We start from the raw sequence: 288,358 nt of genomic DNA, 5'->3' as shown, positions 1-288,358 counted from the left end.
CTGTGTGAGTAGGCAAAAGCATGTAATCTATCTAAATAAAGCCCTCCATGGTTCATTCTTCCTTCAGCAGATGTTTTAAGAACACTGTCATCTGACCCTTGTCAGCCTTACCCAACTCATCTTCTCAGCAACTTCCTCCTACCCCTTCACCAACTAACTTCCAATGATTTTCAGGTTCCTGAACAACCCAGGAACCCTCTCGGCTCCAGTTTTTTCCACGTGCTTTGTTTCATTTGCCTAGAATAGTCTCACCACCAACACGTGTTAGCTAAGTTTAGCTAACACATGTTAGCTAAGTTTTACTATTAAAATAATGCTCAGGGGCACTTGGGTGGCTCAGTCAGTCAAGCCTCTGACTTCAGCTCAGGTCATGATCTTGTGGTTCATGAGTTCGAGCCTTGTGTCCAGCTCTGTGCTGACAGCTGGGAACCTGGAGCCTGCTTCAGATTCTGTGTCTCGCTCTCTCTCTACCCCTCCCCTGCTTGTGTTCTCTCTCTCTCTCAAAAATAAGCATTCAAGACTTTTTAATAAATAAATAAAAATAATGCTCAGAAGTCATTTTGTAATGTAATGAATTAAAAAAAAAAAAAGCTAATATTTGATTGCTGTACCATAAAAGGCTTCTCACATGAGACCAATTTCCAGTGATGGGTAAACCACTGGGCAAGGTGAGAAATGAAATTCATACAGGAAAATTGTCCAAGCAAACGAATGGGAATAAACATGGAAGGCAAGTGGAAGAGTGAAAAAATTAAGGAGAAATTCAGTAGTACGATGGGACTTAAGTGAAAGATATCTGAGCAGGATCAATAACAAGCAATATAGCAACTCCCTTGTGGGGAGAGAAGCCATGGGTCCACTATAAAATACATCTTTGGCTAGATTCCAAGACTCAGAACATTTCTTCAGTAAAGACACGCCTCCCTTTTGCTGTCTTTTCCCCACTGTATTTCATGCTTCCATTTTTCTCCTTTTGCCTATCCTGCATAACAATTTGGATTAATGATTTTGCTGGAGGATTGGCCTAGTTTTGGATCAGAGGTTTTCTTTCATGAAAAGATGAGACGCTACAAGTGATCCAGTTATGTATCAATTTAGAAGTCAATTTTACCTTAAAAAAAATTGGGGTTAACTTATTTTTTTTTTTAATTTGCTAGAATTATTAGCTACCCACAGTAGTCCATATAATCAGAAAATGATTTGGACAATCAAGCCCTGAGGAGGACGGGAACCAGGACTGCTCTGGAGACCTCACTCAGAAAGAGCTTTGAGGAAAGGTATGAAGATGAAGTATCAATGTCAAAGAAAAACATCTCTGAGGCTTTGCCATCAGAATGACTCAATTCCAATTCTGCACAAGACTCAAAATCCCAGGAGTCAGAACGGCCTAGCTTAGATCACATGTGGGTTCTTGGGGCAGTGGGACCAGGCACTGGGGGCATGGAAAATGCAGTGTATGTGAGTCACAGGTCCATCATGACTCCTGAGATGGAGGTAGGACGTTCCTAAAAGAAAGGCAGGATGCCATTACCAAAGTAAGAGTAATGGGTGACAGAGAGACAAACTGGAAAGATGTTTCTTTTCAACAATTTTTACACTGTTTATGGGTAAATGTGACCACAGGCACGCAAAAAGTATTAAGGTAATATTCATAGTGCGTTTTTCTCAGTTTCAATGATCTACACTTGATTGTGTGTTTGTGAACTCTGTTACGTGCTTCAAAGCCACAAGTGAAGTCTGGGACAGGAGACCCAAAAGACTCCAGGTACCAAGTGAGCAATTAGCCCAGCATCCTTCTGCACCCCAATCTTGTAACTTCCAGAGGATACCCTACTATCCCACCTCAGTTACACTCTTTTATTATTCAAAAATACAGGCAGGACTCCAGAGAATGTGATTCAACACACAGAAATGTCCACGTGGACTAGGGCCAGAAGGTGAACAGCAGCTCTTTCTCTGGTTACCCATGTTCCACCACACTGACCTATAGAGGATGTATCGTGTCACTTCCAGGAAAGTAGAAGCTTGGTGGTTTGTTAAACTTTGTGCAGAAACAGAGATTGATGAAAAAGTACAGTATAAATTTTTCCCAAAACTTCTCTTTGTATGCTTGACAAGACATTGGAGAGGACCCGGGAAAACACGTGAACTAGAAAGTCTTTTTGCATCAGTCTCCTTCCATCTCTCCACCTAACCCTCTTTCTATGCCTGGTTCTTGCTTTGATGGATGCTTAGATGCTCACCTTCCTCTCTCCCTCCCCATGGTTAAGACCAGAAAAGGGTCTTCTGTCAGCCATTTGCCCTTATTTTAAATTTCATTTGAAACTACCAACCCTGAAATTCAGTTGGAATAAAATTCTTTCTTCTCTGCTGAAGGAATTTAAGGCATCACCAAAAGACTTTGAGCAGCAGGGGACCTTCTCAGCTCCCCCAAAATGGTATCATATGATCAGTAAATAACTCATATTTAAATAAAGAATTGTCTTTAAAATGATATTTTTAAATTTCTGAGTTTTTAAGCTCTCTGGAATTTTTCAAACTGCACCTTTTAGCAACCACCTTACTACGAGAGGATATTTATTTGAGAATGTCAGTCAGAAAACACCAAAACTGTATATGTGGGGCGCCTGAGTGGCTCAGTTGGTTGAGCGTCCAACACTGGTTCAGGTCATGATCTCATGTGGGCCCTGCATCAGACTCCGTGCTGACAGCTCAGAGTCTGGACCCTGCTTCAGATTCTGTGGCTACCTCTCTCTCTGCCCCTCCTCCACTCACCCTCTGTCTCTCTCTCTCTCAAAAAAAAATAACAATAATAATAACATTAAAAAATAGTAACAATACAATTGTATACTTGGCCAAAGACATAATAAAGTAAAAGGCACCAAGGACTAGCAACTTGACATATTTTAAAAATCACATTTCACAAAACAGACGAACATAGGGGAAGGGAAGGAAAAATAAGATAAAAACAGAGAAGGAGGCAAACCATAAGAGACTCTTAAATACAGAGAACTGAGGGTTGCTGGAGGGGAGAGGGGTGGGGGAATGGGCTAAATAGTTGATGGGCATTAAGGAGGACACTTTTCAGGATGAGTACTGGGTGTCATATGTAAGTGATGAAACACTGGGATCTAATCCTGAAACCGATTCTGCACTGTATGTTAACCAACTTGAATTTAAATAAAAAATAGGAGTGCCTGGGTGGTTTAGTAAGTTGGGTGTCTGACTCTTGATCTCGACTCAGGCCATGATCTCATCGTTCATGAGGTCGAGCCCCACATAGGGCTCTGCACTCCTGCTTGGGATTCTCTCTTTCTCTCTTTCTCTCTCTCTCTCTCTCTCTCTCTCTCTCTCTCTCTCTCTCTCTCACTCTCACTCTCTCTCTCTGCCCTCCCCGCTTGTGTTCTTTCTCTCTCCCTCAAAATAAATAAACTTTAAAACAAAAGATTTAAAAAAGTAAATAAATGACCACCTGTTTCAAATCTAAATTACCCAACCACCCACAGATTATCAGCCCACAGTTTTCAAGTCTCATAAGAAATTCTTCTCCTGCAAATTAAATTACTATTCTGAAACTAGTTCTAAATTATTTTAGAAGAACTACTTCTAAAGAAAACTGTAAAAGACAAGAAAAGACAAATAGAATTTTCTAAAAGTTTTTCTGTAAATGCTCCCTTTAATAATGTATTATTTTATTACACAAGCAGTATATAGACATTGTATAAATATTAGAAATTAAAAACTCACCTTTAATTCCACCACCCAGAAATAATAATTGTTGACACTTGGGTATATAGCCTTTCATATTTTTCTACACATAATATATCTCTATTACAAATTAGATTGCACTTTATACATTATTTTTAATCTTTCATTTATTAAATAATATATCATGCACATCTTTCTCTCTCAACAAACATAAATCTAAAACATATTAAGGTACTCTTAGTATGGCAATGCCTGAACATTATGCATTAATATTTATTTAGCAATTCCTTTGTCTTTTGGATATTTTAGTTGTTCCGAAGTTTTCTATTATATACATGAGAAACCTATGAATATTCCTGAATAGAGAACATACCATTTATTAACTATGCTTGAGTATCAGAATACAGCAATGTTTCATCTTTTTGAAAACCATTTATCAAGTGACATAAGATATCTGAAAAAATATTTAAAGCTGAGTATATTGTAGGCACATATTTTTCTGACCTCTAGTATGCATCAAAGCTCATGGTAGGAGAAGGTCCCTAGTTACCCTCTTATCATCCCTCTGTCCCTCCCCCTTGTCCCCAACATGATTTCAAAAGGATAGGTACGATGTAATATACTTGAATGTTTCAATCTGAATTGGTTTTTAATTCAATGCTTAAATGAATAAATTTCACTTTTCTAAAAGATACTATTGTCTATAAATTGTGCCATCTACTAATCACTAGCTACGTGTAGCTATGAAACCATTGAAAGTTATGTAGAATGACTGAGAAAATAACATAATAAAGTTGGAGAGACTAAGAAAGGTAAGGACACACATCCTTTGATCATAAAAGTAACCCACAGTTCTTTGCTCAAAACCATGTAATTTTATTCAAAGCACCATTAGAATTAGTTTGCTTTCAATCGTTCAGAAAAATAGAAACAAAAGAGAAATAAAGATACTACAGGTAACTGCACTAAATATAAAGCCATATGACTTTTGCCTTTGGGTGTTAAGAAAAACATTCAATAATAATAATGACTGCTGTAACTTTTAAGTGTTCATTTTTGAGAGAGAGAAAACAGCAGAGGGCCAGAGAGGGAAGGGGACCAAGGATCTCAAGTGGGCTCCGTGTTGACAGCAGAGAGCCTGATGTGGGGCAGGACTCAAATTCACAAACCTTGAGATCATGGCCTGAGCTGATGTCGGACACTTAACAGACAGAGCCACCCAGGTACCCCCTGACTACTGTAATTTACACATAGGTAACATTCAATGGATATTTTCTCTGTCAGTTATTGTTCTAAGTGGTTTCTACTCACTCCAACCTCACTCCAACCTACTCACTCCAACCCTATGAGGTAGATAACAGTATTGTTATGCACACTTAACAGATGGGAAAATTATACTGAAAGCAGACTAGCACTTGTATTCTTAGGAAATAATGAATATGTACAGGTAAACATACTTAGATAAAGGGATATAAAACTGCTGTCGGAAAAATGTATATGTATAATGCCATGATGTATATACACAGTTCAAAAATTAAGAAACTAAATCACCAAAAAGATTTCAAAAGGATAGGTACTATGTAATATACTTGAATGTTTCAATCTGAATTAGGTTTTAATTCTATGCTTAAATGAATAAATTTTACTTTTCCAAAAGATACTGTTGTCTATAAATTGTGCCATCTACTATTCACTAGCTACGTGTAGCTATGAAACCATTGAAAGGTATGTAGAATGACTGAGAAAATGAATTTTTAATTGTATTATTTTAATTAATATAACTTGAATTTTAAAACTGAAAACAGTTTTTGTAGGACATCTCACTTTGCATAGAATAAGGTAGGATTATGAGGGAAGTACAGTGTTTGTTATTTCACATAAACACATCCCTAATCTAATAATTTGTGTCAATGGGTTGATTCAATTTGAATAATACTTTTCTCTGCAGCAATATAATATTATAATGTGTTTATGTGAATATTGTATTAAGTCAGCATGAGTTAAAGTGATACTTTTGTAAAGTCTATTTTATAATTAAATTGAATTATTCATTATAATTCCAATTAGAATATAATTAAATTATTTTTATAGGATAAAAATAAACATGAACATATTTTCAAATTTAAAATATAGGTTTATTTTTATTTTTGATACCAGAATTAAAAGAAGATTCAGAAGCTTGTACTAATTATGACAGGAATATTAAAGGAAAAAATAAAGCTCAAAGAAGGTATGTTACGAGTTCACAATGAATGTCAACTGCAATTTGTTATATCAGAATAAAAGGAACTACTGTTATTATTACAAAATAAATGGAATAAATTAGATAATACTAATTTATTTGCTAGAAGACTTCTAGCAAAAACATAGGTAATTTGGTAAGTTTCCTTTCAAAACTCAAAAAAGAATCAATTAAATTAGTGACTGAATCAGAATTAAATGTAGAAGAATTTTTAGTAATTTTAAACAAAATTTGAGCTTATGAATTTGGCAGTATATAGAATGGTTTGAATTGCTGCAAAGGGGGCCTGGGTGGCTCAGTCAGTTAAGCCTCCAACTCTTGATTTCAGCTCAGATCATGATCTCATAATTCCATGGGGATTGAGTGCCAACAGCTAGGAGCCTGCTTGGGATTCATTCTCTCTCTCTCTCTCTCACACACACACACACTCTCTCTCTCTCTCTCTGTCTCTCTCTGCACCTCTCCCTGCTCACATGTGCTATTTCCCTCTCTGAAAATAAATAAACTTGTTTTTTTAAAAAGAAAAATGATTCTTAGATGCCAAGATGGTAAAAGAAATTATGATTTTAGTTCTAGAAATTTTGTAAGGGAATTGTAAGACTAGAAAAGATGTTTTACAAAAGTAAAAGATCTCAATTACATCACCAGATAATAGAAAAATCAATTGATTTCAATTTGAAAAACCGTGAGCACTTTTCTTCAGCTTTAATTGAGTTAGCAATATAAGACATACTGTCTAGTAACTATTTTAGGGTGGTTTTGTCTCAATGGATTTACAACTTGCTGAAAAATAGTCAATTCACAGCCCAAAAAATCAAAGCTGTGGGACAATTTTGAATCGCTTGTATCTGTCAAGAAGAATTACAACTAAATATGAAAAAGTTTCTATAACAATAAATAGTATTCTAGTTACAGAAAGTCAAAATCTGAATTTATTAGAATTTTAAGACAACAAACTGGTTTTCCTATATTATTTTATTCTACAGCATGATACCTATTGAAAATATTTGTGCTCAATTTTCTAAAATAGTCCATGATTTCTAGATACACATTTAGATGTACGTGTGTGTACAAATGCTGTGAATAATTTCAGCATGCAGAACTATGAAAAGATAAAGAATATAAAAAATCTAGTTATCTTACAGTTTTGTTTGTGAGGGTTTTTTTTTTGGCCAATGCTCATTGGTTGAGTGCTAACCAAGTTTAAAAAGATTTACTCTTCTGTCAACTCCACTTCAAGACTTCTTGAAACACAAGAAATTCCGTTCAACAATGGAAGAAAGAAAGTGGCAGTACAATTTAATTTTGTCGCTAATATCACACTCCCTATGAATGAGTTAAAATTGAAGTTCCAAGGAAAGGAAAAGCTGAACTACATGAATTTATGTTAAAACTGAAATTCCTCATAGTAGAAAATAAACAAAAATGCTTGAATATATTTTTCTAACATGAACCAGTATGAAGAAAACTTTCATTGTAATTGACAGAACTATGTAAATGGCTGCCAAAATACCAAAAAAATTGATAAATCCTTGTTGACATTACTAAGCATAGGTTGTCTTTTTAATTTACACAATAATCTTTTGAAGTTAATATATTAAGTTGACACGAAAGTCAGTGAATTTTTTTAATTTAGAAAGATGTACCTTCATAGTCACATGTGTTTTTTCAGTCAAATACTTTCTAAAGAAATGAATGACTATTGCCAATATTGATGTTAATACTAAAGGAAAAGGATTCTTTGGTACTTGATTCACTTGAAATTTTTAAAATCTGTTCAAAAAAACTTTGGTAGGTGAAGTTGCTTTTACAAATGGAAATTATATGAAATCTAACTATAGGTCATACATTTCCAATGTAAATGTATGGCCCAAATTGGCATGTGTTGTAAGTGTAAATATACACTCTCAATTTCAAATACTTATTACCAAAAAAATAAACTGTGTAAAATATCTTATTGATTACATATTAAACATTAAAATGATAGTATTTTGGTATATTTAGTTAAATAAGTTATATTCTTAAAAACCTATCTCATCGGTTTCTTTTTACATTTTTAATGCAGCTACTGGAAGTTAAAATTACATATGCTTGCTCACACTACATTCCTACTGGCTTGCACTGATATATAATAACTATTTTTCCTTAATCTCCAGATTTAAAAAATGCTTTAAACTCTGTCTTCTTTTTCCAGAATGCTTGCATTTTATTTTTTCTCTATAAAAATTATAGTCATTGTAGGGGCGCCTGGGTGGCTCAGTCGGTTGGGCGTCTGACTTTGGCTCAGGTCACAATCTCACAGTCCGTGAGTTCGAGCCCCACGCATCGGGCTCTGTGCTGACAGCTCAGAGCCTGGAGCCCGTTTCACATTCTGTGTCTCCCTCTCTCTCTGCCCCTCCCCTGCTCATGCTCTGTCTCTCTCTGTCTCAAAAATAAATAAACGTTAATAAAAAAAATTATAGTCATTGTAGAAATGTATAAAAGTAAAGAAAAACAAAATAGAGTATTTTAAAATCACCCATAATTGAACACAGAATTATTATTTTATATATTTTATAGAAATATATATATGTTTATAGAAATATTTCTATGTGTTTTCTGGTCTTACCAGATACCACATACCCACATACCCAAGAATTAAAAGAGATCATTATATTTTTTCCAAAATAATATATCTGAGCCAGTGAGAAGAAGTGAAAAATAAATTCATGATGTAGCCAAGAAAAGATTAAAGAAGCTATGCCTTGGGGGGGTTGATGATTAAAAGCAAAGTATTCCATTTCTCTTCAAAAGATATTAAGAGAATGAAAAGACAACCAACAGACTGGGAGAATCTATTTGCAAAAGACATGTTTGATAAAACATTATTATCCAACATATACAAAGAAATCTTACAACTCAACAATAAGAAAACAAACAACCTGATCAAAAATGGGCTAAAAGCCTTAAAAAAAAAACTCACCAAACTAGACACAGAATGGCAAACCAACATATAAAAAGATGCCCCACATGACATGTCATGAGAGAAATGCAAATTAAAACAGCAATATAATACTACTCCATACCTATTAGAATGGCCAAAACCCAGGTCACCAATATCATCAAATGCTGGCGAGGATGTACAGCATTAACAACGCTCATTCACTGCTGGTGGGAATGAAAATTGGTACACCCACTTTGGAAGTCAGCTTGGCAGTTTTTACAAAACTAAATGTACTCTTACCATACAATCCAGCAATCATGCTACTTGGTACTACTACTCAAAGGAGATGAAAATTTATGTCCACACATAAAGCTGCACGCTAATGTTTACAGCAGCTTTTTTCATAATTGTCCAAACTTGGAAACAAGCAAGATATCCCTCAGTAGGTGAAGGAATGAATAAACCATGGCTCATCCAAACAATGGGATATTATTCAGCACTAGAAAGGAGTGAGTTATCAAGTCACAAAAAGACATGGAAGAAACTCAAACGCGTATTACTAAGTAAAAGAAGCCAATGTGAAAAGGCTACCTACTGTTTGATGCCAACTATATTATATGCTGGAAAACACAAAACAATAGAGGGAGGGAGGGAGGGGAAGGAGTAGGTAGAACACAGAGGGTTTTTAGGGCAGTGAAACTACTCTGTACGATACTGTAATGGTGAACACATATCATTGTATGTTTGTCTACATCCATAAAATGTACAACATCAAGAGTGAGCCCTAATGTAGGGGGCACCTGGGTGGTTTGGTCAGTTAAGCACTTGACTTCAGCTCAGGTCATGATCTTGCGGTTTGTGAGTTCAAGCCCTGTGTTGGGCTCTGCACTGACAGTGCAGAGCCTGCTTGGGATTCTCTCTCTCCTCTCTCTGCCCCTACACCGCTTGTGTGTGTGCTGCCCCCTCCCCCTCAGCTAAGTAAATAAACTAAAAGGAAAAAAGAACAAACCCTAATGTAAACTCTGGATTTGAGGTAATTATAATGTGTCAATGGATGTTCAACAATTGTAACAATAAACCACTCCAGTGGGGGATGTTGACAATGGGGGAGGCTGTGCATGTGTGGGGAGCAGTAAGTATATGGAAAATCTCCATACCTTCCACTCAGTTTTGCTGTGCACTTAAAATTAATTTTTTAAAAACAGTCTATTTTTTAAAAAGCACAAGACATTCTCTTCTTTCTCTGAAGTTAGGTAAGGTTTTTTACCCCATGGATTTACTGTCTAGACTTCCCAAAACAAATAACACACTTTAGAAACTGTTAGATGTTCTATTTAAGCCCAATGAAAGCAATTTACAGAGAAGATGCCTAAAGTTAAGGAATTTCAACAAATTTGTTCAATGTTAGTTCCTTGGAAGAATAATTAATGTGTTTAAATCATAAAAACTTGTACAAACATGTCATAGGTAGTTCAAGTAATCATTTACAAACATGGAGTCTTATCATCATCTCTATTGTTAGTGACTGATAATCTAATACTTCTCTGTATACAGAACACAAGCCTATGTGCCTTTGAAGTTGTTCCACTTAATTTATTCAACAAACACTGTATATGAGTTGTTGAATTAACAGTAGTTTCAGGTAACTCTTTTAGTCGCTGTACATTAATCTTTTTTAAAAAATGACTATAAAGCATGTGTGTGTGTGTGTGTGTGTGTGTGTGTGTGTGTTATCAAAGAGGAACTTCATTATATTTTGTGCTTATTTTGGAAGGGCTATACTAGAAGGTGAGATTTAGGGTGGCTTTCTCCATGGGACTATGCATTACACTTATTTCTTGTTTACATCAAAGTTGAAGTTGGCATGAACCGACAATAAGAGCCATTTAAACTCAGTCCCTCCATGTCAAATTTTAACTGGCAATTCAGAAACCTTTATTTTAATAAAGTCTTATTAGGTAACAAACCACACTCACTAACCCTTGTCCCTATTCTAGAGACTATGCCACAAAATCCATTGAAACATGAATTTCTACTTGACAACAGTAACATCTCTTGGAAATAGGTTATTCATCTTATAACATTATCAACCATCCAGATAGATTTTCTTCCTGTTCTTCCTCCACAACATCTCTAAAAGCAACATACCCGTCGAGCAGACAGACTTGCAGACAGAATGTATATTTCCATACCAAAGTATATTCTTTCTTTACACTTTATGGAATAAGCCAAAGTTAGGAATTTGCGAACTATCTTACCTTCTCCAAGGGATGTAATTTGTCCTGAATTAAAGCATTTAAAGAGTCCACCTTTCTCACATCTTTGATCATTTATCCAACCTAATTACAGACTAACAATAGCATGACTGTGACTATTTTAAATAATGTCCTTGGAGCTCTGTAACCAATGAGAAATAAACCTGTTTTTTCCTTGTTTTTTTGATTTTGTTTTGTTTTGTTATCTAAACATGATTAATTTCATGCCTTTTACCTGTATATTCCTCAGCGCAGAAAATGCTAATGTTACATTATTTTGAATGAAAAGTTAGTATGTGTGGCCTTTTCTTTCCATTTACTGCTTGGCTTGTTGCGCCAACAAGAAGTGATGAAGTTTAATTACCTTTATGAAAACGAACTCAAACTGGTTATTATTTTACACAGCCTCTCGTGGCAATATCACTTTAGAACAAACAACGAAAGCAAACCAAGTGTGTCATAGCACTTACAGCATGAAAAGTCAGAGCAAGGAACTCTTATTTATTAGAACGACATGAGCTTTTCATGGTACAGAAAATTGATTCCCCTTTCCTGATTTGTTTGTTTTCTTCATACTCTATGGGGCTATTACAGTGCTTCTCTTTAATTCTCTAACTTCTTATTTCCCACTCGTCGTAGCAAAGCTATTACTTTCTGCGATGATATCTTACAGGGAGTTAAAATGTAATCAAGTAATAGAATGTATAGCATCTAGATTCCTAGAACACAGATTTTTTTAATTTGTATTTATTAATTTGTGTGTATATTCATCTGTATTTTTAATGTAAAGACAAGTGCTACACAATAAGTTTGAAACAACCTGGAGAAGCTGGCTTTTCTGCTTGATTTGTGGACATGGGCTATGAAGAAGATTGGGGGGGGGGGCGATGTGAGGAATTTGTACAACTTGTTCACAGTTTGTAATTATTTTTTTCTTTCTCACAGATTTCCAAAATTTGACTCACTCTAATTAAAATGCATGACAAAACTGGGGTTACCAACACCCCACAGTTTTAGGATGGGAAAAAAAGACATCTTATGAGGCTTGACATCTAGAACTTTACAGCAGGTGCTGAATTAATGGAGGGAGTGATAAATTTTATCTCCAGAATTTTGTCAGACAAGGATGGATATAAAATCTTTCTCGACTATTTACCACCCATGTGACCTTGGGCAAGTTACTTAACTATGGTCAATTTTTTTTGTAAAAACCATACAGGATTTTTATAAAGATTAAGCAAGATAATGTATATAAAGAACTTAGCACAAAACCTTGCTAATAGTAGATATTCAATACATGTTCATCTTTATCCTTCTTATTGTTAGTATTACTAATGGATCCTTAATAAAAAAAAAAACAGGAATTAAGCAGATATTCAGTGGATGTCAGTTTTTTATCATCGTTAGTATTGTTATGGTTATGAATTCTATTCTGTCTCCTTCTCAAGCACTGTTGAGCAAATGCTCCCCGTCCTTCACTCCTGTCATCCATCCAAGGAGGACCATACTTCCACTGTGGGACCTATATTGCTAGATTTTTTTCATTTATGTATCATTGAGAGCACCAACTCTATTGCTGGCACATGTGGTCGATGCAGAGGGGACACAGAAGAAATAGGAGGTACAAATATTCCTAAGAATGTGGGATCAAGGCAGCAAAGACTGCTGATAGCAACAACAACAGATTCGAGCCTGCTCTTCACTCGTTCACAGCATCTAAACTGGCTTGAAAAAGCTTCACATTGGTGGGGAAGAAGCCGGTCCTCTTCCACCTGCTTTCAAAATGAAGGTGGCAATAATAAAAATGTGTGCTAGCCTCGACTTACACCTGATTCATTTGTGAGTGACTTTGAAAATAACAAAATTCCAGTGGACTTTGCTGTAACAGAATTGATCTGGTTGCAGCCAAGCCCTTCCCTAAAATGCATTATCCTCTTAGGGAAAACCCTGGAAGATGAGGAAAGCAAAAAACAAAGAATATTCTTTCAAGATAAAGGCAGATTTGCCACAGAATCCTCCTAAGTAAATGGAAAAAAGAGAAAGACTCTTTAGAGAGTACATTTGTTTTTTTTGTTTTTTTCTTCCTAAGGCACACAGATGTGTGTGCTTCACTAAATTTGCTAGGTAACTTATCACCATAGGAATAGCAGTTCAAAAGTATTATCTGAAATAATGAGACACGGTCATTAAAAACATAGAAGGAATAATAAAAACTGAGAAAAACAGAATTATTGAGACAAAACTTTCTCTTTTTTTAAGATTATTTATTTGTTTTCAGAGAGAGCGCACACACATGCGAGAGAGCAGGGGAGGGGCAGAGAGCGAGGCGGAGAGAGAATCCCAAGCAGGCTCTGCACTGCCAGCTCAGTCCATCAGAGCTTAATCCCAAGAACCATGAGATCATGACCTGAGCCAAAATCTAGATTTAGACACTTAACCAACTGAGCCACCCAGGTGTCCCGAGATGAGCCTTTCTTGTTGCTATTTCCCTTCCCTTATTTTTTTCCTTGACTCCCACAAAAGGATAAACGATTCCTGTGAATAGTGGCAAGCAAAGAAAAGCATCAGTGAAATGTATCATGGAAAGCAAAGGAAAAAGAAAGCAAAGCAAACATGCAAAAGTGAAATATATATATATGAGAAATCGGAAAGAGAGAGGAAAAGAGGAAACGGGATGTTAAACAACTGAACTATAAAAATAATCACAAACGGAATAGGAAGACTATTCCAGAACTTTAGAAGAGTTGGGTCCAGTAAGCAAAAAGTAGCATAAAAATAAAAAACAAAAAAGAAACTCTGAGGAAAGAAGAACAGACTGCTAAAAGTTTTTAACAATTTAGAAAAAAAAAAAAATTAAGGAAAAGAATGATCACAGCCAACTCCTGCCAGAAAAGAAATACTAAGATTCAAAGAGACCAAACAAATTTTGAACATATTTTTCTTAAAATGGACGAATGTGAGTACACTAAAATTACAAACAGTAAAGTCCATTCAGATAAAAAATCAAAGTCATAAAAGGAAAACACTCCAAGGAAACAAGATAATCTATTTACAGGTCACCAGCACTTCTTAAAAAGTGCTCTTACTGTTTCATGAACGCATGTTGCCAAGCCACAAATGGGGGTGAGGGTGGGGGGAGGGACGTGGGGAGGGGGCAATGTCAAGTGGCTTCTCTGTATAGACACAAAACAAAGGATGGCTAGTTTCATCAAAGGGTCAGAGAAACTAAACCTTTCTCTTTGGACTCAAGAAAGGGATAACACTGAAAATCATCCAAGTGATAACAGGAAAGAAGTGAGCTGATATTGTGTCTGCAAAAGTGAAAGATAAAAAGAATAAGCATCAATTAAATATTGTTTTCAGGGGAAAATGTAATTTGGGGAGAAATACTTGAGAAGGTTTTAGAGGCTTTAACAGAAGGGAAACAAACAGTAGTGACTGAGCTTGATTCCTGATCAGAAAGCCTAGGTTTGGATTCTGGCTCTGCCGCTTACTTACTCAATGAGTGATATTTAGTGAGGAGCTTAACCACTCTGTGTGTGTTTACCCCTCTATAAAAGGGATATTATACAATTGTTCTGAAGATTAAATAAAGTATTGAATATAATCACTGGGCACAGCACTTTGTAGTCAACCACTTTTAATAGTTTTGTACTAAATAAACCAGGACAAACATTTTAAAAAGTTAGTAACAACTTTGGGGAGCCTAGGTGCCTCAGTCGTTTGCGTACTTAACTTCGGCTCAAATCATCATCTGGAGGTTCATGAGTTCGAGCCCCGCGTCAGGCTCTGTGCTGAGAGCTCAGAGCCTGGAGCCTGCTTCAGATTGTGTCTCCCTCTTTCTCTGTCCCTCCCCTGCTCACACTCTGTCTCTCAAAAATAAATAAAGATAAAAAAAATTTTTTAAGTTAGTGACAACTGTATACCAAAAAATATTAATAACTTTTATTCAGACTCTAAATGTATCATTCATATTGCATAATAACGTCCTTGTAAATATTCCACTATTACACAACCATGTTGATAGAATTTTCCTCTTTGAAAAATGTAGTATTAGTTCATTTTGGGCTTTTTGTTTTGTTTTTAAATATTCATATGCAGTCAACTCTGTGAAAGAACAATAATAACTCGAAGACAAGGAATGTGAATGACATTGTAATGACAGAAAAAAGGTAAATATTCAAAAATAGAAACTCTGAGGTATAAAAGAATACTGTGATTCTTTGCAAAGTTCATTAGGTCACTTTTGAATAATTCTGAAAATTATTTTTTTAAGTTTATTTTATTTATTTTGAGAGAGAGAGAATCCGAAGCAGGCCTCTGTGCTGTCAGTGCAGAACCCAGTGTGGGGCTCAAACTCATGAACCATGAGATCATGATCTGAGCCAAAGTCAAGAGTCAGATGCTTAACCAACTAAGCCACCCAGGCACCCCAGTAATTCTGAGAACGATTTGGAAGTCGAGAGCAGACTCTTGTCTTCTAATTTCTAATATTAGAAATGTGTCTTTCTACTAAAAGACTATGTCTACCGGAGTTAAAAAAAGAAACCTGTTTCAGAACTATAAATTTTAAAATAAGTAAGTAAATAAACAACATGTGCTTGATTTAAAAATCAAAGTTCTAGGGCGTCTGGGTGGCTCAGTCCGTTAAGCAGCCGACATTGGCTCAGGTCATGATCTCACAGTCCGTGAGTTTGAGCCCCGCGTCAGGCTCTGTGCTGACAGCTCGGAGCCTGGAGCCTGTTTCAGATTCTGTGTCTCCCTCTCTCTGACCCTTCCCCATTCATGCTCTGTCTCTCTCTGTCTCAAAAAATAAATAAACGTTAAAAAAAATTAAAAAAAAAAAAAATCAAAGTTCTAGGGGCGCCTGGGAGGCTCAGGTGATCGAGCATCTGACTCTGGTTTCAGCTCCGGTCATGATCCCAGTGTCCTGGGAAGGAGCCTCGCATCAGGTTCTGTGCTGAGCACGGAATCTGCTTAAGATTCTCTGTCTCCCTCCCTCTCTGCCCCTCCCCTGCTTGCTTGTTCTCTCTCAAGTAAACAAAATAAAAATAAAAGTAAAAGTTGTAAATAATTATATAGTTGTGGGAAAATTTTGTGACAACAAAAATAACTATGACCCGTGGATAGGAACTCGTCTATCTTTATATAATTCTTCTTACCATAATAAAAGTTCAAAGTATAATACCAACATTAAGTAACATAAATACGAGTGTCTAAAGTACGAAACATGGAGCATTTGGGTGGCTCAGTCGGTTAAGCATCCAACTTCAGCTCAGGTCATGATCTTGTGGTCCATGAGTTCAAGCCCCGTGTTGGGCTCTATGCTAACAGCTCAGAGACTGGAGCCTGCTTCATAGTCTGTGTCTCCCTCTCTTTCTCTGCCCCTCCTCTGCTCGTGCTCTTTCTCTCTCTCAAAATAATAAATAAACATTAAAAAAATTAAAAAATAAAGCACAAAAATAATAGACTGTAAATTTTAAAAGACAGAGGAGATTTATTACTGAGCAATCACCACTCACTTTCACTTCTATAATTTTTCAATATTTTATTCATTTCTGCTCTTTGAATCCTAATTCCCATTTTAAGATTTTCCAAAACTTACACCATTCTTTACCTACTTCATTTAATTCAGTATTTGATATATTGATCTTCACTTTTTCTGGTATGATAGGTTTTTAAGACAACAAATTTTCCTTTTTACATTACTTGTATTGTGTAGGCTCTAATTCGCAGTGTTTTCATTTTTGTTAATTTCTATGTATTCATAAACTTTGCCTTTCATTTCACATTTTTTCAATGTTTTGTATCTGTGCTTGAATAAATTCATAGGGGATCCTGCTTATACCTAGAGGGAAGATACTGTTTTCTGTCATACTCACTGTCTTTAATTCCAAGTAGCACAATGCCATTCACCTAGTAGATGATCAGGGATTGGCTGATGAATTATTAATCAGTCTGATTTTCAAATCTAAAAGATGTGAAACGAGAGGCTGAGTATTTTCCAGTTATTTAGAAGCCATTAAATATGACATACAAGAAAAAAGAGCAATGTGTTGAAGAAGGGGGAGTAGAAAGGGGAGGGAGTGGAAAACAGTAATCCAGGATTCAAAAGCTTCAGGTTCTAGACACCATACCTTCCAATAGCAAACTGCCTTCATGTGTGGACTTCTTTAAAACACAATACTGCTTTATCAGTTGGACAGAACTTATGAATCCACTTTACAGGTGAACAAACAATGATTTAAGAAGACTTAGAAAGACTAGATGTCTAATTGGTATCAGAGCCAGCAATAAAATCTTCCTCTTGACTTCTACTGCAGGGCTTTCTCCCTTCAAATGACTTCATGTTCATAAAGTACACGAGCCAGTTGAATATCCAAGATTTGCCCCTATATCTGTATTGTTATGGTTCAACCTAATACAGATAGATTATAGATAGATAAAATATACAACTATGGACATTTGACACACATGTGTATTTCCATCATTAGCGGATTAATCACATAACCAAACGGGAAGCCATAACACCTCTGAATTAGAAACACTCTCTAATTCAACATCTACTTTAACAATTCAAGTGCTATCTGAATTTCTTTGTTTCATGTTGGTGTTTTGTTTTTAAGTAAACTCTGTCCCCAACGTGGGGCTCAAACTCACCAGGAGATCAAGAGCTGCAGGCTCTACCGACTTAGCCAGCCAGGCGCCCCACGTCTAAATTTCCGAAGCAAAGATACCTACCAATAGTTCGTCCATTCTATTACCAACACCTGTAGTAATAGGGCACTCAATAGAACATGAGTCAACAAGTCTGTCTTTGGAATGCCGACTCCTAAATAAAACGTATTTTGCTCTACATTCTAGTTGTATTCTAGGTGATGGAGCCACACCAAGCAAAGACATCTGTTTTCATATAAAATCACTGAGGCAACTTTTTTTTGGCAGTGTAAGACTGCAGAATCATAACTCAAATTTATATAGAGATAGTAGAATTCATATTAATAATCGTTATCTCTGTTGCTAGATGGAGTCTTCTCTTTCCGCTTCAGCGATGTTTCCACTAGCCTGTCATCTGGTGAAGTATGTGCGAATTGCAGGTCACCTGTATCTCACATACAACGTGTGTCCTTCCTTTGAGATCCCTGAGAGAGTCACTCATGTGTCTGCCAAAGAAACACTCTTCAGCTCTCACGCAAGCCTCCGCTCCCCTAGCAGTGGTTTCAAAGGGGTTACTGCAAGGACCCCAAACTGAAGTTGGGGGGCCAGGCAGGCACTGAAAATGCACACAGCCAACAGCTGAGGACTGGGGTTAACTGCGGAGACCATGCCTCCCATGGAAAGGTCAGCTGCAACTCAAGGATAGATAGCTCCTGATTCCACTTGGGAATGCCTATCAGAACTTTTGAAAACTTTGAAAGTCAAACTTTTTTTTTAACGCTTATTTATTTTTGAGGGACACACACAGAGAGAGAGACAGCGTGCGAGTGGGGAAGGGGCAGAGAGAGAGGGAAACACAGAATCCAAAGCGACTCCAGGCTCTGAGCTGTCAGCACAGAGACCAATGCCGGGCTCAAACTCAAGGATAAGGGAGATCATGACCAAAGTCAGACACTTAACCAACTGAGCCACGCAGCCCCCCGAAAGCTAAACTTTTAACTGAAATCTCCCAAGTCTTATATGTTGACAACTGTTTCAAATTTTTCAAAGATAACACAGAAACCAAGATTGAAAAAGGTATGTCTGTGGCTTAAATTTGACCCCATCATGCCAGCTTCAAGTTTCTGGCCCAGGCTTCTGCTATAATAAGGTTTTGTTTTGTTTTGTTTTGTTGTTTTGTTTTGGTTTTGTTATTTTTCAGCATGGCCTGGCTGTTTTTTCTTCACTGGGGGTGAGGAGAGACTGGATTTTAGAAACAACAGCCTATGTTCGTATTCACCAGATACAGTATTTTGTAAATGAGATGTGTCAAGGATGTTAGTGATGTTCTCCTTGCTCTTTTAGAAAACTTGCTATTTTAAAGCCATAGCCATAAATATTGGAGTTCAGAGCTTTCAGATGTTTTGACTTTCTCATATGATAAAATGGTTTCTTAGGGTAGTAGTTAATTTCATTAGATCACAATGAAACTACAAATAATCTTAGACCCAGGAGAATACTAGAACACTATTTATTCTAGGTGAGTTTATTATTATCCTCCAGCAATTTTTACCTTAAAGATGTTACATTAATTTTCAATCCCTTTTCCAAGAGATGGCAATAATTATTTCTATAACCCAGAGCAGGGATCAGCAGACATTTCAGTCAAGGGCCAGACAGCAAACATTTTAAGTAAATATTTTGGGCTTTGCAGATCATTGGGTCTACCTTGGGACAATTCCAATATGCCCCTGTAATGTGGAGGCAGCAAAAACAATATGAAATGAATAGCATGGCTGTGTTCCAATAACATTTTATATATGGATTAAAATTTGAATTTCACATAATTTTCATGTGACACAAAATATTATACTTTTCATTCTTTCAACCATTTAAAAATATAAAAACTATTCTCAGCTCGTGGATCATAAAAAATGGGTGAGGGGCTCGATTTGGCCCCCAAGTTATAGTTTTCTAACCTCTTATTTTAGAGTTCATCACTCCTAATATATCAAAGTATCTGGAATAGCCAATTACTTAGAAAGACTTAATCATTTCTTATCTATATTGCCAAATTATTAAGAAAGTGGCTTAGCAAGTGGAGAGTAACATCAGGTGGATTATTTGAAAAACATTCCATCTAAACCCAGGGAACTTACCCATACCCCACAAAAAAAAAAAAAAAAAAAAAAAAAACAGGTCACATGAGAACTCATTAAGTCCATCTTTGCCCACTTGTGAAATTTTCTTATTTTGCAAATCCACAGTCTAGCAGAAAGCTTGTACTTTCAGTGAAGATTAACAGCACAGTTGACCTCTGAACAGTGCAGAGTTTAGGGGCATTGACCCCCTTTGGAGCTGAAAATCTGTGTATAACTTTCGACTCCATAAAAACTTAAGTACTAATAGCTTCCTGTTCACCAGAAGCCTTACCAATAACATACACAGTCAGTTAACACATATGTTGCATGCTATAGGTATTATATACTGTATTCTTACAACCAAGTAAGTTATAGAAAAGAAAATGTTATTAAGAAAATTATAAAAAAGAGAAAATGCATTTACAGTATTATACTGTGTTCACTGAAAAAAAAAATCCACATGTCAAGTGGATCCACACAGTTCTAACCCGTGTTGTTTAAGGGTCAACTGTACTCTTAATGCTTTTTCCAGCTCTGACATTGGCAAATTGTCTTTGAAGATGGTATTTCTGACCGTCTTAGCTCCTACTAATGTAATAGAGGCAGATAATAGCCAGGGGTTGTAGGATCATCCCTATCACATGAAAACCTGAGTAGATATATTAGCAGATATATTTTTCTTGATCCTACCTTTTTAACATATTCCAAGGAAATTTTGAAAGAAAGTGTTTTTTGGTTTTTGGATTTTGTTTTTTGTTTTTTTTTCCAGAGAAAGAGGACACAAGTGAGCAAGGGGCAGAAAGAAAGAAAGAGAGAGAGAGAGAGAAGTGGGGCTTACCATGTTTTCCTGAAGCAGGGCTCATGTTTTACCCAAAGCGGCGCTCAAACTCACTCACCCTCAAACTCACCCTCAAAGTCACCTTGTGGGACTCAAGCTCAGGAACTGTGAGATCATGACTGAGCTGAAGTCAGGTGCTTAACTACTGAGCTACCCCAGTGTTTGAAAAAATTGTTCATTAAATGTGCTGGTAGGTTTCCTTTACACTTCCCTAAGCAAACAATCATTATCCTTTTCTTTCTCCAGAAATTAAAAAACACACACAGGAGATTTATTTCATACGATCCTTAGAGATTGTTTACATGACCACGGCATTATAAAACCATTTATCACATGCAGTTCTATCTTATGTACTTATACAAGGTGTTCCCTTTTGCAAAGGTGTTGTATCCAGAATAAATAAACCTCTGGGAGGAATGCGAGTGAAGCTAAAATTATCTCACAGAACAACAAATGGTATTTTAATAATTTTTGAGCATTTTTCTTCACATATTTCACATATGTCCTGAAAATATATAAAACTAAGAACATCAAACCAACAAATCCTTTGCAAATGTTTCAAGAGTTTGGGGCCTGGATTCAGCATTTTATAGTTATTTAGTGTCTTCTAGAATAGATCAGCTAGAGTTAAGCTTACCTGTTCACCTTGTAAACAGTAATGGATGGATGTCTGTTGTATTTCAAGGAAAAAAGTCATCCTGCAAGCTTCAAAGCTTCTGTACTAATAGAATGGCTTAACTAACAATGTGCTATATTGAATATTGAAATGGAGGTACAATTAAATGTTTTTAAAGTATGGAAAATTTCAGGTAACATCAACTTTCGTGTTCATTGTTCTTCATGTTGCCAGCTATTTCATTAAAATCCGAGAAGGGTCCTTTGCTTTTCTTCCTTGGAGAGTTTATTGATTTTATAAAATATTTATAACTAGGTGTCCTTCTGATGTCTCGCTTGGTGATAAATCTCCTAAGATTTTGTGTCCAGGAATTAAAAGCCTCAGAAGAAGTCATTATATTTTGGTGGTGGTGATGATGGTGTGTGTGTGTGTGTGTGTTTGCCTCCATGTCCATTTATTGAGACATTCAAGTCACATGAAAAGAGGTCATCCAAAATGGAGCCATTTGTAACACAGAAGTAAAGATGAAATTCCTCATGACACCTCTAGAAGTTTCCATGAAAACTGTCATTGATCATCATTTCTTAGATTAATCAGCTGTAAATATATAATGCTCAATAATATTATCTAGTTCAAATTCAAATACTTTACCCTTAAGGCATTCATAAAAAACTTTTGTCAAATGTTTCAATGAAAAATAGACAATATGTGTCATGAAATGCCCAAGATGTAGCTTGCTAATAATTATTTTTGACAACAGGTTCTGTTTCATCATACAACATTATTACAAAATTACTGACTGAGTTCCCTTTGCTATACTTTTCATCTCTGAAACCAATATAACCTTGTATGTTAACTATACTACAATAAATAAATAAATAAATAATTTTTAAAATGTATTCTTTTTATCTTCACGTTCTTTTATAATTACTTAGATTTGTCATTTAAGTGATATTTTCTAGAATTTCATCTGAATTTTGTTCCAGTGCTTACTATATCCTGCCACCACAGATAAACACATACTGTTCAGAACAATTAGGAAAAAATGAATCTAGGTCACATTATTAAGAACTATAATCAACCTTGCTGTTGTCCCCTTGCCATCCAGCCTTAAAGAATTCTTATAAACTGTTAAACTGAAAATACTCAACTGACAAGTATACTTTATGACCATGAAGTCATTTGAAGGGAGAAAGCCCTGCAGTAGAAATCAAGAGGAAGATTTTTATTGCTGGCTTTGACACCAATTAGATATCTAGTCTTTGGTACGTCTTCTAAAATCATTGTTTGTTCATCTGTAAAGTGGATTCATAAGTTCTGTCCAACTGATAGAGCGGTATTGTGTTTTAAAGAAGTTCATACATATGGAAATCTTTTGAAATTTATTATGTTCTAAAATTGTAGTCTATTACACTTACTTACGTATTCATCCATTACGTTCACATTTCTATTTCATTTTCAGTTAGAGTTAGAGTTAGAGTTACAAAAATTTCAAGAAAAAAAGTGTTCGATAGGTGCAGGATTATGATTGTGTGATAAATAAAATAAATCTGGTAACTTGTAAAAACCTAGATTTTTTTCACCCTGCTCCACAACTTTAGTCTGTGTGTGTCTGTGTGTGTGTGTGTGTGTGTGTGTGCGTGCGTGTGTGCATATGATCCTTACACTGAGAGGTGTACACTGAGAAATTCCAGCCCAAAGCCCAAAGGTCTACTTTATGTCTACTTCTGACCATGCGGGAGCATTCTCCCAGGAAGGGGTAGTAGACTGAGGTCATGATTCACTTTGTTTACAACTGTATCATCAATTTAACTGCAGCAACCAAAAGCAACTCATTAAGAGCTACATGATGTATTTTCTGGTCATGGTGCTGGCTATTATAAGTCTCTTTGTTTAAAAAAATTAGGCTGTCTTAACCAAAGCAAGCACTTAGTAGTCTAACATACATCCCCACACTAATGATTTAGAATACAGGACAATGATATATATGCTGCTAGTGAACTAAAATTCAATCATGATGACAATATCAAGAATATTAATGATGTTGTTATATATATACTCATAGAACACTGCTTTTGCACTCATATTATTTTGTAGATGAATAATGATCTGTATATATTTAAGATAGTAAAACTTAAGGGGCACCTGGTTGGCTCAATTGGTGGAGCATGTGACTCAGTCCTGGGGTTGCAAGTTCAACCCCCTACATTGTATGTAGAGATAACTTAAAATAAATAAAACATTAAAACAATACTAAAATTTAAGATGAAAATGTCCCTATAAGACTGAAAACTATAGTCCTGAAAGAGGCTTCAGAATTTAAAATACTTCAGTACATTCACCAAGTATTATTCTTTCATAATATACATAATCCACATTTGCTTTCAAGAATACTCAACACAAATAAAATTTTCCCCAGTAAGTGTCTTCCCAGGAAAATATTTGTTAAATATACTATGATCCAGATTAAAATCAATAATGATTCAAAAATCTTTTTCAAGTTTGACCTACTCATGTGAGCTGTTCATGTTTGTACTCAGCTTTAAATTCTATCCAATATAAAGATTTTGACTAACGTTTAAGTGACCTATGTAGATCAGCAACACAGATTTATTAGTTACCCACTCACTAGGCATAGAGCCGTAGAGCAATTCAGAGAGTAAAATTTAGATATTGTCTTTAGTACCATGAACTCCAAAAGGAAGACAATACACAAGGAAATTTCCTGACTGAGTCCAGACAGGGATATCCACAGCAAAAATTACCGGCAAATATTTTATAGTTCACAACTGTAAAGTACAAGAAAGAAGAATGTGATCTACTGAAGAAGGGGCTTTACATCTTAATATAATCAACTTTACCTGTCTCAGGAAGTATTTATTGGGCTGTTTTCAATGATGACTTTGCTTTGACTCACCTGCACCCCTCTTGGCTTGGGTGACCAGATGACTGGATTAGAACAGCTGCATCCTCCTTGTCTAAATACCTGGAACGTTTAACATAGATACTACATTCTTATGTGTGTGATCGGAAACCAGTGTTACTGTTCAGCAATGTTTACTATCTGTAATTACTGTTTCTTCAATGTAAATATCTTAAAAGTGAAATTGAGGTCTTTTGCATATATATTCCTAGTCAAACACTGACCTAAACACATCAAAGGCGTGTACTAAGTATGTATCGTTTGTTGATTATGAAAAGCCAAATGAGTATAATTTGCTCAATAATATTTAAATAGTACTTTTAGTCGTCTGACAAAAATGTGGAATCTTGCCACAGATTCAATAATATGTAATCATCTTACATGTATATTGGTAACTCTGACAAAGATCATGGTACCTTTGTTTACCCACTACTACAGTAGTAATAAGCCAGAGGTCTATAAAGGTACCCAAGTTATTTTAGGTTCTAATTTATAATCTAAGAATTTGTCTGATCGAGGAAATTTCATATTGGCCATATTTTCTTTTTTAAAATTACAAGCAGGTAATATTTTAGAAAAACAAAAATTGCCAAGATGTGTCTGTGTAGCACAGTTGCTTCAATAATAAATACTAATAGAAAAAATGCAATAATCAAGCATAATTGCCAGGTTATTTTCAAGAGCTCACCAAATTGAGAACATAATTTTAGTATTTTTTCAAGGCATAAATTTAAAATAGAGATGCATGTTTTTAATACTGATAGCTATTTTTACAGATATAAATTACTTTCTAAGCAATAAAATTTTCTATTTTTTTCAAGAATATCTACAAATGTCTCTCTTTTTCTCTCTTTTCCCCAATTTGAGAAATAAAAGAAAACTTTCTTGTAGACAAAGACTGATAATTAAATTCAGGTAACACTTAGGAATTCCATTTGGTTTTTCAATTTCTACAGGCAGTTCTCTTCCTGTATTTATTCTTGAAAAACAAATTTCTCTGTGCGTGTGTGTGTGTGAGTGTGTGTTAACAAAAAGAAGGTAGAAATAACATACACTCCCCTATCACCTTTTTGTAATTTTATGTGTCTTACCTCAGGAAAGAAGGCTGGCATGGGCTCGGTCATTCCTTGTCTTTGACTACATGTGGCTTTCGGTAAGACACCATGTTCATGACTCTTCTTAGATAAAGGATCTTCTCTGAGGGTTCTTGTCAAACAAAACCTGAAAGAATAAATTGGGGTATCAGGTTATCAAAAAAGAATGGATATAGGGCAGTCACAGCAAGAAAACTCTCTAACAGAAACTCAGATCTCTTTCTGTCTCTCCACTCCTTCCTGGACAAGTCTTACTTCTCATTGTTTCCTTTCATTCTAGGACTGGGAAATAGGGCAAGGAAGGGTGGATTGTCCAACCACTATTAGCTTAGGTTGCTGATTTCTCTTTGAAGAGAAACTTTACTTAACACTAAACTTTCTCTTCCCTGGGTGAGACGTTTTGACCACCCAGTTCAAATTTAAATTTTATTTAACTATGTTTGTTAGTGGGGTGCCTGAGTGGCTCCGTTGGTTAAGCACCCAACTCTTGGTTTCAGCTCAGGTCATGATCTCATGGTTCACGAGTTCAAGTGCCGCATCGGGCTCCACGCTGACAGCACGGAGCCTGCCTGGGATTCTCTCCCTCCCTCCTCTCTCTGCCCCTCCTCTGCTCTGTCTCTCAAAATAAATAAACTTAAAAAAAAAGAAAATAAATGAAATAAAATATGTTTGTTAGTGAAAAGATACAAGTTGCAAACTGTGATTATATATGAACACTAGGAAAATATTTTGGTTTAATTTTAAGCAAGGAAAAATAAAAACATCTTGTGAGATATTCCTACAATACAGGCTACTTCTCTCATTATCCCAACACCAAGATTAAGTAATTACATAACTGTATTACATAATTTGCAAATTTTAATATTTTAAGGGCAAAGTGCAATTTAAGTAAATCAAATATTAACATATGTGAAAAGCATATTAATGTAAATAGGTGTAATGGGACAAATGTTTTTTTCATAAATACTGTCGTCCTGGATTACTAATCTTAGAATTTTTTTAAAGTTATTTATTTGTTTTTAGAGAGAGAGAGTGGGGGAGGGACAGAGAGAGAGGGAGAGACAGAGTACAAAGCCAGCTTCGCAGTGTCAGCGGAAAACCCCACACAGGGCTCAGTCCCATGAACTGTGAGATCGCAAGACCTGAGCCAAGATCAAGAGTCCAAGGCTTAACTGACTGAACCACTCGGCACCTCAGTAATCTTATTATTAATAAATTTTATATTATTTAGTACCCAAAGAGCTCTACATTGACTTTTTCATCCTTCTTACATATATTTAAAATGTAAAACATCTCAGGGTGCCTGGGTGGCTCAGTCGGTTAAGCGACTGACTCTCAGTTCCGGTTCAGTTCATGAGCTCACAGTTCTGGTTCATGAGATGCACCCCCACATGGGGCCCTGTGCTGACAGTGTGGAGTCGGCTTGGGATTCTCTCTCTTCCTCTCTCTCTCTCTCTCTCTCTCGCTCACTCTCTGCCCCTCCCCTGCTCACATTTTCTCTCTTCCTCTTTCTCAAAATAAATAAACTTAAAAAATAAGTGAAATTAAATGTAAAACACCTTAAATCTTTTGTATAAGCCATATATAAATAGCCATAGCCTTAGCATATTTTAAGATTATATTGCTGAAGAAATTATTATGATAATCCTTTCCCACAGAAAAGAGAAAATTGCATTTATCTGTATGTAACCAAAATAATCACTTGAAAACTGGAAAACATTTTTATGTCACTAGTATTTTAAAATAACTTTTAATATATGAGGTTGCTCTCTATAAAGATATCACTACTATTAGAAAGGTTGTCATCTGCTTGGGATGGTTTCAGAATGACTCCAGTCAACAGCAAGTCTGTTAGCTAAATGAAAATGGAATTTATGTACTAGCTCTGTCTCTAAAGAAAAAATGGCAGACATCTTTTGAACATTACTCTCTTCCTGACTCTGTAATGGGCTTTCACTTAAACTATCTAATTTAAATGTCATAGTGACTCTACCCTAAAATATTTATCCATATTTTTCAGGTTAGGAAACCGTTATTCAGAAAGACCAGGTAATTTCCTTGTGGTATTTTTATAATTGTTCTTGTTGTTATTTACCTATTAGCTTTTTCCAACAAACTTATCTGATAAGACTGCATACATATGGCAAGCTAAAATTAATTTACAGTAAGTGAGGCTGGGGTATAGGAAATCTAAGAGAAGTTAATATACAAATTCTAGAGTTCGGTTGCAACTTTATTCAAGCTTTCTAGAGGCAAGATTTTAAATGTAGTCATTTTTATGACATATAGTATCCACAAGTTAAAAATAAGCAGTTGCTTAGGAAAAGCACATCTAATCAGAGACTAAAGAGAAATTATCCTCTTTTTGTAATATCCTGCTGTGATCACTAACATTTAGGGAGTTGCATAAAACCATTTCTGAAAACCATGTAGTCTTAGGATATGATACTATCCTGGAATGAAGAATAATTATTTTAGCATTAATTTATTAGTTGATCCAGAAAAAAGAGGTGTTTCCTTTGGAGAATTTTATATATCCATTGAATATAGTATTTTTGAAAAATATTTATTGCCCTAGGTAATGGTCACAATAAAATGTTAAGTGGGGAAAATATTGGTATTTCACAATACAATGTTAAGAGGAAAAATATAAAATTTTATATTTTCATACACTTATATTTAAGGGTTCGTATAAACTCCTTTCTAGATCTAACATAAATGCTTCTAATCTGTTCCTACTAGAAACAGAAGTAATATCATTAAATAAGTGCCAATTAGATCATACCTCTCCACCCACAGTCATCAAGTGCTAAGTAACATTTTAATAATATTCCAAAATATCAAAATATAGGAAGGTAAGATAAGCACCATGAATAATTCTCTTTCAAATATAAGTGCTCTGTGGTTTTTACTTCACTAAGACAATGAATTGATAATTTACCTATAGTGAGAGGGTCTAAGTTCCACTTCACCATAGTACTGTATGACCTTAAAATGCACAATAGCTCATCCCTTCTTAAGGTGATGCATGTGTGCATAGGTAAAAATAGAAATTGAAGTACTATGAGGAACACACCCTTCTTCTATTCATTACCATTTGCCTGGCAAGTCAACTAGCCTGAGGCCAAAACATCATTTCAGGTCACCAGGCTAACAATTTCCAACTCCCAGTTCTCTAGTAAAAAGAATCAACACATTCCAGAAAACAGAAAATATTACCTCCAAAACATTTTGGAAACCTGCAAAGATACAAACCAGACTTTTCATTAGCGCTGTAAAATTTAATGACACTTCCACTTATATAATTGGCTTTTTTTTTTATTATTCAGGATTACATTATGTGGCTTCTATATCTTTCTCAACTTAACTTTTATCCCTTTACCACAGCTCATTAGGTATGGAAAAGAGGAGATATGAAATACAAATTAAATGGCTTTATTGTTGGTCCCTTAGGCAAAAAGACATCTATACTCCCTAGAGAATTATATAGACTCCAAAGGTCAGTAGAAGCTTTTTCTTAGTGGTTTTCTCATGTACAGTATATTTTAATTTTTCTACTGTCCTCGATAGTATTTTTTGAATAAATATTATAAGGCCAGCTTAATTACAAAGGGCAGAGAAGTTGGCAGACACACAAAAAACACAAAGAAAAAAAAATCACCATTACTAAACTTTGATGTATGTTACTTTTTTTCTACTCTGGTAAAAACATATTTACCTTACATATTTTTTAAGTTATTTCATAGTACACATACTATTTTTTATAATTTTCTCAATTCTAGCAATGTATTCTACAAGATAAATTTTAGTAACTAAATATTACTTTGTCATATGGATATACTGTCATTTACTCAACTGTGGTTATTTCCATGTTTTTCTATTCACAATAAAGCTACACTGTGCATCCGTGTAGACATTATTTTACATTTGAATTTTTTTATAAATTTCAAACCTTTAATATTTAAGTTAAAATATGATACCTTTAAAATATTATTGCCAAAAGATTATTTTGTATAGTTTCATCATTTTTTTCTTAAAGCAGTGTGAGTGCTCTTTTCTAAGATGTCTATAAAACAATAGATTTTCTTTACTTTTCCAATTTCATTGATAAATATTACATCTTATGCAACCATTTTCAGAGAGTAAAAACCTGAAAGAATTAATCTCCATGGCAAGAAACACTAGAACAATTTCTGTAGGCTAAAGGAAAATGAAATCAGATGGAAACTGGGTTTCGTAACAAGGAATGAAGAACGCCAGAAAATAAATTGGTCAGCAATTATTAAGGGCCACTGAAATTTTTATTCTTATACCTACATACATTTTTTTTGTTTCCTTAGAGACAATTAGCCATGTAAAGTAAAAATTTAAACCAAAAAAAAAAAATAGGTTTTACAACAATTACATAGTTCATTAATCTTTGACAAAGTAGGAAAGAATATGCAATGGCAAAGACAAGTTTCTTCAACAAATGATGGTGGGAAAACTGGACAGCTACATGCAAAAGAATGATATTGAACCACTTTCTTACACCATACACAAAAATAACTTCAAAAGGGATTAAAGAATTAAATATAAGACCCGAAATGCTAAAATTCCTAGGATAGACCACAGGCAGTAACATCTCTGATATGGGCCATAACACGTTGTTTTAAATATGTCTAAAATGTTTTTTAGATATGAGTCAAGGGAAATAAAGCAACAGTAACCTATTAGGACTACGTTAAAATAAAAAGCTTCTACACAGTGAAGGAAACAACCAACAAAACTAAAAGGCAACCTAATGAATGGAAGAAGATATTTGCAAATGATATATCCAATAAAGGCTAGTATACAAAATATATGAAGACTTTTTAAATTCAACACCCAAAAACCAAATAATCCAATTAAAAATGGTCAGGAGACATGAACATTTTTTCCAAGGAAGACATCCAAATAGCCCAGACACATGAAAAGATGCTCAACATCACTCATTATCAAACAAACGCAAATCAAAACTACAATGAGATATCACCTCATTCCTGTCAAAATGGTTACAATCAAAAACACAAAAAACAAGTGTTGACAGGGATGTGGTAAAAAGAGAAGCCCTCATGCACGGCTGGTGGGAATGCAAGCTGGTGCAGCCACTCTGGAAAACAGTATGGAGGTTCCTCAAACAGTTAAAAATAGAACTACCTATGACCCAGCAATTATACTATTAGGTATTTACCCAAAGAATACAAAAATGATAATCCAAAGAAATACATGCACTCCAAAGTTTATAGCAACATTACCTACAATAACCAAATCACGGAAACAGCCCAAATGCCCATCACCTGATGAAAGGATAAAGAAGTGGTACACACACACACACACAAACACACACACACAATGGAATATTAGCCATAAAAGAGAATGAAATCTTGCCATTTGCAACAATGTGGATGGAGCTAGAGAATATTATGCTAAGTGAAGTAAGTCAGAGAAAGACAATTACCATGATTTCACTCATATGCGGAATTTAAGAAACAAAATAAATGAGCAAAGGATAAAAAAAGAGAGGGAAAGAAAGACAAACCAAGAAACAGACTCTTAATTACACAGAACAAACTGTGATTACCAAAGGTGAGGTGAGTGGGGGGATGGGTTAAACAGTAGATGGGGATTAAGGAGCACACTTGTCCTGATGAGCACTGGGCAATGTATGGGACTGTTGAATTTTTATATTGTACATCTGAAACTAATATAACAGTGTACGTTAACTACACTGGCATTAAAATGAAAACTTAATAAAAATGGTTTTTATAGAATATTTAGAAGTAAAATATATAACAACTGCAAACATACTGTTATAAATTTCTTAAACTGTTCATGAAGTATTTTAATGTATGCTATAACAAATTACATATGCATATTTTATTATCTAAAGTAACACCCCAAAAAGTATAAAGAAGGGTAATAAAAATGCCATAACATAAAATGGAACATAAAAATACATTTGGAGGTGTGTCTGGGTGGCTCAGTCGGTTGAGCATCCGACTTCCGCTCAGGTCATGATCTCGCGCTCTGTGAGTTCGAGCCCCGCGTCGGGCTCTGTGCTGACAGCTCACAGCCTGGAGCCTGCTTCGTAGTCTGTGTCTCCCTCTCTCTCTCTGCCCCTCCCCCGCTCATGCTTGCTCTCTTTCTCCCTCTCTCTCTCAAAACTAAACCCACATTATATATATATATATATATATATATATATATATATATATATATACACACACACACACACATATATACGTATATATATACACATATACACGTATATATGTGTATATATACATATACATATATATATACACATATATATGTGTATATATATACACATACATACATATATATATATATATATATATATATATATATATACATGACTCCCAAAAAAAAGCCAAAAAGGAAAGAGCTGGGAAACAATGAAAAGATTTTTTAAAAAATCAAAGTAAAAATCAAGCATGTTGATAATTACATTAAAAATTACAAACAAAACACTTTCCTTAAAACAGACTGTGAGTCCACTATGGTTATTTACAAAAAATAAATATATTCTAAACATAAAGGTACAAAAATTTTTAAAGTCAAAAAAAATTTTTTTTTTTTTAATTTTTTTTTTTTCAACATTTTTTTATTTATTTTTGGGACAGAGAGAGACAGAGCATGAACGGGGGAGGGGCAGAGAGAGAGGGAGACACAGAATCGGAAACAGGCTCCAGGCTCCGAGCCATCAGCCCAGAGCCTGACGCGGGGCTCGAACTCACGGACCGCGAGATCGTGACCTGGCTGAAGTCGGATGCTTAACCGACTGCGCCACCCAGGCGCCCCAAAATTTTTAACAACTATACATGCAAGCATTAAGTGCAAGAAACCTGGTATAGTTATACTAATGTCAGCCAAAAAAACTTGAAGATGAATAGTATTAGCAGGAAATGAGAAAATATATTCAATTGGGTGATAATAAGAGCACAATAAATTAAAATTTATGAAATGCAAATAATTCATACTTAGAAAAATGTGGTTTTTTTCCAATTTTCTAAATTGAGGTAAAACACACATCGTGTAAAAGTTACTACTTTCACCATTTAAATATATAGTTCAGTGGTATTAAATACATTCATAATGTTGTGCAACCATCGCCACCATCCATCTTCTTAACTCTCTTCATCTTGCAAAACTGAGAGCCTATACCATTGAACTATAACGGCCCATTCTCCCTTCCCTCCAGCCTCTGGCTACCACCCATCTATTTTCCATCTGTGTGATTTTGACTATGCTGAGTATCTCATATAAGTGGAATGATACAGTATCTGTCTTTTTGCAACTGGCTTATGTCACTTAATGTAATGTCTTCAATATTTATGAATGCTATATGTCAGAATTCCCTTCCTTTTTAAGACTGAATAATATTTCTTCGTATGCATAAACCTATCAATGAACACTTGGGACAGTTCCATGTTTCAGCTATTGTGAATCATACTGCTATGAATATGAGTGTACAGGTATCTCTTTGAGACCCTGTTTTCAGTTCCTTAAATGCCTTTTATATATTTTTTTTCTTGCCTTATTGCTCTAGCTAGAACTTCCAGTATTATGTTGAATGGAAATGGCAAAAGCAGGAATACTTACCTGGTTTCTGATCTTTGAGGGAAAGCTTTCACTTTTTCACTATTTTTCACTATAATGTCCATTGTGGATTTTTCATATATGGCTTCCATTGTTTTGAGGCAGTTTCCTTCTATTCTTCATTTGTTGAATATTTTGTCATGAATAGATGTTGAATTTTGTCAAATATCTTTTGTACATCAATTAAAATTATAATGTGGGTTTTCCCCTTCATTCTATTACTATGGTGTATGATAAATTTTTATATACTAAATCATCCTTGTGTCCCACAAATGAATCCCACTGGGTGATTGTGCATAATCCTTTAATGTGCTGTTGAATTTGGTATTTTGTTGAAGATTTTTGCATCACTGTTTATAAGTGATATTGGTCTCTAGTTTTCATGTAGTATCTTTGGCTTTGGTGTCAGAGTAATGCTGGCCTTACAGAACAAGTTAGGAAGTGTTCCTACTCTTCAACATTTTGAAAGTTAGAGAAGGATTGGTTTTTATTTGTCTTTGTGTATTGTACAGATTTCACTAGTGAAACCACCAGGTCTAAGCATTTTCTCTGTCGCAGATCTTTAATTATGGATTCCATCTCCCTACCAGTTAGAAATCTCTTCAAATTTTCTGTTTGCTTGTGACTGGGTCTTGGTATGTTGTGTTTTATCTTCTTGCTATCCTGAAACTGTTACTAACGTAACATGTCCTTTTATCTTGTAGTATTTTTTTACTTAAGTTAAAACTTCTGTCTGATGTTCGTATGGCCAATCTTTTTCTCTTTGGTTATTACTTGCATGGAACATCTTTTAGCTTCCTCTCACTTTTAATCTATTTGTATCTTTGGATGTGAAGTGAGTTTCTGGTAAATAATATTTAGTTGGATCATGTGTTTATTTTCCATTTTATCAATCTCTGTCTTTTGATTGGAAAGTCGAAACCATTTACATTCAAAGCTGTTACTGATAAGAGGGACTTACTTCTGTCATTTTACTGCTTGTCTTATAGTTTTTTTGACCTTCTTCTTCTACATTACAGTCTTCTTTCGTGTGAACTTGGCTTTTGTTTGTTTGTTTGTTTGTTTGTTTGTAGTGAGACATTTAAGTTCCTCTCTCATTTCCTTTCGTGTATATTCTTTAGCTATTTACTTTGTTACTATGGCATTCACATGGGACCTCCTAAAATTATCACACTCTAATGTGTGTTTATATTAGCTTAACTTCAATATCATACAAAAACCCTGCTCATTTAATAGCTCAATCCTCACCCCCTTTCAGCTGTCGATGTCACAAAATTCTATCTTTATACACTGTGTACCCCAAAACATAAACCAGTGATTCTTTTAAATTCATCAGTCTCTTAAATTACGTAGAAAACAAAAAGTGGAGTTACAAACTATTATTACATTTATATTGACTTTTATTTATTTTTTTAAGTTTATTCTTAAGAGAGAGTATGGGAGCAAGGGAGGGGCAGAGAGAGAAAGAGAGAGAGAGAGTCCCAAGCAAGCTCTGCACTTAGTGCAGAGCCAGCTGTGGGGCTCAAACTCAAAAACACGAGATCGTGACCTGAGCCAAAATCAAGTGTTGGACGCTTAACCAACTGAGCCATCCAGACACCCCAATAATATTAGATTTTATAATTGCAAATGTATTTACCTTTATTGAGATCTGTATTTCTTCATATGTCTTTGAGTTACTGTATAGTGTCCTTTTATTTCTCCCTGAAGGACTCCCTTGAGCATTTCTTGCAATGTAGGTCTAAGGGTAACAAACTCCCTTGCCTTTTATCTATCTGGGAATGTCTTAATTTCTCCTTCAACTTTGTAGGACAGTTTCACTGGATATAGAATTCTCTTTTTTTTAATTCATTTTTATTTTTTTTTCATTTAAAAAAAATTTTAATGTTTCTTTACTTTTGAGAGAGACAGACATACAGACCATGAGCAGGGGAGGGGCAGAGAGAGAGGGAGACACAGAATCGGAAGCAGACTCCGGGCTCTGACTTGTCAGCACAGAGCCCAAAGTGGGGCTTGAACCCACAGACAGAAAGATCACCACCTGAACCAAAGTTGGGTGCTTAACCCACTGAGCCACCCAGGTAACCTTGGATATAAAATTCTTGAGGTTTTTTTTTTCCTTTTCAAATTTTGAACCTTAGTGGTTTGTGTGGGGTTTTTGTTTTTGTTTTTGTTTTTTGGTTTTTGGGTTTTTTTTTTGTTTTGTTTGGTTTGTTTTTTTTTGTTATAGGTTCCCTCTGTCCTAAGCAGAAGTATAAACTTAAGGTCTTTTCAAATCTTTTCTGAACCTGCACCTTTCTCTGAGCACATGTAGTCACTTTCTAATTTTCCTCGTATCTCCAGTTGCTTTTGAATGACTTAGTCTTCAATATGTTCCTTCCAAAGGGGGAAAAAATAAAACAAAGAGGAGATACAGCAATGGAGATTTAAATCCCTCTGAAGTCTCTTTGTTCACAAGTGCAGAGGCTTGCGACAATGGAGGCAAATGCAGTAACAATAAATGCTAACCTCTTTGCACCTCTCTGATCAGAATCAGTAATCGGAGCAGAGACCCCCCAATATTTGGAGGCTAAAATCCTTTTTGCTCACCCTGGATCCTGCAAGCTGTGTGCAAGCTACTCCAGGAACACCTGTGCAGGTGTTTGCCGCAGAGCTGGAGCTGAGAGACTGGGGAGCTGCTGTTGCAATAAGAGCTGACGTTGACCAAAATTAACTGCAATTTACCACTCAGGCCTTCCCCCGGAAGCTGCAAGACTTGCATTGACTCCAGGGTTCCAAAATAGTTACATCAGACAAATTCTGCCAGTACCATTACTGTCCAGACTCCTGAACTCTATCTCCCGGAATTCGCCCATCTTCTCAAAAACCCTCTCTTAGGAAATGTAGTTTTAAATGCTCAATTAGAATATTTCAAAGGTGTAAAGCAATGACTTCTGTTTTCAGGTTTAAAGTCTCTAACATATTGGGGAGCCTGGGTGGCTCAGTCGGTTAAGCGACGACTTCAACCCAGGTCAAGATCCTGAGCTTCGTGGGTTCGAGCCCCGCATCAGGCTCTGTGCTGACAGCTTGGAGACTGGAGACTGCTTCAGATTCTCTCTCTTTCTCTCTCTCTCTCTCCCCTGTTTGCATTCTGTCTCTCTTTTTTTAATTAAAAAAAAACCTATAAAATATTAAAAATAGAAGCTACAATAATTATAAGAATTAAAATAAAGGAATAATAAAAATTAAAATAGAAACAAGAAATAGAAAACAGAAAACCAATAGAGAAAAGCAACAAAACCAGTTAGTCTTTGGAAATGATCAGTAAAATTAGTATCATATTAGAATGAATATGGATAAAGATGTAATACCAGCACTATGCACGATTGATACTCAGAGTAACACTATTATAAGGGAATATCATGAGTAACTTTATGCCATTAAATTCAACAACTTAGACTACACGGAAAAATGTAATGACAGACAAAAATGACCAAAAGTGACCAGAGAAGAAATTGAAAGTTTACATATCCCTCTATCCAAGAAAGTAATTAAATTTGTAATTAAACAGCCTCCCATCCAAAAAAAAAAAAGAAGCAAAAGCCTTTAGACCCAGAGGGCATCATTAGTAAATGCCGATAGACATTTAGATAAAAACTAATAGAGTCCTACAGAAAATCTTTCAGAAAACAGAAGAGGAACAGTTACCAAGAAAATAAGTGTATAAACAAAATCTTCAAAAAAATATATTCAAAAATCCTTTTAAAATATTAGTAAATCAAATCCAGTCATATAAAAAGATTGTATACTGTGATCAAGTTAAGTGTATCCAAGGAATTCAAGGGAGGTTTAATATAGGATAATCTATCAGCATAACTCACTACTTCAACAGGTTAGGACAAAAACATCACATGACTATTTTGCTAAATGGAGAAATGGCATTTGATAAAAAACAAAATACTTTCTGATAAAAAATCTCTCAGCAAACAAAGAAGAAAACTTCATCAATCTGATAAGGGGGCATGATCAAAAAATTACAACTAATATCTGATTTACCAGTGTAATATTAAATTAAATATTTTCCCTCTGAGATGACATAAAAGGAAAGATATCTTGCCTAGCCACATCTACGGAACATGGCATAGGAGTTAATATCCAATGCAAAAGAAAAAATAGCATATAGATATTCAAGGAGGAAAAGTGTTATATTCACAGTTGAAATAATTATGTACATAAAAAATCCTGAGAAATCTGCCCAAAAAACCCCTGCTAGAACTAATGTTGCAGGTTAGAGAATTAATACACACACAGCAATCATGTTTTTAATATACTAGCAATGAACACTTAAAGACAAAATTTTAAATAACTTTTAAAATGGCATCAAAAATATTTAGGGATAAATTTAACAAAATTAAATACAAAACATATACTAATAACGTAACATGTTGCTGAGAACAACTGGAAAAATGGAGATATTCATGACTTTTATGGATCAGAAGACCAACTATTGTTAACATACCAAGATTAATCTATAGACTCAATATAATCCCAATAAAAAAAAATCCATCATGTATTTTTACTAGAAAGTGACAAGATAATTTTTCAATGTATTTGGAAAAGCAAAGGACAAAATATAGTTAAAACTAGCTTGAAAAAGACCAAAGACCTAAACTGAGACTTCAGAACTTTCTATATAAAGCCACAATAATCAAGACGGTGTGGTCATGGTGAAAGCATACACAAACAAATCAGTGGGACAGAAGAGAGTGTTCCAGCATATTATCCGTGTGTAAGTCAAGTGGCTTTTGACAAAGACACGAGAGAAATTCAAACAAAAAAGGAAAAGCTCTTGCAAGAATGGTGCTGGAATAAGTCGATAACCATATGAGAAAAAAAGAAACCCATGGAAAGTGTGTAGCCAAAATAGAAAGGGGATAGGAGAAGACGGGTAGGTCAAGCGGTCTCTTATTAAAAACATGTAGCAATTTGTTTTCTGTTTTTAATGTGTAATGCTATTTGCCAACTTTTTAAATTTGCAACACTTTAGAATATTTTTCTCATTCTAAACAAATACGTCTTTTATAACAAATTTTGTTTTTAATTTTATTATTCTTATAATTATTGTTGTTGGTAGTAGTAGCAGTAGAATTAAGAGCCCCATCGCCTAGTTAAATAAGCTACACATCCCACAAAACCTGATCTCGTCCTGGACCCACGCTTGCCAGTTCCCCTGCTTTGAATCACACAATCCAAAATTGGTGCTTTTTGCCAGGATCATGAAGCCAGGCCTATTTACAAAATCCTATTAGCCTCTTTATTAATTAAGAAGCTCACTACTGTGAAATATTTCTCTTTCACAAAGTGTGATTCACAGCAGGATTTCCCTTCATCTAATTTCACCTTTTTTAATCTCGAAGTGTTTTTCTAGGGGAAGAAATGCATAATCATTAAATTGGGTAATTTCTTTAAACGAACAATTACTTTAGCACTTGATTCTGATATTTTAACAAAAGAAATACTAGCTATAAAGATTTTGCCTGCAAGAGATTATCTTTTGGGGGAGGACTACTGGATCAATATTTCTATTTAAAAAATGGGCCTCTGAAGCAATGAATACAGATATGAGAGCTCTGAATAACCTGAAGAAATAGTTTCCATGAGGATATTGTACCCATAGAAGAGAGATTTCTTTCTCCTCCAAATGTCTTTATGAAAAATATCAGGACCTCAAACATGATGTTTACCTGTACAATGTCTTCTATAAGATTTTCTAAAGAGTAGAAATATTTGGCGGGGGTGGGGGGAGGAGGTGAGGAAAGAAAAGCCACTTCTCCAAATTTATTAAATGGGGTTCATTCTGTTAAATTCCAGGGCCAAATACTCATATGGAAGGATTATTTATTGTTATAGGTAATCACTACACTGATGAACAAGATTAATTCAATAGGGAAATGTTAGGTTGTTGAATGTGTTTTTGCTTTGTTTAAAATGTATCTTTCATTTGTTTATAAGGAAGTAATTTAAAACAAAAAAATTTACAAAATCAACGGAGAACTGATGGGTGACAGATGGAAGAAGGTGGGGAGCTCGGCAAAATGAGTGAAGGAGTCGGGGCGCCTGGGTGGCTCAGTCAGTTAAGTGTGCGACTTCGGCTCAGGTCATGATCTCATGGTTCATGGGTTTGAGCCCCACGTCAGGCTTTGCGCTTACAGCTCTAAGCCTGGAGCCTGATTCAGATTCTGTGTCTCCCTCTCTCTCTGCCCCTCCCCTGCTCCTGCTCTGTCTCTCAGAAATAAATACATGTTAATTTTTTTTTTTTTTCTAAATGAGTGAAGGAGAGTAGGAGGTACAGGCTTCCAGTTATGGAATGAATACGTCCTGGAAATAAAAGGTACAGCATGAGGAATACAGTAAATGATATTGTAATAGCGTTTTATGGTGACAGGTCGTAGCTGCACTTGAGGTACGTAGCTGCACAGCCAAAAGTATAGGGATGTGGAATCACTATGTTGTGCACCTGAAACTCATGTAACATGGTGCGTCAGCTATACTCAAATAAAAGCCTTAAAATAAAAAATTATGACTTATAAATCTTCCAAGTTAAATGTCAACTACGAGATGTAATGCAAACTATGATCACCAAACTCTCCATATGATGTACTTGTTTTTAACAAACACCGTGTGGCGTGTCAGTGACTGCAAATAGGTGAAACTCAATAAAATATTCGTTGAATGAATGAATCGTTACAAACCATCTAGCAAACACTAATCTTTATGCCCTTAGTCTATGTGTTACAGCTCCTCCGATATGAATGCACGGAGAGTAAAACCTTCCCTGCCAGCTGCTACTCTTTGCAATGTTTCTGAAACTTGAGTGACAGGCTTGTGAGGAGATAACCACCGTTCTTACTCTAATACCTCCTAAAGTGTCAATTTTTCTAGATCTAACATGGAACTGTTAAAGCTAAACATGGTGGAGAAATATTTTATTGGTTGTTTTTATCAGCTAAAAAAAAAACCTGAGAAATAATTAACATTTCATCATGATTTCAAAAATATATATATAAGAATTTTTATGTCTATATTATCACCTTAAAACACTAGAAATAATTTTTACATCCTTCAGTCAGTCTCCAGTGAAATACGTTTTGATCTGAACAATACAGTGGAATATTTGTAGTTAAAAAAAATACAGTAGATCTTTGCTTCCAGCCAAGATGGAGTAACGGTGACCAGATGTGCCCTACCTGAAGCATCTAAAAAAAAACTAAGCAACATATATATATATATAAATCAGAGGCTTTCAAAATAACAGACATTAGGCAATGAAGATAATGAGAGGAGTTTTATGATTGTTCCAGCTCACTGCCAGGTGGAAGTTTGCATACAGGGACTTGGGGAGAAGAAAGACAGGCAGTGCCTGACAGTGTCCCTAATGTGAGACAGAGCTGAGTCCAGAGGAACCAAGGTAACTATAATTTGCAGATCAGAATAATGGAAACAAGAGAGCTCCACAGAAAGAGAACCCCAAAGATGCGCAGAGGATCAAGCGTGCATTTAACTACTCATCGGTGCATGAGGGTGAGGAAACTACCCGAGACGGAGACGGTGAGGAAGAGAAGGCGATCATCTGAAATGATTATAGCAAACAGTGCTTGGAGCTCCCACAGGGCTTGGATGATGCCTCTTCCCAACAGCTGAGAGTGGAAAATCTTAGAATGCACTGAGCGTGTAGCACTAACAAAGGGCTTGCTTCTGCGATGCAGCAGAAGTTAATTCTACACGAAATGTATCTACGGTCCCACCTAACAAAACTTAAAGGCCCAAAGACATCAACCTGTTTGCAAATAGCGGTATTCCAGAATAAAGGTCAAGACTATTTTTAGAAATACAAAAATACTCCAAAAGGAAAATTTTACAAGACCTGGCATCCAATGAAAAACCACCAGGCATGTGAGCAAACCATTAATTTGAGACTTAATTTACATAAATAAATGCCCTGAAAGACATTAGGACTGTCTCACAAATGTTTTACCTCTTTTCTTCATTTCTGATTTGTATTTCAGCAAGGATAGTTATGATTATTTTTTTATTCCAAGATTTGTAGCAATGAAAGGAGTATTTGCTTTTGCTAAGGTTATTGTTTAATCTTTACTGTTTAGTCTTGTGGTCTAGTCTACTCTAGATACGTGTATATATCTTATGTATCTTATACACACACACACACACACACACACACACACACACACACACACACAGTCTTTAGACTGAACAAAACTTCTGAACATCAGATAAGTTAAAACTAAAAACAAGCATAAACTAAACCTGCTTAGAAATAGTTTTTCATCTCAACTAGTAGTAAATTAAAAATGTGGTTAAATATTTAGACCCTGCTATACATACAGATGGATTCTCTGTGTGAGTGAAATCTGAATAAACAGAACAAAATAGCGAAAACAGCCAAAGTGGCAAATTTAAGGCTCAGAAATCTGGCTGCCTCTAGGGTATAATTGCATTTCTTTCCAGGGAACCTCACACCTTGAATTAATGAGAACATTTAGGTATTGTTGTGTTTTTTTTATCTTTATCTCCATTTGATATGTAACAGACTGAAAAAGAAAGTGCTACCAAAAAATGGATCTCCAAGTCTACCAAAACAATTCTAGGCTGACCTTTTTAGTACCCAGATCAACTTAAGGACACAGCAGATTCCTTGTGTACCTAAAAGCCAACATTTCAAATGGCTTACAGACTGACAATGTTATACAATTCTTCTAAATTAATAACAAGTTTTAAATGATGAAACACCCTATAGGCAATAAAAAGAAACCTATAATTCCTCCCTTATTTTTTTTTTTTTTAAATTTTTTTTAACGTTTATTTTATTTTTGAGACAGAGAGAGACACAGCATGAACAGGGGAGGGTCAGAGAGAGGGAGACACAGAATCCGAAACAGGCTCCAGGCTCTGAGCTGTCAGCACAGAGTCCGACGCGGGGCTCGAACTCACAGACTGAGAGATCATGACCTGAGCTGAAGTTGGCCGCTTAACCGACTCAGCCACCCAGGCGCCCCATAATTCCTCCCTTAGACAGGCTGTTAAGGAAATTATTTTCCATTTAGAATAACTTTAAAACTTGGTCAGTTGTCAACTTAACCAGTGGATTTTAACAAATAGATTCTGCTCTAGAATTCATTTGCAAACCTTATCATTTGGAAACTGAAATACATTATTTTCTTAGCTTAAAAACAATGCCAAATTTAGTTCTAGGTAGGCCACTAAAGCCTAATGAGTGCCTAATTTAATACATGTAGCATATTCTCTGGGTACTAAGGAATAGAAACACCGTTGTACATATTTATTTTCATTGATAAATAAATGACAGAGTTCTGACTTGGAACTTGAGAAATGCATCATCCCCTGCTAAAATGGTGTGTACCACTTTCCATTTCTTACATATTCCTCTCCCTAATACCAAGTAAAATCAACATACAAAACTATTAAATGTCTTTATCTTATGGTTCTTTTTTTTTAAGCTTATTTATTTATTTTGAGAGAGAGAGAGAGAGAGAGAGAGCAGGGGAGGGGCAGAGAGGGAGGGAGGGAGAGAATCCCAAGCAGCCTCCTCCCTGAGGCAGGGCTCAATCTCAGGAACCATGAGATCGTGACTTGAGCCGAAGCTGGATGCTTAACTGGCTGAGCCACCCAGACACTTTTGGTTTTCTTTATCTCCCAGCAGAATATAAGCTCCAGAAGTCAGAGAGTACACTAAGGAGGCAGTTTTCAACAGAAGTAGGTGGGGAAAGGGGTAACTGTATAAAATCAGTATTATGATTTGAGAGTTTGAGTGGGAAATGATGATACAAAAGATACAAGTAAATGAAAAGTGATTAGGAACTCCGGGAACTAGATGCTCTATAGAAGCCACTGTTCAAATATAAGGTAATGGCCTCAAATGAGATTAAATGGACTTTAAGAAAAATAGAATGCTCTCCAATACATAGACAAAATGATTAAGAAGCTGAACAATAACAAAGGAATGGTAATGTAGACATATGTTAGTTCTCCCAACAAGAAAAAAAAAAGGCAATCAGAAACTCCAGGAGATAAAAACTGTATGCAAAGATTGCTTTTCCAAATATTGTGGTAGTTTTTAGCAGCTGGTAGAATTCAGAAGGGAAGAATACATTAGAAGTTGATACGAGACGGAGGAATCTACCTTTGGAATTCAAGAGAATAGGATATAAGTGCAGCAAATTATTATTTTTTTTTACTGAACAATATTTGCATAACCATAAGCAAATTTTGTACTAGTGGTCAGCTTTTAGATTTAACCTACAGACAAACACCATGTCTAAAAAATAAAAAGAATCTGAATATTAGTCAGGCTTCAACAACATAAAAGTAAACACAGATCTGATAAAAGCTGGGAAATAGGAATGGAGAAATTAGCTGGTCAAAACAACAGGAGGACTGAAAGTCTAACTATTAAAAGTACATAGTACATAGTTGAAAGAATTATGTATCTACATTATAGATACCCTACATACTATTCAGTTAGAACTTTCATCAAGAAAGAAGCTAGGGGCACCTGGGTGACTCGGTCATTTGAATGTCAGACACTTGATTTCAGCTCAGGTCATGATCCCAGGGTCATGGGATCGAGCCTCACAATGGGCTGTGCACTAAATGTTGAGCCTGCATAAAATTCTCTCCGTGTCCCTTTGTCCCTCTCCACTTGTGCTCTTTCTTTCTCTTTCTAAAAATTAAAAAAAAAAAAAAATTAAAAAAGAAAGAAACAAAAAGAAATGAATTTATGACTGCATTGGGAAATTGGAAGGTTGAAAATGATATAAGCGAATTAATTCTCTTCCACCATAATAGGAAGGAAACACTGTTTTCTAAAATGGATAAATCAAGAAACTGCAGGGGCGCCTGGATGGCGCAGTCAGTTAAGCGTCCGACTTCAGCCAGGTCACGATCTCGCGGTCCGTGAGTTCGAGCCCCGCGTCAGGCTCTGGGCTGACGGCTCGGAGCCTGGAGCCTGTTTCCGATTCTGTGTCTCCCTCTCTCTCTGCCCCTCCCCCGTTCATGCTCTGTCTCTCTCTGTCCCAAAAATAAATAAAAAACGTTGAAAAAAAAATTTAAAAAAAAGAAACTGCATTATAAGCTTACTGTTTCAAGGTACTTGAAGTTCAAAGAAGAAAGCAATTAAAAGGGTTGCCCTGCCGAGCAGCAACGCTGCCCAAATAGCTGTTTTTTATTATAGATATTCTGTGCCTTTTGATTTTTTTAACCATTTGCATGCAATACGTTGAATTTTACAAATGCTTTATATGATAAAAGGGAAATACGTAACTAGAACATAAATAACGTCAGTAGTGTGGGAGAACAGGTGTAAGTTCTGAGCAGGACTGTTGGAGCCAAACTATGGAATTCCAGAAAATCGCATCCTTCATGTATGTGCAAAGAATCACAGAATGAGGGGGAGAGAAAGCCCTTAGACTGCTTTCTGTCCAATCATACCCAGAGAATCCAGTCCCCAATAATGAATGACTTGAGCACCTTTTTAAAAGCATTAACCTACCAATTATGAGTTAGACACCTCGTCAAACTTCAGAGCCACCGACAGTTAGTCAAACCTCTCAAGAACAGCCTCTCCCAGCCCCTACTGTAACGGCATTCTTTCTGGTACACTGTTTCTCTGTCAGAGTAATCCTGCTGTTCTGTAGGGACTTTTATCTCTGAAAATCACCTGTGCTTCAGAGATGAAATCAATGTGCATTATCTAGTTTGGCTAAAATTACTCTACTTATAGACTTTACAGATCTCATTCTTTAAAAAAAATAATAAACTGTATGTATGTTAGAAAACTAGAAATTTTAAAGAGAGAGAAAGAAAAAAAAAAAAAACAGGATAAAGGATAATGTGTTGACATTTTAGATAGCATGCCCAGGGGCCTTATTGTAAAAACTGAAGGAAGTAAAACGCTTGGGCCTGCAGGTGGGGGAAGAGAGGGAACAAAAGACCAAAGGCTCTGAGACTCTGAGATACAGTATGCTCAGTGGTCTCAAAGAGTGTTGGTGGGGGGCCTTATTTAGAGATTAGGTGTGAGATAATTTGGGGATAATGTGAAAGGACTGCTAGAAACAGATCATATAGGGTCTTGTTGGGCATACTTAAGACTGGGTTTTTCTCCAAACAAAAGGGGAAATAGTGGAGATTTTTGAGCGGAAGAATGACACATGTGTGGTCACACAGGCTACTGGGTTGACATTCTCTGAAAATGCGCAAAAGCAAACGCAGGGAAACCAGGGCTGATGATGAGAAAGAGATAAATTCTGGTTTTACTTTAAAGACAGAGCTGGTAGGGGAGAAAACGAGGAGTCAAGCAACAAATCAAAAATTTCAGAATCAAAACTGGAAGAGTGGACTTGCCATCTACTGAGATGTGGAAGACACAAGGAAGGAAAGGTCTTGGAGGGGGGCGTGTCAAGATGTCAGAAGGATCTGACTAGCACAAGTCTTTCTATGTAAAATGAGATCATATTCCTATTTCCACCAAAGTAAAAATCTAAGTGAATCACAACATTCTTCTCCTTTTTTGGTAAATGAAAACATGACCACTTTGAGATTGCTAATGTTACTAGTATTTTTTAGAGCTGTTTACTCTGCCCATCTCCAGAGTGCGTCTCTTCTGTCCCAATTACGTATTGTAGGAGAATCTACCTGTAATATAGCAATCAGGCACGCAAGTAAGCAGCTCATTTATTTTGGCCCTGGGAAAATATCATTAATCAAATTTATGAATGCAATGAAATCACTTCTTCCATGTTTATTAAAAGTCATTATGAAAATGTTATCTCTGGGCTCAGCTGACAGTTTTAAACTTAATGTGGCTTTTAATCAATGGCAACAAAATCAATTATGTCACCACTGGGTACCTTAAGGAAAGCAAATTACTACCAATCAAAAAGTGTTTTCCTTTAAATTTATATTCTCAGAGATACACATTAAAAAAAAAAAAAGGAAACTAGAACCCTAAAAGAAGAAACGAGAACCATGTTTTCCATAGAGGTAGTGCTGTGTAGTAGAAAGGCTCTTTGTGTAGGAAGGAAAAAAGCAATCTGAGTTCCAGGGTCTGCTATCCACTGGCAGTGTGATCTTTTAAAAAGTCAGCAGGGTTTATTGAGCAACAGATATTCACTCTGTAAGTGCCTTCTTATAGCTTCACGATAACATATAAATGTAACAGGGTATTAATCTTATAAATTACATTTAAATGTTTTCACAGACACAGGTCATTACTTGCATTGTTATCACAGAACCTATCCCTTTATTGACTCATTCACATATTATTGCTTGCTTTGTGCCAATCAAACTTTGAAAAGATCTTCATTAGCTTGGGAAATTCAGGTATGTTATCAAGACAGACGAATGGATAGGTGAATGGACAGAGAGATGAATCAAACAAATGATAGTGTGGACTAAAACTGCTTTATAAATTTAAAGTGCTATTCCAGTGTTGATATTGAGTATTCAAGTGAAGCATCCATCTGCCTTCATAATGTATGTTTACTTCTCCACAATAATGGGAGACAACAGATTTTAGATTTTAAAGGTGTCTTGACAATGTATTAGTTAAATTAACCCCAAGCTACACTGCCATTTTACAAGAAAAAATTAATATGCTTGTCTATTTCCCATCCCAAATTATATCCAGCTGTAGACGTCAGTACTTACCCTGACAGCATAAACAATATGATTAAATGACAACATTAAGATTCTCCAACTATAAAATAGAAATAAAGGTATGCCCACCCCAATCTAAATATAACCTTCATTAGGAAGAAATTACAGTAAAAACAAAAATAAAAATTGTCTTATAATTCACAGTCAAAACATTTAAATCTTACTGTCCTTATGAGTTAAAATCACTAAGAAATTAATAGTCTAAAATTAACCTTCCTCAATTTCTTATTCCACCCAAGCTCAACAGTTTGAATTCTTGATGCTAGGGAGAAGCAGCTTTCAGCAGCTCTAGCCCTGATGATTCGTTTGAAAATTCAAGAATGAATACATTTATTACTAAGTCTCTCATGAGATGTATTTTTAAAAGGCCTTAAAATAGGACATATAAGATTATCACAAGATTTTCCCGTATCCCATGAAATTTAGAAAAAAAAATGTATTACCCTGCTCCTAAACTTTATCACCGACAAAATTATGCTTCCAAATATAATACTCGATAATGCCAAATATTATGGTAGAGCCTCAGTGGTATCTGAGGGAAGGAATGTGGATAGAGAGAATCTTGACATCAGACTGGCCAAGGTGCTACTCAGTCCTTGAGAGACGCTCAGAATCCACAACCTTTGAGAGTAAACTCAATTCCACAAAAGGGGTAATGATAGCAGGGAGTAGGGGGGAAATCATCCAATTATACCATTGCCACCTTCAAATTGTTTTTCTACATGTTTTTGTAATGTTTGGAAAATTGCAACAGTAGTGGGTTCAGACATTTTAGGGCTTTTTCTTCCCATCCAATATACTCAGACCTTCCTAACTTTCATTCTTCCTTTGAGCTTTATGTTTCTTGCACCCCAGTGTTAAACTGTCAACACTGTTTAATGACTTGTAATGGATATTCTCATCCCTATGTGCCATTAGCTGTTTCTACTGCCTCTTCTTATAGAACAATTAGTTTTTAAATCTGCCTCTTAAGACAGGATTCTTCTTCCCAAAGTTGATTCAAATGAATAATCATTATCACGGACTTTGTATTAAGTTTGCTATTAATATTCATGCCCTGTTCTTGGTAGCCAAGGGAGGACCAGTAGAGCTTCTCAAAGCACTGTCATTTACCTCACATCTGTTAGAGTGGCTAGATCAAGAAGCCACGCAATAACAGGTGTTGGTGAGGATGTGGAGAAAGGGGAACCCTTGTGCACCATTGCAGGGAATGTAAATGGATACAGCCACTATCAAAAACAGTATGCAGGTTCCTCAATATATAATCCAGCAATTCCACTGCTGGGTATTTATTCAAAGAAAATGAAAGCACTAATTCAAAAAACAAAAACAAAAACATCTGTACCCCCATGTTCGCTGCAGCATTATTGACAAGAGTCAAAATATGGAAACAATCTAAGTGTCCATAGGTAGGTGAATGGATAGAGAAGATGTGACAGATAGGTGATAGTTTAGATAGATGATAGATAGATAGATAGATAGATAGATAGATAGATAGATAGAAAGAAAGAAAGAAAGAAAGAAAGAAAGAAAGAAAGAAAGAAAGAAAGAAAGAAAGAAAGATGATAGATAGAACAGGACACAGAACACCTATTTAAAAAAGAATGGAATCTTGCCATTTATGACAACATGAGTGGACCTTGAGGGCATTATGCTAAATGAAATAAATGAGTCAGGCAAAGAAAAATATTATATGATATCACTTGTATGTAGAATACAAAAAAAAACAAAAACAAAAACAAAACAAACTCGGACCGGCTGATAGTTCCCAGAGGGTAGGGGTTTGAAGGTCATCAAAAGATACGAACTTTCAGTTATAAAATAAATAAGTCATGAGGTGGTAATAACAGACAGCATGGTAACTATATGTTAATAATACTATACTGCATTTTGGAAAGTTGCTACGGGAGTAGATCTTAAAAGTCCTCATCACAAGAAAACAAATGTGTAACTATGTATGGAGATGGATGGGATAACCAGACTTACTGTGGTGATCATTGTGCAGTGTATACAAATGTCAAATCACTACTTTATGTACCTGAAATTAATATATGTCAATTATACCTCAGTTTTAAGAAAACTGTCACGCCTAGCGTTTCCTTTTGCAATGGCCCAAAGCCTCGTCTGACATTCTAACAATTCAATTTTTTTCACTAAACTATTTTTTATTCCAGAGGAGTTTTAAATTAAAGTTGCAAATCTAGTCCAGAGTTTCCGCATACTCACACCCATTCCCCTATTATTAACCTCTTCCATCAGTATGGTACCTTTTTCAAATATAATTAACAAATATGAGTACATTATCTAAAGTCCACGCCTCATTCAAATGTCTTGAGTTGTTACCTCACGTCATTTTTCCATTTCACGCCCCCGTACAGGAAACCACATTACATTTAGTCTCATGTGTCTTCGGGCTCCTTTCGCCAGTGACAGTTTCTGACTTTCCCGGTTTTCGATGACCTTGGCTGTTTTAAGGAGTACTAGTCACAATTCAATTGCTTAAGGTGGTTTCCTTCTCTGTTTAGTGGACTAGTAGTGTCTGCTGAATTTAAGGGGCTTTTCCCCATTTGCTTTCGTTGCGACTTTAGTCAAGTAGCTTATTTCTCTACTACACTTGTGTAGATTGTATTGTCTGGAGCTTCCTACATCAAGGGAGATAAAATCAGCAAGCCTGGGTCTCCCCAAAATATTTTGTCCATTTTCTCTTCTTTTGTTGCCCTAACCCTTAGAACCCCTCTCGTTAGACTGGCGTAGAGACAAGGCTCTGTGTGTTGTTCTGTCTCCGATTTGTTGTGCCTTCCTGTAGAATACAAATTCCAAAAATTTCTCAAGCATATTCCCTCAGGAAAATGGGAATACCTGACTGTTCCCTTGCAGTTACTCACCTACTAATAGTTTGAGTATTTTGCACTAATCTGCCTAATTTCTTTTTTTTTTAATTTTTTTCAACGTTTTTTATTTATTTTTGGGACAGAGAGAGACAGAGCATGAACGGGGAAGGGGCAGAGAGAGAGGGAGACACAGAATCGGAAACAGGCTCCAGGCTCCGAGCCATCAGCCCAGAGCCTGACGCGGGGCTCGAACTCACGGACCGCGAGATCGTGACCTGGCTGAAGTCGGACGCTTAACCGACTGCGCCACCCAGGCACCCCTAATCTGCCTAATTTCTACTACTCAATGTGCCCCAAATTCCTTATAACCAAATGGCATAATCGCCCTAAATTTTCAAGTAACTTTATTCAGTTATTCTTACAAGTGATACTCTCTCTTCATCGTTAAAAAGGAATCTTCTATAGCGCAATTAGGTTTAAGCTCAACACTTTTTTTTTTCCTTTGTATCTGACACTTCTGGCCTTTGAGGTCTCATTTTCCTCTTCAGATCCACCTCGTCTGACGGCTAAAATATCAACTTTTCTAATAATCAACTCCCTTTCTCCAGCTTACTTAGCCAGCCTTCCTTCATTTTAAATGATTCCAGTTGCTTTTAATTGCCTAAAAAAAAAATGTTTGACTTCCAGAGTTAAAAGATACAACTCCTTTTAATTGCCTTCTTTGACTGTAGGTTTACAACAACTTAACTTTTAAGCTATATCTTTACCTCATCCCAACAGGATAACATATTCTGTGCATAAAAAGGGCTTCCATCTATTTTTAGCTATTCATTCATAAAAATCCACCACACTTCTCTGGAAAAACCTATAATTGGGATCTGTGAAATCGAGATCTACAGTGAAAGTTTATTCAGTTAACAAATCTCAAGCCAAGTGAAACCACCTAACTTATTCTTTTCAAACTTTTCTTTCTTGGCCTTCAAGACAGGTGACGTGACATAAAAATGAACAGGAGTCAGCAGGTGCCTACGCGGCCATGGCACAAATGGTACAAAGCAAGAACCCTACTGGGGTCCCATAGAATATGCAAAACCCAGCTGCCTTGCCCTTCAATGGCAATAAATATTGTTATTCCTTCCAAGGTCAAAAAGGACTAATCTCAACCCCGTTTCACCTGAAATACCAGGCTGAGCTGTGCCTATAAATCTCAAGGTCTTGCCATCACAGTCTTACCTAAAGGCATCTATATCCAGGAACGCAGAGGTCACCTGTGTAGCTAAAGTTTGTCTAAAGACACAGGTGCTTGCAGTCTAGCCTGAATAAAAACTGTCACTTTCTTGGGACAAAGTTATTAGATGCTTCAATGACCCATCAAAGTCAAAATCCCACCTGGCCAATTTACGAAAGCCTGAGGCCTAATGCCACCCGCCCAGGGTGAATGAGCTAAAAACCAATGATAAAATTATAAAAAGGAGCCATATGGCATGCTATAGAGAGTTACCACCTACTGAAGTCAAAATACCGTGACTCCCACCTCTACTCATGCCTGGTAAGCTGAAGCCCAAAGCCGCCCTCTCAGATCATTTGGGGCCTTGCTTTTGAAAGATGCCTCTGTCTCTACAATTCTCTTTCTTCTCAACTTCTTCTCCTTAACTATTGTCAAGGTATCTGGTCAACTGTACAAGAGTCAGGGGGTTGCAGATTTCATATACAATGATCTCCTCCCCCCCTACCCATGGAAGTTCAGAACCAACTGAGAACTGATCAAAAAGTCAGAAGGACGGAGATGCTGCCTTTATTACTGAGTAAACTGTTGGGATAACAACTTGCCATTGTAGCCATAATATGTTCCTGATACTCCACCCCACAGTGAGGCCATCCACCCTATGTTAGGGAGAAAAACAAAATACTATAGTTCATCTAATAAAAAACACCGGGCTTGTAAAGTATGCCACTATTTTTTTTTTCAACTTTTTTTTTTTTTTTTGGGGGGACAGAGAGAGACAGAGCATGAACGGGGGAGGGGCAGAGAGAGAGGGAGACACAGAATCGGAAACAGGCTCCAGGCTCTGAGCCATCAGCCCAGAGCCTGACGCCAGGCAAGTATGCCACTATTTCGCCAGGCAAGTATGCCACTATTTTATGCACCACTGACAAATGAACCCTATCATTTAGACTGGGACCTATCATTAATTGTAAGATATATATATATATATATATATATATATATATATATATATATATATTTATTTATTTATTTTTGAGACAGAGAGGGACACAGCATGAGCAGGGGAGGGGCAGAGGGAGATGGAAACACAGAATCCAAAGCAGGCTCCAGGCTCTGAGCTGTCAGCACAGAACCGGATGCAGGGGTCAAACTCGGGAACCGCGAGATCGTGACCTGAGCCGAAGTCGGATGCTCAACCGACTGAGCCACCCAGTCGCCCCTCTACCAAACATTTAAAGCATGGTTAATACCTATTCTTCTCAAACTGTTCTAAAAAACAGAAATAGAAGGGTAACTTCCAAACTCATTCTATGAAGCCAGCATTACCTTGAGTCCCAAACTGGACAAAGACCCCACTAAAAAGAATTACAGGCCAATATCCCTGATGAACATGAATGTATTAGCAAATCAAAATCAACAGTACATTACATAAAGGCCACGTCTCATGGAGTCAAACAGACCTGAGCTTTCATTTTGACCCCACTACTTACTAAGTGGCAAGCTATTTAACTCCTTTCACTTTCTTCAACTATACAAAGTAATAATAATTCCTTCCTCTCGGGGCCGCATGAATTAGCAGGCAATGTATATATACCACTAGCATAGAGCCTGATCTGCAGAAGATAGCCAAAAAATAGAAATTCTTATTTTGTACTATGGGACAATACACAATACAGATACCGTTCTCACACGGGACGAAGGCTGCTTTCCCAGTGTAGGAGTTCTTAGTGCGGTTCAATAGTTAGGTCAAGTTCGCTGCCTTCTGGTCACAGGATAGAATTGTATCTCCAGCCCCCTTGTGGTTGCTGGGATCTGTTCTGCCCAGTGAGCTGTAAGTAGAATTTATACACGTCTGTCCCTAGACAGAGCATTTAAGTGTTGTTGTGAGACCCTCTAGATCTTTCTTTTTCTTTCCCCAAATTGGCAATACTCCACATAGTAGTCACTCCATCAGCATGGGCCCCAAAGTAAACATGACATAAAACAGAACTCCTAGTCAACCCTAAAACAACATATAGCATGAGTGTTGGCTTCAACCCATGAGATCTGGGGATTATTATTACTATTGCATAATTGAGTCAATCCTGACAAGTACCCCTAGTTCATCTCATCTCTAAGAATCACACGTTTTTATAATTACATTATCACAAAATCGACTTTTATATGTCCTATATCATCTTTTTATGGTTATAATGAAGCAGGTAGTTGGCGAGACTGCTGAAGTTCATTCATTCAACAAATGGGTTCCAGGCACTGGACTGGGATCCAGTCGAAGAACACTGAACAAGGAGACATGGCAGTTTACTCATAGTTTTCCTCATAGTTTACTACGAAGTTGATTGGATCATGCAGGCAGGAGGAGATCATGGATATTAACCAAAGAATGTTCCTAAGATTTTGGCTTCATTATTTAATTTTAGATCAGGCAGCAATCTATTACCACCATACTCCCAGTCGTTATATTCACAGTGGGTTTACAGTCCCATTGATTTCCAAGGCGTCCAAAACTCTTGGTAATAGTATCACTCCTTAAAAATGAAAATTAACTGGGAGAGGTAATCATTACCTTGTTAAGTCTTTAGTAGGGATGAGTTCATTTCATTATTTTTTTATATATTACAAAACTACTGGAGATTATAGTCCTGTGGAAAAATTAAACTCAGCATATCAGAATTGTGAGGGGGAATAAAGGTAAGGCTATAAGAAATAACCTCAATATAGAGTACCATCCAGTCAATATGGAGTAATGAAAGGCAGGGCAGGGTATTGGAATACATACTGGATTAAAAATCAATTCACTTGATTGAATTTCTGGCTTTATTTTTCATGGGCTGTATGACCTAGAACAAGTCACTTGACTTTTCTTAGCCTTAGAAGCCTCATCCAGAAAATGTGGACAATAGGATTTTTTTTTAGCTCCAAAGGTTGTGGTAAAAACTAGAAGTGAAAGCATTTTGATCCCCCGGAAGTGTTTTATTCGAAGGAAAAATGTTCATAAAATAAATAGAGACCTCAGAGACCTGAGGAAGGCTTCATGGACTTCACAGATTTACCACAGATGTTTCTGCAGGAGGGAATGTACTGGGGGAGGTCAGCAGCTCTTATCCTGTAATAATGTGACAAGACTATGGAATGTTGTACTTTACTCGAATGCTTCACCTTCTCTGTAAACTAGCAGGGATACAAGCTGCTCCCAGAATAAAGTCGCTCTTACTCACCTACATTCCAGTATCCTCCTTCAGGGGAAGAAAAAGGAATTGAGTTACAGCGGACAACAAAATTCTGAATAGTTTCAGGTATTCCTTAAGGGAATGACAATGAACATCACTTGACATTGGTTTGGGGCAGAAAAAAAGTTTGAAAAGCGCTGGCTTAGCTGACTTCACAGTGAGCCTCCCTTCCTTTTTTTTATTTTTTAAGATTTATTTAAAATTTATTTGTTTATTTTGAGAGAGAGAGAGAAGGAGACAACAAGGGGAGGAGGAGCAGAGAGAGGGAGAGAGACAGAATCCCAAGCCAGCTCAGCTTGGCAAGCCCCATGTGGGGCTAGAACTCACGACTCCATGAGATCATGACCTGAGCCGAAATAAAGAGTCAGATGCTTAACCAACTGAGCCACACAGGTGTCCTGAGCCTTCCATTGTTCTAATTAAGCAATTTTCTAATCTATACATGTTCCTCAAACATCAGTTTAGGAAACCACGCCCTTGGACTGGGTACCCAAAAGCCACTGTATTCCTGGAGGAGTGAACTAAGGAATCAAACACTTCACTTGCACAGAAAAAAGGATTCGCACTTTCTTCTCTGCAAACCTTAGGTAGAGAAAAACCACCCCCCATCATATTCTAACCATTCCAATGAATAAGAGCACATTTATTCTACAACTTTTAGAATCAAAATAATCATGCTTTAGGAAAAATAGTGAATCATCAAAGTAAAGATTGGTGAGTACCGCATAATTTTAATAAACACTTCCCTGAGAACTTTAATCCAACACTTCTTTTCAGTCTGAGATATTCTAATTCGAGCCGTGTGGAATTTTTTCAATTTGCATATGCTACTACTGATTTGACACTACATCTAATTGAATTATCATGCCCTCCATGACTGAACCTCCACTATCCCATTAAACCAGAGAAGAGAGACGACTGCCTAGTTAAGGTTTTGACTCAATTGCTAAGATAATTCAAGTAAAACATGTTTTCTCTGAGAGAAAAAAAAAAAAAAAACTTTACTGAAATCCTGAATGTATTTTATTAAATTCTGGCCTAGAAATGACGGCAAATCTCAACATTTCACATTTACATTTGTGTGGTATTTATACCAAGAATATTTCCCCTCTTGGGGCAGGGGGGTGGCTCTATCATTTAAGCATCCACCTCTTGATTTTGGCTTGGGTCATGATCTCAGAGTCCTGAGAGCTTAGGATTTTCTCTTTCCCTCTCTCTCTCTGTCCCTCCCCCATGCACACACACTCTATTAAATAAACAGATACATACATACATACATACATACATACATACATACATAGAAAAAAAAGAATCTTTCCTCTCTTAAGGTGTCCTCACACCAGATCAATCTAGCAAAAACATGTTTTTCTTGGTGAAGGGACCTTCATTTTCCTTATAAAGAAGGATTCCTTACAGATACCTTGCCTTTTATACTAAAAAGTGGATCCATTTATGAACCTGGAGACTTATTAAATATCGTTAAAATATATGAAAGATTAAAAAAGGAAATGTTATTGGGAATCAAAGTTTTTTTGTTTGCTTGATTTTGTTTGTAATGAAAAAAAAAATTTACCAAGTAGCAAGACAAAATAAATTTAAAAAGCAGAATATTGTGAATTAGACTAAGATAACCTGAGATACAATACTGAGAGCTTATGACATCTCCCACTGTCTTAAGGGATACGGTGGGAATATCCCTAAAAATAAAGCTCCATATTGATTGAAGGCATTTTTCTGGGTATATGCTCCCCAACACCAAGAGCTATATTGAACTAATCTATCTTGCACACCCAGCATACAGCACACTGTCTGGCACAGAATAGGCCCTCAATAAATATTTATTAGGAAATGAATCCCCAGACCAGAACCACCAGAGGTATCTCATTGTGCAATATTTATACTTCAGGAGTTAACACTTACATTTTTTTTTATGTATTTAAAACATGTTTAATATTCAGTGAACATTCTTCTAAATAGCTCTAATGGCAAAATGCATTTGGAAATTGTACATATATCCATCAATACAGGTAGTCTGCACGGTGATTTAGGATTTCTTAAAAAAGACGAACACTTTTAGCCCCTAAGAATCTTAAATGATGTACATTGCTTTCAGATGAAGAATGTGTCAGGTGTTAATGTAATTGAGAACAGGTATCATAGTTAGTTGACCTTGGCCCAAAAGTTCATTTGGCCACAGCTTATATAAGACCAAGGATTGAATGCCTCAATAGCCAACTACAAACATTTTCCCTTCCATAGAAGATCCATTCCTGCCACCACACTTTTGAGTCAGAAACTTAATGAGAGGCCAGAACGCTATCTCCAGTCTAGAAAAAGTTTAAGAAGGAAACACCAAGATTACTCCCTGAGCCACATACTGTTGGCTGACTGACCCAACTGTCAATCCCATTTACCCTCTTTCTTGATGCTTACATAAAACAGGCTGGAAAAGCTAATGACACACTTTTCCAACATAGTTTGTAGCTGGAGACAAACAAACAGGTCTGGCCAGTTAGATCTAAATGATATCATGGTACGTAGTCAGGAGAAGGATTGTGCATTCTTGATACACGGGGCACACATATCTTACACTGCTGCTTATCCCTGTGTCCTGAGTGAATGATGTGATAGCTGGAGCAGGAGCAACAATATTGCAACATGAAGGAAAAGACAAAAATGCTTAGTCTTGATATGTGTACATAAACAAACTGGAAAACCACTGTTTATTTAAGCCATAGTTAGTTGGACTATGTGTCATTTGCCACCAAAAAGCATTTCTAACTAATATGCTCCTTCTCACACATGAATGTTTCAAAGTTTACTCTTGGAGTGGAGTACTAATGGAATAGCAGCCTCTTGACTTGTTTATTATATTTGAACATCATTTGAGCTCAGGATTTTTATCGTAACAACATATAGTGACCTCTTCTACTAGGTCATTCTTCCTAAAGGGCCTCCCTCAAATATGCCATCATAATGTATTTTTAATGATTTGTTGACATTTCTGCTCGCCAGTATCAGAAGAGAAATTTCAGGGCCCCATCTTATCTCCTTGGCATCCTGGGTATTTGGCATAATGTTTGGCATGTGAGAGTTTCCAATGAATGTTACTTGAATAGATCCAAGCATCCATCCATACATTCATATACAACTGATTGGGCCTTGCTCGGATCTAAATGGCTGACTTCAGATTGACTCCATCAGAATGCCGGCACTTCAAGGGGTGAAAACTTGATGTGAAATCTCAGGAAGAAAATAAGCAACCTAAGATTGAAATAAATAACATCAACAGATGTTATCTTTAAAATATATAATATAGGAGCGCCTGGGTGGCTCAGTTGGTTAAGTGTCCAACTCTTGATTTCAGGTCGGTTCATGATCTCAAGGTTGGTGCAGTCGAACCCCGTGTTGGGCTCTGTGCCAACAGTGTGGAGCCTGCTTGGAATTCTCTTCTCCTCCCTCTCCCTCTCGCCCTCTCCTGTTTGTGCTCTCTCTCTCTCTCTCCCTCCCTCTCTCTCTCAGAATAAACAAATAAACTTAAAAAAATAATAAAATAAAATACAGAATATAAATCTTGGCAAAATCTCAGAAAAAAATTTCGTAGGTGGAAATGCAAACCAGTGACATGATTTCCCTTCTTCTGAACTCCTTTACTGTTTGTGCATGCATCATTCATTTCCCCCTTTTTCTTTTTTTTGATTTTTTTTAATGATTATTTATTTATTTTGAGAGAGAGAGAAAAAGAGAGCAAGCAGATGAGGGGCAGAGAGAGGGAGAGAGAGAGAATCTGAAGCAGCCTCCAGGCTGTCAGCACAGAGCCCAAGTTGGGGCTCAACCCCAAGAACCTTGAGATCATGACCTGAGCTGAAAACCCAAAGTCGGGCACTTAATAGACTGAGCCACCCAGGTGCCCCCTGCATCATTTATTTCAACTGGGGTCACAAATCTAGTGTAACAGCTCTGATTCGACCACAGGTTATCTCCAAGCAGGGGCAGTGCCAAAAGCCTTTAACTCCCCTTTTAATGCTTATAGCCTTTATCAGGTCCTATTATCCCCACTCCCCCCACAAAATACTTTTAAAAGACCTAAAACTAAAACAGTTTGCTTATATGAAAATACTGAATTGAGACAAAACCCTGAGGAATATCCCCCACTCATTTAATCTTCCATTCATCAGATGCCTAGGTTGCTCAGCAACATATCAGGCAGTTTTAGGCCCTTGAGACAGGTAAGTAACAGCACAAATGCCCATTCCCCTCAAAGAGTAGGCGAACCAGAGTAACAAGTAATGAACTAGATTAATTACTTAAAACTCCTCCTATATAGAAATTGGGGAACACATGCTATAGGCAGAACTCAGTTTACCCAACTATAAAAATGTAAGTCCACGTGATCTTTTAATCTTTAAAGGTTAATTTATTCCCTCAAAAAACGTCTATTGACCAATTTTTTTCCTTCCAGTCCCCACACCTATGCACATACACATTGCTTCCATAAGTACTGTGATACAATGATAAATGTAACATCCATAGTGCCTGCCCTCATGAAACTTCCAGCCTAATGAGAAACACAAATACTTGAATTTCTTGTGATGAGTATTTCCAAAGAATCTACCAACTTCATTAATATTTATTTAATGATTGAAAGTCTTAAAATCTTTTTAAAAAGATACTTGTGGGCGACAGGTATTTTAATATTTGAACATTGAGGTTGAAACCAACCTTAATCAGGAGCACGTGAGTGGCTCAGTCGGTTAAGCGTCCAACTTAGGCTCAGGCCATGCTCTCATGGTTTGTGAGTTTGAGCCCCGCATGGGGCTCTGTGCTGACGGCTCAGAGCCTGGAACCTGATTCAGATTCTGTGTCTCTCTCTCTCTGCCCCTCCTCTATTCACACTCTGTCTCTTTCTCTCTCTCTCTCTTAATAAAAAATAAACATTAAAAAAAATTTTAGAACCAACCTTAATCAGCCGTTAATTGTACAATATGCAAGACTACACATAGTAAATATTCAAGGGCTATCGTTTTTTCTTTGTGAGAATTGGGGGAAATATGCAAAAGAACCCAAGGTACTGATCAGAACATTTATATACTGAACAAGTGAGGCTCATAAAATACCACAAAGACAACTGTGGGTTTTTTTTCTCCTCACTGCTCCTGCATGTTGCCTACGGGGCTTTTCTTCTCTCTCCCCTTGGACATTGTTCAAGGCTGGTACCTTGACTTTCAGATTGTTCGCAGATAAAAATTCCTCCCTCCACGTTAGTACAAAAGAAAACAAAACAGACTCGTGTGGAATTGGGTTCAAGGCAGAGTAATGATCAAAATTCCAAAGTCATCTGAGTTAAAGCTTTTCCCTTCCCCCATCTGGGGAAGGCAGCAGGGGGCAGTCAGGGATGGAACCTTGAAGGGCTCTTCTCCCCAGTCAGCCAACTTCTCATCCTCGTCTTCCCTGCAAGCAGGAGATGGAGTTTCCCATCCCTCTGAGTTCAAAAGGTCTGAGACAGAAGGTATGAGGGGACGAGAAAAGTCCCATTTGACCAGTACAGATTTAGCATTGCTTTTTTGTGCTTTGCAGGTATTCAAAGTGGACTTCTCTAAGCCCGATTTCGTCAGTTATTTGAAGACCCTCGGGCTCTGGGAAATCTCTCATTGCACAATCTGACCTAATTCTGGTGAGGCTTTCATGACTGGACACGTACACCCTACTGGAGGCCCCTCACCTTCCAACCTCTCCAACGTCCTCCCACACCCAGACTGGTGAATTACAAAAAGGCAGCTTCCTACCCCTGCGGGGTCCATGCAGCCTTGCACCCAGCACTGGTGAGCACCTGAGTACCGAATGGCTGTGTGCAGCACGCCTCCCTCACAGTTGCCTTGCCACAGCCCTGTGTCCCTCACAGACCATCTACTGAGGATTCCAAGTTTTTCCTCCAAGCTTTTCTGCTGAGGACCTAAGAAAACACATCCACTACTCTGTGTTCACTGTCCCCCCATACAACGCATAGAAAACCAGCCCCTTATACTTGTCATAGATGGGAATACAACTCCCCACCAAGTTCAGCCTTCTTTTCTTTAGGCCTCTGGGAGACAGATCTACACACAGCCTTTTGGAATTTGTTTTTTCTGCTGTGAAATGCAAGGCAGGCTCCTACGTCACCCTCGTTCCAGGGGACGCAGCAGTGGCTTCCCCAGAAGCACCCTGCAGGAGGGTTGAAGTGAGGGAAAGCACATACCCCCAACCCTCTTACCTGCGTATTTAGAGCATGCCAAAGACTCTCTAAACTCCAATTTCCTACCTCTCTCAGCTTCTTGGACTTCAACTCTTTCATGATACATGTGGTTGAAAGATACAGGTGGTCTGGCAAGTCTTGCTTAGGAATATGGAGAAGTCGACACCTCTTGCCTTGTACCTTCAATCAAAATTAAGACTAGGATATTTTCTTTTTTTTTTTAATGTGTATTTGTTTTGAGAGAGAGAGAGAGAAAGGGAGAGAGTGGGGGAGGGGCACAGAGAGATGAAGAGACAGAATTCCAAGCAGGTCCACAAAGCTTGAGGTGGGGCTCAGTATCACAATCCAAGAGATCATGACCTGAGCCGAAATCAACAGTTGGAAGCTTAACCGATGAAGGAGCCACCCAGGCGCCCCATAAAATATTTTCATTTTTATACTGTGTAACAGTAATTAGAATCAGAATTTCCTGATGATCCAAGGGGAAACATATTTTAAAAGAAGTGAAAAATAAATGAGGCTTATGTTTAAGCAAATTAAATATAAATTTTACTTTTTTTACATGTATATTACGTATTTACAGAGACATGTATTGGACTCCTGGAATTGACTGGTCCTCTCCTGGAAAAAGAGTTATACAGAGGAATTTAACAGTCATGTGGCTGATGAAGCAAGGGAAGGCTGAAACAAGAGTTTTCAGCCAGGTGAATAGAGGGTATGGGTAGCCACATAATTTAATGCCCAAACCTGACACTTTAGAAAAATAAAGTAAGCTCTGTGAATACAACCCAGACAAGGGACGTAAACCAGAACTGTCCCAAACTGAACACCTAATGACTCTACATATGATCAAAATAACTGCACTCTGCTGACTGACTGGTAGTGAGAAACAGGCAATGAAATTGATTTCTAGATTGAGCCAATGGAGAGTAGCTCCAAAGGGAATTCTAATGAGAGTGAACTCTGGATCCGAATGGAAACATGGAAGACATTTTATTTGTAATTAATGATGACAGCACATCAACTTTCAATGTGATTTCTGAATGAAAGATGGTATACTGTACAGGCCATATTAAAAAGGCATTATAACAGCAGCCAGGGCATTAACTATATAAAGGGTTCTAAGAAGAAATATCATGACTAATCATTCAAATAAATACAGATGGATTAGCAAAAATTAATCAAACTAATACGAAATATGAAGGAGAAAGAGTTATCTAGATGTCTAAACATGTACTTGTCTTGAAGAGGTATACCAGAGGTACTTAAAAGAGGGGACTAGAATTGTTTAAAAACTGGAGCCCAGACAGAATACTTGAGGGAGGGTGGGGCGAAAGGGAAAGGTCATTTCCTAATTTACATGCCTTTTAACCAGAGGTTGTTATTTAGCCCTATCCCTTGAGGCTTTTAAAAGGAACTTGAAAACATGCACGAGCACCCAAACAGACACACAACACACACACACACACACACACACACACACACACACACACACCTCAACAACTAAACATTATGAGTTAAAGCTATGTTCTCTCAGTCAATGACAAATTTAAATTAAATTTAAAAAGAAGAATTAAGGCACAATACTAATTGCTATGAATTAAATATCACCTATGGCTCAACAATTAAAATACCACTGGTTAATGAGAAACTGGAAACTAACAGTCATAGCTAATACTAGCATACTACCTACATGGTACTAATTAATCCTCAAAATAGCTTCGAGATGAACAATTACTATTCCCATTTTATAGATGATTAAACCGAGCTAAAGCGAGGCTGAGAACCTTGCCCAAGGTCACACAGCTAGCTAGGAAGGGATGGTAACTAAGGCTTCAAATTCAGGTAATATGCTTTCACCAGGCTGAAAAGTCCTTATGTGCATCATTTCTGTGTGTGTTTGGCAGGGGGAAGAGAGAAAAGTGTCCCATAAGGCCAGATCCGATAACAGATTAATAACTTGCTTCAGCATTGCAGTCTCTGCACGTCACCAACACTAGTATGTTAAGTAGCCTAGGTGAGGCTATGGCCTAGTAGTTCAGCTTATACATCAGTGCTTTCTTTTGTGCAAACACAGCTACTTTTATTTTTAATGAATGAAAACATCAGATCCCTTCTTTTGCTCCCAATGTCAGCTGATTCTGAAAGTCTTCGCAAGGCAAAAAAAAAAAAAAAAAAAAAAAAAAAAAGGTATCTTGTGGAATATTCTGGAAGGAACCAAAAGCTGCCAACATGGCTTCATGCATATCTGAAGCATTGCAGTGTATATAGATCTTTATCCTCTCCATTGTCCTGTCACTGTTCCTTAATGCACACTTGCCTATTGAATAGACATTGTGAAAAATCTCCCGTACAAAAGTCTATGGGTTTGTGGTACACGTTAGGTAATAGCAATGAAATGCAAAGAATTATTTTGCTATTATTTGGTATTGCTGTTGCATTCCAGAGAGAATGATTTTGGAAAAGGAACTTTTAGCATTTTTAGAGCTTCACTGCTTAATAACATATTAATTTTTAATATGTTCAAGTTTCTAGTTTTAGTGGTGTTCACAATGGAATATATAAGCACATGTGTCTTTTAAATATCGTTGGCTCTCTAAAAGAATCAGTACTAAAATTATATCTGTAGTTTAAATGCCCTGACTAGGTTACAAAGGAAGGCAGTTGTTAAACAACTTAACATTAAATATTAAAGAATAAATGTAACATTGAAGCATTAAGTTTAATTGCCTTCGGCTACATATAACTCAGTCCTTGTTAACACAAAGTTAGTGTTATCAGGGGCGGGGGAAGATTAATGAGAGTGAAGTTTCCATTCTGAAATTAAACACAATGTGTTTCTAAACATAGAAAGATGCCTGGAATTTTACCTTTAGGATTGTATCTGTAGCTCGGAGCCTATTATAGCTATTTCCGTGTGCCTTTTTCTCTTTTGTGCCTACGTCACCGATTTAAGGTTTTTATTTATTTATTTAATTTCAAGAAGAAAGAAGAGGTTCTGTAGAAAGCCGTGCCTCTGTGTGCCAACCCCAAGTAGGGCTAGAGAAGGACTAATGTGGGAGTAGGGGTGGGGGTCGCTGCAAGGGGGGCTGTGTGGCAGGACTGGAGGATACGAAGGAAGATAATTCAGCACTCCCCTCAAATCTTATTCCACCCAAGAAATTTAGGAGTATGCGAAAAAGCAGCAGCCCAGCATTCTTGAAGGGGCGTGGCTTCCCTCCAGGGGCCGTCCAATCGAATTCCTTCAGAGGGAGCTATCCCGAGAAGATTGATAGGGGTTGCTAGGAAACAGGAGCGTCTCCCTCCCGCCTGACCCAGAGATTGTTCTGCACAAGCCCTCTCCAGGGGCTCGCAATGTGCAGTTGAGCGGTGCGTGGGGCAGAGCGGCGCACCGGGCTCTCAGGCTCACTCGCTCCCTCTCAGTTCTCGCTCTCCCTTTCTCCTCCAGCCTGCGGTCAACCCGCGACACGGGGACCACTGGAGAGTTCTTTCGGGGCCGTTAGTCCCCGCTCTCCCGCAGGCAGGAGATCGAGCAGAGCTTCAAAGTTGGAGCCGCAGATCTTCCTGCCGCCCCACGCCCCTTCACCCCACCCCTTCGAAATTCACCAACCTTTGCCTGCCCTGCCTAAGGATTTCCAACAGAGTGAGGCGCAGCGGCTAGCCAAACCGCCCTGGCTTTCGTACCATAATCCTCTCGTCTAGGTACCCTGGCTCACTGAAGACTCTGCAGATACACCCCTATTAAGGGAGGGGAGTGGGGGAGGGGGAGAGGGAATAGGAGAACGAGAGAGGGAGGAAAGGAGAAAGAGAATGAGAAGGAGAGAATGCCAGAAGGTCCGTGCCTCTGCCGAGAGTCCCAATTAGCTGCGACGGTTTGAGCCTGGCCAAGGTGAAGGAAAGTTGCTTTCCGCGCCTGGGAAGTGGGTTTGCCTGTGCAGCCGAGAGAGGGACTCGGCTGCGAAGCGCTCCCCTCCCCTGCGTAGAAGACCACTAGGTCTCCCCTTTTCCCAACCCCCTCCCTCCCTTCCCCTCCCACTCTCCCTTTTCCCACTCCCCACTGACTCGGAGGCCTGGATGCTCGGCCACCGGGCAGTGGTCCAGCGCGCAGCCGGGAGGGGGCGGGGGCAGGGGGCACTGTGACAGGAAGCGGCGCGCACAAGTTGGCCATTTCGAGGGCAAAATAAGTTCTTCCTCGGATTTGGAAAGGACAAAGCCAGCGAGCGAGCTACCTCTTTTGTGTCGGATGAGGAGGACCAACCATGAGCCAGAGCCCGGGTGCAAGCTCAGTCGCCGCCGCTGCCACCGCGGTCAGCTCCAGTCCCCGCCAGGAGTTGTCGGTGAGAGGTAAGGGGCCCAGAGGAGGACGTGTCCCTCTGGAGGGCGCCCAGCGAGGGCGCGGAGGCTCGGGCACCGCGTGGGGCAGGCTTAGCCGGGAAAGTTGAGGCAGAGCACAGACCAGTCCCTACAGTTCTGCCGGGGGTGGGGCGGGAGGGGGGCAGAGGCGATGTGGGTGTGCGCGAGTGAGAGTTTGTGTGTGTGTGTGTGTGTGTGTGTGTGTGTGTGTGTGTGTGCGCGCGCACGCGCGCGCTCACGTCTGTGTCCCCGGGAGGGAGACAGATTTCAGGGCACAGAGCTACGACCGGGGTGCGGGAGGTGCAGGGACTAGCTAGCGCTCGTAGACCCCCAGAGAGAGACCGGTCTCCTCAGCCAACCACCTCCAGGCTTGCTCTGGGCTCAGGATTCGGTTCTATTCGGGGGCTCCCTAGGCTTTGTGCACAGGAAGCCTTGCGTTGACTGGCTCCCACTCTGGCGGTTTCATGTGGGTGTGGAGGTTGCCAGGCGAGGTGGGCAGCGGTCAGCGGGACCTGGTCCGTGTTGCAGCCGGAACACGTTCTGCAGCCAGAAGCGGCCAGAGCTTCGCTCTCCTACAAGCACGCTTGGAAAGGAGCCCTAACTCCATGCCCTTTGCTCTTTTTGGCTTGAGCGAAAAATCGAAAAGCCAGACTGGGAGCCTATCTCTTCATCGATCTTGTTCCATTTTCTTATCTGACAGTGAGGTAACTCAGAGAGGGCGGGAGATTCGCGATCCAGAAATAGACTAGGTAATATATCCAATAAGCTTGTTTCTTAAGGATTTCATTTAGATTTCCTTCTAGTTCCTTCCCTGGGTTAACAAACGGGGAGGATTCCCTGAGATGTAACACTTTTAAGCAGGCATCTTAAGGGGACATGCCCCTGCCTTATAAGTATTTTAGAGCATTGTAAATTTTGATTAAAATATAATAAAATTGTACACTTTTAATGATCTGTGGTCAAGTGCTCGGCTAATTTGCTGATAAAGTATTTCTACTGTTATTTGAATACTGATATGTTTGAGGTAAATATAGAGATAGTTAACAGGTATATGCAGAGTTGAGGTTAATGAGAGTGGAGGGTAATGAGTTAAGGATCTCAGCAAGAGTTCATTACTTTGAGTTTCTCTGCTTAATTTTATTTGTGCTACCTACTCTTAGAACTGTTCAGTAGAGCTATGTTGTGTTTCTTTGGGAAAAAATAAGCAATGATCTGGAGAGAAACATTCGTTTACCTAAATCTAAATGTGCTTTGGTTTATCTAAATCACACGTTTTAAGGCTGCCATCTGAACTCTAGTTGTTGATGTAAATATATTTAATACAGGCATAACTAAAAACACCTCGACTCTTATTATACTAAACTCCCTTGGATTATACAATTCCCACCCGAAGGTGTTTGGGATACTCTATTAAGTTAATGATTCTGGAGTGCTGTGCCTCTTTTTTCTCAAAACAGCTTAATAGAATTTGAATAGATTTTGGAAGCTATTGCACACTGGACCTTAATAAAGTGGTATTTCACTTAATAAAGTGCCTTTCACAATGGCAGTGTCTTGAATTCACAAACATTTTTCACACCTGTAGATTTTAGCTGCCCATCTTTTCAGGTTCTGATCATCCAGCAGGAGTACATGGATATTTTGGCTAGACATGCCCTAAGGCTGTTTTGACTTATATTCAGAGTAACACAGGTGCTCACAATGGCAACGGAGGAAAAGAACCCTTAAAACTTATATTTTCATAAATAAAACAATGAAAATTCCAGAATGCCTTCATTCAGTGGGCTAAAACAAGGGATCAATGTTAAGAATATCACTTAGTATTGTTAAGTCCCCACTGACGCCTGCAAGAAACCTACTTTTAAAACCTCTTGTTCTGTGAGCTGGATCGTTGACAATGAAATGTGAAGCCTAACTCATAAAAAAAAAAAGTATGCCAACACAAGGAATAGGTTAATTTTTGAGACATAGGAGAAACGGGCATCTATTTAAATTGGATGGTATTTTTCACACTTGAGGGATACTTGATCAATAAGTTGAGAAAATCTACCGAAAGCTATATATAAATGGAGAATTTTGTACATCGTGAAAATATCTTCTATGATCCACTCATTTGTGTTTGAGATCTTTTTAAGAAGTTGTGGTGTATACAGGAAAAGAAATGAAGGTACATCAGAGGATTTAGCCCACAATTGCTAAACACATCAAAATGATAAGCCTATCTCTGATTTTATGTCAGTGCAATTCAAATTGATAAGTTGAACAAATGCACAGATAGCAAAGAATTGAGCGATCTTTATTTTTAATTAAATTTAAATTAATATTTTTGAATGAAAAAATTAGGATAACTGTCAGAAGGTCACCTGTCTCACTTCTCTACTTCATGATAGGTGACCAACCAGAATTGCACAAGATTCGGGATGGTCTTATTTTCAAAGACTCCCAGCAATAACATTTTTATAATTTACTTAGGTATCTTTCCCTCTTTCTTATTTCCTGTCAAACTCTTTTTTTTTTTCAAATCAAAATATTGTGTCTTTCTTGCCTAGTCCTCTAATCAAGATCATCCACAAAATGATGCATGACTTTTTTCCAGGGTCCTAGCTACCTCCTGCCAAAATATAGCCCGTTGGCTTGGGATAAAAATGCTTCCATTTGTGGTTCTGCACTCAACACCATCCCAAGACAGCATTAAATAAAAGAAATGAAAATTGATACCTAATTCACATTGAAAACCAGGATTCATTTACGCATGTTGAAATATGGCCAGAGTTCCAGGGTGAGAATGGTTTCCTCCAAGGTTACTCCCCCAAAAAGGAGCAGTGGTTACTCATACTTGTCTCACTTTCCTATTTTACACTGAGTTTATTGTGCATTTTTGTCTCTTCTGAGATTCTGCTAAATGCATCCAATTCTGTATTAGATGAATTTGTTGAAATCGTTCCCAAGAAGTAGCATAAAATTGTGGAAGATTATCCACCAAGAATGAACACATAAAAATGAGTACAATCATAGTAATCACAGAGATAGTAGAAACTACTAGGTCATTCTTCCACTTCTAATGTAGGCTTGGTCTCCATAGCATACTGTATTTTGGAGTATTTCAGTCCAGTCTGATTTTAAATGGGTCAAGCAATGACTTCTTCTAGCACTTTTGAAAGACTATTTCACAGTCTAATAGTTCTCCCTATTAAGAACTTTATTGTGATAGTCAGCCTAATTTTCCCGTAGTTCTATTTTATCTTGTTATTTACTCCCTGTTATAACCCCACTGCATCAGTTCATTCTCCTGCCTGATTTCGACCCTTCAATCTAACTTCATACAGGACTTGTAGAATACAAAAGCTTAAGCAGTTACAGGAGAGTATCTGAAGGAAACAGTTCTATACCTGGACGTCTTTTCTCAATATTTAAGACACATGTTTCAGGTCATTGATATGCATGTGCGTGATTATGTGTCCCTAATAATTTATTTTACTAACAGAAGTGTGAGGAAATTTTTCATCTCTGCCATTAAGGACCTATATGAATATTGAGACAATCCTTTCTAAGTAATGTTCTATGTGGATGCACATTTATGAGACATTTTCATTGCAAATTCAATGTCGACAGAACCCTGTCAACGCCCACACTACAAGGGAATTCTGTGACACACTGGTCTGATGCTCTACTGAGCCTCAGAAGCTGTTGTCATGTAAATTCTACTATTGAAATGAAAGTGACTTCCATAATTAATAGAATGTGCTAGGAACATAATAGTGTATATAGTTTAGATGCATACGTGAACATGATACACATAGTAATTCTGTTCGAATACAGTAGTCCCTTCATACTAAAAGCAATCTGAAAAGCCAGTATAATTAAGCTCAAATTCATCACTGTGCTGTATCATGAAAAATAAGCTCAAATCATGCATATATCTGTATGGAACATATTTAGATGTATGGAGGTACCATATGTGAAGGTTAATTTAAAAATAGAAAAGCCTGAAATAACTACGGGAGAGAAAGAGGTTTTTATTTTGCTCACTTAAAATCTGGTTCCAAGACCTCCATGTGTAGGCTTCTTTTAAGATTCTGAAGCAAGTATCTTGGTAGACTCACCATCCCACTCAATTGTTTCTCCAAGTCCCAGGCATTGAAATGCAAGCCCTGCTGGATAGTAGACGAGTAAATGATATAATCAGGAAGTAAGTTCATAGGTTACACTTGGCAAATTCAGAAAATAAAGGACTAAGAGTAAGGTGAATCAGCAGCTACATACAGAAATTTAGTGCTGTCTTCTTTTCTACATGGCGAGCACTAGATTGTACGTGGAAACATTTGTGTGAATTAAGTTACGGGAACAGTAAGGGGAAGTGGCCTTCCCAAACTGAATATATCGTTAATAGAGGTAAATTAGACTGCATGGAGTAAATAATTTTTCAACTAGTATTCTCCCTCTGGAAGCCAAAAGTGTCTTTATCGTGCCATTCATCTCATGGTGAGTATCCTCAAAATGATTTTCCTTAGAAACAAAGGGGAAATCAATTTTCCTGTTATAGGGACTGTAGACTATGAATATACTTGGGACTTCTCTCTGGGACAGGGACCTTCTAAGAAGTCTGTGTCTACAAAGAATCTATTTCCTCCCGAAATCAGTAATCTTTTTATGGAACTGGAAATGATACACTGTGCAGAGAAATAAATTTGGAAAACATGCAGATATTATCTATACAAGCACAGACAAAAAACATCATGTTTGAAAGTAAAACCATATATATATATATAAGGTGTCTCCACAGAAAGCCCGAGGTAGCTCTCATTTTTAACTCCTTGTCAGAATTTGCTTCACCATCACTGCCTATGCACCACTATACACACCCACCCACGCCATTCCAAGGAGATGCAAATTTCAAAACTATGATGCAGTTAAAAAAAATGCAACTTGTCAATGCAGCATGGGAGCATTAAGACTGTAACAATTTGAAGAGACTCCACTAAAAAACAGATACCATCAGGAAAAAAAAAAAAAAGGTGCCATCAGGGAAGCAGTAGGTCAATAAATATTTATCAAGGACTTTTTATAGCCACTGGACGTCATGCAACAGGGACACAAAAAATGTTCCAATGCACACAAAATTCCACAAACATGTGAAGTTCAAAGAACTCCAAAAATCAAACTTGAAACTCTAGAATACAAAGAGGCTACCAAAATAATCAACTGAATGAAAAAGCCTCTTCCTTCATTTAACAGACCTATTGGGATTTGAAATTTCAAATAGGAATGTATTTGAGACAGTGCTAAATGTTGTCAGGTGACAAAACTAGCAATATATCATAATAACAGATGATAATTGATGACCAACTGCCATGTGCCAAGTTTTCCATGAAAACATTCCATGGATTATCTGATTTAATATTCATAAGAACTCTGTGAGGCACCCACTGTGATCTCCATTTCACTCAGGAAAGGGAAGCCCAGAGAGACAAAGTAATTTCCTCCAGTTCAGGTATAAACTGAAATTCAAAACTTAGGATCTTACCCCAAGTTCTAGTCTGTTTACTCCTAAGCTACACCGCCTCCCAATTGATGTTTGATACTGGATGCATTTCATTCAACAGTTATTTTCGAGTTCCAAGTTGAGGGACATACTTTGGTGCTGAGGAAAACCCACCAGTGAAAGAGAACCCACAAAAGCACCCCCCAGGCTCAGCCCTTACGCTCCCCCAAACAGACACGTTGTCTTCAGAGGGGCAAAGAAATGCACATGGAAGAAATAAACTAAAATATGATTTGGAATTCATCAGAACTAAGGAAAAAATTGTAGCACCAGAAAAGTCTATGAAGACAAATGTTTATTAACAACCTGAGAAGTCAACACCAGGTGTGAACATGTGAGCAAAATGTATTTCCCAGAGCCTGATTCGATGAACATCACAATCAGCACAACTAAATACAGTGGCAAAGATAGTCTCATGAAAAGTCAGCATGAGGGTGAATTGTGTTTCTGCTTGTTAAGGCTAAAATGCTCAGGTTTCTCTCCTCTTTACAACCTCCCGACGTCCTTCCAGGAAAACAAGCTGGTAAAAATGCCTTGCAGACTAGTAAAAATTTGAAATTTCCTTACCCAGCTGAAATAGTCATTCATCATTTACCTAGGAAATTCTCAACATATTACACATTTTGGCATTTATTCATAATGCATACAACAACTTGAGAAAGGACAAGGTCAAGGGTTTCAAGTTTTAAATACACTAAGGACGGGAGATGCCAAGTGATCTGCTGGTTTTTCCAAAGATTCAGTCAGTCAGTAGAAATGCTCTGGGAAAATCCACATATGATTCCCTGACCTTGGTGCTTTCCCACAGGCAGGAAACCTGCTGTCTTGATTACGTGAATTTATAATTCATTCCAGACAACCCAAGAGCTCAAATAGGAGTCTTTACTTGAAAGTCTTTCTCTGATTTGTGATTTGTACTATAGTATTTTACAGACATAAAAAATGAATGGTTATCACAGATCTGTCCCTCCATCTGGTACAGACTGTTTCATTTGATTGTTAATAATATATAGCCAATAGATTATTAGCATTATTTTATATTTTGCTTAACAATTTCGGTGCACCATGTGTTGTTGGTGAATATAAAATAATATAAACTTCTTTCACAAAATATGTTGAAATACTTGCCGACTTAGGAGGTGGCACTGCAAGGTCAGAAACAGTTGGCATTTGTAACTGCCTCAAGGAGAAAAAGATCTGGGGAACATAGTTAGCTCTTTCTATTGTGAAGCATCTTATCTTTCATAAAGAGGCAAAGACCCTCCACATTCTGAGGCATTAATCAGAATATATCTGATATATATTGGTGACCAGAGCATACCTCACTTCAGAATTAATAAAGAGCCAAAACATGGAACTTTGATTACTGATATGTCTTCTCCACGGATTTTGCTTAAGGACTGCCCTTGGGGAAACTGCTTTGTATAATGTGAAAAGCCCTACCCCTTCCAAGAAAAATGTCTTCCGCTACCTGCCGTGATTCAATCAATTCTCTGAATTTTAAGCTAAATTATTTCATCCCCAAAGTACAAAAGACTCTATGTTTCAAGGTCCACATAGTTCATCAACCTTCCAATGCCATGAATTTGTAGGTTCATTTTTTTCAGAAAAGCTAACATCATCCAGTTGGTGGGGAGTGGCAGGGTGCCTACATCATAATTTTGCCTAAGAAATGGCCTTCTTTGGCTCTCAGTTCCCGAACGAACAGGATGCAGAAATTTTAGAAGAAAGAGACCTCCGTTGTGGTTAGTGAACAAAGGAAGCCCTGGACGGATGAGATTGAGGCCTTATTGAGTGCTCATCTTGCCCCCCCCCCTTTTTTTTCTTCTGAAATCCTAAAACTGTATTTGTTGCTATGTAATGTAGGGAGGGAATCTGCTAATTTTAAGTGTGTTCCTAAGATGGAAAAGGTTCGAACAGGTGAAGTAGAGGAGAATAAGAAAGTTTAAGGGCAAAGTCAGAGGTCTCCTCTCCCTGTCCTTCCCACCCTCCCATGTACAACACAAACAATAATCATCTTGATTCTACTGCAAATTGTGTTTATCCAATTACTGTTTATCTGCATTAGAATCATTTTGAAGTTTACTTAAAATGAAGAATTCTGGGGCAGATGTGTCCCAGACTGATGTCCTTTAGCTTGGGGTTTAGCAATATATGTATTAAATGTCTTTCCAGATTATTCTCATGTACACTCAAGCCTCAGAAGTACTACTGTCTCAGTCCGCTCGGGCTGCTAGAACAAAATACTATAGACTGGGTGGCTTAAAGAAGACATAATTCTCCTAATTCTGGAGGCTGGGGAAGCCCAAGGTCAAGGTGCCCAGCAGATTTGGTTGTTGGTGAGAGCCCACTTCTTGAAGGATCACCTTTCACCTGGTGAAGACAGAGAGTTCTGCCCTCTTTTCCTCTTCTTTACAAAGATGCTAATCCCAGTATGGGAACCCATCCTTGTCATCTCACCTAAAGCTAATTACCACACAAAGGTCCCACCTCCAAATACAATCACATTGGAATTAGGGTTTCAACAGATGAATTTGGGGTGAGAGAGGAGGACACAAACATTCAGCCCGTAACAATTAGACATAGAATGATGGTCATACAGAGAACACCCAATGAATCACTCTACGCAATTATTCCCCACCGCAAGTCCACTCTAATTAGATTAACCAGTTGTCTACAATCAATTCTGCAAGCCGGAGTATTAATTAATTAATTAATTAAACTCAACTAATGAAGCACAGTCCCCATGAGTCGTGTGACTAGATTCATTTTCTGGAAACCTCATATTGTTTTCATTGCAAGGAAATTTTTCTTTCATTACCTATAGCAAATTCCACTAAGATTCACAAACTTGATGCATATTTATTAAAATGTGGGAAAGGGAGGTTACTGGCTTTAAAGAGTATTATCAAGGAAAACATTAGATTTATAAGAATAGAAACGCTTCTTGATTTGGGTAAGCGCACACTTAAAACTCAAATTGCCTTTATCACTATATCCCTGTGAGCTGGGGGATGTGGGAAAACATCATTTTGTCACAGCTCTCCCCTTTGCCCTCCGGATCTGCAGAGCGGGTGAAAATTTAAAAAAAAAAAAAAAAAAAAAAAACTCATTTGGCAACTTCTTATCCATTCTCCACTCAGCTTCTACTTCGTTCAAGTGAATGGTTGCTTGGCTGAAGCCGTCACTCCTCACAAACACTGCCAAAGATAGTTTCCTAAGCAGCGTCCCGGAGCCACATGGGAAAAAAACTGAAGAGGGAATGAGGGATGGGCAGCAGGGGGTTGGGGAGGCCTAGGCTGGGCCACCAGCTTCACTTCCTAGGGGGTCTGAGCAACTTCTTTGTGTTGCCTTGCATTCCACACTTAATAACTGACTTCATGAAGTGAAAAGCAATAAAAAAAAAAAAAAAAGATCACATTTCCCCACTCTTCCCAATATGAAAAAACATTTGAATTGTTAAAGCTCAGGCTGTCTCAGGCACAAAAATGTTAAATTGCTGGAAGTTACACTGTGTCCCTGGCAGAGCGTGGCTTCCTTACCCACTGTGGTGCTAACAGCTCTTATACTGATAACGGCCCTTCTTCCACTGACACAGAGTTCTGTCCAGCTCAAGCTAAAAGCCCAGCACCACCCCAAACCAGTGTCTTCCTTCTTAGTTCCCGATCCTAGCAGGAACACCCTCATTTCCCCAGAAAGTGGTTTAAAATATTAGAATTGCCAATGACCTTTCTGTTTGGTCCTCTGTCGATCCTTCCTTCGTAACTCATCTTGGGCACGTCTTCTTTTCTCTACTACCAGTGCCAAAACCTTAGCCCTTGTCTTTCAATCTTCTGTAGCAGTTTATCTCCTCCAGTCTCTCCATCTTCGTTTATTATTTATTTGCCAGACATTTAACCAGTGCCTACTGTGGGTCCAGTCACTGTTCTAGAGATAGTGTAGCAGTGAAGGACAAGAGAGTTTAGAAGGACTTTTCTTCTCATTCAGCTTACACTAAATAGAGTCAGACCATAAGCAAGCGAACTAAGGTGCTGTACAGAAAATATAGTGATGTGAGGAAATGATAAAATATCACGACACCAGGATGTATAAAAATGGAGGTGGGGATTTGGAAAAGGCAACATTCAGCTACCAGTTGAATTTTGATTTGTAACTGACTTTTACATTCCATTGCCTGGCTTAAAAGGCATTAAAGAGCAGCTTGTCAATTGAGAAGGCAGTTTGAACTTCCCAACTTGGCCATCAAGATTTTCTACAAGCACATTTCCCATGTATCTTTCGAACCTTTCTTTGTCAAGGGGATCCCCTCCTGTACCCAGATTTTCTGTTGGTACACAAAATAGACCTTTGAGCATCTTTATGGTCACAAGTCCATTTAGAACGTGTTTCCACTTCTTTTCTATAAACCTGGGTTTTAAGGCAAGTTTCAAATCTCCCCTTATCTAAGTCCATACTAACGCTGCTTACGTTTGTCCTTCCAAAGCCATTTTTATCCACAACAGTCGTGTGATCCTCATCAGATACGGGCTTCACCAGTGAAACACTGTTTTGACCTGAGTAATAGGTAGCAAGACCACTAATTTGTGGAATAAAATCAGAAGGCAAATTTACTGTCATTTCTCATTGCCCCTTTAAAATGCATTCAGTAAGATATAACATACTTGGATGTGATTTAACGATAAGCCTTAATGACAAACAGACTCCATTCAAAAATTAGTAAGCGTGGACCAATATAATAATGACAACTTTGAACTTTCAAGTTGAGCCTTCTCTCTGTCTGCAACAAGAGCCTATTTCAAACGGGAAGTTGAGAACGAAAGCTCTCTACCTTCTCAAGTTCTCTTCCACCCTTCCTTGTTTCTCTTACTAACTCAAGCTCTGACTCTTCCAAAGTTGGGGTGGAAGGAGAGCTTCGGCAGAACAGGTTAGCAAAACAAGAAGTTCTTATCTGACAGGGGCGCCTGGGTGGCTCAGTCAGTGGAGTTACTGACACTTGATTTCAGCTCAGGTCATGATCTCGTGGTTCCTGGGTTCGTACCCCATAGGATTCTCTGTCTCCTTCTTTCTCTGCCCCTCCCCTGCTCATGCTCTGTTTCTCTCAAAACAAACAAACAAACATTAAGAAAACAAATTCTTATCTGACAGGTTTCATATTCTCTGGGCCCCCAGATTGTTAAGGCTGACTCCCTCAAAGTGAGTGTGCGTGTATGCGTGTGTTTTGAGACTTCTTTGTTCATTGCTGAGGGTCTTACCTCCGTTTCCTTGACACAGATTTCCCTTTGCTGAACCACACCCCTTTAGCACCTGCTCTTTCTGCAAGACACTCTACACAGGCTCATTGTTGAGGTCTCATTGCCCCTCCAGCCCTTTCTCTGGGGTTAGGTCTCTCTCCGTCCCTCCCCCTGCTTTGGTTCACAAACACACTAACATGTTGTTGCAGGAACAACCCTAGGCATACGGACGAGTCCCGGTGCTGCAGTATTTTATTGTGGCTCCACTGCTGAAGCATCTCAACATCTCATCCTTCTCTTATCCTCTGCATTTCCCAGTCTGGAGTCAGACCTAGCCCATTTTGTGATGCTATATGCTTTGGGGCACATAAGCATCTCCTGATACTCTCTCTCTTCTGAACATACTTTGACCATATTTGACATAATGAATGTAGTGCCTTTGCTTTCTTAGATGGCTGTGGTTTCTAATTCAGCTGTGAATTTAGCAAAGTGCCTTGTACGGATAGATGCTTGTGGGATGTGTGAGTATGGTAATAAATTCAAAGTAAAAAAGCCTCTAACTTTTTATGACCCGGAAAAATGTTTTTTATGGGGCTACCTGTATGAAGACTTACAGAAATCAATGCCTATGAAATAATTTAAGAGGTGGCTAGAACATCCATCTGCCTTGCCTAGAATTAGCTCCAAAAGGACAAAGATCTTGCCTTTTTTTCAGCAGTCTGTAATAATGAATGGAACATACAATGATACCTAACACATATTTAATGAATGAAGGAATCTATTTTAAAGTTTTTATTTACTCCCTGAGTATCTTCCTTGCTGAAATATTAGCAGCAATTTCCCCCTTCATCTATTATGCTTTGAAAGTAAGAAATATTGTTGCAATCTTAATTTTATTCCATAAATGATATCATTTTCCTAAAGGCATTTTGGATCACCAACAAAATAACTCCTTATAAAAATTTTAAAATTTGGCATGTAAAGTAACATCAATTTAATTAAATAAGCCTATACTGAAGGCCCACTACTTTTGAAGCACTGGGCAAGGCATTGCGGAGAAGAGGATGAAAAAGGAATCACTGTCTCCCTAAGAATTTAAAATCTTGTAGAAGAGATGAGATATGTATGTAACTATAGTAACAGGCAAATTCAGGAGCTCACTTATAAGACCCCTGAGTGGATAATAATACTGCTGCTTGATATAAATGTAGAAAGTATCATGTAAAAAAAAATTGCTTCTGTGTTGGACCTTGAAAAACAGTTAAGATTTCAGGAAGTGGAGAAAGTCATTCTAGACCTATGCAAAGGCAGAGATGCTGTCTGTGGATATGCTTGGGGAAGAGTGCGTGAACTAGCTGAGTTTAAGGGTAGGTATACCCTCAAGGGAGGTGGTAAAACTGTAAGAGCAGGTGGCATAATGGCTAATAATTCTCCTACAGGCAGAGGGAAACCTCTGAGAACATTTGAGCACGGGAATCTGAAAGCCCCACGTGAAGATAAATATGAGGAAATAAAGGTTTAGGAGTCGGGGAGATGAGCTGGCCCATTATGGCAACAGGTGAAGGGTAATGATGGCCTAAACTAGGGCAGCGGCAAGGGAAATAGAAAACACGTATGCATCTAATGGACACAAAGATGAATAGCACCTAGTAGGTAGGAATTAGCAGTTGCGTGACAAACACCAGCAAAAACAATTAAGCTAATCATTTTCCTCTTTCCACCAGAAAGACCATGCTCTTTCAAATCCCTGCTTTAATAAAGGACAAGGAGGCTTGAACAAATGGTTATTTTTTTTTTAGAAACTTGGGTCAAAAGAAGATTGTAATAACCCAAGTAATAAACTATTTGCAAACAAGACAGAAATGAAGTCATTATTTTCTGCGTGGTTATGATTTGATAGAATTTATCCACGGACAGTGGGTGAAGCCACCCTGCTTTCTCGCCAAGCCTCTCCAAGAGCCACCCACTGGCCTCCTTCACCCCTAGCTTACCCCTCAAATCTATCCACCAGGCAAAAGCCACAATTATCTTAATATAAATCTGAGCATGTTACTGTCTGCTCAAAACTCTCCAAAGACTTTTCCATTGCTCTTGGGATAATCAAACCGTGCTTTACCTGGCCCGCTATGATCTGCATATGCCTCCAGCTGTGTCTCATCCCTTTCAACCCACTTCTTCCAATCAAACTGAACAGCTTGCTTGCCTTGCCCTCTCCTCTTGCTTCCCCCTCCCCTTTTCCCGGCCCGGGCAACTTCCCAGAGCACTGCCCCACTCAATTAGAATGTTCAGGGCTCAATTAGAATTCTGTACCACTCGTGACCTCTTCTGGTAGGTTATTTCTTGCTTCGCACACCCCAGGCTGCCTGCACCTCCCTTCGTCACGCGTTATTATCATCACCTATGTCCCCACGGTAGTGTTTAGAGCTAAAAAGACAGAGATCAGGCTTGCTTATTCACAGTTGTATCTCTATTGCCCAATAGAGCGAGTATCACGTAGGAAAAAAATCTATAAATATTTATTGAACAAATGGAGTCGTGGATAATTAAATCACTCTGGAGCTCATTTTCCTCATCTTTAAAATTGGGTATTGATTTTTAAGATGCCTTTCGTCACATATTTTAAGTAACCTTTGTCAATAAAGACAATTCAGCATCCCAAGTCAGAACCAGTAGACTCAAAAACCAATGGGTCCTGTTTAAAATGTATATTTACTGTCTAAATAGCAAAATCACTAATAATGCTAGTGATATGTTTCCTTATTCCTCAACCTGTCCTCATTTTGCAAACATTTCTCCTCTTTCAGTCGCCTTAAATGGTGAAGTATGAGTAGCAAAGAACAGGCAAATGATCACGAAAACTTTGCAAGAAAGTCAGCTTCCAGGCAGATTTCCTCCTCGGAACTTTCGTAAATGGAAACACATTTCAGACATTTTCATAAGAGGATCCACAAATCTCATTTGATTATACTAGTTCCCAGCAGCTTTAGTGAACAACACCCCAAGGTGTTCCATTTGGTACAAACTATTACAATACTTCTTAAGATAAAGTAAATGTGGTTCACACATATATCCTCCACAGCATTCCTAGGAGAATGAGAAGAACACTGTCCAGTAACAACAACTTCTACTGAGTACTTATTACACACCAGGTGCTGTTTATTACTTTATCTATATTAACTGATTTTGTTCTGACACCAGTCCTGTGAGGTGTGTAACATTATGATTCCCGTTTTACAGAGGATTAAACTGAGGCACTCTCACAAGTAGACATAATAAGGATACAGCTAGGATCTGGCCCCAACAGTTTTAGCTCATGAACTTGACTAGTTGACTATACTGCCTCTCTTGTGAAATCCTCCCCGAACTAGAATCTTTAATATGCAAACACCATTTGGAAGAATTATCTTCTATTCCCTCACTTGAAAATCAAAAGCAACTGAAAACCTAGTGACACTCTGAGCTCTTTGTAGAAAATAAAAATCATGGGGCGCCTGGGTGGCGTAGTCGGTTAAGCGTCCGACTTCAGCCAGGTCACGATCTCGCGGTCCGTGAGTTCGAGCCCCGCGTCAGGCTCTGGGCTGATGGCTCGGAGCCTGGAGCCTGTTTCCGATTCTGTGTCTCCCTCTCTCTCTGCCCCTCCCCCGTTCATGCTCTGTCTCTCTCTGTCCCAAAAATAAATTAAAAATGTTGAAAAAAAAAATTAAAAAAAAAAAAAAAGAAAAGAAAAATCAGTAGGATGATCAAATATTGGCTCAACTTGCCCATTTTATTGAGCAGAATATATATAACTGTTTGCCTTCCTTACTTTCACTTAAAGCCTTCTCATTCTAGTAGCTTGAGAGTCAGATGCAACTAAAAAGAACCATTCTCAAGCCTTTATTTCCTCACAAAAAAACCTGCTCTTTTCAACTTCAGAATTTGTCCACAGCTTGAAAAGGCAGAACGACAATGCTCTTAATCTTTCTATTAAAAGAAATAGAATTTCAAGTAAAAAAGAAAAAAAAATTACTTCTTTTATTTTCCAGGGGGGAAATCTCAGATTTCTTTTGTATGAAAAAAATAATTGATACATTGGTGAAACCGGTGAGCAGGAAATTGTCCTACTTTCCTTTTCCTGTCCATCCAGCTCTCAGAGTAGGTATGTTTACATGTATCTAATCCTTAAATTGATTTATTAAGCTGAGTCTACAAGTTAAAAAGAAAGAGGTCCTGAGAAGATAATTACAGGAATACAAATCAAGAGAGACAACTTTGAAAGAATAGTAATTGTGCTTCTTGAAACTGACCTTAAATCCTTAAGAGGAGGAAGAACAGATTAAAGCAACCTTTTCTCTCTATTCAGAAGTGATGGCGAATTAATTGTGCAGTTTAGCTGAACTTTGCTTTTCCTTGTATCCTAGGAGAAGATCTCTGACAGACTGGGAATTTTTGCTTGTTTGTAAGGTAAACTCACTATCTAGAGACGGTTCTTAATAGCACACGGTCTCATTGGAAAACCCTGATTCCCAAAACAAACAAAGACGAAAACATGAATGTAATAATCATCCATTGGCAAGGAAAAAGAAAATAGGATGTTTGAAAATATTTACTTTGATAACTTAGTTTTAAGTAATCCCTAAGAAAAACCCTCGCCAACATCAGCAGTCTGACTTCAGGATCCAAACTCGCTCATCCCTGAAGAGGTAGAAGGCTTGTGTCTTACATGGCTTCATAGTTATTTTGATTACAGTAGCTCTTAGTGAACATTTTATCTATTTTTGGTTTATCAACTAATCCGCGCAGTTCTATCAAAGAGAAGATTCCAGCATTTGCAGATAAACAGCAACACTGTTAAGTGTTCGTTTTGATAGTAAAAATTAAAGCATTAGATCTAGCATGGAAACAGGATGGCTATTTCCCTGCGTGAACATCCATTTCACTTAGTTAATGTTACCTTATGATGCTAATTCTGTAGCTCCCTTCATTTAATCATGATAGATTTATTCATCCATTCAACAGCTGTTAACTAAGCACATATACCCATCCTATTTGTACTACGTTAGACACTGGCAAGCAAAAACATTAAACAAACAAAAAATGGTCTCTGCCCTTAAAGATCTTTATTTGCCATTTGAGAATTCTATGTTTTAAGATTTTTTAGAAAGTGTAAGTGGCATCATAATCCACGTAATTTTTCAGGCAGAAGCAAGACAAGAAGTCTATAGGAAAAGACATGTGCTTCTTTGGGCTTTCCTAAAAGAATGCCAGGGACTTAAGAGCTGCCCCAAATGAAGTGCCTTTCCTTTTTCTCTTAGTAACAAGATTTGCTTAATGCTTTCAAAAAGGAGCTCATGTTGCAGGGTAACATACACAGGTGATGACTAAGGGATGTGCTGCGGTGGCGGCCTTAACACATCAGTCCAAGTGAAAATGCCTCCGCTTACTTTCACTCAATTTTGGCAACCATCTCTTCTTCCCAGAAACTTTGAGTTCCTTCTGTATGTGTCTGACCATGTAGCAGGCGCTGGGTGTCTGTAGACTGGACTTCAAGTTACTCATGGTCCTATTGTACAGCATTTCTAGAAAGTAAATCACTTGTGTAGTCTTTAACTTATTAAGGACAAAATGCTCAGGATGCTTAAATATTCCAGAGGTGGGCCGCCTGGGTAGCTCCACAGGTTAAGCGCCCGACGCTGGGTTGTAGCTCAGGTCACGATCTCTCGGTTTCATGGGTTCGAGCCCCGCATCGGGCTCTGCAATGGCAGCAAGGAGCCTGCTTGGGATTATCTCTCTCATCCTCTCTCTACATCCCCTACTTATGTTGTCTCTGTCTCTCTCAAAAATAAGTAACTTAAGGGGCGCCTGGGTGGCGCAGTCGGTTAAGCGTCTGACTTCAGCCAGGTCACGATCTCGCGGTCCGTGAGTTCGAGCCCCGCGTCAGGCTCTGGGCTGATGGCTCGGAGCCTGGAGCCTGTTTCCGATTCTGTGTCTCCCTCTCTCTCTGCCCCTCCCCCGTTCATGCTCTGTCTCTCTCTGTCCCAAAAATAAATAAAAAATGTTGAAAAAAAAAAAAAATTTAAAAAAAAATAAGTAACTTAAAAAAAAATTCAAGAGGTACTCAACAGAATGTAGACTCAAAAAAAAAAAAACCCACATTTTCTAAAGTTATTTTCCTGAGGTTAAAAAGAACTTGGTACAATGATGAAAACAAAGTATTCTTGGACAATTTTTAAAAATGTAATCTGAGTCAAATAGCACTCAGACATGTTCATGGGGCCAATTAAGACTTTACAGAATAAAAAGCATTTTTGCTGCCAATGTTGTTCTGAAATTAATCGCAAAATGTGTTTTTTCAGTGACATCAAAAATCATAAACTAATCAATAAATCAACTAAGGCTAGAAACCACCACCAGCTTGTAAATTGATTTACTATCTATTTTAATTCCTCCATAGAGGAATATAATAGGCACTTTCCTTTCACAGTTTAATGTTTCCAAAATTGAGATATAATTCAATTTATGTGCACATTTTATGTAATAATATTTCTTTTCCAAAAAGCCGTTCTCAAATTCAGGGTGAATCTTATAATGAATAGTGACAGATTTAAAGAAAGACATTAGTTGCAGGCCCACTAAATGCCCATCTTACAAACTGTATGCTCCATATTAAGTGTAAATATTTGAATCCAATTTACTTTTAAATGTTTCACATTTTGCTACAAATGGAACAATCAACAGTCTTTCATCAAAATCCACTATCACTTTCTTTGAAATACCTCATTGCCAGAATCAGAAATTATCTCTTCACACTTTCATGATCTCTGCTTGAAAGTAAGAATTGTTTCTTATTAATCTCTATACACTTCTTATAGGGAAAGCCATGTCCTGGTCATTTTTGTAGCACTGGAGTCCATAATAATGCCTTAAAAATAGTAAATGTTGAAGGAAGGAAAGGAAGGAAGGAAGGAAGGAAGGAAGGAAGGAAGGAAGGAAGGAAGGAAGGAAGGAAGGAAGAAATAAAGACATTGGACACAATGAGCTTTCAATAAATATTAGTTGCATTACAATGAGGTACCAAAGGAAATTAATAAATGCTAACGCAAAAAATTATTTTGGTATTTGATTTTATGTGTATCTAAGGCATGTGTATCTTCAAGAGTCTTAGCATGTCCATTGTTGGCTCAAAGTTACTTCTTATATACCCAACTATTTGTATGATATGGTCTATTAAAAAAATGTGTCATGTGTCACTTTTATCTTAAGGATGACTTTTTGAAAATAAGAATTCATTCGAAACACAACCTTCTTCAGTGATTACTTTCTACACATATTCTAATATTAAATTCTTTTAATGTATCCTTACCTTTACACTTGAACATCGACATACCTCACCGCTAGTACCCATGAGAATCACCAAACCTAGCATTTGGTTTTTAAACAGAACTCATCCATTCAGACTTCTTGCTATCATTTCTTGTTTATATTACAGCTCTTCCCCTGATGAGTTAAAATAGTTAAATTCAAAATTTGAGTTAAGTTCAAAAACTGCCTCAATATGGGGCTAGTACAAAGAAATATTTAATGCAACTAGTGAAAAGTAAACAGTTTTTTCTTCAAATGCTCAGTGACCTCTAAACTAGAAATTTTAAAAGAATTTGTAAGTTATTTATTATCTAATAGCAGAGACTATTTTGCCAATGAGATCTCTTGGGGTATAAATGTAAACAGGCAAGGGGTGCCTGGGTGTCTCTGTTGCCTAAGTGTCCAACTTCGGCTCAGCTCATGATCTCACGGTTCGTGGGTTCAACCCTCGTGTCGGTTTCTATGCCGACAGCTCAGAGCCTAGAACCTGCTTCAGATTCTGTGTTTCCCCTCTCTCTGCCCTTCCCCTGCTCATTCTCTGTCTCTGTCTGTCAAATCTCAAAAATAAATGAAGCGTTAAAGAAATTATTTTTTTTTAAAAAATGTAAACAGTCAAGAACAAAGGCTCTCAAACCAAGCTCTGTAGTAGTGGTATTTATAGGTCACACACAAAAAAGGAGGAACCAAAAGATGCAGCTAAGTGCTGGTGACTGAAGTAAGAGGCAGGACAAGAGAAAATGGGGATCATGAAATCAAAGAAGAAAGTCTTCTGAGAAGGCAGTGGTCACAGTACTGATGCTACTGAGGGACGACTTAGCTGATGAAATTGACAGGTTCAATGCTTTAGCATCTTGATCGTAGAAATTAATGAGACCAATGCAGTTGGCATCTTAAAAGCCATTGGAAGTTACCATGGAGTTGGGAGATAGAAAACTATTTGGAGGGGAATGAGTTGAAAATTGGATTTGAGGAAACAAATAGTTATTACTCCTTGTTAGTATAGCTCTGGAGGAGTGGGCAGGGCAAGGCAACAGAGCAGAACATGGGTTAAAAGACAACGTATAAATGTTTCCTAACTTTGGCTCAACTGTGTAACATAAAGATGAGATTTAAGTAGTCATCTTGGGGCCAGATCCAAAGGCCTTATAGACCTTGTTAAGAATTTTGTTGTGAGATTTTGGGCTTAGAGTAATGATAAGCCATTCAAGTTCCCGCACATGTGCCGTTCATGACCTAGTGCAGGAGAGAGAGATTAATCGAATGTCTCAAATAAACATAAAATTGTAACTTCCATGCATGCTAAAAATAAAAGATAGGCAATGCTGTGGGAACACCTAATAAGAGGGTTTGATATCACGGAAGTCAGGCTTCCATGAAAAAGTGACAATTGGAGAATGAGTAAGTGGAGAGGAAATAAAGTTGTATTCGGCGGGCGGAGCGGAAGCACAGATCATGTGAAAGCAGACAGTATGGCATCTAGGAGGAACTGAAAGGCCACTGTGACTGCAATATTGAGATCTGGGAGCAGCACTGTCCATGTTGAGAGTTGTCCTTAGCCTAAAAACAATGGGAGATTGTTCAAGTACTTAACGGCAGAAGCTGGGTCATACATCCTTGGATGAAAAAAGCCCACTGGAATATGGAGAATCGATCGGGGTGGAGGGGTCTGAATGGATGCAGGTACACCAGTTCATAGGACTTTTGTAATTGTACAGAACACACAAGATGGTGGCACCAGCAGGAATGATGAGGAGTAGATAGTCTGAAGAAAAATTTTACAAATTAAAAACTGAAAACACTTAGTGATAGATGGGTTACGGATGTAAAATTTCATCTGGATGTTTACACAGTTGTTCAGCATATTCACAATGAGTCAATCGGGCCATCAATCAATAAGCATTTATCGAGTGCCTGCTATGACATCAATATATCATTCCTTGTACAGAAGCCTGGAAATGATTTATGCCTTAGGAGCAGATATCACATTCTCGGCATTGTTCATCTCCATTGTTTTCGACACACTGTAAACAAATAAGCCATTGTTGGTGAATATCCATTGTGTCTTAGGGGTTTGGGAACAAACAGTGCCTTCAGAAACTACACTAAGCTCAACCAAAAGGGATGACAAAATCATCTCCACCCAGTACGGCCTGCACAACTATGTGCAAGCAGATGAACGTTGTAGTTGGCTGAGAAACCCTCAGAGGGTGATTCACCAACACAACCACCAGATGCAATTACATACTCACCTCCTCCTGCCACAGGTACTAGTAAACCCAAGTCACACATATCCCTAATTCCATTCTTAATTGAACCTTAAGGAGGAGAGTGTGACAGCATTAACCTTGGGGAGTCCTGCTTAGCATCACTCCGACACAAGCAAGAGAGGCTGCTTTGAAAATATCATGAAGATGAGTTTTCTTAGGTGTGTCCCTCCACTTCCTGGGAAAGAGAGCTAAGACTTCAAATAAATCTGACACAAGTTTTAGAATATGAGAGATTTATTTTCAGTATCACTGTTTATTGTGGTAGCCGTGAAAGTCTGCTCAGAAAGACTTATTTTTCATTAGTCAAACTATTACCTGATACATGAGGAAATCTATTAGTTCTGTTTTCTTTCTCTGTTACCAAACTGCATGTATTTGAGAGACAAAGCACAATGAGGGAGATGAGCCCCACACTTAGGAGAACATGCTATGAATTCTGATTCTATCACTTATAAGCTGTATGATCCTGAAAGATATATTACATTTCTCCAAGTCTCCTAACACTATCTACTTTACAATGTCGTTCAGATCCAAAAAGGTAACAAATATAAAATTACCTAATTGGGTCTGGCACTTAGTATGTGCTCATTAAACACTTGCTGAATCTTACCAAGGCTGAACTACGGCACCTGGAGTCATACCCACTGTCGTAAGTTTCTTAATCTTTATCTGATAGTACTCATCCCCCACTACCAGTCAAAGTAATTCAATTCTCTTTTCGTAATTTAGTCTGGATATTAATTAAAATCGGTTCACTAATCAAATGATTTCCACTTAGCATTTTGCAATTTCGCTTATAAATCCCACTATGAATTTTATAGTCTTCTCTATCAACCATATGTTATATTTCTTATGTTTGTGAAGATTCTGTGTGTGATCTAAAATTAAGAAAGTGAAGATTTCACATAAATTATGTGGGGAAGAAGCAAAATAATGCAGAATATTTCCTGGCTTCTTTCATGCTGAACTGCTGTAGCTTTAATAACTTCTGCACTGCAGTGATTATGAAACTAATGCGTAGTTTTAAATGTTAACTCAGAGTGTCAGACGTTCACTTGTATTCGGCAGAATCTTAGGAAGAACAAGTTGGAGGGCTACACAATAACATGGGCTGTTAGACATATTTTCCATCATTCACATTTTGTGAAGACTCTTACCCTCTAATCATTTTTATCTAAATTCTATTGTAATCCTCACTTTCTGAGAGCCTTCAAGTTAGAAATAAGAACTTGATGTTAATGTTAATTACAGGAGCAAGTTGAAATGTATTTTAACAAAAGCATGAGATATTGAAAGTCAAATAATCCCTTGGAGATTTTGAGCTTCTCTTAATAGGCAAAAGAATCTAGGATAAAATTTGGGGAATTTCATCACCCATTTTATAGAGAGAAAGAATCTTGCAACTCACAGCACAGAAAATGATCTGATGAGCTTTCCTTTTCTCTGTATCAACGCTAGAAACTCTTATTCATGAAGCAAATGGAAAGCTGCTTCAAGAAATCACACTACTTCTCCAGAGTCAAAAACATGACTCCATTCACAAAACATCACCTCTCTCAGTTTAGCACACTCCACCTTAAGAAAATTAAAATAATTGCCTTAAAATAATATGCGGCATCATCAGGATGTTGTGGTATTTTTTCATCTAAAACCTGAACACCTCTAAATGAGAGATTTTATGTTCAAGAGTGAATATCCCTCTCTGGAAGCCAGAACCTGAGCTTTTAAAGCTAGTTGTTGTTGTTGTTTTGCTTATTCACATTCCCCAAATAGACCTTCAAGTTTTAGAAACCCTTTTTTTCTAATGAATTATAGTATCCAAACCAGCTATTGTTGTTGTTGTTTGCTTTACTTTTTTTCATGAGAAGATTAGCTTGCTTATGAAACACATCTTACTAAAAAGATAGATTGAGGCACTAATGAGCTTAATGCTATTTTATCAGGACAAATTAGGAAGTTAATTCAGAGATGCAGGCCCCTGATGAGCATGCTTTTACCTACCCTCATTACTTCTGTTTACTCCATATGGATACCTGTCCCTGGCAAGTTACCCACTTAGTGCACTTCTTGCCAAAATTCACATCAGATATTTTGTTGTGTAACTTAACTACCCAGAATAAATCTTTGACGCTCAGGTTGTCATAGGAGACTATGAAATAATATGAGTAGGAACATTTATATAAAGCATATTTCTTTCCGGAAGTTTGATCTCATTTTCAAGCTCAGTACCTCTGACAGGAAGGAGGCAGCAGGAAGCAACTTATCAAATCAAAGACTTGTGGATCTTCTATTGCAAATGTCAAAATCCCTCGGAATTGTTTTGTGAAATGACTAATGTTCTACATACACCTGGTAACTAACAACGCAGCACTCTCACATCTGACCTGAATAGTAGAGATGCCTGACTGGCCCAGATTGTTACAGAATTAAGGGCATGGAGTAGTGGATGACTCAACTAGGTCCCCAAAGCAGAGAGAGGGGAAATACCTGTTGTCTGAGATACAAGCTATCAAATAGCGACTGCTTCACTCTTAGTTAAGGAGCACCCATGCACATCACAGTGAGAATCCCAACTCCTCTTTTAGCCTTGTCCTTAGTCTGCTGTGCTACCTGCATTTTTCTGATTTCATCAAGCAGAGGAGGGTTATTCCCATGGACACTTAGCAGCGCTTTAACCCATCTGCGACCAGTTTTTCAATAGAGCTGCCGCCTAACTTTTCAGCCACTTCTGGGGAGAATGGAGGTTCACCGCTTTCCTCTGCTCTCACAAGATGCTCCCCGGAGCAGGGATAGACAGCAGGGGCAAAAACTGAGCAGGGGCAAAAACAGGCTACCAATAAATAGCTCAATGTACCTTGGCCCCAATCTTTGATATCAAAGTCAACCCCTCTTAGGTCCAAACCTCCAGGAAACTTCAAAGAAACGTTCAGCTCCTCAAGTGCTCTGCTCCTGACAGATGCCAGTTGGAGCAGAAAGGCATCAAGTCCATAACTACCAACCGGCATTTCTTTTTGATTGCAAGCTATTCCAATTACCCACCGAGCCTTTCTGTCACTTTCATCTAATCAATAAACAACAGGCTCTTTAAGCAGACACTGGAGGGAGCCAAACCGGTAGCTTGAAGCTAATCAGAGCATTTCAAGCATTTCTTTTTCCTGCATGTTTTTTTTTCTTTTTCCTTTTTTCTTTCTTTCTTCCCCCCCCATTCCTATCTTCCTTGCCCAACCTCCCCCCCCACCCCCTCGCCGGGCCCCAATCCTCCGAAGTCTGATCCTGTTTGGTGGGAAAGTTTTGTCTAATTTCTAGACACAAATTAAAGGCAAGTGACTTCATTGGATTCTCAATTCAGATCTATCACATTGTTGTTGATCCGGTTTTGTATGTCTTAGTTATTTCAACTGCCCACCATCTTAGTAACAGTAAGCATGTTTTAATATGCCGCTTCAGATTTTCTCCTGGTTAGTTTTTGTTGGTGTTTCCCTGTCGCTGTTTCCTTAGGTTTCTTCTCGTTTCCAAAGGACAGCTGAAATGTCACAATATTTTTTAATTTTTTTTTTTTATTATACAGGCCATCAGTTATGAACAAACATACGTAATCAACAGGTTTATAGTCTCATGAAAATCTACACACCTTCACTCCATGCCGGCTACATGTTAACTATTAGGGAAATAACTGTCCTTTCATTCATGTTGGCTTTAAATAAAGTGATTTAAATGAATTCCAACCACCCCTTCCTCTCCTCGCCCCGCCCCGTTGGTTAGGTTTAACACCCTTTGATGGTGTTGTTTGGGCTTTTCTCTCACATGCTAATGAGGCATTCACTTAAGCTGCTGCCACCACGTCATACAATCCTTGGGCAATTCTCACACTTGCTAATGACCTCTTCTTTGGAGAGCTGTGAATCTTGGAGGAGAGGAGGAGAGGGAAGTGAATTACTGGCCTCCTACAGACCTACCCTGAAAATATTTTCTGAAAATAGACGTGTGTGGCTGACTGGTCCTTCCCTGGAAGAGTAATTGTTGCTGCAGAAGGGACTGTCTGCTACCTGCCACACACAGGGTGTCTGTTTTGTATCCAGAGCAAACAACTCTTGGTTTTCCACAGCCTGTGTTAGCACCAAGTAATCCTTAGTGTTTCCTTAAATATGAATTTCCCAAATGTCCAAATAATGGTCATACTCCCTTCCTCACAACTATGGGTGAAAGCCTTGATTAAGCTGGGTGAACGAAGAAATTTGGAAAAAGCTCCCAACTTACTACCTCAGGGAGTGAGTGGAGTCTCTAAGGCTCTCAGGAATTCAACTGGCACCCATAGCTTCTTCAAGCAACTTTTGGAAAATATCTGGATGGAAGATATTATCTCTAATGGAGAACTCAAAGCCCACAGTGAATACGCTGAGTGGTTCTCCATGTTGGCTGCCCCGTTAGCAAAGCCTTTAAACCACCCCTGCTCACACCCTACCTCAAACCAATTAAATCACAATCACTGGGGCTGGGGTCCAGGCTTCCATGTTTTTCAAACCACCCTGCACCATTCCAGTGAACAGCCAAGGTTGAGAAACCAGACAGTGGGCCACAGGGAAAGAGTAAGTGCTGGCAAGCAAGAACAGAGACTCAACAGTTAGCGTCCACCGTCTCGAGTACCTCTGTCCAAGTACTACCCATGATTACATCTCCGTTTTGGAGGAACACATCTGGCTCTTATTTACATAATTCTGTTTTTCAGTATTTCCTTGTGCCCCACAACAGATCCTTTTAAGACTTAGCACTCTGCACTGTCAGCAGTGTGCAATGATCATTATTTTCTCTTCCAAAATGCAACCATAACTAATAGTAACATGCGTGGGGGGGGGGGAAATTTACATGATAATAATGGAAATTTCTTAATGACTATCCTTTTTCCTTGTATCTTCTCCATCTGGATAGATTGATTCTCTTCTGTCTAAAAACATGCCCCATTTCTTAAAATTATATAAAAATGTCTTTCCAAGATTACATATCCCCTCAAGTCACTACTGTCCTTCTACCTTTATGATGAAACTCAATATAAGAGCAGAATACCTTTAGTTTCTCCATTTAGTATCTCTACTTAGTCTCACAATCCAATTACTTCGTAGCTCTCTGCCATTTGGCTTCTGTCCCCACTACTCTACACCAAGTTTTCTTCTTAATCCTAGATCAACAATGTACTCGGAATCCAGTGATCACCAAACCCAGAAACTTCTCAGTTTTAGGAACTCCTGAAACACTGTGCAGCACTAACCACTTTAAAGCATCTTTTAAAACATCACCCTGGTTTGTCTTCTGTTGCTGTATCATCGTTTCCTTATTCGGTCCCCTTCAAACAAGGATTTCACCAAGTTCATTTGTCAGCTCTCCTTTTTTTCCTTTAATACCAAGAAATTTTAAACTAAGGTCTACAAAATGTGGGGTCTATGTGTCTGCTCATTTTTTCTGGCAAAAAAAAGATGCACAGCTTTGATCATATTTTCAAGAGTTGCATAACTCAAATAGGGTGAAGAACATAGAATATGCTTACTCAGTCAGAAATCTTCTCTACTCCTGTGTCTGCAACTATCAACTTCTAAGCAAGTAACTCCTGGCTCTAACTCTCATCTCCCTCCACGCTGCAGACTGACTTTTCCAAAGGACTGTCAGGCAACTCTGTAAGATACACAGCTAGCCTCTCAAATGTATCATATCCTACCTCACCAACCAGAACGTTCTTATGACTTTCCTACGACTTTTAATCAAAGTGTCATATTCTCAGATGTCCAGTGATAGGGCCTTGGAAACCAAACAACATTTCTGCCTCCCACATCTTGAATCAAAAATCCAGTTGGTTCTATTTCCAAATAGCCTCTTGAATCCACACCTCTCGCCCATCCTCTCATTTACCATGCTGCTTCAGGACCTTATTCCTTCTTACATGTGATATTACTATAGTCTCCAATTTGTCAGATTCCCTTCAGTTTGTCTCATCCTAATCACCCTACATCCATCTCTCAAGTCTTTCTTCCTGATCTTCCACTCCAATTATGTTTTCCTCTGCTTAAAACTTTCAATGGTTTCCAATTTCAATTACTCAGGCTTTCAAGCTCCTTCACTTTGGTAGTCCCAATTTATATTCCCATGCTCATCTTCTGATGGCCTTAAGCACTGGGATAGCTCTTCACTCTCAAAAGATAGTCTGTTTCCCTGATGGCTGGACTGTGCTTAGATTATGTTCAGGACAAAACAAACACTCTTCCATCATTTCCCTTCAAAAATTTTACATGTCCTTCAAGGTTCAACTCAAACGCAGCCTTCATGAAATATATGCAAATAAATAAATAAATAAATAAATAAATAAATAAATAAATAAATATAACCTAAATAATAAATAATAAATAAATAAATAAATCTAACTAACTAAATCAATAAATAATCTGAGACCCATTCATCATTTAAAAAATAAATCTAATGTCACCTAATCCAAGGTCAGGTTGTTTGGGGGAGAGGGATTGTTTTGTTTTTTACTGCTGAGCTTCCTAAATGTTCTTTTCCACCTGTTTCTGTACCAATTTTAGTAGCACTTACTTCATTATATGGTAATTGTATATTCCCATATCTTCATCACTCAAGGATGAATAACTTCTCTTTTATCTTTTTTGTACCCCAAAGTTGGCACATTACCTAGCACATAGTGAGTGCCCAATTAGTATTAAATGCCTCTGAATCATGTGATATTACCAAATTCGGTGCCCGTAATATTTTTGTTAATAAAATTTATATGCAGACTTTTCTAACTCCTCCTGTCTGCGCTGTCACAAGCTGTTGGAGAGTGATCTCCATCTTAATCGCCACACATTCAATAATACCTGCTGAAGTGAATTAAAGTTGTTTGAGAAAATTTAGGATGTGTCAACATTGGCAATTAATTGGCGATTTAATCTAGAAATCTCTGAATATTACCTCCAATCCTTCCAACTCTCTCACTTGTGGTTCCCATGTCAATTCCTCATCAACTTTCTGAAAATTCAAACCTTGAATCACTTCTCTGGGCATAAGAGCCCATCCTTAACCCTACCTTATTTCCTTCTTGACCCAATCTGAATTTTATGGTTCATTATCTGAACTCTTCTCCTACTGGCACCCTTGATTCACATACATCCTTATCCATTTACTGATCTCACTACAAAAAAGGCCCACATGGACATCTAGGCAACATAGGACCACTAGAAACCAACTTGCCAACCAACACTCTTCTTTATTCAACAAGTTTGACTAAAAGACAGAGAATGCTTAATATTCTTCCCACCGTTGTCAAATGTCTTAGGGTTGTTGTTTTGTTTGTTTCTTCCTATCCCTGGATAAAATCTCAGCCAGGCTGTATTGATTTTCTAATCCAATGTCTAGTCCATTCTAAAGCACATCCGGTCCAGTCTAGTCAAGTATGAACCCAAATAGGCAAAAATAAAGTTTCTTTCTTCCTCCACCTCAGCACTGATGACACTGGGGAGGACTGAAGAATTGAAATTGTCACCTTTTCTCTTCCTACTCTGCTTCCTTCCCCATTTCTTAGATAGGGTCCTGCCCCTTCACAATTAAGCTGAGGTAGGGAATGTAGGGAAAAGAGATAAATGGACAGAAGAAGTCTATTTAGCAGACAAGTTTGTGATTTGGCATCATTTTCTTCTGTGCAGAACATATACCCAAAGGTGACTTATGGTGCACATTTACTGTTTCCACTGAATACTGCTCTCTTGATTGCCCTCCCCTGACTTTACAGTGGGGATGTCTGTATCTCCCTAGATTAGGCACGCCTTTTGTCCAGATTCCACCTCATCTCAAGCGGCTGATTGGAACAGGGTTCTTTTTAAGGAGACCATAGGCTTGTTGGGGACTCTGGTAAAAGGGAAACACAACCCTGCTGATAGTAGAAATTCAGCTAGCTCCTGGAAGCATACCATTATCTTGTTTTGCAAGTTTCAGCCAGACCCTTAACTTTGGACTAAACTCAAGGGGACTCAGATCAAGCTTTCCAGGTAGTTTTATCAAATGTCTTTCTCTCATTTGGCTACATTTGACCTACCTCTCTCTATGGTTGTGCTGAGAGCGGTGAACACACTGGAAATCAAGAACACTTTCAGAAAGAGTACCTCTTTCTTCTTCAATACCTCTTGGATCAATAGTGACTTCTCTCTTATATTCCATAATGGTGATGAACAAAGTGTTAACAAAACCAATTTCATGATCTTTCAGCATGTCTTGAATGGGTAAGCAGTTATCTGTGGAACTGTTATCAGCTTTAGGGCTCCAGCCGAAGTGAAACAGAAAAAGCCACCATTGTACATATTGTCTTGTTTCTCTACTGGTGTTACTTCAAAGACATGGTCTCCAAAAGCTCCACTCTAAACCTTCCACGCCTTTAATGAGTGGTTGTCCTCTGCTGAGCAAGGTTGTCCTTGCTCACCTTATTCTTGCTTTCCCTGCATAGGGATTCCAAAGTGTCTCTTCTCTGCTCAGCTGTTTCCACCTTTACTGGCATCAGGTGGTCTTCCCTCCCACTTCATCTGGAAAACTCACACCAGCAACAATGATTCCTCTCAACTGTGCATCCCTTTCAAAACTTCACCTAAACCATATGCCCAGTATGACTTCTCCTTGCCTTTTTCTCTCCAGTGACAGAGAGAAAGGTTTCCTGTCTGATATCTGAAACCAAACCATCTACCTTTGCAAATTTCTCCAACCTCCTCTTCTGGTTTCCTTTAGGTTTTCCTGCAATGTCTTTTACAGGCCAACTGCTTCCAGCTTCCTTCCTGAGAAAATTGCTTTTCTCACTCTATATACCTTTCGTAAATAATCATGTTTGTGTTCGTCATTTCAACTACCTCCCCTATGCTGATGATTCCTACATGCCTTCACTGGTAGATCTATTCTGGACATTCCACCTCAACATCTCACAGACCTTTGGAACTAAGGGTCGAAAACTGAATCCATTCTCTCTCCAAAACCGTGCTCCTGCTCTGTGTCTCAGCACCACCCTCCACCGGGTCACCCAAGCAAGAAATGTGTCAGTCAACCTTGACTCCTCCCTGTATCTTCACATTTCATCCTCTAAATCCGAGAGATTTTTAACCCCTAATATTATTTAGATCCAGCCTCCTCACTTGTCTACCTGAACTGAAATCCTGGTACCCTCCAAAGCCAGGGTATTCATCACCTATTGTTGTGTAACAAGTTACACCAAAATGCACTGGAAACAACAAACAGTTATTATTTCACAGACTTTCTCAAGGTCAGAAGTTCAGGAGCAGCTTAACTGGGTTATTCTAGTTCAGGGTGCCTCCAGAGGTTGGAGTTACCTACCTGAAGGCTTAACCAGGAAGGAGGATCCACCATCAAGATGGTATCTTCTACAAACACTAAATTACTTATTATTCCCTATATTCCATATTGTTTCTTGACCCCAAGACTTTTCTCAGGTCACAATTTCTGCATAGAATTTCTTGCCCTCTCTGACTGGTTAGATTATATTCATATGTTGAGACCCAACTCATAAATCACCTGCTCTAGGAAGCCTTCTTAGAAATATTACTTCTTAGAAATATTAGAAATATTACTCCTACCTTCAGCCTCAGAACTCATCTTACTTCCCTATTATCTCCTGTGATTATAATAATTATTCCGTTGTAACAACTTGGGTATATTCTCATTATATCAATAGATTGTAAGCTTGTTGAGGGCAATACGATCATTATCCTCTATCTCTATTTAAATTAGTGTAACTTCAGCTGCTATACAAATTCCTAAAATAGCACTGTATATCTCTGTTTTGATGACATACTTCATCCTAGTGCTTCTTGGAGAACCAGGAGCGCAATCAAAATGGTCTGACATCTGCTGGATAGAGAATCTGTAGTCCTTCCTACCTTCTTCAGGTAGGTTTTCTAGACCTAAGCGCCCTCTCCATAGCAGACCAGAAGTGTTGAGCCATGCCCAGTCACAAGTCTTTAAGGAAAACTCCACATCCCTGATGTCAGGATGTTCTGTGTCTGCCTGATTTCTTGGCCTCAAGACAATCATAAGGCAAAGCTCAAGTAGCCTTAGGCTGAGAACCAGAAATCCAAATTCAAGGCCACTGAGAGCTAATACTTTACCAGGGGCCCTAGAAAAGCAGTACTAACAACAGAAAGCAAGAATTGGGCTTAATATGGCCTGGGTGGGCTTGCAAATGGTGTTAGAAATGAATAGTGACTATCATAATCAATGTTCTGAAACCATTAGCCTGAACAGTTATATTCTACATAGAATAATGATTATAGTGATTTCTAGTCAAGTTTGGTTTCCCTGTTTTCTAGTTAGAGGCCTAAATCTAAAGGGGGAAAAAAAGGAAACTAAGATTCTCCTCGCTAAAGGAAGTGTTATATCTATTTTTAATTTTCTATTGATTTAGATCTCTCAAATTTTTCCCTCTGAAATATGCTCAAGGAATAGTGATACCAAAAATAATTCACAATAAAAATGTTTTAGAATATGAGATTCAAATTCTCTTTACTTTTAAGACTGTATTTTGTTAAAATCTTTCAATAAGGGGAAAGATATGAGGGGTCAGTATTAAACAGAAGCAGCAATAAATGAGGTCTCAAATATCAAAAGAAGGGCATGACTGCATGAGGCAGTGGATTGTTCCACAGAAAAACAAACAAACAAACAAAAAACTCTTAAACCTTAGGCTTTTTTAATTATTCTTCTTATTATTCAAGCTAAAGCTCTCAGCAGAAGCTACTTGAATTTCATCAATATGTTTCTATGATTCCAAGCCAAGAAATTCTGCAAAGATTACCAAAGTATCTGATAAAGCTTCTGGCAAAGGATGAAGTACATGTCACAAGGACCTAAAAAAATAAAAAATAAATTAAAAAAAAAGCCTGTTTGAAGAGTTGCTGATCCTATCAAGAAGGTTTTAGATTAAAATCCAGAAAGGAAAAAAAAACAAAAAAAAATCCTGATAAAAGTACAAGACTAAATAGTATAGACAACAATATATGTACTAACAGAAAAACTAACATCAAGAAGGAATACAAAGTAATTCTCTATAAAAAAGCAGCAGGATGTGGGGAGTGTGAAAAATACATACTCATTTCAAAATGCCAAGGCAGAGAGAATATATCTAATAAATGTGATAAATTTTATTTTGCGACAGATACAATCTCATAGATCTATTCTAATTTCAATGGTGTAGCTAATGATGAAAATATGGAAATTAAAACATACACCTTGCTAGAAACAATGAAAAAGGGTCAGAGATTAGCTTCTTTTTTAAGAAGATGCAAATGATTTAATCACTAAAATTACAGCCATGAGGGAGGAAGAGGAGCAAAATTTATTTACATGAACATAGAAGTAAAAAGGCAGAAATGCTATTGGGAGTTGGTCAGTAAGGTAGCCCACATATTTAAAACAAGTATATGAACACACCTTGTCTAATAGATCCTTGTACAGAGATGGGGTAAAGTGATAACAAACCACCTTCTCATCTGCTGGCAATCTCTTCCGGTCAAAATCAGAGTATCAAATGGCCTGGATTTGGGCCATTCCTGCCTTTCCCGCAGTCTAGTCCTCCACAACACAAGTCATCAGAATCTTCATCCTGCACTGAGCCTCATACAGTTCTGAAGTCAGTCTTGATTAGGGCAGATCATGTATGTTAAATTCAAACCCAGCCCTAAGCCCAGTGTTGGTATAATTGACTGGAGCCCTACGTATCTGCCTGCTTAAGAACCCTGAGTCTCTCCCAACCCATTCCGCATTTCCCATTTGTGACCTGAGTTCTACCTAGCCACCAGTTACCCCTCCAGGCCATAACTAGGACACTAATGCCCTAATCTACTTGTCACCCTGACACTTTGTAAAATGATATCCTTTGGGAGGAGTCGTCCTAAGACCCTAGATTTCTAGTTTGCCTGCACACTGCTTAAAATTGAGAGCCCAATTAGTAATCATGTTATTACCCTCCTTGGTATTTTCTGGAAACTCTATCCCCCTCACCTGACCAAGCCATGCTTTCTAGTTCCAGATTTCTCTCTTGCCCCATTGTCCTCCTACTGAGGTCAAGCATGCTTTTCACCAAACCTGAAGAACACATGTGACTCTGCCATTAATTTGCTTTCTTGGAAGATCACAGAAAAAAAAAATCTATTTATCTGAAAACAGGGGTATTCTGTAATTTTATGTCTGGCTCAGAAGGAAGAACTGACTGGGGAATTGATGGTGACTTTGGAAAAGGGAAACATGTCATCTGGCCAAATAAATAAATTCTAATCTAGGAAAGAATATTTCTGAAACTTCAGAGAAATAGCAGACTTTCTTTTAGGTGAAAAAAAAAAAAGCCTGACAAAGGACAAGACCCTAAAATTAAACTATGGCTGTACAATTCTAAATAATCATGTAATAAAAAATAAAAATCATCAAATTGTTGTTGGATAGGGAAAAATATGGTGAGATTTTCATAACATAAAAATATTCATCACAATTTTGCTTTTAAGAGCCAAGTATTATGAGATCCTCCATTTCCCAAAAAGGAGGCTAGTAAGTGAATTCTAATGTTTATAATAAAATGTTTTGAAACAATTAAAACTATGTTGTATATACATATTGTATGCTAGGGAAAAAAATCTTATAAATAAGAAAGCAGTATAGAAATATGAACATGAATATGACCTCAACTAAAGACATATATGCATAAAATGATATATGTTAAAATATGAATTATTATTTCTAAGTGGTGGCATTTTAGTTAATTTTCATTTTTTATTTTAGTCTTTACACTCGTCTCTGGTTTTCCAATTTTCTTTACTAAAGATTCTTTTTGTAAACAGAAAAGAAAAAAAAAAACATTTTAAAGGTCATGGACAAGAGGTGGAAAAGAGGAGCACCCCACTACAAGTGGAATATAAAAGAATAGTACGAACCTTTAGAACAGTGCCAGCGATGCCCAAGCATTAATTCAAGCTTATGAATCATGTTAAGGAAGATGAAAAGAATTTTAAAAGTTATGTTTAAACCAAGAAAAGAATAGGTTATACCCTTTCCTCCAAGCAAAGAGGGTCATGCTAACATTGCTCTCTTTCTCTGTGAAAGCAAATCATTCCACTGGAAGGACAGCACATGGCTAAGGGGGATTCCAGAATGGCTGAGAATATTGTCAGGAAGCACCTACCTAGGTTAAAAGATCTCACATCCCCAAGGTCAAGGAATTTTAGAGTCCAGAAGGAATTTCCAGATATAATCATGACACCTCAGACATCATCTCTGAGAAATCATAACAGAAAAATCTGGAAATGGACAAATATGTATGCACTTTTCCAACAAAGATATAAAGAGAGATGTTGTGAAAACTGCCTGTACTAATGCCGACATAGTTTCTGGAACAGATTTTTAAGAAGATTCTGATGCCTTGGAAGGTGATATGGGACTCGCAAGTCAGATTATTTGCAGCGTCAGGCAAAAGTAGCTAAGTGTAGTTAGTAGATCAGTATTTTCTTCAAGGTGAGAATATGGTACATGATTCCTAAACTCCTTTCTAATTCTGAAATTCCATGATAAGCAATGAGGTTGTTGTTTTTTTTTAATTTTATATGGCATTTGGAAGTGTTTTATCACTGTAGGCAAGATGGATTGATGTAGACCAGAGAATAATAGGCTACAAGTTCATTTTAATAGCTGGATAAATGGCCCACTTCATGTTGATTAATATATCATATAACCCTTGATTCACTCACTCTATGTAGTGATTTGCCATGGTACTCTAATTTCTTAACTGACCATTTTATAGGATCAGGATGATAAATACATAGATGACAGGCATGTAAGAGCTATAGATGTTATCAATTTATGGAAGGAAATATGTTTCCATAAATTAATTTGGATTCTAAACGACTGTGAGAGGTTATGATGTGACAAAGCTAATGGTATATACACATATATACCTCGGTATTTTGATTCTATATACAGAACTGTGCCTTTCCAAAAAAACTAGGTTTAAAAAATACAGGATAAAAGAACTTCCTTGCTAGCATTTCCCATGAAAAAGGCCTAAGACGTTTAGATTTCTGCAAGTTCAATAGAGTCAAAGTATGACCCAGTTATACTATTTGACACACTGAACAGCCTGTATTTTTTAAAAAAAGAAAGGTATTTCTACCTGCTGTTTACAGCAGACTAGGAAGAAAATAGAAGGAAGTAATGGTTTTCCCTTCAGTTCCCCTGTCTGCGTTCATGCCCCTCCCTTCTTCTTTCTTCTCACACTCATCCCCTTGAACCTCCCTGAGTTGTCTTTCCCATGGCTCCTACTCAATTAGCTCTTTACTCCCAAAACCTGCCCAGAGAAGCTCATTTCCAACTATTCAACTGACTTATGTTGCTAAGCAAGACAAAGGTTCCTAAAAATAGGAATCAAACTATTTTGGTAGCTAGATCAGGCTAACTGATACAGACAAATTTATCTCAAATTTATTTACTCAGAGCCATCCATTTAAAACAAAATATATTCCATATGAACTTTGCCTTCTTTCTCTTTGCTCACAGGGTAAGATGATCACAATATCTTGTTCAATCAGAATTTTTCCAAAAATGGGTTTCACTAAGGGAAATTGAGTATGTAGAATGAGAAAGGCAGTTGGGTCACTGTCCCCTGCGGTGCCCCACTGCTCTGCTAGCATTTTGAACAGTTCTGCATGCTACATTTTAAAAAGCATATGAGGTTTTCGAAATGAATAATCATGATGACAGAGCACATAGGAACCACAGAGCATGAGGACTGCTGCCGAGACCATGGTCATTTTGGAAGACAGGATTTAGGAGAAATATCATCTCACATAACACATTTTAAGACTGATCATGTGTATTTGCAATTCATTAGCTTTTTTCAGATTATCTTCAGAAGGATGAATTAGTATTAACGAACACTACAATGGCAATGTTGTAAAGAACAATCTTGGGACAGTATGGGCTACTTTAATAATATAAAACACAAACCTCCAAGATTTAGTTCTAAAAGTTCATAAACTTATGGATGGGGAGACAACTAACAGAGCAGTCTGCCTCCATCTGCCTGAGTTTCCCCTTCCTCTACAAGTTCTTTACTACTTATTTCCAGCTGCCTCCAATATGTAGGCTCGGGCTGGTCTCTTGCAAAATGAATACATCCACTTCAATACACAATGTTCAACAAAATCCTTTTCCATTAGTACCCTGTGGTGTAATTTAGACAGACTGAAGCTTTCAGTAAGACCTTATTAAATACTAAATGATTGCAGAGAAAGAATAATCACAGACAGTCCAAAAACTGTAAATAAGAAGCCCGAAGTTGTGGGTTCACATAGCCGGCCTGTTCTCAAAGCTCCCAGTCGCCTCCTATTCCACCCGCTCTCAGGAATTAGCTATTGTTTAGCCACCAAGGACAAACACAGTTTTAAAGGTTTCGCTCTTCAGACCCCCCAGAATCCCTGAATTCTGGCCTTTACGTAGTGGGCACCAATGTACCATTTTCCTTGGGAGGCCACATCAAGAGAAACAAGACACCCTCTTCTCTCTACCTAGGATGTCTCTTCCTCCTGTCCTGCCCAATCCACAACACAGCCTCCATATTCAACTATATCTTTAGACAGCACAATCATCAGAGCATTTGTAGAGCTGGAACAATGCACCTACACTGTAAGGAGGCTGATTTTTCCTCACAGCGTCTTCCAATGATTGAAGCTGTAACAAAATTGACAGAGCAAGCTCCCCATTGTAGAAGGCCTTTTAACAGAAGTTAAGGGACCCACAATTCATTCTATCAGAGGGAATCTCCACATTGGCCCAGAGCATTGAGCCATTGGGATTAATTCTAATACCCCCATCAGTTTCTAAGATTAAAAGATACTATATATCATTTGCATTTCCTTTTTCTCTGGATATTTTCTATATCATGTCACATTAATAGAATTAAAGAGAAAGAATAAAACATTAATGTATCCTAGCATCAATTAGGAATGAATATGAGCTCTCTCTCTTTTTTTTTTTAATATGGCTACATTATTTATCAATGGCTCCATTTTTAATCTAGGGAAGGTTTTGCGGCCAGGGAGTAGACTGGGGTAGGGAATTCATGCCAACAGCAGCTGGCAAGCATGAATAGAGCAAAGGTACGGCACCCAACTGCCTGAAGAAATATTATCAATTCCATGGTATATATTTGAATACTGGGGTATCATCTTACCTCGGTTTTCTTGGTTTGAACCCTAGCTTGTCTTCATACTCCCGTATTTTATCTCCCTGATTTCAACAGGCATAGGAACCCTGACAAATCTAGAACTAGCCCTCCATTTCAAAGACTTAAACAACCTCTTTAGGAGCATAAACTTAGGTTGTATTCCTGAGAAAAAGAGTTGTTAAGATCAGTGGGTGTTGTGTAACGTTCACATCCCTGTGTCGGAAGTGAAGAATCATGGGCACTAACAAACCAAGTTATGCAGATCAGTGATAGAGCCTCAAGTTTGCCCTGCACACCAACAGGCTTATAGTTTCAGTGGCCGATTCATTAATTCTTTTTTTTTTTTTAATTTTTTTTTTAACGTTTATTTATTTTTGAGACAGAGAGAGACTGAGCATGAATGGGGGAGGGTCAGAGAGAGGGAGACACAGAATCTGAAACAGGCTCCAGGCTCTGAGCTGTCAGCACAGAGCCCGACGCGGGGCTTGAACTCACGGACCGTGAGATCATGACCTGAGCCGAAGTCGGACGCTTAACCGACTGAGCCACCCAGGCGCCCCCCGATTCATTAATTCTTATGGGGGAAACCAGTGTCTTTGAAAAAAATATAAATAAAAATTTTTCAATAACCACACTGAGTAGTTAAACAATTCTAACATTTGACTAGTGCATTTTCACAGCAAAGTGTAACACAAACCGGTACACAGAAAGACAGAGAAACGTTTATCTATATGCATTATATTTAGTTCTGCTACATTTTCACAAATATACATATATCTCATTATCTATATATCTATAGATATCTCATATATGTTAGTATCTGGTGTCACAAAAAAAACAAAAAAAAATATCAGAACTAAAATTTAATGCAGGTCATAATCGTAGCCTTTGTATTTTATGTGAATGCCATCACAATATTAAATAATCCACAGCTTGCAAGGGTTGCAAGTTTAATAAGATAAAATAAATTACAAAGGAAGTAAGGACTAGTGGATCCAGGTTAGCGCATCCTTAAGGGAAGATCTACTTATCCTTGGTTTCTGCACTGTGTTTTAGTTCACTCGTGCATTACTTTTTTTTTTTTTTATGTTTATTTATTTTTGAGAGAGAGGGAGAGACAGAGCTTGAGCAGGGGAGGGGCAGAGAGAGAGGGAGACACAGAATCCAAAGCAGGCTCCAGGCTCTGAGCTGTCAGCACAGAGCCCCGACGCAGGGCTCGAACCCATGAACCTTGAGATCATGACCTGAGCCGAAGTCAGATGCTTAACCAACTGAGCCACCCAGGTGCCCCCACGTGCATTACTTTTTGTTCTGGGAGAATTCTAGTAGCATAGTGGTGGAAATTGAAAGCATATTGCCATGAAGTGGAAAATCACGCAGCATGCCCCAAAACTGAACCAAGTTCGATTTCCACATTAAAAGAAGTGAATTCTTTGTTCTCAGACTCTATTTTTACTCGTTCGTCAAACATTCTTTATCCATTCATTCAGCAACTATTATTGAACTCTGCCATGTGCCAGAGAATGAGCTGGTCATTATGGTGTAAAGATAGAAAATAAGGTTCCTTCTCTGAACATACTCATGGACAGTGAGGAAAAACAGAATAGTTAAGTAAAGAATTAGGCTCCAGTGTGATAAGAACTGAGACAAGCCTTGAGTGCTAGCCCAGCAAATACTAGGGACAACTCATCAAAATTGTAGGAAATGTCATGAAGTCTTCTCGAAGGATGTGGTTATCAAGCTTGTATTTGAAGGCTGGGCTGGCCAAAGAAAAAGGATAAGTGAATATTCCAGGAGGAATGGTACTAGCGTACCAAAGAGCAGAGAAGCACAATTCAATGTGGACAGGACTGTGGTCTGAAGCAGAGTCAAGCAAGGGATAAAGTGAAGAAAAAGTTTGTCCCTATTTGCCGTGCTGAGGGGTTTAATTCTTCATCGTAAAGGCACTGAAAAGTCAAGATATTCAAGGATGGCATTTTCAGATTTGCACTTTAAAAATCATTCCAGGGAGCAATTTGGAAAAATTGATCACAAGAGAGCAAGTCTGATGTCGGGGAGACTCTTTAAGCAATCTAGACGAGAAATGATGGTGTTTGAACTCAGACAGTGACCATGAAGATTTATGGGAACAGGAGATTAAACCTGTATTTCCTCAGCTATGAAGGACCTTCATGACCAAGCAGATGTTCCTAACATTCACTGGAGTAGAACATAGAGGAAAAGTTAGAGCTATGGAGCATAGGAAGAGTTCAATGTGAGAGATGTTGACATTAGAGAGCCTGAGGGATGCATAGATGGGAGACATATGCCAGGCAGTTGTACAAGCCAATCCAGAGCTTGGAAGAGATATCTATTGATTTGGGAGGCACAGGAGCTGTCCCTGAAATAGTGAGATTGTAGTAAGTCCTTCAACAGGTTGCACGTGGGAGGTAGGTGCCAGGAGAATGAGCAGTGAGGACATGACCTTGTCATTTAAGGAGCCTGAGGAGAGTCAAAAGAGATGGGAAGACAGACAAGACAGCATGATGTCACTGACACCAAGGGAGAGGGGGGTTTCAAAAGTACCTGCTATGTCATAGGCATCGTGCCAAACACTGTGGGGATCCACCTGAGGAATAAGTCTCTGCCTTGACGGAGGCCATTAAAAAAAAGCATGTGGGGGCGCCTGGGTGGCGCAGTCGGTTAAGCGTCCGACTTCAGCCAGGTCACGATCTCGCGGTCCGTGAGTTCAAGCCCCGCGTCAGGTTCTAGGCTGATGGCTCGGAGCCTGGAGCCTGTTTCCGATTCTGTGTCTCCCTCTCTCTCTGCCCCTCCCCCGTTCATGCTCTGTCTCTCTCTGTCCCAAAAATAAAAAAAAAAAAAAAAAATCTTAAAAAAAAAAATAAATAAATAAAATAAAATAAAATAAAAAAAGCATGTGCATATTTAATCATGATTTCACAAGATAGAAAGTGACAGGTACCTTTAAAAAAAAAAAAGAAAGAAAAAAAAAGGTTCAGATAAGTGCACCAGAGCTCAGAGGAGAGAACAATCACTTCCATCTCAAACACACAAGTAATACTGCAGTGGCTGTTGTATGAACACATGATTATGATTTATAGCTTCAATGGTATCCTTCAGACCTTTTCCTAACCACTTTTTCCCCCCAAATTTTCTTTCATTAGCACAACTGGAAGTAATCTCTCCCTCCCTCGGAGACCTGTCATCTCCTGATTATCTGCCACATTCTTTTTACTGTTAGATTTCCATTTGTTGTTTTCTTACCTCATCTTACCAAATTGTAAAGCTCTTTGTGGTCCCAAACTCTGTCTTACCCCTCCGTGAGACTGCTATCCCCCTTCTGCAATGGCAGGACCAGCACCCCACAACATTATAGCCTGGTTCTTAGAGTCATCCAGTCCTGGGCTCAAGGCCCATCTCTGGCATTTACACGGACATCTGCTTCCTGGCAATGCACAAATTATTAATGCCCACTAAGCCACAGTTTCCTCAAGTGAACATGGCAATAATATACTCCACAGAAGGCTATTTTGAGTATTAAGTGTGATAATGTCTCTAAAACCACCTAGTAAATTACAAGGCACATAGTAAATATTCAATACCGGTTAGTTTTCTTTCAATGCACAGCATGTAATAAACAAATGCTTGCGGAATGAATGAAGAGATGAATTAATGAATGACCACGTGGCCACCAGCCCATGTTTCTAATGATATTTTTCTGAAATGTTTCTAATTCCTCAAATGTTCAGAACCTAGATAGCTAGTGTCCCTCCACATCAATAATTTCACTTTTTCCTCTAAATTTTACTTAATGTTTTTAGAAAATTTGCCTCCAGCTACCACTTTCTCCTTAGAAATATCTCACAAATACATTATGAAGTGGATTCATTTCTTTTAGCAACGTTTCTAACTAATATTAAAATAGAAAATATGGTGATATCATTTAACCTAATCAGAGAAATCAATTATTAATAATATCCTATTCATCAGGAAGTCAAGTTAATTGAGATTTCGCTGAATATTTGTATTTCTGTAAAATAGAGTTAAGAAGCCAGACTGGTTTTAAGTCCAACCTCTTCCACTTTGTAGTTTTGTGACATTGGGCAATTTATCAGCCCTCCCATGCCTCAGTTTCCTCATCTGTGAAATGGCAATAACAAAACAACCTGGATCTGAGAGGTGGTAAGAGGATTCAATGAGTCAAATGCCTACAGCGCCTGGCACAAAGGAAGCATACAATAGATGCGTGCTATACATCTATTCAGATGTTTCCTATACATCTATTTAGACTTGGGTATTTAACGTTTTCTTTCATATTCAAAGTTAGACCTATATTCACCTTCTCGTTATTTAAAACATCTCAATTTGCTTCTGCTTGCAGTAGGTCTTCTAGCCTCAATTAACGAACTGCCTAAAACAAAAGAGAAAATGCCTTAAGGTTTATTGAATTACCTTAAGATTTTTTCACGTACCAATTAAAGCAGCAAAGGCAGTTGGGATGACATATACTGTTTCCTCAAAAATATTTTTACATAAAGTTTTGAGAATATAATAAACATGTTTTTCTTGTTTTCTTATTATTTTTTCCTATTACCAGTAAAAATTATAGAAGACACTTTCTAACCAGAAGTAAGGTAAGTCTATGGGGATAAGGTATCATCAGTCAGAAAAAACAGTAAAACAAGTTCTGTGTTCTTTGTAAGGGCCTGAAACCAGCCCTGATCCTTCTTCCCCCTCCCTCTCTTCTCCTACCACTCCCTCTCCTCCCCCCACCCCATTTCTATCAGACAGATGGAGATTTACAGCTTACTATGTGATCTGGGCTAGTTAATTATCCTTCCTAAGACTCGATTCCTTTGTCTATAAAAGTGAGAATAACTACTTCAAAGACTGTTGTGAGGATTAAATGAGATAATACAATTAAATCCCTCAGCACCATACCTGGCAAATAATGAATGCTTAAAGGATAGCTTAAAAAATAATAACTCTCAGTTTCAATAGTAATCAAGACAGGTATGTCAGACCAACCTCACACTATAATCCATTAAAATTCTGGACAAACTATTTTAAAAAGCTGTTTGAGGTCCCTCAGGATTAACTAACACAAGCAACATAATGAGGAGATACTACCCTTCTTGGAAGAATAGTACTTCAGGTGGGTGGTTTTCTCTATAGACTCTCTCCAGTTTGCGTTGACAGGCGAGAATAGAATTTTTCAATCAGGAAGAAGGGGCCTTGCCTCACTGGAGAGGCAAATGTCAGACAGAGGCCAGTCGGGGCTGTCTGAGAAGCTGGAAGTTAAGGGGCAAAATCTAAGAAACAACAGAGCCCAGCAGAAGGAGCGGCAAAATATGGCTTTAAGTTATTTCTTAAGTTGTACACAGGAAGTAACTCCAAGAAACACAACACAAAGCAACAGTTGGGGGCTAGAGAGTAGAGCAGGTGTTTTGGAGACGTCTCATGATGAAAAAACAGAAATTACTATGTTCAAGCCCCTACAAGTTAGAGCAGTTAGTATGTTCAAGCCCCTACAGTTAGAGCCCCTACAAGCTTTTCGTTGAGAGCCCTTAAAATCTCACCTGAGAGTAAAGACAAATAAGATATAGTCTAACCCTAAGAAAGCAACTGTCTAATAAATCAGCGTAACTCGCTGCCACCATATCTGACTGGCAGAAGAAGGTGTGATACTTAACTGTTGTCTATCATGTTCAGCATTCGTTCAACACATACAAGGCTTGGGGAGCCTGGGAGGCTTAGTCATCTCAGCATCCAACTCTTGATTTCAGCTCAAGTCATGACCTCATGGCTCCTGAGATCAAGCCCTGCACAGGGCTCTGCGCTAACAGTGTGGAGCCTGCTTGAATTTCTGTCTCTCCCTCTTTCTGCCCCTCCCCTGCTTGCGTGCTCCCTATGTAAATAAATAAACATTAAAAAAATTTCAAGTCTTGCAAAGAACAGAATAAAGTCACCAGAAACCAAAAGAAAGACAAGGCGTAGGAACAGACATTCAGGTGTTTCAGATAGTAGTTTTCTGACTGTGCTTTTAAAATAACAGCTGAAAATGTAAACACTGAAACTAAGAATTCAGTAGATGTGTTCGATAACAGATTAGAAATAGCATAGCAGATAGTTTAGTGAACTACATGACAAGAAAAAGTGATACCTATAAAAGACAAAGGATAGAAAATACAGGGGGAAAAAAATTTGCGGGAAATACGGGATTCAATGAAGAGGTCTAACATACATGCAGTCGGAGTACTTGAAGGATAAGAGGCAGAATAAAAGAACATTTTTTTTTAAGTTTATTTATTTTGAGAGGGAGAAAGAGAGGGCAAAGAGAGAGAATCCCAAGCAGACTCTGCACCATCAGTGTCAAGCCCAGCATGGGGCTAGATCTCACAAACCGTGAGATCGTGAGCCGAGTTGAAATCCAGAGTCAGATGGTTAACTGACTGAACCACCCAGGCACCCCTGGCCCAGAATTTTCCCTAATTAATGGAAAATGTCTAATTTCATTTATTTAAGACTCAAAAAAAAAAAAAAGAAAGAAAAACTATAACCACTAAGTAGGGCGAATATGAATAAGGCCACACTTAGGAAAATTATAGTAACACTAGTAAAAACCAAAAAAGAGAAAATTTAAGAGGTACCTCGAGTAGAACAGGAGTACATATTATTTCCAGCAAAAAAAAAAAAAAAAAACGAAAACGAAAACTAAGATTTGCCACTGTCTCCCAAGGAAAAATGTGGAAACATGAAGACACATGTGGAAAAACGTGGAAACATAAAGACACACGTGGAAAAACGTGGGAACATGAAGACACGTGGAAAAACGTGGAAACATGAAGACACATGTGGAAAAACGTGGAAACATGAAGACACATGTGGAAAAACGTGGAAACATGAAGACACATGTGGAAAAACGTGGAAACATGAAGACACGTGGAAAAACGTGGAAACATGAAGACACATGTGGAAAAACGTGGGAACATGAAGACACATGTGGAAAAACGTGCAAACATGAAGACACGTGGAAAAACGTGCAAACATGAAGACACATGTGGAAAAACGTGGAAACATGAAGACACATGTGGAAAAACGTGGAAACATGAAGACACATGTGGAAAAACGTGGAAACATGAAGACACGTGGAAAAACGTGGAAACATGAAGACACATGTGGAAAAACGTGGGAACATGAAGACACATGTGGAAAAACGTGCAAACATGAAGACACGTGGAAAAACGTGCAAACATGAAGACACATGTGGAAAAACGTGGAAACATGAAGACACATGGAAAAACGTGGAAACTTGAAGACACGTGGAAAAACGTGGAAATATGAAGATACATGTGGAAAAATGTGGAAACATGAAGACATGGAGTGATATATTTAAAGTGCTGAAAGAAAAAATAGTGCTAACCTAGAATTCTGTACCTCTCATTTTTTTTCCAAAAAAATTAGACCAAATGAAGATTTTTTTTTTTTTAATGAAAGCTGAGAGGTTTATTTGCAAACAAACCTGGTCCAGAAAAAATGCTAAAGGGACTTCTTCAGGCTGAAGGAAAATGATGGAATAGAACCACAGACTTCAGGAAAAAGTATAAAAGCCAAGATGTGTTGATGGGTAAAGGAAAATGAACGTTGACTTCAAAGAGAAATTTATGTCGTCTTATGGAATATAAATCCATAGGAAAAAATATGTAAAAGTTCATATAAATTAAATATGTGGCAAAATTAGCACAAAAGGTCGAAGGAGAGAAATGGAATTAAAAGGCTGTGTTTTACATATTCAGGAAGCAGTACAGTATATTGTCATCAATAACAGAACCATTAAAAGAGTAAGAAAAGAATGTAAAGATTAAAATCTTAAAGGAATTTTAAAAGGGAATAATAATAATCAATGAAGAATTGATGAATACAAAGGAAGCCAAAAAAAGGAGGAATAAAGAATAAATAATAGGATAAGCAGCGTGGACAGCAAAATGGCACACTTAGAACAGATAAATTGGTGATCGTATCCAATGTAAATGAACTCCGCTCTCCAATCGAAACACAAAATTTACCACGTTAAGTAAAAAACAAATGCAGGCATATTCTATTTACAAAAGAAACACTTTAAATGTATGGACACAGAGTTTGAAAGTAAAATGATGAAAATAGATCTACCATGTAAATTATAACCCAAAAATTACATGGCTATATTATTATTGCACAAAGTAGATGTTAAGTAGAATTCTAAGATATCACGATGTTTATTTCGAAGTAGTAAGAGTCAAGTTCATAGGAAGTTATAAAATCATAAATTTGTGAATACCTAATAGCATACATTTCAACTATATAAGGCAAAAGTTGACAGAACTAATATAATAATACAAATCCACAGTCACAGAGAGATCCACTTATTTCAGTAACTAATAAAATAAGCATACAACAAATTAAATAAACATATAGAAGCTTAGAATAACATTATTAGCTAACTTGACCTACTTTGGCTTATGCAACATTACACTCAACAACTATTGAGTACTCTTTAATACATGTATGTTGTAACTTTAAAAAAAAAGATAGTTTTTTCTCAATAAAACTGGGAAAAAATATAGTTTTTTAAATTTAAGATAAGGATTCTGTCTTCTGTGTTCACAGAGTGTTAAGGAATAAAAAGAAAGGTCCAAGTCAATCTTTCCAGGGCTCTGGTGTCCCAAGATAGAGTCTTGATCAATAAACTCTGTTTATGTACTTACCCCAAACCATGAATTCTTAGGAAATAATTCTGAGTCATATCTATTATCCTCATCCCTGAGTATACTGGAATACATTTTAGCTACACCTCCTGGAAAGTTTCCATAAACTATTAATCTTCTTAGATTAAATAAAAGAGGAGGGGGTAATAAAACAGGTAATTCATTTATTAGAAAATTAGTTCCATTCCCGAGAAATGCTCTACTATTGTAAGATTGAACACACTAATGAAATGTAGCAGAGAAATTGACCACAAATTTTAAGAGCCTAAGGATAAATTTATAATGGAAAAGGGAGTAAGGTATTTCTTTTTTTTCCTGAGGAATACAGTTGCTTGCTGCGTAACTTGGAAAGTTTGGGACAAAAGTGGCTTCGCTGGGGTAGCATAGTATTAATATTTTGCAGTTATCTAGAGAAAATTTTTCTGACAAACGTGGTACTATACAAATAGAATTTGAAGAAGATATAAGATACTGGCCAGAAATTCAGTGAATAGCTACAAGGTATTTCTGGAAATAAAACAAAGATTCTGATTTAAAAAAAAACAAGAGCTCTGAGAATTCATCTATGAAGGTCTCCTAATGGACTGGGCTCCACAATAGAAGTGAGGAAATCTGAAGGTTAAGCTTATTTAGCTTTAGCTTTTTTCTCTCGTTGGCCTATTCGGCTTTTTTTTTTTTTAATTTTTTTTAATGTTTATTTATTTCTGAGACAGAGAGAGACAGAGAATGAGTGGGGGAGGGGCAGAGAGAGGGAGACACAGAATCAGAAGCAGGTTCCAGGCTCTGAGCTGTCAGCACAGAGCCAGATGAGGGAGGGGCTCGAACTCAGAAACCATGAGATCATGACCTGAGCTGAAGCCGGTCATTCAACCGACTGAGCTACCCAGGCGCCCTGGCTTTTTTTAAAAAATAAAATAAAATCCCTCATTTTCTGTTTATAAGTTAAAAGAAATTTAAGTATCTAACAGACTTTATCTCATTAATTCATCATCCACTCATTCAACAATTATCTACTAAGTATCTTGTACTTTCTGGGACTGAGCTGAGTGCTGGGGATAAAATGTTGAACCAGAAAGGATTTGTTAGTCAACTAAATAAAAAAATAAATAAATTATGGGGCACCTGGGTGGCTCAGTAGGTTACGTGTCCTACTCTTGATTTCAGCTCAGGTCACGATCTCACTGTTCGTGGGTTTGAGATCCACATGAGAATTCGAGCCTGTTTGGAATTCTTTCCCTCCCTCTCTCTCTCTGCCCCTCCCCAACTCGTGCGTGCTCTCTCTCAAAATAAACATTTTTTAAAAAATAAAAATACATTTAAAAAGTAAATAATCGAAGTACCAAGAACATAAAATCAAGTTTCTGGGACAGAAACTAACAACAATAAACAACGGACCTGTTGACCATAGATGGGTCACGGGGGCCACCATTGAGGTGCTGACACATAAATAGGAAGAGTAGCAAGCACTCATGACAAAGGGGTCAGACATCACTCAGTCTGGAAAGGAATCAAAGTGACAAGGAGCTGAAAGAGCCCTGTTGGACCAGAGCACCCCTCCTAATAAGTGGGAGGAGTGAACTCGAGTGAGTTACCACCACCAAAATTGAGAACAGTAGACAGATTCAAAATCTACCTCTCATGGGTGCGCTCAGCCTGCCTCATGGATATATTGCAAATGGGGAGTGAGGGAAAGGGAGCAAACCAGGATGAACCCATGTATGTCCTGCCTTGAACATCCAAGTAGCATGTGGTACCATTTTCTGGGATTGAAAAGGCTAGAGGTGGGGGAAGGAAGGCAAAGGACCACTTGGCAGAGTGGCAACTGAGAGCCATATGTTGGGCATGGTAAATTTAAAGTTTTACTGATAAATATCGAATTTAAGAATGAGGAGGCTCGAGCATTAAGGAGAGCACTTGTTGGGATGAGCACTGGGTGTTATATGTAAGTGATGGATCATGGGAATCTGCTCCTGAAGCCAAGACTACACTGTGTGTTAGCTAACTTGACAATAAATTTAAAAAAAAAAAAAAAGTGTAAGGAGGCTTGTGAGAGAGGCTTGTCTAAGATGAGAAATCATTCTGGGGGTTTCCAAAGATGACCCATTTCTTCCCTTAAATGTAGGATTTGCCCTGACATGAAACACAGGCAGCTTTGGTTGGATATCTCAAAATTTTAAATAACAAGGAAAGGATGCTTAAACTCTTCCAGGAACAGACTCCATCTTTACTCTAGAGAAGGTATTAAACATTAAGGAAAAGGATGAAAACAAGGCCAAGAGAATAAACCTAATATTTATGAACCATTTTTATTCCAGTGTATAAAGGATGTAGAAAGTATACGCAAATTCAAAGAACTGCATTTTGTAAATGCCTACTTTATTTCCATAACAGCATATGTTTGGATAGGAGATTTCTTCATTTCTTACGGACAAAAGGGGGAAACTGCCTCCTAGAAAAATTGTAGGATTCTGAAGTTGTTATAAAGATAAAACCTCCCGAGGGAGGCAATTTCTGTTCAACATGATTCTCATCTGCATTATTTCCATATTGTTAGATGATTACTATCCTTTCTTGTCCTTACAACTTCAAGAATTTTAGCATTTTCACTTCCTCTCCCATCTGAGAGCTCTGAAACAAAAGGTGGGAAAGAAATGAACTTCAAGAAGATGACAAATTCTTTCCAAAATCCTCAACTGTCAAAAATTGATCAGCTAGAGGCAGGGAAGAAAGTAAAAAGGTAACTCAAAAACCATTCGAATAAGTAAGTTCCTTTTCTTAACTAGAGAAATTTCTGTCATTTTTTTTTCTGGATTGTGTATATTTTAAATAGTGTTTCATGCTGGTGTTTATTATGTGAGTCGTTTGTTTTTATATCCATTTTACCAAATTTCTTAATGTGTAATTTTCATGGATTTAGATAGTGGTTATTTATATCCTCTGCTACAATAAGCTACTAATAAACAAAATTATTATTATTATATGAATTGAGTATTTACTATGTGTCAGAACACTATTCTACAGTCTTTCATATATTGCTTTGCTTAATTCTTTACTCCATGAGGTAGGTATTATTATTATCAATCCCATTTTACAGACAGTGATTGAGAAAAACAGTTGTTAAATCACATGTTCAAGATTCAAGTACAGGGGTGCCTGGGTGGCTCAGTCATTTAAGTGTCCAACTCTTGATTTTGGCTCAGGTCATGATCTCAGGGTTTGTGAGTTCGAGCCCCGCCTATGGCTCTGCCCTGACAGTGAGAAGCCTTCTCCTTATTGCAGAAAGACTCTTTCATTCATTCGTGTAGGCATCAAATTATTGAGCGTTTGCTATGTGCTGGAGGAAATAGCATACTTCTGCAAATGAAAGAGACAAAATCCCTACACTCAGCTTGCATTACTGTGGGGGAACATAAATAATAAATATAGTACCGGAAAAAAGCAGGAAATTAAAATAAGGTTTAAGTGTCATGGAAAGAGAAAAATCAAGTCCAAGGAAAGGAATCAGCACTGCTAGGGCATGTGGAAGGAGGCTGCAATTTAAAAAGAGAAGTCAGGGTCAGCTTCAAAAACCTTTTTGAGAACGTTTTTGAGAGGCTCAAAAACAATGACTCTCAGCAAAGTTATCCCCAAATAGTAGTACATAATAACCTGCACATCTTTAGTGGTTTTGGTGTCAACACTATTGTTTGTCTTATTAGATAAATATGTACAAATATTGAAACAGATAAGACAAATTTTTTTCTCATAAAGCAAATAAGGCTCAGTAAGATTAAGGAATTGGCATTTTCTTTTTAAAGCAATTTTTTTGTCAGCTGAGTAATCAGTTGTAACATTACAGGATAAGAGGTTCTTAAAGCCAGAAGGGGTTTCAGTTCATGGGGTAACTTGACCTCGCTAACGCTTGAACCTGTACTTCCTATGTTAGGAGAATGGGATTATTATAATCAATTCCATGGGAAATTACACCAAATATTGTGTTTACGTGTATGCATATGTTATATGTGTAGACGCATACACATTTAAACAGTAAATGGATAGAATCTATGTGTTTATATCTATATATAAAGAACATCAAGACAATTATGAACATTTGTTTAAAACTAAGATTTGCCTGATTATTACAAAAAACTATACAGGCACTGACATCATCGCCATAAGGAAATTTGCCAAAGGCATACAGATTGTTTCCAATTAACACATCCAAAATGGATTTCTTCATTTTCTCCAAAAATTCTATTCTTTCTCTACCACCATTTTGCAGTCACCCAAAAGAAAATCCTAGATTCCTCTCTCTTTCTCCCATCTCATATCCATTTGTCAGCATGTCTTGTCTCTACTCTCAAATCAAATGTAAAACCCAATCCATTCTCCCACCATTTCTACCACTACACCCTACCCGGGCCACCATGACCATCCCTGTGCACCACCCCCCTTACTGGTCTTCCTGCTTCCACTGAGGACAGCTTTCCTCCCAAACCTTCATTGCCTCCACTCAACAGCCCAAGTGAGCTTTATTAGCACATCACAGTATGTAATTTTCAAAAAGCTAAACTCAAAGTTCTCAAAACAAATGTAGAATAGGCACACATCAAAGATTTTAACCAATTAATGACAGGACCAGGAGGATTCTGCAGCTGGTTCGAGGGTAATTAGAGAAATGTGGTATATGGATGGGAAAGGCACACTGAAATCAGTTTGCTGATTTGGAGACAAACCGGTTCATGTCCTACAAGCAATGTAAATGTAACCTCTAGAGTTATCTTTTCTACCAATCAGAAATCATTTCCATGTGTAAAAAAACAAAAATCTACAAGTTAGCACACAATTTCATGGAATCTGGACCCTAAACAAAAGCAAGAGAAGGTCAAAGTCTGGCTTCCCTAGGGAATGCAGGAATCCATGAAAGGGTCTATTGACTGCCATATAGCAATGAAGCACACAGGCCCATCCTTGGCCTTGTTTCCAAGCTTGTGCTAAGTTTTTACAAAAGTTCTACCCCTGACTATTTTAAAACTTTTCTTCTTAGAACAACATACAAATTTTCTCCCATGGACTACAAAGTCTACATAATCTGGCTTTTACCTCTTTGACTGAGCCGACCTCACTGATGCTGCTGTTGTTCAAAAATGCTTTCTTCAGACCCTTTGCTCTTGCTTTTCTCTCTGGCTACTGCTCCTACACGAGATTTAGCCATGGCTTGAGCCTTCATATCAAGTCTCTGCTTCAATGCTTGGGGACACACACACACACACACACACCTGCCACATCTCTTATCCCAACCCTTTCTATTGTTTCTTCATAGAGCTTACCATGATATCATGTAATACTATTTCTTTATGTGACAATTTATTTATGGTCAATCTCCTTTATTAAAATATTAAGGAATTTTTGCCTATTTTATCCTTTTTTAAATTTTTTTAATGTTTATTTATGTTTGAGAGACAGAGCATGAGCAGGGAAGGGGCAGAGAGAGAGGGAGACACAGAATCTGAAGCAGGCTCCAGGCTCCAAGCTGTCAGCACAGAGCCCCATGCAGGGCTCGAACTCATGAACCATGAGATCATGACCTGAGCCGAAGTTGGACACTTAACCAACGGAGCCACCCAGAAGCCCCGCCTATTTTATTCTTTATGGCATTTCAGATCCTTGTAATAATGCCTGGTACATAATAAGCACTCATTTTTTTCAAAATAATGATTGAAGTATACACAGACACTAAATAGCATTTTCTCAAAAAACTTGTTTTCTAACACATTTTGTAAGCGGAGAGAAAGAAAGAAAGAAAGAAAGAAAGAAAGAAAGAAAGAAAGAAAGAAAGAAAGAAAGAAAGAAAGAAAGAAAGAAAGAAAGAAAGAAAGAAAGAAAGAAAGAAAGAAAGAAAGAAAGAAAGAAAGAAAGAGAAAGCAAGCAGTAGTAAAGTAGATGTCATACTTGGATAGCATTAGGATAATGGAAAGTTTTGTTCTTTAGACGTGGGGAGGGAGTATTTGGTTAGGTCCTTGAGATTAAAGGGATCCACTTTAAAATGGTAGAAACAAAGGCAGACCTCAGAGGCTGGTTTATGAGCAAATCCAGACAGCTGGGGCTTTTGTCATTTGAAAGAACTATCCAGTAATCAATTAATAATGGCTATCATAGGGGTGTGGACATAGATTAAGGATAATGTGAGGGATAGACCACTGCCATTCATTGAGAGCATGTCCTGTGTGAGCCCCTGAACCAGGGACTTTATCTGTATTATCTCTAATACCCATCATATCTAATACCCATTTTGAACTAAGGAAACTGAGACTTCAAGAGGTGAAAGTTACATACAATGAGTAAGCGGCAGAAACTGCATTAGAACATGTATCAGTGTGAAGCCCACGCGCTTTACACTGATCTTTCCTGCCCCCCATCACCTCCCCCAGTATACACACAGGAGTTAGGCATTCAAGCAAGAACACTGGAATACAAAGAGGTCCACCTGCAGGTTGCAGCAACACAGACATATAGACTAGGATTCAGTAGAATAGCTCAGTAAAGCTGGGTGGTTGAAAGAAACACGACAGGATTACAGCTATCAAAGTCATCATGGCCAGCTCTTAGAACAAGGAGATGACCATATTCTAAATTCTAATTACAAACAAGGGTTTCATCACAATGAATCTAAGAGGTCACTACCAGAAACTAATGCATGCTGCTACAGCAGAAACTTCTGGAGGTTAACATGCAACTGCATTAAGAATTCCTGAAACCCTCACAACCATTGCCAAGTATCTTGGCGTATCCCCAATGGCATGACCCCATAGATGGCAGATAGATGGTCTCAGAAAAAAAAAAAGCAGCAGCCAGCAGCAGCCTGGGAAGAGAGCTAAAGTGTTATAAAAATGCCATTTTGGAGCATCTACTCTTTACAGCATATCATGCTGGACCTGACAGGACCAAGAAGTGAAAGCTATCCTCCCTAAGTCCTTTAACCACAGCTGAGCTTTGAACTTGAAGAACATGTCATTTAATAACTACACTGCCTATTTTCAAGTCATTACACCGGAAATGAAAGATCATCTCCCTCTCTCTCTCCAACACCACTGTTTCACGTAGGTAGCTCTGGATTAAGTTCGTAAATCACTTCCACACTCTGAATTCCCTAGGTTTTCATTAACAGTTATAGAAGAGAACTGAATGATAATAAAAGTTGTTAAACCAATATGGTTTGTGGAGGAGACAGGTTAATTCCCGATTTGGGTTGGCATCAGTTATTTCCCCTCACTTAGAGGCATCCAGTTTTGTAAATAAGAGCAGGATTTACCTCAAACAACAACTAACCAAAGAATTCTCTCAGAAATGAAGTACAAACTCATCCTTAACAATCAGTCCCTCCCCATACAATTCTGTCTTTGTGCCAACCTCAAAAATCACAAGGAAAAACAAAAGTGAGACTAGTTTTTGCCTTACCTTCCTGTTTAAAGACCAAAAGAAAAAAAAAATGACAATGCATGAAATGAGGGAATTCTATAAAAAGTATTAAATGCCAATGGATGGTATGCTTATTTTTAAACATCTGATTTTAAGAAGTGGCTTTTTTATTTGGCTAGGAAAGTTAGATCATTCTTCAGGTTCTGCTGTTTTGCTCAGGAAAATCACTAATTCCAAAACAGCGCTTACTGTTTGCTGAGCTGCACAATGGCTGGTCATCTGTGGAATGAAAGGGAAATTAACTAGCACCTCCCCTTCCCCACATGTTATGTTTGTTCACAAGCTACTTTCATGTTAATTCTTTTCGGAGCATTTGTGTTCAGTAATGAAGGAAGATCAAGAGTTCCCTTTCTTGACTGCAAAGTTAATTACTGCAATCAGAGAGCATTTGCATTCGACTCTTGTACCAATGCTTATCAAATCCTTAAAAGTACTCATTTGCTTGGATCCTGGACAAATCACCTAAAATAAAGGAGCCCATAATGTACTTCCATTAACCCTGCAGATTTATTTATCCTTCCCCCCACCTCCCCCCGACTCAACTTCACTGAACTGTAGACAAAAAAGACAATGAACTTGGTGGTGAACTAAAAATAGAGAGGTTGTCATGGGAAATGATCCATTTCCTTTCTCCTATAAATAGATGAAAGATTTTCGAAAGGTGTTCATTATAAAAGAGAATATCTGATTCGATAGCTGCATGAGCAGATTTTGTTTCAATTCTGAAAATTAAAATTACATAAGGACTAGAATTAAGATCCTTCCATTTTGTTCAGTTCTGAATGTATTTCTTATGTTTAATATCATGACACCATGATCAACTCTGAAAAGTGTACAAAGGACAGACAACAGGAGACCCAGACCCCATCCTCAAGTAGCATAGGCAATTTTTATAATAAAAACCAATAACATCAAGTATTACTACTAGGTAGAATTGTATTAAATATAAGAAAACTCTGAATTTACAGACCAAAATAAAAATGATTTAGAGAACAGTCTCAACACAAGACATGGGACAAAGAGACCCAGATACCAGCCCTGCTACTATTGATGAGCAACTTAATGTGCAACAGGTGAATTTAGTCATTCATTCTGCGAAGGTGATACATGAAAGCTGACCTTTGACATCAGGTAGATATGGCTTCAAATGATTCACTATCATTTGCTTGCGGTAATACAACAGCTAGTTTTCACAACAGAAACACAGGAGTAATACCAGTAATCTAGGTCATTCACCAGCCTTAGTAGGTATTCAAAAGACAGTCCTCCTCTTAAATGTAGAGAACAAACTGGTGGTTGCCAGAGGGGAGGTGGGGACGGGGATGGTGAAATAGGTCAAGGGGATTAAGGGTACACATCACGATGAGCACTGAATAACGTATAGAATTGTTGACTCATTATATTGTACACCTGAAACTAATATAACCATGTATGTTAATTATCCTTGAAATGAAAACAATAATAAATAAAGTAGGGGTGGGGAAGAGGAGGCAGGAAGCTGGGACCCTCAGTATTTATGTTCTACACAGCATCTGGTTCCAACTGCCTGAACTTGCAGCCTTAATGCCCAATGGTTTACTTCATAAACTTGCTACTTGACACAAGATAATATGTTTACTGTTCTGTGAACATGCATTACACTTTCCTAATTTTGTGCCTTTGTCTGGCAGTTTTTACCCCCTTGGAACACACCATTTTTCTCTCTTGATTTAGCATCTGAAAGGGCTGGTTAAATCCCCGTTTCCTCCTTTGTCTCTTTACCAGCTAGACCTAACTGGCAGTCATCTGCATGTCTCCATACTTAATGTCCATGTAATATTATATGTACATGGATTTAGAGATGCTTTGGGCCTTCTTTCTCACTTTCTTCTTTTTCTTACTTCCTGCCTGCTCACTTGATTCTATTCATTTAGCCTCTACTCTTGTATCAACCAACCCACAAATACCGTGGGTGCCTGCTGTGTGCCCATGCGTGAGGTCTTTTTTTTTTAATTTGTTTTATGTTTATTCATTTTTGAAAGACAGAGAGAGACAGAGCACAAGCAAGGGTGGGGCGGAGAGAGAGGGAGACACAGAATCTGAAGCAGGCTCCAGGCTCTGAGCTGTCAGCACAGAGCCCAACGCGGGGCTCCAACTCACGAACTGTGAGATCATGACCTGAGCTGAAGTCGGCTGCTCAACCGACTGAGACACCCAGGCACCCCACCATGCCTGAGGTCTTTATGAATACTTGTTCATCATTTTTTTTAAACACCCAAGTTGGTTATCTAAGCTGCCGAGTGTTAACTAAAACTCCTTGAATTTAAGCTAGAAAATCACTAACATTTTCCTTAATTGAAATTAACCATTTTCACTGAAGCATGATTGAATCTGTGGTAAAGGTGGAATGATACTGATAGAACTTAGGTTGTGAGAATATCTATCCCTATTTATGTCAGTTGATTTTTTTTTTTAACGTTTATTTATTTTTGAGACAGAGAGAGACAGAGCATGAACGGGGGAGGGGCAGAGAGAGAGGGAGACACAGAATCGGAAACAGGCTCCAGGCTCTGAGCCATCAGCCCAGAGCCCGACGCGGGGCTCGAACTCACGGACCGCGAGATCGTGACCTGAGCCGAAGTCGGATGCTTAACCGACTGAGCCACCCAGGCGCCCCTATGTCAGTTGATTTTTAAATGGAAATGATAGGGGCACCTGGCAGATGCAGTCAGTTGAGGGTCAGTCTCTTGATTTCGGTTCAGGTCATGATCTCCAAGTCATGGGATCGAGCTCTGCCGGCCTCTGGACTGTGGCAAGTTCACCACACTCATGAGGAACATGCTGGGAAGGATGCTCTCCTAACCACGCTCCTACCTGAGATCTTGGCAGAGCAGACATTCATGGAGGCCTCTTGAAAATTAACATCGGATCAGATCAAATTTGTCTCCCCTCCGAGCACTGACGATGTTGACAATGATTAGTGTGATTCCCTCTCGCCGCCCACCCCCCCCACCCCCAGTCCCTCACTTCTTGGAAATGCTGTGTCTCCTCACCTCATGACACAGAACTTTTCTCTCCACTGAAATGTTCCCTTGGCCAGATTGTTCCAAAACCATTTTGGTAAAATTTGGCTGAACTAGACCTCATACTGAAATATGTTGGCTTTCTATGTCAGCAAGGGATAGAACACATAATTTACATTCATGTTAAAAAATACATGCAGTGAGCATGGAGCCTGATTCTCTCTCTTTTTCTCCCATGCCCCTCTCCCATTCTCTTTCTTTCTCTCTCTCAAATAAAAATAAAATAAATACAACACAATAAAATAAAATGCCAATGATAATAGAGTAACTCTGAGGTTCCAAAGACAAATTTTATTGGTAACAAGAGGTAAAGGGGGAAAAAAGACATTTCTCTTACCCCAGAGCACACAGTATCTAAGGCAAGTACCACTTACAGAAGCATAGTGCCTTTTCAAGGTGTAGAAAAACAACAATGAAACTCTTCAGAGAAAAGCGCGACCACTCACAATGGATAAAGCTTTTGATACTAAAATTTATTTGCCTAGAAAAGTACGTATGTCCTTCACTCCTACTTGTACATAACAAACAGGCCTGTTGGAATGGGAACTATCAGTCAAAAGTGAGAACTAATTCTTTCCGTAAACACTTGCTGCTCTTCTGCCTAAAGGGCAAGTTACCAGGCCTTCTCTTACTTCTTTTGCACCAAATACTCAAGTTGGTCCGAATAATCCCCAGCCCTGACTCCCTCCACCACAGTGTCCACATCCTAATCCCCAGAACCTGTGAATGTTACTCTACATGGCAAAAGGGATTTTGCAGATGTGATCAAATTAAGAATCTGTGATGGAATGACTGTCCCTTATTTCCCACCTGGGTGCAATGTATTTCCAGGGTCCTTGTAAGACAGACACAGGAAAGCCAGAGCCAGAAGGCTCCAGAAACTGGAAGACATAAGGAATGGTTCTTCCCTTAGAGCCTCCAGAAAAAAACACAGGCCTGCCAACACCTTGATTTTACCCCCCATAAACACTCAGTTCACACTTCTGACCCCACCTGCACTGTATGCAGACCTAAGGAACCAAATTTGTGGTCGTCTGTTATAATGGTAAAAGGAAACGAACACACCATCATTGCATGTCTCCACTGGTGACAGCTCATCTGATTTATGAAGCTGAAGTGCATCCCTTGCTTTGGGCCCTTCTAGATTAGTAATGGGAACAAAAGCTACAACCACAACTGTCATTTGAACAACTCCTGATCTGTATCAAGCACTGAATTAGACAACTTGCTCACACTGTGTTATGAGGGCAGCTTTGAGTAAACCCATTTTACAGATGAGAAAACTAAGACCAGGGTTCCAGCCAAAGACTGCACTATGCCAAAGCCAGTTATCTTAACCACTATGCTATTATGGATCTTTTCCCTCTATTCCATTGTATCACCTTTACCCCTAGATCCCCATCTCAGGGGGGGGCAGGGTAAATCAGGGGGGAAAAAAATCCTGTTTCTTTCATTTCTTTCAAGGGAAATTTTTAAAGAATGAAGCCCTTGACTTATACCCATCTGTAAACAATCAAACTATTCCTACAAAAATCTAACAGAGTGAAAGAAAACAGAGAGAAAAGGGAAGGAAGGGGAGAGAAAAATGTCAAAGCTATATATCCAAATAACTTTAATTGTCTGCTCACGTACAAGGGGTGTGAAAGTTGAGAACATCTTGAATGGGTGAAGCTAAGTAAGAACATTCATAGTGTAGGATTAAGCTTAAAAAAAAAATCAAAAGATAAAAATAGAGACACCATTTGTGGGTACAACCAAGAGAAAGACTAGCCCGATTGAAGCAGCAAATTTAAATTAGGAAAAGAGAAAAAAAATTCACACAAGTAGAGGTCAGTTTTTGGAAAAGCGTAGCTACCTGGAGGAGGCCAGAGCTGATCCATTAGAGGGTGGAAAGCCTGAGATGAGGCTGAGGAAGTGACAGAAGGCTCTTCTTTTAGCTTTTGTTTGTTTGTTTGTTTGTTTGTTTGTTTCTGTATGATCAATCAGCCTAAAAGTTCAACTTCAAAATTAATCTTAGAAGGAAGATAACTTAAGAAATGTTGACATTAATTCATTAACTCTTCCTGATTTTTTTTAAATTCACAAGTTAGAAGTAGTAAGTAAGCATTATGTAAATTTGAAAAGATTTCCCTACCAAAAAAAATTGAAATCCCTTGGTAAGCTTGCTTTCACAGACGATGCACAGTGTATTACATGGTATTTACTCATCTCTAAGAGGCAGTAACTCCAGCCACAGAATGGCAAAGGTCTTCTCAGACACCAACTCTCATCTCTGGTTTAGGAAATGTCTGGGGACAGAACAACACAACTGATACAAACTCACTGATTACTGTTACCTAGGTCTTTCATTAATGCTCACAATTCTAAGGATAATCTTATCACCTCCATTTTACAGATGGGGAATCTTAGACTCTGAGGATTCCGGTAACTTGCCCAGTCTTACAGATATTCAATAAAAAAAAAAACTAAGTCTGAGCGAAGAATGCATCCATTCAGTGGCAGAGAATTAAACTGAAACACATATTTGAACTGTAAAATCTCATTCTCCATCCATCTCCTATAAAGCACACATTAGTTCTTGGGAAGATCCACTTGGACTAGGGGATTTACCAAGGCTTCAGTGGCCCCTCCTTTCTGAACCAGGTAATAACATGTTTTTATGACCAAGAACAAGTAGGCCTATACCACAAGGTACTGTTAATGGTCTGAGAGACAGTCCCTCAAAGCACCCTTTCAGAGAAAACTTAGAACTAAGTACCCTCCCCCTTCACAACTCTTTTATCTGGCATGGAAGCTCCTTCTTCCATAATTTTTTAAAAATTTTACAATACTTCGTACCCTAAAAGCACAAATGCCCAATCTTCAAGTACAATTTTCTTCTCAAAAGCTGGCAAAAATGCCAAATGCCTGCTCAGGTGTTAATGAGTAGCTGCTTCAGACAGAGAACAAGACTGGTTACCCGTGCGAACCCAAAAAGCCTTTGGGAACACCTCTAAAACAGGGCCACGGTGCCTGTATTTACACCTGCTTAGTCTCTGGGGTGTCCTAAAACAGTTTCATTTCACATTCCGTCCTGTCTTCCTTGTTAAACCACATCTTGATTTGAGGCTCAGAAAACTCATTCCCTGTAAAGGTGGGTTTCTCTACTAGGAAGCGGATCAGTAACATTAATGGGTTGAGGCCAATACCCAGAGAGGGGGCACTAATGAATTCTTTACAAGCCTCTTAAGATTTTAAATCACATACAGAAGACCAGAGATTTTCCAGTCAAAAGTGAAAGTTTAACAATCCAAGAGAAATACTGGGGAAAAGCTATTAGACTGCTTTAGCAAAGTGACCCTTGAACTATGACCTGCTTATTAATTAATTAGGTAGGGATAAGATACAGAAAGAGAAAATTCGTTCAAATCACATCAGCTACCTTAATAGAATAAATGGAATTTTCCCTCCTTTCACTTAATTAGTGGAGACTAAAACCTACCAGCTTATCCAGGATAATTAGAAACAATACCTATTCATCTTAAATCTCCTGTTCTCTCCTTGTATGTGGGCATTAGAGGTCCAGCCTGAACCTGACTCGGGATGGTTCTTGGGCCATTTATTCTAGTGGTTTAGTAACTAATATTCTTAACAGATACGCCTAAAACACTGTCTCTCTTGTTACCATCAATCTGTCTCCCACTCAATGAAAGCATACTGAGAGGAACCATCCAATGTAATACTAATGATGAAAAGCAAACAGGTTTTGGTTTGTTTTTTTTAAAGTTTATTTTTGACAGGGAGAGAGAGCCAGAGCATGAGTGGGGAAGGGGCAGAGGGAGGGAGACACAGAATCTGAAGCAGGCTCCAGGCTCTGAGCTGTCAGCACAGAGCCCAACACGGGGCTCAAACTCACAGACCATAAGATCATGACTTGAGCCAAAGTCGGATGCTCAACCCACTGAGCCACCCAAGCGCCCCTGTTTGTTTTTTAAAGATCAAGAATACCTACAGGAGGTGGTATTACAAGATTTTTTTTCTTTTTATTTTCCCCGGTTTTCCAACATTTGAACATGCTTTACTGTTTTAATTAGAAACAAGTTACTTTGGGGGCGCCCGGGTGGCTCAGTCGGTTGTGTCCAACTTCAACTCAGGTCATGACCCCACAGTTCACAAGTTCGAGCCCCACGTTGGGCTCTGTGCTGACAGCTCAGAGCCTGGAGCCTGCTTTAGATTCTGTGTCTCCCTCTCTCTCTGACCCTCGTCCACTTGTACTGTTTGTCTATCTCTGTCAAAAGTAAATAAACATTTCAAAATATATAATAAAAAAAAGAAACAAGTTATTTTTATTTTTTTAAGTTTTATTTTATTTATTTGAAAGAGACAGACACAGCCTAAGTGGGGTGAGGGGCAAAGAGAGACAGAGAGAATCCCTACTAGGCTCTGTGCTGCCATTGCAGAACCCAATGGCAGGCTCAAGCCCACAAAGCTGTGAGATCATGACCTGAGCTAAATCTAAGAGTCAGATGCTCAACCAGCCATCCAGGCACCCCCAAGCAAGTTATTTTTTAACATGAATGTAAATTATGTGTTGTATCCCTTGCTGACATAGAAAGCCAACATATGTCAGTGTGAGGTCTAGTTCAGCCAAATTTTACCAAAATGGTTTCGGAACAATCTGGCCAAGGAACATTTCAGTGGAGAGAAAAGTTCTGTGTTATGAGGTGAGGAGACACAGCATTTCCAAGAAGTGAGGGACTGGGGGGGGGGGGGGCAGCGAGAGGGAATCACACCAATCATTGTCAACATCATCAGTGCTCGGAGGGGAGACAGGTTTGATCTGATCTGTTGTTAATTTTCAAGAGGCCTCCACGAATGTCTGCTCTGCCAAGATCTCAGGTAGGAGCGTGGTTAGGAGAGCATCCTTCCCAGCATGTTCCTCATGAGTGTGGTGAACTTGCCACAGCCCAGAGGCCAGCAGGATCCCACAGAACCTTTCAATATATTGAGAGCAGGTCCATCTGTAAGTGGGGTCTCCTTTAACCAAGACTCATGAAACTGAGGTGTAAATGTCAGAACATCAGTTTATTAATTTGCAGAAAGCAGCAGTGGTCTTAGAGACAAGAGCACCTAAGGCCCCCATTGGGCATCACTAGCCCAACTGCTACTTTTAGACGGACCTCCTCAGGAAGCCAGTTCACCATCAGAAAATACTTGGAGTAGGATGAAATCAGAACTAGTTGGTTCAAGAGAGTTCCTTGAAATTAAAGGAACTTGTAGAAGGAACTTTCCGCTTGTTCTACAGAAGCCCTTCATAATCTTGCTGAAGGTTAATGTCGGAGATTTCTGTTTTGATCTTTAATTGTTGTTGAGTGAAGCCACAGCCCGTGATTTCATCTTCAGATTATCGGACAAGTGTCACATCAGTGACTTCTAACCACAGCTTTCATTTTTCAGCCTGATTTACACCATGTTTTCTTTTAAGTTTATTTATTTAGTTTTCAGAGATGGAGGGCAAGAGCACATGAGGGCACACGGTGGGGAGGGGCAGAGAGAGAGGGAGGAAGAGAGAATTCCAAGCGGGTTCTGCACTGTCAGCACAGAGCCTTACGTGGTGCTTGATCCCACAAACCCACGAGCTCACAACCTGAGCCAAAATCAAGAGTTGGGAGCTTAACCGTCTGAGCCACCCAGATGCCCCTGAAGGGTGTTTTAATTAGCAACCCTGAAGCTGCCTGAGAAAGTGTTTTCTACCTTGCTCGGTGTTTTCTACCTTGCTCGGCCTGAGCGAAAATTGCTTCACACTATTTAGTGAAGCCAGACAGTTATTTATGGCCCAATATCTTGACACAGAATGCAGTTAAGGAAACTAGAAAGTAGACAGCCATGTAATACTAGGATCGTTTTCCTGATGTTGTCCAGAGAGCACTGGACCTTTCTATCATAATGAGTGACTGGGGTCACTCAAAAGAAATTGCTTCTGTAGTCCTAGGTCCTTCTTAGTGACTGGAAAAAAATAAGCACTGATGTTCTGAGATACAAACTCAAAGGCATTCAACTTCTGTTAGTAACATCAGTGCCATTAACTTACCCTTTACTAATTTGGAACGTATGTTTTCAACTGGAGATAAAATGAAGTTACCAGAAATGCAATAGAATTGCATTTAAATGTAAATATTCTATACTTCTGATTTTTGGATTCCCAGACACAATCCAAATTAGCAAGGTTTTACTATTATTCAAACCATAATTGCCCGATGTTACCCAGAACCAAACTGGAAAACAGGTTTTTAATAACACTCCTTTCATCACGAAAAATTCAAGCAATGAAACACAATCAGAACAAAATGGACAATGCATTTTATTATATTCCTATTATATGAATGCCATAGATAGTAACTATTAACTTGAATATTAGAATCCTAGCAAAATAACAAACTAGCAAATTTGCTGATCTGTTGGTTAAGACACTTTACTATAATTGAGAACTGATGGACAAAAAATGAATTTAAAAGCCTTGAACTCAGAATCCAGATTAAAATTAAAGGCTAAATTTTTTTTGTATAAAATAAGACAAATGAAACTAATAGAGATACTAATAACAGAAAGGTCAAAGAAATTTCATCTCTGCTGGTACTAAACCGTGACCCAGTTGAGATTCAATTTTATCGCATACGATTGCTAAGACCATTTCTCTTTATTTTCTCCCTGCGTTTCCTTTTGATTTTTTAAATATTTATTTTTGAGAGAGAGAGAGAGAGAGAGAGAGAGTGCATGTACAAGTGGGAGAGGGGCAAAGAGAGAGGGAGACAGAGGACCCGAAGTGGGCTTTGTGCTGACAGCAAAGAGGCCGATACAGGGCTTGAACTCATGAAACTCAAGAGGCATGACCTGAGCCAAAGTCAGATGCTTAACTGACTGGGCCACCTAGGTACCCCTCCTTTGTTTTTAAATTAAAGTAACTCCTAATTTGCCCACCTGCTATATCTTCTTGCACTGTTTCCTAATTCCGATTTATTCACACTGTGATATACAACCCTAACTCCTCCAATTTATTCACTGACTTTCAAACTTTTGACCTCCCCCCAAAATCCGAAATACCTCTTAATGCACACAACAATGTATATATCTATAATGTTATATCATTCCCAAGAAAAGCCATTTTGAGGGTATATTGCCTCAAGCTGAGTCTAGTGTGGGCTTTCTGAATTAAAAAAAAAGGATTATACATTTTATTCAAAATTGATACAATCTCCTATGTGCACAAACTGTCCTATACATATGATTGTCCCTTGTCACCTTCCCAGCAGCCAATACTGTGAGGTAAGCACAATGAAGTCAATCCTCATTTCATTATACCAACGAGGACAGCCAAGAGCAAAGAGGGTCGGGGCCTTGTCTGAGATCACAAAGCGAGGAAATATTTGACAGAACTAGACATGAGTCTTCTGGAAAAGCCGTTCTTACAGACCTTATTGTGCTCAAGGAGAAGATATTAAGTCTATCTGAGACAAAGAAACATGAAGCCAAAATAACAACACACAAGAAAAAGTAAGACAAATTCCTAGATTATCCGGGGAATTGTCTCAACCCTGTGTTTCACTCGGCAGCTGGAACATTTATAGCCCCAGGGATCATAGCAGTTGATCCAACAAGCTGGCTAGGCCTGCCCTGCTCAGTGTCCTGCTGCATCCCGCGGTGTGCACTCTTGCGGGACAGAGTACCATGCACCCGAGTGGAAGGGGACTGTGCCTAAGCGAGGCTTTTATAAGTCACTGCACATCCCTGATTGATGCCCCTAACAACCAAGGCTTCCATGTCTATTTGGAAATAATAAACATTCCCAACAGAAATGTGGAAAACACTTGGATTATCACTTTTTGAAGAATCTAAGATTCTAAAATAGCGCTTAACGTCATAGGATCCATTTTCCAATGAGGTTCTGATCTTTATCAGAACCCAAGCTCACTAACTCAAGCTCAACTTTAGACTTCCTGAGGAATTCAATTATCACTTTCCTTTTGCTGTTACTCTTGCCCAGATTCAACCCTCTTTACCTTGGAAAATCAAAGACCGGACAAGAGTAAACAGAATACCCACTTTGTTTCTTTTCTTTCTTTTCTTTCTTTTCTTTCTTTTCTTTCTTTTCTTTCTTTTCTTTCTTTTCTTTCTTTTCTTTCTTTTCTTTCTTTTTAACATAACATGTTAGCCCCAGCCAACACTCCAACTCTACACGACACACTGACACTCAGGTACCTAAGAGTTCTGGCAGCTGAACACGTTTCCCTAAACAAAGAGAAATAATTTAACACCAGGTTCAACGCTAAGATGATGTGTCAAAAAGTAGCTAACAGTTGAGACATCAGAGTTACTTTGTGGGAGGAAAATAATGAAACAGAACACACATCAAAGCCAACAATCTCCTAGGAGATGATTTCCCACAAGCTGTATAAACTTTCTTTAGTTAAACAAGTAGTCCCACAGATGAATTTTTGTTTTTGTATTTTGGGTATCTATCCTGATTACCTATGGTTTTTTCTCACCGGAAACCTTGACAATGAGACAAAATACGGTTTTCATTTTTCCCTGCAAAATATCTTACGTGATTTCTGGCACCAGAGCCTTCTTTATGTTAATGAATTTGTATCATTTGATGTAGTTTTTGTAGTCATCAAATCTAACTCTATGTCCAAGTACAAATCCTCAAGTCATTCCCCAGAAGCAGGCAAAGATTTGTTAGGACCTCTTCACAGTTCCCACTCACCACTATCTCTCAATCATCCACTCCCTCAAAGACATGGCAGAAACTGCCCTGTATTAAGGTGAAGGGTCAGTTTCGTGAAATTTCAGCTTATTCTCAGGACTTTTGCTGAGAGAACACCTTTTTTTTTTTCCTTTCTTTAGTTTATTTATTTTTTAGAGAGAGAGACAGACAGACAGAATGCAAGCAGGGGTGAGGCGGAGAGAAAGAGAGAGAGACAGAATCCGAAGCAGGCTGCAGACCCTGGGCTGTCAGCACAGAGCCCGATGCAGGGCTTGAGCTCACCAACTGCAAGATCACTACCAGAGCAGAAGTCTGCACTTAACCGACTAAGTCACCCAGGCGCCCGAGAACGCTGTTGAAATTCAACCTCAGATAATGGAGCAAGGAGACTGAGAAGTCAGGAGAGAGGATATGTGAATAAGTGCCCTGGAAGAAATAGCTTGCGGTGGAAGGTCATTAAAACAAGTAAGAATGTGTCAGCGTTGGGGCACCTGGATGGCTCAGTTGGTTAAGTGTTGGACTCTTGATTTCTACTAGGTCACGATCTCACGGTTCCTGAGATGGAGCCCCACACTGATAACACGGAGCCTGCTTTGGATATTCTTTCCCTCTCTCTCTGCCCCTCTTATGCGCATGCACATGCTTGCTTTCTCTCGCTCAATATAAATAAATACACATTTAAAAACAAGAAAAAGAATGTGTCAGTGCAAAAGCCATATGGTTGTGTAGCTGGGAGAGTCCAGCCATTGGGGAGATTCAGGTTTAATCAGTTAGTTCAAGTTTGCTCAGCTTGACTCAAAACTCATCCTACATAGATGCTTCACCTCTTTCCGTTTTCACTCGCCTCTTCTGAAGTCTCAGGACTCCTCTCACTGATGAAGTGACTAGTGTTACCTCGAATTGTAACCTTAATTTGGAATAGGTAGCCACCTGCCTAAATAAAATAGTGGCTTCATAAAAGACCCATTTAAGAAGGGCAAGACCTTTTGCCTGCTTCCCATCTTTGCTACAAGGAATGAAATACCGTTTGGGCTTATGTAATGCTCTACCCTGTATTGCAATTGCCAAAAGAGGGACATTTTCACTTTGTTCTCTAGGAATGTGCATTCATTCATTCATCCCAGTTTATCTTTGATTAAGCTTTGGCTGAGCCAAGTGGAATGATTCAGGAGCAAACACACGAAAAGTTCATGGCATACTTTGAAAATTCACACTTCCATTGAACATGTTCCACTGCAACACAGCCTTCATCATTATACTTACAACTGAAGCAGAAAATCAGTCAAATGGGTTTATACCCTTTCAATAGGTGCTTTCTAGTCTTAACCTGCTGTAAAGAACACAAGGCATGTATGTTCTAAGACTCTTAAAATAAAGGGAAACTTTGGGGAACCTGGGTGGCTCAGTTGGTTGAGTGTCCAACCTCAGCTCAGGTCATGATCTCATGGTTTGGGAGTTCGAGCCCACATTAGGTTCACTGCTCTCAGTGTAGAGCAGGCTTTCAGATCTGTCCCCGCCCCTCGCCACCCCTCCCCTGCTTATACACTCTCTCTCTCTCTCTCAAAGATGAATAAATATTAAATAAACAAATAAATGGAAGCTTTGAGATGTGTGTAAAATGTGCACACACACCCTGACCAAAAGACAATGCTTCCCTGATTTACCTTTACTTATAACACCATTTAATCCCATTATTCTCTCCCTGCCTGTCGGTTTTAAATTATCTCACTGTAACTTAGGTGATGACTGCAGGTACTATGTATTCCCTTAGCCACTTGGTGTTGACCCTGCTCAGATCCCACACAGTACAACCAAATATTTTCATCCTGCCTATTAATAAAAAGTACTAGTGCTTTGCTCATTTCTTCATGAGTTTTAAGCAGACAGTTTTAAACTAAGCATCTTTTTTGTAGATACAAATGAGAAAAGTAGAACATTTTATTCTTAAGTTTTGATTAGGTCTTTTTTAGTTGACTCGATAAGTATTATTCTAATTAATTTGCAAGAATACATTCATAATCATCCATGATATCAACGCTGATATTGTTCTATTATCACCTGAATAGTTCTTTAAAGATTTAGAACGTAATATTGGATCACAAGAAGAAATCATCCTTTTGGATGTGTTTTTACTATGAACCACAACACATTTCATCTCTTCCTTTGTAACTCCAGATAACAATGGCCAAATTTAAATATTGTTTACAAACATGCCGAAGGAAGCATCAAACATTTTAAGGTTTGCATACAAAAAAGCAAAGAATGGTGATTTTTCTCAACTTTCATCAGCCCAACATTTAATTTTAAGAATTTTACACCTAAAGGATTCTGATTGCTATAGCTCCTACCATGAATAAATTTTGCTCCAGAAAACTGGTAATTAATTCTTACACCTTGGAAGACTGAAAAGCCTAGACTGCTGAATCCATTTACACGGAAATTAACATTCTTTTCTCCTGTTTCTTTGAAATTTCTTTAGAGATTACCTTTCCTCCTTCAGTTCAGTCTGTCTCAAACATCCATTAATATAGTTCCCTTTTCTCTATATTCTCAAAGACTTGGGTTTTAGAGAAACCTCAAGTGTCCAAATGTCTGGAATTTAAGGACAAGCCAATCAATGTTAGCTATGAATTAATTCCTTTAATCTTGAGAAAAGGTTGAATATACTGTTAGGCTAACTTGACATAGGCATCTATTTCCTGATCATGTACAGTTCCACTCTTCATACATGCAGTATTTTTCTCAAAATCAAGAAGAGATTTAACAAGGGAGCTTATTAGAACACAGATTATATTTTGGTGTGATTATGAAATCTGGTAGCCGATGCCAAATTATCAGTGAATGTTGTACAACTCTCCAATGAGCTATTCCCAGCAACTGCTCTCTTCATTCCTTCCTTTTTCCTTCTTTTGTAAAATTGCCTTGCCTTTTTCTTTCAATGTCATTTATTTTTCAATCTTTGGACCATTTATTTTCCCATTAAAGTGAAACACAAGGAATGGCTTTCATTACATCTCAAAGAAGTGAAATGCCGGTCGATTGGCACCAACATATAGGTTGCTTCATTGGCGAACTGAGAAGGTCATCTCTAGTTCCCATCTTGGAGACAGATTCTTCACAATGGATAAGTGATTTGAAAATCAAACGGTCGTTTTGTTCAAAGAGGAAGCTAAAGCTGAACTGACAGCATGGTCCAAGTCATCTATACACTACGTTGTAGGCAAGGAGACAAAGGTCTTAAAGTGTAAAGAAAACAAAAACAAAAATAAAAACTTTAAGAAAAAAAAAAAAAAACCATATTGACCCATATACTTCTATCATCAAGTCTGGCAATAAAAAGAACACCAGAGTCCTTCCCTTGTTTTGCATATATCATTTCCAGAAGTACCTGTTTGGGCAAAATATTGACAACAAAAGAAAATGAGGAGAAAAATGAAATAAGTAGACATAAGTTTATCAAGTTATTTTGTCAATTTCTTTTAATGTCTATTTATTTTGGAGACACACACACAGAGAGATAGGGGGAGAGAGAGAGAGAGAGAGAGAGAGAGACTGGGGGAGGGGCAGGCAGAGAGAGAGAGAGAGAGAGAGAGAGAGAGAGAGAGAGAGGCAGACAAAGAATCCAAAGCAGGCTCCAGGCTCTGAGCTGTCAGCACAGAGCCCTGATGCAGGGCTCAAGCTCACCAGCCATGAGATTAAGACCTGAGCTGAAGTCAAGCACTTAACCAACTGAACCACCCACACGCCCCTATTTTGTCCATTTTTATTCCTGAGGGTCTCTAACAATCTTGGCCTGCCAGGCATACAAGACACAAAGGTTATCTGATAAATCTCATCTCTCTTCTTGGGAAAAACTTGTCTCTAAACCATGAAATTTGAATACTGTTTTTAAAAATCACAAGGCAAGATTATGCTGGTGAAGTTTATTAAAATATAAAACGAGAAGGTGAGTCAACAAAAGACTAAAGCAAAAGCGAAAGTGGTCAAGTACCATCAATGCTGCATTGGACTTCAGCCTATCTAAAGGTAATCTGCTTTGCATGATAAAACTTACCATTTTTGCTTATTCAGATTCATGAACCATTTGAACAAAAAAGATGTTACACATTTCCCATTCTAAAGATGAAGTAAGAATTACTAAGAGATCTAATTTCAAATGAATTCTTTGAAATATTAGACCATTTTCAATTCTAACATTTTTTTTTTTTGTTTTGGAATACTCTTTCATCCCTTAAGATGAAAACACAATATAGTGCTGGAATATTCCTTAAAGTTTAAAGTGAACGGAGCCCCTCCTTCTTCATAACTCATTGTTATGTCTATCAACAAAATTGTATCCACAATTTCCAAGTCAAGTGTAGTTAAATGAGGGGGGAGATTGGAGATTAGTTGAAGACTCCAGGAGCTTGCTCTTGAACTAGCAACATTCAACAGGATCAGTATTGACAAGTGGGCTGATTTTTAAATTTATATTCCGTAATTACCAAATAATAGCAATACTAAAAGAAAGCCATTTTCGAAATCACAATTCCACCACCTTAACTAGACAAGTGTCTCATTACTTTGTACTCCATTCTAGGGATTTGTCCATATGGCTGAATATTTTTACCTACAAGTTATCATACAGTTTTACACTCAGATTTTTTTCACTGAACATTGTAACATTGAACATATCTTCCCTGCTTTCTAAAATGTTCTTTGAGGAAATCCACTTCCCTAGAAGACAGAATTAGAGCTGTAACAGTGATTTAGGAGATTAAAAGCAGACACCAACTAGAATTTCACTTTAGCAAGAGTAGCTAAATACAGAAATAATTTCTTGGTAACTTTTTATACATACATATTTCTGGAAGGTCCTTGAACATATGATACAGGCCCCATGTCTTGTGTTTTACACAAGATACGTGTCTGTTCTATTTTGCTTTCCCCTTTTCTCCTTGCCCTCAAACCTCTTTCCCTTTGGTGTACCCTCAGCTCTGTCAAATTTTCTTGATTTATCTTGACTTTATTCACTATTTTTAGCCAACTACCTTGAGCCCAAGTATTCCCCCACTTACTTGCAAGTAAGGACAATGGGCTTACCTTCTCTTCAAGTCTTAGTTTCAGTGTCTATAAACTGAGGGTAATAATAATACCCCGTCGCCAGATTGCCGTGATAAATTAAGAAGGGGTTCCATGAGAGGCAGTGTATCATGGTTAAGAAGACAGACACTGGAGCCATTCTAACTGGATTCAGAATTTTGTTCCCCTCCTAGCTATGGGATCTCGGGCAGTCTATCTAACATCTTGCCTCAGTCTTCTTATCTGTTCAATGGGAAAGATAATAATAATGGAAAATATGTACTCTTGTCTCAATTGTTGTGGTCAAGAGAGGACTAAAATAGGTAAAGAGTGTGGAATTGTGCCTGGCACATTCCAGTATTATGTATATTTTCATCATGATCACCTGAAATGGTTGGCTTAAAATTTAGATCATGGTAAGCAGTAAGTAGCAACTATAGTAATTAATTTCTAGTATTCAATCAGAATACTTTCGTAATCTCTAGCAATCAGTATTTGTTTTCTTTCACTAAACCTGAGGGGTATGAACCGAATGAATTTCATCAATAATGGTGTGATATTCACCAAGTGCCAGGCACTGTTGCAAGCACTTTATAAATAATAGCTAATTTTCAGAGGAACCCCATGAAATAGGTACTATTGTTTTTTCCACTTTCCAAATGACCAGAGTATGGTACATATTTAGAGGTTATATAAGTAGCTCAATGTCACCAAGATACTCTACGTCAGTGAATCCAGCCCAGTGCAACTAGCTGATAGAGAACCTGGATTCTAACCCTGGCTCTTTGACTCTAGAGCCTATGCCCTTAACCATGGCACTTGGTGGCTTCCAAGAAAGGAAACAGTCAACCCACAGGCCCTTTTCTCATGCAATCCCCTGGGCCACATGCCAAGCATCATAAGCCCCATCTCGACATTGACAATCTATGAGAACAAGGTCTGTAAACATTCAGGCTCCATGCCCAGTGGCCTCTCCGGTTTGTATCACCAATCCCCCCAAACCCACACCCTGCGGTGGCCACACACAGAAGCCCAACAGTTCAGGAGATGTCTGGGAAATTCCAAAAACAGAAGGCAGATGAGAAGCAGTGCGGAGTTTCATCCATGCATGTCTTCACACCAGAATCGAAATGCTGATGGAGGGCATGTTGCCCTCCAGTGAGGAGAGACCAGCTCCTGCTGGCAGGAAGCTCAGCATTGACAATCACCAGTGAAAGGGAGGCGGAGAGCTTTGCCAGCTGGGGATAGACATCTGGCAGAGGATCAGAGGGACGGCACGCTAACTAATCCAACCCAGAGCTGGATTGAAACACATTTCCCCTCGGTACTATGCAAGAGCTTGTTCGGTCCACTAACGGAAGAAAAGAGCTAAAGAAATTCATCCAGAAGCAAATCAGTTTCAAGGTAATGAGGGTGTAACTCCTAATTATGCATCGTTAAGGGGGTCACCTGACCAGAACGTAACTGAGACTGTACTGAATTTGGTGTAAGCATACCTTTAGAGATTAAAATACTGATCATCTCGGGGAGAGTGGGTGACTCAGTTGGTTACCAGTCTGACTCTTGATTTCGGCTCAGGGTATGATCTCACTGCTCGCGAGATCAAGCCTCGCAGCACAGAGCCTGCATGGGATTCATTCTCTCTCTCTCTCTCTCTCTCTCTCTCTCTCAAAATAAATAAGTCAACTTTCAAATAGTGATCATCCTGGTTTAAGGCTTTGTCTTCCCCTAAGGGAAGTGTGGGAGAGAACTTTGACAATTAGCTAAGAAGCTCAAAGGGTGCTTGCGCTCTTTCTCTTGCTCTTCTCCATTCCCTCCCTGTCTGTAACACACACACACACACACACACACACACACACACACCCTACCACTGAAGAAACTGTCTATGGTTTGAGGACACGCAAGTAGCAATGAGGCTTGAGGCTGGCACTGCACTGACAGTCCCAGACCCTGGGTCCTAGGGTCCCTGTCCCTGACTTTCCCAAGTTTCTCTGCTGCTCCAATTATCTGCCTTCCTTAACAGTCCTTGTAACTCTCAGGAGCCTCCCACCTCCTCCAAGCCAGCCACACTACACTGCAGCTCAACCCAGACGTCTGTGATCCCCACACCTCAGTACCCATATGGGCCTCAGTCTGGCGCCCCATGTGAAGGTCACCCTCTGGCAGACCCACCCAAGCTTCCCGTTTGCCTGTCAGCTTTATATGGCCCTTTAATCTCAACACCTCAGCCTCAGGTGACAGTGTTCCCCTTCCATCAGCCCCAGCCCTGAGCAATAGCATTGGTGAACCAAACAAAGCCCATCCCCCCTCTCTGCCCATCCCCCACCAAAAGAGGACACCTCACATTGTCATCAGCTCAAACCTGTCTCTTAGGCAATCATCCACTGCCCAGGGGAATCACGTTAGACCTTGAAATGCCCTCCTACTGGTAGATACCAAAGTAAAATAAATTGTACAGATGTAAAAATGCTCAGATTTTTTTTTTTAAGATTAGGACACCTATTTGAGTTTTACCATACGTGTCTATAACTGTTATATTCATGTCAGATAGAATATTCTAAGACTCGATGGCAACAGGGAGACAAGAGTGAGAAGAACATGCACGAAGTATGAATTATGTTCAGATGGCTTTGGGAAAACCACATTTGTCCTCACTGGAGGTCGCTGCCTAGACGAGCTATGGGAATAGCCTATTTGAGCAACCAGCATCACAGAGCAACTTGCTATTAAAACGTCAAACTAGGGGCGCCTGGGTGGCTCAGTTGGTTAAGCGTCCGACTCCAGCTCAGGTCACGATCTCGCGGTCCGCATCGGGCTCTGGGCTGATGGCTCAGAGCCTGGAGCCTGCTTCCGATTCTGTGTCTCCCTCTCTCTCTGACCCTCCCCGGTTCATGCTCTGTCTCTGTCTGTCTCAAAAATAAATGTTAAAAAAAAAAAAATTTAAAACGTCAAACTAGTACTTCCTATCTTGCAATTTAAAGCTCCCATTTTCTTTTACCCCAAAGCCAGTTTGGAATGGGACTTTGCACTCATGGTCATACAGTAATTGAGAGACCATTTGCTCATAATAAGAACAGGCTGCCAATGTAGCTTCTATCTTCTTTTATTACATTGGCTATTCAATTTACTTAGATTTTAATGTTTCCTTGTTGTAAATTCAACCAATTAAAAATGTAAGTAATATAGCCTGCTTACATCCTTTCTGTAACTCCCCACTTAGGGGCTGGTAAGAGCTCTACGGAGCATAGCCTCAGTGCCCATGCAGCGTACCGTCCCGAACCGAGTAGTACAGGAGTTTGGTGAATTACGTTGTCTGTATTCGGACGTCTGCGAGGCCCATTCTCATTGCTGCCACAAAAATTAGTTCATGAATTCTGTACGTGGACATTTTTCTTTTATAGAGAACTAATCACTATCCTGGAAGCTGCGGGACATACAATGGAAGTTAGGACAAACTTCTACTCTCAAAGCACAAGTAACTCAAACCTGAGACACAATTTATTTTCTGCCAAATGGGGCCAAGACAAATGAGGTCTACCAGCCCATAACTGAATGTGGCAGGAATACCAAGGTGGGTCCATTACTCGAAGACCAAGAACTCCTCTGAGAGCCAACTTTGACTCCAAGACTCTCAGACAGCCTTGTGGAGCCTTCTTAGATCACACAGGAATCAAGGGTACATCCATCCCAAAATTTTTCCTTCTCTCTTTCACTGCAGATCAAAAGCATAGCGGTCTGGTGAATCTCCTGGCTTTGTCCAGCTAGCTCCCCAGCTTTCCACACGGGTTCTCCTCTAATAAAATTCTTGCTTATTTAATCCCATGTTGGCCTCTGCTTCTCAGAGGACCAAGGCCAACCCAATTCCATGTCTAAGATGACTATGCATTTTCCCCTGTGCTGGGAAAACCTTGCCTTAGTAGCTACTTTAACCATTAGCTTCAATAACAACAACAACAACAATAGTTAACCTTTTTGGCACTTGACCACATGAGGAAGAAATAACTATTTCCATCTTACGAGATGTGTGAAGAGACTTAGGTTAAGTACTTGTCCAGTCACCCGGTTAATAAAAGAGCTCGGACTTCAACTCATAAAATCTCAGTTTGGAGCACATCTTTTTAACCACTACAAGCTGCTAAGTAATTAAACTACTAAATCAAATACATTTATGTAAGTTTGCAATCTGCATTCATTTGAAAATTTACTAGTGTTCATCTTACCATCCCCACAGCTTTTCTCAAAGTGCCTCCAAATTCCCTAACAGTATAGGATCAGCATAGACATTGCACACAAGCCTGATTCAGGAATACATTTTTGTTGCTGCAGACATTCGTTAATTTTTCATGGAACAAATATATGTTGAGTGACACCCATCTGCCACGTAGTGGTCTATGATAATAAAGAACACTGTTCTCTCCTTAAAGAGAGAAATATTTTTTAAAGGAGAGTTCTATTTAAGCTACAGCTCTACCTCAAAAGGATTATAAATTCCAGGCTACCATTTTACCACTTGATAATCACAAAACAATTCTTGCCTCAACATCCCCCTTCCTGCTCCCTTCCTGTAATTCTGTCTTGATTTAGAATTATTACCTTTAATAGGTTTCCCTCTGCTGGGACCCTGATGACTGCATTGGTCTAGAATAGCTAATTAGAACACAAGGGCTCCACCCTCTCTCCACCTTCCAGCAGGTATCATTCTATAAATGTCCATCAGCCACATGAGAAAGTGGAGGGGTCACCATCAAGGCCACATATAAATGGGAAACAGCTGCCACCAACGTCTCCAACACTAGTTATTTCTTGGTTACCTTGCTCATACTTATCCAACAGTGTCACCAACACTCGGTTAGGAAGCGGTAGAAAATAGTGCCGAGAGCAACTTGAACATCAGACACATTTAGATTTGCCCCCTACTCCACTACCTACCGACTCAGGTCACAGTTACACTACTTGACTTCTCTGAGCCTCTGTTTCCTTATCTGCTATTTTTGCGAACTAAATGACGCACTCTAGGTCAGGTGCCTGGCATGAAGAATAGGTGCTCAGTAAACGTCTCTTGTAACAACTGCAAATCCATCTCCCTGCCAGGCTGTAGGCTCCTTCCAGGCTTATTTCCAGGTCACCAATCCTCAGCACCGAATTACAATGCCTAGCACAGAATAGATGTGTAATAATTGTTTATGTAATGAATGAAGGACTCCATTGTTTCTGATCTGGACAGTGGACTCTCCAGATGAAAATTCACATGGATAGCCTCCCAGACTCAATCTACCTTAACCGATGATTCATAAATGCAACTCTAATACCTCAAGACTAATTCCAAAATGCCAGGTTACTGTAAAAGGCCAGTGCATGTAAGTTTAGAATACAAAGCAAAAATTTTGATTTGTCACCTCGCAATGGCATTTAAACATGAAAGGGCTGAAGAGTAGGGGTGAGATGGGGTGTGACAATGGGAAAGCCAGAGAGATTGTGAGGAAAAGAGAAAATATATGAAAGCAATGGTGATTTCATCTTCAAAAAGAATTCATTCAAAGCAGAGATTAATAAATTATAGTAGCAAGTAGTTACATGGCAATTTTCATCTTCAAAGCTCTGGATCAACCTTTAACATACTCTCTTTGCGTGCAAATGGGGAATACCGATACCATTTGACAGCTGGATAAATGGATATAGAGACTCTCAAATGCATTCCCAAAGTCACAGAGAAACTTAGTTATCATCAAGATGGGTATACACATTTATGCTCATAGCACTAGGCCTTCTTTGATCAGAAGATGTAAAAAGAGATCAGTTCAGTGGTGGGGTATGACAACAAGAAGAGAAAGAGAGAGAGAGAGAGAAGAGAGATGGAAGAGATAATATTACTAAGTATTTAAATTTCTAAATATATTATATGCGTTGCTTTACTTAATCCTCAAGGCCCACATTTGGTTATTATTGTGAAAAAAACTCAGACTGAGAAATGTTAAGGTGTTTGGCCAAATCAAATGCCTATTCTATGAAAATGTCGAGGTTCGATCCCTGTTCTCTCTTACTGTGGGGCCCAAGGTTTTACCAACATCCTTGTCCACAAGGTGCTAAAAGGCATCTACTAACCGGGCAGGAGTGAACCCGTGTGTGCGCATCTGCATATGTGAGTCAGAGGAAATCGTGGCAGGGAATTTCTCTGTGATGTAACCCAGTTAGCCTGTGTTCCAACTGTTGTATGCAAAAACAGTTTCTCCTTGTTCATTTGCCCAATATTAGGCTTACATTTGCACAAAGCAATTAGGGAAGAGGAATCTCCAGTTTCCTTGGTGGGAGACTTTGAGCTATCCTCGGCCAGGAAAAATGAAACATTTGGTTTCACCGTCAGTATCCCCACCAGTGTGGGAGGGACAAGCAGCTATTCCAGATTTATACAAATAAATTTTTCTGGTGTAGTTAGACATCAGAACATAGAACACTGGAGATGGTCTACCTGGGTTTGAATTCTGGCTCCAATTATTAACTGTGTGTCCTTCTGCTGATCATTTCCTGCCACCATTTCCTCGTCCATAAAATGCATAAAATAGTAGGACCGACGTCAGAAGAGGGTAACGAAGATGAAATGAGGCAATACACACTCAAATACACAGTAGGTGCAAAACGACAAGTGGCTACTAGGATTATTACAGAAGACACCGTCCGCTTAGTTTTCAAGTCTGTTCCCTTTATAAGTGGACTGTGTAAATGCCCTGCGAAATCTTGTCACCTACCACAGAACCGACAGGATTCGTTGCAGTTTTGATCAAAAAGAAATGTTACTGTCAGAGAAGTGAGCTTGATGGCTTTTAAATACCATGTCCCCACAGTGAAATATACCAAACTGCTCCCCCTTGCTTCTATTCAAGTACCTGTGAGCAACGACATTTATGTAAATTTGGAATGGCACTTACTACCTACAAGCTGATAGACCCAGACAGAGAGAACAATCATCAGCACGTGACTATCATTTGTTTTATTCTTCTGTTCAGTTTCCTTCATCAGTCTCTTCTCACAAAGGAGAACCTTGGCCTTTTATCAGCGATATAAATTTATTCAAGCATTATCAAGATATTTTAAGTATTTCTTACCTAAAATAATACCAACAATTAAAAAAAAAAATCAGTTTCCTCAAGAATGATGAGGATGGCCAGTATACAGCTACCCTGATTTAAATGCCTCACCTTTCAAAAGCCAACTAGGACAGTGGGAAATCTTGTATGTTACCTGAAGACATGGAATATAGGCTTTCATCAGGCTCCCCTACCTCAGCATGAAAAGATGAGAATTGAGCAAAGGGCTTTTGAAATAGTAAAGAACAGGTAAAATTCTGCAGCACTGATTTCAAACGTGCAAGGAAGATAGTCAAGAGGACGTAAACATCAAGAAGTCATTACAAAACATTGCACATACCACCCTCACTGTCACTGTAAGGAGTAATCAGCTGTAAGGAGGGATCAGCTGTAAGGAGGGATCAGCTGTAAGGAGGGATCAGCTGTAAGGAGGGATCAGCTGTAAGGAGGGATCAGCTGTAAGGAGGGATCAGCTGTAAGGAGGGATCAGCTGTAAGGAGGGATCCGTCTTTTAAAAAAATGCCTCTCCAAGGGTGTTTTATTGATGTGTATTCATTTGTTCGAGACCTCTGAATTCTCATGGGTTCCCGAAACTGTCGGAAATCCTACAAGTGTGAATAGTGTTGTATAAGCAAAATTAGTGTCTTCATTGCTGAGTGTGGTGTTTTAGGCTTTATATGTGCCTTATTAGCAGGTTTTTTTTAAAGGAAAACTAGAGATGTAAATCTGCTACCATTTACATTCTTCAGCCTACCTGAGCTGAAGTCATTATTTCAGTCTGGCATTTATCTTGGTGTTGTAAAGCAAGCATTCTCATCCCCGCATGAATTTCACATCACAATTTATTTTAACGAACCACCACCTAAAATGTGAATGTAAAGACCTAGTCAATTAAATAAACACCAGAAAATAACCAGGGTACTGTTTGCTTTCAGATTTACTACAGACTGACCCTTGGAGTAAGATTGATACATGATGTGGGGGTATGTCTGTGTCTAGGAAAGAGAGAGGGGGAGAGGGAGAGAGATACAGGAAGGAGAGATCAAGGGAGTATCTTAAGGCTACTCCTGCATCTCCTTAACAAATCTCAAACATCATTTCTATTAGAAATCGTCAGTCTTGTTTCCAAACACTTGAAACTAATTGCTGGTTTGCTGGGAGAGGACAGGGGTGTTATTTCCAACCACACTGCTGTTGAAAACAGTTGTTCCGACATCCTCCCACAGCCACTACCCACCTCCGTAAAGGCAAGTCTATGCAGTAGAGAGAAGGCATAGAGAAAGGAGCTGAGAACTAGGAACCAAGTCACCTGAGTACCAATAGCATAAATGCTATGAATTACTTTGAGGCCAAGGGCAATTCACTTGACCTTCTTGAGTCCTTGGCATTTTACATTAAGTAGAAGAAATTGTAATAATAATTACTAAAGGAGACTTACAATTCTGAATCTCTCTGGTTTATCAGAATTGTTCTAGTGACAGAGAAGCTGAGGCCCACCAATATTCTCTGAGACCAGAAATGAGGCACCGCTGCTTTTGAGCTCTGAATGGCACGGCTGTATATCAAGATGGCATCAAAAACACTTCTGAATCCATTTGGAAAGAGGCAATAGCAAGAACACCATATTGAGCACGTTGTATTTGAGGTGCCAGTGAGGCATCAAAATGAGGGTGCCGTTGAACAGTTGGTTGAAACAGCTTTAGGCATCAGAAGATGAACGGAAGTTGGAATCGAGATAGCAAGTAAAGTCACGGAAGTAGGTACAATTAAAATAGAGACTGAACATGTTCAACACATGCACACAAACTGATACAGAACGCAAAGAAGTAAGAGAAAGTCAGAGAGGCAGAAGTCTGGATGCCTCCGCCATACCCAGAGTTGTAGGACACAGACCAGGCCCTCTAGAACCACCTATCTCCTTTGCGGTTTGTATTCTGCCAGACAGAGCCACAACGGAGGTAAGCATTGTAGCAAATCAAGTATGAGCTGGGACATGCATCACAAATATTCAATTCCCAGAATGCTGTAACGTCACAGTATGATTTATGTTCAAGTATTCACTTACTCATTGTTTCACTCAATCAATATTTATTGAGCACCTACTAGGTGGCAAGCACAGTTTTAAATCCTGGAGACCCGGAAGTGAGCAAAACTCTGCCTTTTGGCATTTACCTTGTGGAAGAGAGAATCAGGCAAACAATAGACAGGTCCTGGGTACTAAGAGAGAAATAAGCAAGGCTTTAGGAATAGAGAAGGGGCTGAGTTGGTAGTTTGGTGAAGACTTCACTTGTCTCAGACCCCAATGGGAAACTAATGTTCTATCATATCTGGTGTCTGGGTCACTGCCATGCACCTTGCTTACATACTCACATTCACGTTCATTGGCAATATAGACAGCTGTCTTCCCAAGAATCCCCATTGCTCAGGACCAAATGGGTAGCAAATTAAGCTACTGAGCAGAAGAAGAGTTCAAAAGGGGTTATATAGGAGCATGTTATTTAACAGATGAAAGCTTCCAGCATCCCAGCCTTCATGCTGGTTTGTTGATGAGTTTTTAATTTCTTCCTCATGGCCTGTTGGATGAAATACCAAGTAACGGAAAAATCTAGGAGGCATTCATTTGACCCCTAAAAACCTGGAGATTTCTGCCCTTCCCTGACACAAATAAAAAAAGAAATCTGATCAAATCATATCTACATACTTCTGTATAGCATATATCCTCCTCTGTAAAAATAACTTTTTATTTCATAATAAATTTATTTTTGTTCTAAAATTCCAATTTGGCAATTCAGATCTTAAACTTAGGCCACTGGATTAAATCTAAAATTAAGTATGAAATATACATACTTAGATTTGAGCACAACACTGTGCTACACCATTAGATTTGACAGGAGTCATTAAATATCTCTCTACCAGTGGACCAAAAAGGTTAAATGTCTACCGACAGATTTTTGTTTCCACCATCCTTGTAAGGACATTCACATCTCTTTAAGTGTACTTGTTACCTTGTCAAGGAGAGAACATGTGGAACAGATACATATTGAAGAAGAGAAAGGCCAGAGCAATGCTGGAACGGACTGTGCAGGAAGAACAGATCCAGTGATCAGAATCACAGAGGAAGTCATGAAATGCTACATTGCAGTGTGAGGTCATTGAGCACCCTGGGGAAAGGATACCTTTGGGAGGCACGCGTGACACCAGGAGAAACCTGGACTCTACAACATCAGAATTGGCAGAGATTTTAAAGTATAGCAAAAGTCAAGACCCCTCCTTGTGGGGAAATGACCCCCCTACAAAGGGGAGGTCTTAGAACATAGAAACTGAAAGATGGAAAAATTCCTTGAGATTAGGCACAGTCCTCAATATCGTGTATCCCATTCTCATGTGGTCCTAGGAATCTTCAAAGATGCTGGTTAAAAATAAAACTTTATATCCTCTTCCCTTCCCCACCACCACTAATTGTGATTCATTACATCTTGGGATGTCCTTAGAAAAATCTATTTTTGAAAAGCGATTTCTATGATCTAGCATATTTGAGAAAGATTCCTCTTCATGATGTGTAAGTTCAATTAGATCCACGGGGTGCTTGGGTGGCTCAGTCCATTAAGCATATGACTTTGGCTCAGGTCATGATTTCACAGTTCATGGGTTTGAGCCCCGCATAGGGCTCTGCACTGACAGCTCAGAACCTGGAGCCTGCTTTAGATTCTGTCCCTCCCTCCCTCCCCCTCTCCATCTGTCTCAAAAATAAGTCAACATTTTTTAAAAATTAAAAAAAAATTAATTCAATTAGATCCTGTATTTAGAACACAGCCTCTGAGTGAACTCCTATGTTCCATTTGACAGACTTACCACTATCTATGTAACAAATTCATGACTCCTTTTCTCAGATGCTCTAGTGAGCACTTGATAAATATCAAGGACTGTACGTATGGCCACAAGGATGGCTAGCCCCCAGGAACTGGTCTCAGGGCAGGTTCTAGCTTGTCCTTGATACTAGTCAAGTGGATTCTGAACAAAACACCCCAAAAGCAGAAGGCTCCCACTGCAATTTTATTAACACTGTCTCAACATACTAGTTCTAAGGTCACAGATCTCACTAATTAGAGAATTAGGACTTCCAATGCTAAATCAATTTATTTCTGTGACAACCCTGTTTGCCCATTTCAAAAATTTACCTAGAGTTGACCTTGTTTAGGGCAGTCCTAATAGCCCCAAATGATGTAACTATTATTACTATGCACTTTATGAAATTTGATGAGGTACCTGGTACGAGTTAATTTTTTAAATAGAAATAAAAATTCATAGATAATATAAAAATTGTGTTTGTTCAATGAATCCCAAAAAAGTATTTTTAATCACTATCGGAACCCTATGCAGTGTAACATCTTCTATTAAGTTCAACATTTATAGAAGTAAATAAATAAGGAGGAATAAGGTACAGATGATAGCCATAATGATAATTAAAAGGAAAGAAACTGACACCAGTGAGAAAAGGTCAACAAAGCTGCAATTAGAAAATTTGGAGAAGACTGAGCGGGGTGGTATTCTTCTACTGCACAAGAAAATACTATGCACAGAATGGTGGCTGGCAGAGCCCCATCTGTACTGACAACAGAAAAAAAAAAACGGGCCCAAATACACATTCCTTTCTAGAACTAACCTTAAAAGGGATTTGAATTGAGGCTATGAAAAGTTACTAAACATAGGATCTTTTTACCAAAATAGAGTGGAATTGTCATTCACTAGAAGACTTTTTACTAAAGGAGTTTAAAAAAAAAAAAAAAACCCAACAACAACTAAATACGTATTTGCAGCTCACTGTGAGGACATACGTTGTGGTGCTGTTCAGGGGCTGGGGCCTCAAGGGCAGTTCTTTGAGGGAGGGTCGTTGATACAGGACATTTGATAAAAGTGATTGCAAAATATCATTTAATTGGGGGCACCTGCATGGCTCAGTGGGTTTAGGATCATGATCTCAAGGTTTCCTGGGTTCGAGCCCTGCATCAGGCTCTGTGCTGATGGTGTGGAGTCAACTGGGATTCTCTGTCTCCCTCTCGCTGCCCCTCCCCCACTCGCGCTGTTTTTTTTCTATCTCCCCAAATAAGTAAACTTTTTTAAAAAAAAAAGTCATTTCATTAACATTTAATTAAATGCCTAGTGTCATTTAATGAGGGAACATTCTGAGGACTTGAAGGATTTCTCTCCCCCTCCCTCAGCTGTAGTCTTCACCCTGCTGCCCCCCTGGGTCCTTCCATCCTTAAGAGCCTTGGGAGGCATAGATTGTACTGAGCTATCCTAGTTTGTTGAACCCTCTTGGCTAATGCAGAAGCCGAACTCTGTGTGAAATACAAGGCACGTGGCAACCAATGGATCTTAAATCACATGTGTTTACAATTATAGATCAGAACTGCAGGCTCATTCATTATAAAAGAGGTAAATCTAAGCAAATACAATTTTTTTTCTAGACTTCCTTGAAGAAGTGCTTTGGTCACCATTTCACAGGAATGGATAGGTCATGGGCTCCTGAACCAACTCTATCAAGAGGATATATCAATCAACAGATTAAATAAATCCCTCTGACCCAACTTGAAAACAAATTAGAATGGTTGTCGACTCCTTTCACAAACCCTGCATATATAAAGCTTCTCTCTTCCTGAGAGATTGCTCACGAGGTAGGAATGTCTGGGAAACTGTTGGGAAATCATTTTCCAGGCAAGGCACTCAGTAGAATTCAGCTTTCATTAGCATAGAATGTAACCACAAGGTTTCAGAGCTCACATCGCCTATCTCTACAGTTTCCAAAAAGACTTCTTTGAAAATACAACCCCCGTGTTGTAGAATCATTTTCCTGGGATTTTTCTACGTTTCTTCACAGCAACACATTGGAGAACTCAGCTAATAGCCCGACTGTCCCATTGCTGGGAAGTTTTCCTTGATGAGCATCTAACATGCATTTCAACACCTGGGGATATTGTGAAACCTGGAGATTCTGATTCGGTGGGCCTGAGATGGGAGCTATGAGTCTGTGTTTCTTGTACCATCCTACTTAATGTCTCTAATATTTGTTCATTGAGAGGCCAGTGTTAGATCATTTGCAAAAGCCAGTTCAGTTTTTAATATTTATTTATTGGCGGGGCTGGGGGGGGGGCAGGGGCAGAGAGAGAGAGAGAGAGAGAGAGGGAGGGAGAGAGAGGAGGATAAGAATCCCAAGCAGACTCGGAGCTCTAAGTGCAGAGTCAGATGCAGGGCTTGAACTCCCCAACCGTGAAATGATGACCTGAGCTGAAATCAAGAGTTGGACACTTAACCGACTGAGCCACCCAAGCACCCCACTCCTTCAGTTCGGCACTCAGTGACATTTAGTCCCCAAACACTGTGCTGGGTGTGGTTTTCCATAACCCCATCACTAAAAGACTATAGTAGTATTTAGAGAATATAGTTCAGTTGATGTGGTGACATTTAACAGTATTACCACACTTCCCTGTTCACGAAAAAAAAAAAAATCTTCTGAGGTGTTGGTTCAAGGGAATTCAGTGGAATTAAGACGAAGCCTGAACGTTACCATTTATCACATGATTCCTATCTTTGGACTGGAAACACTTCTTAGCATTACCAAAGGTCACAGGCATTAGAATTGGCTAGACTTTGTCGTGAATCCTAGTTCTTCCACCTTAATAGCCATAATCTTGGGTGAGTTTCCTAGCTTCTTTTCACATTTTCTTACCTGGAAAACAGAAGACAAAAACTCATCTTTAAGGCTTGGTTTGAAGACTAGGTAAAATAACATATGTAAAACCTAAGTACGTTGTCTGACATACGGTAGGTGTTCCCATTACGGTCGCTGCCTAACAGATCACCCCAAGTTTAGTGGTTTATAAAAAAACACTGTTACATTATGCAGTGGATTCTGTGGGTCAGAAATTTGTGAAGGGCATGGCAGCCTCAGAGTAGTCAGGATTCTGACATACTTCAGGTCCCCAAGCACACATTCAACAGTGAGTTAGGCAGACAATGCTTGTCCTTTCAGGAGATCTTGAGCTGGCTCCATTTCTTCCACCATTCTGTTGATTACTACAATCCCTCCCATCATCGAGGGCAGGGGAATCAGACTCTACCTGTCCATGAGATAGCAGCCAAGTCTCCGTGTAGAAAAACAGACAGGACAGCCATCTTTAGAAAATACAGTCTGCCTCAGTAGGCAAACAATAATTATTTCCCTTCTCCTTGTGGGCTAGAAACCTACAAGCATTCATTCTATTGTGACATCTGCAACTGTATCCTTCCCTACCACAAATTCATCCTGGGTCCTTCAGAGGTCATTGTTTAATTTGTCTCCTACTCTAAGGATATTTCCAGAAGTTCCTGGTTCACAAGCCTGACTAAGTAGATTCACAGAAGCCCTTACCCTAAAGTACAGATAGCTATCATCTTCTTCAGCCTAGGGACCCTTTGGGTCATGAAGAGGTTTTCCAAAACAAAAGACCACTTCTCCTCATGAACTAAGGCTGGCCTCATGGGCAGGGAAGTGTTGTACACAAGCTCCCTGATGACAAGGGCCCCACCTCTGATAATCTTCTAGTTCCTAGGTTGGGGTTACATTCCAGTGTGTGGTTCAGAATTATCTTTTGGTATTATTACAGAATTCAACTTCATTCTTGGTGTTCATACACAACTTCCTTTCCTCTTCAGATTCCTATTCAGAATCTAGTACACCATTGCTCACCCTTTCCTCCAAATTTCCCCCAGCTGGACATTTCCCAATACATTCCGGCAACCTGAACAATATAGAACATATTTCTCAAGTATCACTTTCCACTCTACTTGCACATCTCAAGCAAGTTATGCTTTACAAGCACCTAATTGGAAATGAAAGCACTAAGCACCCTTTCAAAGCGAATCTCAGAATTCCTGTTCCAATTAAGTGTTTGCATTCTCTGTGCATCTAACCTGGGAATCTACTGCATATCGGTATAATAATTTTTCTCTGTACCATTCTTCTTAACCAAACTGGTCAACATCCATCATTCCAGACTCCTAACTATGTCAGGGGCCAGATTGGAGTACTGGGAATAAGAAACCCAAGTAAAATGGATGACATGTTCATTTCAATGCTGCAGCCAGGATTGAGGCACTGGGAGCAAAGACCTGAGAAGAAATTAAATTTAAGTAGTAAACAAGGTCTCAAGACCCAGCCAAGAGATTAACCTATGGATAGGAGAGAATACAAATTTGAGTAAGTCACAGTCTTATTTTCCAGGAAAATTAAACAGGCCTGAGGAAGACAAGTGTAAAAATAATTGTAACACAAGGCAGAAGGTGATACAGCACAAGAAAGCCACAAATAGATTCACAGGAAATTTTGTACAAGATTTCAATGGAAGACACGTCTTTTTAACCAAACCAAACTCTTTCACTTCAGACATCTCTTTCTCAGAAAGAGTCAGCTACCAGTTCTCTGTGGACTCCTCAGCCTATTGTACATAAAGCTATCACAGGACCTAATATGCTGTGCTTACATTTATCTGTATTCACCTATCTTCCTTAGCAGCCAGTGAGGTTCTTGAGGGAAGAAACTACCCTTTTCTCCTTATCCCTCTATATTTAGCACAATGCTTGAAACCTTTACCGCTGACCAAACAGGTGTTACTATATACAGAAGAATCTGCAGTCAGGTGGGAAGTCTGATCAAAAGAAGAAACATTTTAAGTAAAAAGATTCAATGAGAAGTTTTTCAGTCCCTGTATGTATGTGTGTACGAGCAGGAGCATGTATGAACTCAACTAGGAGTCCGCAAACTTTGGGCCATAGACCAAATCTGGCCCACCACCTGCTTTTGTATGTTAAGTTTTCTTGGGACACAGGTGCACCCTTTGTGTGTGTGTGTGTGTGTGCGCACGCGCGTGTTGTCGTTAACTGATTTCACACTCCCAGTGAAGCCAGTAGAGCTGAATAGATGCAGTAGAAACTCTATTACCTGCAAAACCTAGAATATATACTATCTGGTTCTTCATAGAAAAGATTTGCCATCCCAGGATATGTAAGATTTAGAATGGGAACATGTCATGTCTCAACATCACATATTATATCCCAAAGACCATTTATAAAGGTTCAAGAAAGACCATTTCCCCCTACACATACCCCTCTGTGTAGTTTCTAACTACTTGTTATTGCCAGGCTCCTACCAAGACCCTACTGCGTACACGCCCCCCCCCCTACAGCTCAGCCCATCTTGTACAATAGACATTGTCCCATGGCTGCCCCAAGAACTTCTACTCTGCCCTTTAGGCATGTAGAATCCAGACCAAAACATGTGACCCGAGGGAACATTAGCAGTTCGTCTGCCTCCTGCAAACACCACAGATGATCAAGAAGGGAGTTTATGTGACAGCAAGGCAGTGCCCATGGAATATGGGTAAAAACATTCATCAAAGTCAAACACATAGGGACTGTTTAGAGTTTTGGCCCATCATTTTTTCCAATCTACTTGCAGAGAGTTTGAACAACCCGGGCTATCTCACCAACTAGCATTCTGAGACTCCTCCCATTCTTCCCCAGGCAGAGGGGTAGCTCAATGATCAATGGGTTAAACTAGGCAGATGAGTTCTCAGGATGATGTCTTCCAAGTCCTGCCTTCCGCACTTTGCCTACCTGTGGGCTGGCAGAACTTCACTCCACCCTCTTCCCTCCCCGCAGCAGGCTTCCACTCGTTTGATCACTTACAAGTGCTCAGGTGTGACTTTCCCCATGCATTTGCCGCCCTTCATTTGCCACACACAAAGTGGGGCATCCATGTCCCCATCTGTTCTGTGGGTTGGGATTTTATCACTTGGCTAACGAGTAGGCACTGAAGCCGGTCAACTAACTGCAGTTAGGTCCAAGCTTCCCACAGGGCAGTGCAGGGGTGGAGATACACAATTAAAGTGTTTGTGGGGATCCAGAGAGTCCAAAGAGACACAATTCTTTCATTTCCAAAGGAGTTTTTGTTGCCATACTATCTTTTCCTATTGTAAAAAAGAAAAAAAAAAAAAAAAAAAAAAAAAAAAAAAACAAAAAAAACCTTCTACCTTAGAAGATAAAGGGTTTATAGCTGCCACAGTCAATTGATTCCCAAAAAAACTAAGCCCTCTTTTATCTGCTCTGATTTCACCTTCCCAAGAGTGAACCCAGATGCAGTCACCCAGAATGACTTCTGGTGATCTTCCTGTTGTGAGATCATTTCAAAGCAGATTTTTTGGCTGAAGAATGCGGATGGCCTTTCCAAGTAGCATACTGTCATGATAAAGAGCTTTTATTCCTCCAGTGGATTGCCTGATATCATATCCCAGCCCCACCAACTTCTAGCCAAGTAATCTCTTCCTATGGCAATACCTCAGTTTCTCCACCTATAAAATGTTATAGATTTTACTGCCCGTGAATGTCAGAAGGATGCAATGAGTTCATAAATACAATCTAATGTTCTTAGATTAGTGCTGGACATAAAATAGGTGCTAATGTTATGATTTCTCACTCTGGATTCAACTAGATATTTCTAGAGAGTATCCTTGGGCTCCATTTTGTTCAGCACAAAAGTGACCCTATGCTATGAATGTCAATGAAAAAAAGGGTTTTGAACAAAATGTTCCCTTAGGTTTCTGATTCCAAACACATTCTTCTGTGACATGGAGAAAAGCTAAGATTTCTAAATTGTTAACTCTATTATTTTTCATTAGCAAAGGAGCAATCCACACTTATGGTTCTTTCCTTGGTTATAAAGAAAAACTGTCATTTCATACATACATACATAACACTTCAAGACTTACTTCAAAATACATGCATAAAACTTTTCTAACAATCTGATCAAGTTATTTGTTACAGGTTACTGTCAAACAACACAAATAATCCCACAAGCCACATGGGGGGAAAAAAAAAATCTAACTATACCTCAATTGCTTTGATCATAGAATAAATGTATTCTTTCAATAACCTAACATGCCCTATTACTGTTTTTTTAAAAATAATGTAACTGGTTGCTATAGTAGGAAGCTATTAAAAAGGGTACTGGGCTTCATTCAAAAGGAACGGACGAGGGTCGCCTGGGTGGCGCAGTCGGTTAAGCGTCCGACTTCAGCCAGGTCGCGATCTCGCGGTCCGTGAGTTCGAGCCCCACGTCAGGCTCTGGGCTGATGGCTCGGAGCCTGTTTCCGATTCTGTGTCTCCCTCTCTCTCTGACCCTCCCCCGTTCATGCTGTCTCTCTCCCAAAAATAAATAAAAAACGTTGAAAAAAAAATTTTAAAAATAACAAAACAGAAACAAAAGGAACGGACGAGTATTCCTGTCTCCTATGAGCTCATTTTTGTGGCATCACGCTTATTCCTCCAGTTCGTTTATTTCATCAACTTTCATAAGCAAAAACAATGCTTTGGAAATCACACTATCTGTATCTTTCCCTTTAATAGCTTTAGAAACCTCCATCTAATTTCTGCCACACTTGACAGAAAGGACAGAACCTTGAACCTTTCTTGAACTTCAAAAAGTTCAGATTTCCTTCTGGTAACGTTTGAGAATGTCTGCCAAACACCTTATTCACTTTTGCTTATTTGATTTCCCTCTTCCAAAAATGTTTTATCAATTTTCTAATGTCTACATTAAATTCTTTCTCCATGATTGTGGCCTTGTCTCTTGTTTCCTCACCTGAAAACATGGTTTAGTTGGGCTTGCTAGAGCTATTTCATAGGATTTTTCAACTTGCAGAAAATAGGTTTGAAAACCTTAGGGGAAACAATACCTTTTACAGTAGAATGTGAGCTCCTTTGGTGGTGAATTTCAGTGTTTTGTTCCAGGAATTAGTCTACAATTCCCCCATTAGGAACATAATGGGTATTCAAATAGCTGTTAACCAACTCATTGAATATATCTAACTCATTGACCAACTCAATGAATGTATCTAAGAGTTAAAATCTGTATGTTTATTCTTTTTTATCTTTTATGGTCAAGGGCAGTGACTGAGTCTGTTGTTCATTTGTTACCAAAGTCTAATACAATTGGTAGCCTATAGTAGGTAATCAATATATATTTGTTGAATTTCATTTAAATTTTCCTGAGTTAGTGAGGATTGGCAACTTACAAATACTCCATGAACCTGGAATTAGAAATATAAACCCTTGCTCCCAATAGCTACATTGACTTCAAGTATGGAAGCGTTCCGTTTTACCATGTGTATTATATCCTGTAGGAACAATCTTTCAATTATATAAAATACATATACAGAGGATCTTTCACATACTACATGCATTAGGAGACACAAGAATGTCATTAATCATAAAGAGCCTACAACTTAGCAAAGAAGGGGGAAAAAATGAAGAAATAAATTTTAGGAAAAAAAGATATAAATTTTAGGGACATTTGTACTGAGTGTCTAATGAACAGATATAGCCAAGTCCTGTCATGTCAGGACTCAAGAACACTTAGGTATGAGGCAGATCCAAGTTGGAGGAGAGGAAAACTAAGACGATTGGAATGAGGTCTGGGGAAATGAATCTGGCCAAAGAGGCAGTTGTTCATGTCCAACGAGTATGGCTAGTTCAGGTGTGAACTAAGTAAGAGACTTTAACTCAGAGACTATAGTATAATAAACATGGCATATCAAGAATGATACTATGAACATAAAAAATAATAGCTAATATTTTTTGAGCATTTATTATGTGAAGGATAAAGCCCCAAGAATTAACTAATTTCATCCCCATAATAGTTCTGTCAAGTAGGTATTAATTACTCTGCCAACATCCCCATGTGGCAAGTAAAGCTTTAAAACTCAAATTTTCGATGGTCACACAGGTAACAGAAGGACTCGATGGTAGCTAAAGACTAGGAATTAAGTGCCTCTTGAAGAAAAATCGAAGACCATCCTGGGTGATCATTTATTTCACAAAACACAGAAACCACTTAGGTAACATTTAGCGCTACACCCTGCCAAAACAGGGGGCTAGTATGATCTAGATAAGTTCTGCGGACTCCATCCATAGCTTTGGGATCCAAATTTACAAGGAAATTGAAACATTAGGGCAGTAAAAGAGACGGAAGAGTGTATCAACAGCAGCTACGTGGAGGTAGGATTGATGGGCAAAGAGCAATGGCTGAGACTCAGAAGTTCATTCCCTAGAGTTCTGGATTCCCAGTCTATAGAAAAAAAAGCTGACCTTAAATCCAAAAAATGATGGATTTGAGGCTCTGGTCACGCTTCCTTCCTTCAAGGACCAGGCAGGACTGACCCTACAAATGGGTGTCCTCCAACTCCAGAAGGGATGGACCAACATCTAAAATGTAGGAGTTGATAAACATTCTATTCTAAGAGGGCCTCAAGGAAGAGGTGAGAGTTGACTTGGATATTCAAGAAATAGAAGGACTTGTAAATACTCAGAAATAGAAAGATTTCTAATTAATCAAAGATGTAGCTGGATAATAGAAATCCAGTTTTGCTGAGGCTAAGTGTTTATTTAAGAAAGTAGCTGAAGAGGGGCGCCTGGGTGGCGCAGTCGGTTAAGCGTCCGACTTCAGCCAGGTCATGATCTCGTGGTCCATGAGTTCGAGCCCCGCGTCAGGCTCTGGGCTGATGGCTCGGAGCCTGGAGCCTGTTTCCGATTCTGTGTCTCCCTCTCTCTCTGCCCCTCCCCCGTTCATGCTCTGTCTCTCTCTGTCCCAAAAATAAATAAAAAACGTTGAAAAAAATATTTAAAAAAAAAAGAAAGTAGCTGAAGAAAGTAGACAAAATTCCAGACTAGGGACCCCATGCAGTATTTGATAGGATAAATGGTACCATGTTCAGTCCCGAGATGGTGAGGAGCCATTTTCTACTGCCTCTAACTATGTATTGTCCAAGAATGAGAGAAAAGTTGGTTAAAACTCCTTTCAGCATTCATTATATAGTGTGCATATTGCTAAGGCCTTTGATCCCTCCACCTTTCCTATTGCTTACTGATTCGGGCCTTTTGGTTACGTAGTTACTTTAGTTCCTTTCCCAGGAGATGTGCCAGATATGTTGCCACTGAATCCATCAGTTCTGCTGCTTGTTAACAGTTCTGCCATTTGAAACTATGGGTTAAAATGAAGTTGAGAGATTACTTTTAGATTCCATTCCTTTCTCCTATTACTGCCCATCAAAAACATTAGTCATAAGCCATAAATCTCTTCAGACATTTTAGGGTTAGATAACTCAAATATTTACTTGTTAAGAAAAAGAACCTCATATTCCCATAAACGTCACACAGGAAATCTCTCTGCAGGCAGCTTCATTCCACAACAAGGCCTCTGACAACAGCAGTGTCCTTCACAGACAAAGAGATTTATTTCCATTCCCTTCTGGCGTGGGATGTCTAAGATTCTCATCATCCTCTTCTTTTTCTTCTCTATTTTCTCCTCACCGACCATTTTTCTCAGGATTTCCTCTCCCATGGCCCCCTTCCCACTTTCCCCCGTCTGCGCGCGCACACACACACACACACACACACACACACACACACACACATACTCGCTTGGATGGAGCCACCATTTTTTATACTCACTCAAATTTGTCTTGCCCCCACCATCTATAGTAGAGCCTGATGTGTCAATACAGTAAACACTGGTCTCCAGTTTCAAATATGTGAAACTTTTAGTTACTATCAGTAATGGTCTCACATATTTTGTTCAAATGGTGGAAGGAGATTGAATAAATGGAGCAGGGAGGATAGTCTTCCTTCATTTGCATATGAAACTCGATACAAGTTTCCTGGTGATAGTAAGCTTCATCTACAAGACACCAGAGGTTTGAAGACAAACTATGTTAAAACAGCTGGAAATGCCAAAAGCAACTGGACAGGTTGATGAGGACACAACACCCCTGTTATCCTGCCTCTTCTTTAGGCTTCCGTCCTCGATCCATAGTAAACGCACCTGGCTGGACATGGCTGCAGCCCTCAGTATGAGGAATCTCTCCATGCCAAACATTTATTCTTCCAGACATGCTGTGTCATTAGAAATTGGGTAAGTCAGACAAAATGATTCCCCCACTGTTTGACATTGTACGTTCAAAGATGCTTCCTCTGACTCTCAATTGACTGTGACTTCTAATTTTTCAGTACTAAGTTTATCTTCTCTTTATCTCCAAGGTTAAATATTGACCAATATGCTTGTATATCATTATTAATGCTGGAAAGATCTCACCTGTAGCAAATGTTTCAAATACAGATTTTTCTATTTTTCCGTGCCTATTTTGCAAGCCCTCATTTGGTCTCCAAACACCACAAAGTAGGCACTCTTACCCAAAATCTTCAGAAAAGGAAACCAAGTCACAGAGCTGCCAGCTCAATCAAGTCCTAGTTCCTATGACTAGTAAGCATTGGAATTTAAGATTCAAATAAAGCTGCCCATCAACTTACTTTAATATACTACACCACCTTTTACAAGTAAGAAACCTCTTGTAGTAGGACAACGCAATTACCACTGTATTATCAAGACTCCGACATGCACATTCTTAGTTCATACAAATAGTGATCATGCCTTGCACAAGACTTTAAAATTTAAGACCTCCCTCATTAACCACACGCCCATCCTTAGAGCATCTCAGGCAGAGAAGCAGCACAGTGATTAACCACATGTAAAGAGGAAGAATGGAGTTTTAGAGAAATGTAGACTGCCCAAAGCTACATGGTCATTATGCAGTCAAACGGAACTAACCCCCAACTCTCCCCAGCTTACTGTTTTCCACTGTTTGAAGCTGCTGTGAGCTAAATTACGTTTCACATTCTGCCTGAATTGTACTAAGTGACCTATGATAGGATATTTGATACAGAGAAACATGGTACTCAAGAGCCCAAGGATGGGGAGAAAAGGCTGATAGGTACTTTGGGGAAGTATGTGAGGATCATCGTGGGCTGGCAGGTAGGCAAAGGAGGAAAAGAGTTTCAAGGTTATCTTCAGGGGCCATGTACTGGTTCTTTCTTCCAGCAGGCAGGAGGTGAGTTTGACCTCATCAGAAGGGGAAGAAGGCAAGGAGTTCAACTAAAAGTCCATGCAGTTGGCATAGTTACCTAACTTTGCAAAACTTTTATTAGTATGAACAAACAAATCCCAAAAGGGATCATGTTCCCAACATAAAACAAAGTCCTATTTTGTTCAAGTCAATTCCACATGGGTATTTTTGATGGACAGCTGGCAGTTCCCCATTCATGGTCCAAAGACACCCAAGTACTTTTCATATATGGCTCTCCATCGTCTGCATGTGGCTTCCAAGGTCTCATGTTGATTTCACTTCAGCCAGGAAGGATAAACAATATGGAGTCTATCCCAGGGGGAGGTTTACTTAAGCCCTATCGCACTCATCTTCCATTGGCTGAATTGAGTCACAAAGGCTGGGATAGAAGATTTTCTTGTGTACTCAAGAAGAGGAGGAACTAAATATGGTGAATAACACACTCTCCCCCTTCTCTACTGTCCCATATTGTTTTCTTTTGTAAGCCAAAATTTGCACATGTAAGTTTCCTTAAAATCGACTTCTTATCTACCCTCCTAATAGGCTCATCAGAAAAAAAACAGCGTAAAAACAGAAACAAGCAAAACCTTGGGCTTGAGAGGATGGGCTTGGGAGATAGAAAGCTCTAGGTCTGAGTCCTGACCGTGCCTTTTATTGCTGATAACTAATCTTTAGTAAGTGCTAAGAACCAAGCCAGTACTTAGCACTTCCCAAGTATTATCACAGTTGACTTTCACAGCAGTGCTTTGAGAGTAGATTTCATGCATGGTATTACAGCCTGCTTAACTTGCCCAAGAGCACAACAGGATATAGAAGTAGGCTCAAGCCTTAAGTCTGCAATCCCAAGTCTGTGCTCCTCTAGCATTTATGGAGCCTCTCTGAAAACTGGCTATTTCACTAACAAAACCTACTTCCCAGATTTCTTACGTACATGCCTATTTACTTGTTTTTTGCAACACATCGCCAGGCACATAATGAAGGGCTTGATTTGTCTCCATTATTAAGCATGGTAAGTAACTACTTTCTCAATATGAGCCTCAGTCTACTATGGGTTTACTTTGTTCACCTTCAAAAAACCTATCTGAGAAAAATTTAATAAAAACATAATTTTTAATTTTTTTTATTTCTTTTGAGACAGAGCACGCAAGCAGGGTAGGGCCAGAGAGAAAGGGAGGGGAGAGAGAGAATCCCAAGCAGGCTCCGCGCTGTCAACACAGAGCCCAATGCAGGGCTTGAACTCATGAACCATGAGATCATGACCTGAGCTGAAAGCAAACGCTTAACCGACTGAGCCACCCAGGCGCCCCAATAAAAATATTCTTTAAGACACATCCACTGGAGACACAGATCTGCAAAAATTTACCAAGGGCAGCTTTGCTAGTAGTTAAAAGGGTTCCAACAGCCTCTACACGGGCAGCCCATAATACAAAATAGATAGGATTTTTAAAGCAGCTATACAAAAAAAGAATGAAACATAATGGCAAATCTATAACGATACAGTCAGCGTTGGCTGACCTATCAAATCTATAAGCCAGCAAATAAGAAGGATAAATACTCTCATTATGATTTCAGCATGCCCCACTTAGTTCTCTAGGAAATCTGTGGTGCACACATTCTGCACCACTTAGATGCTCCTTTGTCAGATTTGACACAAAACCATTTCCCAGATTTAGAAGTCCCACTCTGCCGGGAACATTTTATAGGCATCAGTGTGGCAGGGCACTTAGCATCCCTGGTTGAGCGGCAAGGAGCCAAGGGCAGGAGGGAGATGTATATTTATTTCTTTGGGATGCTCATTGCCTACCTGAGGGATGAACAGAGAACAGAGGGCCAGGAAATAGGGATTGAGCGATTTCACACTATCTTTAAGCATTACCCCTCCTTACTGATTCCTTGGGTACCAGAAAGACCACATAATGGAACTGTACTGGGAGATGCCAAATCCACACACTGAGGCTAAGTAAAATGCATGGATGCAAGGAGACAGAACAGACTGGCATGTTCATGGCATTGTTAGGAAAACAGTCTGACCAAGGCAGAAGTGCCTTTTCAGGACATGAGACACAAAGCTGAATTAATTCTGAGTCTCAGATAATGACAGAACTTGTAAGTCAAATACAAAGCCAGACCTTCTGCTTTTTGGTACAGCATCCCAACTCATTTCATCTTCCCACCTTGCCTGTGAGGCAAATGTTCTTCTCCACACTTCACAGATGAGAAAACGGACACTCAGAACCGTTTAATGACTCATCCAAGATCACATACTTTACAGGTGTCAAAAAACAAGTCATTTCTCCTCTGAATCCAGTCTCCTAATGTGGTAGGCACTCAGGTGCATTACAAGGTATTTGAACTTACCAACTCAAATGCCTTAGCACTGCATTATCTGGGGTATTCAGAGTAGTCCAGAGGACCGTGCAATTCCACAGAGTTGCAGAATGTGGCAACAGTTTAAATTATATCACCATTTCCTGACCCCACTTTTATCAGATATCAGAGTTGGAAGGGAAGCGCAGTCACATTCCTCAGGGAAGTACATCTGGCCCTTCCCATTCTGAGATGCCATTTGGGTGTCTTTGCCCACCTCTTAGAGCAATGTTGCTTCCTATCCATGCACCATATAGGTGGAATTGCCAGGAACTTTTCATCTCCCTGGCCCTCTTACGTCTTTCTGGAGCATTTCACATAGTAAATTGCTTAACCACCATCAATTCAAGGTTCTACCACCAGGCCAAATGAGCCAAAAATAGAAACAATCAACACTTCCAACAGTGAGAATAGTCGATGAATGGTCAAGGACTTCAATGAACACAAAGAATGAAAAGGCTTTGGTAAAGTATCACTTCTTGGTGAATTCAGACTCACACTACTCTGTAACTAAGGGTCATAATGAAAGAGCTAGAAAATGGCCGAGCCCACAGAGCAGCAGCCTGTAGTTCCTGAAGCATTAGGATTAGACAGGTGTCTCAAATCGAGGAGCTGCTGATGTTGGGCCCAACCACAAGGCATGGAAGAATCAATACTTCCAGGCCTCTGAGTGTAGGCAACCATCCAGCCAATATCATCACTCAAACTTGAGGAAGCATCGTGAGTCTGAAGCAGACATCACAGCAGTCTTTAGGAACGTAAAAGAAATATCATAAATCATGCATAATTCTGTTTCTGGGAGGCAAAAAGAGAAGAAAAAGAAAAACAATCACTTAATTTTCGTAGTATATATTAACTCGCCATGTTTGGATGGAATAAGGTAAGAAAGGTCTTACATTTACCTGAAGGGAAATGAACAAAAGCAGTCGTTCTCAAAGAGCCATCCCAGACCAGCGGTACCCACATCAGCTGGGAACTCGTGGAAAACGCCAGTCCTGAAGACCCTTCCAGATCTCCTTAAATAGAAAGTATGTGGGTGGAGCCTGGCACCTGGTGGTTTAACAAGCCCTCCAGGTGATTCTAATCTTGTTCAGGTTTGGTAACTACTGAATTAAAACAACCTGAACACATCTCTTAAACCTTAACTAAAGTCAGAGCCAAAAGCACACACAGAGCAAAGAAAAAGTTCATTTTTTACCTGGGACACAATTGTAAATGATTAAGCCCTTTCTACTGTACATATCCTTTCTTTCCTCAGCTTTCTAATCTCTAAAATGGGAATAGTACTATCATCTATTTGAGTAGGATATTATGAGGATTAAACAAAATAATGTTTGAACGAATGAGATGTAAATGACACAAGTGTGAGCATCCAAAAATGCGAGCTACTATTATTAAAATTTCAAATTAATAAATACCAAACCCAAACATCCAAACCTCAAGGTAATGACCACAGGGATAATCAGATTTAAGCAAACCAGATGTAAATGAGAACATTTGTGAATTAGGAGACAAAGCAACCAAATATAAATTAGGAAAAATATCAAACCAAATGTAAAAGAGAAACTTTACAAACTGGGAAAACACACACACACGCACACACATGCACACACCAATTTTGAAGGGACTAACAACAGGGGTAGTTAATGAGGTCTGATCACCATTCAATCCATCCAGCTTCCATTTTGAGGAGGAACAAATAAATGTAAACTGCCTTTAGGGTAACTAATTCTGAGAACAATTCATGCTCTCTGAAGCTGGGAAATTGAGACTGGGGAGCAGAAGATAAGATAAAATATCCTACAGCCATATTCTTTTGGTTCACGAATGGCAACCAAGTCCATTTAAAAAGCAAGATTTTTTGATAAAATTTTTCAAGCAGCAAGCTCTGCTGCCAGGGAAAACTGTAAAACAAGACCTAACCAAAATAAAAGGATAAATCTCTCTGCCTATTCAACACCAAGCTTCAGAAGAAAGTTTCTAACCCCAAATCAACTGAATTTTTAAAAAATCATAAGGAAATATCAAGAAATAATTCAAGATTTAAAAGGGAAATTATGGTGGAAATAGGCTGAGAGGCGATTTCAGTGAAGCAAGAAAGACACTCTTAAAAATACTTGGGTCATTTCAAAAATCAATCTTATAACTGGTTGAAGACTTGGTAAAGCAAAAAGAAGTCTTTTGCAAGGACTTCCAACTCACTGACTTCATTCATCCAGAACCTGCCTTGATTGATCTGGTCATGTTCCTCCCAGAGCGATGGAAATGATTTTCACCTCATCCATTTTTCCCTGTGGCGCTCTATTCTTTAGCACATTGTGAGCATGTCGGCTGGAAATGTACAGATCAACTGTACAGTCCACGTCTAATTCAACCTTTGCAGGTACATGAAGGAGGAAACATATGTATATGTGTGGATTGACCTTGGCAGTCAGGCAAAGAGAAAACAGTCCTCTTTAGCCCACCGTTTCCCCCTCCTGCAGGGTTTTCCAGAGCCCTTTCCACCCAGACCTTGTGAAACCATGGAAATATTTCATTCACTTGAAAAAATAGTCTGCATGATGGGCCGGAGATAAATGGACTATCGAGTTACTGTGAAGGACAGGCGGGACAGGAAATAAGTGAGAGTCCCTACCCAGCTATGTTGAGCTATCTTTGAAGAAAGGTGTTTCAGAAGATGAGCCAGTGGTAGAAACAGTAGAATGAAGTTTCAGTTTCAGCTCTGCTCAGGCTTTGCTACCTAAGTTCATTCCTGCCTCTGGACCGATTTCTGTATTTTTAAGGTTAGAAAAGTAAGCTCTATCGGTAGTTTCCAAATCTAGATACTCATCAGAAGGCTTTCAACTATATTTTTGGGTCCCAGCCCAGATCTTTATCATCAGAATCATAAGAAATAGGGTCCAGGATATGTATTTTCAAAAAAAATTCAGCTCGGGAATGGTTTGTAAGTTACTGGATTAGACGCTCGCTAAGGATCATTTTTGTTGTGTATGTTGTATGCCCAGCGCTGGTGTGTCCTTTGAACAAAGGACAGAGAAGATGTGGCTTTTACCCAAAAAAAAACCTTTAAATGTAAGTAAAAAGCAGAACTCCTTAATTATTCTGGTTTTCTTTTACCGAGTAACAAGCCACCCCAAAACTTAATGGCTGAAAATGACATTCCTTTTTCTTATGAATCTGCAATTGAGGCAGAGCTTGGTGAAGACAGCTCATTTCTCCACACATTATATCTGGGGCAGCTCAAGATTGGGGGCTGTGTCCCCTAAAGATCTGTTCACAAATGTCTGGCGGTTGATACCGGTTGTGTGCTGGGACCTCAGCCAAGTGCTACGAACTGGAACTCTTACACATGACCTCTCCATGTGGCTGCTTTGCTGCCTCACAGTAAGGTGTCTGGGCTGTAAAGGTGAGCATCCCTAGAAAGAGAAAGCAGTGGGAGCAAGAAGTCTTATCACTTTTCACCACCTAGCGTCACTAGGCATCCCTAGGAAGTGGCACTTCTGCATTCTCTTCATGAGGAAGTCACGAAATCCTGCCCAGGTTCAAGGGGAGGACAAGTAGACCCCAACTCTTGAGGGGAGAGTGGCACCAGACATATTTTTGGAAAATAAAATCTGCCATACCAGTAAATAAAACAGAAGATTATGATGGCAAATAGTGGAGGGTAGTAAGAAATTGGCTGGAGAGGTACAGTATACAAGATTATAAAAGAACTTGAAGAGTTTAGATATGCTACATAGGAAATTGAGCCACTGAAGGGTTTAGAGCAAAGGATTCTGATTGAATCCATCCCGGTGAGAGATGTATACTGTGTGTGAATGAAGGTGAGCTTTGTAAAACGCTTTAGGGAAAGTGTTTTACAGGCCTGGAGAACTCAGTTCTATTTCTTCTCTGTGACTTCTTACCATTTCTATAGCTGTAAACTTCAAAATGAGGACAATGGGAGCACTTTGGGGTATCTACTATGTGCCACGAGAACCATCGGAGGCCAGTATTATTGTTCCCTCTTGACAGATGAGGTGAATGGAGTTCAGAAACATTAAATAACTTACCCAAAGTCAAATAGCTTATAATTCCTAGAGCCGTTATTAAAGCCCAACCAAGTCTGTCTGACTACAAAGCAAGAACTTTTCCTCGCTATGTCATGTTCATGGCGATGTCATGTCATGTCAGCGATGGCTTCATCGCTGGGAAGATGAAAATTATGTTTTATGCAAAAAAGATAAATAATGTAGTAGTCCCTCTCTACCTATGGTTTAATGTCAGGTAATAGAAAATGAAAGCAACAGAAAAATTCAAATAAAATTCTCTGCTTTGGGCTTAGGGTAAGAACTTTTTGAGAGACATTGGAAAGGCAGAAGCTATATCCCATGACACGACTATCTGTAATACGGACTTCCCCTATCCACACACAGAGACATACCTAAGTGACTCAGGAAAGCATATTCTCTGAAGAACCCAAAGAAAACCACAATAAAACACAATAAAACCCCAATAAAGTGGGGGAGAATCTGTAGAGATTTTATGGTCCTTCATTATTATTCCCGTCCTATCAAAAAGTGTTCATGCTTCATATTTCTTCTCCCATGAGGCTGCATATACTGTTCTTATTCAGAAATTCAATCTGCAACCTTGACCCCACCCCATCCTTGTGTCCAGGGACAAATTAGAAGGCTGACAATGCTAGTTTTTTGAACTTTTATAGCAACTGTTCATTCCTAGGCACCTAAAATGTCCTCTATTGATTGGGGAAAAAAAAAGTTTGTGATATGATTCTTGCCAGTGAAATCTATACTATAGTAAGAGCCTTGTGGGTATAAAAAATAAATCCAGCACTAGGACTGCAGGCCTACTGAGGGGCTGGGGACCAGGAATCCTGCGGGCTAAAAGGGAGTGGTAGTACCTCCTCCAAATTTATCACATACACACTAATGCACTAACACATTTCAAGTCTGACCCAAACCAATTCCAAATGTAAGGTCTCCTCAAAAGGAGAGCTGGCTGAGACAAAGGTAATGAGATATTCCACAGTAATTTCTTCAATCATTACAGAGCACATCCATGAGCATTACCTCATTTAAGTTCACAAACAACAGTGCGAGGTAGGCGCCATTAACATTATACTACAGATGAGAAAACTGAGACACAGAGTGGTTTAAGATCTTAAAGCGGCTTGGCAATGTTAGTGCCCCAATTTAGCCCCTCTTGTGAATGCATGACAAAAGTCTCCCTGCCTCCCATTATGGGCACTGCTCCCCATGCCTCACCAGCAGCATGTCACGCGCACACACACACACACACACACACACACACACACACCACTGAGAGGATGTTTATGGCTTAGAGTGGCCCAAGCACCACGTTAGAAAATGCTAAAGCTTTTCTTCAAGGAGTGCGATAGAACATATGCGATGCCATAAACTCTTGGCCTGTGTAGCAGCCTGACGTAATATTGGTGTCTCTCCCAGATATTGTGAGGCCCTGAAAAAATTGTGGAGGGCTATGTTGTTAATTCTGCTCTGAGATCATGAAGAACTTCCCACTGCTAGGACCCACCAAGAGGAAGTACTTCCCAGAGAAGTATGAGGCTCAGAAGCAGGAGTCACAAAGATTCTCCAACAAACCCCTTGCCATGAGTTTCACCTAGGGAGGAAGCCAGGGAGGCCCTCAGCCTGCTGTTCCCACACCTGCAACACAGGGATGTAGATCAACACCGCCATCCCAGAGGTGAGGTCCCTCCTCCTACAATGCTTGTCAATGTTCCGGTGCAGGAACAGATGAAGAAGGGGTCAATATGCTACTAAGGAATTCATAGGACCTTCAATGGGATGACCAAAGCAAGTGCAGAGATAGATTCTCTACCTCACTGAATATGATGTGCCTTACAAAAGACACAAGGAAAGCACTCTTGGAAGTGAACGGTACGGTGACCAGCAGAAGCAGAAATGGGCTCTGCTTTATTCCTCATGCCCAGGCCCTGTATCTCCTGATCAACTGCCCGTGTTGGTTCCCTCTGCCGTGGCCAAATCTGGGTACACTGCCTGTCTCGGCATTTCATGGCCCAGTGTGATAAGTAGCTGATTTATGACGGGAAGGAAAGCCAGGCTCTCTCATTTGCATATTTTACCTTATGGAAATTTCCCTCCCATCTCATAACTCTCCCAGTGCTGGCATTTGGGTCATTTTCTTCTCCAGTTGGCTTTGTTAAACAGCAGCAAAATGTCTGGGCGTTTGGCCACAGCAGAGGGGCAGGCAATGCTTGACTGAGATAAAGTGCATTTGACTTGGCAGGTGCGCCCAAAGCCCCTGAGGGCAGTGGGAGGTATGCTTTATCTAATTATCCACGGGCCTGCTGCGGGGGTAGAATGGCGCATTGGCCCAAGGATAGCGAAAGGCCACTCTCATTTTAGCACCGGCCCTCCTTGGAGAAGGCAGACCTGGGTAGAGAACATCACCCTCCAAACCGGGAAACTTGGACCCCAGAAAATCTGACTGAAAAACAATAGAACCAGAAATCTCTCCCAGACAACTGCAGCCACCTAGGATCCGGGACTTGCTGCCACCTCTCTCGGTGACCTTGGAGAAGGCACACAGCCTCGCTATGCTTTCAATTCCAGCATGACACGAATGCCTTCCTGCAGAAGTGCTCACCAAGAACTGAGGAAGCTAAGAAATCGGATGGTTTCAGCGAGAATTTTTTGGACAAAATATGCCACGTCATCATTACCGTAAAATGAACGCATACTCAAGTTTTGGATACTCATGGCTGGGAGGAATTTTTTAAAGAAGGGCCCATCCCCACAGTTTCTGAAAGAAATCTATAGGCTGACAAAAGGAGAGGATCTTCTTCTGTGTAAAGTTGAAGATAAAATATCTACCTGATTAAGTGAGCTTGCTGAGGACAAAGGCTGTCCCATTTACCTCTGTATCCTGAGTGCCTGGCATGTAAGCACACTGAGTAATACTGTTTAAACAAATGGATGATGGAAAGGGCCAAATTAGAACTAGCTGGCTATGTCTATCCATACTTAAAACAAAGCAGGCCCCCAATGAGTATATTGCTTTTTCCTTTTCTCCTTGCTCTTTTCTTCCCTCTTTGCCAACAACACAAAGCTTCTTATAGCTAGGCATCAAACATTAAATGTTTTTCTAGAGTATTGAGTGCCTGACCCTATTTTCTGATGCTTTCCTCATTTAGTTCTCTGATCTTTATACTTTGACTAATTCGCTTGTGTTCCATCCTTGGGGGGAGGGCGTTGGACAAATGAGACAATAGCAGCCTGTTAAATGTATCCCTACCCCTGGGAAACCAACCAGACATACGACTAACAGAGGGTCAGTCGTGGGGAGAAAAATACATATATTTTTTAACAACTTCAATAGAAATTTATGCTGGATTTGGGAGGAGAGCAAAGTGCTGTAAAGTTAAATAGACAGACAACTAGAATTCCAGAAATAATTGTCACCATAAAATGGAGAATGGGGGAAAAATGTGCAAGTCAAAGAATACCTTAGAAATCATTCAGTCCCACCCCTTTGTTCTACGGATCCGAAGACGAAAGCTCAGAGACCATCCAAGGGCACACAGTTGATCAGAATCCAGCCACAGCCTTCACCACCCCTGTGTCACCTCCTGAGCCAGGATGAATCCCTCGCCTGATGCATTTGCTAATGCCAAAATGGGGAAAGCTGATTTCACAGGGCTTAGATCACTTTACTCAAAAAGAATATTGGACAAAGATCCAGCGGTATTTTCAGTGATTCTTGGATGAAGCAGACCCTTTGGAGTCAGCTTCTTTGAATAACAGGGTTGGCAGACATCACACACCTCTGGCCTGACAAAAATCAAAAGGAGCCAAGTGCCCCATAATGGCTTCAGATTCTAATGTCGACTCTGTACTGATTTTGTAGAGTAGAGCAATGACCACTGACACCCTTCAATGCAGACAACATGCTCAGAGAGGCCTTCGGACTCATAAACTCGGTTCCAGTCCTGTCTCTGATTTCAAGTGATTTAATAACAGGGACAAAACCACTCGCTGCTCCCGGCCCTCAGGGGAGCTGGAAGAGGCATTTTATAAGTTCACTTCCACACATAAGTGTCCATTACGCATACAATTATCCTGAGAAAAGTTGAAGCAGGTCACCCTTGAGCCATGTGGTGAAAAGTTAGCTGCCACATCAGCTTCACAAAGTTTCAGTCCACTCAACAAAAGCATGTCTCATCCAGAAAATGTGCTCTCCATTAAAGCTTCTAACCTTACTCCCTAATATGTATCAAAACAGAAAGCATAACACACCTTCTAATATCTTGGGGGTAATAGAGATTTCAAACTATTTCTTTAAAAGAAAGTTGACAGAGGTGTCCTGGTGGCTCAGTCGGTTAAGCGTCCAACTTCAGCTCAGGTCCTGATCTCCCGGTTTATGGGTTCGAGCCCCGTGTCGGGCCCTGTGCTGACAGCTCGGAGCCTGGAGCCTGCTTCAGATTCTGTCTCCCTCTCTCTCCGCCCCTCCCCTGCTCATGCTCTGTCTCTTTCCCCCTCTCTCAAAAGTCAATACACATTTTTTAAAAAAGATTTTTTAAAGAAAATTGACAGGAGACTTTTCTCTGTTTCAGGCCTATTTTCTGTGAGCCCATTTGATTTTATAAAAAGTCTTTTTTCTTCCATGGGCAACCACGGTATTTAAGATCTTTTTAGCCTTCTACATAAATCAAAGCCTCTTTTCTCCTTATAGGTGTGTTCTCTCAACTCTCTCGTTTGTCCACATCGTTAGGCACCAAAGAGTTTTAGCCTCAACCATATCCCACAGAGCCCAAGTATAACACCAAGTGAGAACTGAACCCCTCGGGAAGACCCTGTTGTACCATCCTGGTATTGTCCGCTCTGCTGGCCAGCTCAGCTCTCCCCACGTCTGGCTTCTGCGTCCCACCCCGGGTCACATCCTCAGTGGTTACAACCTAAACTACCAGCTCGGGCAGCGTGACTATAACCAACTGTTTCTATTAATGATTTCTTCAAGACCCTGTCATCGTCCAACAAACACGGAGCTGCTCACTGCGGTCGTTGTCAAAGCAGCTAAATAGCAGGATGCACTTTGGGGCAGCTCCCGCTCACTTCCGAACCCCTGGCTCGGTCAATTGTGATTTCACGGCCCAGTGACCGCGCGGCCCGGAGCCGAGGTCTTTGGTGGGAACGGTTGGCTTCCCGTGCTCGGCGCACTGTCCCGGTCCCTGTTGCCCCGTGTGCCTCGTCCTCGTTCAAACGCTCAGCTATGTGAAGGAGCTGCCAGCCTCTTCCCTTTCTTTCCTCACCTGGCAGGAGAGAGCCTGCGGATACGCCTATTATTTTCCTTTTTCGCTTTTGTTCTAACCTTTCACTTTTTTACCTTGTGCTCAGAGCAGCAGCGCGTGGCCAATAGGCGCTTTGTATTTTACAGCTGGCCACCCTCGATCCCCGAGATTAAGCAATAGAACCCCACGTTTTCTGCCTTGGCTCACCCACACCGGTGTTACCCCCACCCCTTTCCACCCCCCCCCCTTTTGTTTAACTAACTGTCCCCTTGGGAAGGGACATGATTTTCTAATGGAAGACATTCATCGGCAGGAATTCCAAATCACGTGGGGGGGTGGGAAGTAAGAGGTCTCTCTCGAGAAGAAGATACATTTGAAGAAACTTGCGCAGTCTGCTACATCCACACACGTTCCCAAACATGCGCCACACACACAAAGGAGATTTTATCGGGGGGGGGGGGGGGGGGGAGGTTCCTTCACAAAGTTTCAAAGCCACACTCTACAAGAGGAGCCACACTCCTTATCGCGTGGAACTCAGATTCTTCCTATGAAAACTGAGAGGATCAAGGGGGAGGCTCAATGATTCCCAAAGCTTTCCCACTACAACATTTCCCCCCTCAGATTTTAAAAACAAGGCACACACTTTTCATTGTGACGCAGAGAATAATGGCCTTTTGGAGGAAGGGGCACTGGAGCTACCGCATGACGAGCTGCTCTGAAATTTCTCATGGAATTAAGCGGCAGGCTCCTCCTTCTCGAGTTGTCATCAAAGCAGCTCAAAACCCTCAGGAAAGCTAATCTTCTCCCTTTGTCTCACCCATGACGGAGACAGCGGCATTGTTCTGGAATCCACATGTCGAGCCACCAAGCTCTCTAATAATGCACTGCAGAAGAGCATTAGAGGGCAAATGTTTAAGAATTTGTTTCAGTCGACAGGAAAACATCGTTCACACGCTCAGATGCTAACGTTCTAGCAAGGGATCTCACCTAAAACCCATGCAGCGTCAGTAATATTTAAGGAAATCCACACGCTCGTTCTTTGTGCAGTTTTCACTGAAAGATATAAATATAACTAAGATGTGGTGTTTCTCATAAAAAAAAAAAAAAAATTCCAAGCTCCTTTGCTAAGTCTTACTACAAGTTTTGTACCTAATGAAGAAATGATGTTTTCAAACAAAAACCGCTTTCCCCTGGGTATTCAGCGTTCCTCTGGGTGTCACGTGAAGGGCGACCTCTGTGTGTCCTACCACAGATCCTACAAAGTGGCAGCCCCCCTATTGTGAAACGGGTTGCTGAGAGGCTGTGGAGGGGCATGCTTGGAGAGTTCTGCCTCCATACCACTGGGATAACTTTGCCTACAATTTCACAGGAATTGCAGTTTAGGGCTTTCAAAATTCCCCAAGGTTATTATGCCATATGCATGCTGAGCAGCAAGGTGCAAATGTCTCGTGCTAAGCCACAAGTTAAAGAAACATCTGGACAGTGGATGGAGTTGGCTCCAAAGATGGCCCTGATGAGAAGGCTAATAGATGCCAGGTGTGGAAACAAGTTCATGTCCAAAAGTCCCCTCCATGGTTAGGACCATTTCCACGTGTCATGGCCTAGAGGAAAGAGTCCCCTGAAACTAAACTGGGACACATATAGACTTGAGACAAAATGCTTTTGAGGTCGTAAGACTGTAGGAATGTAAGGTTAGCCAACACAAATGTGTTCAAGGAAAGAGAAACATTAGGAAGCCGCTGCAAGTGACTTACATGTCATTTCCTTCTTATCTGCTTCTCAGAATCCTCTGGGATATTAGGATGCGATTCTCCAGAGCAGGGCATTACGAAAGGAGGGCCAGAGAACTGGGAATCAGACAGATCTGTTCCACTACTGAGTGACAGGAGTCCTGAGCAAGTGGTACTTAAGTCTGTCCCTAAGCCAGTTTCACTCATCCCTTTACAACAGAAGTTTTGGGAGGAGTAAATGAGTATATATGTAAATGAGTATGAGTTCAAAAAATATTAGTTACTTTTTCCATTCAGGAAGGAAGGATCTAGTGAAAAAGAAACTAGGGTGTATTGTAAAATGTGAAACAAAAGAGAAAAATATTTAGTTAACAAATTTTTTTTCGCATACCTGCTACGTGTGGCCTGGCAAAACGTGAACCATCACCAAGAAGGACGATACTGACCTACACAGATCCGCTGGTCCTCACAAGTGTAGTTATGATAACTGGTTTGTGTGCATCTTGCCAGGGAGCATGCACCACAGTTTAGGACCAACGGCATGCTTTTGAAATATGGACTATGACCCAACATGTAATATAAGTGTCCTCTAGAATAATGCAATCTGGACAAATCAAATGAGGTCGACTTTCCTAGTCCCATGAGCTAAATCACTGAGTTAATTTGTCAGATTTGGAAAAATATGTTGAGTTAAGAATGCAAAGGAAAAGCATAAAATATTGTCTTTATGTTTCCTGGGAACTAAAGAAAATGGGCTGTAAAAGAGAAAGAAGTGAACAGGTAAAGTGGGGGACACTGGTCATGCTAAGACTAAATTGAGAGAGACAAGTGATATATGAATCTGTTCAAGAGGCCACAGGTAACGCCTACAAGTTTAGAGCAGTATCCTGAATAGGCTGGATGGAGAGAAGACAGGTATGTGAAACCCAATACAAGCAGGCTCTCGCAGTCAGAACCACAGATCAGTGGAGACTGATGCTATCCCATGGTAGCAGCAGGGAAAAGAAAGCCAAACTTGGAGCTACCATGACCAAAACAGCAACCGGGATTTAGGAAAGCTTGAGTTGAGAGACAACAATATGTACCTAAACGATTAGGATAGAAGAATAATGAAAATCAGCTTTCTATACAATTATTTGTGACCTTTTTAAATAAGAGTCCATTGTAAATAGCAATAGGGAGAAATTGGGAGCATTAGGAAGACACTAGAAGCAGATGCCTGCATATATTCTCAGGACTGCTGCCTACTCCATTTCGATATTGGGCCACTGGGTTGATCTCTGTGGGCATCGGTTTCCCAGGCATCTAAAATGCCCCCAGACCTCACAGAGGGCAGGATGGGAACACTAAAAAATTAACCATATCTAAAAAGGACAATAGTATCTGCAGCCCTTGGAACTCTGCCCTGACAGTTAGCCGCCCTATCCTGCAATGCTAATCTAGCCCCATCAGGGCGGTAGAGGCAAACAATTATGGCAACGGGAGGAGGCATCTTTTGGTCCTTATCAGGTCTGGCCCATCGGTGGGCTTTGCCAAAATTAGTGTGGGTTACACATCCCATTTAGTGTTTAATGGCCATCATCGCCTCAAGAAAGCATACTTTATTAAATTCATCAGGGATGATATCCTACTCCTTCTTCCATCCTTAGAACCCACCAGAGGGCCTAACCCATAGAGATACAGGAAGTGATTCTAAAGAAATTATTGAGCAGAATTTCTTGAACACCGGAACACAATGAAGTCAAGGATTAATTCCATTCACTTTTCAGAACTCAAACTGTGAGAGCAGCAGTTGCCCCCCCCCACCCCCCTCAGAATGGGTTCCTCTGATGGGACCTCACCACTGGTGCTCCCATCCAGCCTGAGCTGGGAAATCACAGATATCATTGTCAGGCTGCATGTGACTGGTGTATTGGTCGATTGCACTCAGCTTCCTGATTTCTACTTCCATAGGAAAGGAAGGAAAACAAAGTGGCTAGCTGCCAGCTATAATGAGAAGGAGGCCTCTGCAGGGCGAACACTCACTCCCAGCGAGGTAAGGCCCCTCCTTTTACACCAGGGCCTCTCACCAGGCGGTAAGGGATTCTCTCCTGAGGGTACACGTCTTCGTCAATAAGCCCACAGTTGCAAGTTTATGTCATTACCCCTGTGGCCAATTTGTCATACACAAACATTAAAAAAAAATACACAGCTGCTCTAGGCACCCTTTTTCACTGTAGCCTTGCTTTCTCATTGCAAATTTTCACTGAAGTGTAATACGCATGCAGAAAACCGCATCCGTCATAATTGTGCAATTTGATGAATTTTCACAAACACCCCTCCTCCCCCATGAAACAAGAACCCGGATCAATAAGCAGGAAGTTACCAGCACTCAAGAAGGGCTCTCACGCTTCCTTCCAGGCACTAACTTCCCACATCCCCAAGAGGGAAATCCATCCTGACTTTCAACACCATAGATTATTTTTGCTTGGTTTTGCCTTTTATACAAGCAGATTCAGACAGTGTCCACTCTTTTGTGTCTCACGCCACTCTTTTCTTGCCTGGGGAAAGGGGCCTTTGTGTAATAGCAGAGCACCATAATTTCATGCTGGTAACTTGGGGGTGACTCGAGGAGAAGAAAGCACACCCCGAGGCTGTGTCATACGAGGGCTTTGTGTCACTCTTTGTCTTTTTTAAGATACAGATAAAGTCAGAACCAGTTTAAAAGTTCAAGCTGGGCAAGAGACACGTTAGTCCTGCTGGTTGAAAATCTATGCTTCCAGTTACAGCTACACGGTAGGAGCTTCCCGCATTTAGACGTGTACTAAGACAGAGGGATCAGTTCTCCCTGAAAATTATGCAGGGCCTGGAAAAGGAGGCAGAAGGCAGCCCAGGCTTGTAGGCACAGACACTGAAATTACCATGGAATTTAAAGAGTAATAATCATTACAGCCACAAGGGCCCAAACCCTTTGTACCTGAGGCACCGACTCCGCAGGACAATGAAAATTAAGATGATCTGTGGACAGAAACTTAGACATTCTGCTCTTAGTGTACAAGTCAGCTAATAATGTCCTAGTCCAGTCTGACTCAGACCAAGAGGTGCCCAGCCCTCTTTCAGTAAAACTCAGTATGACAGGAAAGGATCAAGAGAGCAGGGATGAAAACGTGTTTTTCAGGAGAAACGGAATAAATCAATTTGCTAGGAGCACCTTGCATCTTTTTCGTAGGTGATTACTTTCCACTTTCTCCTGGCATTTTATGGTCTCTATCAGCCATAAACGCCAAATAATCCAGAATTTACTGGACACCTAGGAGCTTTTAGGTCCTACTTTGCATCATTCGGCAAGCCAGTGATTCCCCCACATCACATAGCTCCTAAACGTTAGCCAGGAGAAAATCAGCGTCATAGAGGATTACTACCAGGTGGTTCTGTTCACTAATTGAGAAAATTAAGACTAGACAGTCAAAAGCATCAATCCTGAAACAGCACTGGCTTTGAACCAGAGGTGGTTATGTGGAGAGTCCAGAATACCCCCCAGTTTCATTGGAGCACATGGCAAATTATCCTATCAAAAATTTTACTAGTAACTAATCGTCATTGAGCTAATGTTTTGTACTATTGCATTTAATCCTATAAACAAGCCCATGAGAAAGGCACTGTTATTGCCTCCATTTGACACACATGTAAAATGAGGGACAGAAAGGTGGTCACATGCTGACTATAAAGTACACTTAAACATTTGTTTGACTACAGGGCCCACATTGTAAAACACTGACTTTCAAACCTTCTTTTTGACCATGAGCCAGTAAGAAATTATTTTACATTGTAACTGAAAACATACACTCATATGCACCAAAAAAAGTTTTAGAAGATAATACTCAGCCTTACTATGTGCCTTAGATCAGTGTTTGGGCATTGTCTACTCTCCTTTCAATTCTTCTGCTTCCTTTTAAAATCTCGTTGCCAATTCACTAATGTATTTCATGACACGTGAACAGCTTGTGATCTTCAGGTAGAAAAAACACTGATCTAAGTAAGGCATGATGCTATATTGCTTTCCCAGGCTTTTCCTATTTGATTCCCTAGGAATAGATTTTTAAGAGCATACTGTTAAATATACCTCTAGTGGTGTGCTGATAAATGTTGAAGAACCAAACCTGTAGGATTTGTGAGGACAGACTGACTGTAAATGTTTACTAATTTCTGCAGTGTAAGTACTCCCATCATGGCTAATTTGATGCTATCAACGTGGTATCACTGAACACAGAATTGGAAATAAATATGTATAATTGGCCCTGGACACCTCACACCAGACAACTAAAGCACATCAATAATTTTCTCTAAAATTTTTCAACAAAGAAGAACTGGAAAAAAAAAAAAAAGTTTTAAAGTCACATCAGAGACCAGACAACTCTATCAGGCTGGAGATAACTTGTCAATGGCCCTTAATTGCCTGGCATATAATCATCTATTTGATGAGGTGAGGATTATCTTAAGCCCCGAATTTCACAGTGGCTGATATGCACAAGTTGTTTCTATTTGAGTACGGGGTTCATAAGTGCTGTAACTTGAAGAACACCAGTTAGGCCCTCATACTGAATTGCATGTACACTGAGGTATCTAAAATTCCATGATTTAAAACGTTTCTCTTGTCTTAAGACAATGTTTTGGCCCATTAAAAATTTGAGCACCCCTAAATGGTCAATAAACTAACATGCATTAATGTGCTAAAAACTGACAGCTTAATATATCAGATTGACTTCACTTGTCATAAGTAAGAGTTTTGAGAAAACTGGAATTCTGGTAAGAGTATAAAGGCAGGGATGACTGGAGTAGTTGCATGTCTAGGAAAAGCCATCCATAGTCAGGCTAACACAATGGGAACCATCATGAAGCCTGGGTCCATCTGAGATTCTGGACAGAATCAGTCATCTATGGAAGGGCATGCCTGAGCAGGAGGAAAACTGTAGGATTAAATAAAATAATTGACACCTAATATTAATCACAGTTTCTGGAATAAGGTAGGTGCTCAATAAATTTTAGTATCTTTAATGGGAAGGGAATTGGAACAGAAAGGAGGTTCTATTCAGGAATCATTTAGTGACACGTGACAAACAAATTTCAAACTGACTTAAGCAAAAGAGGAATCTGCTCTCTCTCATAACTGGGAAATCTAAGCTGGATTAAATATCACATATGACATTGTTAGGTTTCACCATTTCTCTATCTCTTGGCTTTACACCTCAGGCTCTTAACTCATGGTGGTAAGATGGCTGCCAACAGCTCTGGGCTTATATCCATTTCTCTACATCACTCTAACAGAAAGAGGATGTTTTTCTCCTGGTAGTTCTAAAAAAGTTTTCAGATTAACCCTAGTTGGCAATGACTTGGTCACAGACTCATCCCGGAACCAACTGCTGTGGCCAGAGACATATCACATTCTGGTTACTCATGGGTATCACCTATCAAGCCAGGAATGGATTCACCTTGCTTTATGAACATATGTATTGGCTCCCCAAGAGAAAATGTGGTACAGTTTCTAGAAAAAATTAGAAATGGATGCTAATTCGTCAAACTACAAAGCAAAATCCCTTTTTGTTCTAACTAATGACAATTTTGCTTTAGAACTAAAACTTCCCCCAAATTTACCACATCGGATTCAGCAAGTCAATTCAGGAGTGATATTCAAAATGTTTAACAACTCGTCTCATGTTATGAAAATGGACAGGAACCATACTCTTGGCGCTGGAACCTAGAGACCCTACCGTGCCAGAATTTGACACTTTTATTGCTGGGTCATGAGGAAATTGGGAGAATTGGTGGAGATACACCAGAGGAGAAGCTAGAGCCACCAGGAAAGCGGAGGAATATTCAGAGGGCTTGGTGGATTTACTGTTCACCAATTAGATGGAAGTATTTTAATACTTTAACAACCGGTCCCGTTGTACCACTGTGTTCCAGCTGTGTTTCATCCTTGACAAAATCTATTAGCAGCTATATAATAAAAAAGAATGTGCTATTGGCTATTACCTGTCTTACTGTCAGAGGCACGGCCTTTGAATTATGAGATTGTTCTTTTAGCAGAAGTACTGTAGAAGGTGCAAAAAGGTTTTCAACTAACAGGATCTAGGATGGATGCAAACATATACAGAAAGAAGTAAAATCAAAGTACAATAGACAAAATGGTAGTGGGACTCATCTTTTCTAACCATTTTTTATTTGTGACAAATATAGTTTCCCTGAACTCATTCTAACAATGCCTGGCAGTTGGACTTAACAGATCTTCTATATTAACCCATGCATTTACCGTTTCCGGTGCGCTTCACTCCTTCCTATACATTTGAATTTCCATCTGGTGTCATCCTCTTTGAAGTAATTCCTTTAACATTTCTCATAGTTTAAGTCTGCTGGCAATGAAATCTCTCACTTGTAGTTGCCTGAAAAATCTGAATTTCACCTCAATTCTTGAAGCATATTTGAACTGGAAATAGAATTTTGGGATGCCTGACTGGTTTCTCCCCCCAAGAACTTTAAAGATGTCATTCCATTGGGTTATGGCCACCACTATTTTTGATGAAAAGTGAGCCTTCATTCATATTGTTACCCTGCACATATGTGCCGTTTTCAAAGTTTTCCCTTTACCTTAGGTTTTAACAATTTTTCTATGATTTGCTATATGTGGTTTTATTTGTATTTATCCTGCTTAGGATTTGCTGAGCTTCTTGGTTTTGTAGCCTTATGCTTACCACAAAGTTTGGGGTATTTTCAGTCACTATTTCCTCAAGCATTTTTTTTTTCCTTCCATTTTTACTCCTCTCTTTCTGGAACTCAAATTACATGTGTATTAGACCACTTAATATTGTCCAACTGAACATTGAAGCTTTGGTCAATTCTTTTCAATGTCATTTCTTTCCGGTCAGATTGGATCATTTCTTATCATCTATCTTCCAGGTTTTTATTGACTGTTTTCCCATCTCCAATTTGTTGTGCCCCCTCACACACATTTTATATATTTAAATATAGTAGTTTTGTGGGGTTTTTTTATAGTTTCCATCGTCTCATGAGATTTCTCACCTATTCACTCATTTCTTTAAATTTTTGAACATATTTACAGTAGTCTACTTACAGTTCTTATCTGCTAATTTCAAAATGTGAATCATTTCAGGGCCTATTTCTATTGAATGCTTTTTCTCTTTACTCTGGGTCACATTTTCCTGTATTCTTATATGTCAAACAATTTTTTATGAATATAATTTATTGTCACATTGGCTTACATACAACACCCAGTGCTCATCCCAACAAGTGCCCTTCTCAATGCCCATCACCCATTTTCCCGTCACCCCCACCCCCTATCCACCCTCAGTTTGTCCTCTGTATTTAAGAGTCTCTTGTGGTTTGCCTCTCTCCCTGTTTATAACTATTTTTCCCCTTCCCTTCCCCCATGGTTTTCTGTTAAGTTTCTCAAGATCCACATATGAGTGAAAACCCATGATATCTGTCCTTCTCTGACTGTCAAACAACTTTTGATAGCATATTGGTTATTGTGGGATTATACTGAAGGCAGTCTAAATGATGTCATCTTCCTTTAAGAGTTTTGAGTTTTGCCTTAGCAGGCAGTTAAGTAACTGGTGAATAATTTTAGTTTTGTTAGACTTAGTTTCAGTCTTCTTAGGGCAGGTCTTTTCTAGATGTAGTCCTATGACATATCCCTTGTTCCTGAGCTTGGCTCTTAGTTGTAGAGCATAGCCTTTCTGGAAATTTGACTGAAAGTATAATAATGCCTGGTGTGGTCTCTCCACTCAAGGTGGGTTAGAGTTTCATTAGTTTTCTGATATGCATGACCTCTGATATTGACCTTTATCTCAACCCTCTGTAGGCAGGTGATCCCTGCCAGGCCTCAAGGAATCTCACCCCATACATGACATGACTAACCTTTGCACCATATAGATCTCATTCTCACCATCTCTGTGCATCCCTCTGCCCTACAAATTGCAATCACTTCAGAAGCCAAGAACTCTAATCTCTGCCTCTGAGGTCAACGAGGCTGCCCCTGCCCCAGGGCAGAATAGTGTTCCCATGTAGAATGTTGGGAACTTCACAGAGTAATCATGGCAATTCCTTCATGTGTTTCTTTCTCTCAAGGATCATAGTTTGCCTTATACATTTTGTCCATTTTACAGCTATTTTCAGCTGGAGGGCAGATTCAATACCAATTACTATGACTGGCCAGAAGCAGAAGCCAGCTATAGGTATTCTAACAACTTCATTTAGCACTAGGCAAAGATGATGGTCTTTCAGATGTTTTATCTTTTACCTACTGAGGAAAATTTAAGAGATCCGTATGATATTTTGGGGGAAACACATAGGACATATGTTGATATGTGTTCTCTTTTGTAAGGCTTTATTGGGCAATAATGATGAAAGCTTCCTTAGATCCTACTTCTATATTTACTTCCCACTACTACCTTAAACAATTTGCATTACAAATTTCTCTCTCTCTCACTCTCTCTTCTCAGCAATAGATAATGTAATTCTTTCTCACCAGGCAGCAGTAAAAGTTAATTCATTGTATACAAGAGAAAGGACTGTATACACACAGGACATTATTAATAGCAGTCACTTGATAGATCACATGGCCAACTAGTAAAAATGTTCTCCCCTGAACAGCATTCCTCCATTTCTCCTCCTTTGCCATTTTGTCCAGAGCTAGAGGGAAAGCTTTTGACAAACCCAGTTTCTGTACTCTCTGTTCATGCTGACAAACCTATAACTCCTCTTAGATTTGGCAGCTTCTAAGAGGAAACAGACAAAGGTAGACTGCAGGGAATTTGGGGAGGCTCCAGTTCCAAGGCTTTGTAATGAGGTTAGGAAACTTGAGGATGAAAACCAGCTGAAATGGCAACACACATACTGCCCTCACACACACGTACGCACACGCAGGAAAATAGTGCGCACGTTGGTGTTTAGAACAAGAAAGATTCACTTTGAATTTTTATTCACTCACTTTGAATAAATCTTTCATCTATATTGTACGTGGAATGAATCAAGTTAGTATTATTGATTGGAAGTAAATTAGCAGCAATTACCCTAAGGACCCAAGTTTAACACAATTGTACATCTGTTTGCCTACCTCATAAAAACCCTTTTTTTCTAAATTCAGAGGATTCAAGGAAATAGGATTTGTGACTTTGTAGGGGGCAGAGGGGTCAAAGTTCAAATAGTGGGCATTTCTCCTTTTGGCCTCATCAACCTCTCTTTCCGGCTCTCATCCCAAATGAGATTTCTAATGAAATCTGATTCTAATGAAATCTAATTCTAATTCTGATTTCTAATGAAAGGAACCTGAAAAGAAGTGGCTGCTGCCCTTTCCCCCAATCCGATAAGGTGTTACTCACAGATAAACCGTTGCATTAAATCCCAAATGGCAGCATCTCCATCTTCCAGAGAGCCACCTAGGGTTTGGGGCTGCTTCTCTGTGAACGTCTTCTCTGTGAACAAAACAGGCTCACACATCGAATCTAAATACATAGGCCTGGCCTCCACTCTTCCGCCTTGTCATTCACGCATCATGGAACCTGACCTGTAGGTCCTGTGTTGTTTTACATTTTTCCTAATCTCCCTGGGACCACCAATGTGTGTCGTAACCTTTCCAATTTCTCAAGCGCTCTCAGCTTTTCTAGTTTTACTGCATATCTTTTTCCTTAAAGCAATTCAAAGTCAAAGGAAAATTGAGAGCTATTTGGGTCAAGTTTCTCTAGTGCCAAAGTTGCATCTTGACCTATTATAATGTCACTTTGGGGGCGGGAGGGGGGGGGGCGGTAGTGGTCTTCTCAGCTATCTTCTTCATTCCCTGCAGAGAATTTCTAAATTATTTTTCCAATCCTCTGACTGATCTCTCAAAAACCTACATGCTCCTTGGAATTTATCATTTAACCAATATTTGACAAATTTATATGTGAGGCACTATGGGAAGTACAGAAATGTCTAAAGCACTGTCCTTGATATCCAATAGCTTACAATCTAATGAGGAAGAAAGAAAGAAAAGAACAAGTTGTTAAATTTGAGCTTAAAAAAACTATGCAAATAAATATTAAAAAATATGATCATCATAAACATAGCACAAACTATGGGAACTCAGCAAATGGAATTAGACCACCTTACAGCTAAAGTAATTTAAGCTAGAAATTTTAAGTAGATTTGCTAAAAATGATTGGATTTTAAATAGTCATCTACTTAGCTAAATTTACAATCAAATTTCATATGCTATCACTAACCCTAAAATTTCTCCAGATCTTAAGGGTTTCTTTCCAGGGGAGAGTGGGCATGGTGGCTGGTGTTAGACCTTCCCTGAATAAAAGACTTATTCATTGAATCAAACTGGATTTCGTTTTCGACACTGTGTCCCTGGGCAAAGTCAAGAGAGGAAGGAACGTACACATTAGCATACGCAGAGTATACAAATGCTTCTTGCCCACGTATTCCGGGGGTTATATTCACAGCGAACCTCTGAGATTCTATTAATGCACCGATTAATAAAACATCGGTGAGCAGGTTGCCCGCAGAGAGGGCTACACATGCTTGTTTAGAGTTGACACATCACTCATCATCCCTGAACAGAGAACTTTGAGCACAGAGCTGCAGTCCTCCCGCTGCATGTGAATGTGGCTGCAGTAGGGAGCCTGTTTATCTGGGGGATGTGCCCCTGGCTGATTTCTAATGAAAGGAACCTGAAAAGAAGTGGCTGCTGCCCTTTCCCCCAATCCGATAAGGTGTTACTCACAGATAAACCGTTGCATTAAATTAAGCATGTTTGTCTGTTTTTCAATGCTAAATTTTGATTTCCTGTTCTTTTAGTTCTTAGGGCTTCATTTTAAATAATGCTAAGTGTCTTTAAATTATTCATGGCCCTACGGTCTTAATCATTTTAAATTTTGCTTTAAGGAAAAGGTAAATAAGAAAATATTAAGACAGTGTATTTAATCATTACTCTAATTGATTTTTAATTTGTAATTCTCCAAGACTACATTAAATATTACTTAAAGATGCCTCGTCAGAAGGCTTAAAGGAAAAAGATTTTACATAGTGTTGTTGTCAGTCAACTTGTTTTTAAGATCTGTATATCTACTTTTTAAATGTATATGATATACGTAATATGTAATGGATTGCTTTTTGAGTCAAGCATTTAATAACAATTACCATGTTAAAAGAAACCCATGGTAAACTTATTTGGAAGATGTTCGTAAATGGCGGAGATAGTTGGTAGAAACAGACACGAGTTCCTTTCCGTCCCTTTTGGCATAAAAACACCTAAGCATTTAGAATGTTATTCGACAGCAGGCATAATGTTCACTTGCTTGCAATTACAGTGTATATTCTGCATATCCAGCTCACGGCCCAGCACACACATAGTAGGTGTTCGATAAATATTTCATGAGTGAATGCGTCTCTGATGCTTTGAAAGAGGATAATATGCATGTTCCTAATTTAGTATTCTCCTCGCTGAAGCTTTCACTGAAGTAAATGTAGGTCAGCCTGAGGCCACATCTCTCCTACCTTCACAGGGACCCGCCTCAGCAGGTATTTGTATTCCTTCCAAATACAAAGGAAGCATTTTTCTCTGGCAGCTTCACAAAGTAGTATCTACAGTTCTACCTGTTAGTGGTTCTACCAGCAAAGTAATAGGAGAAGAGCACCTTGAGATGACGGGGTGGGCGATGAAATAAAAGAACCCCTTTCTCTACTTTAGTTCCCCTTTACTATGCCACAAATAAAATAGTCAAGAGTCATCTGCAAACATACTAGTCATGGATGTCCCTGTCCCTTCAAGGAATTTTTGTTGAGTATCTTCTGGATTGTAGGCAGACATTATGCCAGGCCCTGGATACACAAACATAAATAAAATACAGCCCCTACTTGTGAAACAGGTAGACTAATATATATTATTACTTTCAGTGTAATGCGATGTTGCCTTTCAAGTTGGCTTCGGACAAGAGGATTTTCTTTCTTTTTTTTTCTTAAGTTTATTTATTTACTTTGAGAAAGAGAGAGAGAGAGAGAGCATGAGCAAGTGGGGGAGGGGCAGAGAGAGAGAGGGGGGGACAGAGACTCTTGAGCAGGCTCCATGCTGTGAGCACAGAGGCTGACATGGGGTTCAAACCATGAGATCATGACCTGAGCAGAAATCAAGAGTCAGACGCTTAACCAACTAAGCCACCCCGGCACCCTGGCCAAGAGCATTTTCTTAAGAGAGAATTAAGCTTTCCATAAACTGTAAGGTCGTCTTTACTCTTTGAGTAGTCAAACTTTCTACTGACCCAAGAGATACCTACCTGTTTTTCAGATACACGGTAAAGTTGTGTTGATGACCTTCTTTTAATTAGCTCTTCTCTTTTATTAGACACATAAAACAATTATCTTATAGAGCAATTTCTGCTTCTTTATCATTCATGATAATGATCACAGTGTCTTTTGCCTTCCATGGCAGTTTTGCTTCAAAGGGAATTACACATAGAGATCAAAGAGAGACCAGAAATTGATATGAAACATATATACATACATATATATATATATATATATATATGTCATACATACATATGTATGTATGTCATATATATATATATATATATATGTATGTATATATGTATGTAAAAAGTATAAACTTTTTAAAAATTTATTATTAGGGGCTCCTGGGTGCTTCAGTCCATTTAGAGTCCAGCTCTTGTTTTCTGCTCAAGTCATGATCTCACAGTACAGGGGATTGAGCCCTGCATTGGGCTCTGCACCAACAGAATGGAGCCTTCTTGGGATCCTCTCCCTCTTGCTCTCTCTCTGCCCTCCTCTCTCTCCTCTCCCTCTCTTTCAAAATAAATAAATAAACTTAAAAAGATTTTTATTATTAGACTTTCTAGTGCCCCGTGGCAGATCTCCCGGAGAGGCTCTGAGCTCACGCTGCGCGTTCCAATGACTGCTGCTGTCATTGCTGAGGCTCACACCTAAATAAACAAAACAAAACCCGGATGACTCACGTCTCAAGAAAACAATCTATCACTTGCTTCATGCAAAAGGAACAGAAAGCATGTGGAAAGCTGGGCTTTAAAGGGCACTGCAGGTGTGCCTGGGTGGTTCAGTGGGTTAAGCGTCTGACTTCAGCTCAGGTCGTGATTTCCAGGTTTGTGAGTTCTAGCCCTACGTCACGCTCTGTGCTGACATCTCGGAGCCTGGAGCCCGCTTCGCATTCTGTGTCTCCCCCTCTCTCTGCTCCTCCCATGCTCACGCTCTGTTTCTGTCTCTCAATAATACACAAACGTTAAAGAAAAAAATTTTTTAAAAATAAATAAAGGGCACTGCTAACATGAGAAGGGAGAAATGTCAAAACTGTTAAAGTACGTACTGAACTAGTTCCTGTCTCTTTTTTTATTGTTGGGTTTTGATTTTTTTCTTCACTCCTTAAAAATCCTCAATGTTGTGCCATTTTATTTATTCCCAATGAGCAAAGAAACGAATAAGAACTATAATAGTAATAGCAAACATTTCTTGAACTAGCTACAGTAGGAATATAAAGCAGGATTTGAGCAGAGAAGGAAGAGAGGCAAAAATTCTTGGCCTTTCCTGGTAGTGATTATTGAGTCTTTAATGATAAGTGGGTGTTTGCCAGACAGATGGGTATAGAAGGGCATTCACGGCAAAGGGAAAAACATGAGCCACACCAGGCGCCATCAACATGCTAGAAGTCCTCTCAGGTAAACATAGTTCAGTAATGGCTGAGGAGCAGAGGTAGGAGGGAGCAGACGGGCCTGGTGAACAGTAAGCCTTGACAGCTAGCCAGGGACAAGATTCTGGAGCACAAAGAAGTCAATCCTTCAACCTAGAGGCTGAAGGAAATCGGTATAGACTGGTAGGAGACGGGCCATTCTGAGCGGCAAGTAAGACTCTGCATTCCTCGAGTGCCTCCTCGGGTGGGCCACCATTCAGATGACCAACATTTACCGACAAAGCTGATAGCACACAGCTGGTGCGGTTTTCGGACATCCTGACCAAGTGGAAGACCAGCCCGGAGGACCCCCTCCCTCGTCAAACTCCACCAATACACAATCACGTACAAAAGCAGGAGAGCGGGCAGGTACACCAAACCGCACACAGAAACACGCAACAGCACCCTGTCAGGAGAATGTTCCAGGAATCTCTGACATCACCTCTCTCACCGGACTCTAAAAATAATAAGCTTACCTCATCTGGGGAGAAGGGCGGTGCACAGGCGGCACGAGAGGGCCGGCTGGTGTTTGCTCCGGTGCTAGGTAGGTAGGTAGGTAGGTCTGCTGGCTTGTGTACATGCAACTGGGCTACTTCACACCAGGATTCTGGAATGTTCCCTAGGAAGACCCCAGTCTACTGTCAAAAACATGATTATCACGGCAGGGCTTTGCCTGCATCCTTGAAGGTGCGTTATGTTCTACCCTATAATGTAAAAAGCAGCTTGATTTCTGGAAGCGTCCTAAGCCACAGCCTACTGCACAGACCCCACCACTGGTAATCACTACACCCCTCTGAACGTGAGGCCACATCAGGAGTTGCCTAACCCTGGCTGGAGGAGGCAGCTATCGGCGGCAATTGGAACTTTCCCCCATCACCTGCAGTCCAGGTGATACAATACAAATTTGAAAATGTTGTACTTGAGTAAGGTTATCTTTTCCTAACTGATAAAAACATGCCTTGGGGGCCGGCAGCAGGTCTGTAGAACCTCCTGCGATGGATGGTCGTGTTAGTGAGAACAAGAGCCTAGCGTGGAGGGGTTATAAACAAAGAGGTGGCGTTGAAGGAAGCTAATCAGGTAAACTTTACAGGACTTAGTGGCTAATTAAGGGTGGAAACGGGGAAAGTGGGAAGGGCTCAAGCTTGCAGGTTTCCGGCATGAGCACCTGGATACAAAGAAGATCCAATCGCAGAGATAAGAGAGAGTCTATAACCTACAGACCTTGAGGTGTCACAGGGATGTGTAGGCAGGGCTGTTTAGCAGGCAGCTAACCTAGGAATCATTTCAGTGAGAGCTGAAACCTTGACAGTGGATGACTGAGCCTGGGGTGGGGAGGAGGTGTTCAACAATGAAATCTGAGATGTAGAAGAAAGAGAACAGAAACCTAGGAAGCTGGAGCAGGTAGAAAGTAGTCAGAATTTCAGTGAAGTTCAAGTCAAATGAGGCCTACAGTCGGGTTAGTGGATTTGAAAACTTAGCAGATCAGTAGTAGCTTTTTCCAGAGCCACCTTTTTTTTTTTTTTTTTTTTAGAGCAGTGAAGGCAGAATCTTGATTGCAGCAGGCTGAGAGTATCTAGAATAAAGGAAGGACAGGAATGTGATGGCAGAAATGCAGAAACGGTAAAAGAGTCACATGGGTGTTTTGTTTCATCCCCAAATGGAAAGAAAAGAGTGAATAAAAAGGGTGGTCTATAAATGTAGCTGAAGGAGAAAAGATACAGATTCAATTCAAGTTACTGCCCTACCATTGACTGACCAGAGTCTATGACCAAGTAGGTGAAGTACTGAACTTGGCATTAGGAAAACCAGAGTCTAAACATCACCTCCATTCCAGGTACACTTTGACTGGTCGCTTCACTGTTTTAGTCCTCAGTACCCATTTCTGGGAGATGGAACCACTAAGATCTGCGTCACCATGGGTTGTAAGGGCTGGGTGAGAATCCCTGTGGGGAGAGCGCCTGGTGTAGTGGTGCAGTATGTGTTTACTAACTGGCAATTTGAGTCATGATCCCTTCAAAGGTCTGATTGGGGACCCTCAATGTAATCACTGATGTTTTCTTTACCACTTTTGTTCATATAATTTTTATCTCTTTAGGAATTTGGTAACAGGCTCTGTTAGTCTGTTCCTCCCTTATTTGAAGGACAGGCCAAAGATCCAGTTTGGAAATGAGAGAGGAGGACTAGCAGGCAACATTGGCTTCATCCATTGATATCTCCCGGAGGTACAGAAGCAGGATTCATGAAGATGTTGACAAGACTCCAAGTTCTCATGTTAGCTTTGTTTTCGAAGGGATTTTTACTCTCTTTAGGGGACCATAACTTTCTGAGGAGGGAAATTAAAATAGAAGGTGACCTTGTTTTAGGCGGTCTGTTTCCTATTAATGAAAAAGGCACTGGAACTGAGGAATGTGGGAGAATCAATGAGGACCGAGGGATCCAACGCCTGGAAGCCATGTTGTTTGCTATTGACGAAATCAACAAAGACAATTACTTGCTACCAGGAGTGAAGTTGGGCGTGCACATTTTGGATACATGCTCAAGGGATACCTATGCATTAGAGCAATCACTGGAATTTGTCAGGGCATCTTTGACTAAAGTGGATGAAGCTGAGTATATGTGTCCTGATGGATCCTATGCCATCCAAGAAAATATCCCACTGCTCATTGCAGGGGTCATCGGCGGCTCATACAGCAGTGTTTCCATACAGGTAAGATTGGCCAGCACTATTGTTAAAATGCTATGTCTCTTTGGTTTCATGTCCTGGGGAAACAAAAAGAAAATATCCTGATAATTGCCTTCATGGATAATATTAAAATATAATCGGTTATTTCAGTGGGTATTTGGTAATACGGGCTTGCAGACGTAACATTTCTCTAGCGATGAAAACTGTTTAGAAGTGTCTCGGGTAGCAACTGTGGCATAACAAACTATCCCAAAATTCAGTGACTTAAAACAAGATTTATTATTATAATTTATAATAATCATAAATTGATCTGAATCTAAATTGACCTGAAGATCAGCTGGAGTGAGCTGATCGAGGTGGGGTTCAGCTGTGGGTGGCTCTATTCCTGGTTGTTCCTTATCCTCCACCTGGAATTGCTGGGCTAGCTCAGACGTGTTCTCAGAGCAATGGCAGAGGTGCAAGGAAATGCAAAGTTAACTGCACGGGCCCCTTCCAAGTTTCTGCTTTATCATTCCTTCTAACATCCTGTTAACCAAAGCAACTGACAGGGCTCAGCCCAGAGTCGAGGAGCAGAGAAATATGTCCTGCCCACAGGACAAGTGCTATGAAATTACATCACAAAGGACGTGGGTATAAGGTGACATGATGATTTGAAGCCATCCATACAATCAACCACCAGAAGAAATAGCATCTAAACTCTGGGGTTTTTTTTATACTAATTTTTACTAAAGCATCATTTTGTTCAGAGACTAATCGTAAATAGTTTCTCATGGTGCAAATCTGAAAATGTATGCAGAAAAGCCAGTGAATTACTACCATGGCGGGGGTGGGGTGGGGGGGAACAATTCAGCCTGTGACTTAAAGTAAGATAAAAAGTTGACAATTGGATCTTATAATTATGTTAGAAAAAGAAGGAACACATTATTCAAGCTCTAGCAATTTTTACTCACACGGTCACAGAATTTTAGAGATGGAAAAGAGCTGAGAAATTACTAACTCAACCTTCTCATTTTCCCAAGTCCCAGAAAGACTGGTTTCATGAAAACTCCTATTGGTAGGCAGCTCAAGAACTAGAATTCAAATCTTATGTACTTTTGTGCTCTTTCAACTGTTCCATATGGTTGCTACATGTTAGCTGCCATTCAATCTTTTTTGTTTGTTTGTTTTTTTGTTTTTTTTGGTGAGAGGCACGAAGGTCACAATAATAAAAGTCCATGGCATGAAGGTCACAATAATAAAAGTCCATGATTCCAAGAGTCATGTTCTTTGCCTCTTTCCAAATTACTATAATCAAAGCCCCAAGCACTAACGGAAGTCAGATTACATTCATGTTATCTTTAGATGTCACAAACCACTTAAGTCGGCTCTATTTGCATTGGAATAACCTTATTTCTATCTCCTAGATTCCTGGCATTTAAAATTCTATGTACAATTCTGTGCTGCTCTAAATGAGCTACTTCAAATTTCTTTCCTTCTTCAGAACACACCCTCATATTATGAGTAATTAGGATAATTGGTTTTTCATAAACACCCTTTGGCTTCATTAGGTGGATAGAAAATATTGCACATCTCAAAGCATATTATGTTAATTTTGCCACTATCTCTATACTTGGATCAGGAGAGACGGGATTTGTTATTTGAGAAGAGAGAATTAAAAATATGTATCTGTCATCTTTCAATAATAATCTCACCAGATGGGTGCCAATCATTTTATAAATATTTATATTATACCTGATATTACCACTGGTAAGAGAATATATATATGCTTTTCTGACCTTAGTTTCTTCAGTGCAATAAAGTACACTCTACACCAGATGTGTAAATACCTATTTAGCCAAAGTAATTAACAAACTATGCCAGGCAAATAGATTTTTTAAACTAATTTTACTCTTTTACTACCTATGTACCTTCAAAAGGCGGGGGGGAGGGGGCAAATTGTTTTATTAAAAAAAAAAATCTGGGCTACTAAAATCCTGTATGAGTTCACAAGGGAAAAAGCCACTTCTTAATCATCAAAGGACCTAGCTTATTATTTCATTCATGTGGTCAAAATTAACATAAAGTCACAAATGCTGATATGATTTCTGTTTCCACAGCACAAATAAAGAATCCAAAAGTATCATGCTATAATGAAGGATATCAAATTTGACCACCAGAAAGATGGGGTTATGATTCCAACTCCACATTTTTTAGCTTATGTGTAAAATAAGCAAAATAGGGGCCCCTGGGTGGCTCAGTGAAGCTTCTCACTTCAGCTCAGGTCATGATTTCGTGCTTTGTGAGTTCAAGCCCCAAGTTGGGCTTTGTGTTGACAGCTCAGAGCCTGGAGCCTGCTTCTCTCTCTGCCTCCCTCTCTCTCTGCCCCTACCCTCCCTCTCTCTCCAAAATAAATGTTAAAAGTAAATAAAATAAGCAAATAGCATCTACCTTGATAAGTTGTTGAGGGGATAAATTGATAGCATCTGTGGAAAATGCCTCACCAAAACACTATCATATTCAATAAATGGTAGCTATTAGGTCCCCACAATGATAGGAAAAGTCAGTAGAAGAGCCACATCTAAAACGAACTCCATGGCCTTCCCAGTGGCCAAACAGTCCCATGAGGCCATTGTTGGTGCACCATATGCTTCATCAACAAGTCAATCTGTATATATCCCTTGTGTGTGTTCTGCACTAGGACAAGGGTTAGAAAGACCACTAAGGTAAGAAAGAACACAGCCTTGACCTCAAGGAACTCACACTCTGGCTTCAGGTACAATATTCCTATGAAGTAACAGTAACTACAATTCCCAATATGTTCATATAGCTCACAAGGTCAGAAACAACATTTAGAAAGGTTTTGAGAAAGATGGATAGCATGAAAGTTGCACTGGAGGAAGGCTAAGTGGGCCACAGTGTGAAGGAGACACTGGATCTGAAGAGGCCAATTGGAATATTGTGGCAGATATCCGTGGGCCAGAGGACGAAGGCCTTGACACAGTAAGGGAGTGAGCTGGAGAGGAAGCGCAGAGATGGCTTCACCCCTTCCTCCATAGCCCCCTGGGGTCCTGACTGCTCAGGCTCTCATTAGACCACACACTGGTCCCGGCCAAAGTAAACTAGGGGGTGGAGTGATTTGTCTATACACTGAATTTCAGACAGCTTCCAAGGAACACTTCCCCACAGGGTCTTGCTTTCAGCTAGGCATCATGAACAAAGAGAGGTCTTAGGGAGACCCCTTAGGGAGCTCAGAGAATTCTTAGCTATAGAGCTAAGAATTAAGGTGTGTTAGGGGCACCTGGGTGGCTCAGTTGTTTAAGTGTCTGACTCTTGATTCCAGCTCAGGCCATGATTTCACAGTTTGTGAGATCGAGCCCCCATCCAGCTCTGCCCTGACAACATAGAGCACGCTTGGGATTCTCTCTCTTCCTCCCTCTCTGCTGCTCCCCAACTTGCATTCTCTCTCTCTCAAAATAAATGAGTAAATTTTAAAAAAAGAAAGAAAGAAAGAAGAAGAACTAAAGTGTGTTATCCATTTGAAATAAATCTTTTAGTAAGAATTTTAAAAGATAGTCAAAGGCAATCCAAAGCAATAAATTTCTAATGCTGAATTTAGAGCATTCTTGTATATTAATGAAGAAAACAGTTTAAGAGAGTGGATTTTTCAGGGTACCTCTCACACTTGCCTACTACTCCTGGACTGGTTCTTCTCATAAACCCCGGGGTCTGATAACCGTAGTAACAGCATGTAGCCGGTAGCCACAAAGATTCATTTACGTCAGGCAACACTGTAATCCATTTTTAACTACTTTTGACTTCCTGAATATTTAATGGAAAGTATCTTTGCTTGAACTGAGCAGAGGGGAAAAAAGAGGGTGAAGCCAGAGAAGAAATGTACTAACACAAATCCACCACCCAGTTTGAAAACTTCCTATCATCTAATTGTAACGCCCAGTCCCAAACCAGAGCAAAGAGTTTTCTGTTACAAAATTGCCTGTTGAGAGAGAGGATTTTAGAGAATGATAATAATCCCCCTACGTGAGCCTGGATTGCTTTCTTGGTGGGATTGCTGGAGGAGATGCTTTCTCTCCCGCTTCCTCTTCTTTCATTATCTTCTCACTAACTGAAAAGAACTCTCTGGAAGTCAGCAGAGGAGATACCTCCTGCTGTGTTAGCTCATACAATAGGCATTGTTTGCAGAGGGTGAAAACTGCATGAAAGAGGAAATTCTTAATGATTTACTGAGTTAAACTGTATCACCATGGACGAAGACCTTAATAATTATTTTCCCAACACTCTTATTAAGTAGCGCAAACCACTCTGTGGTTGTCCCTTTTATAAAGCAACAGTATTGGTTTCTTAACTGGATAATCAGTGAAAGCTAGCACCAAAATCCTTCTTTATTAGCAAATATACATGGGATCTATTGACCTCCTCTGGTGATTCTCATTAAGACGATTCTGCTCTTCCCCATAAGCTTGCAATCTACCCACTTCAAGGGAAAAGAGTATTTATTCAAGAAGAGTATCGGGTTGGTTGCCTTTAGCTGGGCCATTGTCTACAGGGTACTTATTTTGAAGCATTGTTCATGCTTGTGCTTTTTTAAACAGACTACAATGAGAGCTCCTCAGCTGTCCATTCAAACATGTCCCTTGAATCGTTCCAAAAACGTTCCTCTCTCTTTTTCAGAGGATGTGTCATTTTTTTCAGTCTTTCTTGCCAACCTGGAGCACATTTTAACTGAAATGACAGGTATTAGTTGACCCGGTTGTTGTGTCCCTGAGTGTTAAAGTGACCTCAGCAACAAATGGGGGCCTGGGTTAGATGGCATCTAAAAGATGAGCTCATAGAAAGGGCAGAAGAGAGCCTTGAAAGGATCTCACTACCTCTCTCTCAGGCCCAGGATAGTCAGACCCTTTTACAGGCAATATCCATATCTCAGGACCTTTCTAGCCCTGGGAGAAAGTCATTGTGACATTAGTATCATGACACGGATTTGGAATGCCATGCATTGCTTCCATCATGTCTCTGATCAGAATAACTCCTTAAACTAAATCCCTTGCAGTAGGTTTCGCGGATTTTATCTAGATGGGGCAAGGGGAACGGCACATCAAGACACCACTCTCTTATTCCTCCACCAATTCCACGGCGCAAAAGCTGTCCGCCACTGGCCAGTTTATATTAAGCATTGCCCTCCCACCCAATGATTCATTTCTTTTTTAAATTCAAATACTTTAGGAAGAGTCACACACGGATTGCTCGCTTTATTATAACAGCATTAGAAAAATAATCGAAGGACTTGGAGATACAAAAGCCTTTGTGCAGTTAACTATGTCCAAGTCTCAGACAGACTGCCGGATGGAAAATTTTATACTTTTTCTGTGGATCAATAAATAAGGTGAACCTAGAGGAGAGTTTCTCAGCCTTGGCAGTATTGGGCTGGTGCTGCCCTTGTGCTTGGGAGGTTTATTTAGCAGCATCACCGGCCTCCACCCGCTAGACTCGATGCCGGCCAGCACCTGAAGTTGTGACATCCAAAAATGTTCCCATGCCTTGCCAAATCACAGAGTTATGGCCCTTCCCAACCGGCAATCACTGATCTAGAACAAGGCGCATTTAGGGCCAACATAAGGGAGATGTCCTAGAAATGAAACAGCAGGGGGTGTGAGGAAGTGAGTCCTCTGTCACTGGGGTTATTCAAGCAAAACTGGCCCATTTTTGAAAGTGAAGCAGCATGTTCATGTCGGTATTTGAACTATACGCCATTTAAGGGCACTTCTCGCGTAACCAAAATGCTCTACTATTGCGATACAAGGGATTACCACAGAAGTAGTATCTCAAATAGGAAGCAAATAAATAATTGGCTCTTCTCTGTCAGGCTCACTTTGAAGAAGCCCAGCCAATTGTTATTTCACTTGATTATGGTAGTATTTTTATGAGTTTGGTGAACCCGGCATCTCAATTACCTACATATTACAACCAGGGCTCTCATGAAAATCATTTTTCATCAGAAAATAAGCATCTATTAAAGCATTTATATTTTAGGAACATCAAGAATACTATTGTGTAGGGTCTGGGTAACATGGAGCAGAGAGAATATAAAATAAAATTTAAAAATAGACCTCTTAGGGGGCTCCTGGGTGGCTCAGTCGGTTAGGCATCTGACTTCAGCTCAGGTCATGATCTCACAGTCTGTGGGTTCAAGCCCCGTGTTGGGCTCTGTGCTGACAGCTCAGAGCCTGGAGCTTGCTTCGGATTCTGTGTCTCCCTCTCTCTCTGCCCCTCCCTGCCTCATGTCTGTCTCTGTCTTGGAAAAATGAATAAACCTTATTATTATTTTTTTTTAAATAGACCTCTTAGGAGTCCCTGAGGCCTGTATAAGCAAATGAGGAGGTATCAAACCCATATATAAAACAGGCATAAGAATAGGACCTGAGTATCAATTGACCGTATAAGCCCTAGGAGACCAGAGAGCATGACAGAATGAGCAGAAGGCAGTGGAGATAAACAGGAAAAAGACATTTAGATCAGTGTAAACATCAAGCCTGCCTCTGAAGTCTCCCTGGAAAGTTGCTTTCTCATAGTCTCCCAGAGAGGATCTGCACATTCTTTCATGAAAGAGAGAACACAGTGTTTCTTCCACCTGGGATGTAATGTTCTTCAGCTGTCTGTAGGCCTTCCCAAACCCCACCTACCTTCAGTTCTCACTTCCAACCCTACCCTTCTTGAGAAACGCTTCCCAAGCTCCCACAACGTAAACACACATCACCACTACTATCTTATTAAATACCATTGTTTATTTGCAGATCTAGTTTTCCACCAACCGATAAGCCACATGAGTTTAGGAAATGCATCCTTTTGCCTGTGTACTGAGGGCACCAAGGATAATGCCTCTACCAGGTAAACAAATCTCGGACTCGGGGGGTCACAGCCACGACCCGCCTATTCCAGATTAGTCTAGGTGTTCATAAGTTTCAAATAAGCATTTTCTTACAATGGAAAACTGGGTTTGATGCAAAAGGACGATGATGTAGCAAAGTGAGAATGTGGGATAAAAGTTTCCCCCCACTCTCCCCTCCTCTACTGCCTGCACATGGGCCACAAAAGATACCTTGATTTCAGTATCAAAAGATACCACAAAGATACACAAATGGGTTCTACTTCGTTTGCGCTTAGAGTTGTCCAGAGACAACTAACCAAGTTCACAGAGCTGGGCACCCATGGCCATTCCAGATGAGGAGAGGGCTCTGTTCTTAGTCCACACAGAGTCATCAGAGGGCCAAGTATTGCCACAGCCTATGCTCATAGCCAATGCAGAAGAGAAGGAACCATCATCCTGACCTCAACAAAAGCAGAGTGACAGCATTAGAAATCCATTCACTAATCCATCTTTAGAGTGTCAATCACCAGAAAAGTAAAGATGAGAGTTGTATTTAGTAAGTTTAATGTTGCAGATACAATGATCATGGCACAGATATGCTACAACTATACATTTTTAGCAAGGCTTTCCTAAAATTTTAATTTCAGCTCGGTGATTTAAAACTCTGCATGCAGACAGGGTTCTTTTAAGCCTTCATTGCCTCTTTCCTCATGTGTAAGTTGGAGATATTAATGGTACTCTCTTCCTGGTAATTATAGGAATTAAATGAGACAATACATTTAAAAACAGCAAAAATAGTGTTTCACACATAATGAACATTTAACATTTTAGATTTTAGTAGATATTGTTATTGACATTATTAGTTTTTAAGTTTATTTATTTATTTTGAGAGAGACAGGGACAGCGTGAGTAGGGGAGGGACAAAGAGAGAGGGAGAGAGAGAATCCCAAGTAGGCTCCAGGCTGTTGGTGCAGAGCCTGACGTGGGGCTCAAACCCATAAACTATACGATTGTGACCTGAGCTGAAGTCAGACACTTAACTGAGCCACCCAGGCACCTCTGGTATTATTATTATATCATTATTATATGTTAGTTTTTTTGTTTTGTTTTGTTTTGTTTTGTTTTGTTTTTACTTTTAACAACTGCAGTCCAAGAGAAACAGTTCTTGGAGACATTGGGGTCATTCAAGGTGAAGTCTCTAGTACTTTGCAAATAGTGGAAACAACATTAGGATCCTGAGAGCTTGCCTCCCACACTGCTATCCTGATCATCCCCTCGCAGAGCCAAAGCTTCAGGAAACTCCAACTCAAAAGTTATCTCAAATAGAATCTTTTTATTTATTTCCTTTCCAGACTTTTCATTCTAAAGCAATTTCACAAAGCTGATTGTTTTGAAACCTCCCCTCATTGTTCCTGCTTCCCCTCCTCAAAAAAAAAAAAAAAAAAAAAAAAAAGGCACTACTGTTCAAGGACTTTATCACCGGGAGGGAGGCAACAGCAATTTTAAAATGCTTTTGTTAACATTGTTTCATTGTAGAAATTTCTCACCAGAGGTAATTATCTAAGATGCACTGGTTGGTTGGTTTTGGTTTGTTTGTTTTTTTCCTTTGCTTTGGGGTTAATTTATTCCTTAATTAATTCCCCTTCTGTCGTGTTTATTTGGAAACTACTCTTGTGAAAAACAAGAGGTTACCATCAGGACCACTGTCCAATGTGCAAGAGAATGGCCCATGGCTGAGAACCAGCTTTTTTTTGCCATCACATGTCTTTGACGGAAGTCATAGGATGAAATGCAAGGAATACAGACATTCCTGACATATCAGCAAGTGTTTTATGCTGTGAAATAGATGAATAGGTAAGCTAATTGAATTAGGACTCCTGACACCTTTAGCTAAACCTAAGATGTGATTTTGCTTTAACAACACAGAGTTCTCTTTTCAAATTACCATTAAACATGTGCCTTTTAAACGGATCAATACATAAGGCTCAGGATTTCAATACGGAAGGAGCCAACACTTGGCAGTTTATGATAATGAAAGTTCATTGATTTAATGTAGTAGAAGTGCTTTTACTGGTCTATGAAAAATGCAGTTGAAAACTTACAGAGTGTTTTTCTAATTAATGGACTTTGGAAATTTAAGACTAGTGTTCCAGAAACACTTGGAGTTAAATTCTAAGCAAACATTGATACTCCAGGCAGTATATCAGTGGGACTTTGGACACTGAAATTGTGGTGTTGCTATTTCTGACATCACCACCTGGTATGTTATGGAAATCCCTCTGTTACTAGTGACAAACCCTTGATTCTTGCCAGCTCTGACTTTACCTTCCAATAGAGGGAACTGCAACACAGGGGAGAATACAATAGAAGCAAACACTTTGAAAAACTATATTCCAGATTTAGACCGGATTTCCTTGCCAAGTGGTCAGAATGGCAAAGCATCTTGAAACATTTGCCATCACTTAATAGGGCTGAATTTGTAGGGCATACATCCCAGGGACCCATTGGTTTCTCCCAGGCACTGTGCCTCCGGTTTGGGGAGCTGCCATCAGGTTCACAGTGAGGCCTCGTAGGACACAAACCAGGCAATTGAGCTTCCCCAGTGTGGAAAACAGATGTGATCGAACACATCATCCACAATTTGTTCAGAATTTTTCCATAGAAAGTACCTTTCCGTAGAAGTAAAAACTATACGTATGTCGTAAGCACATCTCACCTATGCTTACACAGTAGGTTTAAGGAATGTCACTGGGAACCAGATTTAAAGAAGTCCAACAGCCCACACAAGTTGGTGCCATCCAGCAAATTTCAACTGTTACCAATGGCCACTGAATGGACTCTCAGTGTTCATTTCCACGTTAAAGAAAGGCTTTAGCAGGGATTTAAAAGTTCTTTACCTTTCTATTCTGTCCAACGACCAGTATTATTTATGACCTGCTTCTTTCCAAGAAGGATGGAAGGTGGCCTGTAAGGACATGAGCAGGATAACAAAGAAGACACAAGTATTTGGGTACTACCAACCAAATAAAAGAGGTTTTTTTTAAGTTTGTTTGTTTGTTTGCTTGCTTGCTTGTTTATGAGAAAGAGAGAGAGAGCAGGAGCAGGGGAGAAGCTGAGAAAGGGAAAGAGAATCCCAAGGAGGGTCCGGTACAAACCATGAGATCATGACCTGAGCCAAAATCAAGAGTCGGGTGCTCCACCGACTGAGCCACCCAGGGTCCCTCCAAATAAAACAGTTTTAGGTGGGCTGAGATTTTCCATTAAACCTCCAATCTTGATATTTCTAGTATGAACTTATTCATCATTACTGGGGTTACATGAACTCACAGCCTAAGTCAGGATGAGTGTTTTGTTAATCTTATTACCTTTCCCTGACTCTTTCTTTTCAAGTTGGATGTCATACAGTACAGCGTTTTTGTATTTATTTATTTATTTTTATGAGAGAGAGAGAGAGAGAGAGAGAGAGAACATGAGTGGGGGAGGGGCAGAGAGAGAGAGAGAGAGAGAGAGAAAGAGAATCTTAAGCAGGCTCCATGCTGAGTATGCCTTGATCCCACGAATCACGAGATCATGACCTGAGCCAAAATCAAGAGCCAGACACACTCAACCGACTGAGCCACCCAGGCACCCCCACTATAGCCTTTTTTTTAAACACAACTTTAAAAGTCACGTCATTCCCTTAATTAAAAATTTTAATGGTTTTATTTTGTAAACAAATCCAAAAATGTTTAGCACATGCTAAAATCCAAAACACTTAGCACAGCATATAAAACATATAAAACACTTATAAAACACTTAGCAGTGTAGCTACAGTCCCTCTGTTCTTTGCCTTCTACTAAATATTGCAAGACACTTGGTGCCCTGATAATACTAAACTATCGGATACTATTAAAACAAAGACCCTTCTCTATGTATTCTTACATCCTTCTCTCTTTCTCTGGTGACGTTTCACTGATCCTTCAAGATCAAGCCTACAAGTTTCCTCTCCAGGAGGGCCTGTCGTGACTCACCTGAGTGTTATTAGTTGCTCGTTCACCTGTGTTTTTGTATAAGTTTGTATACACGTACCTCAAAATTTTAAACCTTGGTTATGTTTTTTCTTTCTTGCACCAGACTATAATTTCATGGAAGGCAGTAGGGGTACCTTACTCATGACAGAAAAATCTAGAGTTTAGAAGAGTGCCTTATACCATTGGCACTGATCAAAGTCCGCTGAATGAATGACTGCTGGGTGAGACGTTACCATCATCCCTCTCACTTTCTGAGCCTTTGCTAAGTGCCAGCCCCTGAGTTCAATACTTCACTTGTGTTGTCATTTCATCCTCGCATAACTTCTCAAGCAAGGGACTACTATTATTTCCTTTCTACAGATGAGATAACTGAATCTTAAAGGAGTTAAAACAATTCGCCTAAGGTCACGCAACTGGCGAGGGAAGGAGCGGGGCTTCCAAATGTTGGCCTCTTTGATTCCGTTCTAGCGCAATGAACCAATACACTATTTGCTTTTCTTCCTGACACCTCTGTTGAAGTAGTGAACAGCCAAGGGGGAAACGATGAATAACACAGTTCTATTTGCTACAAATCATGTGGTATGTGACCTTCTGCCCTAAATTATTGCCCCAGGACCTCAGGAGGAAATAGTAACCTTTTTTTTTGTTCAACCGGGCCACAGCCCTCATCTGCCCCCAGGCGTAGCAACAACTTTTGGCCTTTGGTTAACAGCTAACAAGGAAAGAAATGCCTCTCTCATTGGTAAGACTATATTTGTCATGTTGTCGTTAGGCAAGTCACTTCAGGGGTCACAGAAAACATGGTTTAATGCAACTTGTGGCTCTGTTAAGTCCTCGAACAGGCATTGTCGAAAATCAATCCCCGAGGTACGAAAAGACCTGCTTCTAACGGATCTGTCAGTGTCAAGTCCCCCTGGGAGCCATGCTTTTGCAGGTGTTACTGGCAAACACTAACACACTCTGGACCAGATCCAACATAGACCTCTTGATCCCGTTGTTAGTGACTGGGACCCACATGAATTCGGTTCCATGATTTCTCTCGAAAATTAATTCATGGAGAAAAAGGGGAGCAAAAGTCAGATGCTAACACATTCAGTCGGCAAAATACCTTCTGGCTCTTCTTCTAAGCACGTGCTAAGTCAGGATGGAAACAAAGTTATTCCTCCAATAGTGCCGTGTTAGGAAGGGAGCAAGACAGAGCAGCATTGTCACCATGAGAAACCCGACATGTCTTATAATACTGATCCCCCCAAAAAAACGTGATTCGAGGAGTCCTATGTGGTTTGCATATCATTTCAGTTTTGAGAGCACCCAAATGGGTAACCTTTCTATTCATAAATCCATTTGTCACGAATGGAGAAAAGGAAAGTATATTATTGTCCAGGTTGTAAGCCACAGGCGTTGAGTGCAGCGATTTCGGGAGAGGTTGGGATAGAAATCAGGGTAACTTCAAGGCATTTTTGTAAGTTTTCGCCACAGATAAAGAATCCTTTGTCTGGACTGCCCCTACAAAATCATCAGGACTGAGTCAGGCCGTTGAATGGGAAAGGCAGTATGAACCTTTGACTAGTGTTCGGGGGCCACGGCATGCAAGAGTTAGTGACTTTTGCAGATTATACTGAGTAAACTGGCATTTGCTACACTCTATTATGTGATTTCCTAAATGCAGATTAATCTCTGGCCTTCAGTCATGGGCTGTAGTCAACTGTTTTCATGCAAAATGTTCCCAGATGTGCTGCAGGTAGGGCAGTCCAAAAAAAAAAAAAAATGACTAATCCTTTCCACAGTAACAATATGATTGGCATCCTTTATGGGCAGATAACTCATGTGATGTGAACAGCTTGGATTCCTCAGGCGGTTTCTCAGCTATATACCACCTCCAGTTGCAGTTTAAAATACAAACCAATCCGGGATTTTGTACAGCTGACAGTGCAACTTGGTCATTCGGAATAGCAGGGTCGGTGAGGTCTCTTACCATCACCACTTTCACAACCTGCTTCGTGTACTCACGTGGGTTATGAGGTAGCAGATGGTTCAAAGTGCAGCCCTCAGTGTTTCTCTTCCAAACTTATATATAATCGCTTAATTAAAAGGATGGAGCCAAGCATTCAGGACTGCACGTGTGATAAAACAGCTGAAGTTGTTGGCTTAATCTTAGAAAACAGCCCCAAAGAGATAGATGAACAGCCAAGAATGCAAAGGCAAACCCATGGTGGCTATTATTGAATCTCCTGATTCCCAGGACAGCCACAATGAGTTATTTTTCAAATGCATATACTTCAGCCATATAGACAGTGTTTCTCTCGGAAAGTAAACATTTGATGCCTCTCACCATCTGGAACTTTTGTAGGTAAGTACAGGTCCACACAAAAATGAGTTATCGGCGTTCCCTTTAATGTATTAGCACAGTCTCTGAAGCCAATGACACTGTAAGTTCTGAAAGGCATCCTTGTGAAGGGACAATCTCTTGAGTGGGAAATCTATTTCCACTAGACTCTAAACTTGCACACACCTTTCTGTCTTCTGTTGAGAAAAATATGTGGCACGGTGCCACCGCAGAAGGCACAAAGCTCATGTTTGAAATGGGTACGTCACAGACATCCTGAACGGGAAGAGGGACCGCAGGATTGATGTGGAGCCTCACAGGCGACAGAAATTTCCAATCCATATTCCCTTTTCACATCAAAGAAAAGACTACCTGAGCTCTTTTTCACGGTTCATACTCTTTCGCTCTCATGATGAGGACATCACTGAAATGAAGCATGACACCCAGAGTACTAAAAAGAAGAGTCCCCCTGACTTGCTAAAAAATGTTGAGAGAAGTAAAACTTTCAGAAACATTGGTCTTTAACTCAAAATACTCAACGGCACATAAGGATGGTTTTGATGCCGACAGTAGCATCACTCCACAATCAGCTATTGACTATCGGAAAGGTAAAGTTTTAGACATTCCCAAGAAAGAATAAGTGAGCAACTGATGACAGTTCTGAGTGTTTGGTTGCTTAATGTGTCTTGTATATGATGCATTTGTCTCCAGAAAAAAAACAAAAACAAAAAAAAACTTCTCTTACCAGCTGATCCTAATATCAGCTCATTTGGTGAAGCCGGCCTTAGATACACATTTATATGACCCCTACTTTAGGTATATGTTGTTTGAAAATTGAGGTTTCAGGGATAAGGCCCTTAGTTTGTTTTTCTTAGAATGAAAGACAGTTTTATACCCTAAAGGGAATTGGTCTGATGACCAGATCCAGTTGATATAATATTGACTTCTTTTTATATACTCCCAGTTGGTGACACAGAAATAATGTGAAGAAATTGGTTTTAATCATACGAAATACTCTGCTTCAGATTCCTAAATGTCTAAGCCAATTCCATGTCTTATGTGTCATCTCATTTTAGTGCGAAATTGAATGTAATTAGTGAAGGATCCATATTGCACAGCAAATTGTTTATCAATAGTGTTTGAGATTATCTTTACACTGCCTGTTGGTGGCCAGTTATTTTCTTCCCACAGAAATCTATCCTTGTAATAGAAAAGATTACATGGGAGAGTAGCAAACTACCAACTCATTCAGCAATTCATTCATTTAACAAACATTATGGAGCATCTCTATACTCTGCAAGGCATTGAGGAAACAGAAATTAACAATACAAAGCCCCTGTCCTTACCAGTTCTCATACCAGTGGAGGAATTAGGGAACAGAAATCACCATATAATTTGATTAGTGCTATGAAGAAAATATGTATAAGAAAAAGAGTCTCAGCTTGACATGAAGTATCAAGAAAGAAGGGACCTTTGAATGGATTAGCTGAGCTGACAAGTGGTGGAGGTTATCTTAAGCAGAAGGAACGCCATGTGCAAAGGCATGTAGATTTGAGAACATCGTATGTAGTGAATGTTAAGCATAGACACAGAACATAATAAATAGGGGGAAACCACACAGAACTGAGCTCATCTGGAGGGGGAAGAATGGGAGAACGATGGCAGATGTTCAACAACAGTTGAACAGTTGAACAGTTGAACAGTTGGCCTGATGGACAACTATTGCAGATGAAGCCCATGCTAAATAACCCCTCGCAACTACAAAAATGAGGAAAATACAAGAAATCTTAATTTTAGATCATGTAATTTGCTAAATAATAGTAACCTGGCCAAGTCCAGCATCCTAAATGTTTCTCCTCAAGCCAACTGAGTCAATATATTAGTGACTTGCTGGGTTACAATGAAAACACGGCAATAGCTAGTCCTACCTAAATTCAAACCACCCAGAAAATGGACACCCCAAGGTGTCTGACCACTGAACATAAAACTGTAATACATGCTACATGGGAGAAGGGGTTCGATTAAACCTGCATGCAGCCTCTCCAGGCCTAGGAGATAACAGGCTGTGCCATAAGGTCATTGTGTTTCTCGCACAAATCATGAAGTCAAACGTGATCATGATATTTATAGCTTGAAGCTTTCGACCTCACAGTTAAAATTTCCCAGTGGATTCTCAGACAACTGCTGTTATCTCTGAAGATGGCCAGTCAGAAAGCAAATGCTTATGGAGCCACTGCAAAATACAGACTGAAAAATGAAAACAAAAAGTAATATATATATATATATATATATATATATATATATATATATATATTATTTGATAACACACACTCTGATAACACACATTCCTGATAACAAGGAATGATGACTCATGGTCCTCAAATCAAGGAGTTAAGGCCTTCAGAAATTTAAAAGAAGACAAGCATGTTATAACTTGAAATATACCAGTGCTATCGCATAGTGAGAATAATTGCAGATGACAGAGGTTCAGAGCTGGGGTTGCAGAATGGATTAAGCGTGGGACGTTGAGCACAGGGCCAAAATGCCTGGGATCAAATCCCATCACCTTTGGACTCTATAGCAAGATCCCAAGGCACTCTGTGCCTCAGTTCCTCAATCTACAAAATAGGATAATGGTAGTATCCATTGCGTAAGATTGTTATGAGGATTAAAGCAGATAATACATCTACAACAGTTAGAACCCTAGGAGGCACGAAACTATTAGCACCATTAAAAATACCAGGGATTGGGGCGCCTGGGTGGCTCAGTCGGTTAAGCGCCGACTTCGGCTCAGGTCGCGATCTCGCGGTATGTGAGTTCGAGCCCCGCATCGGGCTCTGTGCTGACTGCTCAGAGCCTGGAGCCCGTTTCAGATTCTGTGTCTCCCTCTCTCTCTGACCCTCCCCCGTTCATGCTCTGTCTCTCTCTGTCTCAAAAATAAATAAATGTTAAAAAAAAAAAAATTTTTTAAAAATACCAGGGATCTTTAAAAGATTTTCCCAAAAAGGCAGTCTGCTGACAGTCACTCAGAGAATAGGGACTGTGGGACAGTTCCTCCCTGATGACTTCTGAAGAAGTATGAAATGGAATCTAAAGAGAGTAAACCCCTCAATAATCCACCTTTGATTTTAGCCACCCTTGGATTTCTGGTGCTGAACTGCAGCACTCAGCTTTGCATTTGTAACCTCATTTTCCCCTAGTTTTCTTCTCCTTTATTCACTTTTGTCATTTTAACTTGAATTCAGAAATTTACATCTCTCCTATGTTAATATCACCTTATTGCCAGCAAGGGAGTCTAGTCCTTTGGAAAAATCAAGAGATTGGACTTTAATCTTAGTTTTTCTGTTTATTGGTTGTGTAAATTCTGGAAATCCACTTCACCCTATGAGCTTCAGTTTCCTCATCTAGAAAACAAAGGGCTTAGGGCATCTTCATGGTTCCTTCCAGCTCTAAAATGTGAAGGTCTTGTAGCTTATTTACATTTATCTTCCAAAGTCACTGGCAAAAATTTAACCTTATATACACCTTCTTCCAAACCATTCTCTTTCTCAACCAATTCCTATCGCTGTCCCTTTTCCACAAGAGTGCAAGTAATGTCACTAATGCCTTGTTGAAGTCACGGTCCTCCAGGACTACAATTCTTCCCTAAATAGTTCCACAGAGATGTTCTCTAGTGAAATTCATTCTTAGTGAATGCATGCTATCCCTTTCTAAGTGCCTGCATGCTCTCTAATGAAAAAACTCTAGGGGCACCTGGATGGCTTAGTCAGTTAAGCATCTGACTTCGGCTCAGGTCATGTTCTCACCACTCGTGAGTTTGAGCCCCGCATGGGGGTCTGTGCTGACAGCTCAGAGCCTGGAGTCTGCTTCAGATTCTGCTTCTCCCTCTCTCTCTGTCCCTCCCCCACTTTCACTCTGTCTCACTCTCTCTCTCTCAAAAATAAATACACGTTAAAAAAAAAAAAAAACTTTAAAAACTCTATTCTAGAGAGTTACCAAAACACATCCTGCTTACTGATTTATTTAATCTTAATTTATATTTCTTGAATTTCCCCTTCTTCCTTCTTTTTCACCCTCTGACAGTCCTCCCCTTATTGAATCCTCAAAGATTATTCATGGGGATCCCACAGATTCATCTGCTGTTTCTCCCAGAATTCAGAGCTGGAAGCAAACTCAAATAACAGGGGTTATTATGGGCTTTTGTTTAGTCTACTCTCCCACAATGATGCAAGATAAGATTTTCATTTAATTGTATTACCATCTCCACGTTGGGAAACATTCTCACTGAATAGAGGGAAGAGGCAAGAGGGATTGGGCAAGGTCTTTTCTTTCACCATCTGGAACCAACTTCCCCAGCCCATAAGTCTCTCTTTTCACCAAGTCTTCTCCTGAAACATAAACACATAACAGTACCAGCAACAACAAAAATCACTTTGCTCCAGTTTCGCATTCTGTGTTTTAGTCTCCCTAATTCTTACAGGTGCATTCCCATCTTTTAGCTGCCCATGGGGAGGCCCAAGGACCCGACACAGCCCTAGAACCCATCTCTTGTCACTAGTTCTTTGATCACTCAAAGGCCCCCATGGGTTCTTTGGAGACCTTGTCTTTACCGTCTTATCAAAACTATTCTCTACAGTGGGAGTTATTTTTCAAATCTTTCTCTCTTAGGCTATGTACCTTTTTAGAGTCTCTGTCCATGAGAAGTGTATCTCTACTTTTAAACCACTTTTTTTTTTTTGCTAACGCCTATATAACTCAATCCTCGTTTTCCTCACTCCACTCCTACTAATAATATAATTGGATAGCTTTCTTCCAAAATTTCACATTACCTCCCCATCCTAAAATTGTTCTTTTACTCTTAAAATGATGTCCAGTGTAGGAGTTCCCCTTATTCCTTCATGCTCTCTCAGAGCAACCATATGGCCAGGAAAGCAAGTTAAGAATGCTGCAGATGCCCAAGTTTTAGACAAATGAGATAGGAAACATCCAGCTGACAACTATCTGGAGGCCCCCCAACTCTGGTTCCAAGTTTTATGTTAGTAAGAAAGCTCCTCCTACCAGCAGCTAGACAATCTGTGGTATAGGCCACGGCACAGCTCCTATTCTTCTCCCCTCTTCTTCCCACCTGGGTGTCCTTCTGTGCTCCACCCTTCAGATTCATAGTCACACACTATGCATAGTTCTAATAATTGCAATAATTGCCCTTTGACTCTAGCCCTCCACCCTCCCCAACGTGCTACGGCTCATCGTGGCCCCTTCCCCGTGCAGGGAAACTTTTCCGCGTTGCCATTATTCTATGCATAATTCATTCTATCGTACAGCCTGCCTTATCTGAAAATTGTTTTCAGACATCCTGGAGAGGCAGACACGAAGCCACAGGATCCTATCGGTCAACAGATAAGAATTCTTTTCCTAAGCAGCTTCTCATTACTTGTACCCCTCTGGGAGAAGAAAGTTTTGGCAGCTTAGGATCCTTTCACTGTGACTCCTAGCTACCAGAAAATAATATTTCTGGGCATTTTTCAGGTCCTTTCATTCTCTGCCTCCCTGAGGGGGTTAAGGTCTTGACGAATATAACTTGAAGATGAGAAAACTGTAGCATCCAGAAGAGATGGCTTCTCCAGTGCTACCCAAAAACACCATTACCAAGGCAAGCCTGAGCGCAGACAGTGCTCTCTCTTACTGCCAGTCTGCAACCATGGTACATAAATCCGAAGGAAGCCAGGTAATCAGTCTAGAAGTAATGACAGTACTTGCTTATTCCCCCATCAATCAGGCTGAGTAAACAAACAGCACTCCTATGTTCAAATGAATCGGTGTTGGCCATTTTGTTCAGGGTCTCCGAGTCCTGATAAAAGAAGAAATAAATGGCATACTAGCCTTCATCCACCCAGCCTCCCAGCCACTTACCTCTATTCCCCCAAATCTATCTGTATCCTAAAATTTCTTTTAGCAGGTTTTTACCAACTGCAAGAAAGATTTGGGCCTTAAATTTGCTTTATTTTGCACGGTAAATGCCAGATTTTCTAGCTGTTCTATTTGTAGTTAAGTGAGAGGGACCAGGATTTGAAATGATATAGAAAACATTTTTGATAGCTCTGGGCTATATCAAGTGTTGGTTTTAATAGCAGGCCAGATCTCCAAGAACATGCTGTGTGGCTGTGTATGAACTTGGCTGTTAGTTTCCTTTGCCAGATGAAATGATGATTAATCAGGACTCAGATGGCAGTTGTTTTATGTTACTTGTGCTCTTTGCTAACAGCTGCCTGTTTCAAGCTGTGCTTCCTACATGTCAAATGTAAACCTGAAACCACAATTTCCAGAAGGAAAATTTCAAAGTACTCATAGAGTATATCAGAATATTCAGTGTTGTTGCTGATTAAAGTACAATTAGTATGTTACGTAACTTAGCTGAAGTCAGTATAGAGACAGGAGGGTTCAGGCTATGTGAAGTATCCAGGAAAAATTAAAATAAACTTATTATGAGATGTACATATAACGTCTGCAGAGATTTTAAGATAAATTTTTATGCAAACATTCAATGCATAAAATGCTCCTTGGTAAGCTAGTGTCATTTTCCTTTTTTTATTGTGTAATAAATAAACACAGTGAACTACTCCTGGTAGGTGAATTATGACAAATTTAAATTCTTTATTCAAGCCTTAAAATTTTGAAGGAGACGGTTCTTTCTTGATCAGGTCTTTAATACTTCCTAACTTGCTTTTTAATCAAAAATGCCATAAGAATAGCATCTGTATGCTTTCTTTTCACATAGTCTAAACAGAAACAAAATTTTAAAAGGAAAAGGAAAGCAAAGAAAATTTTGTCAAGCTTTTCAGAAGTTTAGAAAAGCATGTGCCAAAATTTGGAGCGGACCAAAAAGAATTGATTTTTTTTTCCCTCTTAACCTAGATAATAAATGTCTAATTTGGACTGTCCATGTGGCATCAGGTTCCCAATTTAAACTCTTTCAGAGACTGCCATTTTTAGCAAAAGAGGGGGAAGTGAGAATCAGGCAACACCCAGGCTTTTTCTACACAACCGCAGCCAAGTCGTCTAAAAACCGGTTTGGCCAATTCCCTTGTAGTTCGCTGTCTGACAGAGCTGTAGCTCTGTCAGAAACCTGAACCAACCACACTGAAGACACCTGAACAGGACCGATCTTTGCCCGGGGCCTAGCATAAAGTCTAGGACACAGAGAGCACTGCCCTTTTCATGTCTCTACTCTGCCCTTTCCCAAAGCATAAACATTTCCACTTGAAACAGCTCCCTAAAAGCCAAAACACAGCGCAGGGAAGCTTCTGGCAACGCGGTACGCAAGACTTTCGCGATCCAGAGGGGAAAAGGGAGCTGGGTAAACAGTCTGGTATTGTTCATTTTTCACGTGCGTTTACCAGAAGGTTTCTAAAACAAGTACTTCTCTTTCTCCTCCTCCCCCCCCCCCCCGCCCACCACCCCCGCTCCCCCCTCCCCAGGTGGCAAACCTGCTAAGGCTCTTCCAGATCCCTCAGATAAGCTACGCGTCCACCAGCGCCAAACTCAGCGACAAGTCGCGCTATGATTACTTTGCCAGGACCGTGCCCCCGGACTTCTACCAGGCCAAAGCCATGGCTGAGATCCTGCGTTTCTTCAACTGGACCTACGTGTCCACCGTGGCCTCAGAGGGCGACTACGGGGAGACGGGCATCGAGGCCTTCGAGCAGGAAGCCCGCCAGCGCAACATCTGCATCGCCACGGCGGAGAAGGTGGGTCGCTCCAACATCCGCAAGTCCTACGACAGCGTGATCCGCGAGCTGCTGCAGAAGCCCAACGCGCGCGTCGTGGTCCTCTTCATGCGCAGCGACGACTCGCGCGAGCTCATCGCCGCCGCCAGCCGCGCCAACGCCTCCTTCACCTGGGTGGCCAGCGACGGCTGGGGAGCGCAGGAGAGCATCGTCAAGGGCAGCGAGCACGTGGCCTACGGCGCCATCACGCTGGAGCTCGCCTCGCACCCCGTCCGCCAGTTCGACCGCTACTTCCAGAGCCTCAACCCCTACAACAACCACCGCAACCCCTGGTTCCGGGACTTCTGGGAGCAGAAGTTCCAGTGCAGCCTCCAGAACAAGCGGAACCACCGGCGCGCGTGCGACAAGCACCTGGCCATCGACAGCAGCAACTACGAGCAAGAGTCCAAGATCATGTTTGTGGTGAACGCGGTGTATGCCATGGCCCACGCCCTGCACAAAATGCAGCGTACCCTGTGTCCCAACACCACCAAGCTTTGCGATGCTATGAAGATCCTGGACGGGAAGAAGTTGTACAAGGACTATTTGCTGAAAATCAACTTCACAGGTAAGCAAGGAGCAAAGCTTTCCTCATTTTCTATGGAATAAACAGGTGGAATCAAGCAAGAATCAAATACCTCTGCCCCTGACCCAGAAATCTTCCTTTCGGAGCCACAAAAAAGGGTTCAACCTGTTACACAAATATTCCAAGATGCAGTGTGACGGCTCTGATGTTCTTAACTTATTTTTGAGGGAATATCTTGGCTGATAGACTACCCATAATTGAAAGGGTCCCCAGGCTAGGCTGACGTGTGGTAACTGCCTACATGCGGGCTATGCCACATTTGCTCTCTTTCTTGTTAGCCGTAGGGTATGACACGTGTGATATGGGCATTTAATCTTCTTTAGCAGAATTGGCAACTCTCTAAGGAACATGAACTTCCAAGCCCTCTTTGTGGGTGATTTGAGCAAAAGAATCTAATAACTTTCACAGTGGGTGAGAGAAAAAAAAAGTCGCTGTTTTCCCAGAGCTTAACTAGGGGGGAAAAGGGGAAAACACTCAGACCATGGTGATTTCCAGGCATTTAAGTTTATTTCGTCTGTTATAAAGAAACGTTTCCATGTTGGCATTAAGAGATGTGGATTTTCTCAAATGATGTTATGAAACAAAACTTTTCCTGAGAGCATGAGTGTAAGCTACATTGAAGACTGATGGAAGTCATTTCAATACCATGAATAGATAGGCAAAGGTGTATTTGAAGTGGCTTTTGTTTCCTCTTCCTTTGATTCTAAATATGGTAAACTGTTTCTAAATATAGCATTGCATTTCAATGCATTACTAACATAAAAAGCACAAAATTTTTAGGTTTGATTTCTTGACTAAGGCACGTGCGATAGCAGTGCATTAAGGTACTGGTTCTGAGGACTTTAGTTTATCCCAAATCATAAATTGTAAGTAATATCATACGGCACAAAAAAAATTGATGCCAGAAATAGTACAGCGATAAAATGCTTTCATTTGCCTAAATTGCTAGTAATAATAATCTCCCCTGCCATTAGGGCATCCTTCTAATCTGCACAGTCTGGTTCAATTGGTTTATCCCCCAAGACGTGAAACTTTGTATGCTCAAATCATACTGTGTTTGGAATAAGCAGCAGTTCCCACGTCATCTTTATAGATGACCACTCCGAAGTCAAATGACCTGAAAACTCACTGGTAATACTAAGAGAGGACCCCATGATCATTGGTTCCTATTCCAGAATTCTAATTCCTAAACCAGCCTTGAAAATAAGCACAAAATTTACCAGCCTGCATTTTGCACATCTTTTCTTCATTCTACCCAGAGGGAGCCAAAGTAGTGGAAATCAGTTACGTCAATATTTCCTCCTATTCATCTACGAGTTATTTCTTACCATTAGAATGGCTGTAATAGGTGGTAAAGATGAAACTCTTTCTGTGTCCCATACTCCCACAGATGCATTCCATGTAGAAATAATATATATTTACCTCAAAATCCCAGATCAGTTTCCACTGCCATCTCCAGAAAATAAGAAAGGACCATGCAGCCAGGTCCTTTACTCTAAATGTCTTTACTCTAAATATAAATGAATTTCTCAAGTATCTGTAAATAGCATCTACAATGCACTTAATTCTTAAAGATAAATAAGCATCCTTCCTACCCCACTTCGGACTACCCGTGGGGTAATTATTTATCTTTATTCACCACATGTATTCATTAACCTTATTATTGTTCTTCATTCCTTACTCCTTAGTATGCAAATACACAAATGTATCCACTCAGCAGCAGCTCCTATAAAGAGAACTCTTAGATTTCAGTGAGCCCTTGCAAGGTATTTGATGTAACCAAAATATTTTCCTTCATTTCATGGCCTGAGTCCTAAATGGCAAAGAAAAGTGAAGCAATAAGGCCATTATTCAGATAAATGAAACAGAATTATCTTCCTTTTGTCTGTCTTGTTCAATTACTGGCTTTGATTCTACAATTTGGTGCAGCTTTATAAACTTGACCACAAAGTGCTATTTTAGCTTTCTCAATTTGTTCGACATCACCAGTCATTGTCCATCTCTGAAGAGAGGAGAAGGGTGAGACACAGGTTGAAAGGACAGAGAAGAGAGGGAACTTATACCAACCACCAGTGCCATCATGCTTCGTAGTGTGAGAATTGGACACGAAAACACCTTACTGGGGGAGGACAATGAAGTGCTAAAGGAGCTAAAAATGCACATTAAAAAAATAAGGCTCCCCCAGTTACCTGTTGAAAAACAGGTGTTGTTTTACATTTTTTTCTGAAATAGTATCTTTGTTTTTCTAACTTGAATGTTGACACAATGGACTAAACACAATGGTAAACAGCAAACAATCTTTGCTCAGGTGGGTCGAACGACCGCTCTTCTAGCCATCTGCTTGTACTCGGTGCATTTACTACAAGATTCTTCTGACAAGGGATAGTTGCAGTCCGTTCCCTAAGGGCTCTAGCCATTATGGGATGGAAGAGCTAAGGCCCCTGAGAATTTTAATGACATAAATTAAAATACTCTTTGGTTCCTTGGTATATTCCTGCTGGCTAGTTCCAGCGTTGGCCAACATGCGTATCCTTGACGTTAACCTGCTTTCGATATTCCTTTTGCAAAAGAGATTTTGCAGAACGATTCTTTGTTAAAGCTTCTTCAACACAGTGAGCTCTTCTGGCATCGGATCTAACCAGTGTCTGCCTCCCTAGACTCATCTTTTGCTTACACCCCACCTTCACCCTTCCTTCCATGAAGACTACTTGCAGTTCTCCGAGTACATCCTGCCTTTGTATCCTCTGTGCCTAAAACATACGTGTAATGTACATGTCTATTTCATCCATGTAGAACGCTCTCACCCCATCCCCATCTGCCCTATCTAGTACCTTAACTTGTTCAATCTCCACTGCTATCACCCTGGTCCAAGCCACTGACATCTCTAGGCTACATTTTACAATAATCTCCTAATCGATTTATTCTTGCCCACCTCCAACCCAGCCTCCGCAACCCATTCTCTGCAGGACAGCCAGAATGCCCTTTTAAAACTTAAATCAGGGGCACCTGGGTGGCTCAGTCAATTGAGCATCCAACTCTTGATCTCAGCTCAGGTCATGATCCCAGGGTCATGGGATTCAGCCCCACGTTGGGATCTCTGTGCTGAACCCGGAGCCTGCTTGGGGATTCTCTCTCTCTGCCCCTCCTCTCTCTCTCTCTCTTTCTCTTTCAAATAAAAAATTATAAAAAAATAAATAAAACTTACAGGAAGTCACCCCTCTGCTCATAACCTCTTAGGGAGTTCCCCCATTTCACTCAACAACAAAAGTCAAATAATCCTTGCAATGCCCTGCAAATGTCCTCCCGGATCCACCCCCTCCCTGTCCCTCTTACTCTCCTGTCACCACCTGTTACTCCCCTCTTTCTTACTTCACTCCAGCCCCCCTGGTTTCCAAACTCGGGGCTTTTTCACTGCCCCTCCTCTCTTTACCTGTAATGCCCCTCCCCCACATATTCTTAAGGCCAGGTGATTCCCTCACTTCCTTCAAACCTTTACTCAAATGTTAGCTTTTTTTTTTTTTAATGTTTATTTTTGAGACAGAGAGAGACAGAGCATGAACGGGGGAGGGTCAGAGAGAGGGAGACACAGAATCTGGAACAGGCTCCAGGCTCTGAGCTGTCGGCACAGAGCCCAACGCGGGGCTCGGACTCACGGACCGCGAGATCACGACCTCAGCCGAAGTCGGACGCTTAACCGACTGAGCCACCCAGGTGCCCCAAATGTTAGCTTTTCAAGGAGGCCCACCAGGTAATCCTTCTGAAAATTGCAATTCGCTTCCCCTGCCCCACCACAGGTCGTCCCTATTTCTTTTTAAGCTGCTCTATTTCTTTTATGCACCATGTTTTTTTTTTCACTTTCTCTCATACCGTATCATTCATTTTCATGTTTATTCTCTAGTGTTTGATCTTCATGTTTGAATATAAACTCTATGAAAACAGAAATCATTTTCAAGTTTTCACTGATGTAGCTCAAGCATAATAAGCACTCAGTCAATATTATTGATTACGAATAGCACTTGACACCCAAACTTACATTTCCTTCTCTGTCTCCATTACTAGATTGTGAGCTTTTTTGAGGCAGAGAAGATATGTTTCATCTCTTATCTGAAATGCCCAAACACAGTTTCTGGTGCAGAGTGGGCATTCCACGAATGTCTACTAAAGGAATGACGAATGAGAAAAACAATCAGTAGATGTATTCATTCTTTTCAGGAAAACTTCATGTATATATTGCATTCACTAACAAATGAATGTCAACAAAGAAAAGGATGTGGCTTCTAGAATGGGCTGCTTTTATCTAAGCACTGTCCTTTAGTTATGTTCTATGATTGTATTTGAGATAAATTTAAGACCTAACAGCATTAGCTCTGGATCTCTTACCCATCCCTGTTTTATAGATGAAGTCCCCCCAACTCACGGTGATCTGTCCAAGGTCATCATGTGATTAGTGGCATAACAAAGACTGAAATCCAGGGCTGAAATCACTGGATCCAGGGCCTCTTTTATATGGAACCAAGGACCCTAGGAAGCTGAGGACTTTGATCCCAAACATCGAAAATCATTTCTGACACACATTAGATATTAATGGAATGTTTGTTGAAGGAATGAAAGACAACCAATAAGTGTGAAATGTGTTTCTTTTTGTGCTACTCTTTATAGTTCTTTTAATGATCCTGAGCCACATTACCAATCAGTTGGAGCTGAGATGGTTCATAAGACACCCAAACTTTGGAAGCTGAGCCTTAGAATCTAAACCTTAGGATATTATAAAAAAATTTTCAAAGGTGATTTTTTGTTGTCAGTAAAAAAATTTTTCCATCTAAAGAGTCACGTCGTGGAGAATTCTGAAAGAAATATTTAAATGCGAATTATGTTTGTTGCCATTTGACTTTTCAAAATTACTTTGAATTCTATGTGCTCATTTATTTCCGTGTGCTCAGCATGCAACAGGGAAGCTTAAACTACTAAGCCAGTTGAAAACAGAGGAAACAGAGAGGACCATTAAACATCCTAAGAAATGCAGTATCGCTGGCATTTTCGTGTGTTCTCAGTAGAGTAAAAGCCCTGTCACTTTTTATCCTGAGACCAGTTCCAGAAAGCGGAGGAGAAGAAAATCATAGAGTGACAAAAGGCCTTCCTCAAAGATGAACCTGCCCTACTCCCCACTTGACAGAGGTGGAAATTCAGGATGTCAGCATTATTATCTTCACTTACTGAAGCACATAAGAGTGAACTCAACTGTCAGAGTGATGTGGTAACTAAAGTACACCCCATTCAAAAGAACAAAAGGAAGAGCTCCCACTTACTGAACATACTGCCAGAGGGGCTCCAAGGCACGTCCGCTATCGAGTAGGCATTCCCTCGGAAATAACACGCAGAACCTTCCTCTGTGGATTCGCAAGTGTTGGTGGGCTGGAATGTTTGAGAATGGAGAAATTGAGAACTTGACACGATAGGACATTTATCCAAGACCACTTAACGAAGTAGGTGACATCAACCTCCTGATTTAGACATTCATTCCACAGATAGGTTTAGACTTCATGCTGGGACCTGGGGATGAAAGAATAAACAGGACAGATGCAGTCCCTGCTTTATGGAGCGACTCAAGTAGAGAAGCAGGATTATTGGGGCCTGTAATGTTGAGGCCTTGGCTTAGGTTTTGTGTTCGTTTGGTTCCAGCTTTTGTTTTGAATTGGAAAACTATTATGTATCTTAGGCCCAGAAGAAATCTCCAACTCACTGAGCAAATATCACTCCCAGGACTTGACTTACAAGGGAAGAGGACGGCTCCCTATTATTGCTGGATTTGTGGTCATAATAGGACTGGATAATAGACACACAGCAATGACAGTTTTTGTTGTTAATGTCATTGTTGCTCATTTTTGCTTTTTTCTTTTTTGGGGGTGGGGGGATGGAGAGATGAGGCACACTCACCTTCTTGGTCCCAGCAAGGAGACAGGCTGCTGAGATCAGAGACCTGGAGCCTGGTGGGGATGGTGCAGCCTTGTTCTTATGTTTATAATTCTCCATACCTAGAAGAGGAGCAGAGGCAGAAAATGAGTAATCCGGCCTCGCTGTCTCACTCACCTCTGTGTCTGACTCATCCAGTAGGTCCAAGGATCACTCCTGGTTGGGACTGTAATCACAGAGCACAGGCCAGGAAGGGCAGATTTTCTGGAACACTGCACTCCAAGGAATATGTTTGAGCTGGCCCCAACCCAGCAAGACTCTCCTCTTGACAAGTACAGGGCCATCCAAGGCACAGCAAGGAAGCCAAAATGGTAATGGCCACATCTTTAGATGAATGGGCTTTGAAGTCCCTGAAAGAGCACACTGCTCTTGATCTTGCTTCCTCCCCTGGAACATTTGTAGTTCCCACAAAAGCACAGAAACTTGTTCCAGCTCTGCTGATCAAAAGCATTTCCAAAATGTAAAGATAAATATCCTGTACTTCTTTCTTCCCTTTTCTCTCTGGTCAGCTTCCTGGGGTCACAAGAATAAGATCTAAACCCCCAAAGGACACCACTAATGTGTTTACTTATTTGTTTATGCGCCATGCATCTGTGCTTTGGTGTCTTAGAAGCTTGAGAAATGGTTCTCATTTTAAGGTCACACAGTGGAGAACAGGAGCCTCTAGAAAACCTCATTTTCCACTTTGGCCTGAGCTTTCTGCTGCCGCTATTTATTATTCTTATCATCTAGCTGTCATTACTATTATTATTATCTCATAATTCTTAACTTACCTTGATTCGTTTGAAGAGCCATCCTGTCTATAAAGCAAAAAAAAATAAAAAATAAAAAAAAATAAGTACTAGTCCCCAATGAAGTAAAAAAGAAATGGATTCTCCCACCTTGCTGATCAGAAAAAAGTACAACAAATATACTGTCTCCTACATGTTTCTAGGCTTTGTGGACACCGTGGTGTATTTATAGGAATATCGCTTACAAAGGTGTCTGGAGATTGAGGGAAATATTCTGAGCATTTTCTAACACTATAGCTAACATACAGTTTAAAAATAAGTTTAACCTATGTTCCTGACCTTTGGAACACCTGGTGTTATTCCACAATAACCTGGTCTTTAAAGGTTTCTAATCTCAGTTGAATTGGAAACACCTGTTTTGCTACTGACATATACCTTTGTGCTACTACTCATCTTCAAGAGAACACTGGAAAACCAAAATAGATAAAGGAAGTATTTCTGATGGATTTAGAAAAAAAAAAATTCTGACCACAATGGCCATCATATATTGAAAAAGAAGACTTCTCTTTGAAGATTTTAAAAGATTAAATTGTCATCTAATGAAGCAGGTGGTTATGGGAGATCCTTCCCAGAGTTGGGCTTAGTAAGACCTAACAAAATCGTGAGCAGTGAACACAGCTTCTGAAAATTAAGGATGTGGTGTTGCAGCCCGAGGGGTAGGTGCTGAGGATGATGACTAAAGAACTCAATGCCTGGTCAATTATCCTCATCTCCCTCTTTCTTTAAACATTTAACTATTCTCCATAGTATCGTTAGTCATTGTATGTGATATCACCAGGATAGATTACATAGTCGTCCTTCACATTCTTTCTCCAAACCCCTAGCATTATACCTGGGGTTCGTATAAACACTCATTTGTATCTAGTTTATTCCAGAACAATGATATTTAAAGGAGTCATCCCACTGCCTCAGATGAATTAGAATTTGATAAGGTGGCAGGGTCCCCAGAAGTTATAGTGCAAAATGACATTTCAGAATATCTAAAAACTTAATTCTGTAACAAAATTCTAAATAATTTTACTAGCACAGAATTGACCATAAGTTACATTTCCAAAATAATATCTCAAATACAAAATTATGTTCATATGCACACTAAGCTGCCAAACCAAGTATGATTAGTGGTTGTATGACTATTAATATTTTTAAATTTTTTAATTAAAAAAAATTTTCTTCCAGTTTTATTGAGACAAAATTGACATATAACATTTTGTAAATGTAAGGTATACAGTGTGTTGATTTGATATTACAGAGTGATAACTATCATATCATTAGCTAATACCTCCATCCCATCACATAAGTACCATTACTTTTTTGTGGTGAGAACATTTAAGAACCACTCTTTTAGCATAAAATACAATATTCTTAACTATAATGACCATGCTGTACATTAGATCCCCAGAATTTATTCATCTTACAACTGGAAGTGTATACTCTTTGACCAACATCTCCCCAATTCCCCCAATCCCTTAGCACCTGGTAAACATCATTCTAATCTCTGTTTCTATGAGTTCAGCTTTTTTAGATTCCACATATAAATGATATCATACAGTGTTTGTCTTTGTCTTATTTCATTTAGCATAATGTCCCCCAGGGTCATCCATGTTGTCACAAACGGCAAGATTTCCTTCTTTCACATGGTTGAATAATACTCAGTAGTATATATACCACATCTTATCTATCTCTTCATCTATTGACAATTAGGTTGTTTACTTATCTTGGCTATTGTAAATAATGCTTCAGTGAACTTGGGAGTGTTGATAATCTTCTCAATATCCTATTTTCATTTCCTTTGGAAACATACTGAGAAGTGGGGTATCTGGATAATATGTTTGGTTTTTGGTTTTTGGTTGTTGTTTTTTTGCTTGTTTGTTTGTTTTTGAGCAACCTCAATACTGTTTCTCATAGTGGCTATACCAATACACATTCCTACCAACAGCATACAAGGCTTCCCTTTTCTCCATATCCTTGCCAACACGTGTTACGTTTTGTGTGTTTGATGATAACCATTCTAACAGGTGTATGGTTGTATCTCATTGTGGCTTCGATTTGCATCTCCCTCATGATTAGTGATGATGAGCATCTTTTCATGGACTGGTTGGCTATTTGAAGATGTTCTTTGTAAAAATATCAATTCAGTTACTGTGCCCATTTTTGATTGGATTGTGTTTGTTGCTATTGAGTTGTAGGAGTTCTTTATGGATTTTAGGTATTAAGCCTTTATCATACAGTTTGCAAATATTTTCTCCTATTCTATAGGCTCCCTTTTAATTTTGCTGATGGTTTTCTTTGCTGTACAAAAACATTTTCATTTGATGTAGTTTCACTTGTTTATATTTGCTTTTGTTGCCTTTGCTTTTGGTGTCAAATCAAAAAAAATCACTGCCAAGACTGAGGTTAAAGAGCTTACTCCCTATGTTTTTTTCTAGGAGTTTTAGGGTACCTGTTCTTATATTCAAGTCTTTAATTTATTTCATTTCTCTTTTATGTACAGTGTAAGATAAGGGTCCAGTTTCATTCTTTTGCATGTGGCTGTCCAGTTTTCCCAACTCCATTTGTTAGATTATCCTTTCCCCATTGTATATTCTTGCCTCCTTTGTCATAAATTAATTAGCCATATATGCATGAGTTTATTTCCGGGCTCGCTGTTCTGATCATTGTTCTATGTGTCTGATTTTATTCCAGTTCCATACTGTTTTATTACTATAGCTTTGTAATATAACTTGATATTAGAATGTGATACCTCCAGCTTTGTTCCTCTTTTTCAACATTGCTTTAGCTATTTGGAGTCTTTTGTGGTTCCATACAAATTTAATTCTTTTTTCTATTTCTGTGAAAAATACCATTGGAATCTTAATAGAGATTGCACTGAATCTATAGGTCACTTTGGGTAGTATGGACATTTTAACAATATTAATTCTTTTAATCCATAAGCACAGAATAACTTTCTGTTACTTGTGTCTTCTTTAATTTCTTTCATTCATGTCTTATAGTTTTAGTGTACAGATTCTTTACCTCTTTGGTTCAATTTATTTCTACGTATGTCATTCTTTTTGAAACTATTGTAAATGGGACTGATTTTATTAATTTCTTTTTCTACTATATCATTGTTAGTGTGTAGAATCACAGCTGATTTTGTAGAGTGATTTTTGTGTCCTGTAACTTTACTGAACTTCTTGATTAGTTTTACCAGGTTTTCTGGTGGAGCTTTTAGAGTTTTCTCTATATAGTAGTATCATATGTGATCTGCACATCAAGACAGTTTTACTTCTTCCTTTCCAGTTTAGATCCCTTTTATTTTTATTGTTTCCTAATTACTCTGGCTTGGACTTCCAGTACTATTTTGAATGAAAGTAGAAAGATTGACAATCTTTCTCTTGTTCCTGATCTTAGAGGAAACCTTTCAGCTTTTCACTGAATATGTTAGCTGTAGACTTGTTATTTATGGCCTTTACTATGTTGAAGCACTTCCCTCTATATCCATTTATTGAGAGTTTTTATTATGAAAAGATGTTGAGTTTTGTCAGATGCTTTTCTTTCTGCATTAAGACGATCATATGATTTTTATCCTTTATTTTGTTAATGTGGTATGTCACACTGATTGATTTGCAGATGTTGAAGCATCCTTGAGTTCCTGGAATAATGCCACTTGATTGTGGTATATGATCCTTTTAAAGTACTATTGAGTGTGGTTTGTAAATATCTTGTCGAAATTTTTGCATCTATGTTCATCAGCGATATTGGCCTGAAGTTTTCTTGTGTGTCCTTGTCTGATTTTGGTATCATGGTAATGCTGGCTTCATAAAATGAGTTTGAACTCATCCTTCGTCTTCCATTTTTTAGAAGAATCTGGGAATAATTGGTATTAACTCTTTTTTCATGTTTGGTAGAATTCACCAGTGAAGCCATCTGGTCATGGATTTTTATTTGTTGGGAGGTTTTTGGTTACTGATTCAATCTCGTTACTAGTAATGGGTCTGTTCAGATTTTCTATTTCTTCATGATTCGGTCTTGGTAGATTGTACGTTTCTAGCAATTTATTTAATTCTTCTAGGTTGTCCGGTTTGTTGGCATGCGATTGTTCATTGTAATCTCTTATGGTCCTTCTTATTTGTGTGGTATCAGTTATAATGTCTCCTCTTCTATTTCTGATTTCATTAATTTATTGTATGTAGTTAGGCCCCTTCCAGGGAGTAACTGGGTAGGGGATGTTTTCTGTGTGACCCTCTGCACTGAACCCTGGAGTAATAGCGGCAGCAAGTGCTGTCCATTAGTAACTGCTTCTCTGTTTGCTATAGTCTTGTGGATTTTATAGATACAGGCCCTGTGGGCTTTCAGAGGTAGGTGTTTGGGGGACACTTCCCCCAGGTGGGAGTCTTAAAAGATGAGACACTAGATGCTGGGTCCAAACCCTTTACTCCTCTGGGAGAAGCTAGGAGTTGGGGGTTCCCGCCTGATTGTATGGTGCTGTGCTTGGGGTGGAGTTTATGGCAAGAGTACGTCTCAGCCTTTTCTATCCATTTCAGTGTGGGTTTTTTTGTTCGTTTGTTGGTTTGCCCAATTTATAGATGTCTCTTAGCTGGTTTCTGGGTTTCTTTAGAGGGAGTGTTCCATTTATAACTGTAAATTCAGTGTGGCCATGGGAGGAGGGGAGTTCAGGAGCTTCCTATGTCACTCACTTTCTTTAGACTGCTCTCTGGTTTCATCCTTATAACCAAGAATTCTGATGAGTATAACACGATTCCTCTATGGATGTTTGTCTCCTACTGGCTATTAATATTAACTGACTAGGGGCGCCTGGGTGGCGCAGTCGGTTAAGCGTCCGACTTCAGCCAGGTCACGATCTCGCGGTCCGTGAGTTCGAGCCCCGCGTCAGGCTCTGGGCTGATGGCTCGGAGCCTGGAGCCTGTTTCCGATTCTGTGTCTCCCTCTCTCTCTGCCCCTCCCCTGTTCATGCTCTGTCTCTCTCTGTCCCAAAAATAAATAAAAAACGTTGGAAAAAAAAATTAAAAAAAAAATATTAACTGACTAGTTGTCCATTCATTCATTCCTCATAGCAGATATACAGTGAATTAACAGAAGTTTTTAAAATATAGTAGAAAAATTAAGGCAATTGAATGTATGACTTTAATTCGTCAACTGATTCAGAAAAGATCAATGTTTTTATTTTAGTTGTAGAATGAGTTTATCATATATAGAATCCAAGTAAGAATAGTTTGAGAGCCATTAGTCTAGGTTACACAGATTTATTTTTAAGACAAGATTGGACATTCCATCCCTATGGAACTCAGTAGGCTGGTTACAGATCTCATATTTCACCATTGCAAACTTCTAACATAATTTGTTCTTCATGGTAAAGCACAAACGGAACTGGGAATTCCTAGCGCTGCTAGAGAAAAAAAAGTTTTTTTTAATATGGAGGATTTGTGCGCTTGTCAAAGAATCTTTACTGTTCAGTATGAATTAGTGTGAGATACTACAAAGGTTGGAAAAAAAATAAGTATATAAGTTCTTTCTGCTCTCAAATAGCTCACAGTTAGTACTATCAGTATGAGAATATAGCTTTTACACTATAGCAGTTCGTCTTTGGCATCTCGAAAGGGTCTGGTAGCATAATATGTACATACAGAGGAGGGATCAGCAGTGAGCAGAGAGTCAGGAAAGGCTTCCTAAAAGATGTAACACTGGATGTGACTAAGATTTGTTAAAAAGGAGGGTGGAAGAAAAGGATTTTCCAAGTGAAGAGATCATTCCACAGAGACGTGTTCATAAATTGTCAATTGTTTTATTTCTATTTCACCTATGTTAAAATTCAAAGCTCTTTTGGAAACTAGAATTAAATTGAAATAGTAAAATATTGATCTGATTTTTAGATTAAATCATTTCAAGTTCTCTTGTATAAAAATGTAGAGGGGCATCTGGGTTGCTCAGTTGGTTGAGCATCCAACTCTTGATTTCAGCTTAGGTCATGATGAGCCCTACATCAGGATTCTCTTTCTCCCTCTCTTTCTCTCTCTCTCTCTCTCTCCCACCCCCAGCACATACTCACTCAATCTCTCTCTCTCCCTCAAAATAAATCGACAAACCTAAAAAAGGCTTTTCACATTGCTTATGGCCACTAGCTTATCATCTTTACCCTGAACTTCAGCTGAAACCAATGAAGTTCCAATGTGAACAAGGAAGGGGGTTGGGGGGAAGAAAAAGAAACTAGCATTTACTGACCACTACTTGACTGACAATAACCATTTTATATATTTCATTCATCAATTCTCATAAAGATCCCATCAGGCAAGTATATCTTTTCCCCTCTGTTTTATATATTTAATTGAGGCTCAAAAGAGTTAAATGACTTTCTCAAGTTTGCAAAGCTAAGTAGCCTACCAAGCCAACCCAAGACTGTTTCCTAATCACACATTATTTTCCAGTATTGTTTCCCAAGGAGAAAAAACAAGTTTGTAGCTAGAACAAGGGCACAGTCCCATCATCATTTGGCTCAGCTTACTATGTGCAGCTGTAGTAATAATAAACAATTGCCCCAAAATGTTCATTATCCAAAAAGGAATTTGTTAACTCTTTCATTAATTGCCATAATGGCATCTTCCATTGAGAATGACTCATGCAAAGACCTCCAGTTATATATCTCACTCCTTCCTCTGAGAGCATCATGTTGTAGGAGATCAATATTTGCAGTATCATGCTGTTATTTCCAAGAATCGATAGTAAATTGCAAAAAGAAGAAGGAGAAGGAGAGGAGGAACAGGGATAATTAGAAGTACTAGCTACAGGTCACTGTGTCTTAAATGTTACGACTACATTTTTCCCTGTCACCCCATGCTCTCAGTCTAATTACAAAAATCTCCATAGTTAATTAAAAGCAAAATAATTTAGAAAAGGGGGAGAAACACCAGGTCTGAAACTCTTCCAGACTTTCCATCCGAGCCCCTACTGGTTTTGTGGGTCTGTTTGGTGTATTGGTAAGCTTTTCTCATTGTGCTCATGTGTGTTTTATAGTACCCGTCACAAATCGAGTTTTCTTTCTAAACATAATTAAAAATACCCTTGGTATTTCCACAAATTAGAACGTCTTAAGAATTTTCTATATACAAAGTTTTGTTTGTAGGCTCTCCAGTCACCAATAATCACATGGTAGCCCTGTACCAGCTTCTTGGGGTACTTAAAAATTTCTTCTCTGGGGGCACCTGGGTGGGTCAGTCGGTTGGGCATAGGACTTTGACTCAGGTCATGATCTTGCAGTCCGTGAGTTCGAGCCCCATATTGTGCTGACAGCTAGCAGCCTGGAGCCTGCTTCGCATTCTGTGTCTTTCTGTCAGCTCCCGTCCTATTTCGCTTGTCTCTCTCTCTCTCTCAAAAATAAATAAACATTAGAAAAATATATATTTTTTAAATTTTTCTCTGTCCCTGGGGCACGTGGGTGGCTCAGTCGGTTAGGCATCCGACTTCGGCTCAGGTCATGATCTCACATGTTCATGGGTTCAAGCCCCACGTCGGGCTCTGTGCTGACAGCTCAGAGCCTGGAGCCTACTTTGGTTTCTGTGTGTCCCTCTCTCTCTGCTCCTCTCCCACTCCCACTCTGTCTATCTCTCAAAAATAAATAAACGTTAAAAAAAAATTCTTTAGACAAAAAAAATTTTTCTCTCTAAAATGCTCCTAGTCTAATAAAATCCTAAACCTTGATTATCTCAACTTTAATAAAAGTAGAAAATGAAGAAAATTTATCATTTCTTAATAATCAAAAGCAAATCTTTGGATGATGCGGTTATTTATATCCTCCTCATTTTTATTCATCAAGAACTCTGTGTCATCTCCAGAAATACTTTGAACAGAAAAAATATAAATGAAATGTTTCTAAGAGGAAAGCAAAAGTGCCAATTTCCAGAGATGGGCTCCTTCACTGCTTTTGGCCACCTACATTCTCCCTACGGATTTATCCTGTAGACAACTCCTCCTCTTCCACTTAATTCCTCCCTTTCCAGTATGGAAATTTATTAAGTTATTTTGCCTGTCTTTTGCCTGGCCAGGGTCTTTTGCTGCTGAATTAGTACCCTAGCTAAACAGTGCAAAGCAGGAAAAGGAAAGTATGCTTTGTTTTCTTTTTCTTCAGAATGTAATATCATAATTGTATCTAAAATATTGTGGCCATATTTAGGAGTCTGACAGACACCTGTAGAAGCGAAGTTAATTTGACAACAGAAGAACGAAAACAAGAGCATGATAGCACGGCTTTCCACTCCAGTTTTCTGCCACAGTTTAAATTTAGTGATCTAAACTGCTAGATGAGGGGTTGAAATGATTAGTGCAATTCTTTGAGTGCACGGGCTCATCCTTTTTTAACAGATCTCAAACCACAGTGTGGCAAGGAGTTTATTTTCTTGTCCCCTGGGTTTGATGGGTCATCGCAAGAGTTCCCACAGTCAAGAAACTGCAATGAAGACACTGCCAAAAGTTGGAATTCTAGACTCTTAATAACAGTTGGGAAGTCAACTAGCACTTTATCAGTTTTAAAACACTTTTAAATGTACTCATATTAGATCCTTGCCACACCCCTGTGAACTAGACTGAGAAGATGTTATTATTTATTATTTTTATTGATGAGAGAATGGAGGATGGGAGAGGTGACCTTTTGCCCAAGGTCAAAGAAAAAGAACTCCTCCTGAATTAGAATTCATGTCCTTTGATCATTATCCAGTGATATGTCCCCTCAGCTTCCAGCTGAGGCAGGTAATAATACCTGTCCAATAAAGCAGAAAAATGTTATTGGAGGCAAAACCAATCTGCTTAGATTTGTTGTTGGAGTACGGAGAGACTACTGATACTAAGCAGAGCAAGAGACGCTGAGTCAGCAAAGTTCCTACTTTGCTAGATTTACCACTGCTTGGCTCTGAGGCTTGGGGCAAACCACAGAGCCATTCCAGGACTCAGCTGTTACCATTCTGAAAACACGACACATATGTTGCATGCCAAACAGAACTAGCGGATATGGTATTTTTGCCCTTACCTTTCATATGACTGAGGTGTTCTTGATTCTGGGAAGATTAAAATTTCTAGTTATAGTTAAAGAAGAAAGTAATCCACATTTTACTCACACTGAGAAGACTTCCTGAAAAAAAAAAAAAAGGATTAGAAGTGGACTTTGAAGAAGCAGGTAAATCTCATGTGGTCACTCAGTATTTATTGCTAACATTATTTACATCAGTCCCAGCCCCAGCCCCTCGAAATCAAGCAGTGAAACCTAACAAAGACCCTACCCTCACAGAGCTTATGTTCCATAGATAAGCTAGTCAATATATAGCACACCACATGGTGATACATGCCACAGAGAAATATAAAGCAAGGCGAGTAAACTAGGGAATCCCGTCTAAGTGTGTTGGGGGGCATGGGGACACGGGGCAGATTGGATGTTACTGTCTTAAGTAAGGTGGTCGGGGAAAACTTCGCTGACAATTTGACATATGACCAGAGACCTAAAGGAAGTAAGGCTACAAGCCATGTGGAAATATGAGAAAGAACATCCCCAGGAAGGGAATATCAAGGCCTGAGGTGAGAGCCTACTTGATGTGTTTGAGGGGAAGCAAAGAAGCCAGGGTGGCCAGGTAGAGTTAGCATGTAAGACATGGAGGAAGTGAGGCTAGGGATGTGGTGGGGTCCAGAGCCTGGAGAACCTCATAAGGACTTTGGCTTTTACCCTGAGTTAGGTGAAAAGCCATAGGAAACTCCACAAAAATGACAGGAGCAATATCAAAGATTTAGAATAGGGCACATTTTTTTTTTTTTTTTTTTTTTTTTTAATTTTTTTTTCAACGTTTTTTATTTATTTTTGGGACAGAGAGAGACAGAGCATGAACAGGGGAGGGGCAGAGAGAGAGGGAGACACAGAATCGGAAACAGGCTCCAGGCTCCGAGCCATCAGCCCAGAGCCTGACGCGGGGCTCGAACTCACGGACCGCGAGATCGTGACCTGGCTGAAGTCGGACGCTTAACCGACTGCGCCACCCAGGCGCCCCGGGCACATTTTTAAATTATGGTTACACATCAAAAAAGCTAGTAAAGAAAGCTAAAGAGGCCTGTCAGTGTTGACATCCTAATACAGATCTTCTATAAATACTGAGGAGTCTAAGACACTTTAATTTCTAACGAGTAAGCTTTTTGGTTTTAATTTTCAAGATACTCAGAACCAAAATCAGTTCTGTCTGCTGTACATTAACAGCGAGACGCAGATGAATTTACTTTTCATATTAAGTTGTAATTTTTATACTCCAACTCAAGACCGGGCAAAGGAACTTACCAAAATAATAGTATGTTTCTGTAGAAACGTGTTCATTCCCCATCCGGACTTCCTATAGTACGGTTGTTGATCTACCTACAAAAAGAAAAAAAAAATCACTGGGTGACATTTGCTTAGCCCTGAAAGTAGGGGTGATAAATAGAGTATTCTTCTCTCTGTGCACCTGTCTTCCCTGCAGCACAGAACCCCTAATCTAATTGTATGACTTCAGGCAATCCCCAAGTTGTTTCACTTCTCGTGCGTAATAGTGATAGAAAGTGGCCTATTTCTATCCCTGTAATATTTATTATTAATGATAGGACAGTCATGTGTGGGCTTCGTTGATCAAAGTATTAAGTTATTTCTGCAACAATTATTGAAGCATCTTTCTTATGTCAGAGACTGGAAAGAAGACAAAAAGATGTGCTTGCTACCCCTCAACTGCAAATCTTCTGGGAGACACAAGCATATATCTTGAAACAATACCATGAGGCAGGATGCCTTAAGATAAGTTATAACAGAAGTATTAGGGCAATAAAATCACTCATTTGGTACTTTACATTTTAAGAGTACACACGTACATCTCGTTTGATTTTTATATCATTTGCAAACAAACTGTGCTTATTAATCATTATTGAAAGTGATACAATTTCCCCCCTGGGGCATGAGAGAAGGGAAGCAGTAGCTCAGGAAAGGCCTCTTGAGAGGAACTTAAAGAATAAATCATTTTAGGGGCACCTGGGTAGCTCAGTCGGTTGAGCGTCTGACTCTTGACTTCAACTCAGGTCATAATCCCAGGGTCGTGGGATTGAGCCCTACATTGGGCTCTGTGCTGAGTGTGGAGCCTGCTTAAGATTCTCTCTCCCTCTGCCCCTTCTCCATGTGCACACACACTCTCTGTGCTATAACGAATTAATGAATCAATCATTCTAAAATCAGGTGAATATTTGTGTAAGTTTAATATGCAAGACACTGTAAAGATCCCAAAACCAGAGCCAGTACCTTCTAATCCAAGGGTGGTATCTCCTGTTCTTTGGCTTGTGATGACCTTGGTGGTTTTCTATTCTGGGGAAAATGGCATTGATTCTGGCCTGTAGTGGTTTACTTAGTCTCATCCCTTGTCAAAAGGTCTAGAAACTTCTGCTCAATAGTGCCTGAGAAAGAAAACATTGAAAGCCGTTCTGTGAATGTGGTCATCATTAACATCTGGTAACCTAGCAAGCACAAATTTTGTTTTCAAGAATACCATGGGTATAAAGTGCAGTGGAAAAGATGGCATTCTGCTAGAAATTCGCGAATAGTTCCTGCTTTCATTATGAAGAAAACAATGTTGATGTATTCTGTATCATGAGCAGTTTCATATTCTGGTTATATTCACCAAGATTGACAAGGAACCTTACTTGGTTCCTCCAAACTAGAAACCACTCATATAATGTATTGACTAAAAATATTTCCTCTGTACGTTTGGAAATGTCTTCTTTCCTGAAGCCAGTCCTAGCTTAATGACTTTGTCATAGAAGATAACTCTAATTGAAGGTAACTTGCATATAGCCGAGTGTTGTGATATAAATGAAATACATTGAACAAAGAATCAGGTATGTGCATTAAATAGCCCTGAGACCCTGAGCAAGTTGCCCAAGCTCTCTGGACCTCAGTTATGTCATAGATCAAAGAATGGAACTTCCTTGAAAGAAACTTCATTTTTTTTAAGAAAAACTGAATTAAAACACTCAACTCTCTCTCTCTGTGTCCACACACACACACCACATCACATATAAATATACACATTGGAATAAGTTTCCATCTGTTTTCATAAAATCACCACAGAATATATTTTTTAAAATTTTTTAGTACCACTAAAACAATGAGTCCTTTTTTCCACTTCATCAAACTTTCATCTAGTTGATACTGCTTCTTGTCCTGTGGGAGCATCTTTAATCGACACTGGCCAGTGTGTCATTTTTCCTGTTCGTTTGGATCTCATAATAAAATTGCCCACGACATCCATTTTCGTGTGAATTTCACCGTAAGGGGAACATCGGGTAAGCAGTCTGGAAGGGAGGGCAGGAGCTGACAGCAACACATTTCAGCCATAAATTTTGGTTTATAGCACATGAGGTGCTATCCACTTGCTTCATAAGCCATCATTAGAGGAGAAGTTCATGATAAGGGACAACAGTACATTTGTTGAGGGGCCAGGAAAAATCATTTAGCTTTATGTCTTTTCAATTTTTTTCCCAATTGCTAATATAAAGAACCAACTTTTGATATAAAGAACCAACTTTTGAAATTGAAGCCATTTTTAGCCTAGTCCTAAAAGAACCAGCAAAAGGAATTAAATTACTCCATGAAATGCTTTTGTTTCTCTATCCTAGGTATGTGGTTTTTCTTTCTTGTGTTGTCTCACTGTAGGAAGTACCACCTTCAGAGACCAATGGAGATAGATGAGTAGAGATTCAGCAATTTGGGTGACACTCTTTTACCTGTCTGCTGCCCCCATGGCAAATTTCCTGAAACCCTGAACTATGTCCCGGATGCTACCTCACATCCATCTGAATCCATACACTGAGAGGTTTCCAAAGAGCTCACTAAGTGGATCATTTTGGCAAAATGGGAAGGAACCTTTAAGATTACTTAGCCAAAGTTTTGGAACTTCTTTAAAAAAATAGCATAATTATTTCTTAAACACTATTAAGAATATTTAAATATTTAAAAAAGATAAAAATGAAGGGTGCCTGGGTGGCTCGGTCAGTTAAGCGTCCAACTCTTGGTTTCGACTCAGGTCATGATCTCACAGTTCATGAGTTTGAGCCCCACATCAGATTCTGTACTGTCAGTGCAGTGCTTGCTGGGGATTCTCTCTCTCCCTTTCTGTCTGCCTCACCCTCCCCCCCCCCCCCCCCGCCCAGGATAAATAAATAAACATAAAACAAAAACAAAAACAAAACAGATACAAATGGAGTCACTGTGATTGAATTCAGGAAGTGTTGGCAATCCTGACATCCATCCAATAGCCTACTTTTTCCTTTCCTTCCTCCTTCTATGTCCCTTATACTCATTTTCTGGATGAGGAAATCAGAGGCTTATTTCTATCTATGTAATAGAAAGTTTACATAATAGGTAGATAATTGTCTACTGATCTAGTACATATATCTAATATATATATATATATTAGTACATATATCTAATATATATATATATATATATATATATATATATATATAATGTAATATAATAGAAACTTCTCTACTTACTGACTTTAAACTTACTTATTCTTATTCTGACTAGCAAAGTTATGGTCTAGAGCAAAAAACTATCCTCACTCTACCCCAAACCAATGAGGGTGTAAGCAAGTGCCTGTGGTCACTGTGTCCTCAACCACTGCTGTTGCTCATTTGAACTGTTTAAAAATTATTTACCCCATTTTGAAAAGTTAAAAAGTAGTGAGAATGGTAAAGGTACTAGTAAGGAGATGTATATGATTGTAAGAGAAAAGAGGCAGGAAATAATTTTTTAAGTGTAGGAAAGTGACCAATTTTGCAATGCACACGTGAGGTGAAGCATGGGACAGTTCCACTGATTCTCAGTGCCAGAGAATGACTCAAAACGTATGCACTTGTGCTGACACATTTGTGCATCAAGAGACCCAAAGCAAATGAGAAAAGGTGGTAAACTTTGGAGTGTGAGGCTACAGAATTGGTGTTTACCTCTGACACCTGTTCACTTTGTGTTAATTCAAAGCTCGGAATTACAATCAAGAACTTGAAATTGCCTCACCTATAATAGCATTAAGTGTTGAAACTTTTGTTCAGAGCCACAGATGATTCAGTGGTTTTAGAGCCTGTTTGCATCTACACGGAATCAAAGTGGGCATCAGAGTTGGGAAGAGGAATAGAGCTGCTGAGAAATCCCTCACAGCATTTGCAGGGAACATCAAGGACAGTCTCCTCCCGGCATATTTTTCATGTGTAAAAATTGGTCTATTTGGAAAAGGAATAATATGTCCATTTTACCACTTCCTGTGTTTAGTGGAAATGATAGGATTGCGTATAAATTCCCCTCAGTCAGTTTGAATTTAGGACCAAAGGGGCCTATGAACACCTTTTTGGAGACTCGCTCAGTCATATATAAGAGAACCAGTTTGCTCTACATAATGAACAACTAAACCGAGTAACATCAAAAGTGCTGTATCTTCAATAAATTGGTCTATTTAGAGGACATTATACTTAAATTTTTATTTTCCTTTGGAGATATAATTTGATTGAGCAAATGAAGCCTAATCATAGTGAGCCTCATTATTATCAGAACTTCTTGAGTTATTTCAGAGTTCCAAGATTATTTTCCTCTCCCCCCCCAATTTAAAAGTACAACATAAAAATAAATTGTATTGTGTTTCAAGTAATAAAAACTATACTCATCTGCTAAATGTGCAAAAATCTCCCCATAAAGCTAATTAACTAGATAAAAGGTCCATATCAGGCTTGAAGCAGTTCCTGTCTCTAGGGGCCAAACTCAGTAATTAATTATGTTTCTGAGAGTCTCTGAACGCTTTTCCAGCTTCATGGGTCCTTAGAAATGAAACATCTTGGGCATCATCCAAAATATCTTAATCTCTCAATCTGCTTGGAGTTGAGTTCCGACAAGAAAGCAGAGTTAAATGTCTCTACAACGAGGCCTATATATCCCAAGGTTTTAGTCAGTTCTTTACCTCAGGGTTCGGATGACACTAGCTGAATTTCTAATCAGCCTCATTCTTCAAACATTGTTAACATTAGAGTGACCATTTGGTCGGGGTCCGTGTAGCATGTTGGCTTGGTTGAATCAAAGATACCAACAAAGTGTGAGTTAAAAACTAAAAACGTATGATGCCACACAGATGTGTTGTTGAACGGGCCACACCTTGGTCCCTGTTCAAATTTCAGACATTAGGTAGGATGTATTTCGACACGTCCTAGTGGCCTAGACTGTTTGACGGCATCGCCGGCCACACCATCGTGTTAACTTCAGTCCTCTACTGAGGAAAATGCCCTGCCAATTTATGACCTCTTAAGAGACACGACATTTTATCACTTAGAACCCTGGTCAAGCATACGTTGCCGAAGGCAAGATCCTGAAGGAGTGCGCTTGGGAGATGGGGTCTATGGGAATAGGCACCCGGAAGGGAGGAGAAAGGCTAAGATCATCTTGCACACTACATCATTTTGCCTAGCCCTCCACTTTGGGCCTCCCCCCACATCCAGACCAGATGGCTTTTTAAAGCTCCTCAGGGGAAAATAGACTATAAACCATATAAGCATAATCAAAAGACATTCACAGATGACACCGTTTCTTTATAAAGCCCATGCTTTAGTGTCAGCACCTCAAATTAAACGGCAGTGTCGCTGCCACAGTCTACATGTTCTCACCCCCCTCTATATTTACTCTCCAGATTTGAAAAACTTTCAAGTTATTCTCAAAACACAAGACTAACATCGGCTTCAGAAATAACTAGTAGTGGATGGGGTAGACAATATCAGAAGAAATGCACCCTCTTGCAGACTTAAGCTACCCTCCCAAGACGACTTAAAATGAAGCTTTGATTTCTCCCTTTTCCCTTCAGATTTCAGGGTGTCACCCTAAGAAAGCTGAAGAGGGTCGGAATTTTTAATTACAGTCTCCCTTGCTATGTTTACCAAACAGCTAGTAGCCCTGAGTGTGGAGTTAGGCTGTTTAAAGTCATGTTTTAATCTCCTCTGTAATTGCAATTTGATTGCTGGTGTAAATTACCTAGTAGGCTCTCCACCTTCAGTGCCAGCCCTTTCCCAGAGTGCATAATTTTGAATTAAAAGGCTGATATTCATCCAAAAGTTTCCCAGAATGTTTCATGGGCTCAGTGAATTATGCATTAAACAGAATTCTTTAAAAAGAAGGCAAGAGGTTCCTTTGATGTCAGCTGGGGTTTTTCATCATATTATGGACTATTAATTTCTAGACTCTTTTAGAGGTGGTTTTTTGAAATCTGTGTTCAATTTAGGACTTATTACTGATCTTTCTCTAACCTTTATATTTTATTTTAACAGCATCATATGTCACCCTGAATATGGCAGGTTCTGGCAGAAACCTGGTGGTTAAAAGTTCTTAGGGGTGGGCGGAGGATGAAGAAAACAGCAATTTGCTGCAAACACGCCATCTGCTGGATAGAACGTGTATATACTTATAGGAGCTTGCCCTCATAGCAGGAAAATGTTTTAGAAACCTCAGGACAAAACCGTTTAGGGAGCTGAGATGTATATGGGCGCTCAGATAGGGGACATCTCTAAGCTGTATCCAGATGCCAATGGTCTCTTGTAACGATTTTTTTTAATACCCCATAAGAGATAACCTTTGGTTGTTATGTCTGATTATGAGCTCTGTTCCCTATCCAGGTGTGAGATTACAGTTTATAGTAAGCAAAATTGATCCCAAGAAAATAAACAGCCCCCCTTATGTAAAAGTAAATAATAAGGACGGCCATATGCAAATGCAGATTCTGGGGAAATTATTACACAATCCCACATTACTGTTCTCTCTCTATTCTTTTTTTTTTTTTTTTCCTGTACACAAAGTACTTTGAAATTTGTCAAGGGCTGTGCTTTTGTGCACTTTTAGGAGTTGAGTAAACATAGACTTATCGTTCAACACAGACACTTCTGAACGTGAAAGGGAGCACTATAAATAATTACATCACAACAGCATGCACAGACCAGGACTGTCATGGGTGAATAAGGATAAAATGTCTCTCTATTCATAGGTAGTCAAGTCTGCTCACAAATAGAAACCCCTTTTCAGGCTGTACGACCTGCCAGCTCATGTTAGAGAAGAACAAAAAGAAAAGGTTGAAATGATCCAGTATAAAGAAAAGAAGATCCCAGACTGGGGCAGTGAGGAGAAAGACTCAGGTTTTCATCACAAATACATTCGGCGTTGACTTTATTCCACTTTTTTTATTCATGCGTTAATTTCTCCATGGCTAAGTACTGTAAGAAAAGTCAGATACGGATGCTAACTGGATTTACTGTGGTGATCGTTTCACAATACATACAAATATTGAATCATGATGCTGTACACCTGAAACTACTATAATGTTATATCAGTTATACCTCAACTTAAAAGGTCAAGTGGGGCACATGGGTGGCTCAGTCAGTTAAGCATCTGACTCTTGATTTCAGCTCGTGGTTCGTGGGATCAAATCCCGAGTTAGCATTTTCTCTTGCTCAGTATTTTCTCTCTTCCTCTCTCTTGGCTCCTCCCTTGTTCACACGTGCGCTCTCTCTCCCAAAATAAATACACATTTAAAAAATAAAAAAATAAAAAATAAAAGGTCAAGTTTTATGAGTATCTAGAAAGGAGCTAAGTCAGGTCTAGCTGAGAAGATACACTGTTTCGTGCTGAAGGCAGCATTGGAATTGAGCATTGAACAAGAAGCAGGATTTGGCAGAGGGGCATTCTAGCAAAAGCGGAAGCTGTCGATAATTAACTGGGTAAACCGAGAACAGTATGGTGCTGCAGCATCGCATCATTAATGTGGCTTTTCAACAAACATTTTTTGAAGCTTACCAAGTGTCAAGTACTTTTTGACACACTGATGGATAAAACAGACATCTATTCCTACTTTCAAGAATATACAGCCTGGTAAGCAATCGGATTTGATCGACTGTTTTTCCAAACCCCCTTCTTAATTAGAGGTAAATTAGGGAATCATTGGCATATTTAGACTGTAGGAAATAGGGAGGCTCAAGATGTAGAGAGAAAGAGAAAAAGACACAGAACAGAACAGAACCCTGAGTTGCTCCAATATTCAGAAACAGAACAAAGAAAATCTCAGAGGAAAAAAACAGGTGTTCTGAGAACGGTGAAACAAAAAGAAAATAGTATCTTATTCTTCTCTCCAATTTATGGAGATAGGTAAAGCTCAGAGGAAATGAAACTCATCAAGGTGTCAGTCAGATATGGCTTTAAGCTTCCTCATTATCCAACAATTATCACAATAATTTTAAAATTATGAATACCTTTCTCCAAGGAACCCTAAATGCTTTATGTGTCCCTTCTAATGTAGCTCCCTAGGATTGTTATTAAATTATAAAATGGTACATTACTGAAAGTGAAGCAATAAGGTCATTAGCATCTATGCTATATTCAGTTTCAGATTTCCTGTGGGTAAATACTCAGTTCTCCCCTTTCACTTTCAATGAGGTGAATCAAAGCAGAGCTACGACTCCAATCTTATTTATGAATATAAAATTAACTCAAAATATAGCTCATTCTCCTCAGCTCCCTCCTGTATAGTGTACTGTGTCATGCTGTCTGTCATTTTTTAATGAATATTATTCATAGACTGAGTCCTGCTCCCGGTCGCTTTCTATGTTAGCTATTATGGGAAACTTTAACTTAGGCTGGAGGTCAGTGCAAGGAACAGCAAATAACTCCTGGATTTTCTAAGCTTTGTCAGAGTTCAGCTGTCATCCTGTTAGGCTTTGGTGTGCATTTATCCATTCAGAACATACCTAGGAAGCATGTACTGTGTTAGGTCCTGCACCTACAGCCTGCGGCTAGAAAGGTGTCAGTCTCTACTTTTAGGAACCTAGAATCTGTTGGAGAATACACTGGAGTCAAAAGGCGATTATAATGCAGTGTCATAATGCGAATCCATTTTGGAAGCAATATACCAGTCCCTTCCTTATTTGTTCCCCTTTAGGCTTCTATGACTTCTGTTCCCATTCACAGCACTATTTTATGACTTCCCCAATCCCACTCCCTCCTTGTCTTTCTCCTTGCGCATCAGCGCTTCTTTCTCAGTCTCCTTGGCATGCTTCTCCTCCTCATCCTATGTCCGTACTCTAAACGTTGGAGTGCCCCTAGGCCCCATCCCACCAATCTTCTCTGTGTGGTTGTCTCATCAAGTCCCTAACACGGAACGTCATCCATGTAATGATTGTTCACAAAATGCTTTTCTCCATCCCTGACCTTTCTGCCAGTATCTGGATTTATATATTTAATGACTTCATTGACCTCTCATCTTGGACATCGAAAATAATCTCAGGTTTAACCTGTGCATTTCAAAGCTCTTTACTTTTACCTCTCCTCACACTCTCCCCCACAAAAAAAACACACCTGTTCCTCTGCCTGTTCTCAGTTAATGACACCGTTATCCATCCATGTAGGTAAACACCTATGGTGAGTCAAAGATGGGCTCTCTTTTCGTCACTCCTAGTGTTCAGTGCGTGAGCACCACTTCAAAATATATATCCTAATCCTGACGACTTCTTACCATCTGTATGCTTCTTCCAAACCACTCTTCTTCATCTCTTGCTTCTTTCCCCAAAACACCAGCTTAATGGTTTTCCTTGTCTTCATCCTTGCACCCTTAGAGTTCGTTTTCCACGTAGTAGTCAGAGTGAGCTGTTAAAAGTATAAATCTAATCATAACATTCTCTGAACACTTTTCATTGATGTGAGAGTAAAATCTACACACATTACCAGAGTCCATATGACCCCTAGGATCTGGTCCCCTTCTTGTCACTCCAACTTTATGTCCTTATCTTTATCCTTATGTCAGTTTGTCCTTATCCTCTCTGCATGGGCCACGCTGGCCTTCTTTCTGTCCCTCAAACACTCCAAGCATCTTCCAACCTTAGAGACTCAATCTTCTGCTCCTTCAGTCTAGAATATTCTTCTTCCAGAACCTCAAATACCTGGCTCCTTCTTATCTTAAAAGCTCAGCTCAAATATTACTCCCTTAAAGAAACCTGCTTTGGTCACCCTATCTGAAGAATCCTCCCACCCGCCGTGATTCATGATTCTTGATACCATTATCTTCTTTTAGTTTTTGTCACAGCATTTAGGGCTATTTGAAGTTACTTTATTTGCTTGTAGCCCACTGGAATAAGCTTCATGGAGACAAGGCTCATGGGCATGTTGTTGATGCTTTTAGCCTTAGCAACTACCAGGTGCTAGATAAATGAATGAGTTGAGGTTAGAATCAAATACTAAAAAGATACAAAACAGTGTCACTCTAATTTTAGGAGGTCAGGAAAAAACGATACATGTCTTGAGACATAAATACGAATTGGCAAAGAGGGACCCAGGCAAAGGGTATGACATATGCAAAGGTGCAGAGGCAAAATAACACGGAACTTTCAGGGAATGGAACATTGTTCAGTACTCATGGAGCCTAGAGCTTGAGAAGGATGGTCTGGGGACAGGAGTGTTGGGGACAAGTGTTGGGGAGAAGGAAGGGGTACAAGGGAGTAGTAGTTAAGCATTTGTTAGGGAGGCAAAAGAATCACGTTGTCAAAGACATCAAGTCTCCTATTGAAGAGTCTGAACTATTTTTCATGAGGGCAAAAGCCCACTGAAAGGTTTTGATCAAGAAGGTGACCTAGCAAATATGATTTGAGGAAGATGGTTCCTGCTGCACTGTAGAGAATGAATTGTAGAGCAGAGGGTGTTTCTCAGCTGAAGTCTGGGAAGTCATTTGCTAGGCTGAAAAAGCTCTGGAAATACAAGTCTTTCTCGGCTGCTTTAGTAAATGGAATAGGAATGGAATTCACCTCGTGGTGTTGCTATTAAAAGTAAAAGAATTAATATGTGTGAAGCTGGGAAGCTGAAGAGAATTTGAGGCCTTCTCAAGTTTCTCAACCTCCTCCCTCACCCTAATTAAAAAGATGGCAGTTTTTAAATTACTCATAATCAGAACTCACAAACATGGCCTCAGAAGTTATCAGTAAGTCAGCTGCTCAAAGCAATACCACGAAATTTCTCCAGACGCACTTACACCACAGAAGCAACTCTCTGGTATGCAGCCTGGAGCCAGAAAGGGAATTTGGATCTACTGAAGTAGACTATGCTCTACACTCACATACCCATACCCTAGGCCTGTCTCCTTAGATGTTATTTCATATTGTAGACCAAGGCATTCCTTCCAGTCTGGATCACTGCTTTCTATGGTGACAGACAAGAAGAAGAAGGAGAAGGAGAAGGAGAAGGAGAAGGAGAAGGAGAAGGAGAAGGAGAAGAGGAATTATTTCTCAAATGACCCATTTATGGAAATCCTCAAATCGTGAACTGTGAACATGTTCATTTATTTGGCCTTGAAGACCAGCCTGCATGTCCTTCCTAATCATTCATTCAATGAGGAATCACTAAAATGCTTATCATGTGCCTCTCTTACTATGCTGAAGATTGAGAATGAATAAGACATGTTTCCTGCCTTCAAGACAACCAAAGCAGTGTGTGAAAATGACCATGGCAGGTAAACTCAGTACTTACGGAAGCACCATGAACCGATATGTAAAGAAGACTGGGAGGAATCCGCGTAGGGTAGGATAGGCCATAGTTAAAAACACAAGCGTGAAAGTCATACGGACCCGGATTTGCTTCTGAGACTTTCACTTAGTAGTCGCTTGACTCAGCCTCTTTTCATGCTCAGTCTCCTCATCTGCCAAATATCAATAAGGACCCGCTTCATCAGGCTAAATTAACTGAGATGATATATAGAGAGCACAAAGCTGGACACAAGGCACTATTCAAATAGATGCATGTGCAGCAGTAATCACAAATATAGTTTATGACTCCTTCCTTATGTGATTATAAGAAGGAAGTGTGGAGAAGTTATCCAGTGGAATAGAACAAAGGTATTCATTACTCAATAAAAGAAGTTGCATCTATGCCAAATGCCTTAATTTCCAGCAGATGCCTGCAGGCTTAGTTACTTCCCAGGAGCACCTAAATTCCAGAAACTAATTACAACGATTAGCAATAAAAAAAGAAGTTCTGACCCAGCAGTGCCTTATAATGTGGATCAACTTCCTAGGCACGTAGGGACACTGTTGACCGTAAGCTTCTCTCCTGGGTACCAGATTCGAATCTCACTGATCAGACTTCTTTTTTTTTTTTTAATTTTTTTTTTTAACATTTATTTGTTATTATTGAGAGACAGACACAGAGCGTGAGCAGGGGAAGAGCAGAGAGAGAGGGAGACACAGAATCTGAAGTAGGCTGCAGACTCTGAGCTGTCAGCACAGAGCCTGATGCGGGGCTCGAACTCACAAACCAGGAGATCATGGCCTGAGCCGAAGTCGAACGCTCAACTGACTGAGCCACCTAGGCAACCCTCACTGATCAGACTTCTGATGGGCACAGGGCAAAGAAGCCTCAGGCTATCCCCCAGCCATCACGCAAGGACCCCTAAGCATCTGTCCTGGACTTCCTCATTGTAGGACGTATCAGCTTGTGAAATATATCCCTGCCGAGCCCACTCACACAGCTCCAACTCCTCCGCTAGAAAGAATACTTCACTTTACATGGCAATTATCACAGCCAGAGATGCCTGTGCCATTTCCTGAATTCAGAGGATGAAAATAAAAAAGAAAGTAATAGCTGTCATTGTTTGTATGTCTTTATGCATGTGTGGGAAGCATTAAATCTAAGGGAAAAACATCAGTTTTTCACCTTTCCCCTTTATTCTTGCAACAAAATTTTTGCAAATTTCTTTCTTCTCAAATCATACATTATCAAGAGAAGCTTTGAAAAATGGGACTTTGCATTCATCCCAATTGCTACCTTAAAAATGTGATTGCTTGTACTTCAAATGAGTTACCATAGAATGCATTCGAGAAGGACAAGCACACACCCGAAAGCCAACAAAAGAAAGGCTCCAGGGACAATTTTGAAACTGTTTGAAGAAAAGTACTGAAAACTGACCATTGTAGCAGCAACAATCAGGGCTGGAGAGTCTGAGTTGAAACTAACGCCATGCTGCCTGGCGGGCCTACTTGCACGAACATAGCACAGTGGTTGCGAACAGCGACCAAAGAATGGACTCGCCTCAAAACTGCGATTTCTGCAGTGTAATTACTCAGAGGCATTTGATCCAAGATATCGAATGTTCTAACCCGTGAATGCAAAATCACATACCATCCCTACCTCCTTCCAGAGTTGTTTGTCATTAGTTCTGAAGTGGAAAGCATTTGCTACAGTGAAAATAGTCAAAAACAAAACAAAGACCAAAAAAAAAGAGAGAGTAAGAAACCCTCCCCCTTCCACACTCCACCGAAGGTACTCTGAAATCAAAATAAAATGGGAATAGAAGGTGAATATATACGGAGAATATCTGCCAAATTCCAGGTGAACTTGGAGAGGAGAAAGATTCTCTTCTGCCCTTGAATACATTCTTCCCCCTCCCCCTTCCAACAACGCTGTGTTCCCAGATGACCGTGTTTAATTCCATTATAATCTAGAACAAAGGTTTTTTTGTCCCACAATATTATGGCAGAGTTTTACCAAATAAACCTATGAATGAACTCTGACTGTGATTTAAATTTATACTTCAGTCTCCATAACCAATAATCACACCCTTTTCCGTGAGTAAGTTTCAATGTGGAGAAGGTGTCTGACTCATACCATATGGAAGGGGCATAAGTGTTGTGGATCAGAAGACTGAGAAGTCAAAACTCAAATGACTAATGATTTTGTCTGAAAAGAGCTGTGAGCATGGCTTGTCGTAGTTGGAACAACACAGACCTGCATTTGCGGGATGACAGGGCCCACTCTGACTCTCAGCAGGATCTCAGCCCTGGTGGAGAGAGGCGAAGAGGTATTGTCTTGTCTCAAAGCCATTATTTTAAAATAGATCAAAGAAATGAATACCTTAAATTGGGTACAGATTTTACAGATAAATTCAGCAGGTCATATGTATTGAGTCCCTTATAAAAGCCGACCATCAGTTTTCAGTTTTCACATGAAAGCTTTGAAGCATTAGCCCCCGGTATGCCAGGTTCCTTCAGAGCAGTGTGACCATACTTACTGCACCAAGCAATAGTACATTATGACTTCATGTATTTGTATAAGAACTTCATCAACATGGGGTGCCAGGGTGACTCAGTTGGTTAAGCATCCAACTCTGGATTCCAGCTCAGTTCACGATCTCACAGTTGGTTGGTACCAAGCCCCTCATCGGTCTCTGCGCTGACAGTGCAAGGTCTGCTTGGGATCCTCTCTGTCCCTCTCTCCCTCCCCTTACTCTGCTCTCTCTCTCTCTCTCTCTCTCTCAAATAAATAAACATTTAAAAAAAAGAACTTCATCAACTTACCAGCTGATATTTGGGGAGTTCCTTGCTTTCTGCCTTATATTATTCATTCTGTCTTTTTACGATTCCTTTATTCATCCTGTACACATTTTTATTATTTTTTAATTTTATTTAAATACAAGTTAGTTAACGTGTAGCGTAATAATGGTTTCAAGAGTAGAATTTAGTGATTCATCACTTACGTATGACACCCAGTGCTTATCCCAACAGGTTCCCTCCTTAATGCCCATCACCCATTTAGCCCATCCCCCCACCCAACACCCCACCAGCAACCCTCAGTTTGTTCTCTGTGTTCAAGAGTCTCTTATGGTTTGCCTCCCTGTTTTTATCTTATTTTTCCTTCCCTTCCCCTATGTTCACCTGTTTTGTTTCTTAAATGCCACATATGAGTGAAATCATATATTTATCTTTCTCTGACTGACTTGTTTCACTTAGCATAATACATTCTAGTTCCATCCATGTTGTTGCAAATGGCAAGATTTCATTCTTTTTGATTGCCAAGTAATATTCCATTGAATATATAAACCTCATCTTCTTTATCCATTCATTAGTTGATGGATATTTGGGCTCTTTCCATAATTTGGCGATTGTCAATAGCGCTGCTATAAACATTGGGGTGCATATATCTCTTCAAATCAGCATTTTTGTGTCCTTTGGATAAATACCTAGTAGTGCAATCGCTGGGCCATGAAGTAGCTCTATTTTTAATTTTTTGAGGAACCTCCATACTGTTTTCCAGAGTGGCTGCACCAGTTTGAATTCCCACCAACAGTGCAAGAGGGTTCCCCTTTCTCCACATCCTCACTGATAACTGGTTTCCTGAGTTGTGAATTTTAGCATTTTTGACAGGTATGAAGTGGTATCTCATCATGGTTTTGATTTGTATTTCCCTGATAATGAGTGATGTTAAGCATCTTTTCATGTATCAGCCATCTGGATGTCTTTTTTTGGAAAAGTGTCTGTTCATGTCTTTTGCCCACGACTTCACTGGATTATTTGTTTTTTGGGTGTTGAGTTTGATAAATTCTTTATGGATTTCAGACATTAACCTTTTATCTGACATGTCATTTTCATATATCTTCTTGCATTATGTCTGTAGCCTTTTAATTTTGTTGATTGTTTCCTTTGCTGTGCAGAAGCTTTTTATCTTTATGAGGTACCAATAGTTCATATTTGCTTTTGTTTCCCTTGCCTCTGGAGATGTTTCAAGTAAGAAGTTGCTGCGGCCAAGGTCAAAGAAGTTGTTGCCTGTTTTCTTCTCTAGGATTTTGATGGTTTCCTGCTTTACATTTAAGTCTTTCATACATTTTGAATTTGTTTTTGTGTATGGTATAAGAAAGCAGTCAAGGTTCATTCTTCTGTGTATTGCTGTCCAGTTTTCTCAACACCATTTGCTGAAGAGACTGTCTTTTTTCCACTGGATATTCTTTCCTGCTTTGTTGAGGGTTAGTTGGCCATACATTTGTAAGTTCATTTCTGGGTTCTCTATTCTGTTCTATCAATCTATGTGTCTGGTTTTGTGCCAGTACCATACTGTCTTGATGATTACAGCTTTGTAATACAGCTTAAAGTCTAGAATTGTGATGCCTCTGCCTTTGGTTTTCTTTTTCAATATTACTTTGGCTATTCAGGGTCTTTTGTGGTTCCATATAAATTTTAGCATTGCTTGTTCTAGCTCTGTGAAGAATGCTGATGCTGTTTTGATTGGGATTGCATTGAATGTATAGCTTTCTTTGGGTAGTATCAACATTTTAACAATATTTGTTCTTTGATCCATGAGCATGGAATGTTTTTCCATCTCTTGGTGTCTTCTTTAATATCTTTCATAAGCTTTCCATAGTTTTCAACGTACAGATCTTTTACCTCTTTGGTTAGGTCTATTCCTAGATATATTATGGTTTTTGGTGCAGTTGTAAATGGGATCAATTCCTTGATTTCTCTTTCTGCTGCTCCGTACTAGAAATGCAACCGATTTCTGTATGTTGATTTTATATCCTGCAACTGCTGAATTCATGTATCAGTTCTAGCAGGTTTTTTTGGTGGAGTCTTTCAGGTTTTCCACGTGGAGTATCATATCATCTGCGAGCCAGTACACATTTTTTGAGTGCTAGGTACTAAGGTTATAACAATTAGTAAGAAAAAATTCCTGTCATCAAAAATTCTATAGGTTCTCTGAGAGACAAGAATGGGGATAGGAAAGCAGGCCCACGTTTCTACAGATCAGAACAGAGTCTTCAAAGCAAATGCTTCCAGCCTTCCAAGGATCTTTCCCCCTTGGAATCCCCTAAATCCCCTTCCACTTCCCAGCAAAAATCTCTCTAAATGTGCAGAGCGACAAAGTCATGGGTTCTTTTTTCCTCATTTCCACAGACAACATTATGTCCTACAAAACCCAACATTTCTTCACTACCTCCAGCTTTGTGCATATGTGTAAGCTGACACGGAATTCCAGCAGAGAGAGCAAGATTTCAGGGTGGGGTGGGGTCAGTTAATTCATAAGCAATTTGCAAAGCTGGAAAAGAGGAAAATATTACAGATAACATACTCCATGGTAATGAATTGCATAAAGAGCAAAGATTTGTTTTCTCACTAGAAAGGAATAGATTGTGCTCAACATTTAGACAGTTTTAGTCTAATTGAGGTAAATGAAGTCCACAGTCTAAAGAATCACCGTGGTTCATGTGAGAACTCTTTGAACAGACCTAAGCCACTCACCCGTGGCTGGAAACCAGCCGGCTGCCGACATAGTGCCTATACAATGGTGGACACCAGATCACTCGTTCATTCATTCATTTATTCATTCATTCATTCATTTAACAAGCATTTATTGACTACCTACCAGAGGGTATTCTCTTTATCAAGCCAAGAGTCATGGCGCACTCTCTGTGTGCAGGACACTGGGGTAACTACTCTCCACATAGTGTTCCCAAGTATTCCTGTGGCTTGCTGAAATGAATCAGCGAAGTCACCAGTAAATGAGCCAGATTCCAACACAAGCAGTCAGACTCCAAGGAAAAGTGACGCATGACCCTGCTCCAGCCCTTAAGAAGCTCACAGTGAGAGCAATACACCACTTTTGCAGGCTGAATCCCACTCTGCTGGAGGTGTACGTGTGGGCTCTGGGGCCCCAGACAGAGAGTTCATTTATGGTCCAGCGTCTCTTGCTCATTTGCATTTTCCACCAGCATGCCTTCCTTAATTCATTCTCTCTCTCTCCTTGCTTTGAAAAGAAAAGAAAATTTAAAAATCTGTAATTTTCTTTCTAACTAGTGGGATTTTTTCCCCTGCCCCTTGATATTTGTGGGGTAATTACACCTGGCTTCAAACAACTGTTTTTCAAGAACCTGTTCTGTATTAGACATTGTCGCGGGGGCAGAAATGCAAGTACATCGGCAGTGGGCCAGTCAGCGCCGGGAGGGACCTGGCAAACCAAACTCCTGCCAGCCGGGTCTGTTGTTCAGTAAAGGCCCAGGGTCACCAGGTCTTCCTGTGTTTCAAGAAATCAAAATACATTTTTTGTCTCTCAATGTTTTAATAAAAGACACTAATTCAGATATTTTGGAAATACAGTGGAGGACAAACAAGACATATTTCTCAGGCTGAAAGACAGTAAAGTTTGGTTTCTGCCTTTAAGAGACTTGCAACCTAGTGATAAGATAGGAAAAGAAGAGAGATACAGAAAAGAACATTTTTTTTTTTTTATGTGAGCGACAGGTGGTAAGCCCCAAAGAAAAGGAACATTATACATGCAATCGCAGGGAGGAGTTACATTTTTAGCCGGAACGCAGCAAAGGACAGGAGATGCAGTATTTGTCCTGGCCTCAACGAGTGTGGACGGTCTCACAGGCATTCCAGGGAAGAGAGGGCGGATGAAGCACGGGGAATAATCTGGATGAAGCTGTATAGGTGGAAAAGAGCAGGGTGCCTATGGGCAAAGAGGAAGGGAGCAGTTGGGTTTCCTTGAGGATTCTGAAGGGGTAAAGCAAGAGGGACGAATGGTGAGGTAGGACCCATCATGCAGGACTGAGGAATTCACGGTGACGCTCCATCCCGTGGGGATGTGGTTCCAAGATACACCTGCGTGCGAGACAGTAGTCTCTTTAAACAAAGTCAAGACATTAAAAGGAGACTGGGTAGTCCGAAACTTAGAGAAGGGCTATGTATCCTATCAACTTCTGGGTGACTCTCAAAGCAGATTCACAAATTCTGTGCTCTAAGAGTTACATGCTACATTCAGGAATGAGACCCGTTCAGCTTTATTAATCCAATATATTATTTGATCATAGAACTATTTTTTTTCTTAGAACATTTATTTTTTTACCCTAAAAAGAACGAAAACAATGCAGTCAATATTGCTAGATGCAACAGGAAAGCCACTTAGGCCTTCATGCAGGGGGGTGACAGGACATGGGTGGTTGTGGTGCCTTGAAGACCTTTTAAGAGCATTGCAAACCAGAAGAGCAAAGGGGAGAGACAGGGTACAGAAAATCAGCTAGGAGGCTGTCACAACAGTCCACAGTCATCGTAATGGCTCCCTATTATATAGCTCTCCATAAATGCTATATTTAGCACCCCACTTAGCACCCCACTCGAGGTGCTCTTCATATCGTGCATGTTGTAATGACAACCAGAATTGGGATAAGAGCAACGCTCACTCTCAGGGCAAAGAGGGATCAGCCAGAACTCACCCTCACCCCTCCCATCCCCTTGGCTTCCTCCTTTTTTCTCTCTTTCATCTGCTCTGCTCCCACCTTTTCTCCCCCAGCTCTGGCATATGTGCCCTATAACTCCAATTTGAAAGAAAACAAACATTTGGCATTTGAATACTGCCATCAAATTATTTTTTGAGCACTTGAGATTCATTTCCCTTTCTTTACTGCTCTCTGCCCTTTTCTTTAAGACACGCTGTAAGCTAGGACTGAGAAGGAAAGCAGGTGGTTAGTTGGCTCTGTGGGGGCTTGAGGGGCTTTAGGATGGGATTTGGTGCCAAATCCAGCTTTCTCCTTTTATTCTCCTGGGTTCTGGACACATGAAGATTGATAGCCAAGAGGAAACTAATTCCAGCTTTTGTTCATAACTAAGCAAGTACCTGATCTCCCCTCCCCCGTCCTCCTTTTCTGATATTACAGCTAAAATCCTGAGCAAAGTCCAGAAGCCAAGAAGGCTCTGGATTCCAACAAGCCCTAAGTGGCTGGATCACTAGAGCAGATTCCAAGCCTACTAATCCAAATATCCTTTCGTACGAGTGGCAAGTGGCCAGTCTTCCTCCCCAGCTGCTACAGGTGGGACAGAGAGCCCGCGGGAGGGTCAGCACTGCTAGGCAAGTGCCACCCAGTCTGTGCAGCCTGCAGACTGGCAGCGCACAGGTGGCCGTGAAGCTGGCCCCTCGGTCAGTCGGTCACTGGGAGTAAAGGAGCCTCTGCCTGTCTCTTTGAATGACAGTGATTATTGTCAGTGAGGGAGAGACAACCCAGTGAATGTCAGCCACCGCCCATCAGATCTGCAGATTCTTCTCGTGGAAGAGAAAAGTATTTGGGGAAAGAATGGAAATTAAGGAGGAGAGGGCTAAGGCTCAAACATGACCCAAGAACAAAAAGCATTACCCTTTCTCCAAATGGTATTATTTCAGGAAAACTGGACAGACCTTCTGCCCAAACTTCTTACTCCACTGAGCTATCAGATTCCATTATCAATAATTAATCCAAGATAGCCTTTCATATTGTCCTTCAGCAGTCTCTTTCAATATGAATATCCCTGAAAGGCTTAACATCCACATAATCTAAAACTTTGCTGGGAATTGGTTTTGCTGCGGGCTACATGGGAAACTTGGGTATTGGGAACAAGAAGATTGCTGCGCAAAAAAAGAAAGAAGAAGAGGAAGTGGAACAGCCCCAAGGTTCTCTTGTCAACCTCATGTTGCATACCTGCTTGGATGCTGATATGAAAATAGCATTTTCTCCAGTGACTTGAGGGATGACTCTGGGTAAAGTCTTGGATGTTAACAATGCCCTATCCCTGTTTTTTCAGTAAAAATACCATATGGGAAATGTGGGAATTTAAGCAAGAGAAGTATAAATATAAACATAAATATAAAATCTATGATTTTATAACAGTTAATTTGGTGATACAATCCTAATATATTCCTTAAGCATAACTAGTATATAATTAATATATTAAGACATATATTATAAACATGTTATATGTGTTATAGAGTATGTAAGTACATATTATATATAAGTATATCTAATACATACAACCATTATGTTTAAAGGGATATGTTTACCTATCACCCAGTTCATTTTGTCTACCTTATGAATTTCACGTAATTGGAAGGAATGGCAATAAGATCTATATGAGCTAATATGATTTCTGAAGTTGGTCAATTTTTAGGAGTATTTTCTAAGAAGGCACAAGGTAACCAGATTTAGAACACCCTTGGGACCCTTATTTTTACAATAATTCAAAATAGAAATTATGGCACAAACTGAAGGGGAGAATTTTGTCATTACTTTCAAATTTGCCAGCTTAATTATTTCCCGTGGAACAGAAACCCTTTCGGGATGACGTGAGTTTGGAATTTCGTTAACAAGGTAGGGATGTGCACTTCACATCTTGTAGCTCAAAAACGCAGCCCCTCTCGTGACAACAGAAGACCGGGCTGTGTATATGCTACGGTGGTTTAGGAAAAACCTGACAAGCTAACAATAGACCTGCATGCTGGGAGGAGCAGTCATTTCTTTTCCCTTGTATTTTCTTCCCATGAGACTCCACAGAGAGCCAGATGCATGCCCATGCATGCACAAGGCAAGAGCATAGAAATTAATATGCCTCATCCAGAGTAATTTCAGTCACCTCGCGCTAAGCTGCTGGGCTCATCTTTGGAAAGTTCATCCTTGAAGGCTGAATAAAATTTCTGCTGTTCCGCTTTTTGTATAAAGTATCATGTTGTTTGCTTAAAAATGCAAAGTACATTTTATTAAGCTCTCTCACCGTGGTTAGGTTCTTCAGAGTATTAGCTCTGTTATCATTTTTCAAGTGTGCCTTTTTAATAGTTTGCTCTGCTGACTTTCTAGAAGTTCTCTGATGGGGTTTTCTCAGCCATTTTTACCTCTGTCCGTATCATGTTTCACTGCTCTGCAGCATTTAGATCCTTCACATTGCAGGGCAGAAGTGATTCAGGGCAAAACAAGGGGGAACATATGCCTTCTTTTTTTAAAAGTCATGGATGGATATGTATATCTATCCAACTTTGGGAGAAAAGCCTTTTTTTCTTTTTTCTTTCTTTCTTTTTTTTTTTTTTTAAATATGTGCTCTACTACTCGATGTAGTCACATTAAAAACCTGAGGACAAATAAAATTTGTCCTCAGAAGTCACAGTTTCTTTTCAGAAAATTGAAAACCTTTGATGAATGTTGCAAAGCCCCAGAATTGTTGGCTGCTTTGGTTTGTGCTGGGGATGTCACATTAAGTAGGAGAAAATTCCCACAGACCCTACTTAGTTCTCCCCACTAACACCAATTCTTGTTTTGAGTCTGCTCTCAAAGAGTATGTGACACCTACCCCCACCACGTGCAAGCAATGGCTTCTTTCCTAGGAGGTGATTGACGGCCAGGAGGCATCCAGCTGAGTTGACTAGTTTTTCAAAAAAGGGATAAAAGGAAAAGCAAGGAGATGTGTATGAAATGGGGTCTGTGGCGGAGGCAGGGATATAGTGGGGACAGGTTCAGTAAAGTTATCATTATATGTCCAAAGGAGAGGACTTTAAAAGAGAATTGAAGGACGCATGTAACGGGAACTGTCTGTCAGGAGAAAAAAAGCTAGGTGATGGTAAACTCCATTTCATAACTCCATAAAGAATTCATCCGGCACGGGGGGTTTCGGTTCAGCAACGAGTCGGACATTATCAGATTGCCTCTAGAAGTTCCAACATGTATTACCCTCGATGAGGATTTTTCCCTCTTGGTGGTGTTGACATCTGTGGCTGGATAAGCGTTTGTCGGGCAGGTGTGTTCTGAGCAAGGAAGACGGGTTTGCAGTACCCGAGGGGAGGCCAGTACCCGCTGCGCGCCAGGGGCAGCCCACGCCCTGAGTCATGACAATCAAAAATGGCTCCAGACATTGCCGCATATTTCCTGGGACCAAAATCACCCTCGTTGGGAATCTCTGGCCTAGACCCGTGGTTTTTAACCTCGGTGGCAAAGTGATAGAGTGAACCGTCAAAGTACAAGTGCAAAAGCCTATTTTCTAAGATTGATATTAACGGATCTCTGGTACGGCTCAGACCTTGATGTGGTTTTTAAGTTCTTAAGATGATTCTGTTCAGTCTAATAGGTGTAATCATCAGTTTAGGAAACAGGGAGTGCGTGCCACGTGCCCCGCATTGCCTTAGGGGATGAGGGTACGGCGGTGACTGAGACACGCTGTCTTTGGCTTAGAGAGGCTTAGGATCTAGTGAAGATATGGACACACAACGGCTACTTCTCTAATATGTTGTACTCGGTTTCCTTCCAGTTACATGTACAGGACACTGTACATCACATGTCATGACTGTCATCACAGAGGAAGAGCTGGTAGCCTGATGGCAGCGTTCAAGATAGCACCAGACTCCTGCCAGAACGGCTAAAACTCAAAGGCAGTAGCATCAAGGAAGTGAAGCCAATGGCACTCACACACGTAGCAGTTTCACAAAGTCGTGCTTCGATGTACATACACGCACTTGTACACACACTTCACTGCCATGTACAGACTCACACGCACGAGCCCTTGTACACAGACCCTTCACTGCCCTATGCATACCAATACATACATGCACTTGTGCACGTTCATCACTGTATACATATACACACATATGTATACTTGTACACACATACTTTACTGTGTGTATGTATACATGCATACATACACTTATACACACACACTTCACGACTGTACATATACATACATATGTGCACCGTTGCTTCCCCACATACACCTACTTCACAGCTGTGTACATATCCATACATATAAGCCCATGTACACATACTTCATCACTGTATACATATGCATGTATACTTATACCCATTCATAAACACTTCATTACTATGCACAAATATATATGTGTATATATATATACACACACACTTCACTACTATGTACATAGACCTACATATATGTACTTGTACACATACACTTCACCACTGTACACATGTGCATACTTCTATACACTCGTACCCACACACACCTGTAAGAGAAATGCTGTGTGTATAGAAACAGCCACAGCAGCATGTAGGAGATGCTCTCAGTGTCTTGCCCACACCGCTTAGCACTTGCTGTTCTCATATATGCCACTGGCTTCTTAGTATAAGCATCTGTGACTCTGCCAGGGAGCCTTCCCAGTCACGGAAGCATGCCCTGCCTGTGCAGATGAAAAGTGCCGTGAAGCTACCACCCCAGGAACAGCTGCCAACCGATGACAGACAAGAGCCATCCCACCCAGCTAGAGAATAAGCTGAGGTCTTACGTCTCTACTCCAGTTCTGTGCTGTTTCCCAAAGGACTCCGGTGTGAATGAGATCCCCCGGCACTCACTGATGCACTCCATGTTAGATTCTTTCCCTACTCCCCCCTAAAACGCCACATCAACTATTTGAACTCACATCTGCTGGAGAGTCTTGGGGTCTGCTCTGGGACAACCCAGTTAAAGACATAGCATTATTTATATAAGCTAAAGACATAATGAAAAGAAGAGGGAAAAAAAAAAAAAAAGAAATGCCCATCAACAGAAGTGTGGTTAAATAAATATAGCACATCCATATAATATTATGCTTTAATAAAAATGAACCAACTGTAGCTTCTCATAACTACCTGAATGAATCTCGCCAAACTTAATTTTAAGCAAAAAATACTACAAAACAATATCCACTTTATGATTACATTAGTATGACCTTTAACATCAGGCAAAACTAATTCCTTGTTCTAAAAGGTATGATGGTGGTTACCTTTGGGAAGAACGAATAGCAATGAGGGGTCCGGGAATGTTCTATTTCTTAACAGCCACAGTATTACATGTATATCTTCACGTTGTGATGATTCAGTTATTTTTGCACTTCTTCTATATAGAGAGTTCAATTAAAAGTTCTAGAAAATCTAGGGGTGCCTGGGTGGCTCAGTCGGTTAAGCGTCCACCTCTTCATCTCAGCTCAGAACTTGATCCCAGGATGTTGAATTCAAGCCCGACATTGGGCTCCGCATTAGACATGAAGCCTACTTTAAAAAAGAAAACTATTTTTTTTAGAAAATCTAAATGTTCAACTTAGGGTCTGTGAGAAAAGCAGTAGATCATGTAACAGGGAGGGTTGGAGTGGGGGAAAGGAGGGTAGAAAACGACAAGTAATAGCACTAGCTCACGTTAGAGAGATCACTAATGAAGGTTGGGGGCCACCATGAGACTTCGGGCTAAAATCAACAAACAAGCAGAGGCTGCCCTGAGCCCGATCTCTGAATTGGGAAGGAAAGGGACTAGAATCGCACTAATTTTCACTCACTGTGCCTCCCCCCCACTGCCCACCCCATTCCTCATTCTTACTCTGAGAATAGCTTGATCCTGGCTGAGCTGTCTTAAGTGCTGAAAACGTCAGCAATAACATAATGTGTTATGAAGAGAAACCAGCATAATGTGTAATGAAGCATTAGAAGCATAAGCCACGCTAACTTTTCAAGAGGACTGAAGAGAGTCCTTTTCAAAAGTCTTAACAACCTCAAAACAAAACAAAACAAAACAAAAACAAACAGAAACATGTTCTTTCAGTAGCTTTTCTTGAACACTCACTTTCACTGTGTACCATAGGTACTTACCGAGCATTTTTCATCTGAGACTGAGCACCTTAGACTGGTGCTTTGCCCCAGCAGCTAGGTTCTGCTGATAAATATCCATGAGAAATGCATCACCAATTTTATTCCCAGTCAGTAGGTAAATTAATTACTGATAGCCAAGGATTCATTCGTATTCTTTCCTATCTTCCCGGTGTGTGTTTGTAAATGATTGCTTGCTCTAGGCAAAGGATTTTGATTTCTTTACCTCTCGACCTCCAAAAAGGTCTTTCAAGGGCGATGCCATTTTCTGTTTTCTCATGTATGTCTTTATTACAATTCATCAAATTAGCTCACCGAAACCTCAGTGATTTCTTGGCTGTAAAATGTTGTAAAATTGGAGCCATGTTGCTCTTAGTAGCTTTTGCAATCTTCATTAGTATTTATGAATGTGAACCCAGGCCGTGGCAGTAATATTCCCATTACTGAAAGCCTGTTAAGAACCACATTATTGTCTTACCTTAATTGGACTTCTGTCTGAGAGGAAAAAATAAAGAACTGATTTAATTGTCTCCTGCCATTGACCTATGATATTTTTAAGGCATGGGCTTGCCTCATCTCTACCAAATGGGCCCTAGGAGGGCTGGTCACCTTGGTCCTAAACTTCTCAAAAAAAAAAAAAAAATCCATTAAAAACTGGGGTCAAAACTAATTGGATAATGAGCTGAAAGAAGTCATTCTCCCAACTTGAGGTCACATTAGGCTCCTTCTGAAAAGTCAGGACCTGGATTTAAGCATCTAGATAGTGAGGGACTTGAAATTAGATTTTAGAGGTTATAAATCTTTCTGAAAAAGAATTCTGCCATCTCCCCAGTTCTTTTTCCCTCCTTTAGTTTGGGTTCTTTTGTGCTTCAGCAACAACAAATGGATTGACTTTTCCAATTCTAACAACGTCTGTTCCCTGGGTGGGATTCTACTTTAGAAACAGAAAACTCTGGGGAGTTTCCTCACGCCAAAGAACTATACGGCTGATCTCCACGATTCTGATTCACTGGCTTTATTTCCCAGATGAGCCATTGGACTTAGATGCAACTTTAAATGCATCGAGAAGGCAATGAGATCAGTACCCTAGAGCTACCAGCTGCTCTGTCATTGAAGTCGCTCCAGCGACATCTGAGAAGGAGCCCAGTTTACCTACCTGCCCCCTCACTACCCAGGCCAGTCATGTTTGGAAAAACCTCGGAAAGAGGACTGTTCTCCCTTGTGGAATATTTGACAGACGTGGGTCACCTTTTTCTTCTAGATTCTCCTTTTAGTCTCTGAACTGGAATACAGACACAGCAACCCTATATTCCAAACTATCAGGCCACTTCTGCTGGCAGTGGATCTTTGTTTAGAATTTATGATGTATTTATTTGAAATACTTTCACATATTGTATGTATTCAAATGATTTAGACCCTAGACCGTACTTTGCTACATACTTAACAAATTTAGTGAAAGGTAAACTGGTATTAAAAAACAAAATTTCACCCAAAGTACTCGTTCACCACCCTCTTATCAAGCACTTGTTATAATACTGACAGAATATCATTTCCATAATTTCCTTTGCAAGCTATTGTACCTGACCTTGCTCAGTTATTCTTTCTACTTTTTTTAACTTTATAGTTTCTTTGTTTTTATCAAAATAATACACGTACATAATTTTTACACAAATTCAATAGGCTTATAAGAAAGAACAACTGTCTCTTGCTTTTCCAGCCACATGCATTCTCCACAATCACTCTGACTCTTTTGAAAATGTCCTCCCTCTGTCTTTCTGGAACTCCTGTTGATTAAATGTTGAAATTCCACAGAGTATTCTCTAGCTTTCCTGTTATATTCTCTACTCTCATTCTCAGTATTTTTATCAAACTTGGAGAGTTTTCTCAAATATACCTTTCAATTTTTATGAATTTCTACTTCTGCTATTTCACTCCAAAAGCTCATTCTTATTCTCTGAATTTTCCTTTTTAAGACCATGCTGTGCCTAACTGATAGATGCAGCATCTTTTCTTGTCTCTCTCAGCACGTTATTGCTTTAAAGCATTTGCCTCTTGCTCCTTGTGCTGCCTTTATATACTCCAAGTTTCTTTTTCTGGTTGTTTTAGTCTCTCAGGTTAGAAGTTTACTCAAATGTCAATTTATACTTTCCTTTTCATATTATATTTTTAATAGGTAACACATTCCCATGCCTGAAAATGCAAAAAGTACATCAAAGAATTCAGTAAAATTTTCTCTCCCATCTTCGTCAAACATCTGCTCTTTTCTGATTTCTTGTCCATTGATAACCATGTCCTCGCTTATCTCTCCAGAGTTCCTTTATGTACATAAAAGAAAATGAAGAGTCTTCTATTTTTCCATCTACATAAAAGATAGCATATTAAGGGGCACCTGGATGGCTCAGTCGGTTAAGCATCTGACTTCAGCTCAGGTCATGATCTCACGGTTCGTGGGTTCGAGCCCCGCCTCAGGCTCTGTGCCGACAGCTCAGAGCCTGGATCCTGCTTCGGATTTTGGGTCTCCCTCTCTCTCTCTGCCCCTCCCCCATTCACACTTTATCTCTCTCTCTCCCAAAAATAAAACAAAATTTTTTTAAAAAGATAGCATATTAAGTATTACAATATATGTACCACATTATACCTTGTTGGTTTTTTTTACATCTAATGGTGTGATTTAAAAATTTTTTATATCTCCATACCATGTGGCACGTAGAACGATTCATTTCTTTTCATAGCTATATACTGTTTCATTTTTTCATTATTGATCATTTCCAATGTTTTTCTATTATAAACAATTCTGAAATAACATTGTGAAAACATCATTTGACACATATGCAAATGTATATGTGGGATACATCCCACAACTTGGAGATGCTGGGTCAAAAGTTGCAAGCATTTGTGATTTCGAAAATCGGTGTCCGGGTGCCCTCTATTGGAGGTACACCCATTTATCTACCCGCCAGCAGTGCCATGAGGCTTCTCTGGAGACTCATTAACAGAATACGTACACAAATGCGAAATAGTTCTAATTTGTGTATTAGTTTTCTACTACCTTTGTAACAAATTATCACAAATTTCGTCATGTAAAGCAACATAAATTCCTGATCTAACAGTTCTTGAGGTTAGATCCAAAATGCATCTAAAGTAAGTTGCGTTTTCACGTGTTTTGTTAAGTGTATCCTTACTTTTTCATTGTGCGGTGTCATTTAAATGAAGTGGCCGTTTTCTGATTATAATTTGAATACTTAAGTTATTTATATTTTCTAATACATCTTAGCAAATCTCTTAGTAATTCGTTACATCAACAGGAGTAATTGATTATAACTACGTGCTCAGTCCCCAAACGTGATCATCAGGAGAAATAAGCACTTGAGATATTAGTCCCCTAGAATGACAAGATTAATGAATACATTTTCTTTGTGTCTGGAATAGCATATTCTCACATTTTAATTTTTAAATATTTTCATTATGAAATGCAAAACCAAAGAATATGCTGAACCCAATTCAATTTATGAAGCACAACAATAAAATAATCATTCATGAAAAACACTTCATCCGAACAAGAAGCAGAAGGGGGCGCCTGGGTGGCGCAGTCGGTTAAGCGTCCGACTTCAGCCAGGTCACGATCTCGCGGTCCGTGAGTTCGAGCCCCGCGTCAGGCTCTGGGCTGATGGCTCGGAGCCTGGAGCCTGTTTCCGATTCTGTGTCTCCCTCTCTCTCTGCCCCTCCCCCGGTCATGCTCTGTCTCTCTCTGTCCCAAAAATAAATAAAAAGCGTTGGAAAAAAAAAAAAAATTAAAAAAAAAAAAAAAAAAAAAGAAGCAGAAGATAACAAATTGCTAACCACATCACGGCTCTTCCCTGTCCCATCCTTCTACATATCTCCTCCTCAGCCAATGCGCATTATCCTGATTGTGTCTTTATCATTCATTTGCTTTTTCTTAAGAATTTATCACTCCTATATGTATCCCCAAATGGTGTGTTCAGTTTTGTTCACCTCAGAAGTTCCTAAAAGTAGAATCACATAGTCTTGTCCCACAGTATTGTTTCTAAAACACATCCATTTTCTTTCTCATAGCTGTTGTTACTTTTATGGCACAACAGAATATTGTGAATAATACACAAAATTTCCTTTTGGTGCTGTTGGAAATTGGAGTTGTTTCTACTTGTGTTTCCCTTGTAAACAGTACCGGTAACATTCATCTGCGTGGTTTTGGATATGTGCAAGAATTTCTCTAGGTTACATGTGCAAGAGTGTGATTTCTGGGTAATAGATATGCAGATATTTAACTTTACTACCAAACTTTATACTCCAAATTTCTGTGTGTGGTTTCCTTTTGCTCTATGTATTTTGATGCCAGCTCTTTATGGAATGAAGGTTTATGTGGCTTTTATGAAATGCATCATATAGTAAATATTTGGGGGTCATACAATCTCTAGTTCATCTATTCATCTCTACTGTTGTAATGGGAAAGCAGCCATAGATAATATGTTAACAAATGAGCATGGTTGTGTTCTCATAAAACTTTATTTATAAAATAGGTAACAGGCAGAATTTAGCCCATGGGTTATAGTTTGCCAACTCGTGCTCTACAAATACTTCGGTATAGATATTTCATTTTTAAATAATTTTATAGCAAAATATTTTAGCAAAAAAGAAACACAGTAAAACAAATATGACAAAATATTACAACTGGTTAACTCTAGGTGGTCCCAATAGTGTGGTTTTTAGTGTATTTTCAACATTTCTGTAGGTTTGAAATCTTTCAGAATAGAAAGGTAGGGAGGAAAGAGCTGCTGAAAGCCTAAATAGATTCTGCCCCTCTGCTTTCAAATAGCCTCATGATAAATAACAGCAACAGTCCGTAAAAGTAAAAGCTAAATTACTTACTTATGATCTTTTAAAAATGTATTAATGGTCAACATTTTCAAACAATTAAGAAAAAACATGGGAATGGAAATGTTATTACTCTGGCCTCAGGAGAAGGAAGCAATATCAGAATTCTTACGTTAACATTAAACTCAGTTTGTTTATTCTATGCTTACAAATCTTCAAAAATTTTAGAGACTCCTGTCATATGTTACCAATAAGTAAAATCTTGAATATTTTAACACGTTTTACATCAAAGGCAAGAACCTCAGATGTGTTATTAATTCTGTTAACCTCAGCTAGGCAACAGTCTGCCCCAATATTCAGTTGATGCTATTGGCTCCTTTCCAGAAAAGATTTGTAAGAGGAATGTTTTACATCTTTGGTTTTTATCCTGTTAGCTCACAGGCCAACAGTCTTATTAATAACCCTTTCCAACTCAGAACACACCAAATCATCAGTTTTATCATCTATCAAATATGTCACTTTTAAGAAATTTAAAAATATTTGTGAAAATAATGAAGAATTTTAATTAAGAATATTAAACATATTCATTTTACAAACTTTTCCAGATTTGCAATGTAACAACAACTGAACATTGGTGGAGACTGACTGCATAGGCAAAAGTAAAAAAGTTAGTAACACATCTGAGGTTGTTATATTTGATGTAAAATGTGTTAAAATATTCAACATTTTACTTACTTGTAACATGTGAATAGATTCCCTAAAAATTTAGGGGATTTTTATAAGCAGAGACTAAACATGGTTCGTTTTATGTAACATAAGAATTCTAATATTGGCTCCTACTCCTAAAAATATAAAAATATAAAAAAAATAAGCCTTTCAACTCCTATTTTCACTTGTCCCAACAGATATTAAAGCACAGTCTCCAGCTGTATCAATGCAAAAACAGTGTACCAGTGTGGAAAGAGATCAAGAAAAAAACAAATAGTGGAGTTGATTATCATACAATTTCGTATCTGGCGAGTGCTAAAAATCGGAGGAAAATAATCAATTTATCCTATATTTTTATATGACTTTGTTTATAATTTTAATTTACTGTTTTCAGATTAAGGAGTGGAGTCAGAAAGGTTAATTTGGCTAAAGACATACAACTATTAAAAACAGAGATGAGAATCACACATAAACCTTCTAAATCCCAGATGTGCCCTCATCTGTCACATCATTCTGCCTCACTGTAAGCTTGAAGCCGCTCCACGAGAGTACAGACACACACAGCCATGTGTGATGGGTTTGTGGAATGTGGCAGAAAACTAGGGAAAGGTTAGTAAAGTTGAACTGCAGGTGAGAGGACAAAATCATTAAGAGAAAAAAAATCATAAATGAGGAATAAATTTGGCATATTGGACTACGCTCGCTAACAGATTTTATATGTGATCTGGAACATTACTGGAAACCCCCCAACCCAGGCCCCCAGGGGCCCCTGTGAGCCCTAAGCAGGAGAAGATTACTTGGTAAATTGTAGCGTTTTCTTTCACCAACGACCCAAATGACTCAATGAGGGACTCGTCTTCATCAGACATCTCACCCAATAAGGGTAAGGTGTTCCCATTGGCTGGAACAACATGAGTCCCAGAGAAGGTGGAGTGTAGTTCAGGGAGAAGGCTACAAAGACCGAAGACGCCTGCGGAGCAAGGCTGCAGTGCCCGCTAAATTCCATTTTCTCCTTCCGCAGCAGGGCTGTAGTGCACTCATTAGCTAAACTGTATTTCTCGGCCCCTCTTGACACGGGGTGTGGCCCTAGAACTAACTTCTAATGAATGAAGCGTAAATGGAAATTTGCGCCACTCCCAGGTTTACACCTTTAAGAAGCAAGTAGGGGCGCCTGGGTGACTCAGTCAGGTAAGTGTCGGACTCTTGTTTTCGGCTCAGGTCATGATCTCATGGTTGGTGAGTTCAAGCCCCCAGTTGGGCTCTGCACTGACTGCAGAGCCTGCTTGGGATTCTCTCTCTCTCCTCCCCTCTCTGCTCCTCCTCTGCTTGTATGCTCCCTCTCTCTCTCCCCGCCCCCTCTCTCAAAGATAGATATTAAAAAGAAAAAGAAGCAGGTATACCTACTTCACATTCTCTCCTTCCACCGGATGGATACTGATGAGGAGGAGACCCAGCAAATTGGCACAGACTCAAGGTGCAAGTTAACCTGGGTTTCCAACTCACCGTGTGGAGGAGAGACACCCACCAACCAACACCTTAGATGATCTCATGAGAGAGAAGTAAACTTCCATTGTGTTTGAGCCATTGAACAATTTTGGGTCAGTTGGGTAATTGGTCATACCCAATTGGTCAATTTGGGTAAATTGAACAATTTACCAACACAGACAAGCCTATCCTAACTAGTGGAGTTTGTCCATCAGTAGATATCAGCAATATTCTTCTTCTACATCCAATGAAATAAAGGGCGGCAGTGTGAAATAGTAGGCACGCAGGAGACCAAAGCAGGTGGCATAAAAATGGCCGATCGGAGTGGCAGGAGACCTTGGCAAGAGAAACGTGATGAACAAGTAGCCAGAAGAGAGGAAACATAGATACTCAGAGATCTGCTGTTCTTGAATACTCGCAGAAAGCTGTAAGAAAGAGGTTTGAGGGCAGGTCATTTGGCCGAGGGTTACTAACACTGTACAGTTTGGAACAAACTTGAAAGCACTGTCACCTAGCTTCTGGATACTGGTGGTGTCTTTAAGGCATCCAGGCCATATGTTTACAGGAATGAAAGCATATATATATATAGCATGAATATGCCTCAAAACATGAAAACATTAGGGTTAAAGGATTATGGGTGGGTTTCCATTTTTTTGTTTTTTCCTTCTGAATCATATGAACTTTTTTAAAGCATACCGTACGCAGCCACCATGGAAAACATTATAGAGGTTCCTCAAAAAATTACAACTAGAAACACCATATGATCTAGTAATTCCACTATTTGGGTATTTGCCCAAAGAAAAACAAAAACACTAATTCGAAAAGATATATGAACCCCTATGTTTACTGCAGCATTATTTACAGTAGCCAAGATATGGAAGCAACCCAAGTGTCCCTTGATATATGAATGGATAAGGAAGATGTGGCATTTATATATACAATGGAATATTACTCAGCTATTTACAAAATGAGATTTTGCCATTTGTGACAACATGGATGGACCGCAAAGGTATTCTGTGAGGTGAAGTAAGTCAGAGAAATACAAATACCATATGATTTCACTTGTATGTGGAATCTTAAAAACAAAACAAACAAAAACAAGACTCTTAAATACAGAGAACCAGTGGTTGCAGAGGGGAGATGCATGAGGGATGAGGATTAAAGGTACAAAATGGGATTAAGAGGTACAAACTTCCAATTACAAAGTGAATAATTCATGGAGACACAAGGTAGAGCATAGGGAATAGAGTCAATAATATTGTAGTAACATTGTATGATGACAGCTGGTGACTACACTTCTAGTAGTGAGCGCTAAGTAATGTACAGGTTGTCGAATCATTATATTGTTCACCTGAAACTAATATAACATTGCATGTCAATTACACTTCAGTTTACAAAAGCGGTTTAAAAAAGAAGCAAACCACACACTTCTGGTGAAAAACTTTACCTTCCTTTTGGAGAAAAATTCTTCCTATTAATTTTATATTTTCATGAAAACATTTCATATTTTGGGGTCTATACACCATCAATAAGCAATAAGGATGAGACACAAAGCTTTGCCCAATTCCTAGTGTAAACTCTTTGAAGAAATGAATATTTACACAGCACAGAGAATATGACTACATGTTTGCCAGCTCCCGTTACATAATAAGCTCCTTTGAAAGCAGGCTCTGTATTACGCTCATGATTAATCCTTGGCACTTGGCACACAGGAGGTATGCAGAAATGTTCAGTGGGTGAATTTATGAATGCATGAGTACTCTAGTAGCTTTTAATGTGTAAATTCAATGGTAGTAAGTTATTTCAGCCTCGGAATCCCTATTCCCTGTTATTTCAGTTTTGCTAAGTGTGTAACAGGAAGTAATTGATCACACCTGAGATGCCTCAACGGTGTTCTTTTTTTTCTTTCCCTTTATATGTCACAGCTCCATTCAACCCAAATAAAGGTGCCGATAGCATTGTCAAGTTTGACACTTTCGGAGATGGAATGGGACAATACAACGTGTTCAATTTCCAGTACGTGGGTGGCAAATATTCCTACTTGAAGGTGGGTCACTGGGCAGAAACCTTATCACTAGATGTTGACTCTATCCACTGGTCCCGGAACTCGGTCCCCACTTCCCAGTGCAGCGACCCCTGTGCCCCCAATGAAATGAAGAACATGCAACCAGGGGATGTCTGCTGCTGGATCTGTATCCCCTGTGAGCCCTACGAATACCTGGCTGACGAGTTTACCTGTATGGATTGCGGCCTCGGGCAGTGGCCCACTGCAGACCTGTCTGCCTGCTTCAATCTCCCCGAGGACTACATCAGGTGGGAAGATGCCTGGGCCATTGGTCCAGTGACCATCGCCTGCCTGGGCTTTATGTGTACATGCATAGTTGTGACTGTTTTCATCAAGCACAACAACACACCCTTGGTCAAAGCATCAGGCCGGGAGCTCTGCTACATCTTGTTGTTTGGGGTTGGTCTGTCCTATTGCATGACATTCTTCTTCATTGCCAAGCCATCACCAGTCATCTGTGCTTTGCGTCGACTAGGGCTGGGGACCTCCTTTGCTGTCTGTTACTCAGCCCTGCTGACCAAGACAAACTGCATCGCCCGCATCTTTGATGGGGTAAAGAATGGAGCTCAGAGGCCAAAATTCATCAGCCCGAGTTCTCAGGTTTTCATCTGCCTGGGTCTGATACTGGTGCAAATTGTGGTGGTGTCTGTGTGGCTGATCCTGGAAGCTCCGGGCACCAGGCGCTACACCCTTCCAGAGAAGCGGGAGACAGTCATCTTAAAATGCAATGTCAGAGATTCCAGCATGTTGATCTCACTCACCTACGATGTGGTCCTGGTGATCTTATGCACTGTGTATGCCTTCAAAACTCGGAAGTGCCCAGAAAATTTCAACGAAGCCAAGTTCATTGGTTTTACCATGTATACCACGTGCATCATCTGGCTTGCCTTCCTCCCTATATTTTATGTGACATCAAGTGATTACAGAGTAAGTCTTTGAATGGTTTCTTCTTTTCATTGTTCCCTTATCCTGCCAATATTTTGTTATGTAGGATTTAAAATAGACTTATTTCATCTCAGTAATTAGGTAGGTAATTGTAAATGCCATGATAAACCACCATATTATATATGGAAACTCATTCAATATGTTTTAAAAGCATCTAATTAGTGAGTACTATGTGCAAAGCATTGTACTAGGCACAGAAAGGAAGATAAATGTAAATGATGTGGTCATTCAAGCAATTTATAACCTAGTAGGAGGAAGATGCAACACACACACACACACACACACACACACCTCTAAAACTTTTAAGTTTAGAAAGTGATTCACCAGAGGGCAAGAATTAAACCACTAAGAACCTAGTGAGAATAATTCGAATAAGACACAAGAGAACCTGGCTACCACAGATTAATCGGTAAATTAAAATAGACTTGCAACATTAAGCCATTATCAGATCTAAACACTTTCACTCAAGCTTCAAATAAGCATCATTATGTCTCTAAAACAGATTAAAATGTAACGTAAATTTGTTATACATGTTCTACAACTTTAGTTCTTGTACATATGAGATTTTATTTATATATATATATATATATATATATATATATATATATATATAAAATCCTTGAACTAGTTAAAAATATTACTGCATATATCCAAGTAACCTAATTAAGTCAGTTTTCATAAAGTCTTTAGCAATGCATAGTTCAAATTTCTGGGCATCAATATAATTACCATCTCTTCTGAAAGACAGAGTTCATCATTCTACCATAATTTCTCAAATTATTGAAACCATCAATCAGTTACTTTTGCATTTATATTTCTGATTTTAGTATCTTCCAAGGAGTTTAAGATTTTTTTTTTCCACTTGAGGCAATTGGTTTTATTCTCCATATGTCTTAAGTTGTCATAGATTAAAGTTTTCCACGGGCATTTCCTTGTTACACCATAATTTCACAAAGTGCTTCTGTAGACTGTAACAGTCCCCAAATCTATTTATCAGCAATTCCTATATTACCAAAATTCTTGAACACTGCAGCTCAAAAAGAAGACACAGCTATTTAAAATGTGGCATCAAGAGACTAGCAAAGCTTAACATAGCTCATCTTTTAAATGATTTACAACGATGTGACTGAAACCATGGACTAAAGTAAAGGAAGAACAAGGAAAATAAAGAACTTAAATTCAATGTTGCTGTAATGGTCAGGCATTCTAAGCCTACCTATAAAATTTTTTGAAAATGTGTCAGTAGAGAAATTATCAGAACTGAACAGCAAAATCAAGGGTCATATTATATGAGCCATGGGGGAATGTGAACCATTAGTGAGGGGATTAAAATGGATAACTATAGTTAATGTATTTTAATGCTGCCACTTCTATCTTTTGTCTTTATGTGCACATCCACTTCTATAGATCTGTACGGATTTTTTTTAAGTTCTTAGGAAGCATCCTCAGCAGACATGATTTAGGGTACTGGGACTGTGAACCAGTTACAATATTATTTTACCCTGGGTATATGATCTGAAACCATTCATTCTCAAAGAAGCTAATAAGAAAACAGAACAGAAAATACTACAGAGAATAAATAAATAGCATTATAAAAGTTTAATTTTATTGAATGAGTTAGCATTTATTTCTAAAAGACAGAAAAGAAATGACTTCTTTCCTTAACATGATAGCAGTATATAGGAGATCAATTGACTAAGTGAAATTAACTGAAGATACCATAAACTTCACCACATGGCATGAGGCAAATGGGGCAGAGGTTGTGGAGTGTGTTTTAGGTCCATGCTAATAAAGGCATCCAAACCTGAGGCTTCACATACCCCTTACAAATAATACCAAGGCAAAATTTACAAAAGAAATGAAAAAGTAGAATGGAGTCTCCAACCCATTGGTTTTCAAATTTGACTGTGCATTGAATCAACTGGGTAGCTTTGAAAAAAAACATATTGACACATGGGGCACAGACACAAGGATTCCGATTTAATTGGCCTGGTCCGTGGCCTGGACATCTGGATTTTTCAAAGTCCCCCAAGTGACTAATTTGCAGCCAAGACTGAAAACGACTGCTTAAATCAATCATATGCTCTTAGTGTCTCACAGATGTCTTTAGTGTGGCCTTCACTGTTTTTGAAATTTTTTGAAATATTTGTCAAAATTAGAAAATTGAGGAATTTTACAGAAATATCCAGATTCTTGGTTTCTCTTAACAAAGTAAAACACGTGGACCCAAATTCCCGCATGCAACATTGAGCCGGACCTTAATGTTTATGCCTCTAGACAGAGCACACAGCTACCAATCCCTGAATGCTTCCACTTGGCTCCCTTCACTTGTGCATATGCATGACCTTGTAAGCATATGAATTTGAGACTGTTGTTTTAGGAATTCCAAAAGACTGAGGTGTAAAATTTCCCACAGGGAAACCAGGTGGTTCAGATAGAATGAGCAGAATTAGAGAAGTACCCATCCATTTACAGGCAGCTAGTAGGAATTTGGCCACCAGTCAACAAGGTTTATGACTCAGTACTTTGCCACCTCTTGTGAATTATAAATAAATAAAGCACTTTTCTAGTCTTCAAAAAGCTTATATCCCAGATGGGAAAAAAAATCAACAAGCATGAAAGAATTCAAAATCAATACAGAATAGTTTATAATTAAATTGGTGGTACAAGCTCTTAAATGCCTATAGGTTTGAAAGAAGAGTTGGATCAGTAAGAATGGTCTTTCCAAGAATTTCAAGAGGTGTGATTTCACACTGTACCTTGGTGGGAAACTGCAATTACAGTGGTTAGAGAATATAGGGCATGTGGGGAATGTTCTTGAGGCAAGACAGGAAATGAACCAAGCAAAAAAGGTAATATTGGTTTTACTCAAATAGAAAATGGGTTTGGGGGAGGGGTCTAGAGAGAAACTAATGGCAATTGGCCGTGGGGTCAACTTTTAACAGGCAGAGGAATTCATTTAAGTAATGAATTTAAATAATGCATTTAAATAATGAATAAGGGCTTGAGGAATTGATATTTTTAAATTTTTACTTTCTTTTGGTTGGTTGTTTGCTCAGGCAAGAAGTGACATGATGAAACATAAGAGGGAAAAAAAGGAACTAACGTTTATTGATCAACTCTGAAACTTACTCTAGATGTTTTGCTTACGTGAGTTCACTTATCCTCATTAGCACCCTGAAAGGCAAATGTTATTATCCATTGGAAGGATGAGTAAACAAACTTGGAGGATAATTGACTTCCCAGGTGACACAGTTAAGAAACAGTAGGACAAGTTCTTCAGATGCAAATCAATGCCTTTCATATTACACTACAGACTTCTCTGTTTTTAATATGGAGGATGGGTTTGAAAGAGTGGAGCATAGAACAAGCAAAACTAATTGAAGCTATTACAAGCATCCAAGACCTAGCAGGCAAGAACTTGGGTAAGAATCCAAAAATTCAAAGGATCTTTGATAAATTTCCAGGCCATCTCTTTCTGTATCACAAGATAGTGTAAGACTCAAACATTAAGCCATCAGGGGGCCAATCTTAGCTTACATGGTATAAATAAAGATTAGGTCATGTTTGGATATAAGGTTATCCATAAAGGAATTAATAGTAATTCCTGAATGTTTTGTTCATTTATGTCTTCCAAAAATATTTGAGCACTTATTATGGACCTTGGAGATACAGCTATCAACACAGACACATCTCTCTCTTTTATAACTTACCGTCTAGTGCAAGTGAGGGAAGGATACAGATGGAGAGTAAATAATGAACGGATGAAAATACAGGGTAACTCATGCTGTGGTTTAAGTGCTGTGATGGGAGGACAAGGGGGTGATGCCAATGCAGTGCTTCTCGAACTTTAGTGTGAATACAGCTCATGTGGGCACCTTGCTAAGATAAAAGATTCTGACCCAGTAAGAAAAGAGGGGTTCTGGCAAGCTCCCAGGTAGTAGAGATGTTGCTAAGCAAAGGACAGTACTCTGAGTATCGAGAAAATGGATTTTAAGGGGCATGGTGCAGAGGAAGCACTTTACCCACTGTAGGCAGAGACTTTGGAGGTCACTCTAGAATTCTGACAAGGTTTTAACACTTACAAAGAAATTCTGATTTACCCATGTTGACTCTTTCGAAGATTAAAAAAATACCAAATCTCAAATTTTTTCAAAACTGTTTGCCACTCCTGCTGGTGTCTATTTCATAATACTCCACTAAAGGATGGGAAGGAGCTAGCCATGGGGATTTTATGTGCTAGTCAAAAAAACAGCAAGTATGAACACACCTAGGCCAAAAAAAACAAAGTCTCAGAAAAGAAAGGTATATACAGCTATAGTTTAATGAGTAGATGGAAGAGAGATTTTATATGCAAGGTGGGCAGGGAAGCTAGATCATGTAGGACTTCATAGGCCATAGCAAACTTTTAGATTTCAGTCTATGTGGAAAAAGAAGCCATTGAAATATTTTAAGCAGAGGAATTTAATGATCTCCTATTTTATGATCTCACATTGTAGTGGGGAAAATTAAGCTGCTGAAGACACTGACTTAAAGACAAAGGCAGAAGAGGGGAGGCCAGTTAGGTGGCTGTCATAGATGTTCCAGTAAGATGGTAGAATATTAGCAATGGAGATGGAAACTTCGAGAACCGTCAAAGGTTTTTACCCATCTTGCCATTTAACAAGTTAAACTGCCACGTGTTCAGGGATGCTGGCAGACGACCCAAGACTCCTGATTCGGATACAAAGGACTTTAGAACAGCCATCACTGTAGCCAGAGTGTCAGCATTTATGTAGGTGCCCGAAGGCCCAGTTTTCACTAGACAATGCAAAGTGGGCTAGCTGACCCGTGCGTAAGCAGTCTTTGGATCAGGATTTGCCTTAAGACTGAATATGTCATGGTACAGCACTGTTAGCAATCCTATCCTTATTTAAAATGTTGACAGTGTGTTCATCATAGGTTTTCAGCATTCATTTTTATTTTCAAAACATATTGCAATAAAATATGATTTGCCTTAGTCACTGAGTTTTTGATGCTCCCTTAAAATTGCATCTCAAGAAGTGCCTTCCTTGCCTCCCCATAGTCCAAGCCCTGCCGTCCCCCTAGCAGGTCTGGATAGGATGGTGAAATGGTTGTCTGTAACCAACAGAGCATAAAAAATTGAGTTTTTTCCTCTCTCAAGTTTCCCTGCATGCTGGGTCTGGTGTCTGTGTGACTTCAGCCACCCTTGGGGATGGGGAGATTTTGGTCCTATCATAAGTACTGTTCTCTTCAAAGGAGCTAAAATCAGGGTTGGAGAATAAGGGAGGAATCAGCAGGGAGGAAGAGAGTAAGTCCATGCTAGTAAGTAAGGCACATTTGCTTTTAGCTTTAAGCATGCAAGCAGCTACTTTCAGCTCAATCTAACAAAGGTCCGATGTTTCTGAGCCCCCGAACCCTAAAGTGGATGGCAAGATCAGCATTACCGTCACTTCGTTTCAACTTCGGGGACCCCTTGACTGGAAGCCAGAGCCAGATAGCTTTCTGCCTGAGGCACGTGGTTTGTGCAGTTTAGCTAACTCAGCCTTGATACACACAGCAGTGACTGGTTTTTAAAGGAGTCCATCTTAATCCACGGCATTTGCTGTCTTGTGATGATAACATCTGTTAGAGTCTTGCCTGGTTTTCACGTAATGGCTAGGGGAGTTTTCCCGTGCTATAGCCAACTGCAAGAACTTATCTAGATTTCTTTGTGTCAGTTTCTCATTCTTTAGTACAGCCCCTTTGTCAGCATTTTACACCCAATCCAAGTCAATGAGAGTCCAAGTACTAGTCAGTGCCTCATCTATGGTTTTCCAGAGCATTTTTCTGTCTCAGGGAAATCCTGCAGAGAGAACCAAAGGTCCTTTTTTGCCACCAGCTTGTGCTGCAAAAAAAAAAACAAAAAAAAAAAAAAAACAAAAAAACAACTGAGGGAACTCTGTCCTCTTGGAATGGATCTAAGTCTCTCATGAGAGACTACAGCAAGGGATGAGCCCTGAGAGGGCCCCGCTGTGCCGTTATTCTGTGGCAAGCATTTAGGCACCCTGCCCCCTCATCTCCTGGGAGAATCAGCCACAGTGCAGGTGATTCACCTAATGTCTGCCTTCTCTGAAGGTCCCTCGTTTTGTGTTCAATATGCGTGCGTGTCTCTGCAACTTTTATGTGAAAACGAGTTGAAGTTTCTGTCCACCCAGGACTTGAACCAGATTAGACAGGAAATCCACCCCACTCCCTAGAGGAGTTAGCAACAACTACGGCACTGGTCCAGCAGCTCTATCCGAACCTACTTCCAGTTACTCAGCCTCTAACCCCCATCCCAAATCCCCATCGTTCATTACCGGGGAATAAGGTGGAGCACTGTTTATTGCCCGGTTGGCCATAGAATTTGGTCAGCATGCTTTCCACTGATTCCCATGGACTTCTCTCACATTTTGTTATTCAGCCCACAAAGCCCTCACACTTCCTCTGTGAGAAAACCATTGCGATCCTGTTGCCAAAACTATCGAAGATTGTAGCATCTCAGATTTGACTCTACTTCTAAGGTAACATATTAGCTTGCCAGAGTTTTGTTAATGTTGATCAAAAAACTTTATGACTCAAAGCAATAGTGGTAGCCAGAGAGGATCAGCATTGGCTCTGGTTCCCTGAACTCCACTTCCCATGGGCTAGGCAAAGTGGCCCGTGTCACCACAGCATGGTCAGTGGCAGCGTTACGGGGGAGGCAATGTGAGGTTACGGAACCTGAACCTTTTGTAATGGATGATATTCTGGCTCTTTGCTCCAAAAGTAGGCACTATCTCCATCTTCTAAGTCTCTTTGCCATACAAAGAAGGTCCAGAATCTCTTTACCGTGGAAAGAAAGTCCAGAACAGAGGCAGTCAGTGCCTGTGCTTGAAAGACATGCTAGAAGAGACCATAGAAAATTATATTCCAAAAGAACGAACAGAAGTTGCTATTGGACTGGATGTGTGGGTGTAAGAGAAAAGGCAAAAATCAAGGATGACTCCCTTTTTTGTGGCTTGCACAGCTGGGTGGGATTTTAGGTCACGTACTCAAGTACCTGGGGGAGGGCATCAAGTTTTACATATTAATCCCGATATGCCTATGACATATCCAGTACAGTATGCCAAGACAGCAGTTGAATATCTGTCTGGAAGCCCATAAGATAGGCTGGAACTCGTAATAAATACTTGAGCAACATCAACATAGGCGGTACTTAAGCCATGGAACCCAATGAGATGAAGTGAAGAGAAACCAAACTGAGGTCTGAGACACTCCAGCACTTAAAATTCAGGTAGAAGCAAAAAAGCCAACAGCAAAAACAAAACTAAGACAAGGAACTTTCAGTGAGGGAAGGATGTCAGGAAGCTAAAACGAAGGAAGCATGTCCAGTGTTGCTGGAAGTTTGAGGAAGCTGAAAGCAGAGCAGCATGGACTAATAGGGTACAAAAAGGCAGAACAAAGAATTATAGGTAAATACAGACTTTTAGTAGTGTGACTTCTTACATTTTTTTAATGTTTATTTATTTTTGAGAGAGAGAGAGGAAATGAGCAGGGGAGGGGCAGAGAGAGAGGGAGACAGAGAATCCGAAGCAGGCTCCGGGCTCTGAGCTGTCAGTCAGCACAGAGCCTGATGGCAGGGCTCGAACTCACAAACCGTGAGATCATGACCTGAGTCGAAGTTGGATGCTTAACCGACTGAGCCACCCAGGCGCCCCATTAGTAAGTAGTATGACTTCTTAAAGGAACTGAACAATTGAATTTATGAGGCCAGTACTTCGGCTTTATAAAAATCTAAAAGGTTTCCAATCGAAACAAATGTATTAAATAATATGCTACATAAACTGTGACCAAAATGCATCTTTAGTTCTGGCACCCATTGCCCCTTTAGTAATTAGTGAGAGTAATAATCGCCCACCCCTGCATGGAAATCCCAGTGAACACATTCAAATACTGAGCATTCATCATATGAGGCTCCGTTCTGGTGCTGGGGATAGAGCAATGAATGAAAACGGTCATGAGTTTGGTTGGCCCATGAATGTGTGTGCTCTTAGGTAACACATGGTCCTATGATCGTCTTCAACAGAAAGTAGTGTCTATTAGGAAATCAAAATGCCTAGTCCTGTATAATTATCAAAACCATACCTTGACTTAACATTACATCTCATGTTCTCCCGAAGTCTGGCCTGCCTGGGGCAGAGAGCCTGCAGTGCTTGGCTTTTCCGTTCTTCTTATTCACACTCCCCATTTCACCACTGGCCCTGGTCAGAGAGTAATAAGGAAGAAGCAGGACAGTTCTTACGTAAATGGATAGTTTTATGATCTCTGCAGTGTTTGTTAAGGACATATCCTTGGGGTACCTGGAAGATGATTAAAGCATGCAATGTTTTCATGCAATGTTCAGAAATATCCGGCTGGTTTTTTTCTCCTGCAGGTTCTTGAGTGAGTTGGCTGGCAAGTCCTATTCTGACCTGTCCCTTGTGGCCCCGTGCTCAGTCCCAGGGCACCCAACTACACCCGGCCGCCAGCCTCTTTCTAGGAAGGACTCAGGCTGCTCCAAAGGAGCACAAGACTACCCATGATGGTCTTTATAGTGTGGGACATCCAGTCCATGCACGGCACTCACACATCCTTTGCTTTGATAAATTCTTACAGTAAAGGGCTGTCTCAATACGGTAGCAAGTGTCTGTGCTCTGCCATGAAAGTAATTAACCTTTTCTCACCTCCTAGACTTCCAGGACAGGAATCAGGCTTCAAGCCAGGACATCTTCCTCCTGCAGAAAAGCCTCAAACATTCTGTGAATAGCCACATTGAAGCACTCCTCTCCAGGTCTTAAGTGAGGAGAAAAGCACAACCTTCCTTCAGGGAGGAAGGGTCTAGAACTCACAGCACAGCCTTTTTTCAAGATATCCTCCTCATAAAAGCCTCTCCTCCCCCTTGTAACGGCTTAAAGTGTGTGAGAAGCTTCAGCGTTATAGAATATTATTAGAAAAGGTTTCCTTGAAAGATGATACATTTGAACTTGTCCTACCCTCACTCTAGTATCTGGCACCTCTCATACTGGCTCCCCAGTCAAAAGTGAAGATGGAAGAGGATAGTTCTAAAGGAAGAGTTCAGTTCTGATAGTACACATCAATACAAAAAAAAATTACGCCAGAAATCGGACCCGCTATAAATAACACAGTGATGGTTTATCAAGGCTTTTACACTGCAAAATTAGTGAGTGGACTCCTTTCTGAGAAGCTGGCAAAAGGGAAAGGAGCCTACAGTGTGGGGTCAAGTGGAGGGCACTGGAGCAGTTAAAAGGGACAGGAGCTTTAAAATAGGGTAGGTTGTCCTTTTGGCATACAAAGTAAACTCAGAATCTGAAGAATAATGCTACAGGGGTAACCTGAATTTTGTCTAGTCAAACCAGAACGCAGCCATCTAGAGTTCTGTGGCTTCTCCAATTAATTGTTCAGTCTCGAGCTTTCTCTGATTAGAGAAGGTCAAACACTTGAGGGCATGAGAGATTATGCTATCTGGTAATAACATTGCCTGGAGCAAAAGGACAAAGAAATCTAAAATTACCCTAGGATTTACCATAGCTACTCTGAGTGAGACTGATAGAAGAAATAATTAATTTCCATTTTTTAGTACTGAAAGCAATAAAATATGTAGAAGTTAATTTAGGATTTTCTAGAAAATCTGTGGGAGCTGAAGTTAGGACAGATGAGATCAGCGGAGATGAAGAGGGAAAGCAAAAGAATGAAAACAAGGCACGATAAAACCTAGTTCTGAGGGGTACTTTCACGGGAGGCAAAGAGGAAGCAGGTACAAGTTCTCTGCCAAGAACAGACCTACGGAAGCCTAGAGAACAAAATGAATGAACAGTGAGTACCTCGTGTATCAAGATTCCAGAGGGTTGCCAATGAAATAACTTACAGGTAGCCCATAAGACAGTTGACAGTGTCTCACAATTTTGAGTGGGGTAACCAATAGCTGATGAGCAGAATTCCCGGCAAAAAAGAAAAAAAAGATGGGGAAATGTAAATGGCCCCTCAGATTTGTTCATGGTACAGTGAACCTTAAACAAGCTAAGTTGAATGACTGAAACCATCAGCAATCTGGTCACTTCATCAGGGAATGTTGATATTTCACTATTTAAGATTCTGACTTAGGTGGTCCTGCAGAAATGTCTTTATACAAATATAAAGAAGAAAAGAAACAAAACCAGAAGATCCATGTAAAGTCCTGGCAAGTACTCAGGAGCACCTAACACAAGTGTGTTTGCTAACAGATCTTAAGCAATGTTTCCATGAACATCTCAAGTTCAAAAGATCTCATTTCATCATTCTATTGGTTTGCTTATACTAACAACAGAACTGTGGATGGTTTGGGTTTTTGGTTTGGTCTTTTCTCAGTGTTCTTGTTAGTAGGTGACATGGTTGCATTTACAGCCAGACATTTAACTAGGCAACGTTTTCTTGTAGGTGCAGACAACAACCATGTGCATCTCTGTTAGCCTGAGTGGCTTCGTGGTCCTGGGCTGTTTGTTTGCACCCAAGGTGCACATCATCCTGTTCCAACCCCAGAAGAATGTGGTCACACACAGACTGCACCTCAACAGGTTCAGTGTCAGCGGAACGGGGACCACATATTCTCAGTGTAAGTATAGAACTTGGCAGTGACCCTTCCGTGAATAGCACTATAGCAGAGAGAAGGCTCAGAGGGGAAGCAATGGACAGGAATAGGCAAGGACAACCCATGTCCATCCCCCACGAACAATCTCAATTCAATTTAATAAGTGCTGGTTCAACCACTGTGTGTCAGGTAGTGTATGCTACGTGCTAGGGATACAGAGGTGAGTGAAAGTCAAGGCTCCTGTTTTGATGGTACATACAGTCTAGCAGGGAACACAGACATTAAATCCATAACTGCACTTGGGATTTTTTAAATGTTTATTTAATTTTGAGAGAGAGAGAGAGCATGAGCAGGGGAGGGGCAGAGAGAGAGGGAGACACGGAATCCGAAGCAGGCTCCAGGCTCCGAGCCGCCAGCACAGAGCCCGACGCGGGGCTCGAACTCACAAACTGTGGGATCATGACCTGAGCCGAAGTTGGACGCTTAACCGACTGAGCCACCCAGGCGCCCCCGCACTTAGAATTTTTGACCGTGTTGTGGAGTCAGAGCACCTACTTCTTAGTCCTGACTCTGCAATCAATTCAATAGGAAACGCTGAGCACATCACTTTATTATTTGTGACTTTACTTTACTCACTGGCCCAGAGGGTCGGCCTAGATTGGTGCTCTGCAGAGTATGTCCTGTGTCACACATGATAAAGGTGCTTCATGAAAAATTAAAAAGGGAAGATAACCAAAAAAAGACGGGAAATGGTTCATCCTAAATACCCCCTTAGAAGTTTGAAGCAGCACCTTTACCATGAGCATGTTAGTTTTAAGAATCCCGAGAGCAAGGCAATCTGTTTAACTTGGTTATTTACAGTTCCTTAAAAGTATTCAAGCACAGGGGCGCCTGGGTGGTTCAGTCGGTTGGGCGTCCGACTTCGGCTCAGGTCATGATCTCGCGGTCCGTGAGTTCGAGCCCCGCGTCGGGCTCTGTGCTGACCGCTCAGAGCCTGGAGCCTGTTTCAGATTCTGTGTCTCCCTCTCTCTCTGACCCTCCCCCGTTCATGCTCTGTCTCTCTCTGTCTCAAAAATGAACAAACATTAAAAAAAAAAAAAAGTATTCAAGCACAGTTAAACCAGCTAATATTCCATGGAACACACCTTGAAAAACGCCAGAATGTATCTTCCTCGTACTTCGATGCACAGGGCTTTTCAGCTGCAAACCAGCTGAAGGGTAGTGGAGGAACAGCCCAGGCCACCACTGCATCTCTGACTGGCCTGCGAACATCTGAAACACTATCCTTAGAGAGCCTCTCATTAAATTCTCAGGCACAGTGTACCTAAAGGGGACAACCTTTTAAGCCATTTTCAGCTTATCTGTGGTTTGAAGCAGGAGAAATTCACTGACAGAAGGATGAGGGGGGCGGAGGAAGGAAGCCACAAGAGAGGGAAGGAAGACTGGAGTGACAGAGACAAATGACTGCCTCACCATTTTGCCTCGAGTCGATCAGAAAGGATGCTTCAAAATAGCTCAGCATCACAGAGTGAGCAATCACATTAGTGCCCCAGTTTCTGCAGCAAAGTATAAAATTTAACAGGGCTGCCCTTCCCCCAGCAAACAAAGGAAAGGCTGCCGGCTGATAGCACACGTTCACGGATGCACTGGATATGCCACTCCTCGGTGGAGACAGGGATGTTCTTGTCTTTTCAGCTCAATTTCCAGGTGTCACGATGGTTGAGTGCCAGCACATGGTAAGACTTGTGATCATTTTCCTTGGACCCCAGAGAAACCTGCTTATTTCTTGAGCAGGCACATCTTTTTTCTAGAGCCCAACTGTAGCAGCTAGCTAGACCAGACAAGAAAGAACTGGCAATAGCAAATAAAAACAACAATGATAAGAACAGCCAATGGAACTATCACTGATTCTTTTCTATCTGCTGGGCATCATGCTAAAAATGTCATACACATGTGCACATGTGCTGTATCTTATTTAATGCATACAATTCCCTGACATCAAGAAACCTACCCAGGGTCCCACATATTGAAAATGGCAGAACCAGAATTTAGAGTCGGTTTCTCTCATTTCAAAGGCAGTGTATCCAACAACTGTATCCTGCTACTTCAGTCAGGGTGCAAGCCGGGAAAGTTCCCAGGAAGTTAGGTACGTGGTAGGCTTTACAGGGATAACAATAGGAAAGTTACCCAAGGCTGTACAGCAAGACTGACTTCTGAGCAAAAGTCATCCTGCTCTCAGAGCTCAGATTTCCCAGCTGTTACTCAAACAGTTTAACAAAGCCCCTTCCACAGACATTTATACATATAAACCTCAGTAATTTCAAAATGACAGCATTTTCTAATATACATACTTGGAATTAATAAATTCCTGAAGGAATACCAAGGGCACTTTACCCAACCAAGTCTCTCTTCCGAATTTCAGAAATATCCACTTACACAAAAACATGTGTTTTAAGCTTTCACGCAGAATGCTAATCTGCAAGTGGCCCAATGAGATACTTCGAAGTAAGCATCTACCCAGCCCAACATTTTAGAACTATTTTGTTACTCAATGAAATTTTAAGTAAAAATTTCTTTAAAAAGGACCTCATTTTTTTTAGTAGTTTTTCTCTGCTCCATGTTAACGAAGTGGTATTAAAATGATAAGGTGAAGAAGTATTCATGTGATAACTCTAGGCATATCAAATTGCAGAAGTAACAAGTACATTAATCTGTTATTTGTAATTCTTTATATTTTATGCAAAATAGTTTTATTTGTGGGCTCCTTTTATCCCATGAGTAGTAGATACTACAAGTTCCATTTCACAGGTGAGAAAATATGAAAGGTACTTCTCAAAGATATACGGTGATTCAAAAATCGACTCTGGGTTTCCTGATTTGTGATTAATATCCTACCCATTTTCATAAATTGGAACTAGAGTCATGAAATTCATTCATTCATTAAATGCTTAAGTATCTTCTATACAACAGAAATTTCTAAGCACCGAGGTACACAGTGGAGAAAAAGAACCCCTAGCCTCATGAAGCTCGGCATCTAGACCACTGTTGTCCATATTGTAGTGTGTAACCTAGTAATGGGTCCTGAAATTTATGTAGTGTGTTTCACCAGCAGTTTTAGAAGAAAATAGAATTAAATGTATTAGAGTACATTATATGTGATAAGGGTAAGTAGTTTTTCATGGAGTTTGCTCCAGTGGTTACACGTCTACAAGGTCCAAGTAGGAGGTTTTTTACTGTGAATTGCAATCAAAGAAGTTTGAAAGACACTGGTCTATGGGATCTAGTTTATGCATGAACACATTACTAACCCACACTCTGGTGAACATGTAAGCGACTGGTTTAATTTCTTCATGCCTGTTTCCTCCATTATATATTCAGCTCAGTTTATATCCATTTCCTTCCTAAATATTGGGAAGTACACTGTTTTATAACTCAAGAAAAATCCTCAAATTGTTCTGACTTCATTAGGTAAAGCATATGTTTTCCTTAGTTGCTACATAATTTATGTTCTGGTGAGTATTATATAGGCATTTTACCGTATTGAGTTATTGTTACCAGCATTGCTGCTGGTTTTCTAATTTACTCTTTCCAGGTATAAAAACAACAACCCCATGTTAAGAGTAAGTTAATATACCAACAGGGTTACTCACCGCAACACCTACACACATCTAATTATCTATTCCCGCATGACAAGCTTCCACAAAATTTTGTGGCTTCAAAACAATAACCCCCTAAAAAAATAAATAAAAATTAAAAATTAAAAAAAAATAACCCTGTTATATCTCTCATGATTTTGTGGGTTAGGAATCCAGGCAGGGCTTGGCCGAGCAGTTCGTCTGCTCTATGAGGCCTGGGCTGGGTCCTTCCGGGGTTTCAGCTGAGACTGACCTGATCTGGAAGCCCATGGTAGCTTCACTCTCCGGCTTGGCAACTTGGCAGAATGCCTTTCCACGTGGAATCCTAGAGAGGAGGACAAAGCTGTCCAGATTCAAGGAAGGGACACACACCCCACCTATGAAATAGTTTGTGGCCATTTTCCTTGGGCCACATTCTCCAAATCCTGAAGCCAGTACTGCAGTTTCATTAAGGATCACAGACTTGACACAGGTAATCCCGAGCAGTGCCAAGAAGTTCCCCAGACTGGAAGGTGCGGCCAAATTAATTCCCAGTTAATTCTCAGGCAAGAGTGGCAGAAATATCACATCATTTAGGAGCCTGGGTGACCTACCTGATGGCAGCTAAGGTGGCTGATACCACAACAAGTAACAGTACTGGATGTTAAAAGCTGAGCAGTGCTGCAAAAAGACGTAAAGGCATGACCAAACTTAGAAGCAAGCACAGAGGAAAAAACATGGTTAGGGACATCTTGGAAAACTCACCATTTGTGAAATGTTTACATACTGCTAGGTTTAAAGGGAACAACTTTAGTTGTAACTGATTAACTATACACAGTGAGAGTCAAAATAATAAAAATAAACATTAGGGGCACCTGGGTGGCTCAGTCGGTTAAGCGTCCAACTTCAGCTCAGGTCATGATCTCGCTGTTCATGAGTTCGAGCCCCGTGTTGGGGTCTGTGCTGACAGCTCAGAGTTTGAAGCCTGCTTCAGATTTGGTGTGTCCCTCTCTCTCTGCCCCTCCCCTGCTTGCCCTCTGTTTCTCTTTCTGTCTCTCAAAAATAAACAGTTAAAAAAATATAAATAAAGGAAACATTAACTTTTCTCCATTCAGTACACCCAGAGACCAGTGGCTCCCAATATTTGTGTACCAAAAAACCCCCCAAAACTGAACAAACAAAAAAAAACCCAACAACAAAAAAAACCTCATTGAAATGAAGTTCCCAGGCCCCACCCATAGATATTCTGGGCCATATGATCCGGGTCGAAAGAAATCTGGTTCGTAACAGATACTCCAGCTGGTTCAATCAAAGTGGTCCAAGGAAAACATTTTGAGAACCTTGGACTCCACCACGCTGTGTGCTTCACCTACCAGTGTCAGTCCAGAGCAAGGAGAGTCTCTGAGATGACCCTCACCGAGGAAGCTGGCACTGGATTCAGAGAGGGAGAGGGGTTCTGAGCTCCCATCCTTTGCCTCATGATGCCAACAGCCACATTCCCAGGCAGCTACTATTTCCTCAGCTCTCTCTCTCTGGAACCCTCCAGAGAAGGCTCCCCTTAGAAGACATTTACTGAAACTGGGAATACTCCTTCCAGTAGCAGTTAACTCAGCCACCCTAAAATCCTGAACTCATACTTGTACTGCTGCTCCTACAGCCACACACGTAGGCAAACGCTCTTTGTATTTGGATGAGAAGGAAGAGAAGAGACCGTTCTCTATTTTGTTCAGCTTTAGAAGCAAAAGGGCTTCCCAGAGCTGGTTCCTGAAGACAGGCAATTAAGAGCTATGCTGCAAGTGGAAGTCGAACTGCAGAATCTTGAAGGACACAAGCTGGATGCACAGATGAGGTTAAGCAGCGTAAAACCCCAGGGGACCCATGCAGGTCGGAATGTTGTCGACACTAACTTGAGTTTGTATCAGCACAGAGTGGGGAGAGGGAGGTGAGAAATGGAGTGTGCCCAACAGTCTTCAGAGCTATTATGTATCCAGACTTGGTCCTATGGGGATATGTGTTTCTCTTGCTCATGGTGATCATTCAGATGTATGTAGGCCATTATCATTAAGAACAGTCAAGAGGCTTCTGCTAACTAATGATGCTCAGATTTGGGTCCCAGAGGAGCCACAGGCATATGGAGATTGATTTCTTCTGCCAAAACCTTATTCAGAAAGTCCCTTGTCTAGGTGCTCAAGTGTGAACTGCTTCATTAATAGAACTATTCTTTATTACAAAGCATTTTCACATTATAAGAAGCAGGAGTATAAAAAGATCAAGTGCACAGTCTTTCAGAGTCACAGTATAATTTTCCAGAGGGCTACAGCAACAGAAAGCAAGCACATGAAGACCAGACTTTGCACTTAACAGGGGCCAAGCCTTTGAAGATTACCAAGTTAAGAGGGGGCAAGCCATGGCTCAAGTCTGAATGTGACTTTATAAAAGAAAAAATAAAAAAGGGCACATAATGCCCAAGTTTCTTCTCAACCGTTCAAGTCCAGAAAATCAGCACAATATGCCTGCACTTTACAATTGAGGGAGTCCCACGACGACACTAGGTACTAGACCGGCCAGGCAAATTAGCAACTTATAAGACAACACACGCTGAATTGATGGTCTTCTTGGAAGGATATTATAAACATAAATCCTGACTGGCCAATACTGGAGGAGCCTAGAATATTCAGCAAGCTAAGCCATCTGCTTCCAGGCACAATATACCTAGTGCAAACATATCAGACGGATGTCGATCTGTTTTCCGTTGGGAGAGGAAAGTCACAGGATGCCTGAGAACCTCATTCCATTCTCTTTCACGCCTTCCTCCTGGAGGGTGGGAAAAGAAAGAGGCCCTAGCTCTCAGGGGTAACCCTACATGGAGTAGGAAACTGATGCTTCTCCCCCTTCCCCTTTCCACACGTTTCCAGTTTGTCTCACGACTGCCATTCTATAACCCTTAAATCATTTGCTCTTTACCTCTAACATTTCACTAGGTTTTCCCCAAGCAAACATAGCATGCCTTCTTTAAACAGTGGCTGAAGGAACATGAGATAGAAGGGATGATAAGGATCATTTATTCTAATAACCACAGTTCCTAGGGAAGAAAGCCGGGGCCTCCCTGTGAGACGCTTTCAGGAATTTGGTAAGTGGAGCCACAGATAAAACTCTCAAAAGTGGCTAAGTGGCTTTTGTGGCGTCTCTGGATTTTCTGCCTCAGCTCGGTTACAAAATGCATCTCAGAGATTATTCTGACAGCAAGAATCTTAGCATCTTCAAGTTCAGTGATTTCTTTTTTAAATTAGAAGCTTTCTCTTCAGTACCACACACGACAGCATCTTGTTCTACCAGCAATGGGTGCAAACTTATGTTCATCTCAAAAGCCCACGCCAGGGAGTTCAACGGCATAAAACGTGTCCCTTTGAGACCCCGGCGACCCCCACACCCTGGCTGCACACAGAGAAGGTATGGTATTCCGGAGGGGCTACCCACAAAGCTTCCCAGAAAATGAGCTTTAGTGAAGACAAAACAATACTGTTTAACGGTGGCTGGCTAAATGTTTATGTCACAGATCAAATTTCTCTCATTTAAATAGTTGTTTAAGCAGAAGCATCACTTTCTTGGATTAAATTACATTGTATAGTTCCCTTCTGTCCTGTACAATTGAAAACAAGGTAAACTCAGTATCTCAAAGAGAGTCCCTAAACCAGAGAGTTCAATACTGTATGAGAGATACCAATAGCCATATGCATTTCCATGTAACCCCAAAATTATCAGTGCCTCTAGAAACACGGTACAATGCTCCTAACTATGTAGGTAAGTTAACTAAAAAAGGAAATATGTTTATAATCAAATATTGCCCATACTTTGACTTTAGATGAGCAATTCCTTCAAGCAATGAGTCTAACATCAATTTATTCTATTGTATTTCTCCTTCAAGTTCCTTTTCATTTTAAGTAAAATTCTCTGTAGAACATCCATATATGGAGATAACTGTGTCCATATAGCAGGAAAATGCCTACTTATGTGGAAATATTTTTTTTAAATATCTTCCTTACCGAGAGGAAATTTCAGACACTTTGGGAGAGAGAACCCTTAGTAAGTAACTGTGATTAATTTGATGGATAATTTATTCAGTCATTCAAGAAACTTTTGGGGTCAGGCTCAGCTCTAGGCAAAGGGGATGGGGTAATGAATGAAACAGAAAAACCAGTAATATATAATATATCAGAAGTTGATAAGTGATGTGAAGAAAGTAATGTTGGGCACAGACAAATAAGGCAAAGTGGGAGCAGAAGGTTACTATTTTTTATTCAGTGGCCAAAGAAAGCCTCTGTGCTAAGGTACCATTTGACCAGAAACATGAAGGAAAGGAAAACAGGGAACGCTGTCTGTCTCTGGGGAAAAGACATTCCAAGAAAAGGGAAGAGCAAATACAAAAGTCCACAGCTGGAAGAATATCAGGGAGGTGACTAAGGATGACAGTAAGAGAAGATGAGTACAGAGAGGGGGCAGGGCATGTAGGACCTTGGAAATCACTGTAAGGACTTTTACTTTTTTACTGTAAAGAACTGGGAAAAACACTCAAAGGGTGTGGAGTGACCTAACTTTAAAAGCATCATTTTCATCATCTTGGCTGTGTGGGCAGAATATAAGAGAGGAAGGAGGCAGAGACATAATTCCAGAAGCTACTGCATAGTCCAGATGTTGGTGGTTTAAAATCAGGGTGGTAGTGATGGAAAGCAATCAAGTGTTCAGATGTTGTATATAATTTGAAGGTGAAGCTGACAAGATTAGCTGCACTAGAGAGGAGGACTAATGCCTGACATTATTTTATTAGAGTTTAACACTTGTGGCCTGACTTTGATCCCTAGACACAGAAGCACATATAGCTTTTCTTAGTTGTTTGAGCCTCAGGGTGAATGAGTTTCTGATCCTCGCCTGAAAACACATTTGGATAAAAAAGAGGAAAAACTAGAGATGTTGGGAAACTAAGAGGAGGCAAAAGGAATGCAAAATAGAAAAACACACAAATTAAGTCCTTCCATTTTCAAATTATTTTATCGTACATCCGCTTTCATACATCTTGAGGGATGGAGGAGAGAATAACAGAACACGATTGGGAAGAAAGAATGACAGCATATCGTGGCAATAATGGACTGGGGTGTTTAGTTGAAGACCAAGTGGAATTTCTATCAATAAGTTAATTGAGTTGTATTCTGGGAAATAAAATAGTACGTGCCATATTTTCTTTTTCCATGAATATTGTCTCGCAAGAAATAAATCACTGAATGAAAAGGCTTTGCATTCTTAAGTTCTAACTCCACATTTGGAAATTACATCTTGGGTCTGTAGATTTTCATCCCGCATCATAACGAATGTGATTTCCTCTCAAATCTACTGTTAATGATTTAAGACCTTTATCCCAAGAACCTAGCCTCGTTTCTTAATAACTGATTCTGTGTCTTCCACCGTGAACTCTGACAAAGCAAGGCTACCGAAGCAGCGGCTAATAGTGTCATCGTCTTCCCAGACAACTTGTATGAATCAGCAGAAGAACATCTGGAGAGGGACCTAGGGGCCCTAGCACAAGTAAAATTAAGGTGATGAGTAAGAAAACAGGTTCAATAACAAAGTAGGAGGAAAAAGCAACAAACAGCTGGTAGAAACTGAATTCCATGACCATAGCATTAAAATATCTAAACAAGCAGACATGCTGGGAAAAATTTTGGGGGGTTACCAGGAGCAAGGAAATGGAACAGATGGAAACAAAGTGGAATGTCTGTTCTGTTTAAATGTTTGTTTTACTTTTTTCCCCGCATTTGATATATTACACAGTTAGAGTAACACACTGATTCTCAGGAACCAAGTCTCAACCACTAAATTGACTAACAGACTTGGCATCCATACGAACCTATTAAAGAAATATGTTTAGCATTGATTGAGGGCCCAGGTACCTGAAAAAAACAGGGTCATTTTTTCCAAAGCCCAGCCAGCCTGTGCATTACTGGTGGAAGAGAAATGGATTTCACAGTGCAAGACAAAGCTGCCACTTGGCTGCATTGATTTCCGATGCCTCACAGAGTTTGTGAAGTAAAATATGCCTTTTGATGGGTGTGAATGGCCCTTTGGTGATCAATGGTGGAACGTACCAGGTTCTTTTCCACTGTGTTCACTGTTCGAGTTGAGTAGCACCACCTTAGCCTGGGGTAACTAGCAGCTGCTCCTCACCCCCTCCTCCCAGGAAAGCCAGAAATAAGCCTGCATGCCTCTTATTTCTGAAGGAAAGTCTGATTACAGAACTCTGCTTAGCCGCACTTAAGAAAATGGGCTAAACTTACACCATTAAAACCCTCAGGAGAATTTCATTAGAGTAATAGCAAGAGCTCATCACAAACACACACATGAAAATGACAGTACTTTGCTCTGGCACATAGTTTACTACCTTGGGGAGTAACAGATGGGCTAAGACGGGAGGCATATGTAAAATATTTATGACAGGCAAAGTAATTGAGATAGTAAACTCATAAAACAGTAATTTCCTCTACTATATTCAGCAGCACGTACAAAAATGAGAATATTTTTCACATAATAAAATAAAATGCACAGGCAAAAGCTACAGATGGAACAGTAAAGGAGATGCAGAAAAACACAAGTTACAGTTCCCTTTAATCCACTTGAAAGCGGTTAGGGACAAAATAACTGCAGAAAGAGTCTTGGGGAGTCTTTGCTGTTGTGATTCCTGGTAAGAAAGCCCTGAATTTGTATTAGCTTCCTTTCAAAGAGTTTAGATGAGTTCTAACATAGGGTGTTCCCTTCAATGTCCCTGTGAAGCAGGTAGATGAATCAAAGTTATTCTGCAAATTTTCATATTGATTATCTCCAGGCGGGGTGGGGGTGGGGTGGGTAGGGGAACATCATTTGAAGCTCTAACTTAGGATTTTCCATGCAGCTACCTTTGTAGCCCCTGTACTTATTACCTACCTAGTCAAGATACCCTCAATTTTTTTAGAAGTTAGAATGCATTGAGCAAGAAACTGAAGATCACACTTGAGAACAGCATTTCGGCAAACTCCAAAAGTATGGGGAATATAACCGGAGGTTTCTGATACGATCTTTAAAAGTGCAGGCAGAAAGGGTATCAGAGTGATCCAAGATAGACACAGAGCGTGAACATACCAGCCTCTGGTTCTCCTAGACTTACCCCTATGACATATCATTCCTCTTCAAGCTCTGGAAATGAAAAATCTGCACAGAAATAATAAAACCTGATCCTGGAAAAGATGAAGAGATTAGTGAAAATGTCAAAGGCACCAGGCTGGCCCTGGGGTGTTCACAGCCTGAGCTCCTTCTCTTCGCAGGGGTGGTTGATGGTCATTGTCACCATGTGGCTTGATAAGAAAAAAGGCCTACCTGACCCCAAACAGGGCTACCCATATGCCTCCTATTTGCTGGTCATTTCTTCAGGTGAAAAGATTATATCCTTCTCGAAACTTCCATTGGTTCCCCTGTTCTTGGAAATGCGACAATTTATATAGTCATTCAGAAAATATTTATAGAGGTTCTAAGAGGGTGTATTCCATGACCACCAACTGGGATAAAATAATGAAAAAGACAGAGCCCCTGGATACTTCCTGGTCAAGATTATTATAAGACATAAGATGTAACAAACAAACAAAAAAAAAAGGCAAGAAAAATATTGGTTTTAAAATTAGGTGATGTGACAGAGAATAACTGGTTGGCTATTTGAATTATGTGGCCTGATGACAGCCTTTTACAGGAAGTGATATTTCAGATATCAATGATAAAAAGAAGCAAGACATGTGATGAAGAGAGGGAAGAACATTCCTGGCAGAGGCAGCAGCTATGGCAATGGCCTGATGTTGCCGTGATGTGCATGTTTGAGGACAACAAGCGAAAAATGGGGACAAAACCATGGAATGAGATGAATGCAGAAAGATAGGCATGGTCTGAATCACCCTGGGACATACACACCAGAGCAAGGAAAGCACAGAAGGAAGCCACTGGAGGAGTAGAGGGAGGTGACTAACATTTAAAAATCCTCTCACTGCTGTACAGAGAATGTGTGGCAGGGGAGCAAGAGGGGAAACAGAGATACCAGCGGCTCCACTGTTGGAGTAGCCAAAAGCCGGATAATGGCGCTCTGGCCCAAAGTGGTGGATGCAGAGATGGGAAGGCAGACGGGGAAGATTGAGTTGATTCGGCAGGATGATAGAGTTGACATGGGAGGTGGGACAAAGAAGGAAGGAAGCAGAAACGTTAGACTTCTGGTTTGGGTCGCTGACTGGATGGTGAGACCATTCACTGAAGGAAGGAAGACTAAATGGGGACAGGTTAGGGAATCAAGAGTTACTCTGTGGCTAGTTGGTTTTGAGATGCCTATTAAACACCCACATGGGGATGTCAACTTGATATACGGAAAGAGAGAGACTGCAGAAAGAGCACAGAATGTCTGCTAGGTTTCCAGTGAACTGTGATTGAACTTCACCTCACCTTGTTCTTTCTCTTGCCTTACCTAGCTTTGATGAAGCTAGGGTTAGATAAAGTATGAAGAAACTTTACAAGGAATGAAGTAAAACCCTCACATTTGAAATTATCACTATCACTTTCCATCCAGTATTTATTTGGCATGCACTGTGTTAAAATGTCTTCATTGTAGAAGTTTCAGGAAATGTCAATTATGCCATGTTTTCTCCCAAAGTTATACCTTTCAGTGGGATCATATTGTAGAGAAAATTGAAGCCTATCCTAAAAATGATAAAAGGAAAAATATGTCCAAGAGTTAGCCTGTCACGGACTCTGCTATAACCTGACAGTCACACAGACTGGTCCTTATGGCTTTTCTCACATACCTAGCCAAGTAACCAATGCAAAATTGAGAAGTTCCAAGTTTCCCTAGTTGTGAGGCTGCTGGAAAGACTTCAGTGCCCTAAACATGGTGATTGAGCACATAATCTCAAATTTCATAATCAGTTTCTCCTTTGTGTTTAAAAAAATCCTATGGAAAAAAAAATGCCCTTTTAGGGGGCAAGAATATTTCCACTGTCAAGCATGAACACTTTAGCAGGGAATTAGCTCATATGATTATTAACCAAGAGGTATGCATTTAAAGAAGAGGCCAGCTGACTGGTTGGTTTGACCTGAGCTGTGGTCAGGTAGCCAAGAGGATCAGTTCATTCTGGTCAAAGCATAGCATCATGGACAGGCTAAGGGATGTCACATAAACAGCTCTAAAGATTCTCTTGGCTACATAGTTGCACATCCTGTGGCGAATGGGGCTCCTTGGTTTTTTGTCCTCATTTGGTAAAAAGGCAAAGCTGTATCTAGATTTCTCATAAAAACAAAACCTTCTAAGCGACAAGAGATATGAAGTGTACCTAGGAAAACTAAATGCCGTAAAAAGAATATGCGTACTCATATTGTGCTCACACCCTGACACTATTGTCATTAATGTCATTGACAAGAACATCATCCCTTTGAAATGTCTTCCTTTCTGCGAATTGTTAAGAATCTGAGTTCTTAGCACCCCAGCCCTTGCTAGAGTGTTTCCGCAGAGTTTCTCTACGTGAGCAATGAAAGCGCATCAAACCACTCACTACGGCAGTGGAGTTCACAGGTCACTCGTGAGACTATGTGAGAGTCACCCCTGCCCAGAGAGAACAAAAGTAACGAAGGTACTAAAAACCGCAATGAATTTAACAAATGGCAGTGAGCTTTGAATTTTGCACATTGAATTTTAACCAGTTTATAGCTTACCAAAGCTCATTTTAAATCCACAAGAGACTCCTTTCAACAGTGATGGTGCTTATCAACTCTCTCTCCAAGAGGTAGGTCATTAGCAGAGGAATGTGCCAGGATACAAACTCATTTTGAGCAGAACCTAGTTAGAACGTGGGACTACCACAGCATTAATTCGCTTAGCTTTGTCCAAAGCCAAATTAAAATGGGTTTTGAACTTAATTTTAACTGGTGTCTGAGATCATCCATTCCATTACCTACATGGCTCGCTTGACTGACACTGCATTTTCTGACCTGTTTTGTTTTCCAGCCTCTGCAAGCACGTACGTCCCCACGGTGTGCAATGGGCGGGAAGTTCTCGACGCCACCACCTCATCTCTGTGATTGTGAATTGCAGTTCAGTTTTCGTGTTTTTAGACTGTTAGACACAAGTGCTCACGTGCAGCTCCAGAATATGGAAACAGAGCAAAAGAACCCTAGTACCTTTTTTTTAGAAACAGTACAATAAATTATTTTTGAGGACTGTACAGTATATAGTGATGTGCTAGAACTTTTTAGGCTGATTTTAGTGCCCCTATTATTAACGATTCCCCCAAATGTGGAAATAACCATTGTTTACAGAGCTGAGCATTGGTGACAGGGTCTGACAGGGTCAGTCTAAAAAATATGGTGGCAATATTAGGTAACTTTTTTTCCTATGAAGTTTTTTGTAGGTCCTTGTTGTAACTAATTTAGGATGAGTTTCTATGTTGTATATTAAAGTTACATTATGTGTAACAGATTGTTTTTCTCAGCACAAAATAAAAAGCATCTGTATTAATGTAAAAATATTGAGAATAAAACCTTCAAGGTTTTCCAGCATGGTGGATAACGGCTTATTCTTTTTTAATCGCTCCAAATAATCTGAATATATTGACTTCAGATTATCTCTACTTTTAATGTTGGAAATACTTGACTAAGTGTGCTTCTCTTTCCATCTACATACATTTTGAACACAAGCTGTCACCCTGATAAGAGAGTTCTGAGCAAAACTGGACTTCTTCATAGATCACAAAGATCAGATTTTGAGTGACGATATCATAACCATCAGGTTGTTTCAGGGGCCAGATGACAATATCTGTACTGGTTTCTTTAAGCCACATCTGTACGGCAGCCCAGAATTTGCCCAAATAGCCGTCAGATGCAGTAAGGAGAGGATTCCTACATTCTGAATGCAGACACTGTGGCCTGCCAGGGAAGGCAGGATGGCTCTCATTTTCAAAAGCACAAAGATGGCAAACTATTCTAATGTAACTATTCTAAACCAACCAGGAAGTTACTAGGAAGGAAGCTGGGATAGCATCCTGTCATGCCAATGGAAAACCATTCTCACCACAGATAGTGAATGGGGCAGTAAAATGCAGGAGCTGGTATTGGCCGGCGTGTCTCCAAAGTCCCAGTAACAATACTCAGGCACACAGGCTTTTCACTCAACTTGAACATTTTACTAAGCTAAATACAGGAGTGAACAGGGAAAGCAAGGATAAGGTAAAACTGGCTTATTCTTACTCACACTTTCCCATTTTTCCTTGTAAACCCTTCAGTCACAAATCGTTTATCCATGTAGGAAAATTCACGAAGACCTCATCTTCCTGCCAAGGCCTGTGCCAGACACCATGAAGATGGAACATATTTGTTTCCTGGGCTGATTTAACAACTTACCACAAACAGGATCACTTAAAGCCACAGATCGTTATTCTCTCACAGTTCTGGAGGCCAGAAGTCCAGAATTACAGTGTTGACTGCACCCCACCTGAGGTTCTGGGGAAGAATCCAGTCCATGCTTCTTGTAGCTTCTGGTGGTTGTCAGCTTCCTTGGCTTGTGACCACATTACTCCAATCTCTGTCTGCATCTTCACATCACAGTCTGTGTGTCTGTCTGCCCCTCTGTGTGTCTCTTAGAAGAATACTTAAATACTTGTCATTGTCCAGGACAAACTCATCTCAATAACCTTCAGTTAACTACATCTGCAAAGGCCCTCTTTCCAAATAAACAGTCCCAGGTTCCAGGGGTGGAGATGTAGACACGCCTTGCAGAGGACCACTCTTAGCCCATGATGGAGAAATGATGTGACGCAGTTCCTACCTTTAAGGAGTTTAAAGACAGGAAACAATTCTATTTTTTTTTTATTTCTTCCGAGACAAAGAACACACATGTGTTTGAGTGGAGGAGGAGCAGAGAGAGGGGGAGAGAGAGAGAGACACAGAGAAAGAGAGAGAGAGACTCCCAAGCAGGCTCCATGCTCCGTGTGGAGCTCGATGCGGGGCTCGAACTCATGAACCTCGAGATCATGACCTGAGCCGAGATCAAGAGTGGGACATTTAACCAACTGAGCCACCCAGGTGCCCCAGGACAGGAAGCAATTCTAATGAAAGAAGTATGACTGAGGACAACAGTGAGAGGAAGAGGAGGAGACTCAAAAATAGGAAGGGCCCACCGGTTAAATAACCTGGGCCTGGTTCAGGACGACATACCAATGCTACTTTTAAAACATCTAGAAATAGTAAGCAGGTACACACAGCCAACAGGACTGGGCTTGAAGGACTTCAAGTGAGGAGTCAGAGGTCAGAAATTTTCTATTTCCTTCTGAATGCATTTGAATTAGCAACATACTCAATCCATCCAGAAGTCACCCCGCTGCTCAAAGACAACAGTGCAAACCAGTCCCGGAATTGTCATATTCAAAGAAGACCCTGGATTTGGGGGAGTAGGTGGGGAGGATTGGGTAGTAGATTCAATGGGCACGAGATGGCACAAAAGAATCCTGCTGTGGCCAAAACTGGCAGGAGTGCTAGGTAAGCGTGCTCAGAATGAGCATCTGTTCAAGGTTAAAGCTGAGGCAAGGCTGGGGGGAGGGAGAATAAACGCAATCCACTGATGGGATGTGACAGTCTGAGGAAGGCGATATCAGATAGGTTGTTCAGAGACACAGCTGATGCCTAAAACAACAAATTGATCATGGATCTTTTTAAACAAGACAATTAGTCCATGGGTGAATCTTGAGAACACTGTATTTGAGAGCTGGGCTTTGATCTCTGGGCCACTGTGATTTTCACACTCCTCCTGCACACTGGAAGTGCAGTCACCTACGGTTCTTGTCGTTTTCTCCTTCCTTGCCATAAGCCTTATTTCCTATTTGAAAGTGCATTACCTAACATGTGATCCCTGGAAATATTTTTTTTAAAAAAAAACAATCAAGAGTATGTATGGAAAACAGCAGCTATAAAATCATTTTTACATAAGCCATTTCAAACCAATAGGTTTTGAATTTTTTTTTTTTTTACTCCAGAAGAACATTCCATCCTTCTAGAATATAAAACTGGTGAGCCGACCCGTCTTTGCAAAAACTTCCTGAATGTGTGGAACTCAGAATGATCTATCCTACTCATTAACATGGCAGGACCTAATGATGAGGATTTCTACTGTTGGTTTTCTGAGTGTTTACAGTTTCTGAAATGTTCTGTGTCTTCTCTAGTTTAAATATTAATAGAATCTCTTGCCCACTCATGTTCATCATGGTAATATAAAAAGGCCCCATTTTCAAACTGTGGGACAGGCTGGTTGGCAGACCACACAGCAGAAAGATTAAGAGA

At 39.7% G+C, this 288,358-nt stretch overlaps 1 protein-coding gene and 2 long non-coding RNA genes across 4 annotated transcripts; 1 reads left to right on the top strand and 2 right to left on the bottom strand.

The window, feature by feature from the left end:
• The first annotated feature begins 63,615 nt into the window (after positions 1–63,615).
• Positions 63,616–285,586, top strand: GRM3 (glutamate metabotropic receptor 3). 2 transcript variants are annotated; one of them, XM_058725238.1, is made up of 6 exons: positions 63,616–64,613; positions 186,599–187,210; positions 207,857–208,712; positions 259,656–260,722; positions 271,217–271,391; positions 285,036–285,586. In XM_058725238.1, exons 2-6 carry the CDS (start codon positions 186,743–186,745, stop codon positions 285,107–285,109), a joined length of 2,640 nt encoding a protein of 879 aa, XP_058581221.1. In that variant the 5' UTR covers positions 63,616–64,613; positions 186,599–186,742; the 3' UTR covers positions 285,110–285,586. The 2 variants fall into 2 exon arrangements, with proteins under 2 accessions (XP_058581221.1, XP_058581222.1); XM_058725239.1 differs by lacking the exon at positions 186,599–187,210.
• LOC131509460 (uncharacterized) lies at positions 204,605–206,205 on the bottom strand. Its single transcript, XR_009260512.1, has 2 exons — positions 206,028–206,205; positions 204,605–204,769 (listed from the first exon to the last, which is right to left on the bottom strand). It is a non-coding gene; the product is annotated as an uncharacterized LOC131509460 (long non-coding RNA).
• Positions 271,703–273,065, bottom strand: LOC131509461 (uncharacterized). Its single transcript, XR_009260513.1, has 2 exons — positions 272,489–273,065; positions 271,703–272,258 (listed from the first exon to the last, which is right to left on the bottom strand). It is a non-coding gene; the product is annotated as an uncharacterized LOC131509461 (long non-coding RNA).
• Positions 285,587–288,358: the final 2,772 nt, after the last annotated feature.

This window comes from Neofelis nebulosa, chromosome 4 (assembly GCF_028018385.1).
Source record: "Neofelis nebulosa isolate mNeoNeb1 chromosome 4, mNeoNeb1.pri, whole genome shotgun sequence".
Classification (NCBI taxonomy): domain Eukaryota; kingdom Metazoa; phylum Chordata; class Mammalia; order Carnivora; family Felidae; genus Neofelis; species Neofelis nebulosa.
This window is presented reverse-complemented; position numbering and strand designations above follow the sequence as displayed.

What these genes read in the sequence shown, in the direction of transcription:
- GRM3 (XM_058725238.1), top strand. Translation starts at nt 186,743, where the DNA reads ATGAAGATGTTGACAAGACTCCAAGTTCTCATGTTAGCTTTGTTTTCG. An exon ending in TGACATCAAGTGATTACAGA is followed by an intron (nt 260,723 to 271,216) that starts GTAAGTCTTTGA and finishes GTTTTCTTGTAG; the next exon opens with GTGCAGACAACAACCATGTG. An exon ending in GGGGACCACATATTCTCAGT is followed by an intron (nt 271,392 to 285,035) that starts GTAAGTATAGAA and finishes TTTGTTTTCCAG; the next exon opens with CCTCTGCAAGCACGTACGTC.